The 288,358-nt window shown below is 38.8% G+C and overlaps 5 protein-coding genes across 56 annotated transcripts; 2 read left to right on the top strand and 3 right to left on the bottom strand.

Moving 5' to 3' along the window:
* The first annotated feature begins 56,098 nt into the window (after positions 1 to 56,098).
* On the top strand, positions 56,099 to 76,718 carry RPF1 (ribosome production factor 1 homolog). Its single transcript, XM_524755.8, has 9 exons — positions 56,099 to 58,555; positions 59,999 to 60,055; positions 61,962 to 62,042; positions 68,697 to 68,792; positions 69,383 to 69,536; positions 74,433 to 74,515; positions 74,942 to 75,123; positions 75,304 to 75,430; positions 76,466 to 76,718. The coding sequence occupies exons 1-9, from the start codon at positions 58,328 to 58,330 to the stop codon at positions 76,505 to 76,507; spliced, it is 1,050 nt and encodes a 349-aa protein (XP_524755.2). The 5' UTR covers positions 56,099 to 58,327; the 3' UTR covers positions 76,508 to 76,718.
* A 639-nt stretch (positions 76,719 to 77,357) lies between these two features.
* On the bottom strand, positions 77,358 to 85,743 carry GNG5 (G protein subunit gamma 5). Of its 2 annotated transcripts, NM_001252022.3 has the most exon segments (4): positions 77,358 to 77,581; positions 80,978 to 81,122; positions 85,177 to 85,467; positions 85,602 to 85,743. In NM_001252022.3, coding segments are annotated over 2 exon segments (207 nt in total). In that variant the 5' UTR covers positions 85,258 to 85,467; positions 85,602 to 85,743; the 3' UTR covers positions 77,358 to 77,581; positions 80,978 to 80,996.
* On the top strand, positions 85,464 to 145,053 carry SPATA1 (spermatogenesis associated 1). The gene is made up of 15 exons (XM_016921559.3): positions 85,464 to 85,584; positions 95,479 to 95,651; positions 99,887 to 99,993; positions 101,692 to 101,809; positions 105,015 to 105,068; positions 105,164 to 105,395; positions 112,189 to 112,303; positions 113,036 to 113,093; positions 123,550 to 123,652; positions 124,973 to 125,098; positions 128,102 to 128,280; positions 129,749 to 129,847; positions 132,351 to 132,440; positions 135,223 to 135,292; positions 144,871 to 145,053. The coding sequence occupies exons 2-13, from the start codon at positions 95,550 to 95,552 to the stop codon at positions 132,438 to 132,440; spliced, it is 1,383 nt and encodes a 460-aa protein (XP_016777048.1). The 5' UTR covers positions 85,464 to 85,584; positions 95,479 to 95,549; the 3' UTR covers positions 135,223 to 135,292; positions 144,871 to 145,053.
* CTBS (chitobiase) lies at positions 133,847 to 200,109 on the bottom strand. Of its 2 annotated transcripts, XM_054667547.2 has the most exons (11): positions 199,832 to 200,109; positions 197,815 to 197,963; positions 175,459 to 175,563; positions 175,240 to 175,336; positions 161,285 to 161,365; positions 149,590 to 149,728; positions 148,937 to 149,145; positions 144,851 to 145,022; positions 142,753 to 142,850; positions 142,274 to 142,435; positions 133,847 to 134,512 (listed from the first exon to the last, which is right to left on the bottom strand). In XM_054667547.2, exons 5-11 carry the CDS (start codon positions 161,348 to 161,350, stop codon positions 134,312 to 134,314), a joined length of 1,047 nt encoding a protein of 348 aa, XP_054523522.1. In that variant the 5' UTR covers positions 161,351 to 161,365; positions 175,240 to 175,336; positions 175,459 to 175,563; positions 197,815 to 197,963; positions 199,832 to 200,109; the 3' UTR covers positions 133,847 to 134,311. The 2 variants fall into 2 exon arrangements, with proteins under 2 accessions (XP_054523522.1, XP_513520.1); XM_513520.7 differs by lacking the exons at positions 161,285 to 161,365; positions 175,240 to 175,336; positions 175,459 to 175,563; positions 197,815 to 197,963; positions 199,832 to 200,109 and adding an exon at positions 153,239 to 153,612.
* A 23,548-nt stretch (positions 200,110 to 223,657) lies between these two features.
* SSX2IP (SSX family member 2 interacting protein) lies at positions 223,658 to 270,168 on the bottom strand. 50 transcript variants are annotated; one of them, XM_054667511.2, is made up of 17 exons: positions 269,422 to 269,584; positions 262,900 to 263,169; positions 261,464 to 261,665; positions 259,605 to 259,654; positions 250,443 to 250,574; positions 249,905 to 250,074; positions 248,941 to 249,153; positions 245,383 to 245,493; positions 243,678 to 243,813; positions 241,715 to 241,790; positions 241,458 to 241,635; positions 237,556 to 237,706; positions 235,588 to 235,724; positions 235,072 to 235,245; positions 231,112 to 231,226; positions 229,589 to 229,754; positions 223,658 to 226,794 (listed from the first exon to the last, which is right to left on the bottom strand). In XM_054667511.2, the coding sequence occupies exons 5-17, from the start codon at positions 250,483 to 250,485 to the stop codon at positions 226,620 to 226,622; spliced, it is 1,845 nt and encodes a 614-aa protein (XP_054523486.1). In that variant the 5' UTR covers positions 250,486 to 250,574; positions 259,605 to 259,654; positions 261,464 to 261,665; positions 262,900 to 263,169; positions 269,422 to 269,584; the 3' UTR covers positions 223,658 to 226,619.
* Positions 270,169 to 288,358: the final 18,190 nt, after the last annotated feature.

Here is a 288,358-nt window from a genome sequence, read left to right as displayed (position 1 = left end):
CCTGTAGTCCCAGCTACTAGAGGGGCTGAGGTGGGAGGATCACCTGAGCCCTGGGAGGTGATCAAGGCTAGAGTGAGCAATATACCACTACACTCCAGCCTGAGCAACGAATGAGACCCTGTCTCAAAAAGGAAGAAAGGAAGAAAGAAAGAAAGAAAGAAAGAAAGAAAGAAAGAAAGAAAGAAAGAAAGAAAAGAAAAGAAAAGAAAGAAAAAGTGATGTCCTAGGAGAAAACTGTCCCTGGATGATCAGCAGGGAAAGAAAAACTGAATACAGTTGAAGTTTTAAAAGTCTGAGATTGAACTACAGAAGAAAATGTGATTCAGTGGCAAAAGACTCTCGAAGGAAATGACGCTCAAGAGATTAAAATGAAATTCTATGTTATTTCTCCATAAGGAGGAAAGGGAGGAAGAATCTAGAGAAAGCAATGTAACTACATAGCCTACCTTCTCACAAACTCATATATATACAACCTAACTATGTACATATTATGGAAAAAAGAGATCAATGAACAAGGAAAAATAAAAGAATGGCATCAACTTATACATAGAGTTATATGCAGGCTAACACCTCAATGCTACCGATTGTAAAAAAAAAGTGCTAAAGTTAAAAAAATGGTTTATATTTATGTGTGGATCAGGATTACAATGGAGCTAATAGTAGTTTATGAATACCAAAAAAAAATCTTTGTCTCTTTTATTTCTTTCTTCTCAGTAAAGGTGAATGGCATTTGTCTTGGTTTTGTGTGTGTTGCTATAACAAAATACTTGAGGCTGGATAAATTATAAAGAAAAGAGTTTTTGTTTAGATCATGGCTCTGAAGGCAGGGAAGTTCTAGGGCATGACCCTGGATTCTGGAGAGCCAAAGTTAGGAGTGACAGGGTATCTGGTGGGAGAAATTTCTAAGCAGTAAAGCACTCAAGAAGTGGCGGGGGTATTTTAATAGCTTACATTCAGTTGTGGCAGCAAAAGATTGACCTTCAAGTGAAATTTGTAAGTAAAAGAGAAACAGAGGGTAAAAATTTGGAAAATTTGTTGCCTAGCCATATGTTAGAGAATGAAAGAGTATTTTCAGGAGAGAAATCTGAGGATGTATCTGAACAACCATTTACTAAAGAGATCAGTATGGCTAAAAGGGAGCTTGTGTTGGTCTATTTTCTGCAGATATAACAGAATATCACAGATTGAATAATTTATAAAGAAAAGATATTTATTTATTTGGCTCATGATTCTGCAGGCTAGGAAGTCCACAATCTAGGGGCCACACTGGGTGAGGGCCTTCTTGCCACATCAAAACATGGCAAAAAGCATTACGTGATGCGAGAGGGCCATAGAGCACAAGACAGAGAAAAAGGGAGTCAAACTCCTGCAATAACTAAGCTGCTCTTGTGATAATAGCATTAATCCAATTATGAAGGCAGAGCCCTCATGATGTAATCACCTCTTAAAGGTCCCACTTCTTAATATCATCACAATGACAATTAAATGTCAACATGAGGTTTGGAGAAGATATTCAAACTATAACAGATCCCGAGCACTTTTTCCAATTGAATCCATTAAACATACTCTTTACCAGGCATTGTAATGAACAGAAGGAAGAAGGAACGAAACAGATAGTTCGTGCTCTTATAGATCTTTTACTTGACTCTGTCCATAGCCCTCTTCCAAAAACATTTAAATGATTTTTGTGAGTGTTTGGAAAATACACTTATTAAATTTGTATATGACATGCAGATAAGAAAAATAACAGATCCAGCAGATGATGAAATTGGCATCCCAAGGGATCTTGAAAGGCTAGCATATGGATTAAGTCAAATAATATTAAGTATAATAAGAATAAATGTTAAGATTCTTCCCTTTAAACAAAACAAAATAAAACACAATGTTCACCACAGATATATAGGTTGAAGGGAAATATAGTTTAGCAACAGATGATGTAGAAAATTATCCAAAGGTTTTGGCAGAAAACTCAACATGACTAAACAGTGTAATTGGCTGAAAAAAGAAAAAAAATACAATTTTTAATTGTATGAACAAAACATATCCTAGAAAGGGTGAGGAAATAGGCTGACTGTATCCTGTATTCATGGTCTAGGTGCCACCCTTATGAGTAATACAGGTGATGTGTAAAAGAAATTAGCCAGAATGGGGACAGCTCCTGAGATTGCAGAAGGAACAGCAGAAAGAAATGGAATTGTTTATCCCTGAACAGTCTCATTAGGGATAGCATAGGTGTCTTCAAATATATAAGGCTGTTCTGTGCAAGAGGGTCTACACTAGTTCTATATGATGCCTAGAAGCAGAGCTAAGATAAAGGAATAAAAAGTCAAGTGAGCCAGATTCAGCTCAAATTAAGTGCAAACTATATTGTCCAAATCTCTTGCCACGGCCTATGAGCTCCACAGGATCTTCCCTGGGCTCTCTCTGTAGCTACATCTCTACTTCTCACCTACCCACTCGCTACACTTCATCCATTGTCCTTATTCCTATTCCTCAAACTCACCAAATCCAATCCCACCTCAAAGTCATGCACTTGTTCTCACTGTTTAAAAAACTTTTCTTCCAGATGTGCTCAGAGCTGGCCTCTTCTCATCATCAAGGCCCTCGATATCAAAGAAATTGTTTATGCGAGGCCTTTCCTGGTCACCCTATTTAAATTAGTATCTCCAATCACTTTCTAACACAACTCAGTACTTTATTTTATTTTAGCATTTACCACTATATAATATTATCTTTATGAGGGGATATGGATTTTAGAATCTTGCTCACTATTGAATCCCCAGTCCCTAGTGTAATGCCTGAAACATAGTTGTTTAGTAAATATTGGTTGAAAGAATTAATATAAACGACAGCAATATCTCCCAAGATAAGTGTTTGAGTGCAGACTAAAAGCTCATTGGGAGGGTTGTGTAGAGGGGATTCATGCATAAATTGAGGACAATCTTAAAGTCTTTTTCAGTACTGAAATTCTATGATTAAGTACTAAATGGTGAAACACATTATAATTATACTATCAGTTCAGAGAGATATGGTTAATAAAACCCAGAACAGTCAAGAAGCCTTTAATGAAGAGGTGGAAATTGAGGGCTCTTCAAGGATGGGTACAATTTGGACAGCTGGAATGGGAGGGAAAGGATTTCTAGAAGGAAGGACTGGCGTGAGCAAAGTCTCAGAGGCAGACCTAAGTACCATACAAGGAGAAGACTGTAATGAGCTAGGCTTGACAAGAGGAGAGAATGTGGATTGGGAAATTGAGAAAAATGAGATAGACAGGTAGAGTGGGGCTGCAATGCAGGTAGGACCTCAAAACCAAGCAATGAATTAAACTCAGTGAGCAAACTCTGAAAATTCTTGAGGAGATAGATGAACACCATGATTTCATGCCTAAATTAATAATATCTATAGTTATTTCCATAATAAGAACCTAATATATAGTAGGTGCTCAATAAATATTTGCTTATTTATCATAAAATGATCATATTATTGAACATCGGCAGGCTATCTGCAAGCCTGCGTAAGAATGAAAATGAATTTGCATATACTCTGTCACTCAGATTCCTTTGTCATCAGTGTCCTGCAGGTAGCTGGCTCATCATGGTCAGGTGGAAAAGATGTCCTCTACTGTAAATAGACAGCATCTGTGACCTATGACTATGACCCTATTAGAATCACGCTCCATACAGACCAGTTGTTATAACCTGATATACGAGGGAGTGCCATATTGAGATTTAAATGTCTTATCCATCTCACCAGCACTTACATAAATGTCGTCTTTTCCAATTAATCACTTTAAAATTGAATGCAGCCAAATGAATGTAGTTCTTTTGAGTTAATCACTTTAAAAGCCCATACCCTAGTCTCATTTTTTTCCACCCTTTCTGACAGTTCTCTTTAGAAAAGGCTTTCAGAAGCCCCATACCAGCCAAACAAGAAAAATGTCTCATCACTCTGTAGGCAGTGTGTTGCCATGTAACTCTTGCCATGTAACTCTCTGCCAAACACCCTTTAAAGCATCCACACAACTCCTTGCCTTAAGCAGTGATGATTAGAGATCAACATCCAGGCTTTCCCTAGCCCCACTACACTCTCTCTTCCTTGTTAACTGGCCTCTCTTTTCTTCTCTTTCCACATGCCCGATTTATTTCTAATATTGCTTGATTTTTTTCCCGTTGTTTCCCCATATTTTTTGCAAAGCTCTTTGAAGGAAATGTTAAATATATTAGTGTTATTTGAATCAATTAAATATGACATCTCATGAGAACCCAGTTGGATTTGGGTGGTAGCAGAGTACAAGATAACAGCTCTGGAATCACACAGCGTGGGTGAAAATCTAGCTTTGTCAACCTTGAGCAATTACCAGCTGTGTGACCTTGAACAAATTACTTAACCTCTCTAAGCCAGTTTCTAAACTGAAAAACAAGAATGTTAATAATAGGCATTAAGGCAATCTATGTAAAACAGTTCAGTGCCTAGCACATAAAAACTTTATCTTCCATTTTTAACTGGCAGGACAACAATAAATATTAACTATATTAATTAATCATATTAATTCAGAAGTTGAGGGAAAGCAAATGCTCTGTCTGTACCACATTCTAACAAGTACTCAATTCCATGAAGAAATCAGTCTAAGAGACTGGTAGAAATAAAGGAACTGAGAGTGCTATTTATTGAAATTGTTCCCTTTCTCCACGGTGATAGTGTTTTCTCAATAACAGACAAATAGATAAAAACCAATCTTTTTCTTACTTTATCTCATACTTGACGAATGAAGAGGAAATAAATAGAAGAAATCTTCTCAAGGAAGAGGAAGCTACAAACACAAGCCCAAATGCCTTATAAACATCCATGAAGTTCTTTGCAAATGCTGTCAGTATGAACAAAAGTTCCTGCTATAACATTAACAAGCAGATTAAAGGGTGCTGCTGTTATTATTATTATTATTATTATTATTATTATTATTATTGAGTCTTGTTCAGTCGCCCAGGCTGGAGTGCAGTGGTTGCGATCTCGGCTCACTGTAAGCTCCGCCTCCCGGGTTCACGCCATTCTCCCGCCTCAGCCTCCTGGGTAGCTGGGACTACAGGCGCCTGCCACTAGGCCTGGCTAATTTTTTTGTATTTTTAGTAGAGACGGGGTTTCACCGTGTTAGCCAGGATGGTCTCGATCTCCTGACCTCGTGATCCGCCCGTCTCGGCCTCCCAAAGTGCTGGGATTACAGGCGTGAACCACCGCACCCGGCCAGGTGCTGCTGTAATTATTTACAGAGCAAACACACATGACGCCACGTGAATAGGGTTTTAGAATTTTAAATTACAGTCCTGGCACTTTACAGCCTCAGACAATTTTCTTAAATCCTCAAAGCCTTGATTTCCTCATCTGTAAAATGGAGAAAATTAAGAAAAATAATATGTATAAGGTTCTTACACAAGATATACAGGCAGTATTATAATGCATCCCTACCCTCTTAGGGCAATGTTCGCTGAATAAAATTGTGTGTTCTGATCAGGGTTTCTAGGCTGCAACATCTGAAGTGTACATGGTGCTTTAGTACAAAGGAAGACTTTGTATCTGGGTATTAGGCAGTCAAGTGTTCAATAAATATTTGGCCATTTGTTTTGGCTTTAATGGAAGTACTTTGTGTATGCAATCGCTAGGCCAGGATCTTCTTCATTACCTTTGTAGATAGGGAAGCCACCAGTTTGCTAGGTCTGCAGTATCCTAATCTAATCCCAAGATCCTATCTCTTCCATTCACCACTGTTTTTATTCATTTCCTGTAATATCAGGAAGTTTCTGGTGGTTTGGCAGGAAAGCTAGCCACAGAAGACAATCTTTTCAATATACCTGGACTGTCTTAAGCTTCCCCTATGTTCGAATTATCACTGTATGGCTGAGAGGTGTTTAAAGCAGAATTGAAGGAGGCTGAGGCGGGCAGATCACGAGGTCAGGAGATCGAGGCCATCCTGGCTAACACAGTGAAACCTCATCTCTACTAAAAAATACAAAAAATTAGCTGGACGTGGTGGTGGGCACCTGTAGTCCCACCTACTCAGGAGGCTGAGGCAGGAGAATGGCATGAACCCGGAGGCAGAGCTTGCAGTGAGCCGAGACCGCAACACTGCACTCCAGCCTGGGCAACAGAACAAGACTCCATCTCAAAAAAAAAAAACAAAAAAAAAAAAAACAGAATTGAAGGAGAGGTATAATTTAAATGGTTATCCTAAATAATAGATTGATATCAATGTCATATATCTACAACCTTCTGGAAAGGGGACTGCTTCCTTTTGTTTTCATTTTGGGTGAAAAGATTGCTGATTCATGAGTGGGCTGTGAGCTCTGACTTTAGAGATAGAGCTGGTCTCAGCCACTCTGGATCAGCCAAATGATGAGCGAGAGGTAAGGGGCAAAGGAAGAAAATGGCAATCCCAAGCTTTGATGTATGAGCCAGGGAGGTAGTTTTTCCTCCCAGAGGTGTTAGACAAAGATTTTAACAATGGGACAATTTGTCTCTGGGGTAGCTGGTCCTAGAGAGCAGGAAAAGGAGCTATAAAAATCCAGCTACTTTTGCCACAGGCAAAATAATTTGTCCCCACCATCAGAAAAACAAAAACAAAACACTGGTCAGATTTCATGACTAATTTACTGTAATATCCAGTAGCTCACGACCATATGCAGATAAGGGTTTAACCAGTCTCCTGATGACTCAGGTCTACACACCTCTGTGAGATGGAGCAGTGTCTGGTGACCAAGGAGAGACTGGTACATGCTGCAAGCCAGTTGTTTCCCTATATCCAAAAAGTCAGACTTGCAGCCAACCTCAGTCCATTCCTTGGCCCAGTAGGAATGGAGGCAGGCCAGTCCAACCATCTTCCCATCAGGGCTCTGCAAAAAGACACCCAAGTGGCTGAACAAGTTGTCCCTGTGTCTGTGTCTGCACTTTAGGAATGGCTGCAGCTGCTCTTAGGTCTTCACTCAGCAGGTTTATGCAGAGTGAAGGCAACATATAAGAAGCAGGAAGTCTTAAGCCAAGGCAGGAGGATGGTTTGAGCCCAGGAGTTTAAGATCAGCCTGGGCAACATAGTGAGACCTTGTCTCTACAAAAAAAAAAACAAAAAATTTTAAACCAGCTGGGTATGGTGGCGCATGCCTGTAGTTCCAGTTACTTGGGAGGTTAAGGCAGGACTGGAGTCCAGGTCATTGAGGCTACAGTGAGCCATGATCACGCCATTGTACTCCCATCTTGAGCAACAAAGCACAGTTCTGTCTCAAAAAAAAAAAAAAAAAAAAAAAAAAAAAAAAAAAAAACAGAAAAAGAAAAAGCAGCAGGATGCCTTGGCAAACAATGACAACAGCAGAGAAGTGACAAATGACAGGGTGGAAAGACAGAAGAACTCTTAACAGCACAGCTGTCTGGAGCCATTTAACATTGGGTGAACGGCCCTGTGGACCTTAGTGGCTCCTGAGGGCATGGCAGTATTACAGAAATGAACAATGATTGATGTTCAAAGTGAGTCATCGAGAAAAGGTCAAATTGTGTTCCGAATATTTCATTTAAGAAGGCAACATACTACATAAAACATTTTGGAAAAATCACTTTCTAAAATAAAATTTTAAAATTGGCATTTAAGTTTAGGTTATAATATGTTGACAATTAATAGTACCACCACTTAATATATTAGATAGACTACATTATTAAAAATCCCCATCCAGAAAGAATTGATTTTTACTTCTATGTTCTTATTGATATATAAGTATATTATACACACATATATACATTCACACATGCACACATGGCCACACAGTGTGTATTTTTTAATCGAATCTCACCACCGGTTATTTTATTAAATAGATCTCATATCTTCCTACTTCTTCCAGGACTTGACACCATTATTTATCTCCTCCCACTTCTTCAGCCACTTGCTCTTTATTAGATCTTTCTCTTTACCATATAAACATGTTCAAGGCTCTCCCACCTTGAAAAGAAAACAAACAAAAAACCTGCCTGGGTTCTATAGCACCACACCCTATCCTAGAACTGACCTATACCTCTCTTTCCCTTCACAATCAAACTTGTAGGAAAAGCTCTCAATCTTGTGGCCACCTCTCCAATGACTCTTGTCTTGCTAATTTCCAGTGCTTTAAAAAAAGAAAAAAAAAGATTTGTTTGTATCCTTTGCCCATTGGCCTGTGTCCCTTTCTTAAGCCAGACTCTCCTCCACATCCCTGAGATTCTGCTTTACCTTATTTTATTTCTTCCTCTGACTTACCTGGGTCTCCTTTCAAGTTTCTCTTCCTCTGTCTGAACTCTAAATGTCAATACTTCTCTAGGTTTTACCTTTGGATCTCTTCTCACTTGAAATATTTCCCCTGGGCAATCTTATCCACTATCATGATGGCACCCATATTATATTTCTGACAAAGTTCTCACTGGGGGTGTGTGTGTCTGCATGCACATGCATGTGGATGTGAAAAACTGTGTAGTAAATACCTCCACCTAGATGACACTGAAAACATACCATATCCATGACTCCTATCTGCTCATCAGAACAGCCCCTCCTTGAGTTTCCCTTTCTGGGAACCATTAATCCAGTAACCCTGCTTTGGAGACATATGGACTTTTTTTTTCAGTCATTCATTCATTCATCCAAACAATCACCACCACCGCTTGATTGTGCCTCGTTAACATCTCAAATCTATTCCCTCCAGCTTGCCTCCTATGTGCTGCTTTATCTGTATTTTGAATCAGGAAATGTCTTTAGTCTCCACCTTCATGCATCAGTTCTCTTTGATTCCTGGACGTTTTGCCTCTGCTTCTTTGCTCCTCTTTGGTATTTGAGACTTGGTTACCCAGCTCTCCCAATCTACCTCACTACCACTCTTTTGGAACTCTGGAAGATTTACTCTCACTCACAGTCTAGGCCACAAGACCTGGTCCTGGTGTACAGTCCAAGGACCACTTCTCCTCTATTCTTAACAATGCCCCTCCCTCAATAAGGACAAGAGAAACAGGAAAATTTCTCCCAACTGAGGACAGCCCCCTACAAACCATCACTCAACCATAAATAATTATTAGTCTATATTGGAAGTGTTGGTTCTTTTGTTGGCCTCTGCCTTATGCTCTAAAGCTTTTGTCTATTGGCTTTAATATCCAGATCATCTATGAGTCTGCTTCTATTGCCTGCCTTTTCTCTTTATTACTGGCCACATTTTATTGCCTTGTCCCATATCTACTAGTTTTTTATTATGTGTCAGACATGGGGTATAAAAAAATGTGAAGATTCCAAATGCTATCTTCTACAGAGAGGGTTCTCCCTTTCCTCTGTTAGGCAGAGAGGGTAAGGAGTTGGTCATTTTGATTACATGAGAAATTGATACAACGAGAAACTGTGCTGAGTGTGAGCTGCATTTTTATTAAGACTTTCTCTACCTCTAATTTGCTCCTATTCTAGGGCATGTTCCTTCTGGGCTTGTGATTGTGAGCCCTGGAGTCTTCATCTCCTCAGCCCTGAAAGACTGCAGGAGATCCAGCTCTGTCCTTCAGAAGTTCCAGCCTAGATCTTTAGCCCTCTGTCCCTCATAGCTTCAATACTTGGCAAATGTCTTAAGAAAAAACTGGAGGTGTATGTAAGGGAAGGTCTCCAGGGGACCTGTTTCCTAAGCATCACAAGACAATGAGAGATAGATTTCCCTCTTTTAAAAGTTTTTGCCCTAGTTTCATATCCCTCTGTGCAGTACCAGAATTCAGCAAATATGTTATGGGAAAATCAGTCACGTGTTTGAGTTGCCTTCTTCCTATTTGTCACGTCATCCCTTTATAACTGTCAAGAACTTTACTGGTTTTTCTTTGTCCCAGCAGAGATTCTCTGTGTAGGCAAATCCTTCAACCCACACTCAGGATTGGCATATATCTGGTGAAAAAATATAAGATAGTGTCAGCTCACTTTGGCAAGGATTCTACTCTATCTGGAATTTTGGTTCATCTAATCCACATGCTTCCACAGAAACTTGATGCCTTTAAAACATAATTTTTTTTTTTTTGAGACTGAGTCTCACTCTGTCGCCCAGGCTGGAGTGCAGTGGCACTATCTCGGCTCACTGCAAGCTCCGCCTCCCGGGTTCACGCCATTCTCCTGCCTCAGCCTCCCGAGTAGCTGGGACTACATTTATCCAGGTTACCCCAAGTTGTTGCACTGAGAGTGTTGGCCTTCCATGGACTTCTACATTTTACCCAGAAGTGAAAGTCTCATACTCACACTTTAAAAAAAAATCCCTTGTTATTCCTATCTCAATATTTTGTGCATAATACACAATAACTTGTCATGCGAGTTTTTAATTAATGAATAAAGAGATAATTGCCCCCAGTGAGATAGTAATATTTTACTATGAATTTAATGCTCACCGATAAACAAAATACCTTCAGTTCAAGAAAGAATGTGGGCCGGGCATGGTGGCTCACACCTATAATCCCAGCACTTTGGGAGGCCAAGGTAGGTGGATCACTTGAGGTCAGGAGTTGGCCTGGCCAGCATGGTGAAACCCGGTCTCTACTAAAAATACAAAAAATGAGGCAGGCGTGGTGGTGCATGCCTGTAATTTCAGTTACTCAGGAGGCTGAGGCAGAAGAATCTCTTGAACCCAGGCGGCAGAGGTTGCAGTGAGCTGAGATCGAGCCACTGCACTCCAGCCTGGGTGAGAGGGAGACTCACCTCAAAAAAAAAAAAAGAAAAAAAAATGTGGTCCATATTCAATATTCATTTAATTCTTACAATACCTCTTATGTAGGAGTTCCAATAATGATGAGAAGGCTAGAGATAGCTACTATTTACTAAGTACTTATTATGTGCCAAGCACCATGCTGAGTATATATAAAAACTCATTTACATATATTTACATATATTAATTCATTTAAACCCTACAGTAAGCTGGAAGATAGGTATTTCTGTCTTCATTTTCATGAGGAAATCAAGGCTGGGAAAGGTTAAATGACTTGTCTAAGTGCTCAAAGCTGATTAATGGAAGAGTTGGGATTCAAACACAGTATGTCTAGTTCCCAGTCTAGATATTTTTCACTGTACTTCAGCTTTTTGTCAGGTATGATACCACAGTTGTCCTGTAGGATTTAATTAAAATACCTGGAATTCCCCAGCTTACACCTTTCCTAAGTACTCCAAAAATATAAAATATAATTATGAAGGAGCTATCCCAAAATGATACTGAAAACACTTACAAGTGGGCAGATGGACTTGGTTGCCTCTTAACGGTAGAAATAATTTTGCCTTATTTACCTGACATTACATTGCGTGGTCTCAGATTTGGATAGCAATAATAATTTTTAAGATGGATGATTATTTAGGATTAGGGATATGTCTGTAGCCATAGTATTGAGTAATCCTGAACCTCACAGGAATTAAACTTATTACTTGGAATTCATTAGCACCTCACTCTTAACCTCTGAGTTAACTAGCCACAGATCAAATAGATCAAATTGCACTTTATAATGGAATAATATATTATTAAAAATGAAAGCCATTCCATTTGTTTATTAAAAATTCATTACTTAAAAAAAAGGCCTAATGTCACATGTTAAATTATTTGTTGTCATTTGGAAAAAGAGAAAGATTTACTTAAAAAGAACGAGTCAGCCATTTTAGATCCTGAGTGAATAAAATGCATGTTTCTTTGGTGCCAACTAGATTTCCCCTTATTCATCTATTTCTCTTAAAATGCTTGTAGAAATATTTTGATGCAATGCTTCCATTCAGGGTACAAAGGAGATGAAAGAAAAATACTCTGGCAGAGTATTTAATCAGGTATATTATTAGATAAGGATAGCTTTAGTTAAAGCAGCATCTACAGATTAGAATTCCTTCTTTTTAAAATGTTCATGGAAAATAAGTGATATAAACTTCTCTTCACCAAATAAGAATTTTAGGAAATAAAAGATTATCAAAAGAGTCCTGGATTCTTTATTATTTCTGCCTGTAAGCTATTATTATTCTGTAAGTGGGGAAATTACTATAAACTGTCATACTTTCAGAAAGAATTGTCTTCACCTAAACACCTCCTTTATGTGTATAATTATAATATCTCTTATATGTGTGTGTATATATATCTTACATATATATAAATATATGGATTTAGCTACATACACACATATATACATATGTACACATAGGGTATATATGTACTATATATGCCTCTATAGCTTATATATGTCTGAATGTATATGAGCTAAGCTAGGTCTTCTGTGTAAATTATTATATAGACATTTCTTGATATTTCAAGATGCTTCCAAATCCATTTTATAATTTCCTCATCATAAAAGTGTGAGATGTTTATAAGAGAAGAAATCATGGTACAAAGAGTTAAGTTAAACGTTCTGTCCAAGATCACAGAGCAGAAGCCAGATGAGAGCCCGGTTGCCCGATGCTTCCTGTTGACGATGCTGCCACCCTCGCTTGATAGGCTTTGCTCCAGCTGAGTCTGAGAAGGACACCATGTCCCCATTTCAATTTCCTTGAATCAATTCACTCAAACAAAAGGTCACTTTAGACAGAAATCCAGTTTGACTGATTTCTCTCACTGTATTGACTAGTTTAAATAAAATGAGCAAATCAGTGTCTTTATTTCTGTGTCACACAGACATAGCCCAGATACTAACCAGGTGCTGTAACACCAGCCTCCACCACACATTTAAAACCCTGTCTTCTGGATTAAATACCTTTCTCTCAAATTAGAAAGTGACTAAAAGGCAGGACAGAAAAAAAAAAAAGATAGCTGATGACCCCTTCCGAAGCAAACATTTTTCAAATACAAAGCCTAAAAAAAAAAGCTGTGTTTAAAAATTGCAACCACCAGGGAGCAAATGTATCGATCGTGTCATTATTTTTTTCCTCCTCGTTGCTAGGATGTGGTCTATATTAAAAGATAGTTGTTGCCTTGGTGAAAATCTTCCCGGAGCAAAGTGATAGTGCTCCCCCTGCTGACCAAGAAGTCCAGGATATTGTTTTCTTGTTTTGCTTTGTTTTGCTTTTTCTCAGTTTAAAACAAAATGAAAAGGGCAATTAGACATCTTTAGCAAATAACTTTGGGCTTTACCTGCAAAACTGTATTGCATTGCAAGAATATCAGAAACTTACTGAAATGATGCCTGAAATGTTCTTTCCTGCTACATATGAGACAAAAAGCAAATTCTGACCATGTGCCACTGCTTGAGGTTGTCTTTGTTTCTTCTCTCTCTCCTGCTCTCTCTCTCTCTTTTTTTTTTTTTTTTTTTTTTTTTTTAGAGTCTTGCTCTGTCGCCCAGGCTGGAGTACAGTAGCATGGTAGCATGATCTCGGCTTACTGCAACCTCAGTCTCCCGGGTTCAAGCAATTCTCCTGCCTCAGCCTCCCAAGTAGCTGGAACTACAGGTGTGTACCACCAGGCCCAGCTAATTTTTGTATTTTTAATAGAGGCGGGGTTTCACCACATTGGCCAGGCTTATCTTGAACTCCTTACCTCAAGTCATCCACCCACCTTAGCCTCCCAAAGTGCTGAGATTACAGGCATGAGCCACCGCGCCCAGCCTGTTTCTTCTAACTCAGGGTGGGCCTGGTGACTCAGATCCTTCTCACCTTACTAAAATTATTTTGGGATGCCACTGAATTTTTGTAAAGGTCCAGGACAGGAAATTGCTTATAATATTAACTAGTGACTTTTACTAAGCACTAGTTACTTGTAATGAAGGAAAAGGAGAAAGAGAGAGAATTCCACAGAGGTCTTAAGTGTCTTGCACCTCAGGTTTTATTGAATGCATCTAACATTAAAGCTGAGAAGTGGTAGGAGTGGCCTGGTCAGATTGTGGTGGGGCAGGTGAGCCCCACCGAATGTGCCTGCAATTTATCCAGTTAGCTATTAGCAGAGGGAGTAGAGTTCAGGAGAAAGACTGGGGCATGGAGTTACCAATTTTTAAATCATCAACCTATATGTTACAGTTGAAATCATGAGTATGCGTGAGATCATCCTAAGAAAGAATGTAGAAAATGAAAAGAGGATTGAGCATGGAAACTTGGGGAACATCACCAGCACTTGAAGAATAGGCAGAAGAGGAACCATTAATGGAAAAGTGAAACAGAAAGCTTAGAGATTTTGGAGAAAAACTAAGAGAAATTATTATTGGATTGAAGTCAAAGGAGAAGAAAATTTCAAGAAAGAAGTCAACAGTGTCAAAAACCAAAGACATGCCAAGAAGGATGAGAACTTCAAGAAACCATTGGCTTTGTTAAGAGGACCCTGGTGACCCCAAGAGAGTTTCAGTATGGTAGTGTGAAAATTGGGTGAAAGCTCAATTTTAGTGGCTCTTTAAATGATAAATGAGAAAGTGAAAGTAATGAGGACAAACAACACAATGAAGACATTTGGCAATAATCAAGAGAAGCAAGGTAGTACCCTGATGAGAGACTGACTGACTTGAACATGTTTGAAGGTTAATGAGGAAGAGCCAATGAAGAGGGAGAGACAAACAAGAGAAGAAATTATTGGTTCTACCAGATTCAAGAGAAGCTGGGAGGGAGGAAAGGAACAAGAGCACTAATTGAGTTTGGAAAAGAGTAAGAATACATTTTCTTCTTGGACAACTAGGAAGTAGGAAAGGAGGTACACGTGACTTTTGAAAGGTGGAGGATGATTTTAGGAAGCTAGCATGGAGATGAGGGCAAAGAGAGACAAAGATTGCCTGCTACAGCAGTTGTTATTGAAGGAAAGGAAGATCAAACCAACTAAAAATGTGTAAAAGCTTCTCGAGGCAGTATAAAGGGAACAGTAAAACAAGAAATATAAAACTAAAAGAGATGAACATTGGTGTGGTTGAGCAGTTTTCTCCAGCAGGAACAGGTAAACCAAAGGTGAGAGAAAAAAAAACTAGTAATTGGGTAGATTCAGAGTTATAGATTGCCACGGCCAATGGAGCAGACAAAAGAGCGGTATCCTGGTGAGATGGCAGCAGTGAATGTTTGGCTGTGGCATACAGGAGGAACATGAAAGGAAATAAAGTCATCATGGAGAGAAAGGATGGGCTGAAGGGGGAAGGGTGAGGTTGACAGTTTTTGACACTAAGATGGGATCCAGAGAACAGAGAGGCTGAAGGGACTGAAATGCTGATTCAATGGGAGACTGAAAGAGCTGAAGTCTGGAAGGGGTTTTGAGAATTCAGGATGGCTAGGAAGGCCTATAGGTTGCTGAAGGGGATGTTCAGGAGCACTCTGAGGCAGAGTGAATTAAAAGCCTGATGCCCTAACCCTTGTAGAATGTGGGAAGATGAACCTAAATATCAGGTTACGATGACTGTAAGAGGGGAATAGGCTCCAATTTTTTAAGCCCCTACTATGTACCTGGCATTCTGTGGGAGTAATCAGCACATTAACTCATTCAATTCTCATTTATTTGTTGCCCCCACGTGAGAAGTCAGTATTATTCCCATTTTACAGAAGATGAAACTGAAGCTCAGAAAGATTAAGTTATTCTTTTCCCAAGGTCACTCAGCTAGTAAATGACAAAGGTAGAATGATAATGTTCCCCAGGCTGTAAGCTCCATACCGTGTAGTTCAGTCTTGTGTCCTTAGCAGCAAACAATGCCAAGCACATTTTAGGAGCCTAAAAAAATTTTCAAGAAAGAAAGGGAAGAAGGAAGAAAAATAAATCATAAATTATTGACAAAAAAAATGAATAGAGGAAGGAAGGAAGGACTTGACAGCCCACATGCTTTCTTCTATATTCCCTTGCCTTCTCAAAATATATGGTCTAACAGGATGGCAAAATTTAATTACCAGCTGTAAAACATGAAGAAGTCCTCCAATTGCTCCCTTCTTCTTCCCCCACCATTCACATAGATTTTATTTTTAAATCAGAGCCTAAGCTAAATTAAGATTTCTACATCAAGCCTTCCTGGTTATCTTCTATCTGTCCTAAATTGTCATATGGAGCACGTAAATAAAACAATCTGTTCTTCTCTAACACGGACCTTTCCAGAAACTATCACAACTACCAGTTTCATGCCAATCCTCCCTCTGCTTCCACTAAAGTAATGCAAATGCATCTAGATGTCTCTGAGGACAGAAACAATTGATATGAAAGAAAATTCAGCTGGATTTTGCTGGTCAAAAGCTGAAGTGAGAACAAGAAATGTTTTGTGTCTTTGCAGACTCCCAGGGAAGTACTTTCTCACCACAGTCACTGGAAGGGAGAACATTTTCACAAGTCTCTATTTTTGCTAAATATTTTTAAGAGTGTAATGTTATAATAAGAGAAAACTTAGCACTTGTGTACAGGCTCTTGGAATATTTTCAAGGACCCTCGTCAATCAAACCTAGCCTCATGACACTCACTGCTGCAAAGTGTTGTTAAGCCTGTGACTGGCAGGGAGCTGGCGTGAGACCCTCTAAGTAGGTTGGAGGCAGGCAGACAATAGTCTCAAGTTCATGAGAACAGAGATCAGACCTCCAAGGGGAAGGAGGAAGTACAAAGTGAAACTCTTTGGCAATCTTCATCTAGCAAATCAGGCAGTTTTCGGAGGTCTTCTGTAGAGTACTATGTTGATGGCATGTGTAGGCTGTTCTGGGAATTCAGAGGTGAGAAGTTGAAGGACAGTGGGGACACACTGCCCCTCCATCCAGCACAGCTCCACTCTTACTTGTTTTATAAACTAGATATCCAAATAAGGTTTCTTTTAAGCAAAGATCATGCTGATTAAACCAAACAAACAAACAAACAAACACAGATAAGCTCCAACGTTCTTTCTAGTTCTAAAAATATGCTATGATCATAATTCTATGAAGCAGCTACCCTAAAGGTGGAACGCTGATATTTGCCGTGGTTTAAGGAGATCCATAAGGATCTGTTTGTTCAAAAATCTATCCTGTAAAATTCTAGATGGAGGATTGAAGAAGGGAAGGTGGCTAGGAGAGACCCAGAGTGCTCTTGGGATGAAGGCGGTCTGTCAAGTGATCCTGAGGGAACTCAAGGAGTCAAAGGGCAGTGTGGGGGGCCCTGAGGGCCTGTAAAGGAGAAGGGCCTTGAACAAGACTATGGAGTGCTTAGGAAAATTCCACACTGCAACTAAAACTGGCCCTAAACCCAGAGTAGGCAAAAAGCTGGGATTCTTTCTGGTATCAAGGGAAACATAATTAAGGAAACACAGGTGATAATCCTTCCTAGAATTGACAGAGCTATTCCTCAAGGTCTGAATACTGGGTTTGTGTCAAACTAACAAGCTTGGCTAATGAGAGGGAATTAGCATCTATAATAAGACAAGGTGAAATAAATGTTTAAGAACTTTGGAAATGGATGGGAAGTAGAAGGATAAATGAAAATAGATCCTTGTCTATTCTAAGCCTGAGGAAGAGATAAGACAGTGATACTCAAATCCATGGTCAATAAAGAAAAGGTGATGTTCTACACATATTTGTAATATTTTATGTAGCTAGGATTCATTTTTAGTTTATGGCTAATAACACCTAAGGACAGTTGCTATTAGTAGAAAAGTATAAATGGGAGGCAATCTATACATTCACTAGGCTATTTCTTTTGACTCTTGAAAATCTTCATCCTCCCACAGCAGCCTGCATGTAGTAAGTGTTCAAGAGATGTATGTTGAATGAACAAATAATGAAAGATTTTTGTGAGTATCAAGCCATGGGATAGAGTCTCTTGGCGGTGGGTGGTGGGGGAAGGTGGATCCTTGGGAGCTCTCATCTCAGTGTTAGTGGAAGATCTTCAACACTATTACAGACTTTAAGACTCTAATGATACCTGTGTGGAAGGGTGCCATAAGGAATCTCTGCAAATTAAAAAATATGCTAAACCTCTTACAGTATATATAGAAACCGCAGTCTGCTGTCAGGGACTAGTTTGGGGAGTAATAATGTTAAAGTTTTCCAAGCATTAATTACAAAAAATAAAGTGAATTCAGTATGATAGCAATGCAGTGCAGTCGAGTGCATTTAATATAATTCCAGGAAAACACAAACAGTGCAATGTAAATAAAGATTTTTCTGGAAAGTAGGACTGGTGTGAAAGCTGGTGTAAGTTTCACACCAGCTGTGTGACTGGTGTGAGTTTCTATATATAAAAGTAAAGAAAGCATCTTTTAACATTGTTTCTTGTCAACAGATCTTCCTAGTTGAAATCGTGTGAACCTACATTAATAGTCAGGAACAAACTGCTCTTTTCCATCTAAATGTCCTAAATTCATTCTACATGTCACAATTTCGTAACATGGGATGTTTTTAAAAACACATAATATTAATTAGAATCATGATTGTATTTCTATTCCCAAATCTGATCACTTGTTTTTTAAATAAAAATCTCCTTGATGACTACTATTCAGCCAATGGTTCAATTTCTAGAAAGGATTCCCTACTTTGTGTTCAACTTTTTTACCATATGGTAACTCATTATTAATAACAAACCTTAATCATGACAAATACCCCTGGAAATTAGTAACAAATTCTCAGTTCATGAGGGCATGCATATTCCAGAATAAATGATGGGGTGATTATAAAATCAAAATCCAGGCCAGGCACAGTGGCTCACGTCTGTAATCCCAGCACTTTGGGAGGCCAAGCCGGGTGGATTACCGGAGGTCAGGAGTTCCAGACTAGCCTGGCCAACATGGGGAAACCCCAGCTCTACTAAAAATACAAAACTTAGCCCCAGGCGTGGTACCAGGCACCTGTAATCCCAGCTACTCAGGAGGCTAAGGCAGGAGAATCGCTTGAACTCAGGAGGCAGAGGTTGCAGTGAGCCGAGATCGCGCCATTGCACTCCAGCCTGGGTGACAGAGCAAGACTCTGCCTAAAAAAAAAAAAAAAATCAAAATCCAGTCTTCTAGACATCCACTCTATTTTCACCCTTGCCCTCTTTAATTCCATTATTAGCACTACAGCCTATTTAAAAAAAAAATGAGAACGTTTCACTTCTTTACTCAAAAATGCACAATACCTAAAATGCCAAATCTTTATAGAGTCTCTTAGATCCTGTCTGGCTTCATCTTCTGTGACTCTACCCCATGTGTACTGCATAGCATAGCTGGAGTAGAGTACATATTTTCTAGTCAGGATCTTTGCAAGTGCTATTAACTGTGCATGGAACATTCTTCTTCCATATATCCCCATGGTTTGCTCTCTGACTCCTCAACAATTGCACTCAAATATTTCACCTCTTAGGTAAGGGATTTCCTGCCACTCTATCTAACACTATAGTATTACTCCCCATTATGGACATTACCTCTCCACTTTCTCTGTTTTATTTTTTCTCCTTAGCACTTATCACCATCTTACATAATATATATTTTATTTCAGTATCTTTGTCAGTCCTCCCAACTAGAAAATAAGCTATATGAGGGCAGGGTGTTTCTATTTTGTTCTCTGCAGTAAAAGAGTGCCTGGTTCCTAAACAGGTACAAATATTTGTTGAATGAATTGAATGAAGCCAAATAGCACCAACTGCCTGAACCAAAAATAAATAGGAAAAAGTGAAAAAATATGTAACAAATTCATTAAGCTTTACTACTTTGTACCAACTGCTTTTTAAAAAAAAATTTATACTTTAAGTTTTAGGGTACATGCGCACAACGTGCTGGTTAGTTACATATGTATACATGTGCCACGTTGGTGTGCTGCACCCATTAACTCGTCATTTAACATTAGGTATATCTCCTAACGCTATCCCTCCCCCCTCCCCCCACCCCACAACAGGCCCTGGTGTGTGATGTTCCCCTTACTGTGTCCATGTGTTCTCATTGTTCAATTCCCACCTATGAGTGAGAACATGTGGTGTTTGTTTTTCGTCCTTGGGATAGTTTGCTGAGAATGATGGTTTCCAGCTTCATCCATGTCCCTACAAAGGACATGAACTCACCATTTTTTATGGCTGCATAGTATTCCATGGTGTATATGTGCCACATTTTCTTAATCCAGTCTATCACTGTTGGACATTTGGGTTGGTTCCAAGTCTTTGCTATTGTGAATAATGCCGCAATAAACATACGTGTGCATGTGTCTTTATAGCAGCATGATTTATAATCCTTTGGGTATATACCCAGTAATGGGATTGCTGGGTCAAATGGTATTTCGAGTTCTAGATCCCTGAGGAATCGCCACACTGACTTCCACAATGGTTGAACTAGTTTACAGTCCCACCAACAGTGTAAAAGTGTTCCTATTTCTCCACATCCTCTCCAGCACCTGTTGTTTCCTGACTTTTTAATGATCACCATTCTAACTGGTGTGAGATGGTATCTCATTGTGGTTTTGATTTGCATTTCTCTGATGGCCAGTGATGACAAGCATTTTTTCATGTGTTTTTTGGCTGCATAAATGTCTTCTTTTGAGAAGTGTCTGTTCATATCCTTCGCCCACTTTTTGATGGGGTTGTTTGGTTTTTTTTCTTGTAAATTTGTTTGAGTTCATTGTAGATTCTGGATATTAGCCCTTTGTCAGATGAGTAGATGGCAAAAATTTTGTCCCATTCTGTAGGTTGCCTGTTCATTCTGACGGTAGTTTCTTTTGCTGTGCAGAAGCTCTTTAGTTTAATTAGATCCCATTTGTCAATTTTGGCTTTTGTTGCCATTGCTTTTGGTGTTTTAGACATGAAGTTCTTGCCCATACCTTTTTTTTTTTTTTTTAAACAGGGTCTCTCTCTGTTACCCAGGCAAGAGTGCACTGACATGATCATAGCTCACTGTAGCCTTGAATTGCTGGGCTCAAGCAATCTTCTCACCTCAGCCTCCCAAGAAGCTAGGACTACAGGAACATGCCACTGTGCCTTAGTAATGTTTTAGTTTTGTAGAGACGAGTTCTCACTATGTTGCCCAGGCTAGTCTCAAACTCCTGGCCTCAAGTGGTCCTCCTGCCTTGGCCTCCCAAAGTGCTAGGAATGCAAGCATGAGCCACCACACCTGGCCAACCAATTGCTTTTGATAAAATTAAAACACTTATATAAATCACATCCTCTGATTCGTGGATTTTTTCATTTATCCAAAGGTTTCTATCTTCTATCCCACAAAACCTCCCAAAGATGATGTAGTAAATAGCAAAAGTAGTGCTTTGCTTTTCATCCACTGTGTCTATTCCTCAACACCAACTTAAAGGTACAGTAAGAGAGATTAGGAGTAAGAGCAAAAAATATAGATAATGTCAAATTGGGCAAACAATCTCAGAAAAAAAGACATTTTGTCTTATCAATGGAAATTATCAAGTGTGGGCACAACACGAATTTTCTTTAAAGAGACAACCTATCTGGTTTCAGCTGCTGAAGCCACTGAATTACAATGGATATACATATATATAGATACATAAGTATGTACACAGATACACGTATATATACACACTCAAGGACTAGAAGATAATTCTTATTACACAAGGAGGCAGTGTTGTGCAGAAAAACCAAAGATTCTACTTCCTTAGCTAAGTCACAGACATGAATCATCACCATCAACCCAAAACCACTAAAGAAAAAAAACAGCATAATTTTCCGTATGACTATTGGTACAACTTCTCCAAAATTATCTTCTCAATGAAAGTTGATGTTGCAAGAAACCCAACACAGATGCATTTATAAAACCCCACTGGAAGGTATTCTGTGTGAATATGCACTAAGAATGCAATCTTGCTTCAGGTCAAGATTTTGCCTTCTGTAGGAACTTCCATAAGATTTTCTTTGCAAAAGCTTTTAAGAAGGTAACTTTAAATGTAAAAAAAGTGATGGTTTCTTATCACCATTTAAATTCTACAACTTTTGGGTGGCTGGCAAGATGGCTGAATAGTAACAGCTCCTGTCTGCAGCTCCCAGCAAGATCAATGCAGAAGGTGGGTGATTTCTGCATTTCCAACTGAAGTACCTGGCTCATCTCATTGGGACTGGTTAGACAGCGGGTGTAGCCCATGGAGGGCGTGCCAAGGCAGGGTGGGGCATTACCTCACCCAGGAAGCATAAAGGTTGGGGGAACTCCCTCCCCTAGCCAAGGGAAGCCATGAGGGACTGTGCCATGAGGGATGGTGCACTCCAGCCCAGTTAGTATTATTTTCCCATGGTCTTCACAACCCACAGACCAGGAGATCCCCTTGGGGCCTATGCCACCAGGGCCCTGGGTTTCAAGCACAAAACTGGGCGGCTGTTTGGGCAGACACCAAGCTAGCTGCAGGAGTAGTTTTTCATACCCCAGTGGTGCCTGGAACGCCAGCAAGACAGAACCATTCGCTCCCCTGGAAAGGTGGCTGAGGCCAGGGAGCCAACTGGTCTAGCTCAGCAGATCCCACCCCCATGGAGCCCAGCAAGCTGAGATCCACTAGCTTGAAATTCTCACTGCCAGCACAGCAGTCTGAAGTCAATCTGGGATGCTTGAGCTTGGCAGGCGGAGAAGCGTCTGCCATTACTGAGGCTTGAGTAGGCAGTTTTCCCCTCACAGTGTAAACAAAGCCACCAGGAAGTTTGAACTGGGTGGAGCCCACTGCAGCTGGGCAAAGCCACTATAGTCATACTGTCTCTCTAGATTCCTCCTCTCTGGGCAGGGCATCTCTGAAAGTAAGGCAGCAGCCCCAGTCAGGGTCTTATAGATAAAACTCCCATCTCCCTGGGACAGAGCACCTGGGGGAAGGGGCGGCTGTGGGTGCAGCTTCAGCAGACTTAAACCTTCCTGCCTGCTGGTTCTGAAGACAGAAGCAGATCTCCCAGCACAGTGCTTGCGCTCTGCTAAGGGACATACTGCCTCCTCAAGTGGGTCCCTGGCCCCTGTGCCTCCTGACAGGGAGACACCTCCCAGCATTGGGTTGACAGACACCTCATACAGGAGAGCTCTGGCTGGCATCTGGCAGGTGCCCCTCTGGGACGAAGCTTCTAGAGGAAGGAACAGGCAGCAATCTTTGCTGTTCTGCAGCCTCCACTGGTGATACCCAGGCACACAGGGTCTGGAGTGGACCTCCAGCAAACTCTAGCAGACCTGCAGCAGAGGGGCCTGACTGTTAGAAGGAAAACTAACAAACAGAAAGGAATAGCATCAACATCAACAAAAAGGACGTCCACACATAAACCCCATCCAAAGGTCGCCAACATCAAAGACCAAAGGTAGATAAATCCACAAATATGAGGAAAAACCAGTACAAAAAGGCTGAAAATTCCAAAAACCAGAACACCTCTTCTCCAAAGGATCACAACTCCTCATCAGCAAGGGAACAAAACTGGACAGAGAGTGAGTTTGACGAATTCACAGAAGTAGGCTTCAGAAGGTGGGTAATAACAAACTCCTCCAAGCTAAAGGAGCATGTTCTAACCCAATGCAAGGAAGATAAGACCCTTGAAAAAAGGTTAGAGGAATTGCTAACTAGAATAACCAGTTTAGAGAAGAACATAAATGACCTGATGGAGCTGAAAAACACAGCACGAGAACTTAGTGAAGCATACACAAGTATCAACAGCTGAATCGATCAAGCAGAAGAAAGGATATCAGAGATTGAAGATCAACTTAATGAATAAAGCATGAAGACAAGATTAGAGAAGAAAGAATGAAAAGGAATGAACAAAGCCTCCAAGAAATATAGGACTATGTGAAAAGACCAAATCTACATTTGATTGGTGTACCTGAAAGTGATGAGGAGAATGGAACCAAGTTGGAAACACTCTTCAGGATATTATCCAGGAGAACTTCCCCAACCTAGAAAGACAGGCCAACATTCAAATTCAGGAAATACAGAGAACATCACAAATATACTCCTCGAGAAGTGCAACCCCAATACACATAATCATCAGATTCACCAAGGTTGAAATGAAGGAAAAAATGTTAAGGGCAGCCAGAGAGAGAGGTCGGGTTACCCACAAAGGGAAGCCCATCAGACTAACAGCGGGTCTCTGCAGAAACCCTACAAGCCAGAAGAGAGTGGGGGCCGATATTCAACATTCTTAAAGAAAAGAATTTTCAACCCAGAATTCATATCCAGCCAAACTAAGCTTCATACGTGAAGAAGAAATAAAATCCTTTACAGACAAGCAAATGCTGAGAGACTTTGTCACCACCAGGCCTGCCTTACAAGAGCTCCTGAAGGAAGCACTAAACATGGAAAGGAAAAACCAGTACCAGCCACTGCAAAAACATACCAAATTGTAAAGACCATCAACACTATGAAGAAACCGCATCAACTAACAGGCAAGATAACCAGCTAGCATCATAATGACAGGATCAAATTCACACATAACAATATTAACCTTAAATATAAATGTCCCAATTAAAAGACACAGACTGGCAAATGGGATAAAGAGTCAAGACCCATTGGTGTGCTGTATTCAGGAGATCCATCTCATGTGCAAAGACACACATAGGCTCAAAATAAAGGGATGGAGAAATATTAACCAAGCAAATGGAAAGCAAAAAAAAGCAGGGGTTGCAATCCTAGTCTCTGATAAAAAAGATTTTAAACCAACAAAGATCAAAAAAGATAAAGAAGGGCACTGCATAATGGTAAAGGGATCAACACAACAAGAAGAGCTAGGTATTCTAAATATATAAATGTATATATATACCCAATACAGCAGCACCCAGATTCATAAAGCAAGTTCTTAGAGGCCTACAAACAGACTTAGACTCCCACACAATAATAGTGGGAGACTGTTAACACCCCATTGTCAATATTAGACAGATCAACAGGACAGAAAATTAACAAAGGTATTCAGGACCTGAACTCAGCTCTGAACTAAGTGGACCTAATAGACATCTACAGAACTCTACACCCCAAAGCAACAGAATATACATTCTTCTCAGCACCACATCACACATATTCTAAAATTGACCATATAATTGGAAGTAAAACACTCCTCAGCAAATGCAAAAGAATGGAAATCATAACAGTTTCTAAGAACACAGTGCAATAAAATTAGCACTCGGGATTCAGAAACTCACTCAAAACTGCACAACTACATGGAAACTGAACAACGTGCTCCTGAATGACTACTGGGTAAATAACAAAATTAAGGCAGAAATAAATAAGCTCTTTGAAACCAATGAGAACAAAGACACAACATACCAGAATCTCTGGGACACAGCTAAAGCAGTGTGTAGAGGGAAATTTATAGCACTAAATGCCCACAAGAGAAAGCAGGAAAGATCTAAAATCGACATCCTAACATCACAATTAAAAGAACTAGAGAAGCAAGAGCAAACAAATTCAAAAGCTAGCAGAAGACAAGAAATAACTAAGATCAGAGCAGAACTGAAGGAGATAGAGACACGAAAACCCCTTCAAAGAAACAATGAATCCAGGAGCTGGTTTTTTGAAAAGATGAACAAAATAGATAGACCACTAGCCAGACTAATAAAAAAGAAAAGAGAGAAGAATCAAATAGACATAATAAAAAATGATAAAGGGGAAATCACCACTGATCCCACAGAAATACAAAATACCCTTAGAGAATAAACACCACTTTGCAAATAAACTAGAAAATCTAGAAGAAATTGATAAATTCCTGGACACATACACCCTCCCAAGACTAAACCAGGAAGAAGTCGAATCCCTGAATAGACCAATAACAAGTTCTGAAATTAAGGCAGTAATTAATAGCCTACTAACCAAAAAAAGCCCAGGACCAGATGGGTTCACAGCTGAATTCTACTAGAGGTAAAAAGAGGAGCTGATACCATTCCTTCTGAAACTATTCCAAACAATAGAAAAAGAGGGAATCCTCTCTAACTCATTTTATGAGGCTAGCATCATCCTGATACCAAAACCTGGCAGAGACACAACACAAAAAGAAAATTTCAGGCCAATATCCCTGATGAATATCGATGCTAAAATCCTCAATAAAATACTGGCAAACTGAATCCAACAGCACATCAAAAAGCTTATTTGCCATTATCAAGTTGGCTTCATCCCTGGGATGCAAGACTGGTTCAACATACACAAATCAATAAACATAATCCATCACACAAACACAACCAATGACAAAAACCACATGATTATCTCAATAGATGCAGAAAAGGCCTTTGATAAAATTCAACACCTCTTCATGCTACAATCTCTCAATAAACTAGATATTGATGGAACATATCTCAAAATAATAAGAGCTATTTATGACAAACCCACAGCCAATATCGTACTGAATGAGCAAAAGCTGGAAGCATTCCCTTTGAAAACCGGCACAAGACAAGGATGTCCTCTCTCACCACTCCTACTAGACATAGTATTCGAAGTTCTGGCCAGAGCAATCACGTAAGAGAAAGAAATAAAGGGTATTCAAATAGGAAGAGATAAAGTCAAATTGTCTCTGTTTGCAGATGACATTATTGTATATTTAGAAAACCCCATCATCTCAGCCCAAAATCTCCTTAAGCTGATAAGCAACTTCAGCAAAGTCTCAGGATACAAAAGCAATGTGCAAAAATCACAAGCATTCCTATACACCAAAAATAGACAAACAGAGAGCCAAATCATGAGTGAACTTCCATTCACAATTGCTACAAAGATAATAAAATACCTAGGAATACAACTTACAAGGGATGCAAGGACCTTTTTAAGGAGAACTACAAACTACTGCTCAAAGAAATAAGAGAGAACACAGACAAATGGAAAAACATTCCATGCTCATGGATAGGAAGAATCAATAATGTGAAAATGGCCATACTGCCCAAAGTAATTTATAGATTCAGTGCTATCCTCATCAAGCTACCATTAACTTTCTTCACAGAATTAGAGAAAAAACCTACTTTAAATTTCATATGGAGCCAAAAGAGAGCCCGTATAGCCAAGACAATCCTAAGCGAAAAGAACAAAGCTGGAGGCATCACACTACCTGACTTCAAACTCTACTAATTGTCTACAGTAACCAAAACAGCATGGTACTGGTACCAAAACAGATATATAGACCAATGGAACAGAAGAGAGGCCTCAGAAATAATACCACACATCTACAACCATCTGATCTTTGACAAACCTGACAAAAACAAGCAACGGGGAAAGGATTCCCTATTTAATAAATGGTGTTGGGAAAACTGGCTAGCCATATTCAAAAAACTGAAACTAGACCCCTTCCTTACACCTTATAGAAAAATTAACTCAAGATGGATTAAAGACTTAAATGTAAGATCTAAAACCATAAAAACCCTAGAAGAAAACCTAGCCAATACCATTCAGGACATAGGCATGGGCAAAGACTTCATGGCTAAAACACCAAAAGCAATGGCAACAAAAGTCAAAATTGACAAATGGAATCTAATTAAACCAAAGAGCTTCTGCACAGCAAAAGAAACGATCATCAGAGTTAACAGGCAACCTACAGAATGGGAGAAAATTTTTGCAATCTATCCATCTGACAAAGGGCTAATATCCAGAATCTACAAAGAACTTAAACAAATTTACAAGAAAAAAAAAATAACACCATCAAAAAGTGGGCAAAGAGTATCAACAGACACTTCTCAAAAGAAGACATTTATGCAGCCAACAAACATATGAAAAAAGCTCATCATCACTGGTCATTAGAGAAATGCAAATCAAAGCCACAATGAGATACCATCTCACGTCAGTTAGAATGGCGGTCATTAAAAAGACTATAGCAAAAAAAAAAAAAAGTCAGGAAACAACAGATGCTGGAGAGGATGTGGAGAAATAGGAACACTTTTACGCTGTTGGGAGTGTAAATTAGCTCAACCATTGTGGAAGACAGTGTGGCAATTCCTCAAGGATCTAGAACCAGAAATACTATTTGACCCAGCAATCCCATTACTGGGTATATACCCAAAGGATTATAAATTACTATAAAGACACATGTTTATTGCAGTACTGTTCACAATAGCAAAGACTTGGAACCAACCCAAATGCCCACCAATGATATACTGGATAAAGAAAATGTGGCACATATATACCATGGAATATTACGCAGCCATAAACAAGGATGAGTTCATGTCCTTTGCAAGGACATGGATGAAGCTGGAAACCATCATTCTCAGCAAACTAACACAGGAATGGAAAACCAAATACTGCATGTTCTCATTCATAAGTGGGAGTTGAACAATGAGAACACATGGACACAGGGAGGGGAACATCACACACCAGGGCCTGTCAGGGGCTGGGGGGCTAGGGGAGGGATAGCATTAGGAGAAATACCTAATGTAGATGACGGGTTGATGGGTGCAGCAAACCACCATGGCATGTGTATACCTATGTAACAAACCTGCACATTCTGCACATGTATCCCAGAACTTCAAAGTATAATTTAAAAAAGACACATTTACCATATGACCTAGCAGTTTCACTCCTACCTGTCCACCACAAAGAAATAAAAATGTATGTCTACAAAAATAAATCTACAACTTTTGAAATGTTAAACTTGTTTCAGCAGTAATTCAAGTCTTTACTTCATTTAAATGGAATCTGCAGGTGTCCAGGGCTTTGCCCACTGTGAGTACCCAGTATCTTCCTTCTGGAATTCTATCAATATCTGATTAACTCACCCTTAGACATAAAGGTATTGACAAGGTGTGCCAGAGAGATTAGAGTTACAACTCAACAAACTCAGAAATCAGCTGGAGTAATGAGTTGTGCTTGCAAAATTAACTCTGAATTATTACTACTAGGTATATTTTCTGCATAGAACATTAATAACAAACTGGCTTTCTTCTGCTATTAGCTTTCTCCCAAACCCACTTACTCTCTTCTCAGATGGTGGGTGCTCCCCAAAGTAAAGTCATTTTAAATGCCATCTGCCTAAAACAGATCAAAATTAGAAGGGAAAATCTGCTACAGGACAATAATGCAATGCATCCCAAGTCCAAACAAGCTACTGGTTCAAAGTTTTGAATAATTAGCACCACAGTCCTACTATTTATGATACCAAAAACTGCTTGCTAATAGAATTATATCTTTTTTGAAGATAGATGATATTTCTCTTGGTGTACTCCTAAAGCCTAATCCAGGAGGCTGGGTGACCCAACGAGTTGCATTTTCACAAATTAGTTTCTGGAGAACAGGAGTGTGTGCAGAGCTCTCCCTAGACTCTTATAAGTATATCCAAAGATCCCTCTTCCAACTGTTACACATCATTTCTTTTTCAATTCTCCCCTCTATATCAAATCAATGTTGACATATATTTGAATTTGATGAAAAGTAGATTGCAGGAAACTTTTCAGATATCAGGGTAACCTGAGCATGCTTTGTTATTAAAAGCAGAATCTTTTTAATTGAAAACTCAAGATACTTCAAAGTTCATTGAAGTTAGATATAATTTTTTTCTATTATACACAAATAAGATAGCTTTAACCATATGCTCTTGCCTAATGTTGGGGCTCAAAAAAAATACCCCAAAGTGAAGGCCTAAGAAGCAGCCTCAGAGCAAAGTCTCTCTCTGACCTTCTCCTGCCCTCCTGTCTCTCACCCCTCATCCTCCCCCTAGTCAAGCCTAGTCTAGAAACTAGAATCCAGGGCTGGGTGCAGTGGCCCATGCATGTAATCCCAGTACTTTGGGAGGCCGAGGCAGGCGGATCTCTTGAGGTCAGGAGTTTGAGACCAGCCTGGCCAACATGGTGAAACCCCATCTCTACTAAAAATACAAAAGTTAGCCAGGCATGGTGGCGGGAGCTTGTAATCCCAGCTATGTGGGAAGCTGAGGAGTAGAACTACTTGAACCCAGGAGGCAGAGGGTGCAGTGAACCCAGATGGTGCCACTGCAATCCAGCCTGGGCGACAGAGCAAGACTCCATCTCAAAAAAAAAACAAAAAACTAGAACACTTATATGTTAGGCACTGTACTAAGTATTTCACATATGTTCTTTAATTCTCACAATTCTTTGAGATCAACACAATTATTATTTCCATTTGAAAGATAAAGTAATTAAGGAACAAAGAGATTAAGCAATGACACCAGGTAGTAAGTGGCAGAGCTAGGACTCAAACCCAGTTCTACCTGATTCCAAACTCACATTCTTAACTACTCACAAGATATGACTTTAAGTGACATATGTGAACAATAACAGGAATGAAGAAGTAAAACCAATGCAGGACACATTGTGAAGGAGGAATCCATGAAGTTTAGCAACTGTTTCAGTGTATCAGAGAAAGGGGAGGAGTCAGAGATTACTAAGGTTTGAAGGGTGAGTAACTTGAAGAAGTGACACTGTTCAAAGAAACAGGGAGGTCAGAAAGAGCCCAGCCTCGGAGAGGAAGATGAATTCATACTTAGACAACACTCATTTCTAAGCAGGGAAATAGTGTATGGAGAAGAAAGCTACCAATTTCATGTTAGTTTATGCCACTCGGCCACCCAGATTCTCCAAACCCCATGTAGAGACTGGACTAGAACTCCTGGTTCTTGTCTTCCTGAACAGATTTTTCTGACCTCTTCTACTATTTGAACAATCAGCCCAATTTTAAAAGTTAAGTCAGAAGGAAAAATTAAAGAGAGTGATTAAAAAAGGGGTGGCCTTTTTTCTCCAGGAGTTTCTGGTCTGTGCTTAACTCTAAAGCAACCAACACGTGTCTCTGCACAACAGCCAGCAGCATTTTGGCACAAGATATTCATGGATTGTCATAATAGGCAATGCTAACCAACTTAGCAGAAATAACAATTTAACACCGTTATGAAAACTACTGCTTCCTCTACACCCACTGTGATCACCAAAGTTTTTTCTGAGAAAAAAAACTCATGATTTGTGGTTAGAACGTCAGGTTTCTGCCATTAATTAGTTGTGTGACCTAAGCAAGTAACTTGATTTTTCTGTACTCATGTAATTCCCTCCTCTATTAACTTGAGTGGGTTGGCTATATTCAATTTAACTCAGATTTAACTAACATTTACTCAGCCAATGCTAGGATTCTTTCCAACACTTTATATTCCATTATTCAAAATGGTAGAAAGAAGGGGCAAAAGGTCTTGAGCCTAAATAGATGAGAGCTGAAAGCAGTGCTATAGTTCATTTCATGCAATTCTCTTAGTTTATAAACCAAGAAAGTGAGGCCCAGAATCTTGACTCACTGTGGGTAAAAAGCTAGTTAGCAACCAAGTCCAATCTAGAACTGAGCCCTGATTTGCCTTCTTGGGCTTTTCCCGCTACACCACAGTGTCCTTTCTACCCAGCTAGTTTAGGAATGTTTGTCTTAGATCAACTCAGAATGAGTTACAAAAGGAAAAAACACAAAGCCTGGCTGATCTGAGAGAGATTTATGTGTTGGATTTAAGTTCTTATAAAATAAAATCCCGTAACACTTCAACTGCAACATAAAGTATTAGGCTATGTTACATGCTCTTTATAGCACAGTATAATGGCTAAAGCCTAAGGCAGAACTTCTGTTCTTACTGCCATAGACACAGCCTAACTTCCAAAAGGTTATTCTGAAGTTGTGAATCCTGAGACAACAAAAAAGAGGTGATGGTGCCCCCCCAACCTGGGTAGCTCACTTGGCCAAGTCTGCATTTGGTGCCCACTTTGACTTTGCCACTGGAGGATCAAAGGAGGAAAAAGATGCTCAGAGCTAGGTAGAGAGGAAAGAAGGGGGGTGAGGGAGGGTGCCAGCCAAGTCCTTCAGCAGCATTGCAGATCTCCATCTCTAATTCCCCATCTTTTTACTTCTGGTTCTAAGAAACATACAGAAATAGAGGAACAGCAAACACAAAATTCAAAAACAGAAACTATAGTGAGAGTTGGCATGGCACTGCCGTAGGAGCTTCTGCCATAGGCAGAAGTACACACTGCCTACCCCAAGAGCTGGCTCTGCTCACAACTTCCTTGCTGAGCTGTGAGGTTTAATAAGACCCCCTGGTCAATGCCTTAGGTTCCTTAGACACAGGCATTAAATGAACACAGAAAGACTAATAAATAGAACTAATTCATTGTTTTTATAAATAAGAGTCTTTTTACCTTCTAAATAGGAGTAAAAATGAAAAAGATAAATTTAACCACATTCGGCCAGGCACGGTGGCTCACGCCTGTAATTCCAGCACTTTGGGAGGCCAAGGCGGGCAAATCACCTGAGGTTGGGAGTTCAAGACCAGCCTGACCAACATGGAGAAACTCCATGTCTACTAAAATACAAAAGTAGCCGGGCATGGTGGCACATGCCTGTAATCCCAGCTACTCGGGAGGCTAAGGCAAAAGAATTGCTTGAACCCGGGAGGCGGAGGTTGTGGTGAGTGGAGATCGCGCCATTGCACTCCAGCCTGGGCAACAAGAGCAAAACTCTGCCTCCAAAAACAACAACAATGACAACAACAACAAAAATTTAACCACATTCTTCCTTTGAGGTAAAACCATCTGGACCATCAAATAACTGCCCACTCTGAACACAAAGGAGCATATCTCCTCTGACACTTGCATGTCAAGTCTTTCTAGGGCCCTTTTCTAATTGATAGGCTTTATTATATTCACAATCCTACATCTGATGTACATAATACACCTCTTATTCTAAAATGAATATTTTTAAATCACAGTAGTGTTCATTCATTTATTTATATATCAGCAAATATTTATTGAGTATCACCTACATGCCAGGCACTGTTCTAAGTGCTAGGAATAGAGCAGTGAACAAAATAAACAAAAATCCTGTGCTCGTGGAGCTCACTTTCTAGTTCAAATCTCTCCCTCTTTATTTTCAAAGTGCTCAATTTCATAAATGCTTGTTAGCCCAGGCGCCGTGGCTCACGCCTGTAATCCCAGCACTTTGAGAGGCCAAGGCGGGCAGACCACCTGAGGTTGGGAGTTCGAGACCAGCCTGACCAACATGGAGAAATCCTGTCTCTACTAAAAATAAAAAATTAGCTGGGCATGGTGGCATGCGCCTTTAATCCCAGCTACTTGGGAGGCTGAGGCAGGAGAATCGCTTGAACCTGGGAGGTAGAGGTTGCGGTGAGCTGAGATCGCTCCACTGTACTCCAGCCTGGGTAACAAGAGCAAAACTCCATCTCAAAAATAAATAAATAAATAAATAAATAAATAAATAAATGCTTGTTGAATGAATAATAAATAACATTTGGGATAATCTGTGAGAATCAGACAAATTATACAGATTGTCTGTGAGCCATATAAAATCTAAGACAAAATGTATGAATTTAATTAATCCTTGAATTTTTACCTCCATTTCCTGTCAAGTCTCTTTTTCATTTTTGCCAGCCTGCTGTAAAATAAAATAATTTCCTAGGAAGTATTTCTTCCAAGGCACAGAGTATAAAATATCAACAAGGCCAGTCACAGTGGCTCACGCCTGTAATCCCAGCACTCTGGGAGGCCAAGGCGGGCAGATCACAAGGTCAGGAGCTTCAGACCAGCCTGGCTAACATGGTGAAATCCTGTCTCTACTAAAAATACAAAAATTAGCTGGGCGTGGTGGTGGGCACCTGTAATCCCAGCTACTCAGGAGGCTGAGGCAGGAGAATTGTTTGAACCCGGGAAGCGGAGGTTGCAGTGAGCCAAGATCACACCATTGCACTCCAGCCTGGGCGACAGGGCGAGACTCTGTCAAAAAAGAAAAAAAAAAAGCCAACAAAACAGAAAAAGGCCCTTATAAACAGAAAAAAGAGAGACAGCCTGGTAGTGATCACCTTCATTCAGTGAAGTCCTACATTTAGAGACCTTGTCCTCTATGCCAAGCATCAAATTTTTAAAGACCCAATAAAGTAGCATTTCAAAAACCAACACTAAACGAATTAATAACCTGGCTGAACACTTACTTCAAGGAGGTTCCGAGCTGACCCTCTAGAGCATGGCCTTGGGGTTCCATGTTGGTTTACGTTCATCTGGACCCCGTGTAGTACTGCTGACTTCCAGTCAGTTGCAACTTCATTTTCATAGTGTCCTGGGTGGTGCAGCCTGAGGAGGGGTGGGTCAGGCAAATAGGTGTTTCATAATGCAGTCAGGTACAGAGCAAGTCCTTTGCCTCTGGGAAGTAAAGTTAAAAGGATAAGAGATTATGAGAGAAATCCACTATAGCACCAAGGAATGGTAACAAATGTGGAAATGTGGACATCAAAGCCTGGGTAATTAGTAAAGCAAATCTCCAAAGAAAAAAATGGATGAAGTCATCTTTCACATTCCCCTTCTAAGCCGACTGGATGAAAGAATAAAGGGATTTATTATTTTATCAGGAAATCAAAAAAAGAGAGAGAGAGAAAAGAAATATCAGAATGACACAAGCATTTGCTAGCAAAAATAATGCTAAATTCATCTCAAGGTAGCTTCCACTTAGAAGGCAAACCTATAATAAAAGGAATGAAATAGGCTTTCTTTGCCACCACTCAAGCAAACTACCATTTATATTACTACCAGCTACATTCATATCCAAAGAAAAGAGATGAAGTCAAACACAAGTTTTCAAATACTATCAGGGATATACAGGTAAAAAGAAATCATAGGCTGGGAGCGGTAGCTTGCACCTGTAATCCCAGAACATTGGGAGGCCAAGGTGAGAGGATCGACTTGAACCCAGGAGTTTGAGACCAGCCTGGGTAACACTGGGAAACCCAGTCCTTTAAAGAAAAAAAAAATTTAGCCAGGCATGGTGGCATGTGCCTGTAGTCCCATCTACTCAGGAGGAGGCTGAGGCAGAAGGATTGCTTGAGCCCAGGGGTCAAGGCTGCAGTAAGCCATTATCAAACCACTCCACTCCAACCTGGGTGACAGAGTGAGACCTCATCTCACAAAAGAAATCACAGCAAGTAAACTACAAACATGAGCAAGAATACAAAGTGGTTCTATAGGGTCCAGAATATAAGTTACCTCCATCATGAGGATAGTGGTAAGAGGTAGGTCCAAATCTCGATTCCCGTCTTTGGTTATCTTCTCAAGCAGTCCCCTGTAAGAGGGATAACTTCACTGCTTAGTAATGACAAAACAGTTCTCTGTTTATTAGAGGAATCCAAATACTGTAAAAATGAGCAATAGCTCTAAGATGCATATTAAAATAACATTCAAGACCATTGTGACTTTTGTGAAATGGCCTCTAACACAACATGCAGCTGAAACATCATGTATCAGTATGGCTTGGGAAGGGGAAATGGATGGGGGAACGGGGGTGCAAGTGTATGAGGAGAGGAGGCATAAGTGCCCCTTTTTTAGTATTTTATTGTTGTCGTCCACTAATTCTAATTGTCTGCTTTTGAATACTTAAAAATATTTTAAGGGTATTGATTCCACCTTCTCTTTCAAATTTTCAATTATCTCTCCAACTTCCTTTACTGGCTTTCCCTTCCTTTCAGTGCGTTTATTCTCCCTGTTTGCCTCAGTCTTCTCTGTACTGCAAAGTTCCAAGTTTCTGTAGCAGAGAAATAAATTAGCTGAGGAGAGGGAAAGAGATGTGATCAGGATTAGAGGAGGAACGATTTTAGCTTCCTTGGTCCCTGATTCTATCAGAACATCTATGTAATCTGGTGAAAATTATTGCAGAATGTGGCAGTCGTGGAGGCTTAGGAAAGAAACTCCACCATTATAAATTCCAGCCAAGAAACATGTGAAAACATTCAGTCATTTATTGCACCCACATACAATCCACCATCTGGATTCACATTACATAAAAGCATGCAGAAAGCTTTGCATGCCATAAGTCGAAGGTGTGCATGAAAAAGTTGACTAAATAACCCCTAGCCAGTGACTGAAAAGCCAGTGTTGAAGATGGACAGGCTGTGTGATGGGAAGTGTGGCTTCCAATAGCTCTTTCAGATGATTTGGAAAATGCATGAATATTGTTCATCTTCAGATACAAGCATCATCATTGCTGATATTACAGTGACTAAAAGAGCTACTATGTACCCAGGAAAGCAACCCAATATATGAAGTAGTAAATTTATACTCTCCATCTGTGGGTAAAATATAAGACAAAACATAAAAACAAAATGATTATAAAGAATGATAATAAAGATATGTTGAAAGGCACCATTATTTTTATTACTAAGCTACTGAGGTATTGTGAATTGTTAACTTGCTTTATTTTCTTTCCTTGTGCCTTTTCATTTTTGTTCTATCTTCAACCTGCACCTCCCATCCCCCAACATTCAAGCACATAGATAATTATGTGTTTATGGCCTCTGAGTAGCTTTGTGGCAGGATGGGAAGCAGAAGAGGGCTGCAAGTCTTTTTCATTCTTCTTCCAAAGTCTTGGGATAACATGGGTGTTTTTGTGAAGGAGATGTTTCTATACTAAACATAAAAAAGTGTCATGATCAGAAATATAAAATTAAAAGGACTTTCACAAGTAGAGATTCCTCCTGTTTCAGGTTGGTGGCTGAGGGAGAAGAGAAGGAGAGTGAAGAAGGTCTACAGGTTCTGAGAGCAAAGCAAATGTGAGCCCATTTCTTGCCAGCACACAGGTTCAGCACCAAGACCCAGAGAGAGAAAGGCTGCCTGCTTTGTCTATGCTGATAGGAGTACAACAACCTTAGTACAAATTTTCCAGCAATTTTCAGCAGATAAAAGTAAGCTGATCATTCTCCCAGGTGATATATAAATTAAGGTACTTAGCTTAGAAGCAAACTGCACCTGACTTGAGCAGAATTTGTTGCCTCAAGCAAACATGGAATTTACTGGAAGATTATGGAGAAGTTCAGGAAATCAAAGGCAATCTGGGAACACCTAGCTTCAGAAAGTGAAATCACTTTGGTAACCTGGATAACCAAAAGTGCAGCACCATCCCCTCGGGGTGCTGATACCAGATGGATCAAATCTATCTGGTATCCTTGGGTCCTATCCTTGAGTCACCGCTCACAAAATTTAAATTTCTGAAGGAGTTGGAGGACCCTTTCTTATATCCCTTTCCCAACCTTCAGCCAAGGAGGGTAAAACAATTTATTTCATAGTGATAGGACACTGTAGGCATTGGGGGTGGGTAAGTCCCCAAAAGAAAATCAGGTGCTATTACAAAAAAAAAAGAATGGATGCTGGGTAGGCATAAAAACATATGCTCACTGCAAACGGCCACTTTAGAGATATAAAAATCTCATATATTTAATTACTTTTAAATACATTGCTTATGTGTGATAATCAATTGGAAGAAGTTGGAGTTCAATTTGTCTGAACACTAAATTCATTGTGTCATTCCTGCTTCTAACTACTTATTGGCTCACCATTACCTCCAGTAAAGCTCCAAATTCCTTCATATTCTTCTAGTCTCTCCTAGTCAACCCTTCTCAACTTTAATTCTCTTCCTTGCCTGCACCTATATCCCCATAATATTAAGGGATTTGCATTTCCTTGAACACATTATCCTGTATCATATCTATGACTCTTTACACATGCTGCTCTCTCTGTTTCGAATCTCCCTCCCTATTCCTTGTCTTCCTGGAGAACTTACTCAATCCAAACACCTCCTCCTTAGGGAAACTTCCAGGGTACCCTTTTCTCCCTAACACTGTTTCCCCCACCACTTTTTTTCTTCATCTCAGTTTCCCCACTGTATATCTTGCACATGCCTCTATTTTTTATTTTACTGTGTTGTAATTATTTGTTTATATGTTTGTCTCCCCTACAAGTCTGTGAGCTTTTAGGGACAGGTTCTGAAAAAATGAGTGTTAAGTGAGTGAAAGAACTAATGAACTTTCCAATCAGACACTGTCTTAGACCATTTGGGTTACTATAAAGGAATATCTGAGGCTGGGTAATTTATTTTATTTGATTTATTTATTTTTGAGATAGAGTCTGGCTCTGTTGCCCTGGCTGGAATGCAGTGATCTTGGCTCACTGCAACCTCCACCCCCCAGGTTCAAGCCATCTTCCTGCCTCAGCCTCCTGAGTAGCTGGGACTACAGGCATCCACCACCACACTCAGCTAATTTTTGTATTTTTAGCAGAGACAGGGTTTCACCAGGTTGGCCAGGCTGGTCTCAAACTCCTGACCTCAAGTCATCTGCCCACCTCAGCCTCTCAAAGTGTTGGCATTACAGGCGTAAGCCATTGCACCCGGCCTGGGTAATTTATTTTAAAAAGAAGTTGATTTGCCTCACGGTTCTGCAGGTTGTACAAGAAGCATGGTGATGGTGTCTCTTTCTGGTGAGGGCTTCAGCTTGTTTCCACTCATAGTAGAAGGTGAAGGGGAGCCAGCTGTGCAGAGATCACATGTTGAGAGAAGCAAGAAAGGAAGCAAGAGAGAGGAAAGGGAGAGGCCATGTTCAACAACCAGCTCTCCTGGAAACTAAGGGAGTGAGGACTCATTCATTACCATGAAGATAGCACCAAGCCATTCATAAGGGATCAATCTCAATGACCCAAACACCTCCCAATAGGCCCCACCTCCAACCCTGAGAATCAAACTTCAACCAGAGGTTTGAAGGAGTCAGATAAACCAAGTTATAGCAGATACCAACATTCCCCAAGGGCCCACTTTGCCTGGAATCATACGTAGCAGGTGTAGTAAGGAAGAATGTTTACTAAAGCAGTAGTTCACTGCCAGGGGTAGGCAGATCGTCAGTGGGGAGGGACACATGGTTTCATTAAAATTTCCAAATATTCACTCTCCTTAATCCCCATGTTCACTTGCAAGCATAATGTACCATTATGCCTCTGCCTCCCTTATTTGCCCATATTGTTTCTGTAAATTTTTATCTATCTTCATTTCAGATCTATAGTGATAAAACCTATACTCCAAAATATTATATGTTTAATTACTAATGAAATACTTGGTTTTATATAGTGAATCATTTCATAGCATAGCCCCTAAGAATATGGGCTCAGGAACCAGATGGCCTGGGTGTGGATACTGGCTCTGGTTGCATGACTCCACAAGATATTTAACCTCTCTGTGCCTCAGATACCTAATCTATAAAAATGAGGCCGATAATAGTACCCAACCCATTAGATTGGTGAGAGGATTAAATCAGTAATAGATGGAAAGCACAGAGAACATTGTTTGACTTTAAAAATAGCTAAATAAATGCTAGCTGCCATTATTATTCCAATAAAATGTAATAAATGCTAGCTGCCATTATTATTCCAATAAAATGTACTCCCTACCATAGTATCACAATTTTTTAATCATTACAATAATCCAGCAAATGAGAAGTATAATAACAGAATGTATGTAAGCAGGAGTTTTATTTGTTGCCACCATAGTAGGATCCAAGTTCTTCAGTGAAGTAATTTTCAGGACATAAGAAACAATTCAAAACCACTGCAATAGAGAATGACCCTTAAGGAATCAATAAATGAATGAGGGAAATAGGATAAAGAGAACACCCATGTACCCAGCAACATTTCAACATACCTTTTTGTGCAAGAGGTTAGTAAGGCGGAAATAATTAAATATGATTCAAAAGAGGTTACCTAATCTGAAGTAACGAGAGAGGAAGGGAACTGCCCTTTAGTTTAGGAGGAAAGCAGCAGTTAAAAGAGTCTCGGCTGGGAGCAATGGCTTACGCCTGTAATCCCAGCACGCTGGGATGTTGAGGTGGGCAGATCATTTGAGCTTGGGAGCTCAAGACCAGCCTGGCCAACATGGCAAAACCCTGTCTCTATGGGGAAAAAAAATTAGCAGGGCATGGTGGCATGCACTTGTAGTCCTGACTACTCCACTGAGGTGGGAGGATTGCTTGAGTTTGCAAGGTCAAGGCTGCACTGAGCTGAGATCACACCACTGTACTCCAGCCTGGGCAACACAGCGAGACTCCATCTTCCCCACCCACTTTCCCACAAAAAAAAAGAGTCTTGAACTTTGTGAAAAACAATTTTGCCCCACATATCTTGGGGAATTAGAACTAATTAATGAGTCCACTTACTTCATGAATTATTATGTATGTTCTCAGTCTTATTTCTTGGGATCAGAACTACAAGGTTTACTAATCAGATATATGTCAGAGAGTCCCATCTCATTTATAATAGTCCCCCCCTTATATTGGGGATACGTTCCAAGACCCCCAGTGAATGCCTGAAACTGCAGATAGTACCAAACCCTATATATACTGGTTTTTTAAATTCATACATAACTTTGGTAAAGTTTAATTATAAATTAGGCACAGTAAGAGACTAACAACAATAACTAATAAGATAGAACAATTATAACAATATATTATAATAAAAGTAATGAAAATGTGGTCTCCCTCTCTCTCAAAATATCTTATGCTGTATTCACCCATTTTCAGACCATGGTTGACTTCAGGTAAATGAAAGTGTAGAAAGCAAAATCACAGATAAGAGAAGACTACTGTCCTCAGAAACTGACTTCTGTTAAAGAAAATTTAAATAATTTGTCCTTTCACCACTAGGTCTGTAAGTCCAGTTGAAATTGGGGCCATACAAAACTCACTGTCCTGGTTTTCTAGGCATGCTGGTCACTCTGATGTTTAATAACGAGATATGTTATAGTTATTCAGGAGTTTCCAACTTTATTTCTATGGGAAGATGCTTAGAAATCCAAACTTATTCTGTAGTTTTTGCTTATTACAAGTTGACTAAGGACATTGTATTTTATGGTAGTCATAAAAATAAGCCCTGGCACTAAAGTCTATGGTCAAAGATAAAGTGATCTTAGAACCAAGCCTTTAAACTACTGAGATCACTGAAATACTTTGCCCTCCTTCTTAATCTCATACGGTTAGCTTTTGTTGGGATATGTATTAATGAGTAAACTAATACTGACTACAAAAAAAAAAAAAACCTCTGTTTTAGCATTTAAAATGTTTTAAATCTTCATTTATGTTTAAAACAGGATATTTCTCTGTTGCCCAGGCTGGAGTGTAGTGGTGTGATCATAGCTCACTGCAGCCTCAAACTCAAGCGATTCTCCTGCCTCAACCTCCTGAGTAGCTAGGACCACAGGTGTAAACCACCACACCCAGCTAAAAAAAGTTTTGTTTTGGTAGACACAGGGTCTCGCTATATTGTGGTAGACACAGCCTCACTTGAAGCTGGTCTTGCACTCTCAGCCTCAAGTGATCCTCCTGCCTTGGCCTCCCAAAGTGCTGTGATTGCAGGTGTGAGCCACTGCACCTGGCCTATTTCAGCAAATTTGGAACAATAAATGGGGAAAGACACATGTTACCTTGGAAAATGTTATGGGTCAAATGGAATTTGAAATCTGAAGGCTTTTAAGATGACCATAAAGCAGTAATAATGAATGCTCTTTGTTTTTAGTGTAGCTAAAATCTCTCCCTAAAACTTCACCTCTAGTATACAAATGGGTCAGAAACTCCCTCAATTTCCACAAACTGAAACGTATACATCTACATAAAATTGTACCAACCCTTTCCTGCTTTCCTTTTTCCCTAAGGCCAGTTTCTCCTGCTGTGCTCTGGATTCCACCCCACCTGTCTTCTCTCTTGCATGTTCAATTCCTGCTCCTCCTGGCCCCCCATACTGGATCCTTCCTATCAGCTTTCAAACATATTCAGTTCCATAAAGATACTCCCTAACCCCACTTCCTCCTTTTGCTGCCACCCTATCTCTGTCCTCCCCTCCACAGACAAACATAAAGAGTGTGTCTACTCTCTGCCTTCTTTTTCTCACTACACTTTTATTTATTTATTTATTTTTATTTTTGAGACAGAGTCTTGCTCTGCCACCGAGGCTGGAGTGCAGTGGTGTGATCTCAGTTCACTGTAATCTCTGCCTCCAGGATTCAAGCAGTTCTCCTGCCTCAGCCTCCCAAGTAGCTGCAATTACAGGCATGCACCACCACTGCAATTACAGGGATGTGCCACCACACCCGGCTTATTTTTGTATTTTTAGTAGAGACGGGGTTTCACCATGTTGGCCAGGCTCATCTCAAACTTCTGACCTCGTGATCCACCCTCCTCGGCCTCCCAAAGTGCTGGGATTACAGGCGTGAGCCACCGCGCCTGGCCCACATTTATTTTTAAACTCACTTTGATCTAACTTCCATCTCCACTTGCCTGAACTGACTGTCACTAAGATGGCCACATGGTCTCCAGGTTGTTAAATCCCATGGATATTTAGTCCTCAGCTTACCTGACCTTTCAGCACCCTCCTTGATTACCTTCTACCATTCTTTCTTAGTTTCTTTTGCCAACTTTTCCTCCTCTCTTCAGCCTTTAATTGTTGGAATTCCTTAATACTAGACCTACTGTTCTTCTTACTCTATGCCCTCCTTAGGGAGTTATATGCCTATTGATGCTCTTGATAATTATCTATACACCAATAACTCCTACAGTTATACCTCTAGCTCAGACTTCTTGGAGCTCCAGGCTACATGTCCAAGTGCCTATTTATAATTTTAGTTATATGTTCAAAAGGTACCTCACACTTGAAACGTGCAAAATCAAATTCAGGGCTTCCCTTCTATCCTAACAACTTAATCCTCTTGACTTTTCCCTATCTCACCATCCTTCCATTTTCTCGGTCAGAAATGGGGAATCATCATTGACTCTCTTCTCCCACATTTAATAATTCAGGATAGTAAACTGTTCTCTTCCCATGTTTTCAGAATTGCCATCAATGCTCCAAAGCTGAAGACAATATACATCAAGGAACCCCCATCATTTAAAGAGAACCAGTGGGCTACTGAGAGGCAACAGAACTGGCGTTCCTCCTCCAAGCATCAGTCTCCCATCCTTTCCTCCTCCCTACTGCGTTATCTACATATTATGTGTTGTACGTAGACTAGAGGAACACATGGGAGTCACTGGGGACAAGTAATGTGGCTCTTCTTCTCCCTCAAAGCCAAGTTAAAGAACCCAGTAAAATTACTTGTAAGGACTAGATATACCCATAAGAAGGAGACAAAAGCGTCTCATTGTTGGGTTGGACATCTATGTAGGCAGTGGAGTTGCTAATCTGCTCTCAGCACTAACCTGAACAGGAGAAAAACAAGTATTGGAGAACAAAAAGAAGTGGCACCAGTTGAGATGCTACTTGGATTGGAGCAAGATGCTTGGATTTTCCAGAAGACACTGAAGAAGAAAGCCAAGCTTGAAGTTAATTGCTGGTACCTGCCCAAGGGGGCTGTGCACCAAGTGATGGGACCCCAACACCAAGAGGCTAGGGAGCACATTGCTAAGGAAGGTGTCAGAAGAGGTGGCCTGTCCCACATAAGGGAACTGTGCAGAGGCCCTTGTATGGCTTCCTGAAGAGCCTCATCAGAGGCAGCATGGGGATGCCTACCAAACCAAGCATATCAACAGCAGCTCACATTAAGTGGGAGACATTTGTGACTTGTCCCCAGTCCTCCACTCAGCTCCACATGCCAGGGAACAAAGCAAAACCTATTTATAATAGAGAAAAGTAAAAGCACAGACCATCTGCCAACTCCACTTCCAAGGATGCCCCTCAGTCCTTGACACATGATTGGACTGGAAGGACACTGAGGGAAGGGTGAGGGAAAGGTTTAAGTTGGACATATAAGATTGGACTAGGTCAGACTGGACTTTTAATAACAGAAAGTAATATGGAAGCTACAATAATCTGCTGAAGATTTTAAGGAATTTGAAGGGAAATATTATCAGCACATTTGAAGATTGTGGTCAGCAACAAAAGTAGAATCTTTTTATGTTTAAACTCCACTGAGTTTAGTCACTTCAATCACTTGGTTACACAATCACAGAGATACCTCTCTAATAGTACTATTGGTCCTCCCCATACTACAGCTAGAGTGCTTTTTCAGACACAGATCTGACCATGTCATGCCCCTACTTAAACCCTTTTAATGGTATACCATTAACATACCTAGGATAAAGATCTCAGTCCTTCCACTACCCCAAAGCTCTGCTTACAGACTCATGGATCTGCCTCCACTCTCTCTGTACTCCATCCACATTGGTTTCTCAGGGCCTCAGGCATACCAAATTGAGCCTTCATATATGCTGTTCCACCTGCCAAAACATCCTTTCCTACTCCTCCCATCCTATCCAGTCCATTTGATTTCAGCTCATAAATCACTTTCTCAGGAAAGTCTTCCCTGAACTAAGCAGGTGTTTCCTTATTATAGACTCTGAAGACACAGAAGTCTCCTTCATAATACCAATTATAATAATATCTTTATATAATCATTTTTCAGATGTCTGTCTTTTGCAGCAGTCTGAAGTAAGACTCCAAGTGTTGTTACTTACCTTTATATTCCTGGTAAATAGCACATGAGCCATCAATGAGAATGCACACAAGAAATATTTGATGAATAAATACATAAGTGAAATTACATGCATTTACTCAAAGTTATGAGTAGGTCTCCAACTGAGGCATCACTGATCTTCTCTTATCCTGAGTATCAGCAACAAATGAGGTAGGGCTTTCCCTCAGCTCAAACACGAGGCAGGTCCACCTTAGTGTTTGTTTTCTTTGGGAAATCTTCTGATTATAATAATAAACACTAATAATTAGAGGTATTTAGTGAGAGCATATGAGTGCTAGATAGATTATGCTAAGAGCTTTTCTGTGCATTGTTGATCTCATCTATTCCTCACAACAACCCCATAGGCTAGGTGATTTTATTATCTACATTTTTACAGAAGAAAGAAACAGGGGCCTAGAGAAGTTAAGGGACTTGCCCAAGATCACACAGCTACTGAGGATGAGCTGGGACTGGAACCCAAATCTGGCTGACTCTAAAACCTGTGTTCTTAACCATTATAAAACACAGCTTCCAAAACACAGGGATCTCTCTTTACTTAAGATCACAGCACTTACTCAGCATTTACTGGTAGAGACAATCTTCTGACTTCTACAGCACTGTTCTTTTCCAATGCCATTCAATGCCTGGACTGAGATCTAAGATTTAATGTTTGTATATTTTGGTTCTTCATTAGATGTTAAGTTTTTTGCAGAGAGGGGTCTTTACTGTGCTGTGCATCTTTGGTTTCCTTATAAGGTCCATTTCTGGTTTGAGTGCTCAAAAATATTTATAGTATGAATCAATATATGAGTACCAGAACAATCTCACTTAATAGTTTATATGGATGAAATATGCCATATTCATTAAACACAATTCCAGGTTTAGGGAGATTTCTATTTTTAATGAAGATGCCTGTGGATCAATACTGTGACTCCTATTTTAATATGGAATATAATAATATAATGTGCCCATGGAAATGATTACACACTGTATCTCCTTATCTAGAACAACAAACCTTATGACCTCTTTATGTTAAATGTTGGTTTCACAACAAATGCAGAAATGTTCACGTTAGATTTGAGACAGAATATAAAATAGATGGTATATTTTATCAGATATGTAAAGTATGTTAGGTTACATCTTCACTTTGTAGAAGGCTAGAAGGCACAGTTTTCTGGCAGTTCAATGTAACTCAAATGGTAACCTCCTTTTATCAGCTCAAATATTAAACCTTCCTGTGAATGATTTGAATGTAAAATCTTACTCAGGTATTTGAAAACTATTTTATTCCTGAGAAGGAAACCTGGAATAAAAATCAATAATTTTTCTGGCCTCTGACCAACAGTATTGTAATTGTGTCAACCAAATAATTTCCAATTTATTACTTCCCCACAGGAAACCAAAGATAATTTTCCCGCTTTCTATAATTGGAAACCCCTGAAGTAAATCTCCCTAGTTTAATTACAGAAATAGGAAATGATAGATCAAATATATAATTTTTCTTAAATTCATTTTGCCAAAACTATATCAAGCTCTACTGTCTCTATAATAAAAAATCAAAATCATTAAATGAAAGACAAATATTGCTCTTACATTCACTGCTCCAAACTTCATGCATCTGTCTCTTTTAAAGGATCCGTATGGCCCAGAGCTCAGCTTTCTTCCTTAACAGAATTAAGAAAATGAGTTATATGCACATGTATGGGGATGTATTCATTTAATAATTTAAATAATACGGATCTAAAATATGCCACATGATTAGTTTAAAAAGCAGTGATTAAAAATTACAATTTGTAGTTTAATCTGGGTACTATTTTTAATCTCTTTGAATTTCCATCTTCCCACTGGAAAATGATGATAATTCCTGTCTTGCATCTATTTTATAGGAATTTTAGAAAGATTGAGAAGATAAATTAGAAACACTTTGAGAATCTCTAATGTTAGATGTATCAAATTCTTGGTATCTTTTTTATTTTTATTTTTCTGTTTTACACAGAACTCAGTCCCAATTCTGGATATCTTTACATAGCTTTGGCTTTAGTTCACATAATTCTATAGAGGAAGATAAGAGAGATACATGGTCCCTTCTATTACAGCTCTTTGCAGAATTTCTCAAGACATGGCAACAACCACAGCAAGACGTATTTATGATTCTTGATTATCACAAAAAGCAAAATGAAATAAAATAACAAGCATGAAAGAAGACTGCTAACTTTGTGTTTAGCCCAAAATTTATTCTAGAAATGTTAACTTCACCACGAACTATTCACCTTCAGTCTTGAGTGTATTTCACAAGCATGATTTAAATTTTTTATATTCTGGTTTCCACTGACAAACTCTGCATTTTGACAAGTTTTGATGAAGCCTATTCATTCTAGACAATTTATGCACACCTAACTTGAATAGTTGATTTTGACTTTATCCCCTTGAGTTCCTAGACCTGCCCTGATTAAATTTTAAAATATAATTACAGGTAGCACATTGAGTCAGTCAGTTAGTCAGAGAGATCTGAGCTCTGTGAATACCTACTTCCTGCAGCACACTGCATTAAGTGCTCTGGAGGAGGACGGGGGTGGATGGGAACAGTCACCCATAAAATGATTTAAGGATTATTATTAAAACAACATATCACCAAGAACAAAGTATTTCAGCAGAAACTCTATACATGAAAGTACAAGGAATGAAAGGTAAAGAAAGCACCAAACCTGCTTTAATTGCCAGTCCTATATATTTAGCAAATGCATTTTGTGATTGTTAATAGGTTTGCAAGCACTCCAACAAAACAAATTAAACAATTGTTGGTCTACCTACAAATAGGCAGCCTGAGTTGATGTAAGGCAGTTCTTTAAGTTCCTTTACCTGGTAATATGTCAAGGGCTTTCTTAAGTGAAGAATCAGGAAGAGACTTTTTAAATAATTTTTTTATTTTGGAATAATTTTACATTTACAGAAAAGTTGCAAAAATAATACAAAGAATTCCTATACACTCTCACTCAGTTTCCCCTAATGTTAACATCTTATATGGCCAAAGTACATTTTTCAACACTAAGAATCAACATTGGTACATTACTATTAGATAAACTTTGGACTTTATTCTGATTTCATCCATTTTCTACTACTGTTTTTGGGTTTTTTTTTTCTGTTCCAGGATTCAATCTAGGATACCACATTGCATTTGGGAGGAAAAGACTCTAATGTCTTATTGCTGAGATTTAAAAATCAGCTATTTCTGAACAATGCAGCTAATCAGTGTTAGATATTAATATGAGCAGGAATAAATATGAATAACAGTCCAAGAGCCACCTGGGCATACCATAGTGTCAGATTTTTAACTAACTTCAGGGAAAATTAACATGATTTTGTAATCAGTCATTAATGTCTACTTTATTTAGTTAAAGGTGCTGATTATATCAAGCTCTACCACCATTGCTAGAGTAGTGGGAACTAGTGTGAACACCTAGATTTTCCTACATAAGTACATGAAAAGAGGCTGATTTGGTTATGAAATCTGCCCATTAGGAAGGCTTAACACAGACACCACAGAAACAAAGCCCTAAATGGTCAGCTTACGGATATCGGAAGATAATAATGGATCAAGACCATTGAGCATGCATCAAGATCACCTGGAGGCTTTATTAAAATCCAGATTTATAAGTCCCATCCCCAGAGCCTGATTCCTTAGAGCCCAGGCATCTGCATTTCTAGCAAATTCCCAGGTGATGCCGATGCTGCTGATCCAAGGACTACACTTTGAGGATCACTATTCTAGAACTTCCCTAAGTTAACCTTCATGGATAATTGACTGAAAGAAAAATAAAGCCATTTTTCTTACAACGTATAATCATGGGTCCCTGAATTGATATGTTACCTACCAGTTAGATCAGGGATCTGTTAAATCTCATTCCAAATCTGTGCAAGGAGTAAATGAGAAAACAAAACAAATATATTAGTTTCTCACAATAGTTTTACCAGTCTGTCTTCCTTTTAGGTAATGCAATCATATTTAAAATAATAAAATACCATTTTTAACAACAATAAAATAACTATAGTTTAAAATCAATCACAAATGTTTGGACCAAAACAAAGCTTCTGATTGATAAACAGAAATTAGTGGGGATAAGGGATGTAAGACACATCTTCTTCAATAATGCTTCTCAAACTTTAATGTGTTTATGAACCACCTGGGGATCTTTCAGTTGGTCTGGGGGTGAGCCCCAAGATTTCGCATTTCTCCTAAAATTCCAGATGATGCCATTACTGTTCGTCCAGGGATCATACTTAAAACAGCTCTATAGGGCTTTGGCAAGATTTTAGCAAGTGCAAGATCTTCTAGCACCTAGTGATGTCTGGAAATTTCTACCATGTCTCAGTTATGGGCATTATTTAATGCCTTTGACCAAGGCAGATTTTGGGATATGCTGGTCTCTATCCTGAACTCTAGGCTTTAGAATAAAAAAGGAATAATTTTAGGGAAACTAAGTCAACAAAATCTCCCTGGAGTGTACTGGAATATAATAGAAACTTTTAGAACCTAATCACTTACTGAGAAGTCCTTTATATAATCCCTACTTCTTCACTCTAGTATCAGTCTAGTAACAGTAACATAGGGAAAAAAAAATAGGAAAAGTCATCCAATTCTGTATTCTGACGGTATCACCACTGTTAATGCTGATCCCATACACATCTTCAGTTCCTCAGACTGCTCTTCCTCTCCTTACCTTTCCCTTTGCCAAGGAAGCCCTCTTGGCTCTTGTGATGGGAATTCCAAGAAAGCTATTAAATTTCATTATTCCCCTTAAATGAAGCTTAACTTTTTTCCAATTTTTTTGTTGAGTCAAAGATCCACATTGTATAGGACCTTATCACTGTTGGAGTATAAAGAGATAAGGGATGAGGAGCCTTTTTATTTTATTTCATCTGTTTGCCTTACAGGAAAAAAAAAAACTTCAGAAAAAAATGAAAAAGTTTATTGATTGCCTCAAGGATAAGAGAAGAGGCCTTGAGAAAACATTATTTTCTATAGTGGGCCAGGAAAAAAGAAAAACCTTGGCCAGAAACAACAAATGGTATATAAACTTTGACTCTCCCAAGATGCTGCCCTAGGATCTATCATACAGTGAGATGGTGGCTTCCATCCTGCACAACTGAGTAGAGTGGAAGGACCGCCACAAAACATTCCTCAGATTGCCTCCCTAAACAATCTCCCAGAATATATTAAGGCTTTATGTAAGGTTGCTCTTGTTAACTAATGGGTAGTAATGGAAAAGTAAGTATCCCAATTTTCAGGGATCCACACATGAAAGAAGATAATTGAGAGATGGCCTAGCCTGAAAAATAGCCCTGGAAAGTTTACATCAACAAGAGGCCCTTACCACCCCAAACTCCTCAGTCCCTTAAATTCCTACCTCCACATCCTGCATTGCAGAGAACCACTATCAGTGACCTGGAGCCAAGAAAGCCCTTATTCAAGTGAAAATCTCTATGCAACCTAGGGATTAAGTAAGAAAAGCTGTATCCATCACTGTTAGCTTGACAATTTACCAGCACTTCCAGACTTCCCTGATAAAATTAGTAGTAATTTTTTAATGTGATTTCTTGAAACTATATAATGAACGTGTCAACTTTTAGAAGATACGTAAAACTCTGTGAACCAATATTTTCCAAATAACCAATGAATGCATGTTGTTATAAAACTATGCATGGGTAAAAGGTCCATTCAAAATGCAAGATAGACCAATAGATTTTAATGTAATAGAACAGGGAAAGCTCATTGACATTATTTCATATTCCACATTGCAACTAACATCTAAGAAACTTACCACTTCTCACATTTTGATGCAGTATCAAAGAAGAATATTCACAATTATCTGAAAAAGCTCTTAAATACTCCTCCTTTGTCCTACCACATACTTGTTTGAGGTCAGAGTTTCTTCATATACTTCAACCAAAGTGGTATATCACAACAGATTAAATGCAGAGGCAGATATAAATCCAGCTATCTTCTATTAATTATAAAAGAGACTTGAAGAGATATTTTTAATGTTATTTTTCTCATTTTTTTATTTTGGAAAATATAGTCATTTTCTTTGTTTACAGAGGGCAGAAAAAAATTGAAAAAGAAAATACAGTAATTTTCACAAAGTATATACGTTTTATAATGGTTTTATTTGATTATATTTAAATAAATGCATATTTAATTTTTTCTCAGTTTTAAGGTCTACATGGCAAATATTAACAGATATAACCCACACAAACAAAAGCTCTTTGGGTGTCCTCAATAATTTTTAATAATGTGCGGAGGTTATAAGACAAAAAATTTGAGGACTACTAGACTAAGCTAAGGACTATGCTTTATTACCTTGTGTTTTAAATATTTGTGTCTCTGGACTGGATGATCTAATCACTACACATAGGTGAATTTCTGTAGAAAATATATAACTGAACTACCAAAAAGGAACTTACAAATATACCTACTCTGGCTCTTTGAAGAAGGCACTAGGAAGTTGTAATTCTAAATTTGTTCTTGATTATACAACAAGATGGCAGTTAAATAACTTCTTTTTTGCACTTGCTAGTGTACTGGAATTCCTCAGGGGCAGGGAGCGGTGTCTTTTTGACTGCTACATCCAGAGGACAAGAATGACTGAAATATTTGCTTAATGAATAAATCAACAAAATAAATACTTAGACACCAAAAAGCCATTCCAGATTGATATTTAAATTATATTTATGGTTGATCTATAGTCCTATAGTCAGAAACACCAGCCAGAGGCACCATACACATTCCAAAGATATAAATAGAAGCTCCTTTGATGGACTCATACAACCAGAAATTCTTTTAAGAGATGATATTTTAGTGAAACTGCAATGTGATTGTTGCCCTGCTCTTTCTCTGCTCAGAAATTTGGATCACCTGAGAAGACTCGTGTGGAACTATGCACTTTCTGGAAATATTAACAGGCATAAAAATTCCCATTTATCTAAATGGCTCACCTTGTTGGTAGCAATCAAGCTACCTGGAAAATATTTGGAGGATTGTCCTTGCATCCTTTACCATCATGGCCAAGTTTAGGGTCTCCTGAAAAAAGTAAAACGCCTGAAGGAAATGATTGGAAACTATACCAAAGACATAATCTGAAGACCTGTTGGTTTGCTAATATAATTTTGGTTTCTAAAAAGCTAGCACATGTATTATGTCTGTTTCATAGCATGGAGTATATAGAGATAACTGTATTCAGCATACAACTATTTCCCAGGTTTTCAATATCTGAATAGCACTCCAATTCAGCTTTGGGTGGGAGGTTGTGTGACTCCAATGCCTCCTCATAAAATTGTATTAATTCTACTCTTGTTGACTTCACTTTTTTTGTTTGTTTGTTTTTTTGAGACAGAATCTCACTTTATCAGCCAGGCTGGAGTGCAAGGCACGATCTAGGCTCACTGCAACCTCTGCCTCCTGGGTTCAAGCAATTCTGGTGCCTCAGACTCCCGATTAGCTGCGATTACAGCCACGTGCCACCATGCCCAGCTAATTTTTGTATTTTTAGTAGAGATGGGGTTTCACCATGCTGGCCAAGCATGAACTACCATGCCCAGCCAACTTCAACTTTTTAAATTGTATATACTGAAGGTTATATATACACCTTGATGATTTAATATACATATATAGTGAAATAACAATCATAATCAAGCTAATTAACATATCCATCACCTCACACAGCTACTTTTTTATCCCCCTACATTAAGAATGCTTCTACCTTCTTGGCCAGGCAGGTGACTCACATCTGTAATCCCAGCACTTAGGGAGGCCCAGACAGGAGGATCAGGTGGTCAAGAGTTCGAGACCAGCCTGGCCAATATGGTGAAAGTTCGAGACCAGCCTGGCCAATATGGTGAAACCCCATTTCTAATAAAAAATACAAAAATGAGCCGGACATGGTGGCATATGCCTGTAATCTCAGCTACTAGGGAGGCTGAGGTAGGAGAATCACTTGAACCTGGGAGGCGGAGGTTGTGGTGAGCCAAGATCGAGCCACTGCACTCCAGCCTGGGTGACAGAGCAAGACTCCATCTCAAAAAAAAAAAAAAAAAAAAAGGAAAAAAGAATGCTTCTACCTTCTTAGTCAATTACAAGTTTACAGTACAGCATTTTTACCTATAGTCATCATGCTATAATTAGATTTCTGGAACTTATTCATCTCATAATGGAGAATCCATATCCTTGCTCAAAATATCCCCATTTTTCTCTCCCCTCAACCTCTACTACTCAACCACCAGTCTACTTGCTGCTTCTATGAGTTTGACTTTTTTGAGTCCATACAGAAGTAAAATCATACAATATTTGTCTTTCTGTATCTGGCTTATTTTACTCAGCATAATGTGCTCCAGGTCAATCCATGTTGTCCCAAAGGGCAGGGTCTCCTTCTTTTTAAGGCTGAATAATATTCCATTGAATGTATATACCACATTTTGTTTGTCAATTCATCCATCGACGGACATTTAGGTTGTTCCGAAATCTTGGCTATTGTGAATAATGCTGCAATAAATGAGAGTGTGGTTATCTCTTTAAGATCCAGATTTCAGTTCCTTTGGATAAACACCCAGAAGTAGAATTACTGGATAATATGGTAGTTTCATTTTTAATTTTTTGAGAAATCTCCATACTGTTTTCCATAATGGCTATACCAGTTTTCTTCCCACCAACAGCGTACCAGTATTCCCTTTTCTCCACATCCTCGCCAATACTTGTTACCTTTGGTTTTAATAATAGTGTATAATATTAGTATATATAGTATAATATAATAGTGTATATAGTAAATATAGTATAATATAATAGTGTATAATAGGTGTAAGATGATATATCATTGTGGTTTTGATTGCATTTCCTTAATGATTAGTGATGCTGAGCACCTTTTCATATGCCTGGTGGCCATCTGTATGTCTTTTTTGGGAAAATATCTTTTCAGATAGTTTTCCTGCTTTTTAGTCAGATTATAACAGTCCCCTCTTACCTGAAGGGGATACCTTCCAAGACTTCCACTTGATAGCTGAAACTGCAGATGGTATCCAACCCTATATACACTATGCCAATCCATTTAATAACCGAAACGGCTATTTCATCAGGCAGGGCAGGATGGCATGATATTTCATCATACTACTCAAAATGGTGCAAAATTTAAAACTTATAAATTGTTTATGGCTGAGTGCAGTGGCTCGCGCCTATAATCCCAGCACTTAGGGAGGCCGAGGTGGGTGGATCACGAAGTCAGGAGTTCGAGACCAGCCTGGCCAACATGGTGAAACCCTATCTCTACTAAAAATACAAAAATTAGCCAGGTGTAGTGGCACATGCCTGTAATCCCAGCTACTTGGGAGGCTGAGGCAGGAGAATCGCTTGAACCTGGGAGGCAGAGCTTGCAGTGAGCTGAGATCATGCCACTGCACTCCAGCCTGGGTGAAAGAGAGAGACTCTGTTTTAAAAAATAAATTGTTTATTTCCAGAATTTTCCATTTAATATTTTGGACTGTAGTTGACTGAGGGCAACTTAAGGAAACTGTGGCTAACAGGGGACTACTGTATTTGGTTTTTTGCTATTGAATTGTATGAGTTCCTTATATACTTTGGATATTTACCCCTTATCAGATAATATGTTTTGCAAATATTTTCTCCCATTCCATTGGTTGCTTTTTTTGTTGATGGTTTTTCCTTTGCTGTGCAGAAGTTTTTGGTTTGAAATAGTCCCACTTAGTTATTTTTGCTTTTATTACCTGTGTTTTGGTATCATATCCGGAAAACTATTGTCAAGATCAACGTCAAGGAGCTTTTTCTCTAGGTTTTCTTCTGGAACCTTTATAGTTTCAGGTCTTATGTTTAATTCTGTAACCCATTTTGAGTTGGTTTTTGTGTATTGTGTAAGAAAAAGGTCCAATTTCATTCTTTTGTATGTGGATCGTCAGTTTTCCCAACACTTTTTATTGAAGAGACTATCTTTTCTCCATTGCATATTCTTGGCACCCTTGTTGAAGATTAGTTGACCCTAGGGTTTCTTTCTGGGCTCTCTATTCTGTTTTATCAGTCTATGTGTCTATTTCAAAGGAGAGCTGACATTGTGAGAATCTAATTGACACTATGAATCCCTGTAATAACATTTCAACATACTTCCTGGGTCAGTAAACCCTGAGAAACAAACCTTGTTAGTCATTAAGATAACTTAAATAATACAATAAACAAAAAAAAGAACTCTCAGAACTTCGTAGGATAAGTGGTTTAAATGCCAACAATAGCTCTTGGGTACTACTGAAGCATCCACAGATGAGAGGTTAGTTCTATAATAGTTCTATTATTCCCACCAGTAGAGTATAGGGCATAATTCAAGTCAGGAAGCTTTAATTTACTTTATGTTTGTCAAAGGCCTATACAACATTGTAAATAAAAAATTTGCCAACAACCAAACTGGTTATTCCTTATTCTGATGCAATGGATTCATATTTTGTGCCTTCGGAATGGGTTTCTGTGATATAAAAAGCTTAAGTCATACTGTAAAATAATAGGTCAAATTTTCTGAAGAGAATCTTGATTTGGATCACTGAACTCACCTGGTGCCTAAGAGTTGTATTCCAGCGTGCCCCAAATGTCAGAATCAAAACAAATAGGCAAAAATTGTATTAAGTATTAAAAGTAAGTGCTTTATTTTAAAATAACATATACTCTATTAGAAGTGGGCCTGGAAAATAATGGGCAATGAAAGAATTGGTGAGAGAAAGCGAACGGCTGAAATGAGCCTCGTAAAGCACTCTACAGTGACCTCTATTCTTGTGTTTCATCTTCTTCTAAAATTGTACACTACTTAATGGCAAACATGATACCTTTTTCTTCCACACTAGTTAGAACAGTCTCTGACACCAATAAATGGTAAAAATAGCTAGCTAGCATTTATTGAGTGTGTCTGGTTCTTTAATATACATTATCTTTACTCCTCTCTATACATCCTATGTGGCAGTATAATTAGCCCCAGTTTACAGACAAATTGAGACCCACAGACATTTTATGATTTAACTGAGATTTTATAGCATCTAAGTGATTGAGCCAAGATCTGAACACAACCCACCCTATTCACTTACAGAGTAGCATTTAATACATATTTGTTGAATTAACCAATGTTTTTGTGACTTAAGAATAAGGACTTATTCTGATTATAGAAATCCTTTCATTCAACTCATACAATTGTTATTATAAACACAGCATGAAGAAAAAAAGGAAGTCTAAGTTAAGGAGTTAATGATCTCATTTGTATGGTGCTTCTAAATAAATTTAACACTGTTATCTAAATCTATTTCAAAATTATTTTGTATTCTTATGAGAAAAGGAAATATTATATGTAGGGAGATAAAATGTTACAGTTAGAAGAGACTTTCAAAATATTTTCTCAGTCTGTATTTCCAGGATGGAGATTTACTTATTCCCCTTCTTCTTCTTCTCCCCCTCTTGTTCTTTTATTTATTTATTTATTTATTTTTAAGACAGGGTCCTTCTGTCACCCAGGCTGGAGTGCAGTGATGCAATCACAGCTCACTGCAACCTTGAATTCCTGGGCTTAAGCTATTCTCCCACCTTGGCCTATCAAAGTGTTGGGATTACAGGCATGAGCCACAGCCCCAGGACTACTCTTCCTTTTTGACTTGATTACCCCCCTTTAAATAAACTATATATGAAATTTTATGGTTTTGGTTTTTTTTGTTTTGTTTTGTTTTTGAGATGGAGTCTCAGTCTGTCACCCAGGCTGGAGTGCAATGGCACCATCTCGGCTCACTGCAACCTCCGCCTCCCAGGTTCAAGCGATTCTCCTGTCTCAGCCTCCTGAGTAGTTGAGATTACAGGCAACCGTCACCACACCCAGCTAATTTTTCTATTTTTAGTAGAGATGGGGTTTCACCATGTTGGCCAGGCTGGTCTCGAACTCCTGACCTCAAGTGATCCACCCACCTCAGCCTCCCAAAGTGCTGGGATTACAGGCATGAGCCACCATGTCCAGAGAAATTTTATGATTTACTGCAGCCAAATCTATATGTCAGTGATTTTAAAACTCAATGCTATTTTTTTCCTTTTTTTTTGTATTATATAACTTAAATCCAATTTTGGATCTAAACATAATGATTTTAAGTTTTTTAACAACAATTTTCAATTTGTGGTCTAATAGCAGGTTTGGATGGGGCTTGTGTTCTGGAAGACACAGTTTTGATGCTTTTAATCTCCTGCTGTTGTTAAATAGAACTTGAATGGGTGAAAAATGAAATGTGGACAAAAACATTGGATTCTCAAAACACTAAATATAGATATTGGTACAAAAAATTTGAAATTAAGGCAGATTCTGGAAAACTGACTCCTAACAGTAAATCAAAAGGGACTTTTTGTTGCTATTTGGAAAGCATTTTCATAAAATTAAAATGAAGAATACAGCAAATGTAACCACTAGGAAAATACTTTCTTCACTTGCCTTCCATGACATTCTACTCTCTTGATTTTCTCTTCTCCTTCTCCTTTGCTGGGTCCTCCTTTTCTTTCCATCTCTTCATGCAGGACTCCTCCAGGGTTCAGTCCTTGATCTTCTTTTTTCAGTTTTCTATCTACACTCATTCTAATGGTTTGAAATACTATCTATGTGCCAATTACTTCCAAAGTTTGATCTTTAGCCCACACCTCTCTGTCCTGCTGTAGAATCATACATCCCAACTGACTAGTTGACACCACCAATCAGATCACTAAAAAGTATCTCAAACTTAACATTTCCAAAACTGAAATCTTGATCTTACCTCTCAGATTTGTTCCATCTGAACTTTCCCGCATTTCACCTGATGGTAACTCCATCCTTTGAATCACTCAGGTCGAAAGTCTTGGAGTCATCCTTGACTCTTTCATGTCCTCCCTTCAGTTCCATCAGTAACTTTACCTTCCAGAAGAATCACTTCTCAACCACCTATACAAGACTTACCCTGGTTCAGGCCACTATCATTTCTTCCCTTCTTCCACACACCCTGCCCCTGCATAGGCTCTTCTCAAAAGAAGATTCTGAATGACGCTTTTACTTTATTTTTATTTATTTTTTTGAGAGGGTCTTACCCTCTCACCCAGGCTGGAATGCAGTGGCACCAACATGGCTCATTGCAACCTAGCCTTCCAGGCTCAGTGGATCCTACTGCCTCAGCCTCCTGAGTAGCTGGGACCACAGATGTACACCATGCCCAAACATATATATATATATTTTTTACTTTTTGTAGACATGGGGTCTCACAGTGTTGCCCAAGCTGGTCTTGAACTCCCGGGCTCAAGCAATCCTCCTGCCTTGGCCTCCCAAAGTGCTAAAATTACAGGCATGGGCCACTGCACCAGCCTGATACTTTGAAGATGTTAAGATCATACCATTCTTTTCCTCAAAATTCTATAAGAGATCTGCATCTCATATAAAATAAAAGCCAAAGTCCTTACAAAACCCTACACCACCTGTCCAATCGCAACACTTCTTGCCTTTCCTGGCTTGCTACTGACTAGGAGCATTGGAGCTGGCTGTTGGCTTTGCCAGGACAGCTTTTCTCCTTGATAACCAGCTTTTCTCAGATTAACAGCTCTTCCCTCAGATAACTGGTTTAGCCCATTACCTCCTTCAAATCTTGGCTCAATGTAACGTTTTCAATGAAGCCTACTCTGAGAATCCTATTTAAAATTGCAACGTACTTTGGGAGTCCAGGGCGGACAGATCACCTGAAATCAAGAGTACAAGACCAGCCTGGCCAACATGGTGAAACTCCATCTCTGCAAAAATACAAAAATTAGCCGGGCATGGTGGCACGTGTTTGTAGTCCCAGCTACTCAGGAGGAGGCGTTTGCAGTGATCGGAGATCGTGCCACTGCACTCCAGCCTGGGCACTAAAGCAAGGCTCCGTCTCAAAAAGATGAATGTCTCTTCATCTTCTTTTATCCTGTTCTATTTTTTTTCCATACCATGTCTTACTCTGTAGCTCACCATAATTTATTTGTATGCTCATTTTAGGTTTCCCTCAAGTAAAACGTAAACTAATCCAGGCACGGTTTTTGTTGTTGTTCCATTATTTTGAGGGCTGGGCACATAGATGCGCAAGGAGTGCCCAAACTCATCATCTCACCCTTTATACAGCTGGGCAAACTGCCTAAAGTTTCCTCAAGCCTCAGCTTTACTATTTTCTTGAATGGCTAAAACTCACAAAATACATCTAGCGTGAAAAACTTTGTGACCCCGGAAGTAAAAGGTTAAGGAAGGGGTTCACAGGAGAAGGCTATTTCCGTTTCCGTACGGAAGCAAAGGAGCCGACACCATGGCGAAAGCCGGCGATAAGAGCAGCAGCAGCGGGAAGAAAAGTCTAAAACGGAAAGCCGCTGCCGAAGAACTTCAGGAGGCTGCAGGCGCTGGGGATGGGGCGACGGAAAACGGGGTCCAACCCCCGAAAGCGGCTGCCTTTCCGCCAGGCTTTAGCATTTCGGAGATTAAAAACAAACAGCGGCGACACTTAATGTTCACGCGGTGGAAACAGCAGCAGCGGAAGGTACGCGAGAGGCGGGGGCTGCCGGGCGCTTGCGCGTTGTTCCTGACGCTTAGGGCGGTCGCGGGGCGCACATCTGTGGTTGTCTGCTGGTTTCAAAGTGTTCTCTGTGGCTCCGTGGGAAGGGTGGCGTCGCGGCCCACGTGTTCTGGCCCCCTCGCCCTAGTTTGGAGACTCTAGGTTCAGCCTTTTGCCTGACCGTCAAGGTGGAAGATTTTCTCGATAGGCTCTTTCCTAGGACGCTAGATTCACAAGGAAAGCTGTAAGGCCAGTTGGCTTAGTAGTGAAAACTACGCCCTCCTGGCCCAGAAGGCAAAAGTCTCAGCCCTTTGGTCCGTCTAGGTAGCGTTGGTTAATTTGCAGAATCTGAAATGGAGGCAATACGTAATAAATCCAAAATACTGCTTCTCTGGTTCCTGCAGCAGCTCCTTACCGAAATTAGTACTGTAAAGTTTCTGGTAATTGTATTTGTTCTTTTCAGCCTTATCCTTATACGTTTCTGGTAGGTAAACAAACTGAAACGTAAAGAGGTTTAAACGACTTGCCAAGGTCGCAGTGCCCATTTCTGGTTAAATTGCAATTGGAAGAAAACGTTTGCTTATTCTAGCACATCGTAGAAGTTCACACAATATTATTATTATGTGTCTGCCTCCTCTTACTGGCCCTTCTGAGGCCCGGGACTGGTTCTTACTCATGTTCAGTGTCAAGGTGCTGTTTCAATACATACAAGGGGCGTTTAACTCATTCTGGTATGCACGTATTGGGGAGGGATGTCCTGGAAGACTTATTGGAGCTATGATTTCTAATCTGAAACCTGGTGGATTGAGGATCAGTAGGTGCTGGGGAAAAAATATTTTTTATTTTGTCAAGCATTCTATCTAGAAATCTCCAGAAGAATATATAGACAATACAAATACAGATAATCTTAATCCACCTTGCAAACTCTTACTAAATTTTAGAAGTATATTTTGATTATAAAATATGTGAATAACTGGTGATGGTTTTATGGAAAACAACCTGAAAACTCAGCTCCCATTCCTATTTTTAGTGCTTTTCAAGAGAAGCAAGCAGCATAACCATGGTCGTCTTTAGGATGCAACCAGTTAGGCAAAACAAAACACAACGGAAACCATCACATTTTGTACTTTAATTAATTTGAGGCTTTATGGAAAAAGATTAAGCTGCTCAATTTTTAAATGTTCAAACTTGCCAGTTTAGATTTTTTTAAAGGATCAGGTCTTTGCTAAAGAACTCTTATTGATTGGCCAGCTCATTTGGCTTACAGTAATTTAGGTAGAAAACTCCATGTCCAGATGCTTATTTCAGTAGATTACAAAGACCGCCCAGTTCGAGTATTCATAGCATTAGTAATTTGTAGTTTCAGAATGTGTTTGTGATATAACTGGTTGTTTCTCAGTATTGTTCTCTTTTTTTTTAACCCTTTAGGAAAAGTTGGCAGCTAAGAAAAAACTTAAAAAAGAAAGAGAGGCTCTTGGCGATAAGGTAAATAAAATTTTTAGCTGTTTGCTTTCTATCTTACATTAGGGAATCCTTCCTGATATTTAAGTTGGACTACTTTCTTTTAAAATGTATTATTACATATTTCAGATGTATGAAGAAATACAAAAGTAATATAATAAACCTCTTTGTATCATTTACCCAGCTTAAGAAATAATGCATTAGCAAAGAATGTTGGAAGCCCCTCGTCTGCTTCATAATTGCTTTTCCCTCCGAAGATAACCACTCGTGAAATTTTTGATTATTTTTTCCATGCACTTCTTTTACCTTTACTATGTATGTTTGTGTACCTATACAGTAACACAGTGGTGGTATTTTGCATATAACTTTGTGTTTCAGAGGTCAACACCTCTCCCTGACTTTGGGAATGGGGAAGCTCCCCAGGTTAGGCCTGGAGCTTGGCTCTTGTCATGTGAAGCAAAGATTTTTGGTCGGGCAAGGCTGGGGAAGGACAGGACAGATCCTCTTCTGGAGTAGAGTGATAAGGGTGTGTTAAGCTTTAGAGCTTAACACACAGAGGATATGAACCTGTGAAAAGTGAGAATGGGGAGTGGGAGGACGGTGAGGATTATGGCAAAGAAAAGAGCAGATAATGCATCAAGAAAGAATTTGGCTGTATTTGTGGTACTCATAAGAACTGAAATCTTTATTGAAAAAATTTTTTAAACTACTAAATGCTCATACATTATTGCATAGCTAAGTTATTTTTATTTTTGGTGTATTTATAGTTACTCCTAGGTTATGATTTATTTTTGCAAAATTTTGAAAACATTCATGTCTCCGCCTCCCATTCAAGTAAGTTACCAAATAAGGGTGTTTGAGGAAGGGAAAAAAATGTAAAGACTGTGTACAAACTAAACACTCTACTATTTCATACATTCTTTGAATAGTATTAGGTTAAACCATAGAAAATTGTCAATAGTAGACTGTTTTGACCTGCAGTATCCTAGTATGTCAAGCATGTTAGTCTCTTTTTAACTCTTTTGTAGTCAGTCTATTACAGCAAATTGATGTTATGATCACCATTTGAAAATACCACCATTCTTGTTTTTTGAGATGAAAGATAACTTCTTAAAATTGCCTCCTTTAAAAAATGCTTAAAATGTAATATTTGTTTCATAGAGTAATAAATGCTAGTTTCAGTTTGTATTTTCTTCATAGCTCTGCTAGTGTACATATATTTTGAATTAGTTTTAATGTACTCTTACAATTCTGTGTTCTACTTCTTAGCAATTCATTTACACCATTTCTTCGTCTAAGCTGAGTATGCATGATTGCTGATCCTAACAGTATTCCATAATGTTGATGTACCGTAGTATGTTTAGTCATTACCTTGTTGAACATTTGCCCTGTTTGCTGTTTATTTGCATTATAAATAGGGATACTATGTATTTCTTTGTTAAAATTTCTCCCCCATTTACATTCCTGAACATAAATACCCCAAAGTAAAATTACTAGGTCAATGGATAACAACTACACTTTTGTTAAATATTTCTGAGTAGCTTCCCGAAAGTATTGGAACAAAGTCATGTACGGATGTCGCTTTGTTATTTTTTTCTTTTATTTTTCTCCTGTTTGATGTGTTTCCCCCTAGTAGATAATTATCTTGATCTCTATTTCTTCTCCTTGTTACTTCTGCACAGTTTTAAGCCTTTTCATTCAGTGTTGGCCATTCTTCTAGTATGTGTGTGTCTCTGCCCAGATTGTTAAAAAAAAAAAAAAAAAGCCTCTTATTCAATATTGTTATTAGAATTGATGTAGCAATAGAAGTAGATTGATATGAGGAACAGATTAAGTTTGGGGTTATTTGTAGCTTTCTGTTATTTTTTTCCAACCGTAATATAATTAATGTAAAATCCTTCTAAAATGTAATCCCTTCTCTTTTACTTAGGCTCCACCAAAGCCTGTACCCAAGACCATTGACAACCAGCGAGTGTATGATGAAACCACAGTAGACCCTAATGATGAAGAGGTAATGTTAGAAGTCTTAAATTAGTTTGAATGATCACATATAATTGATAAATTATATGTTTTTATGTTGATATTTAAAGTGCTGGCTGGCCAAGTTGCATAATGGACTGATTCAGCTAAAATGTTGGCATATTATCTTATTATTTGGTGTAGATTATTTCATAATTGAATTTCCCAATAATGCTATAGAAAAATTCTATAAAAATTCTAGGTAAACTTTTACATTTGTCATATAATCCCTGAATGGTATTTTGGAGGGGTTTTTTTTTGTTTTTGTTTTTGATTTTGTTGAGACAGAGTCTTGCTCTGTCACCCACGCTGGAGTGCAGTGGTGTGATCTCGGCTCACTGCACCCTCTGCCTCCCAGGTTCAAGCAATTCTTCTGCCTCAGCCTCCTGAGTAGATGGGATTACAGGCACCTGCCACCATGCCTGGCTAATTTTTGTATTTTTAGTAGAGATGGGGTTTCACCATGTTGGCCAGGCTGGTCTCGAACTGATCACAGGTGATCTGCCCGCCTTGGCCTCCAAAAGTGCTGGGATTACAGGCGTGAGCCACCGCGCCTGGCCTGGTGGTTTTAAAAGAATTCCTCGTACTATAGACTTTTTTAGTATTTGTTAGACATTTTGATACCTAAGAATAACATTTGATGCTATTTTTTGTATTCTCATAAATCTTAGTTTCAAGATAATCTTTCACTTTGCATATTCTCCTTAGATAGTTGGCAACAGTGCAGAAAAAGAAGCAAGATTTTAAAACTATATTTTTAAAAGTTTTGTAAAGGAAATTTGGTTTCGAATGTCTGTTTGCTTTGAAACAGTGCTGCTATCAACATTCTTTCTCATATCTCCTGGTATAGTCATACACTGATTTCTGTCATTCTTTAAGCAAATGTTTATGGATTTGCCTGCATCATACTGGGATCTGTTTTAGGGATTTGAGATCCATCAGTACACAGAATAGTCACACACATACACATACACACACACAACTTCTACCCACCCAGAGCTTACATTCTAGGAAGGGAGACAAACAGTAAACATAATGAAATAAATAAGTTAGACATATGTTAGCCAGTGATAGCTTACTAAAGGAAAATAGGATAAAGGAGATTCAGGACTACCTGGAGTAGAGAGGGTTTGCAATTTTATGTAAGTAAGGTGTTTGTGTGTGTATGCATTTTAATTTATTTTGACATTATTTCAGACTTAATAGAAAAGTAGGAATTTGTACATACCCTTCACCCAGACTTCCTAAATATTCCCTCTTAAATAAGAGTAAGTGGCAGACATGGCGCCCCTTTATTCCTATATATCTCATTTTGTTTTTTATGAGCACAGTTAGCAAAATCAGACATTGATATTGGTATTCAATATTATCTATTCTATAGATCTTACTCAGATGTCACTAGCTGTTCCAATAATGTCCTTTTTAGCAAAAAAAAAAAAGTCCCAGGTCATACATTCCATTGTAATTACTCTTTAACTTCCTTAAATTTAGAACAGTTCCTCAGTCGTTTGCTTTTTGTGACATTGAGATTTTTTGAATAGTATAGACCAGATATTCTATAGAATGTACCTTAATATGAGTTCGCCTGGGGTTTCCTCTGATTATATTCAGTTTATGTACTTTTGACAGAAATACAGGTTGAGTGTCCCTTGCCTGAAATGCCTGGGACCAGAAGTTTTTTTTGTTTTTTTTTTTCTCCGAGGTGGAGACTTGCTCTGTTACCCAGGCTGGAGTGCAGTGGCATGATCTCAGCTCACTGCAACCTCTGCCTCCCAGGTTCAAGCGATTCTCCTGCCTCAGCCTCCCAAGTAGCTAGGATTACAGGCACCCAGCTAATTTTTATATTTTTAGTAGAGACAGAGTTTCACCATGTTGGCCAGGTTGGTCTCAAACTCCTGAACTCGTGATCCACCTGCCTCAGCTTCCCAAAGTGCTGGGATTACGGGCGTGAGCCACCGCGCTTAGCCGGACCAGAAGTCTTTTTGGATTTCAGACTTTGGAATATTTGTGATAGATAATGAGGTATCTTGATGATTTGACCCAAGTCTGAACACAGCATTTATTTATGTTTCATATACATCTTATACACATAGCCTAAAGGTAACTTTTTTATTTTTGGAGATGGAGTCTTGCTCTGTTGCCCAGGCTGGAGTGCAGTGGCACAATCTCTGCTCACTGCAACCTCCACTTCCCTGGTTCAAGCAATTCTGCTGCCTCTGGAATAGCTGGGACTACAGGCTCACACCGCCACACCCAGCTAATTTTTTGTATTTTAGTAGAGACGGGGTATCACCATGTTGCCCAGGCTGGTCTTGAACCCCTGAGCTCAGGCAATCCTCCCACCTTGGCCTCCCAAAGTGTTAGGATTACAGGCATGAGCCACCCCACCTGGCGTAAAGGTAACTTTTATACAATATTTTTAATGATTTTGTGCATGACACAAACTTTTGACTGTGACCCCATCACATGAGGTGAGGTGTGGAATTCCCCACTTGTGGCGCCATGTTGGTGCTTTATCAAAAAGTTTTGAATTTGGGAATATTTCAGGTTTTGGGTGTTTTTGGATTAGGGAGGCTAACCTGTGCCATGAATATTATGTTAAGTCCTTTTTCAGTACTTCTTACCAAGAGTTACCTGATAATTTTCTCATACTGGTTATGTTTACCTTGATCACTTGGTTAAGGTGGTGCCTGCCAGGTTTCTCCACTCTGAATTTACTGTTTTTCCCTTTGTATGATAATTAGTAAGTATTTGGGGAGGAGATAACTTGAATGTTACTCCTCACCTTGCACTCATTGTAAATCATTTTTTCCAGTTTGATAAGTGAGAAATTGTATATCACTGTAGTTTTAATTTGCAGTTCTCATTTTGAATGAGGTTGAACATCTTTTCATATTTTTTTCCCCTTCATTGATTGATTGTGTCTCTTGCCCATTTTTCTACTGGGTAGTGATTTTATATAGGAAAGTCAGGGTAGGCTTTATTGAGAAATTGACCTTTTAGCAAAGACTTGAAGGATGTGAGGAAATTAGCCATCTTTGGGCAAAAAGAGCCCCAGAATGAGAGAACACCCAGTGCACAAGCTCCCAGGCAGGAGTGTATCGAATATGCTTTTTAAGAATAACAAGGAGGCCATTGTGACTGAAATCAAGCAAGGGAGAGAATTGTAGAAGAGGTCCTAGGAAAGTATGATGAAGAGGAAAGACCAGATCAGTGACTTTGTTGGCCGGTATGAGGACTTTGGTTTTATACTTAGTGAAATGAAGAGCCATTGGGTGGGTTAGAATAGAAGAATGATGTGGCCGGGCACAGTAGCTCACGCCTGTAATCCCAGCACTTTGGGAGGCCGAGACGGGTGGATCACGAAGTTAGGAGATTGAGACCATCCTGGCTAACATGGTGAAACCCCATCTCTACTAAAAATACAAAAAATTAGCCAGGTGTGGTGGCGGGCACCTGTAGTCCCAGCTACTCGGGAGGCTGAAGCAGGAGAATGGCGTGAACCCGGGAGGCGGAGCTTGCAGTGAGCCGAGATCGTGCCACTGCACTCCAGCATGGGCGACAGAGCGAGACTCCGTCTCAAAAAAAAAAAAAAAAAAGAATAGGAGAATGATGTGATCAGACTTAATTTTTAAAAGTAGTTGGCTGCTTTACTGAGAATGTAGCTGGAGAGGTAAGTAGAGAAAGGAAGCTACTAAACAAATCCAGGAAAGAAATGATGGGCTTTCATCATGACCTGGGCCAGGGTAGTTACAATGAAAGTGGTGAGAATTGATCTGATTCTAAATATTTTTTCCCCTGGGTATATTTTGAAATCAGAGCTGCTTCAATTTCCTGACAAATTGGATGCGGAATATGAGATAAACAGAGGATTCAGAGATGGTATTAAGGTTTTAGACTGAGCAAATTAGAAGGATGAAATGGTCATTGACTAGATGTGGAAGACTGAGTGAAGGAGATTTAAGGGGAAATCAAGAGTTCAGTTTTGCATATATTATGTTTGAGATGACTCAAGAGTTTTTAGAAGAGATGTCAAGCAGGTAGTTGGGATGTGAGCTTGGAATTCAGGAAAGAGGTCTTGACTGGAGATAAATTTGGGGGTAACAGGCATATCAAGGGTGTGTGTACATAAAGGTTTCCCTAGAATGTTTACCTACAGTAGGATAATTTTGAGTCATGGAATGTGTAAATGTTTAACTTTACATAATTGTACCAAAATATTTTTCAAAGTAGTGGTTGTATCATTTTATACTTTTGTGGTACAAGAGTAGTGTTCCTGCTCATCCACATTCTAACCAACTCATGGTATGTTCAGACTAATGATAAAAGGCTGTCTCATTGTGGTTTGAATTTGTATTTCCTTGTTTTCTAATGCTGAGCATCATTTAATATAAGTTGTTTTCTTTAGAGATAAGCCAGTTCATGTCTTTTGCCCAGTTTTCTATCATGTAGTATATTTTACGCATTTGTGGAACTTCTCTATATAATTTGGATACCAATTCTTCATACATATTAAAGAAATCTTCCAATTCATGAATTCTCTTTTTATTTTCTATGGTGTCTTTTGAGGACCAGGACCAGAAGTTCTTGATGTAGTTGAGTTTTTGAAAAATTAGCATTTAAAGCTTTTTATGTAATATTTAAGAAACTTTTCTCTTTCCTGTGATCATAAGTTCTTCTTTCCTTCTAAAATAATTAAAGAGTTGCCTCTCGTATTTATTTACTTAATTGTCAGGAATTGTTTTCTGTTTGGTGTGAGAATGGAAACCAGTTACTTTCCTTCCTGTCTCCCACCCCAACCTGTCCTTTTGCATATATATATTTTGAATTAGTTTTAATGTACTCTTACAATTCTGTGTTCTACTTCTTAACAGTTCATTTATATATAACCAGTTTATCCAGTACTGGTTATATATAACCAGTAGTTATATATTACCAGTAGTTATATTTTTGGAGTAGTGCAGCCTTTCCCCACAATGAATTGTAATGCCATGATATATATCAAATATCTATATATGCTTGGTCTTTTTCTGGGCTATTTGCTTGGTCAGTTTGTCACTGCATCATTACTTAATTATTTAGCTTCCTAATAAGGCTTCATATCTATAAGGGCAAAATGCTTCTTTCACTCCTGCCCCTAAATCCCCTCTCTTCAGATGTGTTTTGGCTTTTCCTAGGCCTTTGCTCCTCCATATAAATTATAAATGGCACTAAATCAGATCAATTTGGGGATACGTATGTATGTATATAATATATATTTCTTTACTTAGGTCTTCTTTAAATAGTGAAATGTATTTCATGTATTTCATAATTCTCTTCATGGAAGTTGACACATAAATCTTGCTAGAGCTATTCCTGGGTATCTTACAGTTTTTGTTGGTGTAAACTGCATGTCTTTGAAAATTGTTTTGTTAGCCAATTTATAAAAATGCAATGGATTTTTGAATAGTGATGTTCTAACCAGTAGCCTACCTAAATTCATTTCTAATTTGTTGGGATATCGTTTTCATTTTTCTGTTTAGATAACCATTTCTGCAAATGACAGTTTTCTTATTTTGACCCATTTTTCTCCCATTTTTGTGCCTGCTAGGACTTCTAGCCTAATGTCAAATAAATAGAAAAATCAATAGTGCCATCTTTGCCACGTTCCTGATTTTCAAAAGAATACTTCCAATGAGTCATCATTAATATTTGTGTCACTAGAGATAGATTATTATGAGTTAAGGGTTAAGTAAATTTTACTTATTCTTATGATTTTGTTTTGTTTGTCATGAATGAATGTAGAATGTTATTAGATGTTTTCTTTGCAAATATTGAGGTGATTATGTGGCTTTTCTCTTACTGCATTAAACATCATAACCAAATTGGATTTATTAATTCTTTGCTTAGAATTAATTATATCTGTGTTCATGAGTGAGACTACAGTAATGTCCACTTTTCGTTCCTAATATTATTTTATTTTGGCTTTTTCTCTTTTTTAAATCAGTTTTTACCAAGATATCTATTCTCTTAGTCTTTTCTGAGTACTTTCTTTTTTGATCCTGTTGAATCTTTGTTTTCTAGTTCATTTATATCTCCTTTTATCTTTATTATTTTCTTCTGCTTCCTTTGAGTTTATTCTGTATTTATTGATTTGCTCAATATATATTTTTTCTAATATGAGCAGGTATAGCCATAAAACTCTTTCAGACTACCACTTTTGGTATATTCCACAAATTTTAAAAGGTACTACTTTCATTAATGTTTAAATCTGAGTGTCTCTCAATGGAAGATTTGTCTTCTCGTAATATCATTAGTTTTTTTTGGTTCTTTTTTTGTTTGTTTGTTTTGTTTTTTTGTGGTTATTGTTTTTACTAACCAAGTTGATGAGGGAAATGAAAGTAGTTCAAGAGTAAACACATCTCAGTTTCTGCCCTGAAGTGATTTCTGACAATTTTATTCAGTTTTGTACTTGTATTTTACACAGGAGAAATCCACGCATCCATCCTCTTCATGTGTCCATTAACGTCAGTCCTTCCTAGTCTGTCTTTAAAGCCCCTATCAGCTAGGTACTCAGTGTCCAACAGTCCTGCTGACGCTACTTTTAGAATTCTGGCCCAGTAGAGTATTTATTTGATGTAAAATTATTCCTCTTCTCTGTTCTCAGGTTGCTTATGATGAAGCTACAGATGAATTTGCTTCTTACTTCAACAAACAGACTTCTCCCAAGATTCTCATCACAACATCAGATAGACCTCATGGGGTGAGCACATTGATTAATTTAGTTCTTGAATTCTTAATTTTCTTATTACTTCTATTTAAAGTACTCTGTTCAGAAGAGTTAAACCATTAGTTAATTGCCTTAAAGAATGCCTGTCACTAAGTAAATAAAACGTAGCTCTGGTAATATGATGTAGGTTTACTAAACATGATTCTTCAAGATAGGATTTCTCAACCTCAACATTGTTAACATTTTAGCTGGAGAATTCTTTGTTACGGTGAGCTATCCTGTTCATTACAGGATGTTTAGCAGCTTCCCTGGCCTCTATGCTTTAGGTGCCAGTAGCAACCACACACCACTACCACTACCATCAGTCATAACCATCAAAAATGTCTCTAGACATTGCCAAATGTGTCCTCTGATGGAGCAGAATCGCCCCTAATTGAGAACCACTGCTTTAGGATGATCAGCCTTTGATAAAAGAGGACACACTGTTCAAGTTTCATGCTTTCCTCAATGTTGCTTTCTATTAATCATAATAATAATTATTTCTTTCCTTATGAATATGTACCACATAAGATTTGTATTCTTTTTTGAAAACTATTCAAAATTTTTGTTATTTTGTTTTGCAGAGAACAGTACGACTCTGTGAACAGCTCTCCACAGTTATACCAAACTCACATGTTTATTACAGAAGAGGACTGGCTCTGAAAAAAATTATTCCACAGTGCATCGCAAGAGATTTCACAGACCTGATTGTTATTAATGAAGATCGTAAAACCCCAAGTATCCTTTTTTTTTTTTTTAAGGAGGTTTTCCTGTCCTCTCCCTCACCCCCCTTAAAAATATATTTAAAAGAATAAGGAAATATTGCCTATAACTTTCAGAAAATATTTTTTTATCAGAAAATTGTATCTCTTTCCAAGAGTCTATAAACTGATTTTTCCTTTGTATTCACCAAACATTTATCAGGCACATGCTACAGCCAAGAGATTGTTGTAACTCTTAGTAAAAGATGCAGAGATAAAACAAGAGACAACCAGGAAATTCATAGGTGGAGTAAATGGATATGTAAACTGACAAAATATAGTGTGGATGGTACAATTAAATAGAGAAATGCAGGATATAGTGGGGACCCTGTGACTGGTACAAAGTCTGCCCTGGGAGGAAGGACTTCCCATAGAAAGAGATGCTGAAGCTGGATCTAGATGGATGAGGGTGAAGGAGGGGAATAAGGCAGAGAAAAGCGCTCAGTGCAGAGGGACTACCATTTGGAAAGAGAGGAAGGAAAGGGCTGACCTAGTTGGGGATCTGCATATGGTTTGTTGTGGCTAGATTTTACATTGCCAGAGGTGGTATCACAGGATTAAGTTTTTGAGGTAGAGACTTGGGCCCATGTTATGTGTGTGTTCCAGTCTAAAACTTTTTCTGTGAGTCTCAGACCTGAGACGAATGTGTCACCTGAACCCAAGGTATTTTTTCCTGTTGAGATAAGAGATTTGATAAAGGATATCTAGGTTTGTTATTGTTGCTGTTTTATTTATTTATTGAATGATGGCTATGAGTTCAGTAACCTTAAAGATGACCAATTGAATGAGTCATCTTTATGATTTTTAATTTCATTAAAATAAAATTATAAAGAATTTGCAAAATAGGGACAAGACTTTCTGTGCTGCCAGAATAACATTTTATTTCTAATATCAGTGAACACTCTATTAGTGGTTTAAAAGGCTGTTTTTAAAAAAATCTAACTTTTATGACTAATTGTTATCAATATAACTTACTTTATCCACTTGTACTAGTAGCTTTCCAGAAACTACTATAACAAGCTTTGTAATGTGTTTTGTTGGCCATATTATAATTTGGCTTAACTGGATTAATGTACCAAAATATCTAAAATCTCTTGAATACTTAACTACTCCAGAAAAAAATTATTTTTAAGGTAGTTGCTGCCTCTTTTTCTTTTTTTAAACTGCCTCCACAAAGTGGCAAGGTCTGTTTTCCTCTTTTTATTTTTGGCAGTTAAAAAACAACTGTCATCACTTTGAGGCCACTAGTAACTCTGCTAAGAAGCAGGCATTCATCAATTCAATAAATGTTCTATCCCTATTTTATCAGGGTGTTTTATATAGTCACACAAATTTCACTTTTACCATCTATTGCCTTTAAAAAGTTTACATTTTCTGGCCGGATGCGGTGGCTCACACCTGTAGTCCCAGCACTTTGGGAGGCCTAGGCCAGCAGATTGCTTGAGGTCAGGAGTTTGAGACCAGCCTAGTCAACACGGCAAAATCCCATCTCTACTAAAAATACAAAAATTAGTTGGGCGTGTTGGTGCATGCCTGTAATCCCACCTACTTGGGAGGCTGATGCACTAGAATTACTTGAACCCGGGAGGCAAAGGTTGCCATGAGCAGAGATGGTGCCACTGCACTCCAGCCTGGGTGACAGGGCAAGACTCTGTCAAAAAAAAAAAAAAAAATGGTGATTCCTAGAGACTTAGCATGGGTTCAGGAATAAAAATCACAACTCCTAATGGTGACACATGGGGGGAAAGTTGAAAAAACCGGATTTAGCCTGTGGGAAAGTAGATTCTAGGAACATGGCGTCTTTCTAAAGACCATTGGAGGGGCTACTGTGTGGAAGAGTAGTGCTGAATGATGAAAGTTAAAGGGATATACTTTTTTGACTTATTCTAAAATAGAATTTCATCAGCTGTCTAAACTGTAGAAACCTAGTAGTGGCTTTGAGTTAGGGCAGCTGTGATATCAAATACAGATTCCATTATTTTCTAGTTTTGTGATTTTAGTCAAGTTTCTTAGCCACTCAATTTCCTCATTTTTTAAATGTGGGAAATAATACCTATCTTTAGAGTTCCCACAAAGATCACATTAAATGTGTTATGTTTATAAAGCATAGTGTCTGGCACATGGTAGGCATTTTAGTAAACGTGGTATAGTGAGAAGCATGTAAACTTTATCTGTACAGACCTATATCCTCTATTCATTATTTCTAAATGGGGAACTACTGGTATTTGAGGTAGGGTAATTATTTGTGCTACACTCTTGGCAACTTCCAAGATGGTTTGCATTCCTGGCCTTTGGATTCTAAATGCCAGTAACACCTCAGTCATACTGACAAACAAAATGCCTCTGTACATTTCCAAATGTGAGCAGCTGTCAGCAGAGGGCTTAAGCTAGGTGCAGTCCCACCGTGGTTGAGATCTGCAGTTGCCTTAGTCTGATTTACTTAGGCTAATTTACTTGACCCTCTTCAGCCTCTTTTCCTCATTACTGAAATAGGCATGATGACTCCCGTTTTATGTGATTTGTGTTAGGGATTAGCAGTAATGTAAATAAAGCCTCTTGCACAATGCAGGTACGTGGGAAAAGAAGTTATTTAGAAACTGGTAAGTTTGGGTTTTGTACTTTGCTTTTGACACAGACCACAATTTAGTGGGAATGTTCTAGAAAGGATTTAAGCCTTGATTTGGGCGTTGGAAGAAATGACTTTTATATCTCCTAGACCCCTTAATAAATACTTTTGGCTGTATTTCATGAAGTTTAGCCTGTGGTGAATCTTTTAAAATGATAGAATTCAAACGTTTGCTGATAATCTGATGCATGGTAGGCACTACTATCAAAAAAAAAAAAAAAAAAAAAAAAAGATCTGCCTGCAGTCCCAGCACTTTGGGAGGCTAAGGCAGGTGGATCACTTGAGACCAGCCTGGGCAACATGGCAAAATCCTTTCTCTACAAAAATTAGCTGGGCATGATGCCTGTAGTCCCATTTACTTGGGAGGTTGAGGTGGGAGGATTGCTTGAGCCCGAGAGGCTGAGGCTGCAGTGACCCATGGTCGTGCCATTGCACTTCAGCCTGGGCTGCAGAGCGAGACCATCTCAAAAAAAAAAACAAAAGAAAAAAATTCCCATCCCTACCTAAGTTTTAACAGATTAGTTGGGAAGAAAGGTGTTTTCCTAACTCAAATAAGTGATGAGTGCTGTGGTAACATAACTGAGAAGATTTAGATCTTAATTCTGACTACATAAAAAGGTGACATTTGAAGTAGACCATAATAGATGAGTAAAACGTTGCAGGTATTCAAAATAGCAGAAGCAAAAAATGCATGCTAGGATTCACATATATAGTACATAAGACTGTGAGTGCCTACCAGTTAGGAAACAGGCTTGATGTGGGCATAGGGTAAATAGGTTGAAAAGGTAATTTGTGGCCACATTATGAGTCTGATACTAATGTCTTTTTTCTGTAGATGAGTCTGTGATGAGAGTAGTATGAAATTAGCTACAGCTGTCAAGACTGTGAGGTATCTAGTTTGTTTTTCACTTAGCATGTGAGAAACTATGGTACAGATATAATGAAACAGCTGAGTCCCATAGCTGGTTACTTATAGAACCAAGGCCTAAGTCCAGACTTGATTTTACAATCTGCATTAGGAGATGTACTTGAGATGGTGAGAAAAAGGTCAGAACAACCACAATACTACCTTAATAATCTAGGTGGAAAATCTTGAGGACCTCACTAAGACAGTAAGGGTAAAGAGGATGCTAAGTGAGAACTTCTGAAGGTAAAAGCAGTTAAGATTTGGTGGGAGAGGGAGAAGTTGAAGATACCATAGCTTCTAATCTGGAGGAATGAGTGTTGATGCCATTGTAAAAAGATGGCAACATCTGCTTTGAAAGATACATATTAAATGCAGATAGACTTGAAACCATCTGATTCTGGCCTATTAAGGTGTTGAATCAGATGAAATGTGTTTGAAAATTTCTCCTAAACTAGAAAAGCATAATACAAAGTGAAAGCCCTGTCCATTGTCATTAATATGCCTGCTTGTAATGCCATTAAGCAATAGCCAAGAATTACTCATGAAAAGTAAAGGTGTTTCAAGTGAAGGTCAGATTGTGCCACAAACTTGAAGAATATTATATAGGTAGCAACCTTAGTTTGCAGCACCCAGGACTTCTAGAGTCCTTGGGCTGCTAGTCCTGCTGGTTGTAGGTAGGTGATCTCACATTTCATTTGTAGTTTAGCGTGTCTAGCATAATTCTCAGTTCATGGGAAATGACAGTCAGTGAATGGCTATTAATTGGTTCGTTGATTATAATTTGGGGTACAGTAATCCTAAGTAAGGGGTGATCTCTTGCAAAATACTAATAACCTTAATTTCATAGAAGAAAGTTTAGGAGTCTGGTCTCATGGGATGTTATTCAAAGTTGACAGCATATCGTGACCATACAAATGTATAAAAGTGACATTTTGGGGTTATACATCTTTAGAACATGGAGGTAAACTCATACTCTATTTGCAGTGTTACATGATTGTAGAATCACATCCTATTTTACTCCTGAGAGTAGTGGTCAATTAAATAGCTTTTTTTCACCTACTTTAGTTTAGGGTACCTTAAGATACCCTATTGAGCGTGATTAACTATTATATTGTAAAAAGAGAAAAAAAGGACTACTCTAGGTTAGTCTATATTCTTGAAAGATTTTGACTGATTTTGAGCTTTTGATATGGTAGGAAAATGTCACTTCAGAGGAATATGTACATCTGCCTATTCACTTGGGTAGATTTTAGGGGCCTTTGGATGTAGAGGACCAGTTATTTAAACAATTAGATTTAGATTACAGAGTTCAATGTGTTTTTCTTAACTTTTATGAACAGATGGACTTATTTTGAGTCACTTGCCAAATGGCCCAACTGCTCATTTTAAAATGAGCAGTGTTCGTCTTCGTAAAGAAATTAAGGTAAGTTTTATACATTTCTTTGATTGGCATTGATCTCTTCACAATATTTATTTGATTAATAGATGCTGTATCTTATAGCTCTAATTTATTTTAATAATGGCATTTGTTCTCCTGATTAGAGCAGTTTTTAATCCATCAGTTCTCTTGGGAGACTGTGGTTAAGTTACAGCCGGCAGGCAATAGTCTTCATTACTATGAAACACGTTGATTTTCTAATAGGATTTTTTTGTTGTTGCATTCAGTGCATATTAAAATAATTTTAGATACATCTTATTTCATGGGCTTGATAAGCCATCTGTGGTAGTTTGTCACTAAAAGATACATTTTGCAAATTTGTCATGTAAATTTTGATACTTGAAATTGCATTGGGACGTATTGCCAATTAGCTTAGCCCATTGTGATATTTATTTTTCATTATTTTTCTAGAGAAGAGGCAAGGACCCCACTGAACACATACCTGAAATAATTCTGAATAATTTTACAACACGGCTGGGTCATTCAATTGGACGTATGTTTGCATCTCTCTTTCCTCATAATCCTCAATTTATCGGAAGGCAGGTTGCCACATTCCACAATCAACGGGATTATATATTCTTCAGATTTCACAGGTGAGGAAGGTAAACTCATTGAACTTTGATTTCAATTATGAAATATATTTTCAACATGAACTAATTTTCCAACATATTATAGCAAGTATCATACAAGATAAAATGAATTATCTTTTGAACCCTGTCATAATATTAAACAATAGCTCATTCAGACTAATTTAACTCTTTTTGTCTTTGAAGATACATATTCAGGAGTGAAAAGAAAGTGGGAATTCAGGAACTTGGACCACGTTTTACCTTAAAATTAAGGTCTCTTCAGAAAGGAACCTTTGATTCTAAATATGGAGAGTATGAATGGGTCCATAAGGTATGTGCTTATTGTTTAAAAAGACTAATTTTTAAAGTATGGGATAAGAGGGTGGGAAGAGAGAGAGCATCAGGAATAGCTAATGGATGCTGGGCTTAATACCTAGGTGATGAAATGATCTGTGCAGCAAACCACTATAGCACGTTTACCTATGTAACAAACCTGTACATCCTGCACATATACCCTTGAACTAAAAAAAAAAAAGATACAATATCTGGGTCTGGTGATTAACCTTGGCTCATCTGAAGTATAAACATTAGTGGTTCTCAAAGCGGGACCAGCACCATTACCTAGGAACCTATTAGGAATGAAAATTCTTTGGCCCGCAGACCTACTCGATCAGCAATTTAGGGGGTGGGGCCCAGCAGCATTCTGCTTATAAGCCTGTGTTATATGTGACTCTACTACACGTTTCTTGAGAGCTATCGATAGTTTTCTTAGAAGTTTGGAGATCATCATCTTAAATCATAAATGAAAACTTTTTTGTTGTTGTTTTTTTTTGAGACGAGTCTCAGCTTTGTTGCCCAGGCTGGAGTGCAGGGGCGCCATCTCGACTCACTGCAACCTCCGCCTCCCGGGTTCAAGCTATTCTGCCTCAGCCTCCCAAGTAGCTGGGATTACAAGTGTGCACCACCACACCGGCTAATCTTTTCTATTTTTAGTAGAGAAGGGGTTTCCCCGTGTTAGCCAGGATGGTCTTGATCTCCTGACCTCATGATCTGCCTGCCTCGGCCTCCCAAAGTGCTGGGATTACAGGTGTGAGCCACTGTGCATGGCCTAAAACATCCTTTTCTATCTAGTATAAGCAGTACTTCACTTAGTAACATTTTATTTTAAAATCACACACACAGTAACTGCCAACATCTTTTATATTAGACCGAAGACTGACTATTTGGGGTCTCGTACAAACCCGGTTTTTCAGCGCTAGTGTTACTTATGAAGATCTAGGGACGTTAACTTTTACTATCTTACCTGAATTGTTAATTATATTTTTGTTTTGTTTTCTTCCTCCACTCCCTTGCTTTCCACTTTCAGCCCCGGGAAATGGATACAAGTAGAAGAAAATTCCATTTATAAAGTACTGAGAGAATAATATTGGATTTTGCTGAACAGGCCTATCTTGAACTTTGGTAAATTATTTTTGCCAGAATACTCTTTTCAAAATGGCATTTGCTGATTTCATAAACCTTTCACGTCTGGACGAATTACCAAATGCCATGAATTGCCACTGTGTGTTTATGTAGAAAATACAAATAAAAGTTATTTTGATGGCTTAGGTTTCCTTAAACTTAGTTCTCTTGTTTTTGGGTAACTGTGAATAATTAAGTTGGAATCAAGATTCAGATTAACTTTCCTATTTGCATAGAACACGAGAGGAATAAAATGGTTGGTAAATATTGGCTAACCCTTGATTTTTATACCAGATTAATCTTGGATTCCCAGTGTCTGGCACAGTTTTAATAGCTTAAATGGAGGCCAGGTTTCTGGATGTTTTAACATTCTCTTAAGCCTTCAGAAGGGTAAAAAATTTAAAGCAAAATGATCTACCAGGGTTTAAAGCAAAGTTGCAAATTACTGAAGCTAATCTTTGCTTCCTGATTTTGAGGTTTTTGGTTTTTTGTGGCCACGTTGTGGGGAGCTCTTTTTTACCTCATTACATGGTGCTGTAGTACTCCATTCAGGCACTGAAACAAAGTTAACCCTGTAAGTAACTCATGGATGGAAACCCGTAGAACTTAACAGCCTCCTCCTGACCTTAAAAGAATAAAGGTTCACAGTTTACCTTTAATTCCCTAGCAGTCTTGCCAGATGTATGGCATAAAGTCATGTGAGAAGAGTAGGTGGAAAAAACTGTACAAACTTAACCCCTTCAGGTGTTCAGAACAGATTAATATACCATGTATTTAATACCAATAATAATGCAAAGTAAAAGTTTCATACTAAGTTTTATTGTATGCTGCTGCCAGTGTATATAAAACAATTACCCTTGTGAAATAGAAATTCATGAAAATTCAGAGAGGTAGATGTTAAGGACTGACGAAAGTAGAAGTTTGTATATTATGGCACGTGTTACAGGGATAAGCTTTTGTACAGGCTTCAAATGTAGCTCTCTTGAATATTCACTGGATCATAAGGAGTGGTTTGGGAAACCTAAGATGGGGGAAAAAAAAAAGGTAAAAGGTGAGTTAGGGTAAAGTATCAAAGAACATAGTTTTTAATTTTTTTCATGAATAACTTAAAAGAAGCAGGATGGGAAATGCCTATGGTGCAGTAACAGTAAAATCTTTCCCTTAATTTTCACAACCACTCTGATGTATAAGTCATTCCTGTTTTATAAACAGACTTACAGATTAACTTGCTAAGATTACTGCCCAAATACATTCTGTATATAATAAAAAAGGTTAATAAACCTCTCTTAAATCAAAAATCCGAACATCCTTAGAAAAATGAGCAAGAGTATTTAGCAGGGCAGTTTGGCAGTATCTAGTGAAGTAAAAGATGCAACCACACTTCTAGTTACCTAGATAAACCCAGACATAGAGAAACATGTACAAGGATACTGACTGTATTAGTATTTTAACAGCAAAGAACTGAAACAGCCTAAATATAACTCCGTAGGAGAATGGATAAACGAAGGTTTCTACATATGATGGAATACAAAGCTATTATAAGTTATGCCTTAAAAATAAGTTATGTTTTCAAACCATGATATTTCAGTTTAATAGAGTATAAACTAAAATATTTTAAAAATGAAAACATTAAATTGAAAAAAGTGTATAAAAAATTAAAACATGAGCATGCTAACTTTAGGATTAGTTATTGATATGGAAAGGTACAAAAGTGTTAATCTGAGATATTCTGTGACAAAAATGTTGAAAAGGCATAAACAATGCTGTGAAAAATGTTTAATCTCACCTAAAATAGTAACAAAAAAGACTAAGGTTTGTTAGGACTCAAGGAAAAAACATTCTCATGTTTCTAGTGGAAGGCCAAAGTATTATATTGGCAGGGGATATCAAGTACAACGTTGTAAAAATGTTAAACGTTCACTCCTTTTTACTTCTAGAAACTTAATAGAGGTACTAAGTATATATAGATGTTCACCAAAATCTTCACCTCACTGTAACCTCAAATTTTGGAAACTTAAATATTCAATGAAGTATAATTCCATCATAGTTTAGTACAACCATTAAATATCTTGTTTACAAAGAATATTTAATGAAATAAATTCATTTTAAAAAGGCAGAATGAAAAACGGCAAATACTGATCCTTAATTTTTAATTGAAACATTTTCATGGCACCCATTGTTGCCTATGTTTTTTAAAATGTTTCGTACAAAAACTACCTTAATTTTACATGTGTTTCCTCATTGTCAATAAGCCTGTCATCTTATCTGCATTTTTTGTGCATACATGTTCTACTGATTAACAGTTTTTAATCCTGTATTATTCTATTTTGTTTTGTGTAAAAGAGGAAAAATTTCAAAAGCTGGAATCTCAAAAAAAAAATAGTAAAATTTCCTCTTAAAAGGAAATACAGGGCGGGGCACGGTGGCTCACGCCTGTAATCTCAGCATTTTGGGAGGCTGAGGTGGGCAGATCACCTGTGGTCAGGCGTTCGAGACCAGCCTGACCAACATGGAGAAACCCCGTCTCTACCAAAAATACAAAAATTAGCCGGGCGTAGTGGTGTGCACCTGTAATCCCAGCTACTCAGGAAGCTGAGGCAGGAGCACTTGAACCTTGGAGGCAGAGGTTGCAGTGAGCCGAGACTGCGCCACTGCACTCCAGTGATAAAACTATATTTATATACATAACTCCAATGTAGATTCTTTACATTCATGCCACTCAGTGTAGGTCCAGTACTGTCAGCATCAGTGTAGGTGGGCAGTTGTAAGAAATGCAAGTTCTAGGGACTCACCTCAGACCTTCTGAATTAGAATTTGCATTTTAACAAAGTGATTTGCATATACTCAAGCTTGAGAAGCAATGCTTTGATGCCCAATTATTCTTCTAGCCCAAACTGCTGCAAATCTTAATATCCACAAAGCTGTTTTCTTATACTGCTGGGATTAATAGACATTATTTTACCTTCTGGGTTCTTACCCCAGCCATATTTTTAAACTTGAGCAATTCATTTAAACACTTATCTGTAGATTCCTATGAAGTAAAACTATTAACAGCTGCCCAGTATTTTATTCAAATGAAAATAAACCACTGTAAAGTGAATACACGTACTGAGGTTAAAAAAAATCATTAATAAACCATAAAAATATGAAACTTCCAAAAACTACCATGAAGAATTAAATGAATAGTACCAGAAACAAAGGATATTATAATAAACTGTTAAATATGAAAGTGAATTACTTCTTCATGTGCATTTTTGTGCACATGACACCTGTTTTCAAAGGGCTTTTTTTCCCCCTGGTATTTCAAAAAACTTAAACATCTTAACCAATCATTGTATTTACTGGAAACATGTACTTATACAGACTTCCTGGACACTCCCAGGTCTATGAAGCTTAATTAAGGAGGGCACAACTATGTAACAAGGTATTTTAGGAAGCAGCTTCCTGGACTTTGGAGAGTCAGAATGTTAGTAAGGGGTGTGTGCCATATACAAAATCTTTTTTAAAAAAGTACTATTAGTTTAAGTTTGCTTCTCATAGGTCAATACTAATGAGTACATTCCCTAACTAAAGTACTAAGAATTTATAAAAGGCAGCACCCTTCAGTTACATTTTAAATGATCCAAAACGTTTTTGGTCACATCTCTTAGACTAACATACATTTTGTACACATGACATTTGATCTGGAAGGCACAAATTAATGTACTGAAGCATGCTTTAATAAAGCCAACAGGGTCTTTAGTTTTTAATTCTCTGAAATTCAGTCCACTGTCTGTTTGCCACCAAGAACTTATATACTGCATTTCCTTCATGTTTTATCTTTAATCTAACAAATGAGAACAAAATATAAAGTCTGTTCTACCTCAGTCCAAACGCCTCTACCACACTGGCTTACTCAATTACATCTGACTTTCTCTTGCATTTCCAATTCCCAATCTTTGCTATACTGCTCTACAGCTGGGTTCAGTTAGAGCAATAACATCAAGAGTTAATCCAAATCAGTTGGTAGTACTTTAAGTTATCCCCATAAACATTGCAGATTTTTTAAAAACTGTCTAAATATTTGCCAGGTACACAAAAACAAAACTAGTACTTGGGGACTCCATTAGGCCAATGCTCTAAAAAGTAACACATGGCTTGTTACAGCAGTGGGATTTTGTAGTAACTCTCCTATACCCTCTTTATGGTTATTAAATCCTCTACTTAACCTTCTTTATGGTAAAATAGAAACGATTAGCCTTCATGGCTACTAAGTCAGCAAGTTTCATGAATCCTCACTTTCCTTGCAAAACAGAAAAATACTGGAAATGGAGGGCCAAAGGAAAGGGCATGGGATGATCTTTTAAGTGCTGCAAAGAAAGAGAAGACTAGTTATTCCTACAGTGTGGGTTTTTGTTTTAAATTTAAGGAAACTTACCTTTGAAAGATTCATTTTACTACAAAAAGGAACAGACTTTCTGGGGTCTGAAGGGATTTGTACTTGAAGATACTCCAGTCAGCAGAGGGTCATGTTGAGCATTCTGCAGACAGAACTGTTTCAAGTCTGCAGCTGCCTGGGAAACCTATACATAACAAAGAGGGGGGGAAGTGCCAGATGGTGAGAACATTTTAATGAAGGTTTTCTCAATCTTTGGAAATATTGTACTTACAATAAAACAGTACTTCTCTTGCTTCAAAAGAAGATACTATATAATAATTGAAGACTTAAGTCAAATAGTGAGCTCTTTTTTTTTTTTTTTTTTTTTTTGAGACGGAGTCTCACTCTGTTGCCAGGCTGGAGTACAGTGGTGCGATCTCGGCTCACTGCAACCTCCGCCTCGGTTCAAGCGATTCTCCTGCCTCAGCCTCCTGAGTAGCTGGGACTACAGGCGCATGTCACCACGCCTAGCTAGTTTTTCTATTTTTAGTAGAGACGGGGTTTCACCATGTTGGCCAGGATGGTCTCTATCTCTTGACCTCGTGATCCGCCCACCTCGGCCTCCCAAAGTGCTGAGATTACAGGTGTGAGCCACCACGCCCAGCCTAGTGAGCTCTTAATACTTAAAACCAGTGCTTGCAAATAAGACTGATTTAATTAAGTATGTTTTCTTTTGCTTGGTTACTAGAAGCATCAGATGACTGAGTACAAACAGTAGAATTATGTTGATTTTTGCAAAGCATAGCACATCTTGCTTATTAATAATAGGCTGTTCAAGTGCAAACCTGAGGGTACTTAACATCTTGTTTCTTATTAAAAACATTAAGGGTTAAACAAAAAGCAATAACATTCTAGCAAACTATTATTTTGTCTTGAAAGCAGTATTACTGGAAAAATGCTACTGTGAATGAACATAATGTGGGATAACTAGCACATAATTTAGAAAAGCAAACACTCTAAGAATACATTCAGTATACTGATCCTCAAATTTATCAGACCCTTATACTGTCTTGCATTTAAACTAAAACAAATTAAAAGAGGCATGCATTCATTCACTTAGACATCTACTATTTCTATATATTCTGCTAAGGTGATGTAGGATATAAACAAAATAACCATAAAGCCATTGAAGTTCCTTAAGTCCTGTTTGGGTGGCTCTGTATATGTATATTAACACTTACATCATATTTAAGGCAATAGTTTCTTAAAGGCAGGCTGCTCAGAAAAACTGTTAAATTGAAGTTTGCTATCAGCCTTTCAGTCACGTGACACTGGGCAGAACTCTGTCACTGTCTAGTTTAATAACATTAACGGAACCGTTCAGACGTGGAACATGAATGACTAAAACATGCCCCAAATGCATCTAGTATCTGAAGTCTTGAACTGAGATTTAAAAAGTGGGAGAAATACTCATTTATTTTATTCTCAGTCCTTATCAGCAAGGAGGCTGGGAGCAGGTGTCCAGTCCATCCAGCTGGATATGTGGCCTCAGGGAATTAATAGCATCACAAATGCTCTCTATACCAAGAACCCCTGCAGATTACAGCTGTACCTCCAACCTAATAATTCTTCATCCTAAGATGAATCTAAACGCTTATCGAATCTATTTGTGTGTTTTGCTTATACAGCAGTCCAGGGGTAATGAGTTCCATAGGTTTATTAGCTCCTATGTAAAAGAAGTATTTTTACAAATGACTACACCCCCTCATCCCCCGCCTTCCAAAAGAAGTGTAGCTAAAGTAGGGGAACAATGGTGTCATTTTTCACCAAATATTGTAATAGTGTTTAGTGTTTTCATTCATATTAACCAGCAGGAAGCATAAAGAGTACCTGTTAATTTTCTGTTTAAAGTGTAGGTGGGGTCCAATGTAACTCCCTTTCACAATTTTCAAGCACCACTATGTGCCGCATATACTTACAGGCACTAAGAATACATAAGAACAGCCAGAGCCCTGTTGTTATGGAGCTAACAGTTCAGAGAAAATGACAGACAAGGTGCTCTGTAGTAAAATGAATAATCTTTTAGATGGTGACTGGGTGCCCACCTAAGGGAAGGTGTCTGAGGTGACATTGAAGCTGAGATCTCAATGACAAGAGATCCAGCCAAATAACCATCAGTGAGAAACAGCATTCCAAACAGTGAGGAAAGCTGAGACAAAGACTCTAAAACTGGAACAAGCTGCTAGCTCCTAAGGCACTGTAACAATCACCATCCAGGAGGTTGAAACCCTGTAATCCTGGCCTAATTATTAGTGCCCCTTCTCACTCTCAAAAATGTCCTGACTTACCTATGACAGTTTGTCAAGCACTTATGGTAAGTTCTATCAATTGTACTTACACGTAAAGGTTAAAAGTAAGATTGTGCTAGTTTAAAAATCTCACAAAAAAACACCTAGCCCAGTCATTGATAAAACAGATACACAACTTTAAACCACATTTAGCAACATGCCTAAAGAAAAGCTCATTAAAAAGTACAAAAGGGGATGCTCCCCTCCTTGCTACAGCCTTAACATCAGGCAATAACTCCAAAACCAAATCATGTCTGGTGCCTTTAATGATCCCGACCAGAACCAGAAGTCTACCGGAGATTTAGGTAGGATCAGTTTTGGGGGGTTAGGGGAGCAGCAGCTAGGGTTTTCAAAGTAAAGCTCTTGGAGTATTTTAGTCTGAGAACCTCATGTCATTTTCTTTGGAGACTAAAGATGTACAATTTATTGCTTTCACTATCCCACCCCCATTTTTTTTTTCTTGGTCCACCCTAGCTATGATAAAGGCACACCTGAATGACATTTAATGGTTAAGAAATAAATGATTTCGAATTTCAGAGCCAAATCCAGCCAAGACTGACTAGAAACCACTGTGATGAGGTAAGAATTGGGAGAGTAGAGAAATGGATTCCAAACTGCAGTGAGGTCTACAGCATTTCAAGGACTGGACGTGAGGGGGATCCCACATCAAGACGAATGAGAATTCCCTTCCCTTCTGAGTTGACCACAACTGAGTAAGCTAGGTCCCTGACATTTCTAGTTAACAAAACTAAATGGGAGACACTCTCTCAGGAGGATCCTGCACCAAGACGAATGAGAATTTCCCTTCCCTTCTGAGGTGACCACAACTGAGTAAGCTAGGTCTCTGACACTTCTAGTTAAGAAAGCTTAGAGACCCTCTCAGTTCACAAAACATTTCGGGAAGTAATAAAGACTAGCCTGATGAGTATAAAATCAAATCATCTTAGGAACTGGCTGCTTTTAACAGGGCACATGATTTACATTCTTGTTTCTTTTTTTAACTGCAGAAGTGTTTCACACGTAGCCTGACCTATTGTACCAGAAAGAAGCCAATCCATTTAGGACTGTAAAAATCAGGAAATACTTAGAACAGCACTTGAATGTCAAGTTATTCTATCAACACAGACAAAAGGCTTTTTCTCCCAAAGTACCCCAAGACAAGGCCAATACTAACCAGACGCCAAAATAAGACCAATAATTACCCACAATAATCATTTTCTCCGGCATGCGGACCAGTCGATATCCCCAAGGTCAAATACGAGCAAACTGTGCCATAGGTATGAAATGCACGCTTTGTTCGAGGTTGTACGGGGCACTGACCGGAACTTTACACTCCAGGATCGTTTCGAAAAATGCTTATTTAATCCACAGTTTAAGTTATGCAATAATTCGCTTAAAAGTATGTGTTCAACGGACAAGAGAAGTTGAAGGTAAGAATTTAATACTAAAGGAAGTAGGTTTGGGAAAGATAAAATGGGGGGAGAAAAGTCTGCTCTGAATCAAAAGTCGGAAAATACCCTGTCCGATGAGAAACAGGAGGCTGGCAAAGTGGGAAAGGAAGGGTGCGGACAGCGCGCGGAGGCGCAGCTGTTGGCGAGACCAGCCGAGAAGGCTGCCAAGGGAGGTAGAGACGGAGGAGGACCGGAATGCCGGCCACGGTTCAACCCAGGGGCCAGCCCGCCTCGGAAAGTCCTGGGGCGGAAGGGCGAACTAATCGTCCCCCTAAAACACAGCGTAGACCCACGCGGCGCCTGCTCTAAAGCTGGCCGCTCCCCGATCGCCGCCGCCGAGCGCGCGTCCTCTCCAGGGGAAGCGAGGGCCGGCGCGTGTCCCGCCCGCCCCCGCCAGCTGGGCCGCCGAATCCCACCCGCCGCCGCCTTCCTCCCGCCTCGGCCGCCCGCCCCCGCTCACTTTTACGCGGTTGAGTCCGGCCTCCAGCCGGAGCTGTTGAACCACTTTCTTCATAGCGGCGACGCTGGAGGAGCCAGACATGGTGCACGCGACGGCCGGGCCGATTCGTGGGTCGGTGGGTAGTGGGCCGTGGGTCGACGGGGACAGACAACTCAGCGGCGCGCGGCGGGGGCGGGGCTCCGAACTTTGTCTCTAAGTTTCCGGTTCTGTGCTCAGCGGCTCCACCCTCGGTGCGCATGCGCGCCTTGCCAGCCCTCTGTTCCAGCTCCACACCCGGCCCCGAGCGCGAGCCTGGAGGAGGGGGAGGAGAAGGGGCGGAGCAGTCGGTGGGCGCGGCGGCTACTGGAGGCTAGCGCGACCCGACTCTTAAGTTCTCCTTTCCTCTCCAGAGGGGCCGATTAGGGAGAGGTAAGGAGAGAGCTTACCGTTAGCCGCGAAGAACCAAGAGGGGGTCTGAAGAGGACCAGGGAGGGAAGGCAGAGCTTGTGGGAGTTTCTAAAAGGCCCGGCGGCGGGTGACCAGGAGGTCTCAGTTTTCCTCCCAGTTTGTGGGAAGGGTTGAGGGAAGCGAGGGGAGATACCGGCTGAGGCCTAGGAGCTACTGTGCACCCGGCGTGAGTCACCCGCACACCCCCGCCCCGTACAGGCGTGTCTCTCTGTGACCCGAGTTTGGCCAACAGGCATTTTCAGTTCCACCCCCAACCCCCAGCCCCGCTGACCCGAGGCGGAGAGCAGGCGCGGAGCTCGCTGTCGCCTACCCAGCGGAGCCGGGTGGGCGGGGAGCAGGGGCGCTGATTCGCTGGAGAAGGGATCTTCTCGAGGTTTGATTTTACTGGCTTCTTAGCTCTTGAATCGGTTTTTCTGAAGGGAGATTGTGAAGAAGCCAAGGTGCTGGCCGAAGATTACACCTGTCTGCTCGGTTACCCATTTACTCTGGAGAATTAATGCTTATTGTACTTTTTAAAATAAAACTTATTTTTGTGTTTCCGGAAAGTTTGCTCTTTAGTATTTCCGTTGTAATTTATTACCTCCTGCTTGAAATTGAGTACCAAAGGAGTTTTTAGGAGAGAGGGTAGGATCTAACCAAACAAAATAGGCTCAGCCAGTAGGTCTTTCTTTCTTCCATGGAAATATGTGTGTTATGTCACAGCACTAAGGGCAGATGTTTCCTATTTCTTTTCGGGTAGTCAATCTCCGAATGCGCTGATGTTTTCCATTAATGTTAATAATTTTATCATTAATGGATTTCAAATTTTTTATTAGGGAAGCATGTGTAATTGCACTGGTCAACAAAATCTAATTTATTTACTCAACAGTTTATATCAGTTCGCAAAAATGTACATCGTAAGTTTAGCATTTTACTTAATTCATACGGATGTAATGATTGGGGTTAAAACCAGGGTTTGAATTCTGGCTCTGCTACTTATGGTATTCTTGGGCAAGCCACTTAAGTTACTGAGGCTTTATTTCCTTATTTCAAAGTAAATTATACAGCTTCGTAGAGTTGTTTTTCAGAATGAAATGACATTATATGTAAAAAGAATGTGAAAGCTATCTCAATAAATATTGTCTTTTCCCAAAAGGTATTGTAATTATTTCACCTTTGGTGCTTTGTTGACTGTATAATGCTAAAACGTCATTCATACTTTACAGATTTGTAAGATTAAACACAAGTATCTATTCAAAGAATGATCTGTTTTACAGTAGTTGTAAAATATATCACTGAACTCTTAGAACCGTGGAATGTTAATGCTGGAAGAGATTTTAGGGAATAGATGGTCCAATAATTACTTCTGTGAGGGAGACTGTTGAGGAATAAGCAGTGTTTTAGGCCGAAACAGTTTCAGAAAAAAAAAAAAATTGTTGCTTTTTTATTAACTGCTGCATTGGGAAACCACAGACTGGAGTGCTGTCTCAAACACCAGGTGTTATTTTTTTGTAGCGTGTGTTTAAAGATTCTATTTAGGATACAAAAGAAAAATAAAACATTGAGGCCTGGTATGGTGGCTCACGCCTGTAATCCCAGCACTTTAGCAGGCTGAGGCGAGCAGATCACGAGGTCAAGAGATCGAGACCATCCTGGCCAACGTGGGGAAACCGTCTCTACTAAAAAATACAAAAATTAGCTGGGCGTGGTGGTGCGCGCCACCCAGGAGTCCCAGCTGCCCAGGAGGCTTGATGCAGGAGATTCGCTTGAACCTGGGAGGCAGAGGTTGCAGTGAGCCGAGATGGCACCACTGCACTCCAGCCTGGCGACAGAGTGAGACTCCGTCTCAAAAAAAAAAAAACAAAACCATTGAGATAACTTTAAGTTCAGTTGCATCTGAAGTGATTACCAGTAAATATAGTTTATGAACTATCTGTATCTCTTAAACTTTTGTTTAGATGTTCTTTGACCTTCCACAATGATCTAAGACATTTCAAACATGTTACCAACTGTACAGACATAGATGCTCACCATTCAGTTGGTTGAAGACTGGCCTGTTGTAAAAACAATTTGTCACCAAGAGGATTCTTTTAGCAATAAATGCCAAGAAAAGACCACCAAGTAATCTGTCACTTTATGTTTTGTCAGCAGAGCACTGTCAATTTAAATTTACCTGAGATCTTCACCGTATTCAATTAATTAGTACCCTAAGTTCTTTAGTTCACTAGGTCTAAATTCAGAATTTGAATAAATAAGAGTCACATGCTGTACTTTGTAGTTTAACTAAAAGCTGAATCTCTTCAAAGGGGGATTTCACAATTCTGACTTCTTTCTCAAAGAATGAGCTTATTCTCTTTTTATAATGGCTAAGGAAATTGAAGTTTGGAGAAAAAAATATATACAATAGCTACAAATAAAATACTTAGGAATTAACCAAGGAAGTTAAAGATCTCTACAAAGAAAACCATAAAACACTGATGCAAGAAATTGAAGAGGACACAAAAAAATGGGAAGATACTCCATGTTCATGTATTGGAAGATTCAATATAGTTAAAATGTCTCTAATACCCAAAGCAATCTACAGATTCAGTGCAATCTCTATCAAAATACCAATGACATTCTTCACAGAAGTATTAAAAACAATCCTAAAACTTATACAGAACCATAAAAGACCCAGAGTCACCAAAGTTACCCTGAGCCAAAAGAATAAAAATGGAGGAATCATGTTACCTGACCTCAAATTATACAACAGAGCTATAGTAACCAAAACAGCATGGTACTGGCATAAAAAAAAAAAAAAAACATAGACCAGTAGAACAGAATAGAGAACCCAGAAACAAATTCATTCACCTACAGTGAACTCGTTTTTTACGAAGGTGCCAAGAACATACATTGGAGAAAGGACAGTCCCTCCAATAAATGGTGCTGGGAAAACTGAATATCCGTATTAGAAGAATGAAACTAGATGTCTCTCTCCTCGTATACCAAAATCAAATCAAAATGGGTTAAAGACTTAAATCTAAGACCTCAAACTATGAAACGTCTATAAGAAAACATTGGAGTTGGGGCATGGTGGCTTACACCTGTAATCCCAGCACTTTGGGAGGCCGAGGCAGGTGGATCACCTGAGGTCAGGAGTTTCAGGCCAGTCTGGCCAACATATAGTGAAATCCTGTCTCTACTAAGAATACAAAAATTAGCTGGGCGTAGTGGCACATGCCTGTAGTCGCAGCTACTTGGGAAGCTGAGGCAGGAGAATCACTTGAATCCGGGAGGCAGAGATTGCAGTAAGCGGAGATCACGCCATTGCACTCCAGCCGGGGTGACAGAGTGAGACCCATCTCTCAAAAAAAGAAAAGAAAACAGTGCAGAAACTTTCCAGGACATTGGATTGGGTAAAGATTTTTTGAATAATGCCCTACAAGCACAGGCAACCAAAGCAAAAATGAACGAATGGGATTACATCAAGTTAAAAACCTGCACAGGGCCAGGCACGGTGGCTTACGCTTGTAATCCCAGCACTTTGGGAGGCTGAAGCAGGTAGATTTCTCGAACCCAGGAGTTGTATAACAGCCTGGGCAACATGGCAAAGTCAAAACCCCATCTTGACAAAAATACAAAAAGCTGGACATGGTGGCATGTACCTGTGGTCCCAGCTACTTGGGAACCTGCAGAGGTCAAGGCTGCAGTGAGCTGTGATCATGCCACTGCACTCCAGCATGGGCAACAGAGAAGCCCTGTCTCAAAAAATAAAAATAAAAACCTGCATTACAAAGGAAATAATCAGCAAAGTGAAGAGACAACTCACAGAATGGGAAGAAATATTTGCAAACTATCCATCTGATAAAGGATTTATAACCAGAATATATAAGGAGCTCAACTATATAGGAAAAAAATCTAATAATCCACTTTAAAAATGGGCAAAAAAGCTGAATAAACATTTTTCAAAAGAAGACTTACAAATGGCAAACAGGTATATGAAAAGGTATTCAACATCACCGATCATCAGGAGAAATGCAAATCAAAACTACAATGAGATATCATCTCTCCCCAATTAAAGTGGCTTTTATGCAAAAGATAGACAATAACAAATGCCGGTGAGGATGTGGAGAAAAGGGAACTCTTGTACACTGTTGGTGAGAATGTAAATTAGTACCACCACTATGGAGACCAACTTGGAGGTTCCTCAAAAAAAAACTAAAAATAGAGCTTCAGTATGTCCCAGGAATCCCACTGCTAGCTATAGACCCAAAAGAAAAGAAACCAGTATATCAAGGTATCAGCACTCCCTTGTTTACTGCAGCACTATTCACAGTAGCCAAGATTTAAAAGCAACCTAAGTGTCTATCAACAGATGAATGAATGAGTAAAGAAAATGTGGTACAAATAAACAATGGAGTACCGTTCTGCCATAAAAAAGAATGAGATCATCTCATTTGCAACAACATGGATAGAACTGGATGTCATATGTTAAGTGAAAAAGCCAGACACAGAAACACAAACTTCACATGTTCTCACTTATTTGGCAGTAAAAATTGAAACAGTTGAACTCATGGAGATAGTAGAATGATGGTTACCAGAGGCTGGGAAGGGTAGTGGGGTGGGGACTGGGGATGGTTAATGGGTACAGAAATATAAGTTAGATAAAGTGAATAAAATCTAGTATTTGATAGCACAAAAGGGTGATTATAGCCAACAATAATTTATTATACATTTTAAAATAAGAGTATAATTGGATTTTTTGTAAAACAAACAATAAATGCTTGAGGTCATGTATACCCTATTTACCCGGATGTGCTTTTCACACATTGTATGCCTGTATCAAAATATTTCATGTACCCATAAATATATACACCTACTACATGCCCACAAAAATTACAAAGTAAAAGAAACCTAACTCTATAATTCCTTTTCCAACATAGATTCTGATTCTATATCATTCTGTTACTCTCTGGGAGACCCTCCCCCTCCCTAAAATGTCCTTATATATCCTGAGAACTTTTCAACTCAAGACAAGTGTGCCATTTTGTCAACACTAGGACGTGTCTAGAAAACAAACCTCATTCCTCAATTGGCTCTAGAAGTCTAACTATTATAAATGTTTGTGGATTCTGGAGTGCCCTCTTGTCAACATTAGGACGTGTCTAGAAAACAAACCTCATTCCTCAATTGGTTCTAGAAGTCTAACTACTATAAATGTTTGTGGATTCTGGAGTGCCCTCTTGTCAACATTAGGACGTGTCTAGAAAACAAACCTCATTCCTCAGTTGGTTCTAGAAGTCTAACTACTATAAATGTTTGTGGATTCTGGAGTGCCCTCAGGCATTTCAGGCTTTTTTTTTTTTTTTGAGACAGAGTTTTGCTGTTGTTGCCCAGGCTAGAGTGCAATGGCGTGATCTCGGCTCACTGCAACCTCTGCCTCCTGGGTTCAAGCAAGTCTCCTGCCTCAGCCTCCGCAGTAGCTGGGATTATAGGCATGGGCCACCATGCCCGGCCAATTTTGTATTTTTATCAGAGATGGAGTTTCACCATAGTTGGTCAGGCTGGTCTCAAACTCCCGACCTCAGGGGATCCACCCGCCTCGGCCTCCCAAAGTGCTGGGATTATAGGCGTGAGCCACCGTGCCTGGCCTCATTTCAGGCATTTTAATCTGTTTACCTAAGACAGGTTAACCTTTAAATTGATTAGAATTTTATTTACAGCTTAACCAGGAACCAGATAAAGCAGAACTCCCAGGACATATACATAATCTGAATTTATCCTGATCAGATAGACTTTACGCCTTGGTGATTTAAGAATCAGGAATTATGTCAAAAAATACTCCCATCATCTGTCATAAAGTTAACTGTATTCTGATTTTTTTATTCCAGAATGTAAGTTTCCCTTTCACTTGTTGCATTCCTTGAGCAATCAAGTAATCAAAACATTTTAGAGCTGCAAAGGATCTTGAAGAGTTCAAGTCACTTACCACTAAGAAACTCACACTCAGACCAACGAATGGTTGTATAGGTTATAAGGGACTAGAAATCTGCTTTTCTGGCTCTCAATCAATGTGATTACCTTGTGTGAGATTCTACTTTATTGGTATATTTAAACATAGCCCATGTCGGCATTTAGGATTTTCTAAAGTACATTGAGCAATCTTTGTATGCCATATTATCAAATCAGACAGGAAATAAAAATTATGAGAATCCTTATTTCTAGACACAGAATAAGTATCAGAATTTCTTAAGCTTGATTTTCAGCTCTGCTACTGACACTGAAAATCATTTTGGAAAAGTGCAGAGAAAACATGATGGGTAGCTATTTTGAAAGGAAGGACCAGATCAGAGATGGCAGATAGGTGATACATCTACCAACAGTTACTCCTTCTCAAACCCATAGTTTACTGTGATAATTCATTTCTGTACTGTTTCCTACTGAGATGTAGCCTTGGGATCCTACTTAGTAATTCACTTTTAGATAGTCAGTACCAGTTGATGGGAATTAGCATGCAAGATAAAATTGATTTTCCATTCCTGGCAGTAGAGTTGTGAAGCAAAATTATGTAGTAAATGAAAGATTAGACAGGAACTTCATAGTCACTTTATTTTTGGTTATTGAGATATCAGTCTCCTTTCATTTGAATTGTTGGCATCATTTTGTTCATTAGCTAATTAGTAATAGGTAAAAAATGTGAAAATCCCACATGTTATATGTTAGGATTTAGTATATGATTTGGTTAGGATCAACTACAAATTCTAAGCATGCCTAAAGTTTTTTTTGTTTTGTTTTGTTTTGTTTTTTGTTACAGAGTTTCGCTCTTGTTGCCCAGGCTAGAGTGCAATGGCACAATCTCGGCTCGGCGCAATCTCGGCTCTCCGCACCCTCCGTCTCCTGGGTTCAGGCAATTCTTCTGCCTCAGTCTCCGGAGTAGCTGGGATTACAGGCATGGTCCACCATGCCCAGCTAATTTTGTATTTTTAGTAGAGATGGGGTTTCTCCATGTTGGTCAGGCTGGTCTCAAACTCCCGACCACAGGTGATCTGCCTGCCTCGGCCTCCCAAAGTGTTGGGATTACAGGCGTGAGCCACAGTGCATGCATGCCTAAAGTTTTAATTAGCCTCTCATGGTTTCAATAGCAAAGGCTTACTCAAGTTAGCACAAGCAATGAGGAGATTATTGTAAAGAGCAACATAGAGCAGCAGTGGAGGCACATATCCCTTGTAAATCCCAAAACAGAAACTGTCACGCTAATAGGTCAAACTGGAAGTAGATCCAAGGCTAGAGACCAGCCCCAAGAATTCTTGATTCCTCTCTAGTGCTTAGTTATAAATATACAGCTATGTTACTTCCTCAGTTTGCTTCTCACTACCAGTTAACTTAGTCATTTTCTCCGTTCTTTATCTTTTTCTATCTCTTTATAAATAAGTATAGCTTTCCCATAACATGGGCTTGCCTCATGGCTGTGATACTAACTGATGACTTCTCTTTTCTATATTCTTTTTTTTTTTTTTTTTTTTTTTTTTTTTTTTTTTTTGAGACGGAGGAGTCTCACTCTGTCACCCAGGCTGGAGTGCAGTGGCACGATCTCGGCTGACTGCAACGTCCACCTCCCTGGTTCAAGCAATTCCCCTGCCTCACCCTCTTGAGTAGCTGGGATTACAGGCACACACCACCACACCTGGCTCATTTTTTTTTTTGTATTTTTAATAGAGACGGGGTTTCACCATGTTGGCCAGACTGGTCTCAAACTCCTGACCTCAGGCAATCCGCCCCTCTCGGCCTCCCAAAGTGCTGGGATTATAGGCACAAGCCACCACGCCCGGCTCTCTTTTCTATATTCTTATTAGTAATGTCTACTGATGCTTGCATCTTGAGCTCTTTTCCCAGGTCTAATCCCCAAGGGCTCATCTTTTTACATCAGAACATTTTGTTTGTTTCTAGCCAGCCCAGGATTTGGTCTCCAGCATTGGTCTCATCAGAAATGATAAAGGGAGTTCTTAAAATCCCAAACATGGCTTCTTTGCCATTACTTTAGAAGGGATACTATAGGTTGAGTATTCCTTATCCAAAAGGTTTGGGATAATCTGAAATGTTTCAGATTTCATATTTTTTCAAATTTTGGGATATTTGCATTATGTCGGTTAAACAATCCTAATCCAAATCCAAAATGCTCCAATGAGCATTTCTTTGGAGCATCATGTCAGCATTCAAATAGTTTCAGATTTTTGAGCATTCCAGATTTCAGATTTTAAAATTACGGATACTCAACCTGTATAGTGGGGTCCTGTATAGGTTTACCTCAGGACAACAATAAAGCAGGTCTTGACTGATCTATCTTGAGTTTGTTTAATTAAAAATTTGTTCTGGGACGGGCACAGTGGTGGCTGATGCCTGTAATCCCAGCACTTTGGGAGGCCGAGACGGGCGAATCACTTGAGGTCAGTGGTTTGAGACCAGCCTAGCCAACATGGTGAAAACCTGTCTCTATTAAAAATACAAAAATTAACTGGAAGTGGAGGCACATGCCTGTAATCTCAGCTACTTGGGAGGCTGAGGCAGGAGAATCGCTTGAACCTGGGAGGCAGAGGCTGCAGTGAGCCAAGACTGCGCCACTGCACTCCAGCCTGGGCAACACAGGGAGACTCTGTCTCAAAAAAAAAGAAAAAAAATTGTTCTGAATTAAAATATCACATTTTAATATGTAACAAATTAAAACTTTTAGCCTACTAATTTGCATACCAGTGAATCAATGAATGCCCATATGCTATAATTATTATAGATTATTAACTAATTCTTATCTAATAATGAAGTGACCATATATGTATCTGAGTCATCTTTCACTTAGGTTCATAATAGAGGCTAATATTAATACAATGGCATACAGAGTTTTTGGATAGATATATAAATACTTTCTTAAAGTACTAATGTGTACTTAAGACATGGTCAAAATGGCAAATCACATTCTAAGTTTTAATTATTGTAAGAAATATGGACAGTAATGTGTAAAACTAATTTAAGGAGATTGTATATTTCAGGAAATAATCTTTTAATTTTGATACTATTAAAACAATTAGTGGTACTTGTTAGGGTTTTGTAGAGCTGTAATCAGTTCCAGATCAGAGGAATTTTAAGTTTTGTTGGATTTAAATCCTTATTTTAACATAAATCAAGGAAGAGCAATGCTTTGAAATCTAGAAGAGCTTCAGCTCTTGTGTTGGATTAATGTATCCTTAAGAATTATCCTGCTTTGATAATTCCTGTTAGAGTAATAATTCAGCTACCTTATTTTTTAGTTTTTCTTATATACATTATATATTTTTAATTGTATCATACATTCTTATAAACTGCCATAAATCCTGAGGAAAAACACTGGAAATAATACACAAATGAAGCCTGATATATTTAAAGACTGGCATTTTCACCTGGAATGATTGTTCACGTTTTTTATTATTGAGGCATCAAAGCCCAGGAAGAAATGTATATGATATAACAGTTTTCATCATTCTATAGCCATTTTAACTAGCCAAGAGGCTAACTAAAACTTTAGGCATGCTTAGAATTTGTAGTTGATACTAACCAAGTATCATAAATTCTGCCTTTCTACTTCCAAACGTATATTTCTACTTCATGTAAAATGCTATATATTTAACCTTAATTTTTGACCAAGAAAAGATGAATTATTTAGAATAGTAAAATATGTCCTGGTCACAAGTCCATTATAATGTAATTTGTCATGTTGTATAGATTTATGCTCATTTTATTACACAGTCCTATTTACTAGTAATATGTCCTTTTGAGTTAGAATAATAAAGATTGTATATATTTCTAAGTTTTCATTTTTAGTTTATTTAATGCTTTTGTGTTTTCCTTTTTATTTCTTGAACAAATCAGAGACCAGAAATGAGTGGAATGCTATCTTAAGCCAAAAAAAACTATTATAATTTTTATTTAGTACTACTTAAATGAAGAAAGATAAAAAAAGAAACAAAATTCCAATTGATAATTATCCCATTCAGACATTAGTGAATATGTCACTCAATCCAAGTCGACCTTCCTCATCAGAGGTAAGAAAATCTTTTTATACTAAAATATAAGAAAGACCTGCTTATCACTGTTTTTGAAAAGTTTTATAAAAGCAAAAACATAGATTATATAAAGTATTAGATATTGACTCCACCATGATCCCAACTTCATGTATCCCATTGCCTGATTACACTTCTCGTGTCTCTAGCTCACTTCCTCTACCCCAAGCATATTGGGATCCCCAATGCATTGATCCTATCACCTTTTTCACTATTTCTCAATTGTATGATTGAGGTTGGTACCCTCCATATCTAGCTTAAGTTCCATAGAGCAGTCAAGATCACTCCTTTGCACATACTTTTGACTCCTTGCCCCTCTCTCACTTCATTGTGCTGCTTGGCAAAACAACAAACATGGTTAATGCATTTCTCCACCTATTCTGTACCTACACCTGAGCAGCTGAACATGGCTAGAGAAAAAAAATGTATACCATCATAAGTACCATTCTCACTTTAAATTCATGACCATTAATTTCAAGTGGAATCTTTTTCTGGTGGGCAGTCTTACTATCTGCCACTGATTAATTCAATCTTTCACTCTTCTAAACAAGTATGTCATACCATCTCAGACCCCCAATACCTTCTCTCTATTTTCTCTTAAACCAACTGCGGTCAAGATTTCACCTCCATTATTCCACCAAAACTATTCTCATTAAATTCACCTTTCATTACTAAATCTGTTGGTTAATTCTTATCCTAAACATTCTTGATCTCTGTGTGCACAACAGTTGACACCATTAATCACTTTCTCTTCCTTGACATAGGCTTCGCTAGGCTTCTAGCATACATATTATGTTTGTTTTCTTCTTACCTCCCTGGTTGTTCATTCTCAGTCATCTTTACTGGGCCTTCATCTTCCTCCTGACCTCTTAATTTTGGAATACATCAGGGTTCAGCTCTTTGTTCTCTTCTCTACCTGCGCTCATTCCTTGGTGATCTCATCTAGTCTAACAGATTTAAATACCAACTTTATGCCAAGGATTTCCAAATTTATAGCCTCATCTCAGTCCTCTTTCCCAAATTCCAGATTCACGTAGGCCTATATTCAACTGACTAACTGACATCGCCACTTGGATGGCCAATAGATATCTCATCTTAATATGTCTGAAACTGGATTTTTTTCCCTTCCCTAAAACTTGCACTACCCATGACTTTTGCCATCTCAGGTGATGTCAAATCTATCCTTTCAGTATCTGAGGCCAAATGCCTTGGAGTTATACTTGATTCTTCTTGCATGCTTGAGTCTTCTACTTGACTCTTCTTTCAAACTCCACTTCCAATAGATTGACTCTGACTCTTCAACTTGACTCTTCTTTCAAACTCCACTTCCAATAGATTGACTCTGACTCTTCTACTTGACTCTTAAACTCCACTTCCAAGGGATTGACTCCAGCTTTTAAATATATACAAAATCTGACTACTTTTTAATAACCTTTACTGCTAGCACGTGAGTCACCATTGTCTCAGACTGTAATTATTCCAGTAGCTTCATAACAAGTTCTCTTTTCTTGCCTCTTATAGTCTGTTCTAGCTATGATTCCCATCACTCAACTAATTAAGTAAAGCATTATGTATATCCTGATATAATGCAATATAAAATACAGGACACCACTTATGAAATATTATTGCCCCAAGTAGTAACCTGTGTCACTTGAAGGCTATATAGTTAACTGTTTACAGGAGATAAGAGGTTGGAGAAACAAGTTAAATGACACCTTAGAGATAATGAAGTATATTCAGAATGTAGAACATTCTATAAGACAACTGACCCAATATCTTTTAAAAAGTCAATGCCATGTTAAAAATAAAAAGCAAAAAAATAGGTTTGGGAACTCTTCAAGATGAAAGTTTTAAAAAACGTAACAACCAAATGCATTGTGTGATCCTTGTTTGAATTCCAGATTAAGAAAATATTTTGAGGACAATTGGGAAAATTTAAATATGGACTGGTTATTAATTGACATTAAGGAATTTTAATTTTTTTAGATGTGAAAATGAAATTGTGATTATGTTACAGAGGTCCTTATTTTTAGAATATGGATGCCAAATAATTTAGGGATATAGTGTCATGATGTCCTATTTACTTTGAATATTTTATTCAGAGGGAGAGAATTACTCTTTTTATTTATATGTATGTTTAAAATTTTTCATATTAAATAAAAATATATGTCAGATCTTAATGTTTCTCTTAAAACCATGCATTAGCTTCCCATTTTGTAGGTGAAAATGGCCCAGAAGGTGCTGTATGTTTCCCCTCTACCTCCTTATTTTTCTGAACTTATCTTCTACTCTCTCCCCTACTCTCTCTGCTTCAATCATACTGGCATGCTCTCACCTTAATACCTTTATTTTATCTCTTTCTGGAACTCTTTCCCTCTAGATCTTCACTTGGCTAATTCCTTCTTTTCCCTTAGGTCTTTACTCAGATCTCACCTTTTCCATGAGACCTACCCTGACTATTTAAAACTGAAAACTTCTCCATCCCATATCTTCCCATTCTTCTTTACCCTGCCCTACTTATTATTTTTTCCTAGCAATTACCACTTTTTAATATAGTATGTTACCTATTAGTGTTTTATGTTTATTGTTTTTTAATTTTTAAAAAATTTTAAAAATTGTACTTCTTAGAAGTCAGTATTTATTGTTTATTGGCTATATTTCTCACAGAGCCAGGACTAGTCTGAGGCAAATCAGGTACTTGCCACAGATGAAAAATTTAAGGGGCTACCAAAAAATTTTTTTAGTAAAATTAATGCAAAAAAAATCCATGATGAACAAGATATCCATATTTTAAATAGAGACAGGATCCAACAGTGCCATCTCTAATCATTTTGAAACTTGGGACAAAAGAAAAAGTATGTGCCATAACTTGTAATGTATTTTTAAAATAGCTAATGGTTTTAATGAAAATGTTATTGATGAGTAGCTTCCATTAAAGTCAGGAAGGTAAGATTATAATAAATTAGGGTTTGAGTGTAAATAGAATATTTAACCTTAAAATAATATTGTCAGATTTAATATGTACTTTAAAATTTTTCAATATTTTTTCAACTACTTTGTTGTTCTGGAAAAAAGCCATTAAAATGTCTTTTTTAAGAAGCATATATATAAATATTTAGTTCAAGAAATAGTTTCCTCCTGTAAAATATTAATACATTTATATAAAGATAAGGTCATATTTACTTCAAATTTCTTAAGGTTTTGCAAATATTTAATAGTATAGCTAGGGGTTAATCTTTTAAGTGCTCTAGTGTTCAAAATGCAACATATAGAAAACTTCACTGTCAGATCTATACAGACATTTTAAATTGTTAGTTAATAATCATCATCAAAAGCATAGAAGTAATTTTCTTGATTTATAAAAACAACTTGAAGAAAACCTTATGCTCAGGAACTATTTTTATCTCCTATGAAATTACTAATATTAACAGTAGGTCATATTCAAACTTTTAAAGGTTTCTCAGATATTTAATATTGCATTCGAGAATATTCATTTAAATGCTTTGACATTTAATATGCAGGGAGTATCAAACTTAATTTGACTAAAAGATAAGACTATATTTGCAATCATTGTTTCTGTTGTGGTTATATAAATATTCTTCTAAATAGAAGGATTCTAATCAAGGTCATAACAAAACATCAGTGGAAAAGTGGATAGTTACATAGAAGCATAGACATGCCCAATGTAAGAACAATCATTTCTTTCTCATTGGTCAGGAATAGGTTCTTCCTGGAATTCTGGGGAATAAGTACATTCCCCAAACCACAGTATTGAACTTTTTGCAGGTGCTGAGGGCTAGCAATCATCAGAACTGTAATAGGGAGAAAATATACAAAGGATAAAGATTCCACAGGTTCACCCCAATGGAACTGAGTAGGTGGGGAGTGAGGTGAGGTAAAGTTGATGTTAAGAAAACTAGTCTTGGTGCCCTAGGATTCTTACTGCAGGCCACAGAAAAAACACCATATGCCAAAGATGTTGAGCTAATCTCATAGCCACATCTATAACATTGTTGCCAAGGGAAAATGTACTCCAAGTGCCAAGTGGCCAACTTAAGAACAAATTTTTAGTTCATTTTGGTTTTTGTTTGTTCAGAGGGATGTATGTATTCCATGTTTTTTTCTATTGTGTTTATTAAACTTAATGCTATAGGACATCAATTGATTTTTTTTCACTTTAAAAATATTTTAACCGATGTTCTTCTCAATTTGTTCAGTTGGTGGAACTTCATGTTTTTTATGTCCCTGAAGGATCATGGAACTATAAGCTAAATACCATTTCAACAGAAGTTGTTAACAAATTCATTTCAGCTGGATTTCTAAGGCAAGTGTTGTGTAGTCATGTAACAATATGCCTGAAAGAAGAATCTGTTTTCTTCAGAGAAAAATGCTTTTTGGAAATTTAAAAACTATAAGTGAAAAATATTTTGTCCACGTGATAGATCCATTTCCTAACTTAATGAATACTATCAATATATAGTGCTATGTAACAATTAAATCAGTTCTGTAGGAATAGCTCACTTGGCCATAATACTACCACCCAGAAAACAGTATATAACCTGTGTATTATTATGGTTATACACAAAGTGAATTAAGAGAGAAGTTATCTAAAATTAAAAATCTGCTAAACTACTCAGGAGGCTAAGGTGGGAGGATTGCTTTGAGGCCCAGAAGTCAAGGCTGCAGTGAGCCATGATTGCAGCACTGCACTCTAGTCTGGGCAACAGAGTGAGACTCTGCCAAAAACAAAAAAGAGAGAGAGAAAGAGGGAAAAAGAAAGAGGGAGAGAGAAAGAGGAAGGAAGGAAGGAAAGAAGAACGGAAGGAAGGGAGGGAGGGAGGGAAAACTGCTGATCTGAGAATAGCAGTTAAAGCAATATATCTACAACGCCTCTTTCTCTGACCTGTTTAAAAATATAAACAAAGAACATGTGTTTATATGTATGTAGACGTGTATTTTCAAATTCACAAAAAGACACATAATACTATGTGATCTGACTGCCTGTTGTTACCCCTTACGCGTACCTCTCTTTCTAATCTTCATCATCACTTTCTTCAACCACATCAGCCTCCTTTCTGTTCTGGAACACATAGCCCTACCTCAGGACCCTTGTACTTTCTGTTCCTTTTGTCTAGAATGAGTTTTCTGCCCTAACCATATGCTCTCCCATCTCCTTCAGGTCTTTACTCACATATTACCTTTTTGTGTGGATATTCTCTAATCACTGTATTTTAAATCATTCATACAGTCCCTTTCTCCCTTCCCTGCCTTATTTTTCTCTGTGGTACTTAGTAGTGTCTTATGAATTACATTTTTTTACTTATTTACTTCATTAATTTTTCTATCCCACCACTAGATTATATGTAAAGTCCATGAGGGCAGAGATTTTTCTTTTGTTGACTGCCATATTCACATCCCTTGGAACAATGTCTGACACATAGTAGATGCTCAATAAATATGTGTTGATTGAATGAATTACCTAATATTTCTCATAAGGTCCCAGAAAAACAAGAACTCAGATGATAGCGTAAGTGATGGCTTTAAATTTTAGATATTCAGGAACAAAGTATCCCTAATAAGCAAAGATGTGTACTCTGACAATGTTAGATTATTTAAAAAATTTTTAAGCACTAGCTACTCCTGCCAAACTTCCAAAATAAATATCTGTGGCTAAATCATTAATTGCTGTATGTATAAAAGTACATCTATTCCACAGCAAATTTTAACAATAAAATTTGGAAGTAAATTAGCAAAGAGACAGTTGTTTTCCTTTTCAGTACAAAACATTTATAAACAGTGTTTATTTGCATAATTTTAAAGGCAGACTTTTAATTATTTATTTTAAGAGCTATTTATGGAAGACCTACAAAATGCCGGCAATGTGGAAACATAATATGTTAAGCTATATCTGACACGTTAAATCAACCTTTGTGTTTGAGATAGCTGACTAAAGTTATTGAATCATTAGTATATCCAAAATCTATTTCATTTTATATTATAAGGCAATTTTATAATATTTCAGAGTATCTCCTCAACTTACTTTACGAGCCCTGAGGGAGCATCTTGGTGAGTTCCTGGGTGAAGATGCTATTGCAGAAAAATTTTTATTTCTGAAATGCATTGGAAATAATTTAGCTGTGGTAAGTTTTCTTTTTTTTTCTTTCTGATTGAGAAAGACCATACCTTCTCAAATTACATTTCGTAAATGCTTATCAACTCAGCTCCTTAAGATATTATTAGATATGTAATCTCAATCAAAATGAAATTGAAATATCATTAAACATACAGATCAACAAAGTTAGGTTGCATAGGCATGTTATTGGGCATGAAAATGATGGGTTTTGTGTGTGAATTTCCTTGCAAAGCAAAGAAATACCAATTTAAAATGTGATCATATAAGTTCTTGAATTTAAATGAAAGTTTTTAAGTGTTTTAAACAGGTACTTGAGTTCTGGGAAAAAATGGGGTTCTCATCGCTTGTGCCACAACTAGACTCATTTGATGTGAAAATGATATGGCTCCAACATATTTTTTTGGTGTCAACTTTTTTTTTTTTTTCCAAGACGGAGTCTTGCTCTGTCACCCTGGCTAGAGTGCTGTGGTGTGATCTTGGCTCACTGCAACCTCCACCCCTCAGGTTCAAGCAAGTCTCCTGCCTCCCGAGTAGCTGGGATTACAGGCATGCGACACCACGCCCGGCTAAGTTTTGTATTTTTAGTAGAGACAGAGTTTCACCATGTTGGCCAGACTGGTCTCAAATTCCTGACTTCAGGTGATCTCCCTGCCTCAGCCTCCCAAAGTGCTGGGATTACAAGCATGAGCCACCTTGCCTGACTGGTGTCAACTATTATTTACTGAACACTCCTATTTGTGGTTTCTATGACTTAGTGGGCGGGATACTCTAAGTAGAGAGTATTCCTAGCTTAAGTTTCAAATCTAACAAGCCATCAGATCTCAAAGTTTCTGGTCTCTCATATCTACATAAATTTTATTTCCTTAATCAAGATTTTCTATATTTAAACTCTTTAAAATGCAGCATATTCTTATTTCACTCTCATTAACAGATTATATCATTATTATGTGTTTATGTGAATATTTGCTTAACATCTAACTCTACCATTAGATTATAGGTCCTTGTGGGGAGGGACTTCATTTTATTCATCATTGTATTTATAACCAGTGCCTAACAAGGTGCTTTGCACTAGAGGTGTTTAAATGTTCACTGAACAAATTAAAACATGAATGATAATGGAAAAAATAGGCATTTTCTTCCAAAGTACTACTATAATTTGCTGTGTGAGATTCTTGGGATCGGTACTTAAATTTGAAGAGGTTTTGGTTATCAGAGTTCTATTTGGTATGACTTTTGGCATATTAATATTAATTTACTGATCATTAAGTCAGCTTTCCTCAAGCAGGCAAGAAAATGAACAACCCTCATAATTTTTTGTTCTTTTCATGGTATGTAAATGTACAAAATATCAGTCATAGAATCCCAGATTGGAAGGGACTTTCTAAGTAATTTAGGTCAATTTCTAAAATCCTTCTAATATTTTATTATTTTAAACAGATATTTATTAATGTTTTTCTATATACAAAACTAGAAAAAGAACTAGATATAGATCTTGCCCTCAAAGAGTGCTCAGTGTAGTGATGAAGATTAAAATATATAAAATAAATAAATAAAATATCATATTTTATATATTCAAAAGAAAAGGAGATTACTTCCAGCAGGGGAAGAGGGGAAGTAGAAAACTTTGAGAAAGAAGCATTATTTCAATTTGGATCCTAAAAGAAAAATATTTGTTCTTGCAAAGATGAAAGGTGAGAAAAGCTTTCTGAGCAGAGAAAATAGGTTAAGCACAGAAGTAGAAATGCAGACAACTCAGAAATAATAAATGGTACATTTTTTTAATGGAGCATTGACTACATGAAAGGAAATAGTGGAGAGCAAGTTGTAAAGTCGTTTGTTGAAGGTCTTGAATGCCAGATTAGTAGTTTGGATTTTTTCATGAAACCATGAGTTTTTGACTAAGAGTGACATGATTAGAGCCTTCAGTAAAATTAATTGGGCCTCACTGAGAAGGATGGATTGAAGTGAGGAGGCAGGAATTTCAGTAAGAAAGTTTTACAGTGGTTCAGGCAAGAGATAATAAGGGCCTAAGGAACAAGCTGCCTCTCAAATTTTATCTATGACCATTTTCTCCTTGGTTTCATACTTCAGCTAAAAAAAATCTTCCTTTGGTTCTCAAATATGGCAGACTCATTTCTGATTTTTGGTCCTTGCACTTGCCTAGAAATCACTTCTCCCTGATTTTCACATAGCTGGCTGTTTCTTTTCATAATTCAGGACTTAGCTCAAGTATTATCTTTTCTAACAGGCCTTCCCTGACCTTTCTTCAAGTTACTCTTTATTACATCACTCTGTTTTCTTTTCATAAAACATGTATCACCATCCTAAATTGAGTTTATTTATTTATTTAATATCTGCTTTCCCAAGTAGAATATAACCTCCATGAAAGCAGAGATTTTGCCTTATTTATCATTGTATCCATACCATGTAGAACACTGCCTGACAGATAGTATGCCCTCAGTATTTGTGTTTTGTTTTGTTTTGTTTTTTGTTTTGTTTTGTTTTGTTTTTGAGACAGAGTCTCCTTCTGTTGCCCAGGCTGGAGTGCAGTGGTGCACTCTCAGCTCACTGCAGCCTCCACCTCCCAGGTTCAAGCGATTCTCCTGCCTCAGCCTCCTGAGTAGCTGGGGGAGCCACCACACCTGGCTAATTTTTGTATTTTTAATAGAGATGGGGTTTCACCATGTTGGCCAGGCTGGCCTTGAACTCCTGACCTCAAGTAATCTGCCCAACTTGGCCTCCCAAAGTGCTGAGATTACAGGCGTGAGTCACCACGCCCAGTCCCCCAATATTTGTTAAATAAATAGATAAATAACAAATGAACTCTATGGGTTGAACATGTAGGAAATAAAATAAAGTTTACTAAGTTGGACTCTGGGGTCAGATGACCTGGTTTTGAATCCCAACTTGGAAATTTCCTAGGTATACAATCTTTACTAAGTGTAAAGCACTTAAAATAGTGCCAGGGACATAGTAAGTCCATTTAAGTGATAGGCATAGTTATTATTAATAAATGAATAGAATTTCTATTATGTTTGATACAGTGAATAAAAGTAACATTATATTCTACATTTCTAGAATCTAGCCATAGCTTTTAAATTTGATTTTTATATTTGCCACAAATACATGCCTTCTGCAAAAAAAGTAGAGGTAAAAATAATTGAAAAAAATGTAGCAAAAGCTTTAATTTTTTTCTCATTACTTATTTCTAGGTGAAGGAAAAGCAAGAATCAGAACTGAAACTCAAATCATTTGCTCCTCCATATGTATGTAATGTGACATTTTAAACTTATGCTAATTTTTAACTTAGAGCACTGCTTTTAATTGCAAACTAACTTTTAAAATTTCCTATATGTTTTAGGCTCTTCAACCAGAATTATATTTGCTTCCTGTAATGGACCATTTAGGAAATGTTTATTCACCATCATCAACAGTTATTTTAGATGAGCGGCAGACTAATAATGGTGTTAATGAGGCTGATGGAACAATCCACAGACCAATTAGTGTAACTTTGTTCAAGGAGGAACTTGGAAGAGATCCCAGTTTGTTAGAAAACACTTTGAAAGAGCTTCCTAACAAGAATCAGGAAGAAGGTGATTTTAAACTGGAATGGGAAAAAGAAAGAGGCTATTATAGTACATTTTAGCAGTCAAGTCTGTAAGCAAACCCTGAGCAAACCTAGCCTTACAAATATAGGCAGTTTAAAAAGAAAGCTACAATTCCACTTGGGGATTTCTAAAGAAATATTTTTGCCAGATGGGAGGAAAAGAAAACAATTTAAGTACTATGTTAAAATAAAAACAAAATCAAAATAGTTACAGCACTTAAATGAACATTACCACCTTTACTTCTTTTTTAATAAAATAGTTTTAGATAAAAGTAAAGCTACAGGGGAAGAGAAAGGAAAGGTGACTGCATAAAACTTTGGTATTACTCAGAGACCAGAAGGATCAGGAAAACAGTATCAAACCAAGACAGACAACAACAACAAAAAAACTTTAATGTTGGGGAACATACGTATTTCAGAGAATTTTAAAATTTTTATCTGATTACACCTATCAATTTACTAATAATTACTAATAACTCGATTCTTCAAAAGTGATAGGGGCCAGGAGTGGTGGCTTATATCTGTAATAAGCACTTTAAGAGGCCAAGGTGGGTGGATCATTTGAGCCCAGGAGTTTGAGACCAGCTTGGGCAACATGGCAAGACCCTGTCTCTATGAAAAAACACAAAAGTTAGCCAGGTCTGGTGGCACATGCCTATAGTCCCAGCTACTCAGGAGACTGAAGCGGGAGGATTGCTTGAGCCAGGGACGGGGAGGTTGCAGTCAGCTGAGATGGCACCATCACCCTCCAGTCTGGGTGACAGAGCAAGACTTTGTCTCAAAAAAAAAAAAAAAAAAAAAAAAGATAGGTAATTTAAAATGTTTAAATAAAAATTAAACTCATAAATACATAAATAAAGCTAACTACAGTCTAAGAATCAATAGGAAAAAAAGATAGGTAATTTAAAATGTTTAAATAAAAATTAAACTCACTGAGCATCTAATGGGTGTCAAGTAATAAACAGTAAATATTAAATGCACCTAAGATGAAAGCAGGTACTAACTTTGGAACATTATTGGGTTTAGAATAAATTTAGAATACAAGAAATGTAACTGATTAAGAACTACTATATTCTACAGCTTTAATAGATGTTGTCTTTAGTCAACATCTGGGGGATGCATTTCATTTGTAAATGTTTAGTATATCTGCTTTTCCTTCACAGTTTATTTTTTAATGTAATATGGTAAAAAAGTTAAAAGTTAAACTAATTTTTTTCCTATTGATTCTTGGACTGTAGTCAGCTTTATTTATATGCTTTAAATGAGAGGCCAGTGTGTGCTCATTTTTAAAAGTTCTAGAAACATCAGTAAGTATTAGGAAGAAAATAAGTATAAAGTATACTTTTACTAATAAATGTAAAGAAGAAAATAAAGACTGACAATAATTTTACTACTCAGAGATTACTACTACTTAGAATTCTGATGTATATTCTTCCAGTTATTATTTTTTAGTTCTTATATATAAATAATATATATTTTTACTTATCAGAAATGAAGACACATACAGACTCTTAAAGCCTCTTATATTAAAATATAAACATTTCATATTAATAAATATAGATCTGTGTCATTATAGAATTCCCTGTGTCATAATTTACTTCCCCAACCCTTTATTAATGTTTTTGCTATCATGTATAGTGCAATGAGCAACATTTTTTTTTTTTCTTTTTGAGATGGAGTCTCGCTCTGTTGCCCAGGCTGGAGTGCAGTGGCACAATCTCGGCTCACTGCAGCCTCTGCCTCCCAGGTTCAAGCAAATCTCCTGCCTCAGCCTCCCTAAGTACCTGGGACTACAGGTGCACACCACCATGTCCAGCTAATTTTTGTATTTTTAGTAGAGGCAGGGTTTCACCATGTTGGCCAGGGTGGTCTCGAACTCCTGACCTCAGGTAATCCACCCACCTTGGCCTCTCAAAGTGCTAGGATTACAGGCGTGAGCCACCGCTCCAGGCCAGAGCAACATTTTTCTAAATGCAGTTTCATGCATTTGTCCTATTATTATTTTTAGAAATTTAACTGCTGTTTCTAAGGTAACAACCTTATAAACCTTGTATGTTTTTCTCTGGTCACACTTCTTCCTTCTCCAGTAGAGATAACTACTACTTTGATATTTGTGGTAATTGTTTTCTTGCTTTACTTTTGCTTTCTGTATTTTGAAGCTCTGTTATTAGGTGCATGCACATTTAGGATTATTATGTCTTCTTGATAAACTGACCCCTATATCATGTAATGTTTCTCTTTATTGCTGGTAGTAGTACTTATTTTGAATTATTTTCTTAACTTTAATTTGTGGTTTGTCTTTTTACTCTATGATTCTTTTGATCATAGGAATTCCTTGTAGTTCTACAACTGAGATATATATCCCTGATAATATAGTTTAGTTATGTCTGTTTTGAATTTTATTTATGTATATCATTTTGGACTCGCTTCTCTTACTCAACATTGTAAGAGTCAACCATACCTATTTATTTTCATTGTTGTGCTATTCCATTTTATACTCATACAATTTATTTACATTACAATTTATTTGTCTATTCTATGGCTGATGGACATTTGGTTTGTTTGCAGCTTGGGACTATTACAAATATCCTGTTATGTACATTTTTGTACACAAGTCCTAAATGTGCATGTGCAAGAGAATTGGCATTGTTCATTGTTCATGTTCATGTACATGTTCAACTTCACTAAACAACATCCATGTGTTTTCCAAAGCGGTAGTACCCAGCAGCAATGTCTAAAAGTTCCTGTTGAACCATAATCTTGCCATTATGTCATATATTTTCTGTCTCCTTGTTTCTCTGCTCCACATTTTGGAAAAAATAAAGAGTGAGGTAGTATAGATTTCCTCCAAATGCATTTCCAGTTATCCCAAAATATCATTCATTCCCTCCCCACTGATTTCAAATGGCACCTTTACCACACTATATATATATTTTTTCATATATATATTCTTATACATACATGACCACTTTCAGACTCTATCCATTTTCTGAACTAGTACTGACATTAATATTTTTTATATATCTGGCAGGGTGATTTCCCATTCAATATTATTATTCTGTATTGTGAGGTTCAAAATTGGATATCATATGTGAAACTGCTTTGTATCTGTAAATCACCACACAAACAAATATAAGTAATTCTTTTCGATAGTTTTGGTTTGAACTTTTATTTCCTCTGTGGTTTGTTATTTTGTTGGAAAGAAATCCAGTTTTTAAAAATTTTTATAAATATTATAAAATCTTTTTAGGACAAGGATTTATTGCTACTTACTCAGAGTCAAACACAGTGCCTAGACCACAGTCCTGAATAAATATTTGTTGAAAATTAATAACTGTCTTAACATCAATGAGTAAATAATATATAATCAATTACTGTGTTCTTAGTAACTGTAATGGTACAAAAATGATAACAGATGCTATCCCTTCTGAAACGTGACATTTTAGAGAATAAATTTATAATAAATAATAAAGTTTGGGAAGAATGCAGGTAATATGCCTTTTTTTTTTTTTTTTTTTTTTTTTTTGAGACGGAGTCTCGCTCTGTTGCCAGGCTGGAGTGCAGTGGTGCGATCTCGGCTCACTGCAACCTCCGCCTCCCGGGTTCCAGCAATTCTCCTCAGCCTTCCGATAGCTGGAATTACAGGTGCCTGCCACCACACCCAGCTAATTTTTGTATGTTTAGTAGAGACGGACTCCTGACCTCAGGTGATCCACCCGCCTCGGCCTCCCAAAGTGTAGGGATTACAGGCATGAGTGACTGCGCCCGGCTGAAGCCTAAACTCTTTTTTTTTTTTTTTTTTTTTTTGGAGACCGAGTCTCGCTCTGTCACCCAGGCTGGAGTGCAGTGGCACAATCTCGCCTCACTGCAACTTCCGCCTCCTGGGTTCAGGCAATTCTCCTGCCTCAGCCTCCAGAGTAGCTGGGACTACAGGCACACGCAGCCATGCCCGGCTAATTTTTTTGTGTTTTAGTAGAGACGAGGTTTCACCGTGTTGCCCAGGCCAGTCTCAAACTCCTGAGCTCAGGCAATCCGCCCGCCTGGGACAGGCAGTCCACCCACCTCGGCCTCCCAAAGTGCTAGGATTGCAGTCATGAGCCACCGCGCCTGGCCGAGCCTAAGCTTCTTGAGGTAGCATAGAGAGCTCTTCAAATCCAGGGCTACGGTGTATGGCCATGCAGATCGTTTAGTGCCTATCTCCAGAAGGCCTCCTTCTCAGAGATCGTGATATGAATGAAGCTTTCAGGATTTACTTAATGTTGGGGTTAGTTCAGTAATTTTTATCTATTATTATTAGTAGTAATACTACTATTTAATAGTATGAGGTTAGGAAAGGGAGGGAGAGAAGTACTATGAACTGGTACTTCTGGAGAGGTAGGTAGCGACTTGAACTACAAGAGCCTTGCTTGCAAAGCTGAAGAGTTTAGTAGGTAATGGGAAGCAATCTGAAGTTTTTAACTTGGCATGATTGGATTTTAGTTCTAGAAAAACAGCTTAGGTGACAAGATGGAAAATAGACTTAGGGACTAGGAAAATGGCAATGGGATATAAATCAGAACTTAAAGTCAAGAAACTTCTCAGGATTGGACAGTGTGCTAGGTACTTTACATGCATTATGCCATTTTAGAGATAAGGAAAGAGAAGTTAGAGAAATAACTTACCTGAAGTCATACATGTTATGACCATGCCAGGACTTGAGCTCTTTTGTGTTTGACTAAAGCCCATGCTTTATAACACTGCGCTAGAATCATACTGAACTTTTCATTATGGATAAAAATGCTCCACACATTATTAGTATTCTGCTCCTTGTACATACCGTATTCTTTGCTTAAATTCCTCCTACTCCCTTATTTGCCACCAAACAGCTCATAGTTCAAAACTTAGTTTCACAGTTATCACTCCCTTTTCTGTGACTCTATCATATTTTAAACATATATTTGTTGGAGTTCTCAAAACACTGAGTTCTACGTTATTGTTTCTTTTTATGGGTGGGTAGGGAGAGTTGTAGTTTACTATTAGCTTTTACACAGCTGGTATGTCCATTTTTTATTCATTTTGCATTATATAGATCTTTTAGACAATCTGTTTTTTTGTTTTGTTTTGCCTTGTTTTGTTTGAGACAGGGTCTCTCTCCAGCAGTGGCACAATCTCGGCTCACTGCAGTGTCTGCCTCCTGGATTCAAGCTATTCTCCTGCCCCAGCCTCCCAAGTAGCTGGGATTACAGGCACGTGCCACCACACCTGGCTAATTTTTATATTTTTAGTAGAGACAGGGTTTTACCATGTTGGCCAGGCTGATCTCGAACTTCTGACCTCAAGTGATCCACCCGCCTCGGCCTCCCAAAGTCCTGGGATTACAGACATGAGCCGCCACACCCAGCCTCTGTTTGTTGTTCTTAAGTGACAGTTTCAATACCAGGTGGGAAATAAATTGTAGCAGCCAAACAAAAATCAGTATGGGCTCCAGGTTGCACAATATTTTGGCAAGTCTTTTTTTTTTTTTTTTTTTGAGACAGGGTCTTGCTCTGATGCCCAGGCTGGAGAACAGCAGTGTGAGCATGGCTCACTACAGCCTCAACCTTCCAGGATCAAGACATCCTCCCACCCCAGTCTCCCAAGTAGCTGGGAACACAGGCATGCACCACCATGCCTGGCTAATTTATTTTATTTTTGTAGAGATATTGCCCAGGCTGGTCTTGAACTACTGGGCTCAAGCTATCCTCCTGCCCAGCCTCCCACAGTGCTGGGTTTACAGGCATAAGCCACCATGCCCAGCAACAACTCTTGTAAAATGACTTTTCAAATATTAATTTGGCTCACTTATTCTTTTATAAATTAAAAAAATTGATTTCTCCAAGGGAAAAAAATCTGAATTAATACTGCCAGGTTCGTGTATCTTTTGTTTATATAGACCATGTGGAACATTAGTGTTAATATTTCAAAGATGGATTGTTTAGTTTTCCTATATTGAGAAATTTTGTTAAAATGAAGGGAGATTTTATCAATGAAAATGTATGTGAAATAAAAAATGACATTTTATGTTCTGTATTTATACCAGCATTTTCCAGAGAAGGTTCCTCAGAGCACTGTTTCAACAACTGCTTTGGCAAACGGTTTGTAAAGACAATTAAGGCCGAACGCGGTGGCTTATGCCTGTAATTTCAGCACCTTGGGAGGCCAAGGTGGGCATATCACCTGAGGTCAGGAGTTCAAGACAAGCCTTGCCAACCTGGTGAAACCCTGTCTATACTAAAAATACAAAAATTCACTGGGCGTGGTAGCACATGCCTGTAATCCCAGCTACTTGGGAGGCTGAGGCAGGAGAATCGCTTGAACCTGGGAGGCAGAGGCTACAGTGAACTGAGATTGCACCACTGCACTCCAGCCTGGGCGACAGAGCAAGTCTCTATCTCAAAAAAAAAAAAAATTATATTTCAGGAAACCCCCAACTTACCTACCCTGCTCTTGCAGATTTAGTTGTACATGGAGACAAACCCTTTAATAGGAGTGAATGTGTGTGTAGGGGGTTGTGTTGCTGTTTGATGTTGCTTAATTCAACATTTCCCAAGCTGAATTAACCAAATAATTTTCTTTTCACATAAACAAATATTTCATGAAATTCACTTTGGAAACTATTGACTTATATCTATATAGGAAAGTTCATGGGGATTCTGAAATCTAGGATAAGATTATAGTGTACATGTATAAAAACAAAAGTTTATTTTACTATTTTCCTAACATTCTGAACTTTATTTGCCGTGGATGACCATCAACATCAGCTGGGGGAAGAGCCACTGCAGAAAAAAGCCAAATTGCAAAAAATCAAATTGGAAATTCTGAGTTGCCAGGATCATTGGAAGATTCAAATAATGATTGCTTTGGCACTAAAAAAAGGTAATTAGTATAGATGCTGATTCCACATGCCATAATCTAAACAATAAGAAAAAGAGTAAGATATTCAGAGTATTGTTATAAAGACTTCTACTTAAAGATATGAGTGAAATTAGTGATATTTTAATTAAAATTACCTTGATTCAGATCTTTACTGTTTTTTGCTAACATTCCTCTCCAAGATAATAAGGGATAATTCATAACTTAAATTTATTTCTATTGTAGTACTTTTATCATTGGGACAACTTGATGACAGAAAAATTTCTGTCTTTGTTTCCCTTCATTAGAACTAATTATCCTGCCTCTCTTAAGTTCTTGGTTATAGGTAAACTAATCAATATGCTTGATTTTCACACTGGTATCATTTCATTCAAAATTATAGTACTTAGACGAGTTTTACACAGTCTTTTGAAATTAAGGGTTTTTATAAACAGTTATTCACAAAAGAACAATAAACAAATATGTTTCTAAAATTTCAAGTAATTTTATCTTGCTATAGATATTGAACTAGAATTTAGCTATAATATAATAAAATATGATTTTATTACTCATACTAAATGTAGCTTTACATGGATTACTAATGAGTCTGAAAGAACATGATAATGGTCTCAGGCTGACTTTGAAAATTTTCAATATTTGTGTTTACAGAGCATCAAATAAAATACATAAAATATGAAAAGCTAATATTCATGGGATCATGTTTTAATGACTTTCAAACCTGTCATTTCCTTTAAGTCAGTGTCTTTGGGACAATGAAGATGATACAGCTATCAGTAGAAGACAGGACAATCAGGTACTATTTAAAATTTTTTGTTTAAACATGGTATTGCAACATCATAATATTTTTACTAAGATTAAACTGAAACTGCAGATTAAAATGTCTAAGTTTTCCAGAAACATACTTCTAATATCAACATAATCAATAGTAGTCCAATTTTTCTGTTTTTATAAATAAGGTAACAATATGCCCAAATGAGAAGGGGGAAAAGTTATCCACCAACATCTTTTTGGATTATCTTCTCAAATTTTATTACTAGTTTTAAAGGTACATCAAACTATACTTAACTAGCAGCTTTCATAGCTAATTTATAATTTAATATACTAATACCTGTACTTGATTAACTTGTCTCTTTAGAACAGAATTATATAGTGTGTTAAGAAGCAGTATAGTAGTAAATTGTTTATGTTATAGTTACTAGCTGTGTGACCTTGGATATGTTACCCAATTTGAATTGCACTGGTTTAAACGAGTTAATGAACACTATTCACATTACCAGTTTATTCTCAAGAAATGATGGAAAGACTAGGAGAATTTTGCACATATTTGCAGGATGAATTTAGGACAGTCTTAAGAATGATAACAATACTAATTTAAATAATAGCTATCAATGAGTATCAACTACCAGGCATTATTCTAAGTATTTTACACATACTGACTCATTTAATCCCCATAAAGGAAACTCCATGAGGTAGGTTATGGTTATCATTCCCCTTTTACAGATGAGGAAACTGAGGCACAGAGAGGTTCCATGGCTTTCCCAGGTGATATTATATAGTTAGTAAGTACTAGAGCTGGGCTTAGATCCTAAATAGTGTAGACTGGCTTCAGAGTTCAGTCTTAACCATTTTAATAACTACCTACCTAAATAATACTACTAATAACATAGCAAAAACCAGTTAGATAGCATTTACTGAGCCAATCACTATTCTAAATGCTTTATGTATGTTCATTCATTTAATTCAACAACTATTTGTGGAGGTACTATTATCTCTATTTTCAGATGAGAAAACGAAAACACAGAAAGTTACATTAATTCTTCCACGGTTATGTCTTTCATATCCATTGGACAAAATTCCAACCATAGTTAATAAATCACAAACTTCAAATGAGTCTTTAATTGTGCCAACAAATATACTACATTTTCTTGGTCCATTACTATTCTTCTAGACAACTCTGTCATACTTTCTCCTCAGACAATCAAGACCTCCTTTCTCTTGCATTCTCAGTGATAATTTTTGTTAAATAGAGGTAATTTGAAGAGAACCACGAATCTCAAAATTTTATGTACAGAATGAGGTTGTGGTTGTGGTTCAGTTGAGATCCTCAGATACCCACCTCCTACACCATTTGTTAAGACTTTATTTTTCCTATTGCATTATTCAAAACTCAGTTGACTCTATAAGATCTAGGACAACTTCTAGCTTCCCTTTCTGCTCAATGATTTTTTTTAATCCTTACGCCAATACCACATTATCTTCATTACTGAGGCTTTATAAGTAGTTATTGTTATCAGATAGCGTAAGATTTCCAAGTCAATTTTTTTTCAAGATCATTTTGGTGATTCTAGATTCTTTGTGTTTTCATATAAATTTTAGAATCAGCTTGTCAATTTCTTACCAAAAGACTACTGGAATTTTGAGTGAAATCACCGTGAATCTGTCAATCAATTTGGGAGGAAAACTTACATCCTAACTATACTTAATCTTCTAATCTATGAACACAATATATTTCTCTATTTATGTCACTAGTTTCTTTCAGCAGTGTCTGTGGTTTTAGTGTATTGCTCTTATATCTTAATATTACATTTATTTTTAGATATTTGGTATTTTTGAAGCTTCTATAGAATGGTATTTTAAAATTTTTATTTTCTAATTGTTGCTAGTTTATAGAAATGTAATTGATTTTTATACATTGAACTCATCTATTGAGATTTTGCTAAATTCAATTAGTTCTATCAGGTTTTTTTTTTGTAGATTCTTTAGGACTTTCTACGTACATATTCATGTCATCTGTGAATAACAATAGTTTTACTCTTTCTATTTTTGTTATGAATTAAGTGTTTTTTCCTCCAGCTTCCTGAGTGTGAGAAGTTGTAATGGCAATAATAATGATGGCTTCTTGCTTTCAGCGTAGTTCTGGTGATGGCCTCAACAATGGTAATTTCACTAATGGAAACATCATTTTAGGAGACCAGACCTAGAACCTGCTCCTCCAGTCTTTCTGATACACTTAATTTCCTTTATTACATTTCTTCCTGCTTAAACCTGCACTGAACTGATTCAGTATTTGGTACAGAAAGTGTGACATGGGCCAAAAACTTTTACAAATGAGAATCTCAGACTGGTTATTGCAAAGGAACTGCAATATTTTGTTAATTCGTGCTAGTAGAAACTTAGAAAAATATTATTGGAAATAGATTCAGAGCAGGAATGAAAGAATATAACTTTAAATTGGCTCAAGTTTAATAATATGGATACACTTATCAGAGATTCTGGATTTAATGTGCTAGCTCCAGCAACTGTGAGTGGTAAAAAACATTTTGCTAAATTGAGTGAGGCTGACAGAAACCTGGACAATATGGTGGTTCATACTGAGTAAATTTAGAATGCCAAGAATTTCTTGTTAAAAAGTAGAGCAAGAAATCCGAAGACTTGGGGATATAAAAATGTTAAGAGGAGATTTATATCCACTTTTTTTTCTTTTGAGACGGAGTCTTGCTCTGTCGCCCAGGCTGGAGTGCAGTGGCGCTATGTCCGCTCACTGCAAGCTCCGCCCCCCGGGTTCATGCCATTCTCCTGCCTCAGCCTCCCAAGTAGTTGGGACTACAGGTGCCCACCACCACGCCCGGCTAATTTTTTTGTATTTTTAGTACAGACGGTGTTTCACCGTGTTAGCCAGGATGGTCTTGATCTCCTGACCTCGTGATCCGCCCGCCTCGGCCTCCCAAAGTGCTAGGATTACAGGCATGAGTCACCACACCCGGCCCACTTAATTCTTTAACCAGACATTGGGGAAATATATTGGAAAGGCAACCCCAGAATTCTTTTAAAAAACCTTATAGTGGCTGTTTTGTGTCACATGGAATGAAGATAGGACTATACTTGATTTGTTTTTTCTTTTTTCTTTTTCTTTTTTTTTTTTTTTTGAGACGAAGTCTCACTCTATTGCCTAGGCTGGAGTGCAGTGACACCATCTCAGCTCACTGCAACCTCTGCCACCCAGGTTCAAGCGATTCTCCTGCCTCAGCCTTCCGAGTAGTTGGGATTATAGGCACCTGCCACTGCGCCCAGCTAATTTTTGTAGTTTTAGTAGAGACAGAGTTTCACCATCTTGGCCAGGCTGGTCTTGGACTCCTGACCTCGTGATCTACCTGCATCGGCCTCCCAAAGTGCTGAAATTACAGGCGTTAGCCACCACGCCCGGCCTACTTGATTTCTTTAGAGATGACAGTATCCCCGAAGAAGCCAATTTACAGCATTTTACTATATAAGAGAAAACAGTACCAGAGTGATCATAAGGATGTATGATTAAGAAATCCTTGACAATAGTTAATTGCCAAGGTGTCCCTAAGACTAATCATGATGTTCCTGAGACTGAAGTGGATAAGCTATTGGATAAGCTATTGGATAAGCTTTGGATAGCTTACTGAAGCTACCAGTAAGCTATTGGTCTGTAAAACCAAAAATTATTTTTAGTCTTCAGAAATAGACGTCTACCTTGAATAACCACATGAAGATTCACATCCACTTATTAAATTACCAGACCTTAGCCAGTTTACATACCCAGAACTTATTGAGTGAAGGGGAGGCCAGGTATCCTTGAGGAAAAACTCTGTCACTCAGCCACAAATATGGACTAAATTTCCTTACCTTCCTAAATTTCCTTTACCTTCCTTAAGGGGATGAGAGGTTGTTTACCCAGATGACTACAATGGAGAAAGGGAGGTACCCATACTTTTCAGGATTCATGGCAATGGCTTTGATGTGATTCTGATCGTTGGGGACCTGAATAACTCTGTGTTCCACCAATAGGGTGGAGGTTTAGAGGGGTCAGATAATAAGTGAAGTTTTAGCTAAATCAGTCTTCTGGTGTGCTGAATGGCTTTGCAAATTCTCCCTTTAGCCATTCCCTTAATTCATGAATGCATACTTTGAAGGACTTACTCAGCAAATGGCAGAATCCTCATACTGCCTCCCTGATGCTTGCAGCATGGGCAATAAGGAATGTTATAGTAGAGAGGGCCAAGTGAAATATGATGGAATGGCCTATTCATTACCAAAATAGTAAACCAAAGCATTACCAACCTCCTGGAGGAATTGTGGGTTTTGTGCCATGATCAAAACTTGAAAATGGCAGAAAAGGTTATTCCTGTCATAGCCACATTCAACTCACCTAGTTGGTCTGTGGAGAAGATTAATGGGCCTTAGTGTCAAGTGGTGACAATTGTAGCTGCTACTCCTTACATCGTCTCTTTATTAGAACAAATTATTACAGCCTGATGCTCCTATTATGCCATTCTTAATCTGGAAAATGCTTTTTTCTTCATCCCAATTAGCAGAGAAAACCAAAAGTAGCAAATAGGAATACCAGTAGACCTTCACTGTTTTGCCTAAGGGCTGTGTCAATTCTGGCTCCTTGTCGTAATCTAGTTTATAGGCAACTTGACCATATCATGATCCCCTTGGACCTGATAAACAGGAAATACCAAATAATCTAGATACCTTAGGTAAGACATATGTTTCTTAGGGGGTAGGAGATAAGCTGCAAGAAAATTTAGGAGTCTATCAATTCAGAGAAATTTCAGGGAGCTCCATGGTCTGCGACATGTTGAGGTATCCCCTTGCCCCAGCTACTATTGAGAATGAAACAAAGCACTTTGTGGACCTTTTTTGGAATTTGTAGAGAGATTTACTGCATTAGGATGTGCTGCTCTATTTTTTATTTAAACCAACTGAATCAGAAGCCTGCCAACTTTGAGTGGGACTTAAACAAGAGAAGGCTTGTAAGGTGATCCCAGAGGGATCGCAAGCAATGCTGCCACTTGTGGGGTTATTGGTTTTGGTTTTGGTTTTGTTTTGAGACAGGGTCTCATTCTGTTGCCCAGGCTGGAATGCAGTGGAGTGTTCACAGCTTACTGCAGCCTTGACCTCCCAGACTCAATCCATCCTCCCACCTTAGCCTCCTGAGTAGCTGAGACTACAGACACATGCCACCACACCCAGGTAATTTTTGTATTTTTTGTAGAGTTGGGGTTTCTCCATGTTGCCCAGGCTGGTCTCCAACTCCTGGACTCAAGCAATCGGCCCTCCTCAGCCTCCCAAAGTGTTGGGATTATAGGCATGAGCCACTGCACCCAGCCCACTAGTGTTTTAATGTCTGTGCAGATTATCCAATGATGCTTGATGTATAGTAGATTGGAATGCTGAATTGAGTCTGTACAAGCCCTGGTAGGAGAATCACAGCTCTAAGCCCTTGGGTTTGGGAGCAAAGGCATACCATCTTCAGCAAATAATTGTTGTTATATTGTTGCTGGATACTTTTATTGTTTCCAAATTTTACCTATTATAAACAGCACACACAAACAAGAGAGGAATATATACTTATGTGTAGAATTGCTGGAAAATGCCTATCTATAACTTAAATAATGCCAAAATGTATTCCAAAATGATTATACAAATTTACGCTCCCGCTAGGAATCCAAGACATTTCCTGTTACTCTACATCCTCAATAATACATACTGTCTTCACACTTTAAAATGTTTTGCACTCTGGTGGATGCTCAATGCTATTTGACTGCGGTTTGAATTTTTTAATTTCCCTGGTTACCCTTATATTTTATGGACCCCATTTTGATAACCATTTTGTTGGGGGGTTACCTGTTTTAAGTATTTCTGTTGGGTTGTCTGCCATTTATTTCTGGTTAGTAGGAGTTTTTAATATGCTCTGGAAGATAGTCCTTTGATGTTTATGTGTGTTGCAAATATCTTCCTCTACTTTGTGGCTTGTCTGTGGTTTACCTTGCTGAATACATCAAGTATTCCATATTCTTAATTGTTTCCACATTCTCTATGTCTCGGACTGAGAATGGTATGTTAGAATCTCCTTTTATTACTGTGTTGCTATTTATGCTTACACCTCCTGTGGTTTCTGCTTTATGTGTTTCTATATGTTATTTGGCACAAAGTTGTTCTTATGTGAATATTATTACTTTTGCATTATGAAGTGTCTTTCTTCGGCTCATTTAATGCCTTTTTGGCCTGAATTCTTCCTTACTGCATGTCAAAATACTCTGCTTTCTTTTTGTTTGCATTTATTTGGTATATTCCCATTCTCGACTCCCCTCCTTTTTATCTGCCTTTCTGAGTCACTTTGTTTTAGATGTATCTCTTATGTACAGCCTAGAGTTGGGTTTTGCTTTGTAAGCTAGTCTGAAAGTCTTTTTTATTTAGTTAGATGAGTCATGTCCATTTATATAATTGATATGACTGATATGTTTAGTCTCAGATTTGTCATTTTATTTTATATTTACTGTGTGTCTTCTATTTATTTGGGTTTTTTTCATCTTGGTATTTAGAAAGATTTTTATTTTTGTTCTAATATTTATCTTTGTAGTAATACACTTAAGCTAGTATTTTTGGCCCCTCTTTTTTCCTTTTTTAAAAATTTGTCCTTCTGCTTTTGATTTGCTACCTCTAAAATTATGCTCTGACTCCTCCTTGTTATATTTGAGGCAATCAGAAAACTTGTTCTACTTTCACTTTTTTCCCTCCCTTTTCTTCTCGTTTATTTTCAGTTGTGTTATTTCTACTTTGTCAAACAATATAAATTTTTTGTAGTGTTCACTTAGTCTTATACCCTCACTTTTGTTTTAGTCTCAGAGCTATAATTAAATATGTTCAACACTTAACTGCCAATTATTTTGCAGAAGATTTTTCAATGATTTCTTGGTTAGATGAAGCTCAGCCTATACTAGGAAAAGATCCTGAGCACAATATTCCCTTAGTTCTTGCACATTTAAAACTTTCTGTAGAGCAAGGATGGGCAGACTAAGGTCTGCACCATGCTTAGTAAGGCCTGTGAGCTAGGAATGTGTTTTATGTTTTTAAAGAGTGGGAAAAAAAAGGAATATATGACAGAAACCAGATGTGGCCCACACATATTTATTTACTTTCTGGCCCTTTACAGAAAAACTGTGCTAATTCCTGCTCTAGAGCCTTCATACTTTACTACTTGAAGGATAGCTTGACTGGCTATAAAATCCTTGGCTTATTTCCCTTGAGTTTCTTGTAAACATTGCACTACTGATGTCTTGCTTTATATGTTACTATTTAGAAGTGTGATGCCAACTTGATTTTCTTTGTAAACTGACTTGAGTATTTTTGCCTGGAAGGTCAGAGAATTCCTTTAATGTGTAATAGTTTTAGCAGGTTATATCTCAGTTGAGAATTGTAGGTCAGATTTTTCTAGGTACACAGTGGGCCCTTTCAATATGAAAATCAGAAATCAGAAATTGTTTTATTTCAAGGTTGTTTTCTAAAATTATAATTTTAAATAGATCTGTTTCATTGCTTTGTTTTGTTTTTCTTTCAGGGGCAACAATTAGTCTTATCTTAGATCTTCTTTACCTTTATATCTGCCACTTTCATTCTGATCCATTTTACTCTTTTCATTATGTTTCACTTTCTTGGCTCCTTTTATTTCTATTCTATGTTTTTCTTACTATATTTTTGGTCATATATGTTCCATCTTGGAACACCTGCTAATTTATTCATTTCTGAGAGAATTTCTTTTTCTTTATTTCTTGAGTTTGGCCAATTTTCATTTCACACCTTCCTATTTTCCATTTTTATTACAAATTTTAAAAATTTCTGTTTTATAGTGTTCATTAATATCTGTAAATGCTTAGTTAATTATATTTAATCTATGTTGGGAGCATTGTTAAGTTTTTCTCTGCTTCATGGCATGTTTGTTTTGATTTTACTGCTCAGTTTTGAGGTTTTCTTCATAAGTAACTGCATGAGTGCTAGATTATTTTATAGCTGTTCATGTTTATTTGCGTTGGATTTTTCCATTATCAGTAATAACAGGTGTTCTTACAGAGGAACAGGGAGTGTTGTTTTGGTGGCTTACTGTGTTTCTTAAATCAGGAGCACCCTCTTCTGCTGCTGTAGTGAAATGCAGTTTTTTGAGTTTTTGTTTGTTTGTTTGTTTGTTTGTTTGTTTGTTGTTGTTGTTTTATTTTCATTTTTCTTGAGATGGAGTCTCGCTCTCTCGCCCAGGCCTGACTGCAATGGCACGATCTCAGCTCCCTGCAACCTCCATCTCCCAGGTTCAAGCAATTCTCCTGCCTCCCGAGTAGGTGGGATTACAGGCGTGCGACACCACACCCGGCTAAGTTTTGTATTTTTAGTAGAGACGGGGTTTCACCATGTTGGCCGGGCTGGTCTCGAACTCCTGACCTCAGGTGATCCACCCGCCTTGGCCTCCCAAGAAATGCAGTTATTTATGTTTCTTTTTTTAAGTACATGGGGCCTTTTGGGGAAATGGGTATGTTTTCTTTGGATTCTTTTCCACTAGCTTAGTTCAGTGGAGCTCTTGCCTTGGCCATTTTCTTCTTTTTTCTTACCAAACTGGCTCCCAAGGACATCTCTCCCTTTCAAAGCATTTTCTTCTCTCCCAGAAGCTATGTCTTCCCATGATTACTGCCTCTGACTCCCTGTGTTTTTCAAATCCTTTCTTTTGAATTCCTCATAGAATCTACCAGGTTTTTTTTCTTTGCTCTATTTTTCCACTTCAGGTAGAGCCCTCTCTTTCCAGGCTAACTCGTGATTGGTGTTTGCTATTATTTATGTACAGTGCTGACACATAGTCCATATCTGACTCTCTGCTCAGATGTGGGCTCCTGACCATACTCTGATCTAGTAGTCTTTATTTCCTCACTTATATGTAAAGGATTCTGTGCCCAAATTATGTTGTAGGCATAAATTTGGGTGGTTTTACTTGGCTTCTTTTTATGGTAGTTTGGAAGATTTGTGGAGCAATTCTAATTTAGGTGGCTGCCATTATCCTGTGGGAACTCAACTTTATAACATAACAAAATAAATAAGCTAGAAAAATAATACAGTACTCTGCCCTTTATCTGTCGTTCCAAGACCCCCTGTGGATGCCTGAAAACACAGATAGAACTCAACCCTATATATACTATATATACTGTGTTTTTTCCTGTACATATATACCTATGACAAAGTTTAATTTATAAAGTAGGCACAGTAAACAATAACAAAAACAATAACTAATAATAAAATAGAACAATTATAACAATATACTATAATAAAAGTTATGTGAATGTGGCCTCTCTCTCTCTAAAAGTATCTTATTGTACTGTACCGTGGGTAACTGAAAGCACAGAAAGTGAAGCTACAGATAACGGGGACTAACTGTAAGACAAACAAAATAGAAGTGAGAGCTTGATGAAGATAAAAGTGAAAACTAATAACCGAAGCATAATTGAAAACAATTCAAGATCGATAAAGTGATAGTGGGAGAAACATCAACATGGTAAGGCTTGAGGTAATTCATCAGAAAAGGGTAGATATTAGTCTGTTCTCACACTGCTATAAAAAAATACCTGAGACTGGGTAATTTATAAAGAAAAGAGGTTTAATTGGCTCATGGTTCTGCAGGCTGTACAGGAAGCATGGCATCATCTGCTTCTGGGGAGGCCTCAGGGAGCTTTCAATCACGGTGGAAGGCAAAGGGGGAGCAAGGCTGGAGCAGGAGGAAGGAGTGGGGGAGATGCCACACACTTTTTAAATGATCAGATCTCACAAGAACAAACTCACTATCAGGGGAACAGTATCAATGGGGAAATCTGCCCCCATGATACAATCACCTCCCACCAGGCCCCACTTCCAACACTTAGGGATTACAATTCAACATGATATTTGGATGGGGACACAGATCCAAATCATATCAGGTAGAAACACAAAAATTAGGAAAGATGAAGGCAACAGAAACACAAACACAGAGGAGATAAGATATATTAGAATAAAATGTAAAATTATCTGCTAAAATTTTGACATGTGACAGAACTACCAATTTTCTAAGCAAATATAATCAAAATTGACTCAAGATGAAAAAAATATTAATAGGCATCTTAGAAAATATTTAAAGTTATCATAACAGGTAACTGAGACCAGAAATCTTGGAAGGAAATCATGTTTAGAAAGAAAAATAACAGATTTTTTTAAATTTTTAAGTTTGAAGTACTTGTTTATAATGTCCAAGTAATAGAATACAGAGACCAGAACATGGGAGAGAATCTGCAGCTATAAATACAAAATTTGGAGTTCATCACCACTAAGTAAAAAGAATGCATTTCTGGTTTGCATTATCAAATACCTACGGGCAAGTGAAAAAAGAATGTGACAGTGTAGCCGATCTTACTCATTTTCACGTTTGCTTACAGATAGCTGAAAAAGAGTACATCACTCTACCAGATCACCCTTCACTTCCTTGTCAACCTGTTCTTTCTTCAGGAATAACTGATATATCTTTATTACAAACTGAAAGTAAGTATAGTGCAATCGTAAGTACAGATGATTCTGTGAGGTAAAGTAAATAATGTTAATGGGGAGTTATTGTTTAATGGGTATAGAGTTTCAGTTTGAGAAGATAAATAAGTTCTGGAGATGGGTGGTGGTGATGGTTTCACAGCAATGTGAATGTTGTGCCACTGAACTGTACCATTTAAAAATATTTTAAATGGTACAGTTTGTTATGTAATATGTTCTACAACAATAAAAAAGTTAAATTATAGGAATTTTATTTTTATTTTATTTTTTTTAGACAGAGTCTGACTCTGTTGCCCAGGCTAGAGTGCAGTGGTGTGATCTCAGCTCACTGCAACCTCCGCCTCTCGGGTTCAAGCGATTTTCCAGCCTCAGCCTCCCGAGTAGCTGGGATTACAGGCGTGCACCACCACGCCTGGCTAATTTTTGCATTTTTAGTAGAGACGGGATTTCACCATGTTGGCCAGGGTGGTCTCAAACTCCTGGCCTCAAGTGATCCACCCATCTCGGCCTCCCAAAGTGCTGGGATTACAGGTGTGAGCCACAGCACCTGGCCCAGGGATTTTATATTTATTACTACATATGTTTAGTCACCAACATTATTTCATTTTAAAATATATATTCTGGCCAAGCATGGTGGCTCATGCCTGTAATCCCACAGTTTGGGAGGCTGAGGTGGGTGGATCACAAGGTCAGGAGTTCGAGACCAGCCTGGCCAACATGGTGAAACCCCCATCTCTACTAAAAATACAAAAAAATTAGGCGTGGTGGCAGCTGCCTATAGTCCTAGCTACTTAGAAGGCTGAGGCAGGAGAATCGCTTGAACCCAGGAGACAGAGGTTGGAGTGAGCCAGTATCGCACCACTACACTCCAGCCTGAGCAACAGAGTGAGACTCCATCTCAAAAAAATATATATATATTTATATATCATATATATATCATATATATATAATCCTAAAATATACATTTTCTATGTACGATTTAAGTACAATAATTTTGAATCCCAGATAAATTTACCAAAAGAGTTAAACCAAAGAATATCAGCATAACTGCTTGAGCTTTACCTAGTTTCTACACATATATGAAATGCAGAAAAAACACACTATTTTATAAATCTCCTTATATATCACTCTTGGAAACTGAAATGACTCCTTTGCATTTTCCACATGGTAAATGCTATACTGTAGCAAGAAAAACAATTTGGGATAAAATTTATTCTTGCTGCTTTAGACATTTTTAAGTTTTACACTCCATATTTTAGGATATGAGCCATCTTTCAGCTTTGAGACATTGATGAATATGAGTTATAATCTCTTTAGGAGAGAAGATTATCAAACAAATGAAACAAGTAAAGGAAGAAAGAAGGTATCTGGAAAGAAATAGAGAAGAACTAGTAAAAACGGTTGAAAAGCTATTTGAACAAAGCAAATTAAAACGATATCATGGTAAAGTTTATTACATACCTTTTATCACTATAAAGAAAACTTAAGTTTTACAGAATTGATCCTTTTAGAATAAATAATAAAGTTATAATTAATATTTACTGTTTTACTATTTTAGTTTAAATGGTACATGATTAAGTTCAATATAGAAAACATGAAATTATTATGCAACTCTATAGAATAAATGCTTTACATAGGGTTTAAAATTAAAACTCAAATATTTTCATAACTGAAACTCATTAACTTATTTATTAATTCTTCTATTCATTTATCAAATGCCTATTGAATCTGGCCACTATTCTAGGGGCTTAGGAGACACTATTAAGACAGACACAATCTTGTCCCTGCCCACATAGATCTTACAGTCCAGTGGGGAAATGATAAGCAAGTTAAGCATCAATGATACATCCTTGCCAGCGCAGTGGCTCATGCCTGTAATCCCGGAACTTTGGGAGGCCGAGGCAGGCGGATCATTTGAGGTCAGGAGTTCGAGACCAGCCTGGCCAACATGGCGAAACTCCGTCTCTACTAAAAATACAAAAATTAGCCTAGCCAGGTGTAGTGGTGGGCACCTGTAGCCCCAGTGACTGCAGAGGCTAAGGCAGGAGAATGGCTTGAACCCAGAGGCGGAAGTTGCAGTGAGCTGAGATTGTGCCACTGCACTCCAGCATGGGTGACAAAGCAAGACTCTGCCTCAAAAAAAAAAAAAAAAAACTTGATGAAAACTATGATAAAGGAATTACAAAGTTCTATGGATAGGCATACAAAGGGAGAACACCTAAATTAGATGGAAGAGATCAAGAGAGGCTTCCAGGAAAAGTGTTGGATATGCTAGGATCTGAAGTACACTCTTGGTTCTAGGTCTTCGGGCATGCTTTTCCCTCTGCCATCTACTTCTCCTCTTACCTTGAGGTACCCTCTTCCCAGTTTTCCTATTAGTCAGTCAAGATCACCTTATATATCACTTACTGTAGAAGCCTACTTTGAGTCCCTTGGTCTCTTCTGTACTTAATTTTTTGATATGTGTGTGTGTGTGCCTTACTTTTAAAAGTGAATGAATGAGGGAAGTTAAGTAAGTTTTCTTGCAGTACAATTAGAAACAGTGTTGTTAGGACTGGTGGACTGATGAGGCAGGATGAAGACAGTACATGATGGCGGCTTGAGAGTTGCTAAATTATTTGAGAGGCCTCCGTTTTGGGTTGTGTTTGAGGATTATAAGGATAAAAGGTATCTATGGAATTAAGTGGTTTTATGATTCTCAATTTACAGCAAAATTGTTTCAGCACTAGAACTGATTGAAGGTTATAGACAATGTCAGGAGATATTTCTCAAGATTCTGCTTTACAATGTGTTATCCTGAAAGTGGTGGCAATGAGTCAGCCTTGTTGTAATGTTAAAAAAGCAATTTTATCAGACAGATTTGAACAATGGACTGAAAATCACAGGACCAGGATTGTAACACCAGATCTATCTTTTACTTAGACAAGTTACTTCCCCTCTTTGTGCCTCACCCTTTCTGTTTATGAAATGGGAATGATCCATCACTTCCTATTTCAACAGGAATATTTCAAGATAAAAGGTATGTATTGGCCATAAAATATTTATTGAGCCTACTATGTGCCGGGCACTGTTTTAAATGCTGGGGATACAGCAGTGAACAAGACAGACATGGCCATGCCCATAAGGAGCTTGCTTCCCTATGGGAAGAGACAGACAATAAACAAATAAGTAAGACAATATCAGCTTTGATCAGAGCTGAGAATTCAATTAAAAAGAGCATAGTAAAGAGTGATGAGGCAGGGAAGAGATGCTTTAGGTAGAATTTTCAGAGAAAGTATCTCTGAGAAGATTAAGATTTGATTAATAGGGAGGCAGGCACAAAGGGAACACTAAATATCAAGGTCAAGAAATAAGAATGACATTGTGGCATTAAGGGCCTGAAATAAGACCAGTGCTGCTGAAACACTACGTAAGAAGGAATGCAGAGGGGGATAAAATCAGAAAGGTCAGCAAGGAATAAATGGGCCAAATCAAAGATTTTGGATTTTATTCTAAGCAAGGTAGGAAGCCACTAGAGGATTTTGAGCTAGGAATTTATATGATTTTTAAAAATATTTTAGAAAGATCAGAATGACTGCTGTATAGAATACCCTGTACAGGGGCAAGAATGAAAGCAGACAGACCAGTTAGAAAGAGAATGCAGACTTCTTGGTAAAAGATGATATTGACTAAGGATGTAGCATTGAAGAAGGTGGAATATGCTAGATGCTAGAAGTATTTTGGCAGTAATACCGGTAGAAGTTGCTAAGGGATTGGATAATAGAGCATGAGATAAGTATCCAAAATCTTGAGCTAAAGTTCCATGTAGCTATATAATTTTAATTAAATCACCTTATAAAGTAGAATTTTTAAATTTGAGATTTTTGTTTCTATGATAATCTAAAAGAAAGAAACTAAACAAATTCTGGTATACTGGCATATAGTTTGTGTTCCTATTAAGTTTGTATTTAGAATCTCATTGGTATCAATGCAATTTGTTAAACTGGTAGTGTTTAATTTCTAATGATTAATTTTGGATCAGTTTTCCATAATCATGGGAAAAAGTAACATATATATATTACTTTTATAGTTATATATGTTATATGTATATATGTTATAGTTTTATATGTTATAGATTACTATATATAACAAGTATATATATTGCTTTTATAATATATATTACTATTCAATGTATTACTTTTAGATATATTACCTTTATAGTAATGTATATTACTATAAAATATATATATATATTACTATATTTCTATACAAGTTCTCTTATAATCCAAAAAACATTTCTTCCTCAGGTCTAATGACCTCAGTATATAAAAAAAGGAGAAGAGGAGAGAAAGAGGAAAATGGTTTAAATTGACATTAGCTCCAGGATCCTTTCCAGGATGAAAAGTTGAATCCTTTAATACTCAAACGAAGGCCTTTCCTTTTATTTTATTTTATTTTTTTTTATAGCCTACAATGGTTGGAAGAAAAAATACTTGGAAACAAAGAAAGTCACAGCATCAATGGAGGAGGTTTTAACAAAACTTCGAGAAGATTTGGAACTCTACTATAAAAAACTGCTCATGCAACTTGAAGCCAGGGAGATCAAGATGAGACCAAAGAATCTGGCAAACATCACAGACTCCAAGGTATTACTAAATGTATCCCCCTTCCGTTAGAGAAGTTATGTTCAAAACACATGCTTTATAAGTGCTAGTAGTATCACAAGATGCATTAGGCTAACTTTGACTTAAACTTGCTTAAAACAATAAAAAAACTCATGACCTTATGTAATAGGAGGAGCATTGCTGAGGAGATACAGTCAGCAGCTTAATGTTGCCTTTAAGGGGTCTGATATTTTCTTCCTATTATTTTCAGTGTTAATTTCATTGTAAGACTGCTTCTAATAGTAGCAATAGAGTGGTCAAGGGCAAGTAGGGCTTTATATCCCCAAACAGGGAGAAACCTCTCTCTGAATCATGGAATATATAAATCTTTCCCTTTATCCTAGGTAAGGGATCAACTAGGCCTACCCCTGGATGAGAAATAGTTGCCAAGGAATGCTATATGCTGACTGACTTACAGACTAATTAGGATTTACCTCTGTACCTGGGACAGGGTCCATTTCCTGACTCTATGGGAAAGAGGCAAATACCTGATGAAGTAGGGCAGGGGACAAACAGTGTCTGCTATAGTCCTGTTATTTGGTGGTGGTGGCGGGAGGGCTTATAACACCTAGGAATTTAAAGAAATTATGAAATTTTGATCAGTTCTTTTTTTTGAGACAGCCTTGAATCAGAGACATGAAGTTTATTTTATTATTAATTCCACCATATAATTAAATAACAGATAAAAAAATTCAAGAGGGCATTTAACAATTTGATTTGGGTTGGATCAATCCCACTTATTCAAAAGTAATTTTAAAATATGTTAACTATGATTAAAAGTAAGGATTTAACTTTAGACAAGATGAAATATTAAAAGTTTATTATTTTAAATAAATTTAATATAAAGTCCAAATAGGCTCAAGTAATGGTTTGTCCATAGTAGTTGGTACCTTTTTTTTTTAGCATAGCTTATACTTTATCTTACTGTTTAATCAGTTCAATATAAGAATTTTTTCACAAAGCCAGTTTAAAACTCTTAAATAACTTCTTTAGCGAGGACCACTATAACTCATAAACTTTTCTGGACAAAAACCAAAAAGTCTTCTTATTTTAAATAGGTTTTCTTGTATTAAATTAGTTTTTGCATATAAAATATAGTATCATATTATTAAGTATTTTAAAATAATTCTAATCTGATTCAGCTGATAAAGCATTATGACAATTTTAAAGTCTTGCTAATAACTAAGATATTATTCCTTTCATAGTAATAGTTGTTGGTTTTTACGGTGCTAATTTAATGGTAACTTTAGAGAAAGTGTTCCCTAAAATGCAAGAAATCAACAGAAACAAATAGTAATTTCTCCAAAGCAATTTAGTTTACTTTACGGAATAGGTTATTTTCATGATTTACTCTTTTGATCTTTATCATTTCATAGTTTATGTTCACAGGGCAGTTAAAAATAAAAATGTTTATATGTTATACTAAATAAATGTCTATCTATCCACACAGAATTACCTAATAATCCAGATCACTGAGGTACAGCATGCAATCGACCAGCTTAAGAGAAAACTGGATACTGACAAAATGAAACTCATAGTAGAAGTTAAGGTAATTTACATTTTTCCTAATCAGATTATTATAACATTTATCTTGAAATAAAATATTTTGGTGTTTTAACTTTGGGTGTCAATAATATAAGGGTAGCCAGGATTGATTGTACTAAAATTGTTACCTTAACAGTAAAGAGCATAGGTGAAAAAAAAATGCAAGAAGAAAAACTAAACCTGTGAAAAGATGCATGATATAATAAAGCCAAAGTAAAATTTAGTAAAATTTTACTAGGAAGAATTAAAGGAAAAGGAACCTGTGAGTCAATATATTCTCAAAAAAAATTTTAAGTAGTTTTCCTGTATTAGAATTATTAAGTCTGATAAACCACTGAGCTCTCCTCTGAACTGACATTTAATTTTTCATGGGTAATCATTTCATTTTTTCTGGTTATTTTCATATGTATTCTATTATTTAAATATGAATAATGTGTCTTCTACTAGATGTTAAGTTTCCTTCCTGGCAGAGACTATGCCTTAGTTAACTTTGTTTCTCCCATGGGACCTTTTGTATAGCAGATGCTTAGTAGAGTCTTCTGGGCATGCTCTATTAGGTGAGAATTGTGTACAACTAATTACATCATAGAAATTATCTGTGAAGTACATATGTATTAAAAAACCTTTTTTGTTGAACAGAAAACAGAAGATTATACATTTTCATACAAGTACCCATAGCAAGGCAGGAAAATGAGAACGATAATTATATGAATGCTCTCATTTCTTTATCAGAAACAGCTTTATGACACAGAATAATGACTGCATTCTAGAATTAGCTCTTTTTAAAAAAATTTTAAAAAGAAAAAAGAAAATCAGTACTGTCCTTGGTTTCAGATAAAAATAAAAATAAATAAAATTTAAAAATAAAAAAATAGAATTAGCACTGTCCAACAGAACTTACGTAATGATAGAAATGTTCTATGCCTGCACTGTCAGATTGGTACCCACTAGCCACCTATTGATATTGAGCACTTGTAATGTAGTTTGTGTGACTGAGGAACTGAATTTTACATTTTATTTAATTTTAGTTAAGTTTAGTAGTTACATATGGCAACTGGCTTCTACTATACTGGACAGTGCAGTTCTAGATTCTTTTTACAAGCAGCATTCTCGAGGCTAAATAAGCCCTGGTTTGGCACTGAGAAGCTTAAAACTTAAAATAGAAAAGGAAAAGAGCAGAGCATAATTTTTAACAAAATATCAGTTAAATATGCACTCAAAAAATAATTTGTTCAATGAAGGAAAGCTGTCTATTCAATATATGGAGATAAAGCCAATATGTAAACTTGTACACTTAATAATTGGGTAGGTAGGAAGGAGTAATAAAAATGCCCCCAGAGGCTTGGATTATGACTCCCCTCATGCTGTTTTCTTCTGGAAAGCATGCGCATTACTTGTAATCTTTGTATATTTTAACATTACAAATGTCACTCATGGTTTGAACTCAAATTAGAATTGTTCATACAAAAACAGTAAGGACAAGTGGAATAAGAGGAAAAAAAGAGAACAAAGTTTTCAGCTTATAGGCTGGGGGGAAAAATCCTGTATTTAACCATAGTGCCTGATTGACACATAACAGACATTATTTAAGAAGTTTTATTGATTTCTAAATGATCTCCCCAAAACAGCACTACCTATAAGATTCAGAACTAAGTGACAAAAAAAAAAAAAAACCCAGCCTGAGTCTCTTGCAACTATATTTATTCAAGATAGTATAGCATAAGTAGTGCTTCTCAAAGTTTAATATATCATCTGAGGATCCTGTTTAAAAATGCAGGATCTGACTCAGTAGGTCTGGGTGCAGCCTGAGATTCTTCCTACCTAACAAGCTCCCAACTGATGCTAATGCTGCTGTCCACAGACAACACTTGGAATAGTAAGGGCTCTGGTACCAGGTGGTTTGAATTTGAATCCTGGCTGTACTTCACTTACTAGTTTTTTATCTTGAGCAAGTTACTTAGCCTCTAAAGGTCTCCATTTCAACTGTAAAATGGGGATAAATACTAGTATCTGATTCTGTAAAAGTTTTGAAAAAAAAAATAAGAGACTAATACACTTAGAAGAGTGCTTGCCACAGAGTAAACACTATATTTCTGAAATATCTATTCAGTTCCTAAGGGCTAGGAATTAAGGGGTTTTTTTTGTATTTTGTTTTCTTGTTGTTTTCACTATTTTCTTTACACACTGAGAACAACAGGTTTTGAAGTTTAAGCAAAACATAAAATTCTTTCTCACTCTAGTTTTTAGAACAGTTCAATTGTATTGTCCCTATCTACTCATAAACAAGGTTACCTTATAGCATATCTCACCAGTAGATAAGTATGCTTATTAAACAGCATTCATAATCTACACATTTACTGTAGTAATCCAGTGGGAGTTGAAAGCACTGAAGCCAAATGACAGAAGACAGTTAAAGCGGTTACAAAAACCCTGTTTACATGACAACTATGATGTACTTTTAGAAGGGTATGATGAAGTTCATTTTTGAAAAGTAATTCTTTTTATAGATGAGAAAACAAGCAGTTTCAGATTTACGAACATTGAAAACTGAACTGGCACAGAAAAAAAAAATAATACATCTCTACAATCTCAATTAGGTACGTTAATTTAAAACTTTTATTTGTAAAAAAATTTAAATATGTATTTGAACAGATTTGTTTGACCATTATTCTCCTTGGCAATGTTTTATAAAAAGCACAAGGTTTCTCTTTCTCCACTTTCCATGTGGGTATTACAAAATGTTTCAGGAAATATTAGATGTAATATAAAGCAAAATGATGACTGGTTATTTTTAACATTCCAAGTCTTTTACATATTATTTTACAGTGCTAATTTTATAATTTTCATTTTAATAATTTAATAATAAAATTCAATAATAATTTAACAATTTAAGAGCTAATATAACTATAAAATCTATTTGCAAAGCATAAATGTATATTAATGAATACTAATATATTTGCATGAAAATACAGACTTCATTTAACTTAATTTATTCATTATATCTTAAAAGAAATCTGGAAATATAAACGAATGGGGGTATTGAAGTTGCATTCTGAGCTATGATAGAGATAAGCATCTAAGAATTTAAATTTTTTAATTCATTTATTTTAGAAATATGAAGACAACAGTGATCCAACATATACTATGAAAATGGTTGATTTTACTCTGTCACAAACAATTGTGTAAATAGGAAATGTAATATTCTCATAACAGATGGTTCAATCATCATGTATTCCAATTTACAGGGGCAAAATGTGCAGGGAAGCCAGGATTTATGTAAATCTAGAGTTCAAAGATACAGATTTTTAATCTGTAATTAGGAACTAATAAGGGCAGCACAATGTTGTTCTTAATTCCCTGGAGAAAGAAAACAGACTTTATTACATTTAGAAAACTTATTTGTATAAAATTGATCTTTTAGAAAGAGAACTAGTTGAGAAGCTAATCAGTGTCTTTAGATCATTAAAAGCACAATGCAGCTCATGCCTGTAATCCCAGCTCTTTAGGAAGCCAAGGCAGGAGGAGTGCTTGAGCCCAGGAGTTGGAGACCCATCTGGACAACATAGCGAGACCCTGTCTCTACAAAAAATAAAAATAAAAAAGATACATTGCAGATGTAGAAAGAAAAATTTAACCATGTAAGCAAGCTAGCCAAGAAATAAATTATATATGTCCATACATGAAGAAATGAATAATTAGAAGTGTGATAGTGAACAGAATCAAGTTCAACTGCAAGTTATTCCTATTATAAAAATTTTACAAATGAACCTCATAAAAATAATGTAGTTGGAAAATATTAGGTAGTTCTAACTTACCAATTCAAAATATTACTGTTACATTCTTCTATTTTGTGAATACATTTAATCTTCTGGATTCTTTTTAATTCTCACTCACTGTCCAAAGGTTTAGTTCAAGTACCTCAGAGAACATAAATACTATATGGAGTCAGGAAGCAGAAAAATTATTTTCATCAGTTTGATGAACCTAAAGAGGAGACACTACATTGTAGGTTTTAAATTTAAGATTTATTGGAGGGTTGGGGGAAAAGTATAGCACAACTGCTTTTCAAAGACTAGGTTTTTAAAAACTCTAAGCAAACAATTTCCACTTCAGATTATACATATTTTAAAAATCAGCATTGATTCGTGAGCATATATTTTACTATAATGAAGGGAAATATGGCATAATAAAATTCTGAAAGCAATTTTTCCCAATTAAATTATGGTGTTGAAACATCTAATAGAGGAATATTTAATAGGTAAGTTGACTTGCTTCTTGCCTTTATGTTCCTGGATACTGAGGACATTCGTGTGTATTTTTCAAATTCAAACAATCAAAACATTTATTTATTCTTTATTTTTTTAGTATACGGATAACAAAAGTATATAGCAACATAATAAAAATGCAAGAAACTAGATCTGTTTATACAGATCATTTTTCTAACTCTTAATGGTTTGACAAAAGATGTTCATCTCTGTAACAGTTTTGGCTTTAAGACTTCCCACATTTCTTCAGTTTGCTGTTTGGCTACAGCATCTCCAGAGTAGTCAAGACAGTTTGCATTCCACATGCCAATGCCCCGTAAGCGATAGTTTTGTATATATGTTGCCTTTAAAGAAATACTCTGAGGGTTATCATACCATACTTGATGAAAGTGGCCAGCAGGATCCTATATAAATAAATTAAAATGGAGATTTTAAAGTATTTAGTACAATTCAGCACCACAGGAAAGGGAAAAATAAAAGAAGTATACAGTACAGTAAGAGGGAAAAAAGTTTCCTAAATCCAATTATTCAAAAAGGATACAATGAAATAAAAATTTTAGGGCATAACACTTTCCTATTCTATAATTCCATGGTTCTATATTTGATACAAATGGTCCCCGACTTACAATGGTTCAACTTACAATTTTTAGACTTTACGATGGATTTATCAGGGTATTTCGTTCATTTTCAACTTATCATATGTTTATGGGTTTATTAGGACACAATACAATCATAAATCAAGGAACATCTGTACTTTCTAGGTATTATTGCTTATGGCACTTTTAACAATGGCAAAGATTACAGAAATGAGCCTCCTAATAGATTCTACTTGAGCTCCTTTTCATGTCCTAAGATTCTTTCCTTGCCCTTAGCCAGTGATTATTAGCCAAGACGTACATCTGAATCACTTGCGGAGCTTTTAAAATACAGATTCCTGGGTCCCACACCACATGAAACCTATGGAATCAGAATTCTCCAGGGTTAATGCTAGGGCATATATTTGTTTTGTGTTTTAATGTTTCATTAGATAATGCTGGTATGCAACCAAAGTTAAGGGGAATCAATGCTCTGGTCCTCTAAAACCAGCTTATGTGCTTTTTTGTATTCTCTGTAGTTGCTGGAAGTGTGCCTAGCTAGGAGGTCTACAGAAGATTTTATTTATGATGAATCAGCCAAATCAAAAGGTAATGGCAATGGAGGAGAAAAGTACATCCTTTTCTAGGTCTTACAGATACATTCTCAGAGTCTGTTAGGTCTGTTAGGTCTGCACTCCATTGGTGACTTAACATACACCTGATTATGAGCCATAAATTAGATTCAGGTCTATGTTCACCTTCCACCCTAAAAAGTCCTTCTGCCCAGAATCAGCTACCTCTATCTAGAACTAACACAGTCTCTCTCAGGCAGCACATGAGCTATTGGATAAGAGACAAAGGAAAAGGGAAAGGAGCAGATTTAGGACAAAGTGCAAAGGAAGGTGAAAAAGATAGGAGATAAAAAATAGAAAGACCTGTGACTAAAAATAATTTACTTATTTTTATATACATCTAGGAAACTCCTTAAAGGCATTTCTGAATTAATGCCAGTAATATTTACAGCAGCACTCCTGGAATTAGAATAGTCTCTTAAGATGACCACTTTGGGGCCGGGCACAGTGGCTCAGGCCCGTAATACCAGCACTTTGGGAGGCCGAGGCAGGCAGATCATGAGGTCGAGAGATCGAGACCATCCTAGCCAACATGGTGAAACCCCATCTCTACTAAAAATACAAAAAAATTAGCTGGGCTTGGTGGTGCATGCCTGTAGTCCCAGCTACTCTGGAGGCTGAGGCAGGAGAATTGCTTGAACCCAGGAGATGGAGGTTGCAGTAAGCTGAGATCACGCCACTGCACTCCAGCCTGGAGACAGAGCAAGACTCCGTCTCAAAAAAAAAAAAAAAAAAAAAAAGACCACTTTGAAGGAAAATAATTCACCTGGTAAATGAATACACTGCGGCATATTTAAATATGGTAGACTAATTGTAATCAAGCATATCTCAGTCTATATCTTATATTCCATTCTTTAACATTTTTAGAACTAGACAAAGCCATGCATGCCCTAGTAATAGTTGTGATTCATTATTAAAAGGCAACTTGTAGAACTTGTACTTAAATATGACAGATTATTGAAGATTCAGGGGCAAACCCAAAGACATATACCTTTGAATTTTGCCATCATTCTAGCTAGTACTTTGAGCCTTTTTGATATTATTAAGAAATTCAAATGTCTCAAAATTGTAAAGGATCAAAGGGCAAAAACTAAGCACATGTAAGACTAATTTATGCATGGTTAAGGCATATTTGCTTTCCAGAACATTGAGTCCAAGATGAGCTGCTATTGCTGAAACAGCCCAATAGAGTGATTCTATTCAAATAAAACAGAAACTTGATTCATGTTGCTACAGAATTTTGCAATTAATAAAAAAGAGGGGGCCAGGCGCGATGGCTTACGCCTGTAATCCCAGCATTTTGGGAGGCCAAGATGGGTGAATCACCTGAGGTCAGGAGTTCAAGACCAGCCTGGTCAACATGGTGAAACCCTGCCTCTACTACAAATACAAAAATTAGCTGGGTGTGGTGATGCATGCCTGTAATCCCAGCTACTCAGGACGCTGAGGCAGGAGAATTGCTTGAACCCGGGAGGCGGAGGGCGCAGTCAGCCGAGATCATGCCACTGCACTCCAGCCTGGGCGAAAAGAACAAAACTCCATCTCAAAAAAAAAAAAAAAAAAAAAAGAGGAAGGAGGCTGGGCGCGGTGGCTCACACCTATAATCCCAGCCCTTTGGGAGGCTGAGGTGGGCAGATCATGAAGTCAGGAGATCGAGACCATCCTGCCTAACACAGTGAAACCCCGTCTCTATTAAAAAAATACAAAAAAATTAGCCAGGCTTGGTGGCGGGCGCCTGTAGTCCCAGCTACTTGGGAGGCTGAGGCAGGAGAATGGCGTGAACCTGGGAGGCGGAGCTTGCAGTGAGCCAAGATGGCGCCATTGCACACCAGCGTGGGCGACATAGTGAGACTCCATCTCATAAAAAAAAAAAAAAAGAGGAAGGAAACAGTTATAACTAGATTTTTTTCTAAAGTGGCATTAAATGGCCTTCAATGCTCACCAAAATGTTTCCTGAATTCTAAGACCTAAAGAATGTGTTTCTTCATAGAAACAGAGTAAAAAGGTGGTTACCGGAGGCTGGGGGTGAGAAGAATAGATATTTCAAAAGACACAAATTTTCAATTAGGAACAATAAATACAAGAAATCTACTGTATCCCGTGGTAACTATAGTTAATAACAATGTATTATGTTGAAAATTCCTAAGAGAATGGATTTTAAGTGTTCTTACCATTTAAAAAATGGTATGTGAGGTAATATGTATGTTAAATAACTTGATTTAGCCATTTCACAATGTATAGATATATCAAAACATCATCTTTACACCATAAATACAGATAATTTTTGCCTGCCATTAAACTTTTTTTTAATTAAAAAAAAAAAAGAGGCCAAGTGCAGTGGCTCACACCTGTAATCCCAGCATTTTGGGAGGCCAAGGTGGGAGAATCACTTGAGGCCAGGAGTTCCAGACCAGCCTGGGCAATATAGAAAGACCCCATCTCTACAAAAAGTAAAAAAATCAGCCTGGCATGATGGCACACGCCTATGGTCCTAGCTACTTGGTAGGCTGAGGCAGGAGGATTGCTTGAGCCCAAGAGGTCAAGGCTGCAGTGAGCCATGATTGTGCCACTGCACTCCATCCTGGGTGACAGAGCAAAACCTCGTCTAAAAAAAAAGAAGAATGTGTTCCTGCATTTTCACATTCATTAAGGAAAAAACAAGCCACAGATTACTAAGGTCAGGATTACAAAGAAACAGTATATGGTAGTATATACTGTCCTAAGATTCTATATTACATATTTTTAAATTACAGGCATACCTCATTTTATTGTACTTTGCTTTATTGTGCTTTGCAGACATTAAATTTTTTGCAAATTGAAGGTTTATGGGAACTCTATTGAACAAGTCTACTGGTGCCATTTTTCCAACAGCAAGTGCTCATTTTGTGTCTCTGTGTCACATTTTGGCAATTCTTAAAATATTCCAAACTTTTTCATTATTATTATTATATCTGTTATGATGATCTGCAATCAGTGGTCTTTGATGCTACTATTGTAATTGTGGGCACCATGAACTGCCCATATAAGACTTAATAACAATATTTGGCTAGGCGCGGTAGCTCACGCCTGTAATGCCAACACTTTGGAAGGCCGAGATGGGAGGATCACTTGAAGTCAGGAGTTTCAAACCAGCCTGGCCAACATGGTGAAACCACATCTCTACTAAAAATACAAAAAATTAGCCGGGCATGGTAGGGCATCCCTATAACCCCAGATACTTGGGAGGCTAAGGCACGAGACTCACTTACACCTAGGAGGCAGAGGTTGCAGTGAACTGAGATTGTGCCACTGCACTCCAGCCTGGGTGACGGAGCGATACTCCATCTCAGAAAAAAAAGACTTAATAACGATATTGAAATTAGACTAATAACCTTACAATGGGAATTTTGCAATGAATAAAAAAGAGGAAGAAAATAGTTATAATTAGATTGTTTTCTAATTGAAGGACATTAAATGGCCTTCAAGGCTCACCAAAATGTTTCCTGAATTCTAAGACCTTAAACAATGTGTTGGCCAGGTGCAGTGGCCCATGCGTGTAATCCCAGGCCTTTGGGAGGCCAAGGTAGGCGGATCACTTGAGGTCAGGAGTTTGAGACCAGACTGGCCTACATAGTGAAACCCCATCTCTACTAAAAATATAAAAATTAGCCCGGCATAGTGGCGGGCACCTGTAATCCCACCTATGGGGGAAGCTGAGGAGTAGAATTGTTTGAACCCAGGAGGCAGAGGGTGCAGTGAACCCAGAGGGCGCCACTGCACTACAGCCTGGGCGACGGAGCAAGACTCTGTCTCAAAAAAAAAAAAAAAAAAAAAAAGAAAGAAAAAAAGGAAAGAAAGGAAAGAAAGAAAGAAAGAGAAACTAGAATCCCTCTTCCCTAAAATGGGTCATAGAAACCAGAGCCTCTTTTCCCCAAAACCAGCCATAAAGTCTAAAAATGTTACTCTAACCTTTCCCACCACCACCTTTCTGTGTAATAGCTGGCCATAAAGAAATTAAGACCCTCATTCCAGAGAGGTCCTACCCCATACCCATGAGAAGAAATCCTTCACAGAGAGGCCAAGAAAAATCTGGACAGTCCTTGCTGAGTTTTCCCACTCAGTCTGTTTGCATTAACTCATGCCCTTTATTCTGATCACAGTTCTACATAGATGTCCATACTTCGTTGAACCTAAGCACAAAAATGGATAGTTTTTCCTGTATCTTTGGGTTTTCATTCTGAAATCTCCCATGTCGGGTAAAATTATGATCAAACACATTTTAAAAGGCAGAGATCCCTTTCTTCAAATAAATCTTATATTGGAAGAAGATGATGCCATTTAAGACTTTGCTAGCTAGACAGGAGAAGTCAATACCTGGCTTTAAAGCTCAAAGTACAGGCTGATTCTCTTGTTAGGGACTAATGAGGGTGGTAACTTTAAGTTGAAGCCAGTGTTCATTTACCATTCCAAAAATCCTATGGCACTTAAGAATTATGCTAAATTGACTCTGCCTGTGATCTATAAATGGAATAACAAAGCCTGGCTCACAGCGTATCTGTTTACTGAATATCTTAAGCCCACTGCTGAGATGTACTAAGAAAAAAAAGAGATTTCTTTCAAAATATTACTGCTCATTGACAATGCACTTGGTCACCCAAGAGCTCTGATGGAGAACACAAGATGAGTGTTATTTTCATGCCTACTAACACAACATCCATTCTGCAGCCCATGGAACAAGGAGTAATTTCAACTTTTAACTCTTATTAATTAAGAAATAGATTTTGTAAGGCTGTAGCAGCCAAAGACAGTAACTCCTTTCATGGATCTGGCCAAAGTAAACTGAAAGCTTTTTGGAAAGGATTCACCATTCTAGATGCCATTAAGAACATTCATGATTCATGCATGGGAGGAGGTCAAAATATCAACATTAACAGGAGTTTGGAAGAAGTGGGTTACAACTCTCATGGATGACATTGAGGGGTTCAAGACGTCAGTGAAGGAAGTAACTGCAGAGGTAGTGGAAACAGCAAGAGAATTAGAATTGGAGGTGAATCCTAAATATGTGACTAAATTGCTACAATCTCATGATAAAATTTGAATAGATGAGGAGCTACTTCTTATGAATACGCAAAGAAAGTGGTTTCTTGATAATGGAATCTATTCCTGGTAAAATGCTGTGAACATTGTTCAAATAACAACAAAGGATTTAGAATATTCTATAAACTTATTAATAAAGCAGCAGCAGGGTTTGATGGGGTTGACTCCAATTTTGAAAGAAGTTCTACTGTGGGTAAAATGCAATCAAATAGCATCACGTTTTACACAGAAATCTTTCGTGAAAGGAAGAGTCAATTGACGTGGCAAACTTCACTGTTGTCTTATTTTAAGAAATTGCCATAGCCACCCCAACCTTCAGCAACCACCACCCTGATCAGTCAGCAGCCATCAATGACAAGGCAAGACATTCTTCCAGCAAGCAGGTTATAACTTGCTAAAGGCTCAGATGATCGTTATCATTTTTTTAGCAATAAAGTATTTTTAAATTAAGGTATGTACTTTTTTTAGACATAATGCTATTACACACTTAACAGACTACAGTATAGTATAAACATAACTTTTATATGCACAGGGAAACAAAAAATTCATGTCACTTGCTTTATTGCTATATTTACTTTATTGTGGTGGTCTAGAACTGACTCTGCAATATCTCTAAGGTATGCCTGTATATGTAATTGGTTACCATAACTTTTAACAAACCATATCCATGAAACACTGTTTCTAAGAACTGCATGTTTCTAAGAATGCTGTGAAACAAGATTATATGTCAAACAATTAAACTGCCTTATGTATTACAGCACTTCTCAAACCCATTAATATAATTGTTGTTATAAATCTCCAAGAGGGGTATACAGTATATAGTGTTTTTCTAAATATATTTGGCCATGGCACACATGTGTATATTTTGCACACATGTGCATCTGTGTGTGTAATATTAACAGTTCCCAGGACAGACTAATATAAACACTGTTTAGGAAAGATAAGATTACAATACACTCTAGTTTCACTAATAGGTATATACTTTCAGTTCCAAAGTTTAGAAAGCTCTACACTAAAGCTCTCTGTGGAGGCATACACATGTATATCAATTATAATTTATGACATGTAGTGTGTTTGCAGTCATTTTTTTATAAATGGGTACCAGACCATTAATTAAGAATATAAATCCTTGCTGAACTTCATTTATATCATTTTAGTACTCCTTTTAAAGTAACATAATCTGAAATAAATTCAAAGAGGATTTGTACTTAGATTTTTGAGCTGTGGAAGAGCCTTTATAATGCTAAAGGTAAATTATGAAAACTATAACTTTTCTTTGCCATTTTGGTATAGCAATTCCTATTAAACACTACTTGACAGAATTGCTAATCACTTAGTGTATTTCTTCAGGTTTCCTTTATGTAATATTTTTGTAAGTTTTGACATTGCTTTATAACTTAATTATAAAATAAATTGAAAATGATAGTTTTTCCATTGTAAAGTCAATTATGACACCTCTTCTGTTCTCAGCCTCATTCCTCCCTATGTAAGTCTCATCAGAATCTGTAGGCCACTTTGAAATGGAGGCTTTCAGAGATAGTAACCTATTTTGGCCCAAAACCCATTCAAAATCAACAGTCATCCTAACATAATTGTCAACTGTTACAGAAATCCTGTTTGTGATATGCACATTTTTATGGCATCATCTAAATGACAAGTGGCCCAAGCAGAGTAGATTCACTATTAGCAAAACTCCAGTTGCTCGCCAGGGAACTAAAGTTCCTGATTACAGATTCAAAGACAAGTTTAGTCATGTAAATAGCAGTCTGCATGTTATGCCCTAAAAGAAAACTGATAGAAATTCTTGATATCAAACATCTAATTATGAAAATAATTACAAAAACTAATAGAATAAATGCTCATAACTTACGAAAAGTCTTACTTTATAGTTATAATAAGGAGCCTGCTGATCTTTATCCCATAGGTTTCCAGAAATAGAACTATTTATTTGCTTCATGATCGTTTTGTAGGGCACCTGACGTCCTGCAGCGTCACTACAAGGAGCCCCCCGGAAAGGGACTTTTGCAATGGTACAAACATGATCCTAGAAATGCAAAAGTGCTCATGTTATATATTATCAATTATGCAATTCTTAAAAGCCAAACCAAAAATATATAAATTATTTAGAAATAAAACATATACCATAGAAAACCTGACTATACAGAAAAAAGGTTAAAATAAATTTCATTATTAAATGAAAATGTATGATAATCATAAGCTTTCATAGAATTAAGTAAAAATAACTAATTTTTATCTCAAACTATATTTCAGAAATTCTAAAGTTTATATATTTCTAATGAAAACAGAGAGACTCAAAATATAATAGAGAATAAAAATTATGTAACAAATGACTGTTCCTACCTCAGACAGATTCAGGCAGGTATAATCATAACCATACCAAGGAACACCCATCACAAGTTTCTTAGGATTAATGCTCATCTTGATGTAGTCATTATATCCTAGTCAAGCAGGGAGAGAAAAAGCATATTTGTTTCTCTTCATATGTCAGTGTGTTCATACAAGCTATGCAACTGTTCAGAATCTGTTTGTAAAAACAAGTACATTTATAAAAAACACTAATAGTGTTTAATATGATGTTATAAAACATCCCTTAAGAACCATAAATTCTATATCTTGCTTTCTAAACCATTTCTCTTTGAATAGGAGAAAACATTCAAAACAATTAAGATCATACTGAAATAAAATATTCACAAAATCTAATTCTAGGAAGAATGACACATTTCAGGAAAGTATGCTAATTATATCTATTAATTCTAAGACATGATATACTTGATACTCTAGATTCTAAAGTTTCAAAAAAGTTTTATAAATCTTAACTTTCTAGCAGTGATGGTCTCAGAGTTTCTTAGAAAGTACAAGTGTTCCATGTTTTGCAAATATTCTGTAAGTAAGCTGGGGATAAGAAATGTGTCATCTATAGTGGGAGGAAACAAAGAGAAAAATGAACAAATCCCTGGAACTATCAGTCCTTTTCTTGCCCAATGCTGCAAAACATGTTTTTCCACCAAGACATATTCACAGATTACCTAGAATGTTCAGCTAAATAACTTTATTACTTTTTAGAGCCTTTAATGTTATTATGTACTATTAAATAACCAAAAATGGGGTGGGGTATGCATCAGTTCCCAAACATATTGGTTTATTTAGTTTGGTTGTTGATTTATTTATGATACAAAGTATCCCTATGTTGCTCAGGCTGGCTTGAACTTCTGGCCTCATGTGATCTTCCCACCTCAGCCTCCCAAGGCTTGAACCTTTTATTGATATAATGTCTTTCCTGAAACACAGTTTGGGAACCTTCAATTAATAATTACTTCGTAATTTTAACAGAATAAGTTATTTTTCAACTTTAAATAGGTATGTGGCTAGGCACAATGGCTCATGCCTGTAATTGAAGTTCTTTGGGAGGCTGAGGTGGGAGGATCACTTGTGGCCAGCCTGGGCAACATAGTATGACTCCATCTCCTTAAAAAAAAATCTTTTTTAAATTAGGTGGGCATGGTGGTGCATGCCTGTATACCCAGCTACTCAGGGGGCTGAGGTTGGAGGATCACTTAAGCTCAGGAGGTCGAGGTTACAGTGGGCTATCATAGTGCCACTGCACTCCAGCCTGGGCAACAAAGCAAGACTCTGTCTCAGAAAAAGAAAAAAATGAAAATATTAGCTGGGCATGGTGGCATGCACCCATAGTCCCAGCTACTCAGGAGGCTAAGGCTGAGCTTGTGAGGTTGAGGCTGCAGTGAGCCCTGATCGTGCCACTGCACTCCAGCCTGGGTGATGGAGTGAGACCCTGCTCAAAAAAATAAAAATTAAAAAAAAAACAAAAGAACAAGCAATCTTTTATTTAGTTGACTGATGGAATACAAACCAATCCAAACTTTGAAGAGGATAATGCAAAGCCTACATCATATGAATGACAGGTCAAAAGTACTCAAATTCTAATAGGAATATAATTTTTAATTTATCACAGATACTAAAAGAAGTTAATGCCTATCCTATTAATCATGCAATGAAGGTGCCCAACCATATCTATCTTTGCTATTATTTAACACTGGTTATTTCAACAAAAATATCCTGTCAAATTCTAGATAAGCATGTGATTTCATGATAAGAATATCAGACCAGAAATGAGAATACCTGATTAAGCCCCAGGTATATAATACTTAATAGTTATGCAATCATGAGCAGTTAATTCTTTTTATCTCATCTAGAAATATACCTATACCACAAGATTGTTGGAAGAATTAAGTGAAAATCAAAACTTTAAAACTTTTTGTAAACTTTAAAGCTTTCAATTAAGTGATTTTTACATGTTTGAAGCAAGCCTTACAATTGAAAAACGTATACATATAACTTAGAAATACTAAAAACATCTTAATATTTTAATTTATAGAATATTATTAATATTATTAATAAATGACCATGTTTAGAGTCTTACCAGTTAATGTCTGATTATAGGGAGCATTGGCTGCTGCAATACATTCTGACCAGATCTGACTTTGTTCATCATAAGACATCACAAAGAGGAAGTCACAAGCATCTGCGATTCCAGTATAATTATAGCATCTTCTGTCTATGTTGTTTGGAGACCAAGCTACATCAAAGGTTACCTGTGGAAAAAAATCTTACTATTTTATGTAACATGGTCAAGTGTGCATATTATGTCAGATTTTTTAAATTATATATATTTTTTACCTTATACTACACAAGGAAAAGGAACTTCTTACAGTATATGAATGTAGGGTTTGACACACATAGAACTTGAACCATTCTAAGAAATATTTTTTGCTTACACTTGACTGAGTCAGACATATATTTGGACATACAATGACCAGGAGCAAGACACTGTATAGAAGATGGCCTCCAAACTCGAAATGTCTTCAAACGCCAGGCTGGTACCTCAGCTGATTAAAAGAAGCAGGTATAATGACAACAGGGTATGGTGATGCCCCTGAGCAACTAGAGAGTAAAGGCACACTAAAAGAATTCAAATACAAAAGTTTTTAAAATATTGTGCAGGTTAAATATGTCACCTGTTGGCACAACCTGACTGGGTTGGGAGTTTCAGCCCGATTCACAATCACCTTATATGGTAGATTTGGCCGAGTATTACAGTTAAGACAATAGTGGTGTCTTATGGCCTACAGGTATAGATTAATCAAGTCAAAATGTTGAATAAATCATTTAAATGATCGTATTTTATGGAAATATTCAAATAAATGTTGAGTATTATCTTTCTTTTTTGGGGGGGATGGAGTCTTGCTCTGTCACCCAGGGTGGAGTGCAGTGGCGCAATCTCAGCTCACTGCAACCTCTGCCTCCTGGGTTCAAGTGATTCTCCTGCCTCAACCTCCCACATAGCTGGGATTACAGGCATGTGCCACCACGCCCAGCTAATTTTTTTGTATTTTTAGTAGAGACAGGGTTTTGCCATGTTGCCCAGGCTGGTCTCAAACTCCTGACCTCAGCTGATCTGCTGACCTCAGCCTCCCAAAGTGCTTACAGGCGTGAGCCACCACACCCAGCCTTATCTTTCATTTTGAATAGTGAGCCAGCCTTCAACAAGAATGTGTCTCTTTATGTTTATTGCCTTAACCAAATATTAATTAGCCTTATTTTTTACGTGTACAGATGTTCTAAAACTTCATTAAAGGTTGTTTTCCCCCCTTAATTAGGCACTCAATAAACACTGGTTATTTTAAAAAACTGAGATACTTTAGGTAACATTTTTATACTTTGAACAATTTATTCTAGCAAAACTCTTTTTAGGACTTCTTCAAAGTTCCCTTTATAATTCCCTGAATATTAGCACTTTACAATTATAAGCTTTGCTCAGTAGTTTTCCAACAAAATAAGTTATGAAATAAAATTATTACATATTTGTTCCTATTTTATCACTGCCTCTTATTACAAAATGAGAGGTATATTATAGTAATAGAGAAAAATAAATGACTACCTCTAAGCAAGTAAATTTCAAATCCATTTTGTAAGAGTGTTTTCACCAGGATTTTCTCTCACAGTTAATCTCATATTTTTGAGATGGTACTATTATTATATTAGATAAGAAAGCAAAAGACTTGGGTGCTAGTGTCAGCTGTCTTATAGTTAGGTCTGTATCACTGCTAAGTCAATTAAAGCATCTGAATTTTTCCCACCTATAAAAATGAGGGTGTAGAAAGAACTCTTTAAGGCATTTATTTGTAGCTCTTTAATTCTGTGACCACAATTCTGTAAACTAAAGTTATTATCTTATCCCCAAAACTCATTCCCCCCTCTAGATTATCTAGTCATTTTTTGTTGATTACCAGTTTAAAAATTTTGGGGCCATTTTCTGATTCTTTCTTCCCTTACTTCCAAAATCTAACCTCACGTCTCCCTTTGGGTGGCATCTCACAGTTATTCTGCCCCTTCCTTTCCATTAATTAATTCATTTAATATGTATTTATTGTACACCTGCTGATTTAGGATTATGTCATCATCCAAATCCAAACTAAATCCCTTGATACTGTATTGTTCAGTTAGCAGTCCTTACTCATCTTCCTTTCTCATCTAGTTTTACATACTCCTACAGAATAGTTTCCCCAAACACTATTTTACACACATAACCCATTACACACAGAATAAAATGCACAGTCCTCAGCCTGACATTCTGGATCTTCCACAATCTGGCCTACCTTTGCAACTGTCCCTCCCACTAATTCACCTAACATGAACTTGACATGTAGCCCAAATGGTTCTCCTCACCTCTCAAGAGATAGAAAGAGATATTCCTACTGCAAGGATTTTGCTCAGTCTCTTCCTCTCTGCTCTTTCACTACAGCTTCATCAGGATTGTCAAATAGGTTGTTTCCCATACATTCCACACATCAATTCTAACCTATTAGTAATCACTATCTAGAGAATGAAGGAAAAGTTTCTGAGGCCAAAATGTGTGAGGAGGAGAAGGGGTATTGTGGCCTGTATGCCAGGTATTTGCTATTCTTAATCTACATTGTACTCTCCTGACAAGTTGAATTCCATACTGACAGATCTTCCCTATTTGCATAAAACCACAGAAATGTCAGTCCTCATATTGCTTTTTACCAGTAATTCTCAAATTATTTTACCTGTAATTTTCAAATTCATGATGACCAACTCTACCAGAATCCCCTAGGACACTTGGCAAAAATACAGTTCTCTAAGCTCTATCCCAGACCTACTGAGTCAATCTCAGTGATATGGTTTGGATCTGTGTCCCCGCCCAAATCTCATGTTGAATCGTAATCCCCAATGTTGGAGGTAGGGCCTGGTAGGAGGTAACTGGATTACAGGGGCAGATTTCCCCCTCCAGTGCTGTTCTCGTGATAGAGTTCTCACGAGATCCGATTGTTTAAAAGTGTGTGGCACCTCCCCACTCTCTCTCTTTCTCCTTCTCTGGCTGTTTGAAGTGCTGATCCTGCTTTGCCTTCCACCATGACTGTAAGTTTTCCTGAGGCCTCCCAAAAGCCAAGCAGATGTCAGCATTATGCTTCCTGTATAGCCTGCAGAACCATGAGCCAATTAAACCTATTGTCTTTATAAATTACCCAGTCTCAGGTATTTCTTTATAGCAATGTGAGAACAAACTAATACACTCAGGATATTTTAAACAAGCACTCTCAGGTAATTCTGAGACAGGTTTAGGAATCACTGGTTTATAATACTCATAATGCTCTATACTGGAATACATTTTTAAGCATTCTGTTAGATATCAAGGAGCTGCACCCCGTCTTCAAAAAAAACTCATTGTCTAGCCTATTACTTCTTAACTATAATCACCAATGAAACTTTTTTAAAATTGTGGGCTCTGGGATTACCCAAAACCTTTTGAAAAATCATTTCTGGGAGTGAGTTCACAGTGTGCATGTGTGTGGAAAAGTAAACACATGTTTACTTTTTCTTAAGACCTATGGTTATCTTGATATGTGGCCAAGTTTGAGGATCACTGATCTGGGTTCACATTATCCTCTGTTACCCATCTGTTGTCTGGCAAGATAGCTTGTGTTGTTACCTTCTGCTCTAATCATGTTCATTATGGCAGTGGGGAAGCACACTGCCTACTGTTATAGCTGTCACAGTTCTGTGTAGTTAGTCCTTTAAGCTTTACTGGGCCTTGGGTGCAAGTAATTCAGAGACTGTGGAGCAAGTGATACACTTCCCCAGAACTACCTCTACTCCTGGGTTGTTTCTGTCCTGCATTGGTAAAAGCTGGTTAGGCACCCCCCTTGATTTTTGTTCTCCCATTGCCTAACACTTCTAACTGTGCTACAAGGCAAGTAGTGGGGTAATCCCAGTGTTGTATTTTGATGTGAATAGAGAATAGATTTAGTGCTTTAAAATTCCTTAAATAAGAACACCAAAGGCTCCAGAAAAATTTTTTAGGAAATAAGTGCTGAAACTCTTTCCCATTGCATTACTACAAAACAAAGATTATATTAGTTATACCCTCATGAGTATATTCTGATATGGAAAATATGAGGTTTCCAAAAAATAAATGAGTTTTTACCTGTGATCCCTCAATTTCACGATGGAAAGAGTCTGTAGTTTCTTTGACTAAAGCAGTTAATGCGTCATATTCAGGTGATAAACAATTAACTTCTTGCTCTATATCTATATTAATTCCATCCATATATTGTGTTTTGGCCAAATTAAGTTTTTGAGCTATCCAGGATGCTCTGAAAGCAGGATCAATGATATCCTTTAAGGATACATCTCCTGTGGAAGAAGTATATATCTTTTGAACATGTATGCAAAAACATTTCATTATTTTGGAAGACTAAGCCCTTAACTGAAGTTTTCCAAATGGAGAAAGAATATATCAAAGTAACAGAAAGCCATTACTCATGAATCTCCAAAATAACCATTATAAATCATTAGTAAAATTGTTCTGAAGTTAGAAACAGAAATTGTGGACTATGATTAAGTAAAGGTCATAAGGCTAATTTGGCAGTTAACATTTTGCTCAAAACCATACAGTGGTTTAATTCTTTTAAAAAGATCTGTGTTTGTGAAATGAATTACACAGTATCTAAGATTAATTATAGGATCCTAACAAAAACACATAAACATAAAAGGAATTTTTTGGAACGTCGGGACTATAGCAAGTGATACAGATAAAATTTCCCAATTGCTGGACACATAGATCTGGAAACAACATACCTTTAAGTACTACTCTGGCTCCTTTTGAATGAGCGTAGCACATAAGTTCTGAGTCATATTTTCCAAATGTTGCCACAGTTGTAATCTGTGACCAATCATAAGATTTCCAAGTTTTCTGTCCAACATCAAACACAAAGACCTGCCAGAACAAGGATGAGCACCATCATTTAAACCAAGAATATTATGCTGACCGTCCAAAATACCGTTCATCAAACATCACCATACACCAAACACTATGGTGGCAGTGAGAGTACAAGTGCATAAGACATAGGGGTCCCAAGATAATTGGTGGCAAGGGTAATTAGCCAGGCTGGGAAAGAGGGGAAGGATGGGCCAGGAAGAAGAGTGGCAAGTGCCAAGGCCTGGAGGCAGAGACAACATGGTGGTTGCGTAACTAAATATTTAGTATGGCCGACGTCTAGAATTTGGGGAGAGAGCATTAGTGAAGGACTAGAGAGTGGTAGGCATGGATTAAATCATGAAAGGCCTCATAAGCTCTGTTGAGAAGTTAGTACTACCTTGTTTATCCTGAGGTAAAGGGAGAGAATAAAAGCATTTTTAAAAGGGGAAGGTATGAATTTTAGAAAAATATTTTCAGCTGCAGTGGGAAAAGGATTAAAGAGACACCAAAACTGGAGGCAGAATACAGAAACTGTTGGAGGAATCCAAGTAAGAGATGTTGGTGACCTCAACTAAAATTGTGGAGCAGTGGAGTTAAGTGAACAGATCTGGAAGATCCTAAGGAGGCAAAATTGACAGGACTTTGTGACTAATTGAATGAGTAATCAAAGGAGAGACGTTTGATAATACTCAAGTTTCTGGCTACTGCGGATGGAGCCATAAATACTACATTTACTGTTTTTTGTTTGTTTGTTTGGTGAAGCTAGCTTCTTAGAATAGTACCTAGGTCAAATTCTAAGGCACCTGATGTTGTGTTTCTCTGATATTTTCTTCCCACAGTTAATTCAAGAAGCACAGAAGCCTCACTGATTATTTTTATATTATTCCAAGGCATTAATTCATTGATTTGGCAAATATTTATTGAATTTCCAATAAAGTACAAGGAGAGTATTTTGCTAGGCTCTAAGGAGATAAAGATTAATGAGAGAGACCAGGTCCAGTAAGGAGTTAACTACTTAATTACAATGGTATTAAGGACTGTAGGGGTTACAGGGGGCCACGCCAGCATATAAAGGGGACCTGCTAGCCAGATGGAGCACGAAAACTTTTCTGAGGACTACACACTTTCGGAGAGGGCTGAAATCAGCAGAATGATGGAAGAGATGTACCTATGGACAAAAGATTGCATTCTCAACTGAGGGAAGGAAAAGCCCAAAGGTCGCTACACCTCAGGAGAATTCTGAGATTCTGGAACTGAAAAAGGTCAATGTAGGTAGAGCACAGAAATCCTGCAAGTATGTGGAACTGGATAAAACCTTTAAAGTCGGTAGTGGAAAGAGTAGGACTTCCAAGACCACTGAAGATGTTGTATTTTATCTTGGGATCAGTGGGAATCAATTAGAGTTTTAATTCAGGGGATATGCATTACAAAAGAGATCACTGGGTCCTTGTGAGGGGAATGAATGAGGGAGAGGCAGTGGGGATAGTAGCTGTAAAAGTTAAACCAGGCATTTCTTAATTTTTTAATTTTTTTTAACTTTTCAGAATTATGCATAACTCATTTTTTCTGCTAAGCAATTGCCCACTGAAATAATAAAAATTCATAATGTGAAATTAAGTGGCCCATTGTTTTCTGACTCATATTTCTATCAAAACTTCTATTTTAGTTCTGATAATTAAGATTCTATTTGTTTAAAAAATACTAAGAGCCTGTGATATAACAGATATCCTTAAAAAAAAAAAAAAAGCTGGGTGAACTAATTGAAAATGTAAGGTGAAAATGCCATGTAGTCTAGTTTTTGTGTTTGAAAAACATAGAAAACGCCAGTAGAGAAAAAGACCATTTACCACGAAGATACAAATAAGCATAATTTTGCTTCTTTGAATAGTTGGTTTTCAAAGTGCCCACAGATATTGCCTAACCCACTAAGTATTGGGTACTACAATAAATCTTTCAGGGTTTTTTTTTTTTTTTTCTTTTTTGAGACATAGTCTTGCTCTGTCGCCCAGGCTGGAGTGCAGTGGCGTGATCTTGGCTAACTGCAACCTTCCGCCTCCCAAGTTCAAGCGATTCTCCTGCCTCAGCCTCCCAAGTAGTTCGGATTACATGTGCCCGCCACCACGCCCAGCTAATTTTTGTATTTTTAGTAGAGACGGGGTTTCACCATGTTGGCCAGGCTGTTCTCGAATTCCTGGCCTCAAGTGATCCACCCACCCTGGCCTCACAAAGTGCTTCTCAATCTCAAAAAGAGATTGAGAAAATTAAGAAATGTCTGGTTTAACTTTTACAGCTACTGTCCCCACTGCCTCTACCACCGCGCTGGGCCTCAGATTGTATAAAACATTTTAATTGGGAGGCCATTATGCTGAAACAGCTCCAACTGCCTTGGATTTCCTGCTTAAGCAAACTCCAGCCCAAGGTCAACAGTGAAAGGAAACTTAAGCTTAACCTATCAGAAACTGCCAACTAACCTCTAACTAGTAATTTTCCACCAAGTCATAGCTAAATAAGGCAAACAGTCATAGCCAACCAAGTAATTATTTTCCTTTGCTTCCCTGTTCAGCCTATAAAAGCCCATGCTACTAAAGCAGACCTCTCTGAACCCCTTCTGGTTTAAGTACTGCCGATTCATAAGTTGTTCTTTGCTCAAATAAAAAACGTTATCCTACTTTGTCTGAAATCTTTCTTTTAATAAGATGTTAGGTTTCCACACTAGGCAGGTTCTCCATAAACACTTTCACCATTTTTATTTCTTCTCCTAAGTCATGTATATATACTTTTTTACTGGCATCTAAGTGTTCTGCCTCAGATTAATGTACTAGATTAAGAACTAGGAATCATGCCTATTTCTACAAAAGAATCGTTCTTTGGATTAAGCCTTTGGACCTTCCTGATGTCATCCAATTCCTGCTTTCAGTCATCGAAGTGGGCAGTCAGGTGGTTTTAATATTGCTCCAGAAGGTGTTTGATTAAAGTTGCCAGAAGCCTTACAAATTGTTATGTAGATAGAAGGAAAATGTACTGAAAGCTATTTTTTTTTTTTACCACTCTTCATGGGTGGTTTTGAGGTACTTTAAAGGAAAGGGCCAGCAGGTATAGAAAACTAAAGGTAAGCAAAATACTCTGCATTCTAATGTACTGTTGGAGTGCTGAGATTCTTTCAAACGAAATCCTCGTTCCTTGGAAACAGAAATGGATTATCCTACCTTGTTTGCTTTTTACACCCAGAGTGCTTCCGCAGAGGCACAGCAGGGGAATGAAAGGAGCTTGCCTTAGGAGGCAGATCTGGTTTGAACACTCGCCTGCCTACGCAGGCACTTACAGGCTGTGAGGCCTGAGGAGTTACTCAACTTCTCTGAGCCCGAGCTTCCTCATCTATAAATTGAAGGATCCGTAAACAGGAAGGCCCTCATCGAGTGGTCAAAGCTGGTTTCGGCGCCCACGGCACCTCTCCTTAGGGCTCCGTTCTACCTAACTTCTCTTCGTGCCCTGAAGCCCAGACCTAGAGGAGCAGAGGAAGGCGCTGACCTCGAAATCTGGATGGTGGCGAATCGGGTGGCAGAGCTCAGGCTCCTGGCATGGGCAGTCGGTCCCGGCTGCGAGCCGCAGCGCCAGCAGCGCCAGCAGCGCTAGACCCGGGACGCCGCTTGGCGGGCTAGAGACGAGGCGCCAGCGTCGAAGCTGCGGCCGGGACATGGCAGCAGGTCTAGCGGGCCGGAGTGGGTTCCTACCGCCTAGGTGGGCGGGGCCTGCTGCGCGTCGGGGCAAGAAGGGGCGGGGAGGGGCGGGGAGGGGCGGGGCTCCGGGGCGGGCGTGGGAGGTCCGGGCTGCGGGCGTGGGAGGTCCGGGCTTCGAGCGTCCCCGGGCGCTACCGGTGGGTGAAGTTAAGTGGCTGCTGGAGCGTCTCGGGGGACAGCCAGTGTCTGCGGCGCCGAGAGGGCCGTTCGTGGACTCAAATGGGTATCACCCCTACCGTTTATAGTCCTTCCAATAGTCTGCATCTCGTTTTGTCGTGGCTGGTCGTGTACTCCTTGTGGAGTCTGAAGGTACAAGGGGATCCCCAAAATGGAGAAGTGGGTGTCTTTGGAAGGGCCTACTGAGTAACATGGTTGGAGTGGCCAAAAGACTTTGTTTTTCTTTTGCTACTCAAAAGAAAGCTGGAATACCAAAAATTTTTACTTAACGGATATCAGGTCTTAGTTAAGATCGTGGTTTGAATTCAAGCATCTAATTTTGCCTACTCTCCTGTTAAAAATCAAGTTTAACAAGCTAAACACAAGGACAAAGAGATAACAGCAACAAAATGTTGGAAGCTGGAGAGCACAAGTATGAGTATGAGAGGTAAATCGGAAAAGGGGGAGATTAGTCGAAGGCTGCTCAAGGACTCTGATTGCTAGATCCTTTTTCCAGCTTCGTGTCTCTGGGCAGCTGCCCCTCTTTCCCACCCACGGGCTCCCACCCCGGCTGAATTCCCTGAAGGGGATAAATTCTCTGCTGAGTGGGTATTCCACCTAAAACGGAGAATAAGTGGCTTTATGCCTACTGAAAACTGAAACCCCTCGCTGTCTGATTAACCTAAGAGGCTGAGCAAAGATACTGACATCGGGTTTTCTGGACAAATCATACACCCAGATCACCCTACAGTGAAATTCAAAGTTAAAAGCACCAGCTATCTACTTGGAGCTTCCTCTCTTTGTCCTTTTTAATTTTTACTTTTAATCATGGACAGCAACCAAAAAAATCCAATAATGTAGAAAGAAGGGACCCAAACAACAGACAAAGGAATATGGAGGAAGCAGATGCTGCAGGGAGAACACTTTTAAAAATTCTCATAATAGCCCCAGAAAAATAAGAGAAGATGAAGCCACAACAGGGTGCAATAAAAGGGGTAGGGGATTTTTTAAAGTTACTAGAAATAAGAAAGAAGTGAAAAAACTATTAGTAGAAGATAACACTGAGGAATGTAGAGCAAAAACTCTGAAAGATAAGAAAATTGGAAAACGCAGTACAGAGGGGATGAAATAAATAATTCTTAAGGGTGCTTGAGAAGCAGCATAGTACAAATAAGAAGAAATAAGTAATTTGGGTTGGGCACAGTGGTTCATGCTTGTAATCCCAGCACTGTGGGAGGCCGAGGTGGGCAGATCACTTGAGCTCAGGAGTTCGAGACCAGCCTGGCCAACATTGTGAAACCCCATCTCTACTAAAAATACAAAAATTATCTGGGCATGGTGGCAGACACCTGTAATCCCAGCTACTCGGAAGGCTGAGGCAGGAGAATCGCTTGAACCTGGGAGGTGGAGGTTGCAGAGATCACACCACTGCACTCCAGCCTCAGCAACAGAGTGAGACTCTGTCTCAAAAAAAAAAAAAAAGAAAAGAAAAAAGAAAAAAAGAGAAGAAATAAGTAATTATCAAGGCTCCAGGACTGAAGAATACGCGTTTTCAGAATGAAAAGCTGGGCCAGGCACTGTGGCTCACACCTGCAATTGCATAACTTTGGCAGGCCAAGGCAGGAGGATTACTTGAGGGCAGGAGTTTGAGACCAGCCTGGGGAACATAGACCCTGTCTCTACAAAAAATAAAAAGCAAAAAATTAGCCCTGTGTGCCAGTGTGGTGGTAAAAGCTTGTAGTCCCAGCTGCTCGGGAGGCTGAGATGAGAGGATTGCTTGAAGCCGGGAGGTTGAGGCTGTAGTGAACTATGATCATGCCACTGCACTCCAGCCTGGGTGACAAAACAAGATCCTGTCTCAAAAAAAAAAAAGTACAATTGAACCTCCATAACCAGAGGTTCCACATCCATGGTTTTAACCAATGTCAGATAACAGTATTTAAAAATAACAAATAATACAGCAATTTAAAAATGCAAATAAAAATACGGCAAGAGCACTGTCAACATAGCATTACATCGTATTATAATTAATCTAGAGATTATTTAAAGTACAGGAGGATGTGCATAGATTATGCCATTTTATATAAGGGACTTGAGCATCCATGGATTTTGGTATCTGGGAGTCCTGGAACCAATCCCTCAGGATACTGAAATGTAACTGTATGTTTTTAACATGAATGGTTGCACTGAATCGAGTTTTCAAGGAAAAGAGCCTTCTGACTCATAGAATCAGACTGTATTCTGTGACACAGAAGAAAACACATATCTACCTGTCTTAGGGATCCCTAAGATCATCTCCAGGTTCAGTGATGCACTAAAAGAACTCATAGGACTCAGTTGTACTCACAGTTAAGATTTATTACAGCAGAAGAATATGAAGCAAAAGCAGCAAAGGGAAAAAGTGCACAGGAAAAAGACAGGAGAAAGCCAAGCACAAGCATCACGTTGTAACATGTGTGAAGGGCTGTCTGCCATGGAAGCTCATTAGAGACTCAGGGAACAGCAGGAACACTCCCAAATCCACCTACAGGCCAACCTTTAGGAAGCAGGCCTTTCTAAAGATAGCAGTCTTAGGCCTGTTACGGTAACTCTTTTCTGCATACTAACCAAATGAAGAATTCCTACATATTTGTATTGAATTTTATATTGGTGCTGTACATTCTATGGGTTTTGACAAATGTATAATGATGTGTATCCAGCATTATAGTATCATACAGAATAGTTTCACTGCCCTCAAAATTATCTGTGCTCTACCTATTCATTCATCTCTCCTTGCTAACCACTGGCACCCACAGATTTTTACACTGTCTCCAAGTTTTGCCTTTTCCAGAATGTCACATAGTTGGAATCTTACAGTATATAGCTTTTCAGATTGGCTTCCTTCACTTAGTAATACGCATTTATGGTTCCTCCATGTCCCTTCATGGCTTGATTGCTCATTTCTTTTTAGCACTGAATAATACTTCATTGTTTGGACGTACTACAGTTAATCCAATCCTGCAGCATCTGCTTCCTCCATATTCCTTTGTCTGTTGTTTGGGTCCCTTCCTTCTACATTATTGGATTTTCTTGGTTGCTGTCCATGATTAAAAGTCAAAATTAAAAAGGACAAAGAGAGGAAGCTCCAAGTAGATAGCTGGTGCTTTTAACTTTGAATTTCACTGTAGGATGATCTGGGTGTATGATTTGTCCAGAAAACCCCTGATGTATTTATTCACCTACTGAATGGATTTTGTGTTATCACTTTTTTGAATTTCACTGTAGGGTGATCTGGGTGTATGATTTGTCCAGAAAAACCCCTGATGTCAATATCCATTCACCTACTGAAGGACATCTTGGTTGCTTTCAAGTTTTGAAAATTATGAATAAAGCTGCTATAAACATTCATGTGCAAGTTTTGTGTTATCACTTTTTTTTTCCAGACAGGGTCTCTGTCACCCAGGCTAGAGTGCAGTGACTTGATCAAGCTCACAGCAGCCTCCATCTCCTGGGGTCCAGCAATCCTCGCACCTCAGCCTCCTGAGTAGCTAGGACTACAGGTACATGCCATCATGCCTGGCTTTTATGTATTTATTTATTTATTTTAGTAGAGGTGAGGTTTTGCTATGTTGCTCAGGCTGGTCTGGAACTCCTGTGCTCAAGGAGTCCTTCTGTCTTGGCCTTCCAATGTGCTGGAATTACAGGCATGAGCCACTGCGTCCAACCCTGTGTTATAACATTTTTAAGCCAAGGAGAAATGTTTGTTTTTGACAACTTAACCGTATCTAATTAAATGTTTTATTAAAACCATTCACGTGGGCCGGGCGTGGTGGCTCACACCTGTAATCCCAGCACTTTGGGAGGCAGAGGCGGGTGGATCACAAGGTCAGGAGTTCGTGACCAGCCTGGCCAATATGGGGAAACCCCGTCTCTACTAAAAATACAAAAATTAGCTGGGTGTGGTGGTGCATGCCTGTAATCCCAGCTGCTTGGGAGGCTGATGCAGGAGAATTGCTTGAACCCGGGAGGCAGAGGTTGCTGTGAGCCCAGATCGTGCCACTGCACTCCAGCCTGAGTGACAAAGTGAGACTCTGTCAAAAAAAAAAAAAAAAAATTCACAATTCTAACACTGTACATCCATCTAGTTGATCCATTGATTCATGGTAGCATGCCATAGAGCAAATAACAAATATACAATAGCTACATAAAATATAAAAAATTTAGGAATAAATATAATGTGCAAGAATGTAAGACCTCTACATAGAAAAGTATATATTTAATAAAGTATAAAACATTATTGAAATGTTAGAAGATGTAAGCAAATAAAACATGAAATATTTGTTGGGGGAGGAGGATTGTTGTTTTGTTTCATTTTTCTTTTTTCTGTTTAGTTTTGGTGGAATTTGATAAGCTGATTCTAAAATATATAAGAAAATATAAAAATAGTTGTGACATTGCTCAAGAACAAGGTGGGAAGTCTTCTACATATTCTCAAGACTTAAAAAGATTAAGTAATAAATTCCACTCACTATTGGTGCAAGGATAAACAAATGAACCAATGGCACAGAGTAGAGAACTCACAAAAGATCCATGTGTATACACTTGATTAATGACAAAGGAATCACTGCAGAGCAGCAGAAAAAAGATAATGTTGTGACAACTGGATATTAATATGGAAAAAATCTGAAACTTGACCTCTACCTCACACCATATACAAACAACTCTAGGTGATTTCTAGACTTCAATGTAAAAGGCAAAACAACAAAGTTATCAGAAAATAATATATAGAATATTTCATGATCTCTAGAGAATAAACCCTTACATGAAGCCCGAAAACTATTAACTACAAAGGGAAAAGATCAATACATTTGGCTACTCAATATTTAAGAACTGTTTATCAAAAAACACAAGAGAGTAAAAAGCCACAGTATGGAACAAGGTATTATTTGTAAAATATATAACCAACAATGGACTGGTGTGAAGAATATATAAAGAACTCATAAAAATTCAAAGAAAAAAGTAAACAATCAAGAGGAAAATGGCTAGGAAATCAGAACACTTTACAAAAGAGGATATCTGTATGTTCAATAAACATATGAAAAGATGCTTAATCTTGGTAACCAGGGAAATGTGAACTAAAACCACAATTAGATACCACTACATACTCATTGGAATGGCTAAAATTAAAAAGACTGGTAATACCAGCTATTGACAAGAATGTGAAACAACAGAAACTTTATACATGGCTGATGGTAGAGTATAAAATAATCATTTTGAAAAATAGTTTGGCATTATTTACTGAACTTTAAGATACACATCCTCTACGAACCAGCAGCTCTGCTTCATGGAAATGAATGAATGTATGTGCTCCACATAGAAACATGGTATCCCTTAAATGCAGAAAAGGCATTAGATAAAATTCAGTACTGGTTCACCTAAAAAATTCTTAGTAAATTGAGAATAGAAGGAACAATAGAAAAAGAACCCAAATCATTTTGTAAACATCATACTCAATGGGGATATCATAATAGCATTCCCCTTAAAATCAAGAACAAGTAAAGGTGCTCATTATCACCACTTCTAATCAGTATTGTACTTACCAGTGAACACAAGTGAAAGAAAGAAAAGGCATAAACATTGAAAAGAAAGAAATAGTCATTATTCACCAAAGATAAAAATAACTACATAGAAAACCTAAAAGATAAAAGAATCCTTAATAAATTACTAGATGTAAGAGTTTAGCAAGGTCGCTATATATTAAGTCAACCTAAATCAATTGCACTACAAACTGAAATAAAATTAATATTTAAAAGATACTATTTATAATGGCTAAATATATGTGGAACTTAGGGACAAATATGACATGTCTATCTGTGCAAATGTTTATGGAGAAAATCCTAAAACTTACTGAAAGACATTAAAGAAGACCTAAGTACATTTTTAAACATTTATTTATAATTTATATTTTTCTTTTCTGAGAGAAATGGGAAGAAAACCTTTGGAAGGTTTTAAGCAGGGAAGTAGCTTAGTCTGATTTACATTTTTAAAAGATCATTCTGACTGGTGTATGAAAGATGATTACAGAGAGGCTTGTGGAAGAGACCAGATAAGCTATTGGAGTGCAAGTGCAGGGCTAATATTTAGCTGGCAAATACTGGTACTGTGGCCTGGATTCTTTATGGCCAACATTTGCTGACTGGATGCAGTTGGTTGGCACCATGCTGTGCCATTAGCAGTTGTTAAATATTTTGATTATTTCTCAGCGTTCCCATGAGATTTCAAGGTGGCTCAAACCAGGCTGGCAGCAGTTGTCATCTGGATATGTTGGCTGATAAAGGATATCTTCTGTAGGAACAGGTGGGAAGACTCGCTGATGTGGTAGATGTGGGGGTTGGAGGAAAGAATAATCAAAGAAAGCAATGATGTTGTCTGTCTTCTCCACTAGCCTGTGCACTGCTTGAGAGCAGAGATGATCCCGGTGCAGTTTTATCCCCAGCACCTATCCCTCTACCTGCCACTAAGAGGGTAAAAACATTCCTGCTGAATGAAATTGCTACATGGGGACATGAGTGCAGATGTAGAGGTGTCAGTGTGGTCTAAGAGTGAGCACTATAAGATAAGAAAAAACAAGCAAGAATCAAGCCCTTTATATGTAGTCTAAATAGGACCAAGATCTCAGATGACCATCCCAGTAGGAGTGGGGTAGAAAGTTAGTGGAATTTTTATTTTGTTTTGTAGAGATGGAGGTCTCACTATGTTTCCCAGGCTGGTCTCAAATTCCTCCTGGCCTCAAGCAATCCTCCATCCTCATCCTCCCAAAGCACTAGATGTGAGCCACTGCAGCTGGCCAATTAGTGGCATTTGACCAAGGAAAAGTTTGAGGATGAAAAGCACTGGGACCTCAGACAGGAGCTGTGAGAGATTCAGTCCCCTGGGACAGTGGGTTACAGGGGTCAGGAAGCCCAACTCCTGAGGAACAATTCAGAAAATTAATTTCAGAAATAATGGCTTAAGGAATGGAAAATAGTATCAGGAATGCTAACAAAGTGGGTCAGAGTGAAAAAAGTGGCAATGCTGACCTGAAAATGGAGGAGCCACACTGGCTGATAATGGAGGAGCAACACTGGCTGAATCCTATGCCTAAGTGTTCATGACATCAAGACCTTCTTATGCACCTTGCCTAGGAAGGATTTCTTCCACTGCCTAGGACAGAACTGAGCATAACGCATGAGAGTTAAGGAAGCCCAGCTGCTGGGGTAGATAGAGGCTCAGGGAGTGAGGAAAGCCAGGTGGCCTTTTCACCTATCAGCTGTCTCCTCATCCCAGGAGCCTGCAAGAACCCAGACGGTGATTTGTAACCACTTGCTTAGTATCCCCCAGACTCAACACAGTGCTTGGCACACAATAAGTGCTTAATAAGTTTTTACTTTTTGTAAAATTTAAAGATTTTTGAAATTCAAAATTTATTGGGTTTGGCACATTTAAGGTCATTCTTTTCCAAATCTCAAAATGGGATGTTAGAAAACCTTAAAACTGATGGGAGGACATTATTTTCACATTACCAAATATCCAGTTAAATATGTTTTGTGATTTCCCACTAAAAAACAAAATAAATTAAAGACAAAATAAATTTAAATAAAGTTAGCTCAGAGGTCCAAACTCATGGATTACAAATTCACGTGGAGCACTGCGTTTTTCCTACTGGAATGTGATGTGTGAGCACCGATGTTTCCACCAGATCCTCCGGCTTGTGGATTACTCCATTCATCAACACCAGTGGATCCTAGAAGAAAAGAATATTTTGAAAGTGACTTTGTGTCTTTGGGGATGCTCTTCTTTAAACATCAGTAGGAATAAACATTCTCTTTATGGCTATAAAGGAAATTAAACATCACAGACCCCAGAAAATAATAACAATTAAAATACTAATTACAACATGAGTTTACATTTATTTTAACACCCCCCAAACACAAATAAAAATTTAAAAGATGTAAATTCTCTTCCCAGAACCAATTATCAAAACAAAGATTTCACTTTAGCTCTCTTAGGAGAAGATAATACTTAAGCTAACTAGAAACAAGAATGAATTAATATATTTCTACTTTTGGTAGATTTGAAAAGTGTAGTTTGAAATACAGTTTCTGAGAGAAAACTGGATTTATTTTCCTCATTCTGAAGTCTTCTTTGTGGTTGTTGGTATCACCATTCTTTCATATTCTTAAGCTCAGTGCCTAGAGAGGATTTTGGGTTTTGTTTTGTTTTGTTTAACTTTTTCCTCTCCATTACCTGCTATGATGCTAATTCAAATCCTTCTTAGTTGGTAGTAATGGCCATGTAAGGCAGGGATGATTCTCAACCCTATTTTACAGATAATCAAGCTAAGCACATAGGATGACTGCCCAAGAAGCAAGTGACCGCAATGGTGAAGCTGGGCCTCCACCCTGCCGTCTGGCTGACTTCAAGGCCTGCACAGGCTCTTAAGCTGCATCCTGCTTGCTGCCTCCAAGCTTTCCTGACTGCAGCCTTTTCTCCAGTCGCTTTTGATAGAGGAGTTAAGAAGAAATTACTTAGGCAGATAGTGAGGGTATGGAAGTCCTCGGTAAGGTTTTCCTTTTAATGAAAAGCAGCCCCAAATCATTTTCCTTTCTAACAAACAGCAGCCTGTAAAATCAAGCTGCAGACATAGATGCTGGCAGTTGTGCCAATCATGTTCAGAATGGTGGCTCCCTTCTCCCTTCTCTGCCAGCCATATGTACAGTAAGGAGCAGACAAGATGGCTCGGGCCAAGGGTAAAGTTGATTTGCATAATAAGATTAGGGTGGGGCCCACCAGCTTTCCCCTGCACTATGTGAACATCACGCCTGACTGAACCAATCTGTGAGCCCTATGTAAATCAGACAATGCCTTCTCAAGCCTGACTATAAAATCCTGCGAGTCCACTGCCAGCCAGTCTTTCCTCTGGGAAGTCCCCTCTCTCTCCCTAGAGAGAGCTGTTTTCCTTTCTCCTTTCTTTTTCTTTTGCGTATTAAACTTCCACTCCTAAACTCCTCATGTGTGTCCCTATCCTAAATTTTCTTGGTGCGAGACAATGAACCATGGGTATTCACCCCACACAACGTAGCCGCTTCACTTTCTTCTTAAATTTACCCAGACTGATCTTTCTAATTCCCTGAGGCCACTTGTCATTTTCCTGCTTCAGAACCAGCAGGAACTCCCGAATCAAGTCCGAATTCCTTTGCCAGACTTTTACCATTTCTCTGTGATCTGGCCTAATCTGGACAAGTCTGTATTTCCGCCCTGCAGGCCCTTCTCTGCAGTGGGGTGGTCGGCACTTGGCCTCCTTTGTGTCTCAAGCTGCGAGGCTCCCTCCCCCTTCAGCCTCTTGGCTTCACTCTAGTTTCAGTCTTCTGTGCTTTATCGTTTCTCATGCTGCACTCAGGCGCCTCCCTACAACTTCAGAGACTTAACTGATCTCTAAATTCTTTCATATGTGTCAGTCTTAGCTCCCCTAAAAGAGGCTCAGAGCCTATACAGCAGTCGTTCTTAAAATGTAGTCCCTGACCTGAAGCATCAGTGTCACCTAGGTGCCAGTTAGATGCACATCTTGGTCTTCACCCCAGATGTTCTGAATGAAGAATACTCTCAAACCTGAGCATGCATTAGAATTTCCTGAAGGGCTTGCCAAACCCAGATGACTGGGCCCACCCTTACAGTCTCTGATACAGTAGGACCAGAGTGAGGCCAGAAAAATTTGCATTTCTAAAAGGTTTCCAGGCAATGCTGATGCAGCTAATCTAGGGACCACACTCTGAGAACCCCTGCTATAGAACTTAGCAGGAAGCTTGCCTCAGTTTAATTAGAACAGAATATTTCAGTGGTTTTCCATCCAAAATCTGATTTCTGTTTCAAAGATTGATTATAGACTGCTGGGATGACACCTCAGGTTTGAATCTAGGTGGAATTCCCACATATTGAAATGTTTTTAGAGGCTGGGTGGTGTAAGTATTCTAATGCAGGTGTCAGCTGGGGGCAGACAGATTAAAAGTACAATGTAAAATGTAGAGCAGTGGACTCTGTTCCAAGTATGTAACATCCTTTTACTGATTTCATTCTCAAAACAACCTATGAGGCAGTTTCCATTATTATCATTTCTAGTTTACCAACGAACAGGCACCAGAGCTTAAATAAAAGAAGATTTCATATGGGTAGTAAGGTTAGAGCTAGGATTTGAACTGTGGCAATGTAGCTCCAAAGTCCATGAATTTGTTTTTTGTTTTTTGGGGTTTTTTTTGGTTTTTTGTTTTTTTGAGATGGAGTTTCACTCTTGTCACCCAGGCTGGAGTGCAGTGGTGCAATCTCGGCTCACTGCAACCTCCACCTCCCTGGTTCAAGTGATTCTCCTGCCTCAGTCTCCTGAGTAGCTGGGATTACAGGCACCCTCCACCACACCCGGCTAATTTTTGTATTTTTCATAGAGACAGGGTTTCACTATGTTGGCCAGGCTGGTCTCGAACTCCTGACCTTGAGTGATCCACCCACCTTGGCCTCCCACAGTGCTGGGATTACAGGTGTGAGCCACCACACCCAGCCAAAGTCCATGATCTTAACAGCTGTGCCATGCAGTCTCAATTTGCTAGCTACAAGAGCAAGGCTTAAGCTGCTGAGGTGCCTGGGAGCCCCAATCCTCCCTGCCTTTGAGCAAGTAACTTGTCAGCTTAGATGGAGGTGCACAGCATCCCAGGGCCATTTTCAGTAACCACAGTAGCTCTTGGTAGATGGTGATGGAGGATCTTTGCTCCTTAGCTTAGCTAAAACCCGGGTTCTTGTCCCATGACCAGGAAAAATTAGGTAGTGGACACGTTAAAAGGTGAGAGAGCAGAATTTATTAAAAGAAAGTTGTCAGCGGCCAGGTGCATTGGCTCACGCCTATAATCCCAGTACTTTGGAAAGCTGAGGTGGGCAGATCACTTGAGGTCAGGAATTCGAAACTAGCCTGACCAACATGTTGAAACCCCGTCTCTACTAAAAATACAAAAATTAGGCATGGTGGCGCACACCTGTAATCCCAGCTACTCAGGAGGCTGAGACAGGAGAATCACTTGAACCCAGGAGGCAGAGGTTGCAATGAGCCAAGACTGTGCCGCTGCACTCCAGCCTGAGTGACAGAGTGAGACTCCATCTCAAAAAAAAAAAAGAAAAGAAAAGAAAAAGAAAGCTCTGAACAAAAAAGAGGGCATCCTGAAAACAGGCTTCCACCTCACAGATTGAATACCAGACCACCAGACCACCAGACCACCACACATGAGCTGAAGAGTCCAGGCTCCTCTCCACTGCACAAGGCACACATTCCTGGGAGCTCCACCCCACTCTTCCAGTGCACAGGTGGGCCCCCAGTCCATTGTTGGCATGCCCAGACAAGGCCCTGGGCAGATTCCCTCATCTGCACAAAAGCATCTGACATAAACACTTGTGAGGTGGGTTGGAGATTCTCCAGGTACCCTTCCTTAGCTGCCTCCTGCATCTATCAGTGGTAATTTATGTTAGATAACATGCCTATGCCTACAGTCTGTTTTACTAAGATGGAGAAAACGGTTACCATTAGGGGGACTCTGGTAATTACTGCTTCCCCTGAGCTAACATGCCTTAATGCTTTCTGTGCATTAATGTCACCACTCTGACACAACCTAACACTCTGTCAGCAGCATGAGCCAGGATGGCTTCCAGAATCTCCATGGGCTGTCCTCACCACACCTTTGAATAGCAGCTCTCAAAGTCTCACCTTACATCCATCTTTCCCTCTCTATAAAAAGTGCTTTTCAGCCTTTGCTTGGGTCTTCCAGTATAACAAGCTCACCATGTCACTAAGCAGTCAAGCCTATTTTAAGGGAACTAATAATTACACAATAGCTTTTTTACCTTGAGCTGGAAATTGTCTACAGTAACTCGAATTGGTCTTGACTCAACCTCTTGGGGACCCTGAGAACAACTATGATCCTCTTTCCACATGGTACTCTTTCTGTATTTGATGATAAACAGCCAATATTGCCTCCTCCTTTGCTTCCCAAATCTTTCCTTCCCTAGGCTACATAAATCAATTTCCATCTGTTGTCGCTGATATAACATAATTTCCTTTTCACCATCCCATCCTCAACCATCCCACCCACATCCCTTTTAGATGAGCTCAAAGGATCTGGTGCAAAGACAATCTGTACAGTGCAGGTCAGGCATGATCTGGTCCATGCAGCATACAGCAGAATTGCTGCCTCGTATTAGCTGACATGCTTTAATGCTTTCTGGGCATTAATGATTTCTTAGCTTTCTGGGCAGCCATACTCCTGTTGGCTCATTATAAATTCATCATCAGTGAAGCCCCTTGCTATGTCAAGTTGACAAGAAGTATTGTTCAACTAGATCTCTTTCAATTTACCTTTTACCCATACAGCAAACTTGTTTAAGAAATGACTGTACATTCATCCCTTGAAATTATGTCTTATTTCAACGAGTCCATCCTGAATGCAAAGACTCAGAGACGATGTGTCTTTGTGTACTCCAATTAGGGAAGTTTAGAAAACAAGCTGACAACCTGTAAACATAACACTTCAAAATGGCTTTTGTTGGCATGGATGACCACTGAAAATGTATCCACTTAGAAGCTGCCAAATAATGGAAACTAACACAGACTGAGACTGCCCTGGCGGCCAGGCCTTCTTGCTGGTATGCCAGGATTGGCTGAAGTGAGAAGCCACTGGAATCCTCTTGACAGGCTATATGCAGCTCATCTTTATGACTTTTTGCCACAGGTCATACACTGGGAGGACAGTCACAATATTTCATTTGGTGTCTATATTAGTTTACTAGGACTGCCACAACAAAGTACTACAAACTGGGTGTCTTATAAAACAGAAATGTATTGTCTCACAGTTTTGGAGGCCAGAAATCCAAAATCAAGGTGTTGGCAGAGTTGGTTCCTTCTGAGGGCTATGAGAGAAGGATCCATTCCATGCCTCTTCTCTTTGGCTTGTAGGCGGTCATCTTCATGTTCAGTTGGTATCTTCCCTGTATATGTGTCTGTCTCCAGATTTTCCTTCTATAAGGATACCAGTCACATTGGAATAGAACCCATCCTAATGACCTCATTTTAATTTGATAAAGAGCATATCTCCAGCCGGGCGCAGTGGCTCATGCCTGTAATCCCAGCACTTTGGGAGGCCAAGGCAGGCGGATCACGAGGTCAGGAGTTCAAGACCAGCCTGGCCAACATGGTGAAATCCTGTCTCTACTAAAAATACAAAAATTAGCTGGGTGTGATAGTGCGTGTCTGTAATCCCAGCTACTCAGGAGGCTGAGTCAGGAGAATTGCTTGAACCTCAGAGGTGGAGGTTGCAGTGAGCCAAGATTGTACCATTGCACTCCAGCCTGGGCAACAAGAGCAAGACTCCATCTCAAAGAAAAAAAAAATACCATATCTCCAAATAAGGTGATGTTCTCAGGTACTACGGGTTAGGACTTCAAGATATGAATTTGGAGGGGGACAGGGGACACACAATTCAACCCATAAGAGTATCCATGCACCAGCCACCTTGGAATGTCAGTTTCTTCTACAGGGCTCAAGACTCTGGGGAGTCAGGAACAGGACTGTCCTGTATTCTGGTTGATTTTAAAATATTAGAATTTTGCTTTAATTGCCATATAGACTATGATGATAGTGAAGCTGATGGTGATGCTAACTGTGGTGAGGACAGTCATGGTAGTGGCAATTAAGAACTGCATTTCAGTACTGTGCACAATAGTATAATGATGGCCTAAAAGAACTGCCAGGCTTCAATGTGCTCCACATGTTTCTGCAGCCAGAAACATATATCCCCATAAGGCAGGGGTTAGGTCAATTAATCAGACTTAATTTTACAGAGAGATAACATGTCTGCAAATAACATTTCTGGTTCTTAGTGTATTGATCTTTATCATCCTACAATTCCATTGGTATTGGTACTGCACTTTCAGTACCTTTAATTTCGGACAGAATCAAAATACTTGAATTATACTCCAGGTCAAGTCTTTAACAGCTATATGGCCCTAGGAAAATTACCTTACCTCACTGGTTATTGAAGAGAGGAAAGATAGAAAGAAATTGGTGTTCTAGATTATGCATTCATTTCTGGATTCAGTTTGCATAAGTCAGTCCTTCTGAGGCTCACAACTTGGGGTAACTGAGGAAGTCAAGGTAATGCAAGGTCAGGTCCAGGGCAGTAGTCATTGCTATCTTGCCCGCTGTGCCCCTACCTGACATTGCACCTAAGTCTCAAGTGGGATTTTTATAGATTGCAAAATCTAAGACAACTTATACACCCATTTCACTACAGGGAGTCCACAGATGTATCTGCTTCCTGTAAACTAGTGGCACACATTCTTCCCTGAACTACTCAGGAGAAATCTTGTCAGCGCATGAAATGTGTTGTATAAATTCAGTGATAAACTGGTGAAGGACCCCGCTATATTCACCAAAAGAATGTTGCTCAGGAAAGTTAACTTGCTCTCTTAGCATAAAAGTAGGCATTTGAGATATTGGCAACTCAAGGAACAAGAGCGACATTTCCCTTCATATCTGTTGCTATTAATGATATAATAATGATCACAAACAATATTATTAATAATTAAAAATGTCATTTTTTCATCCATACCAAAGAGATTTTTTGTTATTTGGTTCTCATTAATTAGATATATAATTTAAATGGGCCCTATTTCCCATCCTCTTAAATATGTGAATAACCACCATATGGTAAGGTACTTACCTTACAAGGATGAACAACTGGACTTTATCAAATAAACCTGGGCCAAATGATGCAAATCATGCTGTATATGGTTCCAATACTGGGTTTTGCTCAGTTCCTCTGCTTTCCAAAAGGAGTCTACCTGCCTTCAGAGTCCTTCATGTGATCATTATACTGGAAAAACCCAGGCAGCTAGGGTCTGGAGTGGACCCTCAGCAAACCACAGCAGCCCTACAGAAGTGGCCAGACTGTTAAAAGATAAACAGAAAACAACAACAAAACCCCACAAAAACCTCATCCAAAGGTCATCAATCTCAAAGATCGAAGGTAGATAAGCCCACAAAGTTGAGAAAGAATCGATGCAAAAATACTGAAAACTCAAAAAGCCAGAGTGCCCCTTTTCCTCCAAATGACCACAACACCTCTCCAGCAAGGGTTCAGAACTAGACTGAGGCTGAGATGAATGAAATGACAGAAGTAAGCTTCAGAAGGTGGGTAACAACAAACTTCACTGAGCTAAAGAGGCATGTTGTAACCCAATGCAAAGAAGGTAAGAATCATGATAATACATGAGCTGAGAGCCAAAATAGCCAGTTTAGAGAGGAATATAGCTGAACTCTTAGTGCTGAAAAAGACACTAACTTCACAAGGCAATCTAATGTATTCATAGCAGAATAGACTAAGCCGGTGAAAGAATCTCACAGCTTGAAGCCTATCTTTCCGAAATAAGACAGGCAGACAATAATAGCAAAAAAAGAATGAAAAGGAATGAACAAAACCTTTGACAAATATGATATTATGTAAAGAGACTGAATCTATGATTGATTGGGGTACCTGAAAGACATGGGGAGAATAACCAAATTGGAATACTTAAGGATATTATCCAGGAGAACTTCCTCAACCTACCAAGACAGGCCAACATTCAAATTCAGGAAATTCAGAGAACCCCAGTAAGATATTCCACAAGAAGATCATCCCCAACACACATAATTACCAGATTCTCCAAGGTCAAAATGAAAGAAAAAAATGTTTAAGGGTAGCCAGAGGGAAAGACCAGGTCACCTACAGAGGGAACCCCATCAGACTAACAGTGGACCTCTCGGCAGAAACTCTACAAGCCAGAAGAGGTAGGGAGAGAATATTCAACATTTTTAAAGAAAAGAATTTCCAACCCAGAATTTCATATCTGGCCAAACTAAGCTTCATAAGCAAAGGAGAATGCTGAGGGAATTTGTTACCACCAGGCCTGCCTTGCAAGAGCTCCTGAAGAAAGCAGTAAATATGGAAAGGAAAAACTATTACAGCCACTACAAAAACACACTGAAGTACACAGACCAGTGACACTATGAAGCAACCACATAAACAAGTCTGCCAAATAGCTAGCATCATGATGATAGAATCAAATCCACACATAGCAATACTAATCTTAAGTGTAAATGGGCTAAATGCCCCAATTAAAAGAGAGTGGCAAGTTGGATAAAGAACCAAGACCCATTGGTATGCTACCCTCAAGAGACCTATCTCACATGCAAAGACACATATAGGCTCAAAATGGTTGGAGGAAAATTTACCACAAAAATGGAAAACAGAAGAAGCAGGGGTTGCAGTCCTAGTTTCTGACAAAGAGATTTTAAACCAACAAAGATCAAAAAAGACAAGAGCATCATATAATGGCAAAGAGTTCAATGTAACAAGAAGAGCTAATTATCCTAAATATATATGCACCCAATACAGGAGCACCCAGATTCATAAAGCAGGTTCTTAGAGACCTTCAAAGAGACTTGGATTCCCACACAATAATAGTGGGAAACTTTAACACCCTACTGAAAATATTAGACAGACCATTGAGACAGAAAATTAACGAAGACATTCAGGACTTGAACCCAGCTCTGGATCAAGTGGACCTGGTATATATCTATAGCACTCTCCACCCAGAGACAACAGAATATACATTCTTCTCATTGCCACACAGCACTTACTCTAAAACTGATCACATAATCAGAAGTAAAACACTCCTCAGCAAATGCAAAACAACTGAAATCATAACAGTCTCTCTGGTCTGAGAGACTGAGTTCTTACAATCAAATGAGAACTTATGGAAACTGAACAACCTGCTTCTGAATGACTCTTGGGTAAATAATGAAATTAAGGCAGAAATCAAGACATTCTTTGAAACTAATGAGAACAAAGATACAACATAGCAGAATGTGTGGCACACAGCTAAAGCAGGGTAAAGAGGGAAATTTATTGCACTAAATGCCCATATCAAAAAGCTAGACAGATTTCGGCCAGGCTTGGTGGCTCACGCCTGTAATCCCAGCACTTTGGGAGGCCGAGGCAGGCAGATCACAAGGTCAGGAGTTCGAGACCAGCCTGGCCATTATGGTGAAACCGTGTCTCTACTAAAAATACAAAAATTAGCCAGGCATGGTGGCAGGCGCCTGTAGTCCCAGCTACTCGGGAGGCTGAGGCAGGAGAAAAGCTTGAACCCAGGAGGCGGAGGTTGCAGTTAGCTGAGGTTGTGCCACTGCACTCCAGCCTAAACAACAGAGCAAGACTGTCTCAAAAAAATGCTAGACAGATTTTAAGTTAACAACCTAACATCACAACTAAAAGAACAAGAAAACCAAGAGCAAACAAACCCCAAAGCTAGCAGAAGACAAGAAATAACAAAGATTAGAGGTGAACTGAAGGAGATAGAGACATGAAAAACCCTTCAAAAAATACATGAATCCATTAATTTTTGAAAAAAAAAAATGAAATACATAGACCACTAGCTAGATTAGTAAATAAGAAAAGGCAGGAGATTCAAGTCAACACAATCAGAAATGTTAAAGGAGATATCACCACTGGCCCTACAAAAATACAGCCATCAGAGTTGTTTTTATAAACACTTCTATGCACATAAACTAGAAAATCTAGAAGAAATGAATAAATTGCTGGAGACATACACCCTCCCGAGACTGAATCATGAAGAAATCAAATCCTCGGATAGACCAATAATGAGTACTGAAATTGAGGCAGTAATAAATAGCCTATCAGCCCCCAAAAAAGCCCAGGACCAGATGGATTTATACCTGAATTCTACCAGAGGTACAAAGAAGAGCTGGTGCCATTTCTACTGAAACTATTCCAAAAAAATAGCAAACAAGGGACTACTCCCTAACTCATTCTATGAGGCCAGCATCATCCTGATACCAAAACCTGGCAGAGATACAACAAAAAAGAAAACTTCAGGCTAATAACCTTGATGAACATCAATGCAATAGTCTTCAACAAAATACTGACAAATCAAATCCAGCAGCGCATCAAAAAGCTTAAGCAGGCCGGGTGTGGTGGCTCATATCTGTAATCCTAGCATTTTGGGAAGCCAAATCAGGTGGATCATTTGAGGCCAGGAGTTCAAGACCAGTCTGGCCAATACAGCAAAACCCTGTCTCTACTAAAAATACAAAAAAAAAAAAAAATAGCTGGGTGTGGTGGCATGTGCCTGTAGTCCCAGCTAATCAGAAGTTGAGGCATGAGAATCACTTGCTTCTGAAAGGCAGAGGTAGCAGTGAGCCTAGATTGTGCCACTGCACTCCAGCCTGGGGGACAGTGAGACACTGTCTCAGTGGTGGCACACTCCTGTAATCCCAGCTACTCAAGAGGCTGAGACAGGATAATCATTTGAACCCAGGAGGCAGAGGTTACAGTGAGCCAAGATTGTGCCACTGCACTCCAGCCTGGGTGATAGAATGAGACCCAGTCTTAAAAAAAAAAAAAAAAAAAAAGCTTATCCACCATAATTAAGGAGCTTTCATCCTCAGGATGCAAGGTTGGTTCAACATATGCAAATCAATAAATGTGATTTATCACATGAATAGACCTAAAGACAAAACCCACATGATTATCTCAATAGATGCAGAAAAGGACTTTGATAAAATTCAACATCCCTTCATGTTAACAACTCTCAATGAACTCAGTATTAAAAAAAATACCTCAAAATAATAAGAGCTATATATGAGAAACCCACAGCCAATATCATACTGAATGGGCAAAAGCTAGAAGTATTCTCCTTGAAAACTGACACAAGACAAGGATGACCTCTCTCACCACTCTTATTCAACATAGTACTGGAAATTCTGGCCAGGGCAATCAGGCAAGAGAAAGAAAGAAAGAAAGCCTATTCAAATAAGGAGAGAGGAAGCCAAACTATCTTTGTTTACAAATGACATGATCCTATATCTAGAAATCCCCATTTTCTCAGCCCCAAAACCTCTTAAGCTGATAAGCAACTTCAGCAAAGTCTCAGGATGCAAAATCAATGTGCAAAAATTGCTAGCATTCCTGTATGCAAACAACAGGCAAGTGGAGAACCAAATCATGAATGAACTCCCATTCACAATTGCCACAAAAAGAATAAAATACCTAGGAATACAGCTAACAAGGGAAGTAAAGGACCCCTTCAAGGAGAACTACAAACTACAAACTCAAGAACTACAAACTACAAACTCAAAGAAATCAGAGATGATACAAACAAATGGAAAAACATTCCATGCTCATGGATAGGAAAAATCAATATGTGAAAATGCCCATATACTGCCCAAAGCAATTTATATATTCAATGCTTTAATAAAACTACCATTGACATTCTTCACAGAATTAGAAACAACTATTTAAAAATTTATATGGAACCAAAAAAGAGCCCGAATAGCCAAGACAATCCTAAGCAAAAAGAACAAAGCTGGAGGCATCATAGTACCCAACTTCAAACTATACTACCAAGGCTACAGTAGCCAAAACAACATGGCACTGGTACAAGAACAGACATATAGACCAGTGGAACAGAATAAAGAATCCAGAAATAAGGTCACACACCTATAGCCATCTAATTTTCAACAAACTTGACAAAAACAAGCAATGGGGAAAGGATTCCCTATTTAATAAATGGTGCTGGAAGAACTGGGTAGCCATATGCAGAAAATTGAAACTGGACCTCTTCTTTACACCATACACAAAAATCAACTCAAGATGGATTAAAGACTTAAATGTAAAACTCCAAACTATAAAAACCTTAGAACAACCCTAGAACAAAATCTAGGCAATACCACTCAGGACATAGGCATGGGCAAAGATTTCATCATGAAGACTCCACAAGCAATTGCAACAAAAGCAAAAATCAACAAACGAGATCCAATTAAACTAAAGAGCTTCTGCACAGCGAAAGAAACTATCATCAGAGTGAACAGACAACCTACAGAATGGGAGAAAATTTTTGCAATTTATCCATCTGACAAAGGTATACAAGGAACTTAAATAAATTAACAACAACAACAAAAAAATTAAAAAGTGGGCAAAGGACATGAACAGATGCTTCTCAAAAGAAGACATACATGTGCCCAACAAACATATGAAAAGAAGCTCAACATCACTGATCATTGGGGAAATGCAAATCCAAACCACAATGAGATACCATCTCATACCAGTCAGAATGGCTATTATTAAAAAGTCAAAAAACAACAGATGCTGGCAAGGTTGTGGAAAAAAAAGGAACGCTTTTACACTGTTGGTGGGAGTGTAAATTAGTTCAACCATTGTGGAAGACAGTGTGGCAATTCCTCAGAGACCTAGAGGCAGAAATACCATTTGACCCAGCAATCCCATTACTGGGTATATACCCAAAGGAATATAAATCATTCTATTATAAAGACACATGCATGCATATGTTCATTGCAGCAGTATTCACAACAGCAAAGAAATGGAATCAACCCAAATGCCCATCAATGATAGACTAGATAAAGAAAATATGGTACATATACACAATGGAATACTATGCAGCCATAAAAAATGAGATTATGTCCTTTGCAGGGACTTGGATAGAGCTGGAAACCATTATCCTCAGCAAACTAATGCAGGGACAGAAAGCCAAATACCACATGTTCTCACTCATAAGTAAGAGCTGAATGATGAGAACACATGGACACATTGTGGGAAACAACACACACTGGGGCCTGTCGGAGGGTGGAGAAGATAAAAGGGAGAATATCAGAAAGAATAGTTAATGAATGCTCGGTTTGATACCTAGGTGATGGGATGATCTGTGCAGCAAACCGCCATGGCACACGTTTACCTATGTAATAAACCTGCACATCCTGCACATGTACCCCTGAACTTAAAATTTAAAAAAAAGGCAACAAAAAACCTTTCCTAAAGATTTGATCTTACATCAAGTAAACCCCAATTATTTTTGAGGAGTGCGTCTTCCTTCAAAATAACAGATTATATTCTCAAAGCTTTAAAAATAAAACACCCACGCTCATACACACAAACTGTGTCAGAGAAACATTTCCAGACTGTTAGTGGCACTTCTGTAAATTCTGTGAAAAGATTTTTTGTCCTATTATATTCTTGAAAAATATTTTGGTTTTTTAGGATTCAAAAAATGAAAGGTTTCAAAAGCAAAGACAGTAGCAAAAGCGGCAGCAGGTCAGTGACACCTCGAGCTCTGACAACAGCAGCAGCAGCTGCCACCTCAACAGCAGCCTCCATGGCCACGAACTTGTGTTATGTGAAACATAATTTTCCATATAAAATTATATTTAATACTTAAAAATAATAGAGACATGATAGGGAATATTAGAATCCAATTTTTCTACTTGAATTTTTCTTTTTCATTATAGAGCCCCATGTTATGGTTGAGCATGAGAAAAATGGTTTCATATTAACAGTCCCTGATTACAGCATTGAACTTTATGATGAAAAACCATGCAAGGTCCTCCTTCCTGTACTACTTTAGTCCAAATAACCATCACCTCTCTTTGGGCTGGCTGTAATAGCCTTCTATTTGAACCTCTTATTCCCTCAAAGCAGCCAGAAGTATCTTTCAAAATCATAAATCAAATCTTACCACTTTCTAGGTGGGTGTGGTTGTGCACCCCAGCAGTCTCAGCTACTGAGGAGTCTGAGGCAGGAGACTCATTTGAACCTTGGAGTTCTAGTCCAGCCTGGGCAACATAGAGAGACCTCATCTCAAAAAATTGAAACAAATAACAAAAACAGAAACGAAAAATGAAAAAAAAATCTTACCACTTTCCATCACATTCCAAATTAAATACAGAGTCCTTACCGTGGCCTCTAATGCTCTTAAACTCTGGCAGGTCTGGTGTCTGGTGAGGGTCCAGTTTCTGCTCCCAAATGGCAACTTTGTGCCACATCCTCACATGGCAGAAGGCTGAAGGGCAAAGAGGGTTCAAACCATGTGTGAAGGCTCTTCTTTAAGGGCTTTAATCCCATCCATGAGGGAGAAGTCCTCATGACCGGATCACTTCCTAAAGACCCCACCTCTTAATAGGATTGCATTGGAGATTAAGTTCCAACATGAATCTTGGAGAGGACACTTTCCAATCATAATAATGAGGAAAAATGAATACTTTAGTAACAATTTCTTTGGGCCACAGACACAAATCAACCTATTTGACCACGTTTTTCCAATGAAATGACAAGCTTAAATTGATCATTTGTGATGTCAGGTAGACATTTTGGGATATTTATTTCTTGCAATAACCTTTTGATGGAGTTATTATGACTCCCATTTTACAAACGATACAACTGAGGCCTAAACAGGCAAAATGACTTTTTCATAGTCACACAGCTAATAGCGGTAGAGCTGAAAATGAAAATCTCCTGATCCTTGATGTTCTACCATCCTGGGTCCTACTTTAATTGGGAAATGGCAACCTCATTCAGCTCAATGAATGCTGGGTCACTTGCTAGGTTACAACTTCAGTGATCAGGGCACTTCAGTGGCTCTTCAGAGTTCATTTGTATATAAGTGAAGCTCTCCCTTTTGTAGACTTCTCTCTGTGTAAGTACAAACCAACCAGAGGCATGGCTATTGCTTTCCTGTCACTTAGGAATGAAATTAATGACTCCTTTATGTCCCATGCCAGGCAATCATCTCAATAGTTTGTGCAAGCTTAGCTTATCTACACAATATCAAACAGGCAATCACAGTTCTCCCATGATGCCAGGCAAAACAGAACTTTGTTTCTCCTACATAAAAGAGCTCAAAATGACAGGTTTAAAACCTCTCACCCTCAGTTTCATCTCACTATTATTGTGTTAAACATGCTTAATGAAAAATCTGGGCTGGGTTCTTTTCTGTTTTCCCACAATGAAAGTCACAGGAATGGAAACTCGGTTCCAAATGTTTCCATGTGGAAATGAAGTTGAGAGAAAGCAGTCTCATAAGTATGTGTTAAGTGCCTGTGGAAGCAGAGTCTTATGTTAGACGCAGTGACATTCAGAAATAATTCAGAACACATATTCTTGGCCTCCTGAGCTATCATTGTTGTTTGAAGAATGGAGCATTTACCATCTAATAAAAAAGTGAAAGCCTAACACACAAAATCAATTTTAAGACAAAGGCTAGGACTTCTCAATTTAGAAGAGGAGATACTTGAATTTTTCTCACACATCATCCCTCACCAGGGCTCCTGAGTAGAACATCTCAGACAACGTAGGACATAATTTGAAAACTACTGATCAAATCAGTACAGCACTGATTAAAGAGCAGGTATTGAGTGCCATGCCCATTGGGTGTTGATCCAGGGAAGAAGCTGGGAGCCCTAGTCTTGGAACCCCCCTGAGGATAGCCTAGAATGTCGTTCATGTACATAGTCTTCAACCTTTTTTTGCAAGGGCTGAGGTCCCTGGTTTTGTTCACAATCATCCTGCTGTACTTTTGGTCTTCTTGGATGGCATATCTGGTGGGCAAACTCCAAAATTGCCAACTGCAAACAAGAGAGAGAACAATCCCTCTGTCATCTGGCCATCCTACCCCGCAGCTGAGGGGAGTGTCAGCGAACCTGGAGCACCTCCCGCAGTTCACAGACTAGTTATGTTTTCTTGATGGTCACATGCAGCATGTGGAGGATACTACAGAATATGTTGATGATGGTTTTCAACATCTTTTCAGAAGCATAAAATTTCCAGCCTTCCGTGGTATGTTTAAATTTCACAGGGTCAGAGAAGTAGGCTGCCATCATAGCGGTTTGGGGGCCAGAAACATTTATATTTATTAATTTGAGGAGATCAAATCTAGAAGCAAGATTATGGGAAATGCTAACATTTTTCAAACAAAAGCGTTCGAAAGAAAATATGAGAAAACATCCTTAGTGTTTGAGAATTGTTTTTTAGTTTACTCTAGCAGTCTGTTTATTCTTTCATCCTATGAATACGTAGCAAGTATCTGCCTTGCGTTAAGTCCTGTAATGTGCTAAACCTTGGGATCACTTTCAAAGAGCTGGATGAGGTTTCCATGATGTCATACCACCCTGAAGATTTTCCAGGCCATTTAAGGCCTTCACTTACTGTAATTTCTCCCCAATTCCCCTCCGCTCCATTTCTGAAAAAATACAAGCCTTTGGGAAATCCACCAGACCTGGGCAGAAGCCTAATTACCCTTTTGGAGACTCCCCAGGGGCTCCAGTGGTCCTCATTGTTTTGATCTCAGCCTCCTGACCTGGTTTAGAAGCAAATCTGGAGTTGCATGGGGTAGCATTTTATCATCTGCAGGTAGAGATCTGGCTAGTTGCTTGCATATGAGAAAAAGAGAACTGAGAGAGCCAATTTCAAATTGAGTTGGCAGAAACCAGTGTGCAGGAAGAACTATTCTGGCAGTTTTTAAATGACTTCCAAAGTATTTTGCATTTGAGAGAGCAACTAAACTGGTAAAAGAAACACTTGGATTGCACGGAATTGACTCAAGTGTAAAATAATGTGGCTAATTTTCTCTTTTGATTTGGGATGATTGATGGAGTTGTGTGGAGGAGTGTGGGCAGAGAGAGCCTCTTCCTCTCCTTTCCCTGCCCTCCCACCAGTTCCACCTTACAGGACCTCTCTGGGCTCCCTTTAGGAATGCTATATAGACTTAGCTCTCCCTGCAAACTTGGGGGCGAGTCTCCTCCAGTGTTAACTCTGAAAAATTCAGGAGAGCATGAGAGTTTTAAGACCACAGGCTTTCTGATGTGTGACTCAGATCTGTGTTTAAAAGAGGATTTACTCACTTTAAAAAGAAGTCCATAACCCTAGAAGATTCTGATCATGATGGAAGAAGAATTTGCACTGTTCTCACTGATTAGACATGGAAAATCATTAGTTTCGCTTCTAGGGAAGAATTTAAACAATTGAGAAAACTATAGATTTTGCAGTCACAGCAGGGAGAAAGTGGAGGAAAAACATTTAAACAAGCAAAATTATTGATAAGAAATGGGCCCCTGTCTGGTTTCTATAACTTAGTTCTTCTGACTCATAGATGTTATAAAAAGCACCCTGCCTGAGTCAGAAATTTATTTTGGAGATATTACAGCTGCTCCCTTCCTGTTGAAAGGCACTTGTGAAAAAACTGTATATGACTAAAGACTTATATCAGCATTAGAAATGGTCGAGGCTAGGTGTACCCGTTATACTAGCACTTTGGGAGACCAAGGTGAATCACCTGAGGCCAGGAGTTCAAGACCAGCATGGGCAACATGGCAAAACCTCGTCTCTACAAACAAACATCCCAAAAAAGAAAAATTAGCCAGGCATAGTAGCACACACCTGTAGTCTCAGCTGCTCAAGAGTGAGGTGAGAAATTCACTTGAGCCTGGGAGATCAAGGCTGCAGTGAGCCATGATTGTACCACTGGGCAACAGAGTAAGACCCTGTCAAAAAAAAAGGAAGGAAGGAAGGAAGGAAAGGGAGAAATGGTCCAGAAGAAAGGTGAAAGTACAAAACAGAAGTGTGGGCCCTCTGGCTATTATCAATACTCAGAAAACTGCCTGTTCAAGAATTAGGCCAATTCCTGTTATATATCCAAGAGCTTGAACTATAGTCAATGGATGTTCTATATTTGTTTAGAATGATTGGTTGAGTGAGGAACTTTTTAAGAATAAGATTTGTTTATGCTCCCAGGGCTTGACAAGCCCCATTTTTATCTCAGGTCTCTAAACAAATTTTAAATGTAGACACAAACAATGGACAATTCATTATAGTATGCTCCATTATAGTACTTGATACACAGGTAGATAAATCCTGTTCTAAGGAGCAGACAAACAGACCAGGAAAGTTAAAACATACAGCTCTAGGAATTATACTTTACTTAAGCCTCAATTTAGACAAATTAGACGATGTTAGTTCAGTTAGGAACAATAATATATTCTCATCACATGTGAATCTTCTGTAAGCTGTTTTGAAATAGAAGGTTAATAAAAGCTTAGAGGCCTAAGCATTCAATTCTGTTCTGGGATTTTCAACACTTACTATTTTTACTGGAACCCTTCATATGGGGTTTTCTTAAGACATTTTGGTGGTAGTAGAGGTGGTGAAATTAAAGCAAAAAAGAAAAACAAGTTGCTATTTCATTATGGGGTGGGGATAGAACAAGGCTGAAGGGGCAGGGACCAGGGGTGAGGAAATGGGGCAGGGAATGACCACTCATTGAGAACATTTTGGTTAAAAAAATGCCAATAATAGCACACAAATGGAGTAGGTGGGTAGTGTGACTCGGGGAACTCTGTGTGTTGAAGGTTTGACTTAAAACTATGCCCAACAGGAAGAGCATGGGGCTGGGGCAGGGTTGGGGGGTGGGAGGCAGAGGCGTTGTGGGGAAACACTGAAGGCTGAAGATGTCTGGAAGAGGGTGATTCCCGAGGAAATGAAGTCATGAGATGCAGGGCACGGGTGGAAGCTTTAATCCTGTGATCAGGAAAAAGGAGCAGCTTGTGGGGAAAGGCTTGGTCTTAGAGGCTGGGAACCCAGCACAGGCCTGCACTGTTTGCCCAACAGACCACCCAAAACGCACTTGGACTCAACTCAAGTGTCTTCCCTTCTGAAGCTCTGTGCCCTTAGAATCCAGTTTGGACCAGGTACGGCAGCTCACACCTGTAATCCTAGCACTTTGGGAGGCAGAGGCAGGTAGATTGCTTGAGCCCTGGAGTTCAAGACCAGCCTGGGCAACATGGTAAAACCCCATCTCTACAAAAAATACTAAAAATTAGCCAGGTGTGCTGGCATGTAGTCCCAGCTACTCAGGAGGCTAAGGTGGGAGGGTCACCTGAGTCTGGGGTGGTTGAGGCAGCAGTGAGCCATGATCATGCCACTGCACTTCAGCCTGGGTGAAAGAGCGAGACCCTATCTCAAAAAAAAGTCAATTTATGCCACATAGATCTGATCATAAGCTTTTGTCCTTAAGTACTTCATTGCTGTTGTTTGTTTGTTTGTTTTGAGACGGAATCTCACTCTGTCGCCAGGCTGGAGTGCAGTGGCACAATCTCGGCTCACTGCAGCCTCCACCTCCCAGGTTCAAGCAATTCTCCTGCCTCAGCCTCCCAAGTAACTGGGATTACAGGCACATGTCACCACGCCCAGCTAATTTTTGTATTTTTAGTAGAGACGGGGTTTCACCATGTTGGCCAGGATGCTCTCAATCTCCTGGCCTCATGATCCACCCGCCTCGGCCTCCCAAAGTGCTGGGATTAGAGGCGTGAGCCACCGTACCCAGCCCATTGTTTTTAAATTATAAAGTCTACACCGGCGAGCTAGCATATGAAGCCCAGTTCTGTTTCTCACCATTTTCCTCTAACCAATCCTACCCACTATGCTCTGGCCTCCCAGTGGTTTCAGAGTATGGTCCCTGGACTATCAACATGAGTATCACCTGAGAACTTGTTTAAAATGCAAAGTTTCAGGCCCTACTTTAGATTTAATGAATCAGACACTCGGGAGGAGGGATCCAGCAATCTGCTTCTTAACAAGGCTTCCAGGGCCTTCAGGTGCAGGCTCAAGTTTGAGAACCACTGGGCAGGTTCTGCTGAACTACTGGCTCTTCCCTACGCTCCACTGTATGACATCTCCATGCCTTTGCACATGCTGTTCTCTCTGACCTAAAGTCTTTTCTCCCTTCCATTCCTCTTTTTTAAAAGTTAAATCAAGGATTATTCCCTCTATAATTCCTTTCCTGTTCAGCTCTTTCTTTCCTGATTATGATGACTGCTACTGTCACCCTTGCATCCACGGAAACGAGTGAAAATGTCTATCATTCATATGCCATGCTTTGTTGTCCTCATGGTTTATGTGTCTGCTTCCTCAAAAGACAGCAAGCTCCCCAAGGTAGTGACCATATTTGTCCTGGCACAGTGCTGGGGCTCAGAAAATGTTTGTTGAGTTGACATGTTACTGAAAAGCAAAGTGCAGAGAGGGGAGGGAAGAAAAGGGAAAGTGAAGAGTGTGCAAACGATCAACAACTACCACAATTAGAAAAGCTGGCACTGATTGAGTTCTATCTGTGTGCTAGGTTCTGTGCTAATGCTTCGCAGGGACTGTGTCATTTAATCTTCCCAACAATTCTGTAGGCTTGATTATCCTCAATTAACAAGAGATGGAAAATTAAGGCATAGAGAAGTTATAGAATGTACCCAAGTTGCCCCTTGGTGTACATAGTAGAGCCAAGATTCACACACACAGTTTTCCTCCAGGGTCTATGCTTTTTTTGTTTTTCTGTTTTTTTGCTTTTTGAGGCAGGGTCTCACTCTGTAGCCCAGGCTAGAGTGCATTGGCATGATCATGGTTCACTGCGGCCTCAACCTCCTGAGCTCAAGTAATCCTCTTGCCTCAGTTTCTCAAGCAGGTAGGACCACAGGTGCCACCACACCTGGCTAATCTTTAAATTATTTGCAGAGAAGGGGTCTCACTTTGCTGCCCAGGCTGATCTCAAACTCCTGGCCTCAAGTGACCCTCCTGCCTCTGTCTCTCAAAGTGGTGGTGTTATATGAGATAGAAAGAAATTATTTAGGTAGACAGTTAGGGTAAAGTGAGTCCCAGCAGAAGACTTTCCTTCTAACAAAAAGTAGCTCAGAAATAGCTCCCTTTCTAACCTCATGTAGTTCAAAGAAATCACTTCTAACAAAGAACAGCCCGAAAGATCAGGCTGTAAAAACAGATAAACAACTCAGGCTCAGAAGGAGATGGGGAGTCTCCTAGGTAATCACCAAACTTCACACTTATACAATGGACCCCAGTAAAAACAGTGGGCCTTAATAAGCACATTCCTTTCCTTTTAGGCACACTAAGACAGGGAAGCTAAAAGTGGACTGGGAGGAGATGCCAGCAGCTGCAGGAAGATGTCTGGGAACAGACACAGAAATTCTCCCTCCCAGATAAGCAAAACAAAGCAGCACAAAGCAGCACAGACTGAGTCTGCCTACATGATCAAGGAGTGAGGTGAGAGCTGATAGAAAACTCTACTCTATGCACATAGCACACCTGGTTCCAACTAAATCTTTGGGCCTCAGTAAGATAAGACACCCCCTCCTCACTAACCCATTTATAAAAACCCTGGCATTTTTACTACAACTTGGCAACCCGCTCAGGATCCCTCTCTGTGACAGAGAGCTGTTCTTTCCTTTTGCCTATTAAACTCCTGCTCCAGTCTCACTCTGTGTATGTGTGTCTGCGACTTCAATTTCCTTGGCCATGAGACCAACAACCTTGGTATTTAACCCAGACAATGAGGTTGCTTCATTTGGGGGGCCAGTCCAGGATTTGAAGGTGAAATCATTGGAACAGTGAGTAAAGGAGTGGACTCTCTACTTTCATTTCCGAGGCTTCTCGTCCCCAGTTTTTATTCTCTCGAAGAACTATAAAAAAATCGGGCATCTGTCGGCTAATTAATGAGTCACAAGGGCTAGCTGCCAATCTTAGACTCAGATGTGAAACTTGCTGGGGAGGACTTAGTCAATCCTCCAGTGCCCTCAGGGTGCTGGGAACGTTGGCTCTGTCCAAACCAGTTTCCTTTCACGGAGAACTTTGCCATCACATGGGGCTGGAATAGGTCCTGGGGCAACTGAGGATTTCTGGCCAGGGCTACACCCTGGTGTTGTCCAAAGGCTCCTGGACTGACACCAGCCTCCGACTGCCTGACTGGGTGTCGGCCACAAGATTGCCAAGCTTTCCTATTGCAAATCTTATTTTCCTCCTTTCCTTTCCGAGGTCACCATGTCTCCCATCCCCTCTCTGTACACAATGCTGCGGGAATTTTTACAGCCCAGAGAAATAATTCAGTTAGGCAGTCTTAGCAACCACCTTGGCAACCAGGAATGCAGGTCAAGGGGATTGCTGTTTTTGTGACTTTCTACCGACAGGGGGATTTCGTGATCCAGATCTGAAAGACTATTTAACTCCTAATGATAGCACTTCCTGGGGTTGGGTAGAAGGTTATCTCCCCACCAATGAACATCCCTCTCTCCACCTAGGCTGTTTCTTTTCCCATGTGAAGAACCAGCACTACCCAGCCGGACCGCATAGTCCCTCTATGAGGCGAATTAACTTTCTCCTGCTAGGAGGCATGCTGTAGGAATGGCCTGCCACATGTCAGACTTCCCTCTCTGTCCATACGGAGGCCAAGTTACTGCCTGGTATTTCAAAGCTTGCAGCGCCACCTAGTGGAATAGGAATCCTTTCCATCGGCAACCTCGTCTGCCCTTTGCCAAAAGCCTCTAGCTTTCCACTTTTTCTCCCTTTTACATCCCTCTAAAAGAGATCAAACCTTATGTACCTCTGAGAGTGGGAGAACTCTGCTTTCAGCAGTGAGGAAAAAAATGTCCTCTAAAACCAAATTTTTGTCTCAATACTCTCTCCATTAGCAGAAAGGCTGCCATTTGACCCTTACATTCTCTTGAGACACCTATTCTGCTTGCAACTAGTATTTCATCTAAATAGAAAGGGGATTTTATGTTTGGAAGTTAACTGAAACCACCATCTAAACATAAATTCTCTAGTCTGGTCCATAATAGCAGAGTATAAAGCTCAGCCCAGTACACTCCCTCCATTAAGGGGCCTTGCTTAAATGCAACTGTTACATAATCTCTCCCGATACCCATTCATCAAGGAGCCACACAGATCACACAAGTCTGAGAGGTCAAAGGGCAATTATCAGGCAAAGGACTAAGGTCACATGGGTAAGCGTGACTATCCCCATTACTTAGCTCCTCTGTGACCATGGTTTGAGGGTCACACCTGCAACCATGGGGAGGCACACACTGTGCTGGGACCCAGGGACCAAGGAGAGAGAACAGTCAGGGGGACACTCCCACTGTCATCCCCTCCACCCTGGGTCACACCAAAAAGAACAAGGAGACTGAGGGATGCCTCTCCTCTTGTCTCTTTTCCAGGATGGGTAGCAAGTCATTTTGGCTTGCACTCTGCTGGAGCACATTTTGGCTTGCACTCTGCTGGAGCACATTTTGCACTCCTTTGACACCCAAACTCTGAAGAAAAAGTGGCTCATTTTCTGTTGCATAAGGGTGTGGCCTTCTTACCCTCTCAGGAATGAACAGATCTGGCCAGCTAAAGGGAACCTTAACTTTAATCTTATCCAGCAATTAGATCTCTTCTGTAGATGGAAGGGCAAATGGTCCAAGGTTCTCTATGTGCAGGCTTCCTTTGCCCTGTGAGACAACCCAGACCTTTGCAAGCATTGCAAAACCAACTCAGCCCTCTTAGCAATCATATCAGACAGGTCTGTGGAGAGTAGTTCCCCTAAGTCAGAAGAGCAAGTTTTGGAGGAACCATTAGAGGCAGCTTCTAAGTGCCCCAGTCCTTCCAGTCCCCTTTATCCAGGGACCCCTCCAGCTGCACCATCAGCTCCTCCAGCTCCACCATCTCCAAAGCTCCCCACTGCCCAGGCTTCACTCCTACCCCTACAAGAAATGCCAGATGGAAGGGGCACCATTAAGGTACTTATTCCCTTCTCATTGCAGGACCTTAGGCAGATAAATGGGCTGATTTCTTAATAACCCTAATAGATCTATAGAGGCCTTCCAAAATTTAACTGAAGTGTTTTACCTCACATGGAGGGATGTTGTGCTGTTTCTCAGCCAAACCCTCACTGCAGCTGAAAAGCAGACAGCTCTGCAAGCAGCAGAAAAGTTCGGAGATGAACAACATGTTCCCGATAGTGACCAAAAAGGAAAAGGGGAGATAAGGAAGGTGAGGAAATAACAGAAAAACCATTCTCAATAGGGAGAGAGGCTATACCTCTTGACAATCCTGACTGGAATCCCTGTGACCCCATAGATGAATGGAAAAGGAAATACTTTTTAATGTGCATATCAGAGGGCCTAAGAAGGACTAGGACCAAACCTCTTAATTACTATAAACTGTCCTTATTGAATCAGAAACCAGATAAAAATCTCCCTACCTTTTTGGAAAGGCTGAGAGAAGCTTTAATAAAACACACCTCCCTGTCTTCCAATTCAACAAAAAACAGGTTCATCACTCAGGCAGCCCCTGATATCAAAAGGAAGTTGCTGAAACAGGCCATGTCTAAAAATCTTTCTAGTTTTTCTCACTCTCAAGTTGAAACTTTGCAGTATGTAAATGACACTCTCCTCTGTGCCCCAATCAAGGATGTCTCAGGAAGGCACTAAGACTCTTCTCAATTTCTTAGCTAAAAGGGAGTATAGGGTCTCAAAATCTAAAGCTCAGCTCTGTCAAACTTCAGTAAAGTACCTAGGCCTAATCTTATCAGAAGTGTGGGGGATCGATCAGAGTGGTGAAAAAACTATAGGGAAAGGACACAAACCTTCTGAAAGGTCGGAAGTTTCTGCAGAGCCCCAGGGGAGAATGGCTGAAGGCAGCTGTTCTATAACCCTAAGGCAGAGGGCAAGGAGTAGGTACAAGGGAGTGTGGGGGAATTTATCTTAAACCGGTTTGTTTACTTATGTTTACCAGGAACTGACCTTGGATCATCCCCATGCAACATTCCCTGAAAGGGGAACAATAAATGTTAATTACCTGCAGGTTGTGTTGGCTCCAGGTTTTCGGCATTGTGCCTGCACTGAATAAAAGCAAGCAGCTCCAGCTTCTCGGGACTGCTGTCTGGCCACTGGAGCCAGGCAGTCACCTAGCTGCTCTTACACTGCATACCTGTGTCTGAGTACTCATTTCACCCATCGGCCAGGGTCTGTGGGACAGACACAGCACAGAAGGAACCAGAGTACCAGGTGAGGAAAGGATTAACCCCATTTCCTTTAAGAGTTAAGAAAATTATTGGGCATTACTGAATTTTGCAAAATGTGGGCATTACCGAATTTTGCAAAATGTGGGCACCAGGGTATGGTGAAATAGCTCATCCTTTATACCAACTCTTAAAAGAAACTCAAGCAGCTCCCTAACTTGGGAACCTAAAACACAAAAGCCTTAAACCAGCTAAAGCAAGCCTTGCTTAAAGCACCAGTTCTCAGCCTTCCCATAGGGAAGGTATTTAATCTTTATGTATATCGGAAAGGAAGAAAATAGCCCTGGGAGTTTTGACTAAGACTGGAGGTCCAGCTCTACAGCCAATGGGTTAACAATGGGGAATAACTTAACTGTTTAACTCCACGCAATATAACAAGACTACTGTCCTCTAAGGAAAGTCTCTGGCTAACAGACAATTGCCTCCTCAAATATCAAGCTTTGCTGCTAAAGGGATCTGCAGTCCAGTTGAAAACCTGCCGCTTCCTGAGCCCAGCCACTTTCTCCCAGAGAAAACTGGAGAACCTAAACATGATTGTGAACAAGTAGTGGTGCAAACTGGGGGAAAAATGGTAAGAATCACTGTTTATCTTCACTGTAAAGTTTTATTTGTGAAAAAGGATTTTCCTAAAGAGCACTCAGCTTAATTCAAAGTGGATATCAAACCTATGGGTATATTTCAAAGGCCTTTATGTTTTTCTCTTTATAGATCTTGTTTTCCTGGAAAAGGTCTTTTTTTCTCAGTCAACTGAGAAAACTGTGTCTTACCACTCTTGGTGCATGCATGCATGAAAGACCCTAGAATGACTTCTGGTAGCCTGGGACTCCTTGGGAAAACAGAAAAGGTGCCACAAATCCCATTTTGGGAAAAATCTGTTTTCCTCATGGAACCCCTGGAATTAAAGGTGAATAAGTAGTTCTCAAAATCTATCTTTGTCTTCCAGCTTTGCTTGTTTATTAGGCCCTGGAAACTGTATTCCTAGCTCTGTTCTTAAAGGGTCTCACCAGGAGGCTAATAATCCAATTGGGAAATTAGCAAATGAAAAATTTTAGAACCACTGGATCTTTTTCTGTTTGTCTGTGTGGTTATATATGTGTTATGTGTGTAATGTCTATTTGAAAAGAGCTCCAATTAATTGGACTAAGAAAAATAAGCACTTAAATAAAGTATTTTTAAAGAAAAAGTAAAAGCTGTGGTACCTTTCAGTTCACACAACTTTAATCTTCAAAAATAAAAACAGTCTTAGAAAATACAAATGTCTTCAGGGTGTAAAAATGTGATCTAAATTATGCAGGTCAGATACTAGGTTTGATAAATGTTTTAAGGTTGTAACTGCTTTTTTAGCCTTTAAATATTGTCTACTTGCCTGCCTCACAATTGGTAAGGCCTGGGAACATATGGAAGTAACCATGCCCCTAATGATGCTGAAAGCAGTCAAACTTTATCTGCATCTAGCACATAATTAAAACAACCTACCAGGTTTTACATCAAAGTTAAAAATTGCTAAGTGTTACCATTATGACATGTAATGAGACTAGTGAACATGGATTTGCATGCAAGGTGTGTAAAAAAACAGTAAAAGCTGTTTTTAATTAAAGATAAGAAGGCATGAAAATGTACATTTTGCCTAGCAATAAAGGATTGTCTTAAATAAAATAAAGCAGAAGGTTTAAGCAAATTGTAAAAAGATTGTAAAAACTAATCTTGCAAGGGAAACTCTGTGTATAAACATATTAACTAATTTCAAAGGGGTATTATATAGTTTTATAAATTAAGGATTAAAATGCAAGCACAGGGTTTTCTTAAAATGCTGATCTACTCTTTAGCAAAATTTGTAGAGGGTCATAAAAGGTTTGTGTAAATCTCACCTCATGGTCAAACTGGTTAAGATTGAATAGGATTGTCTATAAAGTTTCATTAAAAATCAGGGTTAACATTAATAGCAAACAAATGCAAGGGTGAAAATTAACATTCTCTCTTGAATAGGATTTTCATGTAATAGAAAGGGCTGATGAATGGTTTTTGCTTTTTCAAATTTTTGACTCATAATTTTGGCAAAACAAAAAACTTACGGTAATCTAATATCAAGTGTTTTAAATTTTGAACATATTTAACAGGCTTCCCAAAATCAAACTTTAGTTTCAAGGTTGTCTTTCCTAGCCCCTCGCTTTTTGTTCTGCACAGGGCTCCTAGAACATCCAGAAGAGAGGTAAATAGGATTATTTAACTTGTTTAGGTACATGGAATTGCCAAAATGATGTCTAATACTCTTCAGGTTATATTTTAGGGAATAATATTAACATATGTTCCAAAACTGTTTGGAATGTCTAAGGTACTAGTGTCTGAATAATACGTGCTATTAATCACAATTAAGGTTGTTATGTTAGGTTATTGTAAGCCACAGAAATAACCGAATTTGTCAATCATGTTCTTGACTGCAACCACCCTGGACATTTTGTCATTTATAAACAATTGTTGTCTTGTTTGAATCTTTTTCTTAAAAAAAAAAAAAAAGTTTCTAATCAGCTGTGGAACTTACATAGGTGCTCTTAAATGCAGGTTTTTGATTAAAAAAATGTATAGGACTTATACAAAGCTGAAATGCTTATGAATAACGAGCAGATCAAGAGTTAATGGAATGGACTGAACTAATAGAAAACTAAAGCAATATTCTTGATTTATGCTTGTAACACTGGTGATCCTTATTTTGTTTTTCAGAGTCAAGGAAATTTTCTTAAAAGACTTTAAGAACTAAGTAAACTATACTCCTGTAAACAAGGTTTGGAGCATGTTTGTTTCTCTCTGCCTAGTTCCTCTAGAATTTGGAAACTAGTTATAAGTATTCTTGAATTACAACTATATAGTTATTGGCATCAGTGCAACAAGAATCCATTTTCTTTTGCAACAAAACACAATTGGAAAAACTGGTTGTTTTACCAAAGCTTTGACTTCAAGGCTTTGACTTGCAGAGCCAATGAAAGCCCTTTGGGAAAACTGACTGCATACCTTGTCTACACAGTCTCTGTACAGTGTTCCTGACCTGTGGTGCGTAAAGAATGTCACTTTCTAACAGGCCCGGAAACCCCATGCTCCTGGAACCTCAAGAAGAAAGAAGTTTATCCAACTCACAGGTATTTGAGGGTACAAACTCATGGCTGGGCTTGGCTTCAAAAAGTCCTATCCAAGATTCCTTGTGGAACAGAGTTCTATCAAAACCAATCAAAATACACAGAGGTAATTATTCTTGCTGTACTTTTTGCAGATAATCAGGCCAAGTATAGGACTAAAGTTTATTTTGCAACCAGCTCAGTCCTATCATAAGTTGTTTTTCACAAAAATGAGAACTGGAGAGAGAGAAATTATGTTCCAAACTTACTGTACATCTGTGATATAGTTTGGCTCTATGTCCCCACCCAAATCTCATCTTGAATTGTACTCCCAGAATTGTGGGAAGGACCCAGTGGGAGATAATTGAATCATGGGGGCAGTTTCACCCATACTGTTCTCATGGTAGATAAGTCTCATGAGATCTCATGGTTTGATAAAGGGAAACCTGTTTTGCTTAGCTCTCATTTCTCTCTTGCCACCACCATGTAAGACGTGCCTTTTGCCTTCCACCATGATTGTGAGGCCTTCCTATCCAAGTGGAACTGTAAGTCCATTAAACCTCCTTCTTTTGTAAATTGCCCAGTCTCAGGTATGTCTTTATCAGCAGCGTGAAAATGGACTAATACAATCTGTCATTGACTTCTAGTCTCATTAGTTGTTTGTAAGTTCTTGCCAACATTTTAAACTAATCATGCTTATTCCTGTAAACCAATCATCAATCTCCAGCTGTGGCTCAAAGGAGACAGAAAGGAATGGGTAATATAAAAATCTGGAACAATGTGCTAGTTCTGGGCACTTATCCTGCAAATCCTGCCAGGTAACCTATAACCCCAAGGTTTCCTTTTCTGGGGGGGAAAGTAAGACCAAGGAAGCTAAACAAAGCCAAGCCCCATACACCCACTTACAACAGCACAACCCATCTAAATGGCTCACAGATATCAAACAAACTCTGTTGTCATGGTTATGGCCTATAGTGCCTCACTAATAATGGTAGTCTTATATATATTTGGACCCTATATTCTAAACCTCCTTGTAAAGTTTCTCTTCTCACCTAGAAACCATCAAGCTTCAGATGGTGCTGCAAATGGAGCCAAAAATGAAACCACCCTTCTACCAGGGACCCTTAGATCGACCCCAGGAGGAGCCCTAGATGCTGTTCCCATACCACGCCCTCTCCAGCGGGAAGTAGCCAGAAGAAGTTGTTGCCCAATTCCCCCTAACAGCAGTTAGGGATTCCATTCCTGAGGGGGAAATATGTTATACAAGACAGACAGAATTTATTTAGGTAGACAGTTAGGGTAAAGTGAGTCCCCAGCAGAAACTTTTTTTCTAACAAAAAGCAGCTCAGAAATAGCTCCCTTTCTAACCTCATGCAGTTCAAAGAAATCACTTCTCTTCTAACAAAGAACAGCCTGAAAGATCAGGCTGTAAAAACAAACAACTCGGGCACAGAAGGAGAGGGGGAGTCCCCTGGGTAATCACCAAACTTCACACTCCTACAATGGACCCCAGTAAAAACCGTGGGCCTTAATAAGCACATTCCTTTCCCTTTAGGCACACTAAGATAGGGAAACTAAAAGCGGATTGTGGGGAGATGCCTACAGCTGCAGGAAGATGTCTGGGAACAGACACAGAAACTCTCCCTCCCAGATAAGCAAAACAAAGCAGCACAAAGCAGCAAGGAATGAGTCTGCCTATGTGATCAAGGAAATGAGGTAAGAACTGATAGAAAACTCTGCTCTATGCACATAGGACAACTGGTCCCAACTAAATCTTCAGGCCTTAGGAAGATAAGACACCCCCTCTTTTTTTTCTTTTTTTTTTTTAAGACAGAGTTGCTCTGTCGCCAGGCTGGAGTGCAGTGGCATGATCTCGGCTCACTGCAACCTCCACCTCCCAGGTTCAAGCAATTCTCCTGCCTCAGCCTTCTGAGTAGCTGGGACTACAGGCACGCACCACCACACCCAGCTAATTTTTGTATTTTTAGTAGAGACAGGGTTTCACCATGTTGGCCAGGATGGTCTCGATCTCTTGACCTCGTGATCTGCCCGCCTCAGCCTCCCAAAGTGCTAAGATTACACGTGTGAGCCACCGTGCCTGGCCAAGCCTGACATTTTTACTAAAACTTGACAACCTGCTCTGGACCCCTCTCTGTGACAGAGAGCTGTTCTTTCCTTTTGCCTATTAAACTCCTGCTCCAATTTCACTCTGTGTGTGTGTCTGTGACCTCAATTTCCTTGACTGTGAGACCAAGAACCCTGGTATTTACCCCAGACAATGAGGCTCCTTCAGTGAGATTAGAGGCATGAGCTACCACATAGCCAGAGTCTACATACTCTTAACCCTCTGGTCTAAGAGAGGAGGCAGCTTTGGAGCCATTATCAATATTCACGAGTTCGACAAACATTGCCTCAGCAACTCCACCTTGCCAGACTGAGAATACAAATAGAAATGCAGAAAGGGTCAGATGCAATGACAGCTGCTTATATTCCTGTTCTCAAGGAGGGCACATTTTATCAGGAAAGAGAGATCTGTAATCAATAAATATGATTCCCCTAAGAATGTTAACCAAAGATTGTTCAAAGTGCTACTCAGAGCCAGCAGCAACCAGGATGGATTTGCTTTGCTAAGGATGATGTTGGGTTTGGATATTGAAAGAGTAGCATAAGCTCACAAAGCAGAGAAAGGAGGGAGGGAGGAAGATAAGATTCAGGGCAGAAGGAAATGCAGAAATGACTTAAAGGAAGCCTTACCATCTTGGCAAGTCTGGCAAAGAATGACTTGTCTCATGAGGCTGGATTGAGAGATGTTTACCAGACACTCTGGATCGACTCACTCAACATCTGTTCCCAGTGTTCTGCCTGTTCTACAGATCTAGAAATAAAGCCATGTTTCCAGAATTCCTTGAAGCTATGGTTCTGGATGTGATTCTGCCAAACAGATCTACTTTGGAAGGCCTACCAGTCTGTGGTATGCAGTGGCAGAACAGTTACTTAAATTATCACTTGTAGGCCAGGCATGGTGGTTCATGCCTGTAATCCCAGCACTTTGGGAGGCTGAGGAGGGTGGATCACCTGAGGTCAGGAATTCGAGACCAGCCTGGCCAACATGCTGAAACCCCGTCTCTACTAAAAATACAAAAATTAGCCAGGAGTGGTGGCAGATGTCTGTAATCCCAGCTACTCAGGAGGCTGAGGCAGGAGAATCTCTTGAACCCAGGAGCCAGAAGTTGCAGTGAGCCAAGATCGCACCATTGCACTCTAGCCTGGGCAAGAAGAGTGAAACTCCATCTCAAAACAAATAAATTATCACTTGTAGTCACCTGGGAGAAAAAGTATCCATGGAAATCAAAACGTTGGAAGGCCAAGTGGCTATGGTAATAAATCTTCATGGCAAGAGTGAATAATTCAAAGATTGTGGGGTTGGCTAGCTTCTTGAATCCTTATGAACATAAAGAAAGAAAAACATAAGCATGGAGTGACCTGTAGCATCCCAGATCTGGTACCAAATTCTGTGTCAATTAGGATTAGGCACAGCAGCAAGGGACAGATACTCAGAATAACAGTGGCTTGACCAAGTTAGAGGTCTATTTCTGTTATGGAAACACCAGGGGTTCTGTCTAGGTCCTGCTGCACAGAAAGCCAATCACTGAGACAATAAGTATTGCCAAGGAAGAAGGCTTTATCGGGTGCTGCAGCCAAGTTATGAGAGCTCAGTCTCAAATCCATCTCCCTGACTGACTAAATCTAGGGGCTTACATAGCAGGGAAGATATGTAACAATGTTTAAGAAAACAGGAACTAGGGAGGGGCAAGGAGGCATCTGGTGTCAGTTCTCTTGATACTTTTTTGAGAGGCCTGAAGGTCCTTTCCTGAGGAGGGAACTCAGATAAAACAAATGCAAATTTCAAGCTAGGGGCCATTCCTATGTTTATCCCAAAACAACTATTTATGGAACTGTTGGGCCCATTTCATTTCTCACAGAAAGTTCCAGAGGTAGGTAGTCAGGCTGTGGCAGTTCTGCTCCACAGTACCTTCCAGCTTGCTGCTTCTCCTTCCCTTGGGTGTGATCCTCATGTTCATAGTCCAAGATGGTAGCCATCATGTCTGTATTCCAGGCTATAGGATGGAGAAGGCAGCAAACAAAAAGGGAGGGCAAAGGACATGTGTTTCCTCCCTCCTGAAAAAGTTCTTGGAAACTCTCACATGATACTTCTGTTTACATTCCACTGTACAGAACTTTGTCACCTGGCCACATCTAACTGCAAAAGAGAGGACATGTAATCAACAATCACTATTTTAATCAGGAAGATGAAGAGAATGTAAAATTGGGAGGCAATCATAGGATGCATGGTAGAGAGTATCAGAGGAGGTAGCTGGGATGATGGGCACCAGATGGGAAAGGACTTGATATGACAAGCCAAGGTGTTTGGACTTTATCCTACTGGCAATGAAGAATCATCAGATAGGTTTAAACAGCAGAGAGATATAAACTGAGCTGTTTTACTGCCATCTCTCTGACAGCTATATGAAAGGGTTCTGGCGGAGTAATACCAAGCCCCAGAGACCTGTTAGAAAGCAGTTACCCCAAAATGACAGTTTCTTCAATAAATGGTGCTGGGGAAGCTGGATATCCACATGCAGAAGAATGAAACTAGACACCTATTTCTCACCATATACAAAAATCAACTCAAAATGGATTGAAGATGTAAACGGAAGACCTAAAACTATAAAACTACTAGAGTAAAACATAGGAGAAATGCTTCATGACATTGGTCTGGGCAAGAATTTTTTGGATAAAACCTCTAAAGCACACGCAACAAAAGCAAAAATAGACAAATGGGATTACATTAAACTGTAAAGCTTATGCACAGCAAAGGAAACCATCAACAAAGAGGCAACCTACAAAATTGGAAAAAAATATCTGCAAACTATGCACTGGTGTAATGGGTTAATATTCAGAATATGTAAGAAATTCAATTCTAGCACTTTGGGAGGCTGAGGTGGGTGGATCACCTGAGGTTAGGAGATCGAGACCAGCCTGCCCAATGTGGTGAAAACCCGTCTCTACTAAAAATGCAAAAACTAGGTGGGTATGGTGGTGGGCACCTGTAATCCCAGCTACTTGGGAGGCTGAGGTAGGAGAATTGCTTGAACCCAGGAGACAGAGGTTGCAGTGAGCCAAAATCACACCACTGCACTCCAGCCTGGGTGAAAAGAGTGAGACTCCATCTCAAAAAAAAAAAAAAAAGAAAAAAGAAACAGAATATGTAAGAAATTCAAACAACTCAATAGCAAAAGAAAAAAAAAGCCCATATAATCCAATCGAAAATGGGAATAAGACCTGAGTAGACATTTCTCAAAAGAAGACATACATACATATATATATGTATATGAAAAAATGCTCAACATCAGTAATCATTAGGGAAATGCAAATGAAAACCACAATGAGATATCACTGCACCCCAGTTAGAATGGCAAAAAAAAAAGACAAAAAATAACAATTACTGTTGAGGATGTGAAGAAAGGGGAACTCATATGCTGTCGGTGGGAATGTAAATTAGCATAGACACTGTGGAAAACAATACGGAAGTTCCTCAAAAAATTAAAAATAGGACTGCCGTATGATTCAGCAATTCCACTACTGGATATATATCCAAAGGAATTGAAATCAATAAGTCAAAAGAGATATTGGCACTCCCATGTTCACTGCAACACTATAGTAAGGGCTTAGCACAATAGCCAAGAGATAAAATCAAGCTAAGTATCCATCAGTGCATGAATGGATAAAGAAAATGTGAGATTATATATATATATATATATCCATATATATGCAATACTATTCAGTCATAAAAAGGGACAAAATCCTATCATTTGCAACAGCGTGGATGAACCTGGAGGACATCATGTTAAGTGAAATAAGCCAAGCACAGAAAGACAAATGATCTCACTCACATGTGGAATCTATAAAAGCTGATCTCATAGAAGCAGAGGGTAGAACAATAGTGACCAAAGGCTCCGGAGGGGATGTTACAGTTAGATAGGAAAACTAATTTGTCGTGTTCTATACATAGTAGGGTGACTATAGCTAATAACAATAATAACTGCTTTGTACATTGCAAGATACCTAGGAAACACCTTTAAAGTTATCACAAAAAAAATGATAAAGGCTTGAAGTGATGGACAACTATTCTGATTTGATCATTACATAATATATACATGTATTGAAACATTACACTGTACCCATAGACATGTATACTTATTATCAATTATAAATAAAAATTTTTAATGGAAACAAGAAAGCAGTTGCCCTAGTCCAGGTGAGAAGTGATGAGAGCCTGAAATAGGGCAGTGACAATGGGATGGAAACAAGAGAATGGAAGGGTGAGATATGCTAGGGTAGGAGGGACAGACTTTGGTGACCATTAGACAATGGAGGTGAAAGAAGAGTGTGGAGTTTAGGCTGACACCAGCGTTTTTGGCTGGAGCAGTTTGGTAAATGACACTGCTACTAACCAAAATAAAGGAATCAGAGAGTGAAGAAGGCTGCCGATAGCAAGCAGAATGTGATTAGTTTGATTTGGAATATTTTCAGTTTAAAGTGCTTGTTGTGTGGAAGATGTTTGGTGAGCAGAGAAATACATGTGTCTGGAGCACTGAAGAGAAGTCAGGGCTGGAGGTACCAATTCAGGAGGTGTGCGACTCTAAGTGACAGCTGCAGCCACAAGTTTGAGATGGCCTGACCTAGAAAAGAATGAGGGAACAGAGTCAAGGATGAAGCCTACGGAAGCACCAATGTTGTGTGAGTCTTCTGCAGAGTCCTTTCTGATGGAAGGTCCTTTAAGAAGCGCAGTTCAAGAAATCTGAGGCTGCAAATGCATGCCATTTCCCCAGACATCCAGGACCTGGATCAGTTTTCCATTTCAAGACAAGATAAAACTGCTAAAGGGTTTTTCTTTCCCTGGTTGAAATACTTTAACACCAACTAATTTCAAGTTTGGAAAGAAAGTCATATTTAAGATTGAAGTTGTTATTTCTACTCTGTAATACAGTAGAGCCTGTGCCCAGAAAACCTCCTGCCTGTCTCATCATCCAGGGAGCTTCCTTGTATTTATTCTACCAGGCCTGCGGGCGGGACAATGTCAGCAGGTCGAGATATGAGCTACGCGTTGCAGGCATTGACAGATCAGGAGAGCTCTCCTACAAACTGCATGCCTTTCTTAATTGCTTTTAAGCATGGGAAGATGAATGTTGTCCTAGTATCTGCTTCAGTTCTAGAAAAGGTTAAAAAAAGTTGTTTGTATATAGTACTCCTTTCATTTCAATTGATTCTTATTGTGCTTCCCCTCAACTCATTTAAGTTGTTGGCTAGTACAACCCACCTTCAAAGCACTGCTTTTTTGAAATTCAATGATTATAATTTGGAAGAGACTTTAGGCCAAAGAGTATGATATCAAAATTCTCAGTTCTTTGGGTGGTCACTAGCTGAGTGCCTTCAACAGACAAAAATTCAAGTAAAAAGACCTTCAATTATAATACCTAGAAAGTACTGTAAAATTCAACGGAAACAAAAACAATCTCATCTAAAATTAAAGTAAATGGTAGTATACCTGTCTAAATTAGAAAGTGTGGTTGCAGGATTAGTATAAGATCCCAGAATTAGTATGAATTCAGCCAAATATCTAACATTTCTCACCTCAATGTTCTTGATACTGTTCACTGAGACTCAGCATCATGGCCCTAAAATGTTAAAGACTAGGTCCCATCAAATAAAGATTCAATTATAATCACTGGGCTGTAGTGGCTAAGCCAGGCAAATGGGCAAAATGCAAGTTGGTAACAACATTTTCATTTTGGAAAAATGAAAAATTAAGGAAAATATGACAAAATATTCTATAAGGTGAATTTCTTTTTTAAGAGCCTTTATTCTGAGATCATGTCCATTTCTTGTGGTCTACATGTCTTTCTTTTGTAAAAAGAGTAGTGCCAGTAGATGGCAGGTTCCTAACAATTTCATTTGACAAACCAAAAGCTGGCATACCATTGCCAATTCCTAAAGTTGTTTTGGAATTTTACTTGTTGGTGAAATGTTAAAGTCTGAGAATGTCCCTGGAGTAATGGCTCCCTGCTGCTGATCATACTGGCTGATGAAGTAGATACTCTACAGGAACTTACTAGAAATGGTTGATCCGCAGGGAATGAAAGGCTTACACAGGGCTCTTGTTTGTTTCCTCCCTCTGTTACCAAAATGTTAAGCATTTTAATTTACCTTTAAAATTGTGATTAAAAAATACATGTATTTAAAATAAGTCACTTACATGTACAAAGTCAAACCAGAACACCCCTGCCCAGCAGCATGCCCAACAGGGGAGTCTCTCAGGCTTTGCACACACGCTTCTCACAAATGCCCCAGTGCAGGCTTTGGTTTAGGGTTCCATGTGCTAAGAATACAGCATCAAAGGCTTTTCTGCTGGGAAGGAAAGGAAGAGACTTGTAATGTCTATATAGCTCCCAAAGACAAAAAGACTCTAGGTTGATTAGAACAAGCTTCAAATCAGAACTTGGGTTTTCTGCCTTCAAAAATCAAAGAAAAATTTAAAAATTGCTTTTGAAGATTCAAAAAGAAACAATGCGGCCGGGCACAGTGGCTCATGCCTGTAATTCCGGCATTTTGGGAAGCCGGGGTGGGCAGATCGCTTGAGGTCGGGAGTTTGAGACCAGCCTGGCTAACATGGCGAAACCCTGTCTCTACTAAAAATACAAACATTATTAGCTGGGCGTTGTGGTGGGCGCCTGTAGTCCCAGCTACTTCGGAGGCTGAGGCAGGAGAATCGCTTGAACCCGGGAGAAAGAGTTTGCACCTAGCCAAGATCGGAGATCATGCTCCTGCACTCCAGCCTGAGCAACAAAGCAAGACTCCATCTCAAAAAAGCAAAAACAAAACAAAACAGAAAAAAGACAGAAAGAATGCCCCTTTGTAAAGGTTTTTTTAAATTCACAGAGACTTGATAGCATCACCATTGTGTTTGTTATTTCCCAGAAGCCAGCAGGGAACGTTCTCTGCTCCTGGAGCTGGTAAAAATACAGGAAGTAGCCAAGGGCATTATAATCATTAGTCACTGAGATACAAACCTTCAGTTCTGTTACCCAGGGAACCTAAAGTGCTGCTTGGTGTAGGTGGGAGATGATTAATCTCTCCGTGCACGATAAAAAGACTCAGAGCTGCCACCCGGAATTAGTCTGTTTATGTAGAATGAGGACAGCCCCAAGAGTAGATGGGATTTAAAAATAGTAACAATTCTCCCCCAACCCCAAATACACCATTTCTGAATGTTGTAGAACATTCAGGAAACAAGAATCATTCATAATTCTACCCCTAGAAGTTACCAATGTTAACATTTTGATTAATACTGTAAACAGAAAAATCAAAGTCTGTAAAATATCTGAAAGAGAGGCTTAGTCAAGCCAGTATGAGTAACCTCCGCCCCCGGAAAACACAACCCAAGAAGGCTTGAGTAAGTGGTCCCGAGGCAGCCGCATGTGTTTGGTTTTATATATTTCAGGAGGGCAGGAGTTACAGGCGAAGACAGAAATCAATACAGGGCACATATACATTAGTTCAGCAGAAAAGGCAGGCTATCTTGAAGTAGGGGGCTTACAGAGGTAAGCAGGGGTTTTATAGATTATAGGCAGATTCAGGGATTTTTAAAATTTGCATTAGAGGAGTAAGGCTCTAAAACTTGGAGTCAGCAGAAAGGACTGATTTTTAATTTTTATTTATTTATTTATTTATTTATTTATGTATTAATTTGAGACAGAGTCTTGCTCTGTTGCCGGGCTGGAGTGCAGTAGCGCAATCTCGGCTCACTCCAACCTCCGCCTCCCGGGTTCAAGTAATTCTCCTGCCTCGGCCTCCCAGACAGCTGGGACTACAGGCGCTTGCCACCATGCCCAGCTAATTTTTGTATTTTTAGTACAGACGGGGTTTCACCATGTTGGCCAGGATGGTCTCAATCTCTTGACCTCATGATCCGTCCGCCTCGGCCTCCCAAAGTGCTGGGATTACAGGCGTGAACCACAGCTCCCGGCCGAAAGAACTGATTTTTTAAATACACGTTATTTGAATTTTTCACAACTACATATTATTATGTATTATCTCCCTCCCTCCCTTCCGTCCTTCCTTTTTTGCAAAACCAATGCAATCACTCTTGGGGTCTTGGGGGCAATGGGATCACGTCAGGCTCAGGCGCTCCCCTGGGCGCACGCTGGGTGAACAAGGCGCCTCCGGGCGAGGGTGGAGCTCCAGCGGGGAGGCTCTGGGCGCAGGAGGCTTACCAAGAGGAGTCCGCGGCAGCCCGGGCCTGCCCCGCGGGCTGCTCTGGGCTACTGGGATCTCACCCCGCGCTCGGCGAGGCGGGCCCGCGGCGCCCTCTGCAGGGAAGCGGGTGGCGCACGCATGTTGGGCGCTCCAGTATTTGTGGCGGGGTGGGCTTCTGGTTAGGGTAACATCTGCATCTCCGCTTCACAGCGTACAAGGTGCCTTCCACTTTGCGCTGGCTCTCCCGCGACCCTGGGAGGGCTTCTGTCCTCCACTGGAGAGGACGCTGAGAATCGCCGTTCCTGGCGAAGGGCTAGAACTCACCAGCGCCCGGCTCCATAGCGCCCTCTGCCGGGGCCGAGGGGCGGGGAACGCGGGCGGCCGAGCGGGCGGGCAGGGAGGGCCTCAGATCCCCCTATCCCCGCGGGAGGGGCTGCCAGCCTGGGTCAGCCACGCGTGGCTTCCTGAGACTGGGTTATGGCTATTTCCCACCTCCTTGCCTCTCCCTCCTTATTTCCCTCCACGTGTGTGTGTGTGTGTGTGTGTGTGTGTGTGTGTGTTTCTAAAGCAAAAACAATTTTTTTTTCTATTCTCCAAAGTAATGCATATTCATTATAAAAAAATTTTGGGGGGGGGTAGAAAACACAGCATAAAAAAGAAAATGAAATACCTTTAATCTCATCATTCAGAGATAAACACATGTTTAGGGTATTTTCTCCTAGTGTCTTTTTCTATACACAATTATATATCATGGTAAGTATATATTTAAACCAACCAGGCAATGCTGTCGAGGAGTCAGGCCCCGTGTCGAACTGGCTCCTTTGAAGAGAACACAGAACGGCCAAATGGCAGGGAGTAGGGGCTCCCTGGCCTTAAAAACGGGGCCTTGCTGCTTCTTGGTTTGATAAACTGCTCTGGTTCCCAAGAAAGCTTGTCTTTTCCTCCTCAGCTGTTGGCTGGGGGTAAGTAGGCGGCGGTGGTCAGTGGGTCCCGGGAGGAAGAAAACTTGGTCTCAAAGTTCACTTTCATAACTAGAAGGCTCGGGCCGGACGCGGTGGCTCACGCCTGTAATCTCAGCACTTTGGGAAGCCGAGGGGGGCAGATCACTTGAGGTCAGTAGTTCAAGACCAGCCTGGCCAACATGGTGAAACCCCGTCTTTACTGAAAATACGAAAAATTATCTGGGCATGATGGTGGGCGCCTGTAATCCCAGCTACTCGGGAGGCTGAGGCAGGAGAATCGCTTGAACCTGGGAGGCGGAGGCTGCAGTGAGCTGAGATCGTGCCATCACACTCCAGCCTGGGCAACAAGAGTGAAACAACGTCTCAAAATAAGAAAATAAAAAACTAGAATGCTCAGAGAGTATTTCATCGTATGGTGGAACTTCAGCCCCCATCCCAACCCCTGGACCCATGCTTCTTCCTGCTGAGTTTCACTGACTACGTGCCTCCCTCCTAGGCTGTGAGTTCCCGACTGGGGGAACAGTCTGGGCCTTTGCACCTTTTTCCTTCACCTGGCAGAGTGCTGAAGTCTCTTTGGTCACTGTCTTTGTCTTTTTTTTCCTCCACACAAACACTCTTTCATATAGTCATGTTTCTGATTTGCCAATGTCACCCCAGATAAGCACACAAGCTAAATGAAAACAATGTGTTTGCTTTGCACATGCAGTGTCAAAACAATGCACCCCCATTCCTTCCAGCTAGATTGGGCCCCCTAAGTGACACTCTTCCTTATGGAAATTCTGAACCTGCCCCTCTCTGCAGGATGTGGTTAGAGTTTGGATTACAGTCATTGATTTGGGAGTGGTGTATCTACTTCACTGTTTACATGTAGCATCCTAGGCTCTGCTTCTATCTCTCTCTCGCTTTCTCTCTCTCTTTCTCTCTCTCTCTCTCTTTCTCTTTCTCTCTCTCTCTCTCTCTTTCTCTTTCTCTCTCTCTCTCTCTCCCCTTCTTTTCTCCCTGTCTGGTCATCTGCAGCCTGATAGAGGCTGAGGCAGAGAGAAGAGCCTGTAGGAAAAAACCCATCTTTGGTGGTGATGATGATGTGGTGTGTGGAGATACAAAGTCAAATTCTCCAATCTTTCTATCCCCATGGAATGAAGTCTCTAGTGAGATCAACATTGCTCAGCAATGCTTAGTAGAGTATATTTTCCTGTGTGGAAACATGAGGAAGGGGTGCATTCCCCTTATGCTTGGTAAAAATAAAGGCATCAGGAAGTATTAGGTTGGTGTAAACGTAATTGCAGTTTTTGCCATTAAAAGTAGTGACCAAAACCGCAATTAATTTTACACCAACCTAATACAAGCCAGCACCTGGGTGACACTGGTAAGACTGGTGGACCATGCCTGGTCTGGCCAGTTTGCGTTTTTAATAGAGTCAGCGAGTGGGGTAGAAAGTCTGCAGTATTCAGTTAAAGGCCCAAGTTCTTCTTAGGCTACTTATTAGCTATGTGCTTCTGAGTAAATTACCTAACCTCGCTTAAGCTTAGTTTGCTCATCCCAAAAGGAAATAAAAATATTACCTGACAGTTATGTTTCCTGATTGCTGTGGGATTCAAATGAGCTAGAAGGAGGGAAGTTGTTGTCTTGAAGCAGCATTAGTAGATTTTCTAAACTTGGTAGCATTACACCTCCTTACATTTGATTCTCCCAAGCCTGCTGGGTAGCTTGATGGAGGAAACATGACAGAACCTGACTGCACGTAGTGGCAGTAACTCACACTTGCCCAGATTTTGAACTGGAATCATCTTTATTGCAGTTGAAAAACTAGGCTTAGAGAGTTTGAACAACTTGCCCAAAGGAACATATCTTGGCCATGAAAGGGCCAGTACCAGAATGTAGCACCTAAGACTTTTAGATGGTACTTCCACCATCTCCAGTAGAAGATGGGAAAGGAGTGTTCCTTGGGATTGCCCAGGGCATGACTGTCCCCTTGCAAGGGACACAGAGAAATGGGTGGAAGATGTCAGATTCTTAAGTGTTCACTAGTGGGAGGGTGAGCCCATTATTCTCTATGCACTTAGAATCTTTTTCTCTTTAATAATGTTCTTCACATGCCATAACAAAGCTGAATATGCACTTAGAAGTCTTCTGAAAATTTTATAGAGTGAAATTTCAAAATAGACAACTTAATGGGCTGCTTTAATGTTAAATGAGTCACTTAAGATACAACTTTTCTCTACATTTCTCAGAACTGGTGGGATGATTATCTCTATCAGGGACTGTTTAGAGAGAGATACTCTGACCTGAACCGCTGTAACTATTAATTGACCAGTTTGATGCGCAACACTTTCTGGTGCAGCTTTATTTACCAGTTTCAAAGACTAAGCTCTGAGCTGAGTGGGGACACAGAAGCAGCTGGGTACTTATACTTGACCCCATAGAAGATGGTTATCTAATTCTGACCTGGCTAAGCAACCAGTATGAATTTTTCCATTAAGTCACATAGTTTACATCTTGCCTTGTTCTTTTTTTGGGGGGGGTGTTCGTGGGGGGGCGGTGGTTTCCCTCTTGTTGCCCAGGCTGGAGGGCAATGGCGCAATCTCGGCTCACCACAACCTCCGCCTCCCAGGTTCAAGCAATTCTCCTGCCTCAGCCTCCTGAGTAGCTGGGATTACAGGTACCCACCACTACACCTGGCTAAGTTTTTATTTTTAGCAGACACAGGGTTTCTCCATGTTGGTCAGGCTGATCTCAAACTCCCAACCTCAGGTGATCTGCCTGCCTTGGCCTCCCAAAGAGTTGGGATTACAGGCGTGAGCCACCGTGCCCGGCCACATCTTGCCTTATTCATATTTGTGCATTTTTTGGCTGTTTATAAAGTATACACTCAAACATAAGAGAATTGCAACCCTCTTGTTACCCTAATTTGGCCATGTTATCCTAAAGGGCAAGGGCAGAGTCACCCCTTCTAGGATCAAACTGGACTGCAAGGACACCTATCCTCTGCCCCCACCCCCCCACACCCAAATTTCTCTTGGGATACACAATGAGTAAAGAAAGATAGGCCCTCCAAGCTTGAAAATAAGAAGCAGGAACATTTAGAGATGACTTTTGAGGACAGGATAAGGTGAAATACCTCACCTAAAGTCAGAACTTTCACATTAGGATTTATTCGTCTCTTTTGCCCAGGTGCAGAGGATGATAAACAGCTTTCTCACTGCCCGTGCTAAGTTCTCATTGTGTTCAGGGGTGAGTCTTGCAGGCTGTGGCTCCTGTGACTGTGAGCACCGCTCAAGGACCAGTTTGGACACCCAGCCACCGGGAATAGAGCTCAAGCCACCATGCAGTTAATCGCTGTAGCTGAACCAATGTGTCCAGACAAAATGAACTATCTAAGATGATGTTCATGTGCACACAGGCACACACCATGCTGTCCCTGAGGGATAACCCTTTTGCTGTAGGCTTCTTTGAGAACCCCTTTTCTGAGCTACCTTTCTCACTGCAGTTGGTGACAGTGGGGGAAGAGAACTTTGTGGGGCACAAGGACATCATGCACATGATCCTGTCCTCAGGGAGAGAAGAAAATGAGGCTCCTAGAGCAAGCCCCGCCAAACTGAGCCAGTGCTAGCTCCGTTTATCCAGATATTAAGTTAAGCCAATTATATAGTACAATAATTCATCTTTTGAAAATTCACTCTCAGCCTTTGGGGAGCTGTGAATAGGATTTCTGCAAAGGTTGTTGTTTAAGGAGAGAGCCTTCTTCTCTCCAGTACATATGAGCAGAGCAAAAGATAGGTAGGGCCTGGAGGCAGCATTTTCAGAGCTTCTACTATCTCTCCTGCCATCAGCACTACTGCCCCCATTCCCCTCACTTTCCTTTGTAGTTTATTAGGGGAAAAGGGGGTTTCTCAGAAGGTGGACGTACATGCACAGGCAGCTTCCAGAAAGTACTCAATGCAACCCTAATATTCTGATTTGGGGTACCTCATTTCTGACCACCCTCCCCCAGCCAGGGTCAGGCAGCAATGGGTTAAGCTAACTATTTTCTGCAGGAATTCCAGGAGAAACGCTTTAGACAACTCCTTCCAAACCTCAATGAGAAGAATGTCTTGCGACTTCAGTGCGGGAGTGATCAATTTCAACCTGCAGGTAAAAAGCTGCTATGGTTTGAATGTGTCCCCTAAAAGTTTTGTGTTGGAAACCTAATCCCTCTGTTCTCATAAATTGATTAATGGTGGCTCCGCTTTCATGAATGAATGGATGTCACCATCGTGGGAGTGGCTTTTTTTGTGAAAGCAAGCTGTGGCTTTCTTGCTCTCTTGCCATGTCATGCCCTCTGCTGTGTTATGATGCAGCAGGAAGGTCCTCACGGATGCCAGTGCCATACTCTTGGACTTCCCAGTTTCCAGAACTGTGAGCTAAATATACTTTCTTTCCTTCATAAATTACCCAGTCTGTGGTATTCTGTTATAGCAATAGAAAACGGACTAAAACAAGAGCCATCCAGTTCTGGAGAAAACCAACACCAGCAATCCATCAGTAGCCTGTGATCCAGGGATATGTGGGATGTAGAGTTACTTCATTGCCATTACCATGGTCTCTGAGGTGGTGAGCTCTGGGCTCCTACAGGACTGCTGCAGTGGGTCATTTCTGTTTCTTGTTTTTTGTTTTTATTTAGTGGGTCATTTCTTGATAGCAGTCTTGCATCTCAGGTGAGTGTTTTTTTCCTCCAGTCCTCACATGGTGATGTTTATGTGCACAGCACACATCCTTCATGCTAATAGTTAGACCATACCTATCTCTCTCAAAAAACAAAAAAAAACAAAAAAACACAACAACAACAACAACAACAACAACGAATAAACTGCAATCGTGTGGGAATAACAGTAAGGATACGATTGAATTGGGCCTAAATTACGTTAGAAAAACAATGCATTCACAAGCATTAATACTGTATTGTAGTTAATTTCCTGCCACATAGCTGTGGGTGAGAACCACTGGCCTGGTCCATGGGATTGGGTTTCTGCTCAGATGCTGTGAGGACTAGAACCTGAACATCGCCTGAAGTCCTGACCACTTCCATTGCCAACTCCATCTCCTGGTGGAATGAACCCTTTGTCTTGTATTTCCAAATGCAGGTTGGCATCCTACACTGCAGATTGGGTGGGCCGCATTGCCAATGCACTTTCAGCCATTTGTTACAGACCTCAAAGCAAATGCAATGAAAATTTCATATTTCAAAGTCCATTTAACTTATAATTAAAGAGCTTCACCTAACCTCCAATTGGAAGTGATTAATTTGGAATGTAATGGCATCCTAAATGACAAATATTAAGCCAAGAATCTAATTCTATAAACACCTTCCAAACAATAAATATGTTCAATTAAAATGATACATTCATGGAAAGATGTTGGTATTAGGTAGAACCTATCTGTGTGAAAGGACATTTTTAAGGACAAAATATGTAAAATCTCATTGCAAGTTGACATTAACCAATTAAGATTTGCAATTAATTTTGATGGTAGAGAAAAGTAACTTTAAAACTGATTACTGCTATTTTGTTATGAATTTCATCATTAAGAAAATTGTGGAAATTTGTTTTCTCTCTTATTATGTAAGTAACTACATTAATATTCTCGATTTTACCTCTCGGTTAGCAAAGCTTAAAATATTTATTATCTGGCTCTTGAGAGAAAAAGCTTGCTAACCCAGCTGTAGTCTAATGTATCCTATGTACCTGGAACTGTGTCTAACATACAGTAGACACTCTGTCAACATTTATTGTATGACTCTGTTCTGAAATAAATAATAAAAGAGACTAAACATTAGGAATCAGAATGCTTCTTTAACAATTTTAAGTAAATGATATTCTTCTTGTAACAATTTTTCAAGAGGTCTAGAGTTGTAATCTAAACACTGTCAGTGGCACTAGGGTTCACTTTATATATTTTATTATTTTAAGACATAATCAGTTGGACATAAATCATAAATAACAGCTTTTCAGAAAAACAAGCCAAGTATATTTAATGTATACATTGAGCATAAAACATATTCCAGTTTCATAAACTTTAAAATGTTAAAATATTCACACACACACACATATATATATATATATTAGTGTGTGTACATGTATGTATGTATATACATGAACAAAAAATTAGGAAGTCAGATGATATTTCACATGTTCCCTGCAGTTTGGGAATAACCTTTAAGTCCAGGTAAAATAACTATCCCCGAGTCATCTAAGGACAGGAGCTGCAGTGTCAGGAGAATAAGAGTTTGTCTTGTCTCTTATCTAAGCCAAGGAAGAGGCTGTATATTCGATGTGATCAGAGTCCCCTCCACTTCCCAGAACTTGGCTGGGGAGGATGTACTTATTAATAAATAAGTATATTATATATTATGTTAGAAATGATCATTACAATAGGAAAAAAGATAAAGCAGAGAAAGGTAAAGGGATATCAGGAATGTCAGGGGTCGGGGGGTTGGTTTGCAATTTGAAGTAGGTTGGTCAGGATAGGCCTCATTGAAAAGTAGTAAAGACTTGAAGTAGAAAAAATATAAATGGCTAGTGAAAATGTGAAAAAAAATCATCAAGTTCAGTAGTAAAAGAAAAAAAAGACAAGAAGAACAAGAGAATATTTTATTTATAAAACCAGCAAAGGTAACAGCATAAAAAATACCCAATAGTTCTATCGTGTAGTGCTAGTGGAAATGTGAATTAATAACATTCTTTCTGAGGATCATTTGACAAAACATAAGAAAAGCCTTAAAAATATGTGTATTTCTTGGTTTAACAATTCCAATTTCAGGAATTTATCCTAATCAAATAAATAAGCAAGTATGCAAAGATATATTCTTTAAAAATCTTTATTGTCTAACTAGGGAAAATTAAACAATTATTAACCATTCATGCAGTGGACCACCAAGCAACAACTAATAATGATGTAGATCTATATGTATTGACCTAAAAGATCCCCACTAAACGTGTGTGTGTGTGTGTGTGTGTGTGTGTGTGTGTGTGTGTGAAACCCCCTGGAAACTCTCTGGATACTTGCAGGGTGATTTGCCTGTATTTTTAAAGTTTTCTTCATGGAATATGGAAATACCATGGGTCGAAAGCAAATGCCATTTGGGGATAAGACTGCCATGCAAAGGACCTTGGACTTCCTGCAGGAGAGAAGAGGGTCATTGCTAGGAGACTCCCCTCATGGTGTCCATGAACATGGAGCCCTGACACCATGTAGTTTCTGAAAATGAGCCAACGTTGACATGGTCCTGGCCCACTGGGTGTTGTTCACTCTGTTGATTACTTTTGGAAATTACTTTAGGTAAATGCCATGCTTGACAGTTGGTTTTTAATTTTAAACACAAGCTGCCATTGATTTGCTTTGATTATTCCACGATTTCAATCACTTTCCCAAAACTTTGTCTTCCTTAATTTTCCTGTATCAACCAGATGAAGGTGTTCACAGAGGGATACTCAGAACAGTGTATTAACAATAGCTCTGTCTACGAATTGGCCGTTAGACACACTTATAAGGGATGCTGATGTTCCAGGGAAGGATCCTGTGCTAACTGATAGGTGCCAAGCGTTCTGGTTTTCACTCTGCCTTACTGGGCCTCTCAAGTTCACAAGTGTTCTCAGAACAAATCCTTCAAGAGCCAATCCTTCAAGATGGATCCCAAGTACCTAACTGGGCCAAAATTTTAAAGAGAGCCAAGTGGCCAGGCCATTTGCTGACTAGAACTCATATACTCGGAGTTTCCCTGGAAACCCCCAACCTCAGTTTAACAGTGGGGCTTTCAGAGCTCACCTAAAGCAGCCAATCAGAGCTCATCTGAAAGAACCAGTTAGGGCTCAGTTCTAACCACTAATCAGAATGCAGCTGCATCAACCAAACAGAACTAAGCAAATTTAAAGCCTTCATTTTCATAAAATGGACCTGATTGGCAACCTGAGCATGAACTTTTACTATAAAACCAGGATCCTCCCTTTGTTCTCTGGAAAGTAACTGGTTTACACAGAACATTTGTGAACTGTTCCTGAATGAAGTCTTTCTTCCAAATTTCTTTTCAGAGAACTTTTGTTCACAGATCCATGCCAGGGCAGCTATGCTTTTATTCGATTCACCCAATGGGGCACATGCCAGCTAAATTAGGCCCCTCCCCCGAAATCTAGCCCAAGATAATGAAATGTGGAGATTAACTTAAAATTAATTATGGGGCGGGGGCAGGCGTGGTGGCTCACACCTGTAATCCCAGCACTTTGTGGGATCCCAAAGGAGCCCAAGGCAAGCAGATTGCTTGAGCCCAGGAGCTTGAGACCAGCTTGAGCAACATAGTGAAACCCCCTCTCTACAAAGAATTTTTAAAAATTAGTTGGGCATAGAAGTTTGCACCAGTGATCCCACTGGGGTGGTCCCAGGAAGCTGAGGTGGGAGGATCTCTTGAACCTGGGCTGGTTGAGGTTGCAGTGAGCCGAGATGGCACCACTGCACTACAGCTTGAGTGACAGAATGAGATCATGTCTCAAAACTAAAAATAAAATTAATTATGGGGGTAAAGATATCATCATATCAAACAGTAAACTCCCTGAAAAGACTGAAATCAACCTGCTCCCCTGGCAAACCTCTAAATGACAGGCAGGAATAGTGGCGCGGTTTGTATTTTGTGAGCTCTGTCCTTTCTACTTCAAAAAGGATTTCCAGTGACAATAGATATGACTTAAAATACCAAAAGGATCAATGTTCTAGAGAGTTGGCACATGAAATAGGGAGGGCTGACTTAAGAGGGCTGATTCTCGCTCCCTAATTAGTCCACACCCTTTGAGTGGGCCAATAGAATACAGCAAAGGCGATGGAATGGACGTGGTTATGTATGTGATGGACATGTCCATGATTGCCTGCACGGGATTGCATACATGAGATGGTAGGATGTGTCTTGTTGGAGTCTCTTGTTGCTGGCTTTGGCAAAGCAAGCGGAAATGCGTGGACCACCTCTGTGGACATAGTCAAGTGGCAAGGAATTGCAGGTGACCTCTAGGATCTGAGGGCAGCTCCCCCACCCCGCCCCACCGCATAGCTAGAAATAAACTGAAGCCCTCCATCCTACAGCTGCAAAGAACCGAATTTTGCAAACAACCTAGGTGAGCTTGGAAGCAGGGTCTTTCCCACGGAGCCTCAGTGGAGACCACAGCCTGGGCTGACATCTTGATTGAAGCCTTGTGAGATCCCCCCAAGCAGGGGACCCAGGTAAGCTGTGTACAGGCTGCTGACCCACAGGAACTGTGAAATAATAATGTGTTACTATAAGCCTCCAAGTTTGTGGTAACTTGTTAATGTGGCAATAGAAAAGGAATATAGTGAGCTATGGGGAAATGAAAGCTCCAGAAAAGGTATAGGTGCATTGAGATAAACAGATGGTTAATTAAGTCAACATCACTGTGCTATAGGGAAACGCAGTTTTAATTTTATCTTGGGGTCTTCGACTTTCTTCTCTGTGTTCACATAGCATTTTTTAACATGCTACATCTCACATGGTAACTATCTTAGTGTCTGTTTCACCAAACTAAGTTTCTTAATAATAGCAACCTTATCATGGAAAAGAGGATGGAATTTAATGACAACAAAAAAAGTATTCCTATAAGTACTGCTAGAAAATAAGTTGCTTTTGCTTAATGGAACTAAAGTGTTTTCCCTTTAAATATTCTTTCTGGGTCCACTCGTAGAGCTGTGAAGTCCATTACGAAAGCCTAAGTACCTGCGGCTATTGAGGCCTTGAAACGTGGCTGGTCTGAACTGAGATGTGCTGTAAGTATAAAATATACACTGGATTTCAAAGATTGAGTATGAAAAAAATGTAAAATCAGTTGGTAATTTTACATTGATTATAGTTTGAAATGATAATAGTTTAGATATATTGGGTTAGATAAAACCTATTATTAAAATGAATTTCACCTGTTTAATTTTACCTTTTTTAACATGGCTCATAAAAAATGGAAACTTACCTATGTTGACAGTGTTGCGTGTCTAACAACAGGTGATCTAAATGGTCGGGTCCTGGCTGAGCCACAGCTACAGTCACTTGGGCATTGGGACCCAGCATTGTCCATGGCAGGTCACCATCATGCCAGAAGAGCTGTTTCTGAAGCAAAGAAGCATCAATTCAATACAAATCCAGTAACAGCTGTCCATTCAACATCCCAACCTACATTTTTCTCTCTCAACTTTACATATGTTCTACCATGGTTTAGGTGGATACCAGAGTCCTGATCTTTCAGATGTACTTCTGATCTTAAATATCAATTTTGCCCTATCATTCTGATGAAATACACGGCTGATGAAATTTTTGAATAAGAACATACATGCTTACTTTTCTATGTCATAGAGTGTGTTGGGTTTTTAATAATCTATAAATGAGTTAATTCTATTTTTTCTCTCTTTTTAGCTCCAGGCATTTTTTTAAAGTTTTAATTTTAAAAAGGCACAGAGAAACCTAGATTTTGGAGGCCCAATTCGTATTGCATTTCTTGCAGAAAGCCTTTTTATACTAGTATAACCAGGAGATATTACACTCAAGCTGCTGTGAACAATTAACTTTCTGGCAGGTTACACATGACCATTATCACCGTCCTCTAAGGACCATAATGTCAAAAACAGTGGACTTCGGCTGCCAGCAGAAACTTGTTCTAGATATAACAGCTGCCCAGCACTACCGATTATGAGACACACCAATCAGAGCGTCGTTACTAAACAGCTGGGTACTGCTGGTGGTCTCTCCCCAGGCTCTCCAGGGAGCACTACAGGACTTCCCCACAGGCCCACATTCACCCGACATGGCCGTGAGCTGCCGAGGGACACCACCAATGATGGCAGTACAGACTCATCATTAGGAGTTTGCCAGGGGCCAGTTTTAGTTCTTCTTCCTAGAATAATTCACCCATTATCTAGAACTAACCTGATTAAAATAATGCTAGTGCCTCTGTCCATTTTCTTGATATTAATAATGGTAGGGATGAATAAACCTTCATGTCAATTAAATGTAGAAAACAGAAATGAATTCTTCCTGAGGTCCAGCTTAGTCATGTGTATGACAGTAAAAGATTTGCCTTCTAATAAGGGCAATATATTGAGTCCTACAATGTATCTCAACTCTGAAACTAATTTTCAATTAGGATATACTTCCCAATTTCCTGAAAAGCATGCATATGTCAGAAAGGTTCCCAGTATAAAAGTGTATTTTCCCAGATGGCTCATGATGGACCACATGCTCAGCTTGGAGAGAAAGAGGAAATTTACAAAAGCATAAAACATGGTTCTGTTTTTCTCAGGGACCTTAGTTAAGGCAGAAAAATAAACTCATACAGCAACTGCAAATGAAAGAACTTCGTACCCACACACCCAAACACCAGGATTGGTGCATTAGTCTCCTAAGAGCCCTTCTTGCCCCCAGATCTGTTTCCCTTAGGTCATTCTCAGAACTGCCAAGTGAATTATTATTTAAAGTGTGAGTCATCTTTTTACTCCTCTGTATTACATCCTTCAGTGTTTCCAGGAAATGCCTTCAGGATAATGCCCAAGCTCCCCTTGAGGGATCAGATTCCAGACTATCTTGCTGGTCTGGTGTCTGGTCCCCTGCTTTGCCCTTTATGCTACCCAAAACCCCACTGTGAGTGGTGCCCTGGACATATCCCTCCTGGTTCACTCCTACTTATCCTTTAAGATACAGCTCAGGACACACAACCATCCTCCCACTCTCATGAGGTACTGAGGAGTTCCCCTCTGCTGCACTCTCTCCAGGGAGATATTCACTCAAGATACAATCAATTACCTGGGTGTCTCCTTTTATACTGAGTTCATGAGGGCTCGGGACACAGCAGGTACTCAATAAATATTGGTTAAATTAACTTAGGAAATGCAGAGGAACCCTCCTTAAAGTTACTAATGACCACAATACTGCCAGCGTTTTTCTATATATTGTTTTCTTTATAACGTTTGAACTTCCTTGGAATTCTCTCCTACCTAAGGGTGGCTTTTTTTTTTTTTTTTTTTTTTTTTTTGAGACAGGGTCTTGCTCTGTCACCCAGGCTGGAGTGCAGTGGTGCTATCACCACTGCACTGCAGCGTCAACCTGACCTCCTGGGCTCAAGTGATCCCCGCTTCAGCCTTCTGAGTAACTGGGGCTACAAGCACACCACCATGCCTAGTTAATTTTTGTATTTTTTATAGAGGGAGGGTTTCACTATGTTGCCCAGGCTTGTCTCAAACTCCTGGGCTCAAGCAATCCACCTGCCTCCGCCTCCCAAAGTGCTGGGATTACAGACAAGAACCACCATGCCTGGCCTTGATATCTTCTTGATATTGCCTCTCAACTCTCTGTCTCTTCACTCCATAAAAGAGCCTTTTCTTCCATATTTGCCTTTTCTTTTTTCTTTTTCTTTTCTCTTTTTTCTTTCTGAAGTAGAGACGGGGTCTCACTCTGTTGGCCAGGCTGGAGTGCAGTGGTGTGATCATAGCTCACTGCTGCCTTGAACTCCTGGGCTCGAGCAAACTTTCTGCCTCAGTTTCCCAAGTAGCTGGGACTATATGCATGCGCCACCATGCCTGCACATTTGATTTTTGAATGCCAGTGATATCCAAGTCTCTACCTTCTGCTTCTCATTCTACCATCTGTCTCTTTTTTGTGACCTCATGTATGCCCCTAGCTTCAACAGCCACTTATGTATTGGCTCTCAGATCTCAATATCTATCCCAGACCTCTCTGTTGAGCTCCAAACTTATATATCCAATTGCCAACAGTAGGCATTCACATGGGTAGGCACTGCATACCTACCTGAGGAACCCTAATAAAAACCCAAGTTCATCCACACAAACTTGAATGGCTCAGAGACCCTTAAATTCAATATGTCCAGAACAATTCATTATCCCTGTGTCGGGGTCCCTAAGATCACCCTTAAGCTTGATGAACTCACATGAACTAGAAAGACTCACAGGACTCAGAAAAGCTGTTATACTTATGGTCATGATTTATTACCGCAAAAGGTTACAGATTAAAATCAGCAAAGGGGCAGGCACCTGAGCAAAGTCTTGGGAAAAGCAAGCACAAACTTCCAGGTATCCTCTCCCAGTGGAGTCACAGCAATATGTGACAATACATGTGAAGTGTTGCCACAGAAGTTCACCCAAGACTTGGTGGTCAGGATTTTTATTGTTTTTATTGGGGGTCATCAGGTAGGTATGCAGTGCCTACCCAGGTGACTGATCTCAGCTACTCAGACTCCAGCCCACAGGCAAAAAAGGCATTCACCATAAATCACATTGTTAGGATAAACTTACCTAGTCACACCGGTACAGCATGGCCCGAGGCCTCAGGCATGCAAAATCACTCTTAGCAGGCAGAATGTGTAAGACTCAGAGGTCATTTTCCAGTCCTGAAGACAGACCTTTGCTGGGTTAACACACAGGCAACCCAGGTCTGCTGACTAGACTATTTCCTGCTCAATCCCCTAAAGCTGTTCTTCTGTAAGCCCTTTCATCCACCGCTATCTGAGCCAGAGATTGTTTTACTTAACACCGACATCCAATCAGAGTCTACCTGTAGGACCATGCATTCCTCTCAATCACTTCTTGCTTGGATTACTGCAACCTGGTATCATCTCCACTTTGCTTTCTTTTCAGCAGTTCTCCATATGGAATTAGAATTGTGATAAATGCTATGACAGAAGGATATGCAGTTAAAGCATTTGTAATAAATGCTTTAATAGAGGTATACTCACAATGCTATGACAAGGAGAGAGAGGGAACACTCTGGGTCACAGTTGTGCTTGACCAAGCACATCACTAAGCCTTCAGGGTAAATTCAAAACTTCTTGAATCTGAGACTCTTTTAACCTGGCTCCTCTCTACCCCTCCCACTGTTCTCCCACACCACTTTGTTCTTACGAAGCTATTTGTAATTTCCCTGAAGGTCATTTGGTTTCATACCTCTGATCTTGTATGTTCTGTTCCCTCTATCTGTACTGTTCAGTCTTCAATACTTAACTCAAGCATCCTCTCTGACCTCCTATTCCGCAGGCTAAACATGCTTCTCCCCCTCTTCCCCGCCTCAGAGCCCTCCAAAACCTTTATTGGAGCACTTACTCAGGTGCCTTAAGTGGCCCATTGGCTTGTTTGCCGCAGTAGTTTGTTAGTTTCTGAGGGCAACGGCCAAGTCACCTTCCATGTTAGAATCCCAGCACCTAGCATAGCAATCCTAATAAGTACTCAATAAACATTTGCTGAATGAATAAAAGGGAGAAAGTTCAATTCTGAGAGCAGAGTTGTGACTGCCTCCCCACAGAGTCAGAAAAAGCTTTATAGATGTAAGAACCATTTAAGTTGATATTGAAGGAAAATAAAATTTCATCAATTTTTTATTTGCACATAACCAAAATTTTATTGAAAAACACCAAAATAGGAGATCACTGCTGCATACCTTACAAAATCAAACAGACTTACTTATCTTGGTAGATGAACCAGAATTACTGAACTTATGATAAGCCTTTCTGGGACATAACAAATTCAGGATGTTGTGTGGCTCATTAGTGTTGCTTTCTTCTAAATGAACACTCTTCTGTGAGCTTGGTGTTTCATCCTGTAGGCTGGCACAACACTGTTGAAGAACCTACACAAAGATCCACTGTCTGAGTGTAACTGCCAAATGGGTTCATTTTGCCCACTGCCTATATAGAACCAATTTATCAAGACAGTGGCACTGCAACACAGAAAGAGTTTAATTCACACAGAGGCAGCTGAACAGGATACTGGAGTCTTATTTTTACTCAAATCAGCATCCCTGAAAATTTGGAGCCTAGGGTTTTTCAAGGATGGTTTGGCAGGCAAGGGAATGGGTGCTGCTGATTGGTTGGGGGTGCAATCAGAGGGGTGTGCAGAATTTGCTTCTTGGTGGGGCCACAGGACTGGTTGGCAGGTCCAAGTGGAGCCATGGTAGTCAGAAATACAAAAGCCTGAAAAGACATCTCAAAAGACCAATCTTAGGTTCTACAATAGTGATGTTATCTGCAGGAGTAATTGGGGGAAGTTGCAAATCTTGTGACCTCCAGAATAATGGCTTGTAATTGTTTAGGTCTACCCCTTAGCAGAGTTCGTGCTCCTCTCATCCACCTAACCTGGTGGTCTTGCATTTGCTTTACAAAGGTGGTTTAGTTTTGGGGAAGGGCTGTTATCATTTAAACTATAAATTTCTCCCAAAGTTAGCTTGGCCCAAGCCCAGGAATGACTAAGGCAGTCCGGAGGTTCAAGGCAAGATGGGAGTTGGTTAGATCAGATAGATCCCTTTCACTGTCATTGTTTTTTAATTGTTATGATTTTTGCAAAGATGGTTTCATGGGCATGGCTGAAAAACATGGTAATCTTGTGGCAACTAGGACATGTTATATCCACAAAGTAAGAATTTGAACTTTTCACTGGCCATTTCTTTTCTTTTCCTTTTCCAAGGATGGATGCAGTAAATCTCTAGCCAAAGGCCATGTTGATCATTTCTCAAGCTCAGTCCGTCCAGACCTGTCAGGCAACACCCCTAGTCAGCGGCATGCAATCAGGCACTTGCAAGTTCATCAGATTCAGTAGAAAATATGCTACAAAATGATTCCTGGTGTTCACATGTCCTCTTCACCATGTGTTAGCTATGTGGCGCTGGGCAAGTTTACCTTTCTTTGCATCAGTTTTCTCATCTATAAAGTGAGTATAACAATAGCTTCTGCACAGAGAGTTGTTGGGAAAAGTCAAAGAAATGGCTTATTAAGGCTTAGTATGGTGCCTGCCACAGCAAGGGCTTGATGTATTTTTGATGGTTGTTTTTAATTTTTAAAGTTTCTGTCCCTCAAATAATAATGTTACAGATGTATAGAATCAGGAAAGCTGGCATGGAATTTTGAGAGGCTATCAGCAGTCAGCATATGTTAAGTGGAGGGACAAAAGGCGATCTTTTTCATCAGCTCTGCTTTAACACAAATACATATATCCCTAAAAACCATGTTTTGCAGAATTACAGTAAAAATCACAAGACCTATGGGGAAAATGGAGTTAGGTGCACAGCATTAAAAAATTTCATCAGGGCTGGGCATGGTGGCTCACGCCTGTAATCCCAGCACTTTGGGAGGCTGAAGTGGGTGAATCACGAGGTGAGGAGATCAAGACCATCCTGGCTAACACGGTGAAACCCTGTCTCTACTAAAAATACAAAAAAATAGCCAGGTGTGGTGGTGGGCACCTGTAGTCCCAGTACTAGGGAGGCTAAGGCAGGAGAATGGCATGAACCCAGGAGGCGGAGCTTTCAGTAAGCCAAGATCACGCCACTGCACTCTGGCCTGGGTGACAGAGCGAGACTCCATCTCAAAAAAAAAAAAGTCATCCCTGACTCATTAAAAAATATCCTAATAAAAAATGGTAGCAGAGTTTTATACATGTTAAGTGGTTAAGAAATGCATAAACAATACCATAAACATGATACTTTACCTTGAAAAAAACTGGAAGTTAGCTTGTGGAAGTAGGGGTTGGAAGGGTTGCAGCTTGTATGTTGTGAAGTGGTAGAAGGAGAGTTGTCTGAAATCCCAGGGGAAAATTATAATGTCAGATAGGGATGAGTATTGTTTATAACATATGTGGGAAACTGAGATAGATGGTAGTGTTAGTGGTGGTGAATATCCAAATTACCGATGGGTCTGCAGCAACCTAAATTCTTGCTTCTTCAGAAGAAAGAACTCGACAGAGGGGCTTAAGGCAGAAAAAGAGACTGAGGCAAGTTTCAGAGCAGGAGTGGAAGTGTATTAAAAAGCTTTAGAGCAGGAAAGAAAGGAAAGTCCACATGGAAGGACACAAGCAGGCGACTTGAAGGATAAGTGCGACATTTGACCTTTTGACTTGGGGTTGAATATGCTGGCATACTTCCGGGGTCTTGCATCCCTTTTCCCATAATTCTTCCCTGAGGGTGGGCTCCTTGCACGCACAGTGCCCTCCTTGTGCTTGGGAGGTGAGCATGCACAGTGTGTTTAGGAAGTCGTAGCATGCTCACCTGAGGCTTTCTTCCCTCTTCTAGTGAAATGCCCCCAGGAGGCCATACTCCACCATTTTGTCTCTTCATGCATATGTTCAAGCTCACTCACCCAATTCCTGAGATTTTATTGGAAGCTGATTACCAATTTCAAGTGTTTTTAATCTGTTTGGGAAATTGCCTCTCCCTGGTGCCTGCAATCAATTATCATGTTAGTATGACAACTGTGAACCATCAGGAAATTTGCCTCTCCTAGGCCTGGCTGCCAATGATCATTTTTAGAGAGGCAGTGTGATAACTGCCATACCGTTATCTGATGGTCTCCTGACCATCCTGGTGGGTGGTGGGGGAGCCCTCTCCTGCCCTGCTCATGCCTACCTATCTACTGTAACAGTAGACATTTGAGATGTATATTTGTTTTGTGTGTTACTGTTTAGTTTGGATCAGCTGGGCACAGTTTTCTGCATTCACTTAGTGTTTCTCACTAACAGAATCACACATAAGCAAACACAAATTTTGCATTATGCTCAAATTGTTCCCTAATATGTCAACTGCATTGAGACAAACTTGTCCTTTTTTACATGGTGTTTATGAGTGTTATAGGAAAGCTGACTATATTAGGTTAGACCACAACTTGATTCCATCTTTTAGAAACTATACCTGAGGCATGAATTAAAGGAAGAAGCTTTGTAGGGATTAGGGTTTGTGAACCCAAAAATATCTGAGATAGGTATCAATTTAGAAAGTTTATTTTGCCAAAGTTAAGGACAGGCCCATGACATAGCTTCAGGAGGTCCTGATGACATGTGCCCAAAGTGGTCTGGGTGTGACTTGCTTTTACACTTTTTAAGAAGACATAATACATTCAATCAATACCTGTAAGATGTACATTGGTTCAATCTGGAAAGGTGGGACAACTTGAAGCAGTGGCTTCCAGGTTAGAGGTAGATTTAAAATTTTTCTGATTGGAAATTTGTTGAATGAGTTAGTTTATTTTATTCTATTTTATTTTTGAGACGGAGTCTCTCTGTCACCCAGGCTGGAGTGCAATGGCGCGATCTCGGCTCACTGCAACGTCCGCCTCCTGGGTTCAAGCGATTCTCCTGCCTCAGCCTCCTGAGTAGCTGAGATTACAGGCACGCAACACCATGCCCAGCTAATTTTTGTATTTTTTTTTAGTAGAGATGGAGTTTCACCATGTTGGTCAGGCTGGTCTCAAACTCCTGACATCGTGATCCACCCACCTCAGCCTCCCGAAGTGCTGGGATTACAGGCGTGAGCCACCACGCCTAGCCTGAATGAGTTATTATCTAAAGACTTGGAATCAATACAAAGAAATGTATGGGTTATGATGATAAGCGGCTGTGGAAACCAAAGTTTTATCATAGAGCCTCCAGGTAACAGCCTTCAGGGAGCATAGGTTGTAAATGTCTCTTATAAGACTTAAGGTCTGTGTTGATATTAATGCTGGTTAACTTTTCCTGAATTCCAAGAGGAAGGAGGGTATAATCAGGCATGTCTCACCCTTCCTTCCCATCGTGGCCTGAACTAGTTTTTCAGGTTAACTTTGGAATGCCCTTGGCTGAGAGAAGGGGCCCAAATAGTTGGGGGGCCTTACGATTTTATTTTGGGTTTACAGGTTCAACAATCAAAACTCAAGTCAGAGTTATGCTTACTTGGACAGGGCTTCCATTATACACAGGGTGATCATTTGTCCCAATTTCCATTGTGGTACAGGCCTAATCATGAATAGCTCCCCATTTCACTATCAAAAGTTTGAGTCAACAGGAATGTGCACCTCCAGATTTTGGGAAACCACACCACAAGCAACTGTGCCTCTGATGTACACCCCTTTCTGGCCCTCACTGCCAAGGCCAGAACCTGCCTCTGAGATTTACCATAGTCTTTTCGTTCCTTATCAAAGAAATGCAATTAAAAGCATTTATGAGGCCAGGCACGGCAGCACATGCCTGTAATCCCAGCACTTTGGGAGGCTGAGGCAGGCAGATCACTTGAGGTCAGGAGTTTGAAACCAGCCTTGCCAACATGGAGAAACCCTGTATCTACTAAAAATACAAAAATTAGCTGGGCATGGTGGTGCATGCATGAAATCCCAGTTACTTGGGAGGCTGAGGCAGAAGAATTGCTTGAACACCGGAGGCAGAGGTTGCAGTAAGCTGAGATCACGCCGCTGCACTCCAGCCTGGGCAACAGAGTAAGACTCTGTCTCAACAACAACAAAAAGCATTTATGAGTTGTTTCCTCAGATATTTGCCCTTGATAAAAATGAAGACAAGTGCTTTGGAAATAAAAAGGCAATGTGATTTTTTAAATTCCAGTTAAAATTTTTCATGGTTTAAGATCAAAATAGCTTCTTTAGAACATATGTACCAAGGCTTTGTGTGGCTAGTTGTTGGATTTCTAGTTTTCTTTGGGGCATTAACACAGAATCTGAAAAACTATTTGTTTGGAAAAGTTTAATTTCACTGAGATCTAATTTAGAGAGATTTTCCTTATTTATTTATTTTTTATTTATTTATTTTTGAGACGAAGTCTTGCTCTTGTCCCCCAGGCTGGAGTACAATGGTGTGATCTAGGCTCACTGCAACCTACCCCTCCCGGGTTCAAGCAATTCTCCTGCCTCAGCCTCCCGAGTTGCTGGGATTACAGGCGCCTGCCACCACGCCCTGCTAATTTTTGTATTTTTAGTAGAGATGGGGTTTCACCATGTTGGCCAGGCTGGTTTCAAACTCCTGACCTCAGGTGATCTGCCTGCCTTGGTCTCTCAAAGTGTTGGGATTACAGCCATGAGCCACCACACCCAGCCTTCCTTATTATTTAATACCTCTTTGCTTAAAAGGAATAACATTACAAAACCAAATCAACTAGTTATTAAGGTAAAAGATTTTCAAGATAAAAGAAACTAAAAGTGGCTAGAAATTAAATTGATATTCCACAAAAGCTTTATACTATTGGGTGACTATTTGAAAATTGCATTTCGTTGAGCCTCTTCACTAATTAAAAATGTGAAATACAAGTTTAGTTTGAAATAATAGTTCTGGGCTGAGAATTACAGAAGAAAAAAATCTCAAGGAAGGGTAAATAAATTACAGCATGTTTTAGTCAAGTAAAAACTATACTTACAGGTTAACAAAACCAGCCATAGTAGTCATGGCTAAGCACTAGCAGAGTCTAATCCTAGGGAACTCAGCTGTCTGATCCTATGCCTGGCTGGGATGAACAATTGACCACCTTGGTTTAGACATCATATATAATAGAAAATTGGATCCAAAAGCCAGAATGGAGGGTAGGTTCTTGTTATCAGTTTTAGGGTTCTAGGGAATATGCAAATGTTTACTTTTTTCTAATGAGTACACTGGGATGGGGTATGGTTTGGTTTAATAGAACACTGTAAAAAGGAATGAAACTGTCATGACAGACCAGAAACAAGAAAATCTATCTAAATGCAGATGCAACAGAGAAACTAGAAAATATCCAGCTGCCCTACATCAGCCGTTTTCCTTCTAAAACTGAGTAAAAATATTCATGTTAATTCTACTACTTTATTTTTCATGATAAAATGTCTGCAAAAGGTGACTGAACCTTTTGGACAAAATGAAGTATTTCTGGTCACTGTGACTGTAGCTACAGTTGGGACACGGCACACAAACTGCCAAGAGTGAACAAAATGGCAGGGCAGAAAAATACAGGCTGGCCAGAGGCGGTGGCTCACGTCTGTAATCCCAACCCTTTGGGAGGCCAAGGGGGGCGGATCACTTGAGCCTGGGAGTTCGAGACCAGCCTGTCCAACATGGTGAGACCCCATCTCTATAAAAAATACAAAAAACTAGCCAGGTGTAGTGGCGCACATCTGTAGTCCCAGCTACTTGGAAGCCTGTGGTAGGACTGCCTGAGCCCGGGAGAGCAAGGCTGCAGTGAGGCAAGGTGGCACCACTGCACTCCAGCCTGGGTGACACTGTCACACACACACACACAAATTGCAGGTGATCTAGACATATCTTCAGATTACTCAATGGCCTTTAGAGTATCATAAACTACTAAATTAGCTATTTCAATGAAATCCTTAGTATCTTAATTGCAGAAAGGTAGTGGTCCAACCCTGAATAGATCTGCCATGGTAACCAATCACAAAAAAAATGAGGCCAAGTCTTGAACATGGACCAAATGATCACTACTTTTGATGTAGATTATAGGTGGCAGCTAATGGGTGAATAATTTCACTTAGAAAGCCCTACAAGCAGGCACTGCAGCAGTGTGGGAAAAGGTGGAAATTTAGCAAACCTAAGATATGGGTTAAAGTCTGGTCTTATCACTTAACAGCAGTTATGTGACCTTGGGTTCATTATTTAACACTTGAGTCTGTTTTCAACTCTAAAAATAGGAAGGTTAAGATTCCCTGACAGTTGAAAAATAAAAGTGTTCTGCGCACTGTAAGATACTTTAATAACTAAATGAGTAAAACTACCATTTGAACATTCAGAAACTTGTATTATAAAAAGGTTAGAAAGTGTGAGGAGCTTTAAAATACATTCCTTCCAAAAATTAAGAATATTTGCTTTAATAATCAGCAATAAACCCCTTGCAGAGTAATATGCATGGACGAAATACCTAGCATCAACTACATTTGATAGCAGATTGTAAGTGCTCACCAAATAGCTACATGTTCTATACCTCCCAGTCTTGTTTGCAGTGAGGCTGTAGGTGGAAGGCACGTCTCTTTCAGGTCTGGCCCTTAAAAATATCCTACACCATCTGCTAGTCTGCTCGCTCTCTGATTTGGCGATGTTGGAGACCATGCGTCCAGATGGCATAGCTAAAAATGGAGGATTGCCCAGTTCACACTGGACATTTCATGAGCATCAATTTTATTACGCCACACCGACTTAATGTTTAATTGCAGCATAACCTACTCTATCATGATACTCTATATGCAAGGAATTGAGATAGGGTTGGAAATACACATGCAGAGATTCATGACGAGGTTCTTACCCTCTTGAGAAAGAGGAGTTTTAGGATTCTAACCCCAAACTTATAGTCCATTCATTCCAGTAAAAAAATGTGTTGTTTCATCAGTGTATTTCTCATCAACAAATATTATGTGCTGTTAAGCATTATACTAGGTACATGTATTTCTGAAGCTCAAATATATGAATGAGGTGGATCTTTATCAGGAGCTTCATATGTCATTGACATTACAGTACTTCCTGAGCTCTCAGGAATCCATTATTTGTAAATGTTCAAAAAAACCTCAACCAGTCATTTGATTTCATATAAATCAAATAATTTAATCAATATCCACCCACTCTAATTTACATCCAGCTTGAAAAACACTGTATTTAGAAAAAGGATTAGAGTGAGCAATTTCATTATCCTTATCTGCATGGACCAAGTCTTTGGGAATGCTTTTTCTACTAGATAATAATACACGTTCTTAAGGAGAGAAAATCCTACACTGCTTTGCAGGTCAACATTTTGACTGTAGAAAAAATCTAGCAAACAATCATCTGTTACATAGTACTTCACAAAGGAAATAATGCTAAGACTTATAAATGGAAGCCTAGCCACGTTACTGTTAAAAAACAAATGTGGCCTGGAGCAGACCCATCAGTCCATGTTTTATGAACAGACTGAATGTGTCAGTAGCATCCACCATTGTTTATTACAATGTAGGTTTAATAGTTGGCCTTCCACTCAGCTCAGATTCTTAATAGCAGGCAGCGTGCTTATCTGTCTTCATATCACCAAGGATTGGAAAGCAGTAGTAAGCCTTGACATACAGCAGGTACTTAATAAATGCTTACCAAAAGACTGAAAAAGGACAAAAATAGGGAAAAGTATATTTACTAGACTTCCATAATCCATACTTACTTTAAATCCAATCTAGAAATGACATGACTCATATTAGGCAATATACTTTGAAGATTTGTACAACATAGTAATCACAGCAGGGTCTTGCTAACTCACAAATTTAGCATACATGCTGCAAAAACATCTCTCCTGGAGTCCCAAGGGCTTTCAAATGTTCCACCAGGGGCAGTCAAGACTAGATTCACGGTGCTCTCTTCATCATGCGCACAAAATGTGTTTTCCCATAACACCATATTATCACAAGTCTATGAACAATTCTGGTTAGCTAAGGTAGGCAGTATAGAACTCTTTACAAATAACAGTATTTCAATTATGCCATGTAAGTAAACAATTTGCTGTGAACTGTCCTGTGTATCTAATCACTTAATACATTGCTTCTATAAGAAAATACTATTTGTTAAATTTTAGTCATAATTTAATATCATTGTTTCTCATCATAGACTGCAGATGCAAACATTTAATAGTGAACAAAATGTTTATCTCAATTTTTCTTTGACATTTTTATGCTTTGAAAATTCAGAATGGATAAAAACAAATGAAGTACAAAATATTGCAAATTTACATAGTGATAAACAAGAAAGCACTTAAGATTATCAGGAGGACTTACAAATGGAAGTACACTCTAGAACCATCATCTATCATGGCTAAATGTGAGATTAGCACAGCTGTATTATTTGTACATTGCAAACACCTAGAAAGAGATGGGAAACAAAATCCCAGGAGTTTTGTGTGTGGAGTCCTGGGTTTTCCAACAGACATCATTCCAACATTCTGAGATTAGGGTGATTGGGGATCATTCTGGAGTTGGAATGTTCAACAAAAGTGATGTTGTTAGGTAAAATGTACAACTTCTGGATCTACGCAGACATTGAAGGTGCAATGAGTCTGGCTTTTACTCTGCTGTTTCTTTCACACTTTAGATTTTAAAAGTAAGTCTCAAGGAATCTTTCTTTCCAATTTGAGAACTCAACTCACTTTAAAATGGAAACACGCAACAAAAAACAGATGCTGCTTTCTAGAACTCCATTGTCATGAAATATAAGATTTGCTAAAAGAAGAGATTTACTTTAAAAATTAAGAGTGCTTATTTCTTGCAAAGTACACCATGGAAAACCCTCAGGGGAAAATCGTTGCCAAATCCATTAACTGTATTTAAAATTTCTGATTGCCTTTTTGACCATGTTATTGCTAAATAGCAAAACAAACAAAAACAACAAAAATCCTATATCCCAGCTAGATTTCTTCCTTTAGCATATGGTAGTGTCTTCGATATTTTGTACAACGTGTAGTATTTTAAATAGTAAAGAAGTGACCATGCATCAAGCTGAAGGTAGTGAGTGACTAATGCTCAAGAGCTAGCTCTTTAAAACTATAAATATGGTTACTATGAGTATATCCACTAATGTCTCATAAGATACTCTTAATGATATCCTATCAGCCCTGAAAAAATGGCTGCTGCTATGCAACTCCAAAGAGTTACATAGTTACGTATAGTGAATGGACAACACAAATAGGTGCGTTTTTTTTGTTTTTTAATAATATGAATTTAAAATAGCCACAAACAGGGTGAGTGCATGTAAGTGGCTGAACTGCCAGTACAGGGGAAGGTAAATGGGCCTAAACTATGATACCTAGCAAGGGTTGGATCTGTGCAGGCTTCTATGTACAGAGACAAGCAGGGTTAGGCACTTAAAGCTTTTTGATGAAAATCCTGGGAAAGAGCTGAGCCTACATTTATTATTATTACTATCAAAACAACAACATACTTTTCATGAAGAAACATGCAATCAGAAACATTACAGAGACTGAAGAGAGCCTAAGAGTTTTCTGAAAATGAAATGACATGTTTTTCCAGAGTATCATCTCAATTATAAAATTTGATGGTTTTACATTATCGTATTTCTTCAGTGGTAAATACCTCATTAAAAAATTATTAAAAAATTATTGACAATACAAAGCCCTAGTTAGTATACAGATATTACTATACTGGTACCCATCTCGTAAGGAAAATATCACCATCTAGATATTTTAAATATCTTCTATCATCCAATATCTTAAACCAATTTCTTAAATTGTTTTATTCAAAGGTACTTTTGTTGTCTTGCCCCTATTCTTCTATCATCAATAGTCCTTTTAAAAATTATAATATTCTACATATACAAAATAAAAATCTAATGTCATAAAAATCTCAAAAATGTAATGTTAGTAGTGTAGATTATCTAAAGAATTCAGCTTTATGGAATACCTTTCAATATTTATTGCCCAGATGTATTAAAGAGAATTCTTAAATGTAATGCATCAATGGTCCTAATACATCTGTAAACAGAATACCACTAAAAAATTTTTACTGGCATGAAATACTATACTTATGGTTGTGTGAAACTTTTAAATCTTAAAGCCTCTTAACATAATCATGTGTATCTATGTACAAAACATACATAAATTTCACTTTATTTAAAACATATGAAAGAGGTAATTTCAAACCACACTAAACATAATAAATATAGAACTCGCTTTGTTAAAAATCTACAGTATACATTCAAGTAAAGGCTAAACTTCCAATGCCAACTATATTTGAGACAAAATTAAACATTTACAATAATCAGTTTCCTAAAAGTGCTATTTTTAATACCTATAAGAGGAAACTCATTCTAGTGCTTTTGTTTCCATCCAAACAACTATACATTCCTTTATTCACAGAACCAGATGCTTCTGTTACTAAAAATACATATCCAAAGCTTTTATATCCTTTTAAATAGATTTAAGATTTCAACTCTTTGGGGGAAGACAGGGAAGTCCAAACAAACAACTCAGACCATCTTAAGTTATTAGAGATAACTGACTTTATGACACACCCTGTTTCAACTTAGATGTGAAACTTGATGAACACATTAATGAAAAAAATTCCAGTCCACATGTCTAAGGTAAGTCATCTTTTTCTACATGAGAATTTGTGTAGCTCAAGGAGCATCCACTATAGCAACCTTCCTGTGATCCAGGTCTTGACGCCACACTCCATTTTTGATTTGTACATTCTCCTCCAACCTGATTTGGTTTAATTTCTTCAGCAGTTATATTCAGTACATTGATTGAACTGTTGGGAAAAGAAAGGCAGATCTTAGTGACTATCCTCTCCTTCTTTTGTACTTTAACCTCATAATGTGGCACTCTTAAAAAAAATTAAGTTCCTTTTAATTCTAAAAATCTAGGCCAAAAATATAATTTAAAATTTTACTTGGGAAAAAAAAAAAAAAAAACGGCTGGGAGCAGTAGCTCACACTTGTAATCCTAGCACTTTGGGAGGCTGAGGCAGCCGAACTGCTTGAGCCCAGGAATTCAGAACTAGCCTGAGTAACATGGTGAAACCCTGTCTCTACAAAAAATTAGCTGGGAGTAGTAGTGCATGCCTAGTTTAATCATTTGTACAAGGGATTCTGACGACCAAATTACTATAAATTTATTTACCAATACTTATAGTAATTCGGTCATCAGAATCCCTGTACAAATGATCAAACTAAGTTTTTTAGGTAACTTCTGCACAAGTCTCCTTGCCTGGAATCTAAGGCACAGCCTTTATATAAAATTCCATTCTACAGTGAAGGCACAGCCTTTATGTAAAATTCCATTCTACAGTGAAGGAACAATGAGGATGTTGTGGAAATTAGCTACAAATACTCCTAATTATTTTGTTGCAATATTAATATAAACCGAGATCCAAAATGCTTCAGGAGCAAGAGAACCAAGTTTATCAAATAATTTAAAATGTGAAGAACCAAGTCAGGCTGCACAGCTTCTCTATTAGTTATAAAACTTTTTTCTGTTTGTTTTATTCTTAGAGGCTAGTTAACAACGAATACCTTGAATTTCTTTAAGCTCCAAAATTGTTTCTATGCCACGGATGTTGTTTAGTGGAGCACTCAGAAACAAAAAAAGCATGTTTATATTTGTTTACATATATTTTTATAGTCTGTCACTAAATGTTTTTAAGTGCTTTACATACATTAACATTTAACTTGCAACACCCTATGATTTAGGTACTAAATGCTGAACTTTATTAAACATAAAACAATGTCTTCAAGAAATATTTATGTCAAATATTTCACAACTAAAAATGATGTAAAAAGCTAAATATTTAAAATATATAAAAACAATTGAGACAACTATGTTATGCTATCTCTTAGATATAAAATGCATTATTTGTGAATGGTGGCTAGAATTTGCGTCTATATCTATACAGATAGTTCTGATTGGTCAAATTTAGAAGTTTGAATAACATTCTATGTAAGAAAATACTATAAGCTTACACATTATCTTTTGATTGTAAAATAAATAAACTTTCACTTCCCATATTCAACTCATCTACTGGTCTAACTTCAAAATAGATCCCAAATCCAAGCATTTCTTCCTTCATATTATGACCCTAGTCCAATTACCATTGTCTTTCGTTTCCACTCCAATAGTGCCTCCTAACTGGATTTCCTGGTTTGTATTACAGACTCCTACAATCTGTTTTCAATATTATAAAACAGTAATCTTTTTAAAACTTAAGACTTTTTTTCACTCTCTTGCTTAAAACTAGTGTTTTTTCTATTCCCCTTAGAACAATATTTGACCTGCAAATGCACACTAAAATATTCTGTAAATGAAATCCCAGATGTGTTGGGGCTGGGGTGGAGAGAGCAAGCAGAGTGGGATTATATATGAACAATATTGATCATGAGTTAATAATTGCTGAACCTGAGTCATAGGTACACGTGGGTTCATGATCTTATCCTCTCTGTATATTTGAACTTTTACATCTCTCCATCCTCATCTCACACCTCTAGGTCTTGGTCACCATTGCAAATGTATGAGGTGTGTCCCACCCTCAGGGTTCCTACACTTGGCTAGAGTGCTCTTACCTAGCTCTTTTTCATCCCCTCTAACATATACTTGGAGTCCTAATCCCCCCACCTCTTAAAAGTCAACTACAACTTATAGTGTGTTCTCCTCCTTCTTTTAAAAGCTTCCTTTCTTGTTTTAAACTCCATCTATTTCATAATTCTTGGCCCAAGGGCCAGCTGGCTTCTTCGACACTTAGTTCCACTCCAGTCTCTAACACAGGCCGAGTTTGCTTCAGCTCTGACTGTTTTCCAAGGCCGTTATCTCCTACTTTTAATTAAGAGCAAAGAGATTACCACCATACTTTCCAACTTACCCCTCTGATCTTTTCTATTCCTCTCTGTCTTACTAGGAATGTTCTACCTGCTTCCTCTTCTTCGTTTAAAACTAATCTTGGAATTGGCACTGAAGCAGAGTATTGATCTTATCTTAGAAAATGATATAGTAACTTGAGATACAGGAAAACACCAAAATGTAGCAATTAAGAGCAACATATGGGTTTCCCAGGGTGGAGAGCCATGTTTTTTTACACTGTCATCCTTGGGCACAAATCTTTTTCACTCAACAGGAACAGGCTTTTCTCAGTTCTTTGCCCTTCAACAACAATAAAATGGGCATGCCGGAAAAAAGTGTTAAGATATGTACTCTACAAAAACTGTCAAAACAATATCCTTCCATTTAATACAATTAAAGTGCTTAAAATATTAACTCCTATAATTAATACTACATTCTAAATTGTATCTTAAATGTGAAATAAAAAGACACACATCATATGATTTACCTCCAAGAAGACAACAGATCTACCTGTTCACTATTGTATTTCCAGCATCTAGCACAGTGTCTATATATACTGGACACTCAATATTTGTAGAATGAATAAATCATCTACTAAATTCCTCTCCAAAATCTCTATTGTTGCTAATACTACAGACATGCCACCTTTCCCTTAGCAGTGCAACTTTAGCAATTTTTAGAAACACGTGAAAAGATCACCTATAGACAAATACCTATGTTCAGACATGCAGGAACGTGTCTGGCAAAAGTCTGAAGTGGAAGGTGAAGCAGGAAGAGATTTAGTAAGTTTAGACATGCAAACTGGAGACCCATTAGACACACTGTGAGGCTTCTTTTGCGGCTGCCTCGAGTGCACTATAAGATTGTCCCAATCAGAACCTGTTGTAAAACAAGGAAGAGAAAAAGGCAGTACATATGGTGAGGCATTAAATATAGTGAAGGTAAATCATCAGGATGATTCATCTGCGGTTCTGAGTGAGGAAAGAGATGGAACAAATTCAAATTAATTATCATTAATCTTGCTATCTTTGTTGCATAGTCCACCCATGTTTAAAAGGATCTTTTTTTTTTTTTTTTTTTTGAGATGGAGTCTTGCTCTGTCACCCAGGCTGGAGTGCAGTGGCGCGATCTTGCCTCACTGCAAGCTCCACCTCCTGGGTTCACGCCATTCTCCTTCCTCAGCCTCCCGAGTAGCTGGGACTACAGGGGCCCGCCACCATGCCTGGCTAATTTTTTTGTATTTTTAGTACAGACGGGGTTTCACTGTGTTAGCCAGGATGGTCTCGATCTCCTGACTTCGTGATCCACCTGCCTCGGCCTCCCAAAGTGCTGGGATTACAGGCGTGAGCCACCGTGCCCGGCCAAAAGGATCTAGTTTTAAAAATATTTCTAGGCTGGGTGGGGTGGCTCACACCTGTAATCCTAGCACTTTGGGAAGGTGAGGCGGAATGACTGCTTAAGCCAGGAGTTTGAGACCAGCCTGGGTAGTATAGCGAGGGCTTGTCTCTACAAAAAAGTTTTTAAAATTATCTGGGTATGGTGGTGTGTGCCTATAGTCTCAGCTACTCAGGAGGCTGAGGCAAGGAGGATTGCCTGAGCCCAGGACGCTGAGGCTGCAGAGAGCCGAGATGCACTCCAGCCTGGGTGACAGAGCAAGACTACATCTTGAAAAAAAAATTCTCGATGTAAATTTTCAAAAACTTCACATTATTACAAACTCACAACAAAAGTTACTTTGGGCATGCACAGTCCCCCTCTCATCCTCACTTTCACTACAGTAAATAAAATATTAAAGTTGATTTTTAGGCCAGGCGCAGTGGCTCATGCCTAATCCCAGCACTTTGGGAGGCTGAGATGGGTGGATCACCTGAGGTCAGGAGTTCAAGAACAGCCTGGCCAATATGGTAAAAACCCGTCTCTACTAAAAATACAAAAATTAGCCAGGCGTGGTGGCACATGCCTGTAATCCCAGCTACTCAGGAGGCTGAGACAAGATAATCGCGTGAAGCCGGGAGGCAGAGGTTGCAGTCAGCCAAGGTCACGTCACTGCACTCCAACCTGGGCGACAGAGCAAGACTCCGTCTCAAAAACAAAAAAAAGTTGACTTTTAGTTATAATTAGAGAGCTCTAATTGGTGATTTCCAAAGTTTTGTATTAATAATATGTAGTATTTTGTAATATGTAAATAATTTTATTTATACGCATGTTCAAATTAAAGAGTTTATAAAGTACTCACTTCCTGAGAAGGCACTGAAAAGTTTCACATTTTCTGAGTTCTGGTGGTCAAAGGTAGTCATATTTAAAAACTGCTGCTTTAACCAACTGGCTCTTTCTTCTTCAAATGCCTTTCTCTACCATAAACAGCCAAAGAAATAATGATCAATATTTCAACATCCACACAGTTGCCATTTCACATGATTGCTCTAGCTATCTTTGTTTGCTCTCTGGCTATCTATTCGTACTTCTTATGTCAAATGAGTTAACCTAAAAAACTAAAAATAATTTCAGCACTCGTCTGTAATCCCAGTATTTTGGGAGGCTGAGGATTGGTGGAGCACTTGAGCTGAGGAGTTCCAAACCAGCCTAGGCAACACGGCAAAACCCTGTCTCTATACAAAATACAAACATCAGCTGGGCATGGTGGCACAGGACTACAGTCTCAGCTACTTTGGAGGCTGAGGAGGGAGGATGGCTAGAGCCTGGGAAGTTGACGCTGAAGTGAGCCGAGATAGCACCACTGCACTCTAGCCTAGGTGACAGGGCAAGACCGTATCTCCAAAAAAAAGAAAAAAAAAGAAAAAAAAAAAGCCGGGCGCAGTGGCTCATGCCTGTAATCCCAGCACTTTGGGAGGACAAGGTGGGCGGATCACAAGGTCAGGAGTTTCAGACCAGTCTGGCCAACATGGTGAAACCCCATCTCTACTAAAAATACAAAATTTAGCCGGGCATGGTGGCGTGCGCCTGTAGTCCCAGCTACTCAGGAGGCTGAGGCAGGAGAATCGCATGAACCCAGGAGGCAGGGGTTGCAGTGAGCTGAGATCGCACCCCTGCACTCCTGCCTGGGCAACAAAGCAAGGCTCCATCTCAAAAAGCAAAACAAGGCCGGGCACGGTGGCTCACGCCTGTAATCCCAGCACTTCGGGAGGCCAAGGCGGGTGGATCACGAGGTCAGGAGATCGAGACCATCCTGGCTAACATGGTGAAACCCCGTCTCTACTAAAAATACAAAAAAAAAAAAAAATTAGCCGGGTGTGGTGGCAGGTGCCTGTAGTCCCAGCTACTCAGGAGGCTGAGGCAGGAGAATGGCATGAACCCAGGAGGCAGAGCCTGCAGTGAGCCGAGATCACGCCACTGCACTCTAGCCTGGGCAACAGAGTGAGACTCCATCTCAAAACAAAACAAAACAAAACAAAAAAACTAAGAAAAATTTCACTTACGAAAAAATTACGTTTAAAAAATAGAAATTCATCTGTTTCACCTAATAAACCAACCATCACTGTCTTCATATCAATTTTAAGTTCAAATAAACAACGCAAAAAATGGAACAGAATATTAGCATAACTTTTGAACATACAAAACATTATAAAGTTACAAACAAAAGAAAAATAATCTATATTGTAAATTAGTCACTTGAAAAACAGGACCTATGACTTCATCAAGCATTTCTCTCATCCTCTAGCCATCTACCAGTACTGGTAGCCACCACCACTAAACCACAAGAGGGCATAGGCAAATTATGTCAAACCTCCCCCTTCTGAATAGCTGATGAATCCTAAACTAAATTCTCCATCAGCCCTCAGGTCTTGCATGCCTCCCTCCCATCCCTCACTATGCCCACTGTCCCAGTGACCAGACGGAGAAAAATTCTCTTGCAGGGAAAGGCACCTGGCAACTGGGAGCAATATGCAAAGTAGCAAGAGTAATTACTCTCTTGGAGTAATGTGGGGAATAAGGGCTTGGAAACAGGTAGGAGACAATGCTGGTCAAGTGTTGTTCCCTGAAGATAGCTACTGATGAAACAGATGTTCACACTGTGAACTGAGGAAATCCACGTCAGCTACTGAAAACAAGCAACACACAGTCTTTCATTCATAAATATTGATACAGAATCATGCATCACCAAACATTGAGAAAACTAATATAGAAAAAAGGTCAAGATAAATAGAAAACTGACCATGGATAAGAGATAATTCAACAGATGAAAGAAATCTTTTTAAAAAATGTAACAAATATTATCAGACAGATTAATAAACATCTGTAAAATACCATCATGCTATATAAAGAAAAGCAAAAATTAAGGACATTAGAAAAATTTAAAGATAAATTCTGAAGCAAAAACTCAGTGGCTAAAGCAAATAATAAAACTGACCCTGAAAGGCCAGTTTCGTGATCTCTAAGATAAAGGTAAGAGAATATCCCAGAATTGAGAACAAAAGTCAACCTGTAGATATATATTCAGAAGGCCAAATGTGTATCTAACAAAAGTTCCAGAACACAGAGAAGTCAAAGAAAGAAAAAATAAAGATGAAAATTTCCCTAAATTAAAGAAATACAGAATCTTTAGGATGAAAGGAACTCTCTAGAAGTATCCTGGTAAAATTTCCAAACTTTAAGAAAATACCAAAGCTTCCACAGAGGGAGACAGAAAACAAAACACAGTTATCTACAAAGTAACACAGGTATATTACAATCAGGCTTCTCATCAGTAAAACTAAACACTAGGAGAAATGGAATAATTCAAAGTTTTGAAGGAAAAAAAACTGGAATCTAAATTCTATACACAGCCAAACCAATCAAGTATGAATATATTTTTGACTATTCCAGAATTCAGAATGTTTACAGCTCATGCACTATTTATAAAAACAAATTACTCAAGAATTAGTAATTACTCAATTACTAATATAGCGAATTGAACAGAAACCCAAGAAAGACAGTAACATGAGATATGAGAAACATGGCAGCTGAAATCTGATTCAGGAAATCACAAAGGAAGCTACAGAGAAAAAGAATTCACTAGATAGTCATATATCTCTCTGGGTGGCAAAGTCTTAATAATACAGAATATTTTCTGTGTCCAAACATATTTGGTTATAGAATAATATTTACATAATTGTAATATTATCAATTTTCTTTCCTGGTTTTCCAACTTTTAAGTCTCAAGTTTAGACAAAGTACTTATACCTGGATTGTATTAGAGGACAAACTATGAATGTGATAACAATGAAAAATAATATCACAAAAATTGCAAAGTAGTACAGCAAGAGAGGTAGAACAAGAGTAACAACAAGAAAGTCCTCAGCTTTCACTGCAGGGATGAACTGATACTGACTGAAGTTGAACAAACATGAAATGGAAGCTTTTTATTATTTCCTTAAAGCAAAAAAAAGGCAAGCAGACGAACAAGAGGAACAATATTATGAAGACATGAGATGTGAATGAGGAAGGGTGTAGGTAGGAGGTACAATAAGGACACAGAATTCCTTATCTTTCATAGCAGGGAATCAATGAACTGATAAACAAGAAAACTTGAAATACATTAAAAGTTAAAATAGTACTTCCTAGAAGAATTTCCAACAGATACTTTTTAACAGCAGTTACCTCTAAGGAATGAAACTGAGGATGAGAAAGGAGGATACTTTCTTACTTTGTAGCTTTTTTTAATGAGTTTTGTTGATTTTTTTTTTTAACCTTATTCAGACATTACTGCTACAATTTTTGAAGGGGGAATATGTAGATGACACATTGCTAAGTAAAAAAAGCAAGCTGTAGAGCGTATATATAACAATGATGGACTGGGGAGAAGAGAACTTAATTTTTTATTATACTTCCTTTTTAAACAGCAAATATAGTCTTGGTTGCACTGTCTTCTGACACCACACCTACTGACCGTGGATGAATGATGGATACCCAAAAGAGATTTCTTGTGTAAAACACTTAGCAGGAGAAAGCCAATCTGAAAGCAGTAATAAATGCTTATAACGTTTTTTTTTCTTAAGTTCAATTCTCAAATCTGGTAAGGGGAAATGATCCCATTCTATACGCTCAGCTTCCCTCTCATTTCAAATTATTTGTGAGATCACCAGTAAATATTTTAGAAAATAAGTAAATAGCAAGAAAAAAAGGAGACCTTAGAAGCATTCTACTGAGGCCCACCCACCCCCAGTATTTTCAAAAGCACTACAATTGTTTAAAATACCTCCAATCCCAGGCGAATAGCGGCTTCTGTAAAGCTTCGTCTCTCCCTCTCAAAATTCTTTTTCTGCTCTTTAAAAAGGGACCATTCTTCTTTGAGACGTTCCTTTTCTTCCAACAAATAACAGTCTCGTAATAGTGAAGTGGTATCATCATCACATGCAGTAGCGAGCTGCTGCTATTAAAATTTAAAACATAGTAAGTTCCTGAGGGACCTTGCGACACTCCAACGAGTTGAAATGAAAGCAAGGGAAGGCCGGTCAAACTTCAGGGCAGGAATAGAAATTATTAAGAATCAAAAAGTCAAATGAGAATTCTCATTTCCCGAAACCTACTACCCCAACTAGCAAAGTATGGACTATTTAAGGAGTGGTACACAATGTATCTGTTAGCAGGGAACACAGACTAGAAAACTGTCAAATACCAGGGCCTTATGAAATAAAGGAATACAAATCTGGTAAGGTTCAGCACAATTCTGGCTTTTCATGGAGAAGAGCTTTAAAAGGTAATTCATATTCACCTGTAAAAGTTGTTGCTGAGTTTTAATCATTTCTTTACACTGCTGAATTTCTAACTCGAGTTTTTCAGTTTCTTGTTCATGGTCTTGTCGTGAGATTACATCTTCATCATTAAAACCTTCCAGGTGTACCTTTGAAACTAAGACAAAATCAGTAAGTTGACATAGGTCTTATAGCCACCACTTAGTTTACAGTGTTTTGCACATATCTTTAAAACAAGGGCTCTCAGAACTTTTATCTTTCTAGAATTTTATAGGTTTTCTAAAAAGTAGTTACGTCCTTTGACTTTTTAAAATTTCATAAGCTATAACAAAATTAAATTTATTATTTTAACATTATAAAAAATGTTTAAGAAGCAAAGCAACTACAGGAGTTCATGACAATTACACATTTGTGCAATTTTAAGACTAAATGATATGCTTACAAACAGAGCTCTATTGCCAACAATTTGTAATCCACATTTATTCAAGATTATGTCCTAATTAAAAACAGACAAAATGGCCATATTCAGAGAAGAGAAAAATAAAATCATGTTTTTGTTGACACTGCTTCAAAGATCAATGAAGTGTCACAAATCTTGCTCTCAAATATTAAATTCAACAAATACGAAGTCCAAACATACTTGCTATTTGCTAATAAACAGCATTGACTCAAATGAACAAAATCTTGTGTAGATTCATTTTGGTGCTGTAATAATAATTTTGCTGATTGCTCTTTACTAATACTTAACACAATGGCACTGAGTTCATATTTTGACAATTTAAATTTTTCTTTAAATAGGCTTCATTTACTGAGCAGAAATCTTCATTTTCCTAGTTTAAAAGCATTCAAACTTTACCAAGCAGAAAATATTAAGAATATATTCATCAATGTAGAGCTATGTATAAGGATAATAGTTAAGTGAAAAAAGCACACTAAAGAAAAATATAGGTAATATTCAATTTTTAAAATTAAAAAAAAAGTAAGTATCTTTCAAATCCATAGAGGAAAGTATAGAAAAATATGCACCAAACTGTTAAGTGTTATATGTATGGAATAGAGACCAGGATATTCTACTTTATATACTTCCAAATTAATATTTTGCATTAAACATCTATTATTTTAAAAATAATTTTAAGTGAATTACTAGGAACATAGTAATCTGCAAGCATCTAGAAATAAGCAAAATGTTCCTATCTATACTACAATAAATATTTCTTGATTTTTGAGAGTCAGTAAAACAGACTCAGTTTTCTCTTTTTGGGGGGGAACAGGTGGTGTTTGGTTACATGAATAAGATCTTTAGTGGTGATTTCTGAGATTTTGGTGCACCCATCACCCAAGCAGTGTACACTACACCCAATGTGTAGTCTTTTATCCCAACTCAGTTATCTTTATTTGATTGTATACTGCATCCAGAGCAGATGGATCCATGATGTCCTCTTTTCAAACATTCACTCTGAGACCAAAGTGTATTTTTCTCAGTGAGGTTCAAACCTCACATCTAAATGTATGTAAAATCTCGGCTGTGCACAGTGGCTCACATGTGTAATCCAGACACTCTGGGGAGGCCAAGGCAGGTGAATCACTTGAGGCCAGGAGTTCGAGATAAGCCTGGCCAACACAGCAAAACCCCATCTCTACTAAAAACACACCAAAAAATTAGCTGGCTATGATGTGCGCCTGTAGTCCTAGCTGCTCAGGAGGCTGAGGCAGGAGAAATAACTTGAACCTGGGAGGCGGAGGTTACAGTGAGCCGAGATGGCACCACTACACTCTAGCCTGGGTGACCGAGCAAGGTTCTGTCTCGAAAAGTAAAATAAAATAAAATAAAATGAAAAAATAAATGTATGCAAAATCTTGCTTTCAAACCACCAAACTGAAGTATAGTACTTTAGCTCTGAGCCTATAATGCGGCTTTCTAAGTGACTAAAAATCAACACCTTACCAAATGTCACAACTCACTTTACATGCATAGAAGCAGTGGTTACCTTGGTTATCAAGTTTTTCTACATGACTTTTCAAAATTCTCCACTGTTTTCTGATGCTGTTTGTAAGCTGCTCTCTCACAGTTTCACAGGAAAGGTCCCACATACTCTCTCTGCTTAGTTCCCCGGCATCTTCTTCAACATCAGAAATAACCTACAAGCGGAGAGAGATGAAGAGGAAAGGCTAGTACCTTACAATGGCTTTAGATGCTCAGGCAAGTAGTCTTCAGTTTGATTACCAGAGGAAGCCACATCAAAATCATTTCTGTGCTGTGTCTTATGCATATATGGCCCAGTATTTAAATGTCTTGAAAAAAAAAATGAGACTCCTAAATTCAGCTCTCTCTAAACCTGAATTTGAATCCAAATACAGTTAATGACAAGAGCCATGAAGCTGTCTGAGAAGGAGATATCACTACCTGTCTAATGTGTTGGATGTTTTCACGTTATTTAACCCTCAGCTCATTACAATGTGGGAAAACCGAGGCTTAGAGAAGCAGCATTACAACTAAGAGGCAGAACTGATATTTGACATTAGATCAACTTGTTTCTAATCCTAGGCTGCTTAAAGAAATGCACTTGTGAAATAATCTCTGAAGTACTTAATAAAAGCAACTGTTAATTCTATTTTCCTCATATACTTTTTTATACAACGGAAGATACTTTTCTTTGTATTCTGCCAAAACATGAAATCATAAAGAAGTAGCAAACTTTACTGATATATGATCACACAGAATCAAAGCAGGATAAAGAACATGGGGAAACAATACTAAAATGGATATATGTCATAATAACCCACATCTACATAAAGTAGTTCTAATTTGTCATTAATATTCAGGAAGGCAGAGAGATATACTTCACTAATTTGAACAATAAAAATCTTGCTGGGGAAAAAAGAAAGATAAAAGATGAAAAGAAAGAAGGGCTGATTCGACTGCTCGCACATGGAGATCAGCAGGATGAGGGAGCAACTGAGTCTGAAGAACTCTATCAGTAGTTGAGGTCAGCAATGGGCTAGCAGAGGTCAGGGTCTCTGAGGCGGAGCAGACAGGGGAATGGCCCAGGATCCGGTTCATGGTGATTCTAGCCCCTGCCAATACTCAAAAGCTACTTGCCAGTAACTCTTCCAAGGAAGCACAACTTCTCTTCTGAACATTTTAAAGCCTATTAGAATACTACCAATCTGTTAGAAAAATTATTGGCCGGGCGCGGTGGCTCATGCCTGTATGTAATCCCAGCACTCTGGGAGGCAGAGGTGGGTGGATCATGAGGTCAAGAGATCGAAACCATCCTGTCCAACATGGTGAAACCCTGTCTCTACTAAAAATACAAAAATTAGCTGGGCGTGGTGGTGCATGCCTGTACTTCCAGCTACTCAGGAGGCTGAGGCAGGAGAATCACTTGAACCCGGGAGGCAGAGGTTGCAGTGAGCTAAGATGTCACCACAGCACTCCAGCCTGGTGACAGAGCGAGACTCCATCTCAAAAAAAAAAAAAAGAAAGAAAGAAAAATGAATAATTATTGCACATTTCTCAGATTGAACAGAACTCTCTAACCACAAAATGAAAATAAAAAATTCGGCTGGGCACAGTGGCTCATGCCTGTAATCCCAATCGTGAGGCCAAGGTGGGATGACTGTTTAAGCCCAGGAGTTCGAGACCAGCCTGGGCAACAAGACCCTGCCTCTAAAAAACCAAAAAACAAAACAACAAACTCATTTTACCTGAATTTTCGGTATATGTTTTACAAGTAAGTAGGTCAAATAATAAATGAAATGTGGATGCTACCTAGGCATTCCAATATTACATCTTATTTCTCTTGCTATAATGCTTCAAAAACCTTTCCCTACAAAAATTAAAGAGAAAAGGGAGCTAGAAAAATGGATCTTTTAAAACTAGAATATATATTTAAGAGGTCACTGTTCATCCACTTAAACATGTGAATTATGAAGAATTATACAGGATACTACCCACTGGCTGAGTAATGGGGGTGAGGAGGGTTTAATCACTGAAGAAAGATCTCCCTGACTTACCACATACTTTTGCTAACTGAAATCTGGTGATGAGACGTTAAGGTTGGACCAAAAACTGAAGATGCTGCAGTAGTAATGGACACTATGCTAACCTTGAAGAAGTATTAGTGAATGTTAAGAACTGACTAGAAGTGACAGAGTTTGAGATAAGAGGTTAACTACATATAAGAGGTCAAGCAGGCCTCAAAATGGAGAATGTAAAAGATATTCGGGAATTCGAGACCAGCCTGACCAACATGGAGAAACCCCGTCTCTACTAAAAATACAAAATTGGCCGTGCGTGGTGGTGCATGCCTGTAATCCCAGCTACTCTGGAGGCTGAGGCAGGAGAATTGCTTGAACCCGAGAGGCAGAGATTGCAGTGAGGTGAGATGGTGCCACTGGACTCCAGCCTGGGCAACAAGAGCAAAACTCTCTCTCAAAAAGGCCAGACGCAGTGGCTGACGCCTGTAATCCTAGCACTTTGGGAGGCTGAGGCGGGCGGATCACGAGGTCAGGAGATTGAGACCATCCTGGCTAACATGGTAAAACCCCGTCTCTACTAAAATACAAAAAAAAAAAAAAAAAAATTAGCCGGGCGTGGTGGCGGCTGCCTATAGTCCCAGCTACTCAGGAGGTTGAGGCAGAGGAATCACTTGAACTCGGGAGGCAGAGGTTGCAGCGAGCCGAGATTGTGCCACTGCGCTCCAGCCTGGCAACAGAGCAAGACTCCGTCTCTTAAAAAAAAAAAAAAAAAAAAAAATTTAGGTAATTTTTTTTTTTAAATGTTAAGGAGAAAAAAAGGTAAGTGCTGGGATGGGCTTATTAGCTGGACTGATTTGTGATACCACAAAATAAATAATCCTCAAATACAGGTTTAAAAAACAAGTTCTGGTATCTTGCTGTTAACTAGCATTTTCCATCAACATTATTTTCAGATTTTTATCACTAATGTGAACTTGCTGAAACCTACGATTTTAACTTATATGTAAAGCAATTAAGTAAAATGAACTTTTCACCATTATGTGATTTTTTTTTCAGATCTCTGCATATATTACTCCCATTCTCTGGAATGCTTTCTCCATGTTTTTTTTTTTTAACCTCAAAAATACTTATTTTCTAAGAAGCAGTGAAAATGTCACTTTCTCTGTGATGCCTTGATTGCCATAACTATTCTGTTCTGCACATTGTACCACCTTATTACAGCACCTAACACATGTAATAATCACTTCTCCACGTCTGTCTTTCCCAAAGAGCTTCTTGAGGGAAAAAGTCAAAATCTTTTTAGCCTTTCCTTTCCAGAGACTAGAACATAAAGAACACCCAATAAATTTATAAACTGACTATTTGTTTCCCAAAGTTAACAAAAGTTTCACTCTGTGAAAAGTAGAGTACATAATACTAAAACAACTGAAAGGATATTTGACATAGTGGTTATGATGGTGAGCTCTGGAGTGAGAAACTTGGATTCAAATCCTAGCACTGTCATGTGTGATACCAGGCTACTAAATATTATGCCTTAGTTTCCTTATCTATAAAATGGGGATATTTATAGTATCTAAATCATCAAATTATAATATATGAAATAATCTCATATGTTATGAGGAATATTATAAAATGAGACAATGCTTATAAAGCACTTCTTTTATAAAGCACTTCTTAACAGTGCTTGACATGTATTAATTCCCCGGAAAATCATCTCCAGCATTTTTCAGGAAATGTCTGAAAACACATAGGAACAGTCTTTTCAGTTGTCACAGTAATTGAAAGTAGCATAGCAGTGAGTGTCCTATTCAAAATACCAATAGTGTCCCCATTGAGAATGCCTACCACATATTTTAATTATTCTTATTAGCAATCTGAAGACTGTATTAGAGAGGAAAGAGCCACTTACAGTTCCTGTACTATCATCTACTCTTTCTCTAGGTTTCTTCTTTTGGGGAGAAAGAAGAGAAATCATTTCCTTTTTCATTTGTTGAAGAACCTTCTTAAGTTCTGCATTTTCCATTAGGATTTGTTTCTGACGATATTCATAATCATTCAAGAGAATTTTATACATTTCATCTTCATTCCTGAGAAAGAAACTGTCAGTATGAAAATGCAGGATAGAAGGAAGTCTGATTACATTTCTCAATTTAAACTGGACTTTACCTGGCTTCAGTTTTACCAGTCCTCCAGGAGCCTCTTTTTCCATCAGCTCTCCCGACATAATTCAAAATGTCCATAGCTACAAACATGAACACATAAAATTAATTCTTACCATACATGCTTAAGCGTCTAAAACTCTAATGCACTCTATACACGTAAGTGGTGAAAGTGAACCTGGTATATAGGTTAGGATTTGGGCTTAAACAGCCTAATTTTCGAGTTTCTAGTTCCACCACTTGTAAGCAATGAGATCTCGGCACATTATTTAACTGCTAAGCCTGTTTCTTCTTGGACACTGGGAATAACAAAAGTATCTACCAAAGAGTTGTTGAGAAGACAAAGAAATAACTATTAAAGCACCCAACACAGTAGAGTGAACACAGTATCTGGCGCACAGTAAGTACTTAATAAATGTTACCTTATCATTATTAATTTCATTATCAGGGTTGCCTGATAATGGCCCACAGGCTGGCTGCCTGGTTTTGTAAATAAAGCTTTATGGGAACACAGCCACATCTACTTGTTTATATACTGCCTATGGCTACTTTTCTTGTTACAATGGCAGAGATAAGTAGGTGCAACAAATAAGTTGTAGATCCCATAAAGCTGAAAATGTTTACTATATGTATCTATACAGAAAAAGTTTGCCATGTCCTGTTAACATTAACATCATCATTTTCATCAAAGGAGTCAAAGCCCCTGATAGTAGTAATATCTTCTGCTGCAGGTGGACATGGAAACATTTGGCGTAAAAAGGAAAAAGAGTAAATTATTATAATCTTAGAGTTAATAAAATCATTATGAAACTGTCACTTCCGATTGGACCAGGAAACAGCCAGACCGCTATAATGGAAGAGCTCTGTTTCCAGAACTAAATCCTTAATAAACTTCTCTGTGTTACACTTTATACTTTCAGCATTTCATCCTGCTTTTTAATTTTTTTCCTTCATGAATGAACATGAGGCTAACTAAACTTAAAAACCAATGATTCTCCAAATGAGTAAGATTAACTCAGGATACCTAAAGATTTCCAATCTTAACGGCGCATTACTGAATCTTCATTTCTATTTTTCAACAATTTAAAAAATAAAGTATTCAGATACCTCCAACAGCTCTGCTGCAGAATGACAGTGATATAGTCAACACTAAACTGCTTGCTGACAGCAGGCAGAGTCTACCACATGACAGCCTGAAACGTACGCTCATCGCCTGTTTTTCAAATCTAAGGTAAGACAGTTTAGGGGTGTCACGGTATAATGTATGTTAGAGGACTACCTATAGTCATTTGGAAACCACTCTTCAATAAATAAATACACACACTTCTTGTGCCTCGTATTTATACCAGGCCAGCAAAACTGTATTGTAAAGCTCTACTTTCGTGTTTCTTTGCTTTTTAATTTACACTATCTACTTGAAATTATCCACATATTTGGATGAAATGGCTTAAAGTTTTGAAAAAGACTACTATTAGGAAAAAAGTATACCTTAGACACACACACGCCTAACTTTTATAGTCCATCCTTTTGACTAGCTGCTCCAAAAATGTACAGCTAAACTTATTTAAAGGAACTCAAACTGACATGAACGATTTGGTCTGATGAAAAATTTTATGAGGTTTACTCTAAAATACTTCTTTTGATACTCAGAAACTGACACTGATTTTTAATATTATCAGTTCTTTGCTATGGAAAATTAGAATGTCCTCTGGCTTAGTTTTCCTCTATGGATTAATTCTACACTGGTCATGTTAAAAAATACATGCAATTAAATAAAGCAAGGCAGAATGACTTATTTTCCACTAACCAGTTGTCTACATTTTTTTATATAAACAAACACCACTGAAAATCAATTGTATAAAGCATGAAAATAACATTTCGTGAGTTACTGTGTTCAATCCTTTTACAATTATTTCTAAGCATAGTATTAGCTTATTTATTCTCTTAGCTGATCTTTGCCAGCTGTTTACCTATTTTCTTATCTTTCTTGTTCATAACAAGTTGATGTAGACGTTCCTTCAGTTTATTATATTCACGCTCTTTTCTCTTCATATCATGATTATACTGAGTAGCTCGACTTGCAATGATATTTTGTAATTTTTGCACCTGAAAAAGGCATTTGCTATTATAAGCCCAGTAACGATTCACAAATTTGAAAGAGAAAAATCCTAAAATTCATCTCCCCATATAGGTTTTAAAATCCTAGGATGATTCCTCCTTATTTGTAACCAGTAGAAACCACTTTTTTAAATATTATATGAATCACATAAAGTTTTTTTAATTCTGAAATTTCCAGAAGCGCTAATTTTCTAAATTACCTCCTATACCTTTTACCTTACATATAGACTCTGATCATTTAAAAACCAGATATTCTTATGGAAGTATTAAAACGATTAAAACTTCATCTGAGATAAACAGAATTCATCTGATCATTTTTAGTGAACTCCTTGTATTACTGACTTACAATCACTTATACTTTTTATTAATCTGTGACAAAGTGAATTAAGCCTGTGACACATGGCAGCAGGTAAGCAGGCTCCTTTTTCTAATTAAAAACAATTCTCGAATAAGAGTAAGTCCAAACAGCAGAATAATCCAGTCCAAATATTTGCTGAGTATCTACTAGGTGCCAGACACTGCTGTTCAAAATTTAGATCTATTATAGTTTCTCAGGCAGCTCCTGACAGAGTATGTCCTATTCTTTTATAAAACCATTCCCAGTCCCTGCTAGGGATTAACATGATTAACTTAATCCCTACCGAAGATGAACTGTATTCAAACCGTTTAAATATAATCAACAGATCTAGTCAAAATTGTCTGTGAACTCAAGGAAACACGTACAAGCAACCTTACAGTTTAAATACTAATTACCTACTACTTACTAAATATACTACTAAATAAACAAATATGGTAAAACAAATCTATCTAAACCACTCCAGGGCTCTTTAAAGAAATACACTCCTCAGAAGTCTTTAATTGTAGTTAAAACAACATATAAAACACTGAAACTAAGTATTATATTTTTATAGTTATTACATGGTCAGGGGTCACACTTTAGAGCAATAAAAACATAATAGTTTCTTTCTACACAAATTAAAAAATATATTTTGAAATGCATTAGTGCTATAGGTCCAAGTAACCACTAAAGTAGAAATTAGAATTCTGCTAAGTAACCACTAAAGCAGAAATCAGAATTGTATCTTTTGTGTCAGAAATTAGATTTTTAATGTGAACTGCTTCTGTGCCCATTTAATGAAGAAACTGCTTGACTAGACGACCAATGTCAATATTTAAGACAGTGCATGCAAGAAGGGGCACCTCAGCTATCACGTACAGGTACAGCAGAGAATAAAAGATCTGCATTTAAAGCACTCTTGTGCCTAAGAAAAAGTGACAGTGAACATGAGTCCAGGAAAGGCAGTCCAGGACACTGGCTGTTACCAGCTATGAACTAATATCTAAGCCAAATGGATCCACTGGGGGCGGGGTCTGTAGTGGAGAGGGTTCCTGACCTTCCAGTTAAATACTATTACACAAAGGTCCACCATATCAATTTGGGGAAAGATGAATAAATGGTTCTTTCTTTTTTCAAGTAAAGTGGCTCTTATGGTCATCTCATATTACAAAGAAAACAAAAATTCACTTAAACTTCATCTGCAATAACTGACAACTCACCTCATCTTTCTCATTCTTTAGTAGCTGATGCAAATTCCTGTTCTTACATTGTAACTGTCTGTCTCTTTCCTGAAGCCCAATCATTTCCCTCCTGGAGGTTTCCAGTTGTTCCTAAAACATTTATAAGCAATTTTGCTTAAAATTAATAAAGGATTTAGAATAACTGAATCCTTAAAAGATCAGTAACAAGAAGTTCTACATCCTAGTGTTTATTAGTCAAAATCAAATGCTAGTGGCACATGAAATGTTTATTTAAAGGAATTATTACAAAGCACACTATAAAATAACATTTAAACTTACACATCAAATTTTAATCTACATATCAAATTTTGTACATATATACAAAAGTGCTTCAAAATGGATCCCTGGAAAGAGCATCACTCCATGATGCTGCCCCTGAATATTTTTAAAGTTTATTTTTAATACTTTTTAACACTTCTATACCACACTTTTGAAGATCTCCTCAAGTACAGCAATGTCATCATCCTTCGAGAGTATACTTGGCTTTGAAAAAGAAGCAAAAGTGATTTGGAGCTAAGTCTGAAGAAAAAGATGGGTGACCAAGCAAAGTGGCAACACATCAAGTCACAGAAATGGGACTTCTGTGTGACACCACTTCTCCCTGCAAGTGGTAAAGTCTCTGAAGGTACTTCCCAGAGCGGAATGGCAGCAAAGCCAGAATTAGTATGAAACAAGATGCTCCTTTTCAACTTATCGCATCTGAGGAACTGTGCCGAGTTCTGCATGAGGCCACCCATATGGAATATTTTTAAAATTGTACTAATATTTTTATAAAATTCAAAAGCCAATCAAATTATGTCTTAACCGACCATAAATAATAACTTGCACAATTTCTGTAAGAACAGATCTCAAGAAGGTACAGAAAATGTAGGAGTATAACCTGGATAACTCTAAGGTTGTCAATTTTTGGCACCCTTTTTTTTTGAATGTGTAAAACTTACTACTAGGGTAGATCAGTTGGCATGACATAACTTACAGGCACTAGGCCAGGTGATATGTAGCATATATGTCAAATCAGAAATTCACTCAGCATGATTATCAACACTTTACCTGAACTCAGCACCACCCCTGAACATCTGCACACACCCCTCCTTCCTTTCTTAGTGAATCACATCGCCATCCTCAGTAACTCAAGGCAGAAACCTGAATGGGGTCTTGAATCCATGACCCCTAGTCTCCAAATTCAATTTTTCATAAAATCCTACCCATTCTACTTCTTAAGTGTTCGTCAGATCTCAATCTTACTTACTATTCCCATTAGCACTACCTTAGTTCAAGTCCAAAACCTCAGCAAAGGGTCGCTAACAGGCATCCTTATCACCAGGGCTTTCTGAGCCCCCTAACTCCATCCCAAATACAAGTCTGCAATTCCCCTATAATTTCTCCACCCCACTGCCAGAATATTTACACATTGTCTTCCTCCTGTTTACAACTCCTCAGTGCTTCCCTGTTTTTGTACAATTCCTTTTACACCATCAGGAGATGAGGCTCCAGCCTTACCTCATACCACTCTTCATACCATCACATACCCATCGCAGCCCCAACAGAGATATTTGTGGTTCCTCTAAAGTGCAGTGATCTCTTATGCTGCTACACATTTACACAAGTCATATACTCTGCCTAGAATGACATTTCCAAACACTAGCAAATTTCTACTCATTCTTCCAATCTCAGATCAGGTGTTACCTCTCCATGAAGCCTTCCCTTGCGTCCTACCCCAAGAACAATTAATGAAGCAAACAGTTATGTTTCAATATGTCTCCTTTCCCTGGACTGCAATCTCCTCGTGACCTAGGACTGGGGTTTCACTCATCTTTGAAACTCAGTGCCTAGCATATACTCAATAAATTTTGTTCAACAAGTTGGATTAATCATATGCTAGATCTAGAAACTCTTCCAGATAGATTGGCAACTTTCCCCATTGAATACACATTTCTGTCCATAGTTGACCCAAAATAACAAGATTCTGGCCCAGGTCAAATCCCATATTAGAATACATCCTGAAGAAACAGTCTCTGCTCTGGGTAGTCCTAATAAATGGGACCACTCCTTGAAGTAAAGGCTCAATAGCCTCAGATCACCAACATATCATAATGATTTACTAGCTACTTATAAGACATGTGGCCAAGGGTTACAACTCTGCATCAGCCCAGTCCTTAATAAGACCTTCCATAGGTCTCTCTGATCTGGATTAAAGTAGCATCCATAACTCATAACCTTTTCACAAGCCTAGGGGGCACCAAATACCCTCTCCAATCTACCACAGTTCCCCAGTCAGCCAAGACACATAGCTGGATCATCTCTATCCCTTAGGAATATAAGATGCACAAAAGCCTAAAAACATTATTAAGAGAAAACACACTTTTATCATTGTGTATGAACCAAGAAGACAACATAAGACAGCATTATCAGTGACAGGCTGGTAGGCACAGGTGCTCGTAAAGAGCAAAGATGTCTCTAAACCAATCCCCAAGTGTTTCTAGTGTTCCCATGTAGGCCAACTCTATGCCACATCATTACAGCACATTTCCTGCTAGGGGATTTTTAAATATTCTATAGACAGGTCCTATTATTCCCTCACAGAGCTCAAAGATTCAAGATTCTGAGTGGGTTTTTAAAATTGTTTTCTTAGATGGCGTGGGGTGGGGGAGGATGTACACAAAGAAAAATAAGGAAAAGTAAACGGGCATGGACCAACAGATGAAAAACTAAAAGAAAGCTGATCATCTGACAGTATGCAAATGCAAAGGCTTTGATTTTCACAAATAACAAAACCCAATATAGAATTGTATATTTAGGAAAAAATTTGACTTGGATTGATTTATATTACACCCTTAATAATATACAACTATAAGTCCCAACCACCCCACGATTTTGAACACCTTGTTCCCTTCTCCTTGGATAAACATTTTAAAAATAAAAATGAAAACATAAAAGGAAGAAAAAGAAAGAAATCAAAACAGAAACCAGCATCAAATATTCTACATTTTAAAGTTAGTAGGTTCAATGGTCCTGTGAAAAATACTTCCTTTTTTTTTTAAGAGAAAAGCAAGTTTACTAAAGCATTTTTCTATAGTCTTTTCCAGAGACCCAGGGCTTCTAAGGGAAGTTATCTAGTCTGATTTAATTATTGAGCCTTAGCTCATTTGGCATCACAGATGCCTCAATAATATTTTTCTTGGAATTAACCTGTGCAGCCTCTTACAATAAGACTTTTAAATGAAGCATATACTTTCTTAACCAAGATTGGATGGGGTGACAGAATTGTTATTTTATTTTCCCAGAGCATAAATATTTCCTAATCTAACTTTTTACAGATTTGGCAAGTCATTAAACAGCTCAAAAAATTAATGCCTTCAATATACTGTAGGTATTAGGAAGCAGATGTGTGTAAATTATAAGTTCACTTTTACTTACCTGTTTAAAAAGAAAACCCTAAAGCTTAAGAAAACCCTGAAATATTTAATAAAGTCAGTAAAAATTTATAGTACTCAATTATATAATTATGGCATTAAAATACGGATCTGCAATTTCTACCTTAAGTTTTGAGTAGCAGCTCTGTAGATGGTCCATATCACTTCCCAGCTTCAAATTCTGTGTCTCCACATTTTCCTGAGCTAGAAGGTTCTTCCGCTGAAGCACAAGCAGCTCATTCATACAATTTAGTACAGCTACTATATTTAACTCTCTCTTTGTCTCTTTACCTTTGGATTCTTCATATAATGAAGGAAAACCAAAAGTAGTCAATTCCTAGTAGGAGAAAATGTTTTCTTAAAGTTGGTTACAGTTGAGGAGATACTGGTCAGAGGATACAAACTTTCAGTTAGATAGGAAGAATAAGTTTAATAGATCTATTGTACAACACGGTGACCTCAGCTAATAACTACGTAATATACTCCTGAAATTGCTGAGCAAGTAAATTCTCACCACAAAAAATGATATAAGTATGGGAGGTATGCACACTGAGCCATTTCACAATGTGTATTATGAAACATCATGTTGAACATGACAAATATATATAATTTTTGTCAAAAATTAAAAATAAATGTGAATTATTTTAAAAGGTTGGTTACTGGGCAACTTAGTAAAAAAAAATCAAAAGATAAAAATCTTTTCTTAGAAAAATAGAAAACTATCTTGAAATAGTTAAGAAAATGGTCAATATCCCAAAGGACAAAGAGTTCAGAGGACGGGGCTCTTTTAGCCTCTGCTATAAATCTGTGACATGGAGCAAGGCACTTGGGTTTCTGCATCCATCAAGTGATGGCTGGACTCTCAGTGGAGGAGCCCCTGGGACAATGAGGAGGCCAAGGTGCTCCACACAAAAAAGTTAGACTTGCTATCTCTAGATGAGATAATCACCAAGGTTCTCTGAAAATCTAAGTCTCAGGGGCACTACATAAACAACAAACTTGTGTTTGACAAATGTTTTTCTCATAATTTTGATACATTCTATTATATAACATGATTTATGCTACTGTTTTTTACAAAAACATGTTACCTGATCAAGATATGAGATACTCTGTTCAATATTATCTTCTGTGCAGAAGGCACTGAAAAAACTGTGCACATTTTTCGATAAAGGTATTGAAGAACATAGCACTTGCTGTGAGTATAAACTTGATGGAGACATCTTTGTTTCTGAGGTATATTGAGAGATAGTTTTGCTTTCTGAAAGAATAAAAGGCATCTATAAAAATAATTTAGAAAAACGTATGTAAAGCTAACATAATCGCCATTACTAAAGACTTTGAATTACATATATACATATAAACATAGATATAATTATAATATATACATACATATTTTAAGGTATTTTCAAATTAGGGCAAAGCCTCTTTATGAAAATGATATACTTTTTTTTTCCAAAAAGATACAAATACAGTGGTGTTCTCAGTAGACATGAAAATAAGTATTTTACAACGATTTGTCTCTCTTTAGTCACATCTTCAACATCTGCAGTAATTATTTTATATTTTCATTGAAAAATTCACCTTTACAGTTTCTGCTTTTGTTTACAATTATTTAGACTTAATTACCTGAAGACAGACCTGGATCTGTAACAGTCATCCAATCTCCCATAGCAATCTCTAGAGCCAGGATACCTGAGGAACTAGTTCAGCAGTTAAACATTTAGTCCAGCTGCTGTCACTCTTCTATGTAGGCATCTCCTTAAAAAGCAGATTATAGAATAATAGCATCTAATTTAAAATATGAAAGCCAATATAAACCCAATGCTTAAGAATTAGTTGTATGTGCTTCAAAACAGAAGGATTTTGCAATACCTATTCCCATGCACAGACATAGAACATGGTGTGTGTATATACATAGAAATATAAATAATATGTAAGGATCAAGGTTAAAGGCGTCCCAAGTTCTACTGAGGTATTCATATTACTTTATATACAAGATACATAGTACACGATTTGACTCAACATACATCTAAGGTATAGCACTGTACTAAGTAATATTTCTATATTATATCCTCTAAAATAAAATACAATTATATAGATAAGATGATGAAAAACTTCTTCTTGGCCAGCATTTTCATTTTTGTTTGTTTTTACCAACTATATTGGCAAAACTTGTAAATTACAATTCCCAGTGTTGGCAAAGATGTAGAGAAATGAAACTTCCATATACTCCCTCCAGATTATAGCAATTTACACTACTACCAAGAAAGTTGACAATATGTTTCAAGTCTTAAAATATATTTTGATCCAGAAAATCTACTTCAAAAATATTATCCTAATAAAATGCTGTGTACAAAGATAATCTAAAATGTTATTTACAATATCAAAAAAACAAAAATAATGTGTTTGTTTCCATAGAAGAATGAGTAAATAAACAATATATTTATACAGCATTTAAACATAACTGTGTGGAATTAGGATGGCAAACAAACAGCCAAAACTACAAATGAATGGTATGGACTAAGTATAAGACACCTTTTCTGTTTTCATTTATGTTTTCACTTTTTTATAGAGACAATGGAAGAGATAAATATTTCTCCATCATCAGAAAAACAATTCAAATGAAATTGTAAGTGGCAACTAGCAATTGATTTCAAGGTCAGGGGGAAGAGGAGGAAGGGTGAAGACTGCAGGCAGCCTGGGGAACACATGTCAATACTGTGGACAGCTGCTTCTCGGCTACAATAAATTGTGGTCAAGGGGAAAGCGGCTGTGTTGATCTTTGATGTTTTTATGAGATACTGGAACTCTGAATTTTTATGTGAAGTCTCCCAATCATAAAATGCTAGTAGCTAATTAAAAAAAAAAAAACTCTATGTATTAAGTTATCCTGTGGGAAAGGGGAGTGGCTAGAGAAGGAAATGAGTGAGTCTGGGGTGCCAAAACTTTTTACATCTTGATCTGAGATGTGGTTATACTGGTACACACAAGATCAGTTCATCAAGTTGTACACTTAAGATCTGTGCACTTGACTGTAAGTTATACCTCAAACAACAGCACTATGTAATAAGCCAAATAAAATGTGTCTTTAGGCCAGATCTGGACTGTGGATCAAGAGTTCACAACCACAGTTCTGAATATTTAAGACTGTGGTAAAATATTCAAAATATAGTGTTAAATGAAAATTTAGTCTGGCTGCAGTGGCTCATGCCTGTAATCACAGCACTTTGGGTGGCTGAGGTGGGTGGATCACTTGAGGTCAGGAGTTTGAGACCAGTCTGGCCAACATGGTGAAACCCCCATCTCTACTGAAAATACAAAACTTAGCCGGCGTGGTGGCATGCGCCTGTAATCCCAGCTACTCAAGAGGCTGAGGCAGAAGAATCCCTTGAACCCGGGAGGCAAGGTTACACTGAGCTGAGATCGTGCCACTGCACTCCAGCCTGGGCGACAGAGTGAGACGCCATCTCAAAAAGAAAAAAGAAATTTATATTCATCCAATAAATACGAATTGAGCTCCTACTATGTGCTACTACGTTTTCCTAGGCACAGGGGAGGCCATGTTCTCAAGAAGTGAAGTTCATATTCTGATGGAGGTAGAAATAAATACTAAACAAATGAGCAACAACTTAACAGAGTGATAACTAAAAAGAAAATAAAACATGGTAATATGAGAGAGTATTAAGGTAGGGAGCATCTAGATCAGTGAGAAAACCTCCACTGAAACGGTGACATCTGAAGTGAAACCTAAATGATACGGAGTCAGCCGCAAGAAAATCAATGACCAGAGCAGCCCAGGTAAAGGAAACAGCAGATACAAAGACTTATGATGGATATTAATGTGTTAACGATGAAAAACAGAGAGAAGGCCAGTATATTTGAAGCACAGTAAGCAAGGCTACAGCGTAGGAAGTCGGATTTCCTCTAAACTGCAATGAAAATCTATTGATGTGTTTCTTGTAGGTAGGAAAGTAGCATGTTCTCTTTTATGCTTTAAGAAAGATTACTGTGGCTACTCTGTGAGTAGACTATAGGTAGGCAATTGTAGAAGCTGGAAGAAATCAGGAGGCTACTACAATAGTTTAGGCAAGATGACCAGTGTTAAACTACAGTTCTAACAGTGGAAGCAGAAACAGGCAGATGAATTAGGGATGTGTTCTGGAGACAGAACCTTCAGAACTCAAAGATGAATTGAAATGTGGGCAAAAAAGAAATCAAGGATGATTTCTAAGTTGTAGAGAAGCATATAATATATACTAAGACAGATGATGTTACATGTCATATTACATGTTATGATGTTACACACACACACAGACACAGGAGGTAATTCAGTCTGGCAATGGTCTTTTGCCACTTTTCTACTCATGTGCTTGGTAAGGAAGGGCACCTTGAACTATTTTGTTCTTCCCACTGTCCTTAAATGGGTATTAGCAACAGGATGAGAAGGATAAAGACTGTACCAACTAAGAAAGACACTGATTTTACTTCTAGCTTTCTGAGATAATCACTATAAGTAAAACAGAATCCAAGGGACAATAAACCTATTCTAATAGAACTCTGCTTTGGGTAAATTCCTTAACCTCTCTGAGCCATACCTCTCTGATAAATTACCATAACAATGAAGCATACCTCCTAAGTTTCCCAAGAGATAAGGTATAATGTACTTATCCCAAGAGATAAGTCATAAAGTATTTAGCACACTGCTTGGCATAGAAGACACACATAAGCTAATATTAATCATCATCATCATTATTATCTAGACACAGGGCTATTTGGTATAAATGACAGGCTTCTAAAACCTATAACAAAATGCACCGCTGCTCTTAATAAAGGTTGAACACATATTCTTAAATGATCTAGAGACAGATATCTTTATAAAAACACAGTAAGCAGTGAGCTAATTTCATAATCAACTGGTTGGGGGGAAAAAACAAGGTCAGAAGAAAACAGTAATACGCACCTTTCCAATTTGTGTTCTTGTTAAGGTATTTGTAAGTAAGACAATAGTGCCTTAAGTGTCTTTTCTCCTCATACAGAAAGAACACCAAAATGTGTCTATTATACATCCATTCTTTAAAACTGTAAGTCAGTTATTCTCTCTGCAAATTTAGCTCTCCTGTCTATAGATTAGACAGTGAATTGTTCCCTGCCCTATTAATACCAACAAACTTTGTAAAATGTTTACAATGAAAACCAAAACCCCATTTTGAAGTCCTATGAAACAAAAAACTTAACAGTATATGATTTCACACAATCTAAAAGCTTCCATGAATGCTCTTCTGTTCAATGATGTACCAATTACATGCTAGGAGACTTGCGATATAAGAAAAGTTACCCGACCAGTTTTTCCAAGAAAGGGGACTTACGACTCTTTATCAATACATACCCTAACTAAGCAGTGAATTTAAGCATATTATTGTATTTCAGCTCAAATATAGCTAAAACTGCCTTGCTGAAGGTTGCAAAGCATTTTTTATGAAGATGTTAAGCTAAGTCAATGTTAATTTCAAAAGCAAAAGAAAAAGGTAACAGAACCATATCTGTTTTGCATAAATATAATACCATCACAAGCCCATTTCAATTTGAAAGCGTCAAATGCAACCAAGAAGGACTCCATTACAAAGTCAGTGCAGGAACACACGTTCATATTATAGATTAATCAAATAATAGTAAGCCATTATATAGTGGACATGATTATTCCTCACAACTGGAGTAAGAACAAACTTAGTTTTCTAGCACTGTTACCATAGTTACTTTAGGAGAAAAAAGTAAGCAGTGATTCATGTTTTAGTTCAAGTAATGTGTAACCTAAAATTCTATCTATTAATATGATTGGTTAGAGTATGTGAAAGGCAAGTAAGTCTTGGGACCCTGAAATCACTAAGCCAAAGGGAAAAGTCAAGCTGGGAACTGCATCAGGCAAACCAGCCTCCCATTTTATTCCTAAATAAAATAGCTACAAAGATTAAAAAGCTACATTTGTCCAAAATTCCTTGTGGGCCTCAAGATTTTTACCCTAAAACAGTTCTGTTGGATTTCACTCTTGCAGTGTAAACTGATAGCTTATTTTCCAACATGCGGGACAACGGACAGAACTCAAAGTTATCCCTCTGCTTACCTGAGACAAATGCACATCTGATTGCTTCCTATGCCCTATTATTTACGTAAAAATGCAGATTCAATGAACCAGACTAAGGTCTAAGTGGCTATTCCTCTACTTCCCTCTCACATGTAAATTGCATATTCAGTGAAAGGCTGATCAAAGACCCAAAAGAATGCAACCTTTCAACTCATCTACCTGGGTCCTGGAAGCCCCCGCCCCTCTTTCCCTTCCACTTCAAGTTGTCCCACCTTTCCAGACTGAACCAATTAATGTACATCTTACACATACTGACTGATGTCTCATGTCTCCCTAAAATGTATAAAACCAAGCTGTGCCCCAACCACCTTGGACACATGTCGTCAGGTCCTCCTGAGGCTGTGTCACAGATGTGTCTTTAACCTTGGCAAAATAAGCTTTCTAAATTCCAAGATACAGCTACCCAAATTCCAAGATGGATCAAATTCATGAGTGAATTTTATGAGCAAACCTTGAAGATTAAATAATTAAAATATCTTGTAAAAGGCATTTCATTCATTTAAGATTGTCAGGGAACAATCTTGAAATACATCAAAGCAAAAGTATAAAGTAATCCATAAATAAGAGACATAGTTTTGTTCATTAGCGGTAGGTAACATGTATATAGCCATCTAATAAACTTCCTTGTTCAAAGTACTTCTCAACATAGATTCCAATCAATGTCTTTATACTGTAATAGAAAATCTTATAATACTTTTAGTAAAAGCGTTACCTTACTACTTTTGAAGTAGTAAGTACTTTTTAAGTATTAGTACACTGTCTTCCCTATATGTCACTATGGGTTGCAAAGTACCAATGCCATACACTTCAGGTATAAAATAAGAAAGGGAACTCTGGTCTTTTCTGGGTAAAATCATGCAGAGCTTAAATCTATCATTCCTCATGTCCAAGTGTTTTCTCTTTTGCTTTCTGTATTATAGACAGGAACTAGTGCTCAGAGAGATCAACAGGTTTGCCCAAGGTCACATTTCTAATTGGTTGTGAAGCCAGGAAACAAATCTGATTTCAAGACTCTGTGCTCTTTTCCTTTTTTTTTTTCTTTTATTTTTTTTTGAAACGGAGTCTCGCTCTGTCACCCAGGCTGGAGTACAGTGGCGCAATCTCAGCTCAATGCTACCTCAGCCTCCCGGGTTCAAGCGATTCTCCTGCCTCAGCCTTCTGAGTAGCTGGGATTACAGGCGGATGCCTAGCTAATTTTTGTATTTTTAGTAGAGATGGTGTTTCACCATGTTGGCCAGGCTGGTCTTGAACTCCTGACTTCAAGTCATCTGCCCGCCTCGGACTTCCAAAGTGCTGGGATTATAGGCGTGAGCCACCATGCCCAGTCAACTCTGTGCTCTTTTCATTCTATCACTATTCAACCTTTCAACTTTGTACACATAAATCTCTATCGTACATGCATATCCAACTGAAAATAGAATATAATCAAAATGATTTCCACTGTTTATTTAGAAGATTGTGTTCTTATAATCCACTTAAAATGAGTCCATTCAGAGCATACAATTCTCAGTGGAACTTATATACTAATTAAGTTGAGGCATACTTGTAAAATTGGTCTCTGCTTGGCCACAAACAATAGCTTTGTTCTTGTTTATACTTCTCTATCGTAAATATCAACACAGTATTGAAACTAACTTTATAGACCTTTAGCAAAAACATCTTGTTTTTTCTGGTTAATCACATCTGTTTTTTCCATCAGTAAAGTTCGTTGGCTAGCTCATCTTTTTCCTTCTACCCCAAAGACGAAGAGGTTCTCAATACACAACAATACCTTGTAGAACTTTAGGTAAGCAGTCTCTAGGATGGCTCTCAGTTATTTCTGCCTTCTGGTGGACACACCCTTGGGTTATTCTGTTCCTTGAGTATGGGCTAGATTTATTGACTAGCTTCCAACAAACAGAATATAGCAGAAGTGAAGGGATTTCACTTCCAAAATTAGGTTATAAAAAGGCTGTGGCTTCCATTTAAGGTTGTTTTTTCACTTGTTGCCCTCTTAAATCCCTCCTCCTGGGGAAAACAAGCCATCACGTTGTAAGCAACTCTATGAGAGGTCCGTGTGGCAAGGAACTGACGTCTGAGGTCAACAGGATCTGAGGCCTGCCAAAAGCCATACAAGTGAGTTTAGAACTAGATTTTACCTCATTCAAACCCTGAGATGACTGCAGCCCTGTCCAACACCTTGACAGCCTAGTCAGACACCCTGAGCCAGAGCACCCAGCTAAGCTGTGCTCAGATTCCTGACTCATCTGTTCTAAGCTGGCTGTTAAAGCTGCTAAATTTCGGAGTAATTTGTTATGAAGCAACAGATAACTCATACAAGTTTTTAAGTATGTATAGTAAATATACATAAATTTCTTGAGAAATTTCGGAGTCCCTTCTAAAACTTAAACCATAATTTACTGAAACATAACTAAAAATGATGCCATACACTACAAATGCCACTGATCAGGTTTTTAACAATGATATCATCCAGTATTACAATTAATCATTCTATAGTATTATGGTTAGATGCCTTCCCGACTAGTTTATGAACTTCTAGAGGGCAGGGAATGTCTGCATCTTTGCAGCCAACAGTACCTGAAACATAGCAGGTGCTCAGTAAATGTTTACAATATGAACCGAGTCCCACTTGTGGCACACTCACTTCAGCCTCTGTGCCTCCACCTGTGCTTTCTTCTTGCACGTATTTCAAAACTAATGCTTTTACAAAACAGTGCACAACCGCTGTCCCCATCACATAACCTTCTCCAACTACTCCAGCCCACAAAGCTCAATCTCTAAGCCCTCCATATACTTATTGGTTTGTTTCATCTTTCCCAACCACACTCTCAAGTACCACACATTTTACATTTCTGTATCCCCTCCCTCCCACTAAGCTTAAAGGATGGCATAATCAATGAATACTCAAATAACTGATAACAAATTAACATGTTCATTCTGGCAGGTAGAGGTGGAGAAAGGAAAAGAGCAATGGAAAAGTAGCAAAAGAAGAGTCAATCCTTTACAGAAAAGAATTACTCTCAATTCCCATTTGTCTTGTCCTCTTCACCCCCAAATCTCTGCAACTACAAACTGAAAGAGAGCTCTGCAGAAACACAGTATTCTGATTACAAGATTTCCCTCACAAAGTACAGTACTTTAAGTGTTCTTTTCAAGGTCACTTGAAATTCAAACTTGAGAAGGTACAATTGCCTAACTACTCAGAATTCTAAAACAATTTCAGTCGACAGAAAATAATAGCTTTCCATTATAGAGGGACATGGTAACTTTACACCATCTGGGCTTCTAAATATTGCACAGAATTTTTCACAAATAGAGCTAACTGAAGTATTTGCTAAAATCTCACAAAGTTAGAGTTACCACACTGTTGGGTTAAGAAGATAAAACTAAGTGTTGGGTTAAGAAGATAAAACTAAGTCACTTAACATTAGTCCTATTTTACAAATTCAGTCCTAAAACTTAACAATTTAGTCATCAGTATTGACTCTTAAAAACTAGATATATTACGATTATTTAAAACTGTAATACCACCTTCAACTATGATTTTGTTATAAAGGAGACCGTAGCTTTGAATTCCATTAGAAATATCTCTGCACCTTAAAATTGTTCAGATGCGCACATCAGTACAGAAACACATTAAGTCCAACCTCTTAGAAAATCTACTCTTTATGAATTTAAAATCTAAATTATTTCTTCTGAGTGGTGCCATTTTCCAGATATTTTCCACAGAAATAAACTCTTCCTCATAAATTTAAATACACATGAATGGTGCAAACTCAAAGACTGATATTAATAATGTGCCTTCCTGATGTTTTGTGGCCAATAGAGGATTTATAGTTGGAAAGTACAGTGCAAACAATGCCAGCCTCAGAGGCCCGGGTCAACAGACTGATTCATATCTTGACAAAGACACTTATTTCCAAGATGCTCTCTTCAAGATGGTTTCCTCACCTTAAAATGGGGTGATGATAATCTACTTCTTAAGGTTGTGGGTATTTAACAGAGTAAGAGGTGGAAAACTAAGTACACTATAACTAGGACATAGGGTACTGGTTTAATAACACATGTGCCAGGAGCTATTCTAAATGCTTTACGTATATAATTAAGTCAATCTTCACAACAACACTGTTTTTTTTTCCTTTTTACAGATAAGGAAATTGAGGCAGAGAGGTTAGGTAATTTGCCCAAGGTCACAGAGCTAGCAAGTGGCAGAGGCAGGATTCCAACCCCCAACCCCACATTGGATTGCAGAGCCCATTCTCTTAACCATCACATATTGTTGCTTCAGTGGGTGAGGGGCTCAGGAAGCAGCATCTCCTACGACTACTCCTTTAAGAACCAGAAAAAACAGAACTCAATCTATCTCCCAATTGGGCTCAGACTGCATAAAATAGTGTGAACACACAAATTATGGTACAATAATTCATGTGTATCTCTGGGTTGAGGGATATAATCTCAATGAAGCTCCTGGCCAAAATCTGCCATTAGAAAGCTATCCTCAGCTTAGAAAGCAGGGAGCTACATGCTGTTCTTTAAATTCCTTATATATCTTTGAACTGATCATTGCTGCAGTATGAGAAACAGTACAGTAAAAGAGTTAAAATCCAAAGCCAGACCATCTGGTTCCAAACCCCGGCTTCTCCACTTACAGACTAAATGGTCCTGAACATAAATCTTCTTTGGGCCTCACTTTCCTCATCTGCAAAAGGAGAGTAAAAGCAGTTTACCTCAAAAAATTATGTGGTTAAACAGTAAATTTAGTTACCAAATTTCTTTAATAATTTTATTAAATAAACTTATGCATGTAGAGGGCTTAAAAAAAGGTCATGGGTACATGGTAAGTGCTCAATAAATGCTAGCTATTATTAGCTATTTTACTCTTGGAAAGACTTCCATGATATTTTGTTAAGTAATGTAAAAAAGTTACAAAACCATATCTAACATGAGCTTATTTAGTCCTCAGGAAAAAAAAACAAATATCAGTAGATATGTACAGGTATAAACTCTGCTCTATAAACACAAAAGTTGGTATAAGGACAGAAAAAATTGCAAGGAAAAACCAACTTAAAAAATAGGGAAAAGGCAAGGGCAGGACTTTCATTCCTCTCTTTATGTACTTTCATGCACAAAAATATAATTTTTATTTTATTATGTCTTCCAAATTTTCTATAAATGAAAGTGTTTTTCATATTAAGAAAAAAAATTTATGTTTTTAAAAGGCAATTATGGTGATGATAAGCAGAGGAAATGGGGATAAACAGCACCATTCTGAACCACCAAAACCAATGGTAGAATGGCATGAGTGATAAAAAATGCATAAAATAAAACAGCAAGCAGTCTTGTTGGGCAAAAACTGGTTAGAAAATTATACAAATGTCCTAGAGTTTTTTAAGATAGTCAATTATGTAAGGGAAATAGCACTTTACCAGAGATCAGTAGTTTGTTGTTTTAAAGGGCAATTCCAACAGTATACAAATATTTGAAATGTGTAAATCTTTCCACTAAACAATTATACTTCTAGGCATATAAGAGAGCAAGCATAATATATATTGAGGACATTGTTGAATTGCAGTATTATTTGAAATGGCAAAAAACTAGAGACAATCTTAATATCCATCATGGACAAACTGTTAAAAACAAACACATATGGTACAGCCAGGCTATTCTGGGATTATTAAAGATTAAAGCACATCTGCATGTATAGCACAAAAAAAGAAGTTACAGGTTAATTAGAACAGTATGATCACCATTTTTTGTTAACTCAAACTACCTACATATATTTAGGGGAAAGTTCTGGAAAAGTTACAAAATGTCACAAATGACACTTCTTGGGATGGAATGTTTGGGTACAGGGAGGGGTAGAAGAGCAGGGCTTTCACCTCTTCCATAGCATATCTTTATATAGCTTGAATGTTATAGGAGCATGTATTATTCTGTAAAATTTTTAGCAGCAGAGTATTCAAGCACAATTAAATGAGATAATGTGTGAAAGTACTCTTAGCTCAATCCCAGAAAGTAGCAGCCCTGTCCTTGAGTGGAAATCTCGACTTAGACAAATCCCACCAATCAGGTACACTTCTAGCACCTGTTCCACATATGTACGCATACCCATGAGCAAGGGTAATGCAGTCTTCATACCTGAGGGAATGTCTGTGGGAATCTGGCCCATCAGGAAGACAGGGAACAGAAATGCAGAGGCCAGACTTTTCCCCAACTATCATCAAGGGCAAAGCCATGGAGTACTGGCAGACCTGGCAAAAGTGGACTCTCCCCCTGGCTTAATGAACAATCCAACCTTGGTAGGAGGAAAGAGGGAAATTGACTTTATTAACACCCTCTTCAAAAACAAATGCTCTTCATCTTTCAACCTTCAATGAATGAAATTACTAAGAAGGTGCATTTCCGCTTCAAGAGAGCAGCTCACAAAGTTAAATACGGTAGGGACTTAATCTATGTACACCATCTGATATTCCATTATACACTGACTTTTTATTGCTAATGTTTTCACCTGTTTTGGACTTGGCTGCCAATTAAACTGTTAGTTTTCCAGGGCGCTGTCACTTCAGGGAAGCTGCACAGGGTACTGAGAGAGCGCTGGACTAAGTAGCATCAGAGGCCACGGTTCTCAGCAACACTTCTGTTATGTACTGAGAAACCTTGAACCGGTCATAATTTCTTTGGGTTTCAATTATGAAGTCGAACTAGATGACCTTTAAAGAATTTCAAGTTCTATTATCTTTTGATTTTTACATTTCTCATAGGACCCAATATGGAACTGAGTACAGCTATTTATATCAAAATTATTTTTTCTTCACTTTTTTTTTTTTTTGAGACGGAGTCTTGCTCTGTTGCCCAGGCTGGAGTGCAGTGGGGTGTGATCTCGGCTCACTGCAACCTCTGCTTCCTGGGTTCAAGCAATTCTCCTGCCTTGACCTCCCCAGTAGCTGGGACTACAGGCGCATGCCACCGCACCTGCTAATTTTTGTATTTTTAGTAGAGATGGGGTTTCACCATGTTGGCCAGACTGGTCTCGAATTCCTGACCTCGTGATCCTCCCACCTTGGCCTCCAAAATGCTGGGATTACAGGTGTGAGCCATCACGCACTGCCTTTTCTTCACATTTTTATAACAATGTGCACACATTGTCTTTACAACCCAATGTTTAGCAAATGAGATTCTACCTAATTTTAATAACAATAAAATAATTTATTAAGCATGTAGCATTTACTTGGAACAATTCTAAGCATTTTATGTGTATGAACTTATTCAATCTTACAATGATCCAAATACTTTCTCCCATTACAGATAAGGAAACTGAAGCCTGGAGTTTTCTTGACCTAGGATACAGAGCTAGAACATGACAAAGCCAAAATTCAAACCCTGGTAGTCTAGCACATTTAACATTACACCCTACTATCTTTAGTACAGGAGAGGGGGAAGGATACAATATTCAAGCTGCTTTTTTTTTTTAAGTTTTGGGATACATGTGCAGAACGTGCAGGTTTGCTGCACCTATCAATCCGTCATCTAGGTTTTAAGCCCCGCATGCATTAGGTATTTGTCCTAATGCTCTTCCTCCCCTCAAGCTGCTTTTTCAAACTGAACAAGTATTCTCTTCTTTACCACCTCACCTGAAACTAAATTATAATCAAATAATTATGCCAATTGAATAACTGGAATGGGAACTACACAAAAGCAGACAAAATATTAAATTCTGGATGTAGCAATTCAAAAAAAATTTGAAAAACCTAGCAAATACATTGCCAGGCTTTCCCTGCACTGCCATCCCTTCTCTCTGTGCTTCTAGAACACTTAACATGAACTGTATTACAGCACAGATCTAACAGGAATAAAATTTCTCTCCCACCACAACTGAGTTCTCATTTGGCAGGCTTGTCAGCATATTCTTTGTACCCCACTTCGGTAACAGGCATCATCACTCACCCAAGGTTGGAGCCCAGTCAAGATTGCTGAATGAATGTCCAAGTTCAAGGATGTATTAGTGTAAGGTTTGCTGCTGTTTTAGTATGATAGACAAGTCAACACTTTGGCCATGCTGCAATTTAGAAGGGCTTTCAACGTAATCTTGATTGGTAACAGCTCAGAGAAGGAGAAAGGTGATTCAGGGTATGAATCAAGAGCATGGCAATTTAGAAACAGTGTATCAGTTTCAAATTCTTCCAATGTACACACAGGAATAGCAGCAATCATATTCTTAGAAGATTATTAAGAAACAAGAAAAAAAAGAGGCACTTTTAGAAGTCTATCAACTTTTAAGGTTAAAAGTCAGCTAAGAAGTCCAAATCAAATTTTAAAATTACTATTTATTGGTATTTCACTCCTCAAATAATGAAATGGTAATAGCATCTACTAAAGGCATTGGAAATAACGAAGAAACCAAACATAATTAATAAATCTACTCATCGTTTTTTCAATGATTTAGCCCAAATTCAATCATTGGTTATAGTTGTCAACGTGTGGTCCTGGGACCAGCAGCATCAACATCACCTGGGAACTCAATAAAAATGCAAATTATCAAGTGCCACTCCAGACCTACAGATTCAGAAACTTTAGTGGTGGGAGAACCTCCATGTAATTCTGACAAAGTTTGAGAATCACTGCTGTGTTCTATAGAATGTGGTTCAGTATAAATTAGTATTCTATTTATATGCACTTCCAATTAGAGAACACCAAAAAGGAATTCTTATCTAAGGGTCCTACAAAATGGATTCCAAGAATGATGTAAAAGTGTTCCAAAGCACTAAATGGAGGCTGAAAATAACAGTCCTAGGGAATGCCTGGCTAAGCAGCTTATTAAACCTTAGAGGATGGGGGGAAACTCTGAAAAATAAACAGTTCATCAGCTGAATATTCATTTATCCTATTCACATACTCTACAGCCCAGCAAGTCCACTCCTAGTGAAACCCAATCGAAACTCTTGCCTACGTATGCCAGGAGGTGTGCACCTATACAGCAGCATTCTTCACAATAGCGAGTAGCACAAGAGTATCACCCTGGAAACAACCCATATACCACCAACAGGAGAATGGATAAATTATGCCATATGCACAAAATGGAATATTATGCAGTAATCAGAAAACTTCAGTGACACATAATATAAATTTCAGTATTATAAAATGAAAAAATTTTCAGAAGATAGGGCATGTAATATATACAGTTTTAAATTATGTGATGCAATAAAACTATAATTTAAAAGACACCGAGAGAATGATGAATATAGGATTCAGTAAATAGCTGCCTCAGGTGAGGGACAGAGGAAAAAGGAATGGAGGGGCCCACAGGGTTATGCACAGGGTTAGGTGGTACTTACTGTATTATTAAAACTATAAATGGACCAATTAAACAAATGTGTCATGAGCCAAGGAATATAAACTAATTCTTTACACCTGAAGTCCTTTAAAATGCTTTAAATACATACATATAAAATGTTCCTCAAATATTTCAAACAATTCTAAATTCTATCCAGTCAGTTTGGCTGTGGAGGCACCAAGAGCCCTGGGTCCTTGGCCTTACTGCCAACTCAGGGGTTAAAATGTTTTGGGTCCCAAAACCCAAAGCCAATGACCCTCTTCCTTTAAAAGTACAAGAACAGGCAATTTGGGCTAGAGTTTCAGAGGATCTATGAAGCCATCCATTTGCAAAGGATCCATGGATGGCAAGTTAATAACTCCTGTACTAGCTAATTATGTGAAACTGGTAGGAGAGAAGCTGATGATGAACTCAAGAGCACCTAATGCATGCCAGATGGGGCTCCATTAGCTGTTATCACTTAATCCTCACGCTAGCCCTAGGAAGGAGTAAAGATAGCACTGGTTTATTGATGGAAGAAACTGAGGCAACAGATTAGGTAACTTACAGTTACAAACCTGGAAGACAGAAATAAAATCCAGCTATTTAACCTGGAAAGACTAAAAACTAGCTATTTATGATTCCAAAGCCTCACAGGCCTGGTTTCCTCCTGACATTCAACAAATATGCTGAGCAAATGATATCAATTCTCTGAGCCTATCGCCTCACTATAAAACAACATGGCTAATGATGGGTTGTACTTACAGATTATTTCTATGATGTTGGCTTGCTTTTATAGCCTAGATCCTATGCAGGGGGATATTCCTAAAATTTGGCTATAGAATAGAAAATAAAATCGAAGGCTATAGAATAGAGAATAAAATAGGAAAGCACAACCAGATTACAATTAACAGGCAAATGATAAGTATAGGCAGTGGCTGGAACCCATCTTGAATTTTAAGTATCTACTTTACACTATTTAGGCTCTATATACGATTTCAAAATTATTTAGTCCTACAATTCTTTTAGAACAATATTTCTCTACAAATCTCCAAACTTAATGCTTGCAAAATAAGTTCTATTTGTAGCACCGTGGCACAAAAATATATTCTCAGTGCTGACTGTATGCCAAGAACTACACATGAAGTAACTTAAATACTTTTTTGCTTTTTATCTTAATTTTTAAAATTTTTTTACAAAAAGCATACAATACTTTTATAATCTGAAAAAAAAAATCTTTGAGACAGATATTATAGTAAACTGGGCAATTAATGGTCAGGGACCAGCTGGCTGACTTAGTCAGTGACTGAGGATAGTGAAGAACAGGTAAGAAATAATTCAGGACATGGTGACAAGTGCACAAAAGGGAGGCATCTACTCTCTCACATAAAAACCTGTCTTTGGCACTTGACAGATAATAGTGTCATTTAGATAAAGGGAACAGAGGAGTAAAGTTAGTTAAACTGGGTTTGGGCAAATGTGTGGAGATAATGAGCTTTGTGTAGCTTACTGGGTTTGGAGATGCCCTTATGAGACATCCACATGGGGATAAACTCTAGGCCTAGAACTCACAAGACATCCGAGCACATTTAGATAGATGAATTCATAAAGAAAAAAGGGGCAGGAGAACAAACCCCAAAGAACATCAACATAAGCGAGTGAAGGAGACCCAGACACAAGAGATACAAAGAGACAGGGGAACGGACTTCAGGAAAGCCAAGGGAGAAGACTTTTAAAGAGAAAGGGTGATACACAGCAGCAAATGCCATAGAATGGGCAGGTTTTGAATTTTAAAAAGCGTTGAATTTGGTGATTAGTGACTTAATGACAAAGCTGAGGGGTAAAAATGAAAATCAGACTTCAGAAAGATGATCACCAAATAAGAAAAGGAAAATCACTTGTTCAAGAATCTTAGTTTAAAAGAATGTTAGTTTCTCTGAATGTAGAGGCTTTATTAGATGCTCATGGATAGATCTAGCATGACAAAAAAAAAATCCTGTCTTTAATGTCTGTTCTTACTCAATTACAGCATTTTTATATCAAGTAGAAATATTAAGTGCTCAGTAAGTATGAGCTATTTTTCCAGGCATTGTTCTGGATACTAACCTATTTTTCTAATCACACCCCTAGGAAGCAGGTATTGTTATTATCCTTCACAAACGCGACAACCAGGGCACAAGATCACATAGCTAGTAGTATGGTAGATCAAACCGAAAATGTGACTCAAGAGAATATGAGGAAAGGGTATGTGTGAAGCAAGAGTTAAAAGATGAGAACAACTGTAGTTAAGATTGTTCTGAATGTTTAACTGCTTGTAGTTTAATTTCTATTTAAAAACTTATTTTTGCTAATTTGAAAGACTATTTCTTCTCTCATCTCCAGAATCCTACATTGCTAGAGTCTGACATTTTTATGTCTGACACCCAGATTCTGTACTGCATTATAACTGTGTTATTTCTCCTACTGAACTGCAGGTTGCTTGAAAATGGGGAAGTATCTTATTTAATTTGTATTCCTGTTCTTCCAGTCTTCAAAGCAGAAGATACTTAAGAAAGGTTTGTTGTATAATTATTTCTGCTTTTCTAGAGTTTCTGAGGGCTTCAGCAAAATATACTTCAAGTCTAATTGCTGTGTGGGACTCCAGTCTTTCAGATATTATTTGCACTATACTCAATACATTTTGGATCACTCAAATTACTGATTTTGGTGGAAATATCCTTCTAAAGTAAAAATCAAATATAATTCCCCTTCATAAAACCTTCTGAAGGTTCCCTGTAACCTACTGGTCAATGTTCACAGCACTGTTCTACAGCCTTATTAATATGGCAACCCCACCCTGGTCCAACTCTACCAAGCCACCTGTAACTCAGCTGTACACTAGTGCAGAATGCACCAGCTGCTTGATGAACTCCACTGCCTCTACCAGACACAGCTGAAATTCTCCTTCTTTTTGAAAGCCTTCCTATATTTGTTTTTTGTGAGGTTTTTTTGCTTCCTGCCTCACTATGCTGATAATTTCCAAAATACAAATTCCTCAAGGCAACACTCATCTTTTTATCCTCAGGTCAGGCAAGTAGCAGCTTACTAAGCGTTTAATGAATGTTTATTGAAAGAATTACTAAAGAATAATTCAGTAAATCTGCTGGTACTACATAAAACATTGGCCCACAATCAAAAGGCACAATTCTAGGATGTTTTTCATTACTAATAATGAATGGTGCATTTCTCTATTCTATCTCATCCCATAAACTCGTGAATTCAAGATAACTTGTACCTTCACTACTAGCTAACCATATCACCATTACCAAAGCCACAAAACAAACCCACATCGTATCAAAACCTCTTTGCGTCATGAGCAAATGGTGAAACCAGTAAGGCATATTCACAGCTATTGTAAAAGATATGGAAAAAATAACTTAAAAATCTTTGAAATCGATCCAATTTAAGCATGTTAAATGAATTAAAATCACACAATTTGGGGGCGGTGTCTTTTCATGCACCTAATTTCTCTAGGGGTATACTACATAGAAGGCACTCAAACGCCTACTTTATAAAACCGGTGTCACGGCCTGCTTTGGCCAAAAAGCAGACTGTCAAGTACTAGGAGATCCCAAGTATATAATTGGACACTGTGCTGGACTTGAGGTCTTTAGCAAACAATTTCAGCATAACATTTTAGTTTTCTCATATATCTGCCTCATTATGTTTAGAACATAATGTGCTTTAACAAGTCTTGTCACAAGGCACAATGTGTTATGAGATCTCCACATTTCATCCTAGAATAACTAAGTCTTCACAGTTATCTTCAAGCTGCCTCACCCATGTTACGTAATCCATGAGCTTTTTATCTTCCCTGTACAGTTGGGGAAAGAGAAGGGAAGGAAGAGTACAAAATGACTTGGCCTAAGAGGTTCAGCCAGTCACTAAAAGAGCCTTCGTTTTAATTATCAGTTCCTAACCCTCTTCTCAAAGAACCGTTTTGTTTGAGAAACCTTCATTGACAGCAGGCAGGACAGAGTGTTAAATTAGCTATTAGCTTTCCTTACTTGTTTAGTGTGAATGAATAACCTAAGCTTCCTAAGCCTGTAGGTTGATAGTTTTAGGATAAGAGATCTGATGGATCAAGTTTTGCCGACTGGATCCAAATTCATAAATCTACCTCTAACTTCTAAATTTCAAAATAGCTTGACGTAAACTTTAAAGGCATTTCTTTCCTCTCCAAATTTCTAATTCTTTACAAATTTTATTCACTCTCCTAAATGAGTCAACTCATACCAACCTTTCTAGTTCAGGATCAAACTGTAGGATCACCAGAATTTTCTTCTACCCCACAGTAAGCCAAACCCCCATGAACCATGAAAAGGTCCATGACATCCATCACCCACAGCTAACTCTACACCTTGACTCTAATCTGACTTGTTAGAAAGCCCAGGAAGTTCAAGAAGCCTCCACCCTTACACTTCTAAATCACCTTCTTTTCTAATCCTCAACCTATTACAGCGTCCAGAAAAGAGAAATCTCAATTCTCTCAGATTCAAGAACTTTATCAGCGTTGCTAGTAATGGCAGTTTGGCATTTACAACTATGGGTCCTGAAACTGGGTAATAATCTAAAAATTCCTGCATTATACGTGCAGACAGCAAATTAGTATATTCTATGTCCTGGGCCCAAGCGATATGCCTAACTGGGCAATTAGCATAGGCTCAAAAAATGTGCAGGGAGCTCACAGTTCAGTTTACTGTCGTTGACTATAAAATTCTAAACCAAAGTATTTTCATGATAAAATTCTAAACCAAAAGTATTTTCACACATGCCTGCCTCTTGGATGATGTAAATTCTTCCCCTAGACTTTTTACTAGACCACTATCGGGGTTCTCTTCCACTGCAGCGGCCACCCAATAACTCGTTTTAAAGACTGCCTCTTGCGGCTGCACTAGCAAATCGCCAAACCCCGCATGCCCCACGGCCGCTGCTGAGACTCTGCAGCCCCAAATCGGCCATCCCCTCCTCCCCCACGTCCCCGCGCTGCTCGTCCCCCCACGCCGGGCGCCAACCTTGCTCCATCCCAGAGAGGGTTTGGGGCTCCCCGGGTCAGAGCGCTCCGCGGGCGCAGCTCCGCGAACGCCAGCGAGAGCGGTCCCGGGGCCAGCACCTACCTCCCACCTCCTCCTCCAAGAGCGGCCCGGGTCGACGCTCGCCCGCACCCTGCAACGGCCCCAACAGCCGCGCGGAGCCTCCCGCCGAACAGCGGGGCGCTGAGCCAGGTGCCGGCTCTCACCTCCGCGCGCGCCCGCCCCTTGCCGGCGCCCACCCCCGCCCGCCCCTCCCTGGCGGGGCGCGTCACAATCCCCGACGCGAGGCGCTGCTGCTCACCGTCACGACCCCCGGGAGCGGCGAGGAGTCACCGCTCGGCGTCCTAGCCCGGCTCCCGCAGCCCGAGGGCCAGCAGCGCCTCGCAGCGCCTCCCGCCCGCGGCCCCTCCTCCGCCGCGGGCTCCCGCCTTCCCCGCCCCTTGCAGCCGCCTCCCGGCCTCCGCAGGTTTCCGAGGTTCCCACCCCGCCCCCGCGCGCCGGCGCCGCAGGTCCCGCCGCCTCCCATTGGCTCCGCCAGTTGCTAGGCGATGAACAACCGTGGCCTGCATTGGTCGAGTGGGGGCCTCGGTAGTCTCCTCCTTACCTCCAAAAAAACCCGGAGAAAAAGAAGACCTTATCCCTGCGGTCCGCGCGCGCTGCGGGCGCAGCTGCGGCTGCGGCACCTGTTACGCCCAGTGATTCACCCGGCCGTTTTCTGCTCCCCGCCCCCTTCTGACGCCTGCAGCGTCCGGGGCCGGGGCTCTGCGGGGGCCGGGACTCTGCAGGGACCGGGGTCGTGGCTACTTTAGAGCACGTTTTCCGAGCCCCACTGAACCCCAACACCCAGCCTAGCAGCAAAAGTGAAGCTTCCAGGAGAGCCACGTGCGTTTGCCAAAGTGGAGAAATAAACTGCGGGCACCTAGAATTAGGTCAGGTCCAAGGGACGGGAGGTTCAAGCGTCGGGAGTCGTGGATGCAAACAATCCAGCCGGGAGAAAGTTATATATAAAATTAGGGCGAAGAAATGGATCTGGGCAGAAGACCGCGGGCAAAGGAAAGACTAAGAAATGGCATTCGTGAACTCAGTTTATGCAAAAATGTCTTACACCCACTCGACAAAGTATGTGCGATGAAAATGTATGCCTGCTGCACCCGTGGCCAGGGTCAGGATGTCTCCTCCCTGGTTTCATGGCAGCCTAAAATTCACTGGGGAAGAAAAGAAAAGAGGCCAGAGAAAGGAGATCAGATGGAGAAATCACAGGCATATAGGTTACACAAAGACGTTCTTTGATTTTTGTTTTGTTTAGTTTTGGTGAAGCCAAGGGATTTATTCAAAAGGCGAAAAACAGGTTTGGTGTTTTAAGGAGACTCCTGAGAGCACTTTGAAACCAAAACAGTATGAGTGAAGATGCTAACACTGAAAAACAAGAGCGGGAGGAATGTCCACCTCCCAGTTTGCATGCACGTATCCCCAATCCTGGATGAAAGATCAAGGCCAGAAGAAGCACGCCACGGTGACAACTTCAGGGCCCAACGAAATCCTCCTTTTTTCCTTTGGCCAAGCAATCAGAGGCCCGTCTAGCTGCTGTTGAGCCCAGGTGGCGTTACCATTAACAGTTACATTTTTAAAAGGTTTGAACCAAGCTTAGTTGAGCTCTGGGAAGTTTAGCTCCGACCTCAGCAACCCCGGGAAGGAATAAGATCTGCCTGAATAAACCAGCGGTTTCAATCTTTTGGTCTCAAGACCGCTTTCCACTTGTAAAATTATTGAGAGCCCCAAGAATTTTGTTTATGTTGGTTACAGCTATTAATATTAAAACAGAAATTTAAAAATTGCTATTTTTTAAAATAATAATGAATAAAAATAAAAATGTCAAATAGCGCATTTTAATTAAAAATAACTATTTTCAAAAAATTAGTAAAAAGAATGGTGTTACTTTAAAATTTTGCCCATATCTTTAATGTCTTGCACTTTAAAATTTTGCCCATATCTTTAATGTCTTGCTTAATAGAAGGCATTTGGATTTTCATATCTGTTTGTGCATTCAATCTGTTGTGCTATTTCAGGTAGCGTCTGGAAAACTCTACTGTGCACTCATAATGAGAGGGAAAAAGGCAAATAATATCTTAGTATTATAACAAAAATGGTTTTGACTTTGCAGACTCCCTGGAAGGGTCTTGGAAACTTGCCTCCCCAAGGTTCAGCAGATCTTTGAAAACCAGTGGTCTAAACCTCTTGGTACTCTGTCCCTCTTTGTTAACCAATAACTGGTTAAGGGGCTAAAAATATGACCTAATTCTGCTCAGTCCATAATGGGGAGTGGGGGATGAGGAGCTTCAGGGGAAGGATTTTATCCTGACATACTAAGGGCAAGTTTTTTCCTTCTTGCCTTGGACATCCTCCAGTAAGCCAGACATGTTTGGAGCTGTGGCAGCATATTCTGCAACCAAGAGAGAAAAGCAAGAAAAATACATGCGTACCTCGTTTTATACTTCAATTTATTGCACTTTACAGGCACTGTATTTTTTTTTAATAAAGGTTTGTTGCTCAACCCTGCATTGAGCAAGTCTAGTGGCACCATTTTTTCTAAGAGCATGTGTTCACTTGGTGTCTCTGTCACATTTCGGTAATTTTTGAAATATTTCAGACTTTTCCGTTAAATATGTTATGGTGATCTGTGATGTCACTATTGTATTATTTTGGGGTGCCGCAAACTGCACCCTTATAAGACAGCCAATTCAATGTATATGTTGACTGCTCCACTGACTGGCTGATCATCTCTCTCCCTCTCCTTGGGCCTCCCTACTCCCTAAGACACAGCAATATTAAAATTAGGCCAATAAATAACCCTGCAATGGCCTCTAAGTGTTCAAATGAAGGGAAGAGTCACATATCTCTCACTTTAAATCAAAGGCTAGAAATGATTAAGCTTAGTGAGGAAGGCATCTTGAAAGCTGAGATAGGCAGAAAGCTAGACCTATTGTTCCAGTTAGCCAAGTTATAAATGCACAGAAAAAGTTCTTGAAGGAAATTAAAAGTCCTCCTCCCTTGAACACCGGCATGAAAAGAAAGTGAAACTGCCTTATTGCTGGTAAGTAGAAAGTTTGAGTGGTCTGGATAAGAGATCAAACCAGCCACAGCATTCCTTTAAGCAAAAGCCTATCCAGAGCAAGGCCCTAATTCTTCATTTCTATGAAGGCTGAGAGAAATGAGGAAGCTTCATTTAAAAAGTTTGAGGCTAGCAGAGTTTCGTTCATGAGGTTTAAGGAAAGAAGCCATCTCCGTCACATGAAAGTGCCAAGTGAAGCAGCAAGTGCCGATGTAGAAGCTGCAGCAATTTATCTAGAAGATCTGATTGATGAAGGTGGCTACACTAAACAGATTTTCAGTGTAGACCAAAAGAAAGCCTTCTATTAGAAGAATATGCCACATAGAACTTTTCTAGCTAAAGAGGAGAAGTCCCTGCCTGGCTTCAAAGGACAGGCTGACTCTTGTTAGGGGCTAATGCAACTGCTGACTTTTTATTTTTATTTTTTATTTTTTGACACAGGGTCTCAATGTGTTGCTCAGGCGGAGGTGCAGTGGTGCGATCACGGCTCACTGCAGCCTCAAGTGATCCTCAAGCAATCCTCCCACCTTAGCCTCCCAAGTAGCTGGGGCTACAGGCACACACCACCATGCCCAGCTAATTTCTGTATTTTTTGTAGAGACAGGGTTTTACCATGTTGCCCAGGCTGGTCTCAAACTCCTGAGCTCAAATGCTCCACCTCCCTCAGCCTCCCAAAGTGCTGTAAGCCACTATGCCCGGCTCCAGCTACTGACTTTAAGTTGGAGGTAATGCTCATTTGCCATTCCAAAGATCCTAGGGCCCTTAAGAAATATCTAAATTGACTTTGCCTGTGTTCTATCAATGGAACAACAAGGCCTGGCTGACAGCACATCTGTTCACAGCATGGTTAGTGAATATTTTAAGTCCACTGTTGAGACCTATGACTCAGAAAAAAAGATTACTTTCAAAATCTCACTGCTCATTAATAATGCACCTGGTTACCCAAGAGCTTTGCCTGCTAACACAAGATCTATTCTGCAGCCCATGGATAAAGGAGTAATTTTGGCTTTCAAGTCTTATTTGAGAAATACATTTCATAAGGCTGTATCTTCCATAGATAGTGATTCCTCTGATGGAACTGGGCAAAGTAAATTGAAAACCTGGAAAGGATTCACCATTCTAGATGCCATTGAGAACATTCATGGGCACGGAAGGAGGTCAAAATATATCAACATTAAGAGGAGTTTGGAAGAAGTTGATTAAAACCCTCATATATGACTTTGAGGCATTCAAGACTTCAGTGGAAGAAGTAACTGGAGATGTGGTAGACATAGCAAGAAAACTAGAACTAGAAGTGGAGCCTGAAGATGTGACTGAATTGCTTCAATCTCATGATAAAACTGGAACAGATGAAGAGCTACTTCTTATGGATGAACAAAGAAAGTGGTATCTTGAGGGGGAATCTACTCCTGGTGAAGATGCTGTGAACGTTGTTCAAATGACAACAAAGGATTTAGAATATTCCATAAACTTAAACTGATAAGCAGCAGGGTTTCAGAGGATTAACTCCAATTTTGGAAGAAGCTCTACTGTGGGTAAAATGCTGTCAGACAACGTTGCATGATACAAAAATATTTTGTGAAAGGAAGAGTCACTCGATGTGGCAAACTTCATTGCATTATTTTAAGAAGTTGCCACAGCCACCCCAACCCTCCGCAGCTACCATCCTGATCAGTCAGCAGCCATCAACATCAAGGCAAGACCCTCCACTAGCAAAAAGATTATAACTTGCTGAAGGCTTCAAGATTTTTTTAGATTGTTAGCATTTTTTAGCAATGAAGTATTTTTCAATTAAAATATGTACCTTGTTTTTAAAGACATAATGCTATTGCATACTAATAGATAATAGTATAGTATAAAATAACTTTTATATGGACCGGGAAGCCAAAATACTATGTGACATCCTTTATTGTGATATTTGCTTCATTGCTGTGGTCTGGAACCGAACCTGCACTACCTCTAAGGTGTGCCTGTACAGAAAAGGCAACCCCAAGCCCAGATGTTACTGAGTGGCTACATTAGCCTACCTTGGCTCTGTATATCTCTACACTGCATGTCATGTGAGACAGTAAATGGCCTATTGCTTAAGCCATTGTAGGCTTAAGCCTAAGAACATTTTTAGCCCAGGGCTAAAAGAAATTGGGCTTGATAGAACTTTACTATGGTAAGTGTATTAGGCCATTCTTGCATTGCTGTAAAGACTGGGTAGTTTATGAAGAAAAGCGGTTGAATTGACTCCCGGTTCTGCAGGCTGTGCAGGAAGCATGACACTGGCATCTGCTTCTAGGGAGGCCTCAGAAATCTCCAGTCATGGCAGTAGGTGAAGTGGGAGCAGGCACCTCATACTGTGAAAATAGAAGCAAGAAAGAAAGACAGCAAGGTGCCACACACTTTTAAGCAGCCAGATCTCATGAGGAGTCACTATTCTCATGGAGGACAGCCCCAAGGGGATGATGTTAAACCATTCATGAGAAACCACCCCCATGATCCAATCACCTCCCACCAGGCCCCACCTCCAATACTGGGAATTACAATTCAACACAATATTTGGGCAGGGACACATATCTGAACTATATCAGAAAGGAAAGATATGAAAATTTTATTTTAAAAATGCTTAGTTTGCTTTCCACTTTTTTTAGCAAAATTAAAAGGATGTGACTATGAAATGCTGCTGTTGTTGTTTTCCAAAACTTATCAAAACTTCCACCCTTGCTCCTCTGTAGTCTATTTATATCACAGTAGGCAGAGTAATTCCCCTAAAATGTGAGATCCTGTCACTTCTCTTCTTTGGCTCCCCTAACTCAATGTTAAAGCTAAAGTGCTAACCATGGCTGCAAGGCTCTTACAACCTCACCTTCACCACCTTACCTCTCTGACTCCATGTCCTACAATCTGTCAACCATTCAACTAAGCACTCAACCAACCACTAGCCACCTCACTGTTCCTCAACTTTGCCAAGCACATTCCTGCCTCAGGACCTCTGTTTGAATGTTCATCCCCTTAGCATCTTTGTTACTTACATCCTCCCTTTAGAGTCTGCTCAAATGTCACCATCTTGGTAAGGGCCAACCTGACAACATTGTTTAAAATCGGAACTCCCTTCCAACTTTCCAAATTCTCGTACTTTGCTCCTATACAATCTTAAACCATGATAGATCCTTTACTTATTTTGATTGTTCATTTGGTCTGTCTCCCTCCACTAGAATATAAACTCAGCAGGAAAATAAATTTCCTCTACTTGGTTCATTAATGTATCCCCAGTGCCTGAAACAGTGCCTGATGCTTTGTGGTTGCTACTCAATAATTATTTGGTGACTACATTTATAAATTCAAATAAATGTTTTTCATTTCAAAGTAAGCACTTTATTAGGCTGTATACATATTCCCATGTATACATATTCAAAAGGTATCACATCATTATTTACTGAATTTGTTGAAAATAATGCTTTCCTTTGAGCTGGAGTTGCAAGGTTAAAAAAAAAAAGAAAGAAAATAATTATTTTTAAAAAATAAATCTGATTTCTGGGACAATCCAAAAGTCATGCAAGAGCCAAATCTGATGAACACATTCTGGAGCAAAATGTTAAAATCCCAAACCTGTTTTCCTGCTAAGTTACTGCATTTGAGTGGGTAAGGAAAGGTAAAAAAACATAATGTGTTTGATTTTTCTAAGAGGCAGTAAACCAACTCTGAGCATAATTTCAAAGAGGAGTTCTAAAAATGTACACCAATAACTAGTTGCAGAATAAGTACTATATGTTACCATTTTTGTTTTTAAAATAGAAATATTTATTTCTATATGTCTGTGTGTATGTGTGAATGAATTTCTTCCAACCTGTCTGAAGACTTTCATTTTTGCCCCCATTACATTAGAGGTATCTTTCAAAAGTGAAAATCAAATTCTGATTCCCCTTCCCCATTTAAGAACCTTCAATGGCCTCTCATTGTATTTAGTAACTTCCCACCTAGCCCTCCCTGGCATGATCTGGCCCCTGTTCCCCATCCTCCTTTCAGAACTCTCACTTTGGCCACAAAGTGCCAACCATAGACACAGCCTTTTCAGTTCCCTTGGCTCTTTGTACTTGCCATTCAGTCTGCCTAGAAGGCTCTTCCCATAAAGATTCAAGACTGATTCTTTTTTTTAATCATTCAGATCCCACCTCCATATATAAAGAAACCTTCTGAGGCTTGGTTTTATTTATGTTTTATTTGTTTCCTTGCTGTGATCTTTCCCCTTCAACTAAAACATAAGCCCTCTGAAGGGAGGGTCCTTGTTGGTCATGTTTGCCTCTGTAGCCCCAGCTCTTCAGTGCCTGAGATAATGATGAGATTGAGGGCCAAAAAGATGAAGAGCTGACACCTCATCGGAAACCACGGAGGCCAGAGCCTGTGGAATGACATATTCAAAATGCTGAAAAAAAAGAAAAGTTAACCAAGACCTTCTAGCAAAACCATACCTGAAGAACAAAGGAGATATTAACACATCCCCAGATAAACAAAAACAGAATTTGTTGGTAACAGACCTGCCCTACAAGAGCTTCTAATGGGAGTCAATCAGGCTGAAATGAAAGGACTCTAAGCAGTAACTTGAACCCATGCAAAGAACTAAAGAACACAGGTAAAGATAACTACACAGGTAAATATTAAAAAGGCTGGGCGTGACAGCTGATGCCTGTAATCCAAGCACTTTGAAAGGCTGAGGCAGGAGGATTGCTTGAGCCCAGGAGTTTGAGGCTACAGTGAGCTATGATTGTGCACTGCATTCCAGCCTGGGCAACAGAGCAAGACCCTGTATCAAAATAACAACAACAGTAATAATAATAATGAGATTGGGAGGAAGGCAGAAAGGAGCAAAGGAACATTTGTCTTACATTTTATTAACTTGTTATATGAATTTTTATAAGCATGTATTATAGTGATCTTAAAATATTTTAATTTTGCTGTAATAAATAGGCTCTGATTTTAATATGCATTAAGCTAATGACCCACACTTTATTCTACTCATATGTTTTCCTCAGGAACAAGTGTTTCAAGTACCCCAGCCAGCATTCAGGCCACAGTGCTTCTACTAACATGCATATTCAGATTTGGATAATAATGGGCCAACTTATAAAGGCTTTCTTCTGTAATGCATACCATCTGGGTTATTTCAATAGGAGCAACAATTTCTGGATCTGGTAGAGAACATTTCCTGTTAGGGCCTTATGCTGTAACAGATGAGAATATGGGCTGAGTCACCTCTGCTTAACGGCCCCACTTTTATTAATTCTGTGTTCTGGCCAGGACTACTTTTCCAGAAATAACAGAATGGATAAACAAAGTCTTTCTGAATACTGTGCTAGGCACTTTCATATCCATGGCTTCATTTTATTAGCAAGACCAACTTTAGGCTGTTTATAATTTACTGCAAAACAGTATGGGGCAGAGTCCAAGGGCCAATAGACTTCAGAGTCTTCTCAGTGGGCTAGAATTATCAGGGAGTACTCCATGGAAGAGAAAAATCTAGACAAGGGCCTTGGGGCAATCTTGACTCTGCAAGCTTCACAATAGTTCTGTGAGTTAAAAAAGCTTCGAGACCAGACTGCCAGCTCTGCTTTCTGACTTCTAAAACATGGCCTTAAACTTAGCTGGGATTGACTCCTCTGACTATCTTAGTGAATTTCTGCATCATGCTGCATTTCCAAAGATGATTCATTTCTAGCTAATCCCTTTGGATTTGGGCCAGTAGTAGTAGTAGTAGTTGAAATGACAGTATGTGCCACTTACAAAGTGCTGACTGAATTTGCAGGAAAAACAGACCACTACTGTTCACTCTTCCTCCCACCTCCAGCCAGGTGAAAATCTCCAGAAAAGGAAACTGTGCCTCCTCCATCCTGCCGTTTCCCCACCCCACTACCACCCAACCCTGTCATACACAAACACACAGATCAGCAGACAAATGCCTGGGTGTTCCATTCTCCTGGGTGTTACATTCTTAGTACTTGAGATTTTTGACTGATCTGCTGAGTGTTTTGCCCCATGATTTCTTCTAAAAGGACTCTTTTTGAGTAAGAACACCTGATGAATTTTATCAAGAGCTAACACATTAGTTCCCAACTCTCCAAATGTCCCAAAAGTGATTTATTAGTTTTAAATATGACATGTGAAATTTGATGATGCATAAATTAAACAGTTGATAAGGTATTATCATAGAAAGGTGGTCAGGTACCAAAGAGAGTAGTTTTCAAACTGTATTTCCAAGAGAGAAATATATCACCTTTAGTAAATGCAGTGCGCACATATGCAAAGCATGGGTGCACACACACACACACATGCACGCACACATGATAGGTAATTGTTTTAAGGATTTAGGTGGACTGTCCAAAATTCTGATATAACATTTCAACCGTGTTAACCCAAGTTCTTGACATAAACTCATCTTCATCAGTATCCAACAATACCAAGTATCATATAACTTTCATAGATTTACTGAAAACTTGTGGGTCTCATCACACAGCCTATAACATTTCACTTTTTAAAAAATCACCAGCAAACATACCACTTCTCGGGTCTCTCCTCCAACTATTTTGTGTTTGATCAATTCCTCTTCCTTTCCAGCATACACACACACACACACACACACACACACACACACACACACACACAGAGAGAGCTAACCTTGCTGACTCCAGAGTCAGCCTCTAAACCTTTCTCACACAGAGCAATTTAGCTCAGTCTACTTTTCTAAAGTTGCAAATTTAAACCCAGAGTCTTATTCAGCCAACAAAGTTTGCTCTAAAAAAAATGGGGGACTATAATTGACCCAAAATGTCTTCCAGTTATACTGAAGTCTCTTTAAAAACTACAGAACACAGAGATCCAGCATTAATTTGAATAATCTTAATTGATTTACTTCTGTACCTAAGCACCTTTTTATTTCACATAGTTCTTGTTTCCCTCTTCCTGTTTAAAATTGATCTCACTGGTTTAATAAATATTTATTGATTAACTATGTGTCAAGCACTGGGAAATATAAGGAAAGAAAAGATCTCTGCCCAAAACAGGAACTCAGTCTCCTAGGACAGAGTAGTGAAACTGTAAGTATTGCAGAGAAGAAGTAGAGTGTGCCATGTGCACATAAGTCAGACTGCCTAGACAAATCAGCTCAGCCACCTGGGTCCATGTTGATAGCACTGAGCTCCCGAACCAACATGGGGCCACCTTCCTCTGGGCATTCTGTTTAGTAAACAATAAATGCTTTGAGTTCTAAAATGCTACTAGGTTGTCTGTTACTTGCAGCCAAAAGCATCCCTGATAGTACACTGAAAAAAGGACATTCATGAAGGGACCTGAGGCTATGATATTTCATTTCATTGGTACAAATATGCTTAAGTGTCACAGATGGAAACAGTCAAGTGAGCAAAAAAAGTCGGTGAGAAATGAAGTATACAAGTTGTTACAGAGCACTGCATGAATGGAAAAATTAAATAAGAAACAGGAAATATATGGGGCTCTTTATGCTTTATATTGTCAGCATATATCTAAGATATGAACATTTTTCTGAATCATATCTTCTTTCTTTGCTAATTAGGCCAGACAAATTAAAATATATTGATAAATACAACTTTTCACAAAATGATTTTTCCCTTTCTGAACTTTTCAGGCCACAGCACTATGTTTTCTTGTTAGTACTTGCTTTATGTAATAGATATTTTCCAGGAAAAGTTATGTGTAAATAATGCACTTATAAATCAAATCATATTCTAAATGTACTAGCGAAGCTAGATGTTTAAAAGAAAACTATGGTAAGTCTTTTTGCATGATGAGTAACACCTTTGTAGAACACATAGTCTCTTTATCATTTATCTATTCTATAAGATCATATTTTAATATGCTGGATTTCTTTTCTTTCCTTACCTATTATATAAAATCAGACTTTTGTGCAATTATTTTAATATAGAGTTTTCTGTAATGCGAATCACACTACAGAAGGCTAAGATGTTGCAAACAGTTCATATGTTTTTAATCTGTAATTCTCAATTTAATTTTTATCTTGTTTATAAATTTCCATTTGCTTTCATTATTTGTATTTCACTAGGCAAAGTTTCTTTTTCTTCATTCTCAGTGAAGAAGAAATCTGAAGGCTTGATTCCTGATGGGTTACATTTTCTGCTTTGTAAACCTTTATCAATAATGTCATCAAGTAATTGCTCAAATTGAAATATAGTGGAATAGAATCCTCTATGTACTGAGTAAAACACCCACATAAAATTTTAGATTTGAAAATCTTTGATGTCAATTAAAATATACTATGTTTTTAAATAACAGTTTAAGACTTAAATCTTATATAAGTCTGCCTGTCCCTTTAAGAAACGAAATCACGTCCTGCTTGCTGGGCTCTCTTGGATTTATTTTATCTTAGCAGCTGTTCCTGAAGTCGATGTTATTCAGATGCGGGTTTTTAAGCTCTTTGTTGTGTTTTTCAGCTTACTGTATATGCTATCGAACATAAAACCCAGATTTAGAATGAGGTGGGGAGGGGGACAGCTAGAAATGCTGGAAAAAATAAAATAATATTGGGAAAAGGACCTCTAATTTTCATGTAATAAAACTGTTGAACATGATCTGCTTGAAGCCCCAGTAAAAGCTGCAAGGCAAAACCCCTGAACCTCTAAGCACCAAAAGTTGGATGATATATTTAGTAGTAAGTGTGTGTGTGTGGGGGGGGTGGGGGTTGGGGAGAAGTATCTGAAATGAAATAATGGAAATTTCTGTGGTTATAAAAGGTAAGGAAAGAACACAGTGAACACTTTTGCTACTTTGGAAATAAGCATACTATAAATTTTGCTTAACATATGCTACTTTGATCTAGAAAGAATAATTTTACAACTTATACACCTCTTATATCATTTATTTTTGTTTCATTTATTTTTCAAGAGGCAGGATAACATAGTCCTTAACAGTGGAAACTCTGGGTAAGAATATTGGCTCTGCCACATACTTATGGTGGAAACTTATACCTTTTTGTTTAGTTTACAAATTAAAGCAGTTAGCTTAGGTAATAGCAAAGTACATATCAAACTTATGTGGGGGGTTATTGTCCTAATTTTTATGTCATATATAATCATTTCCTTGTACTAATGTGATGATTTATTGCATGATTACTAATTGTCAAGCACTGCTCTAAGTACTTTACATATTAGCTCATTTAATCCTCACAACGACCTTCTTAGGTATCATTATTGCTTTGATTTCCAGATGAGGAATTTAACAGGGAGAGGTTAAATAATTTGCACAAGATTATATATATAGTTAGTTAATTTCAGAGCTAGGATTTACCGAGTTCTCCTTTTAGCCACCATGTCATTACCAATCTGTTTAGGACTGCTTAATCTCTTTTGCTCTCTGTCATTTTTATTCAAAAGATGATGATTAAGAAACGGACATCTTCAAACTGGGATAAACCTGCACTTCCCCGCAGCTCCCAACCCCCAGCCCCTCCCCCAAGATACATGAAGACTCTCCTCCAGTGGTGCAGAGCAGGATAGTTTCAAGAGAATCAATTCCATGTCCTTGATCCTTTTCTACGCTTTCCTAAAACCGATCTGCCTGAGAATGTGCATGTGGTCTCCATTCCATTCCCCTTTCACAATGGCCATTTCCCACTTGGCAAAAAGTCATTCTTCTCACAGATCCCACATCTTACTAGAGTGTATTGTCCCAGGTGCACACAATATGGCAAAGTAGAAGCCTGTGCGGGCATTGAGAAAGAGAACGCCTGTGATGACTGGGGAGCAAAATTGCCACCTGATAGAGCATTAGAAATAATGTAAATAATCTATCATTGCATGATATTTGGCATATAATTGAAAGGAATTCACAGAATTGAGTAACACTGCTACAACAAGTTCTCCCATTCCCATCTACTCAATTTCTGTGAACAAAGTACCTTAGCATTTATATCTACAAAGACAGAGTCAAACACATGAATACAATTGGGGAGGAGCTTTGTTTCCTTCTAGCTATAAATAATATTCATCCATCACTACCTTGGAAAAGAAAAAGTTCCTTCCATATAATCAATACATACACTTTTATTTTTTGTTAAATATACTTGTTAATTTATAATATAGTTAGTTTGATCAATTGTATATTACTAATAATTATAAGGATAACCCCACCCAGCGATACTTTTAACACCTCAATCTTTAGAGTCACAAGAAAGTAAAATTATATAAATATGTAGTTATAATGTCTGTTGTAAAGAATGACATACTGATCAATAAAAATTTTTCAAGCATGAAAATATCAACATGATAACATTCTGTGGGGAAAATGCAGTGAAAATATGAGTTCAAGAAGAAAAGGGAACAATGCAAATTTTCTGACTGTGAAAGAAGAACTGGTTCATGTATATTTAAAATGAATAATGTTGAGTAACAAATCACCGTGGGATTTAGATTCTTCAGGATAAATTTAAAAGAGTGAGCTAACAGCTTTATTTTAAAATATAATGAATTGCAATATGCTGGAAATAACACCCTTTGCAAACTTGTGATGAAAAATTATACTGTAGGTGGCAATAAAAAATGTGGAAGGGATGCAAGGTTTTCCAAGGTTTCTCAGAGCAGCATGTGGGCAAAAATGTTTGAAGACCACTGATCTTGAAGACCACAGAAGATCTCCACAGGATGCTTAAAATCTAGTCCAGATAATTATTAACACAAACATTTTACATAGAAAAACATAGATCCCATGTGAAATAAAATGCTATTGGTTTCTGCTTTGAATGCCCAAGGAATTCAGCCAAATGCTTACAAATGAGAACTGGGCTTTGAGCTGTGGCAATCACTTTTTCCTGTGCTATCCTTTTATCTCTTCAGTCACTGTGTATAGCTATGTCTGCCACATTGTGAGTTTCAGGAACACAATAACACAAACATAGCCTTTAAGATAAAGAAAAGTGCCACAAGATTTCCATGTGAATTCCCTGTCAGTATAGGCCTGGCCTGTAAGCTATTGGAGATATATGTTTTCCTAACTCCAGTTTAGGACCCAAGACCTGATACATGAAATTGTTCCTTGGAGGTTAAACTGGCAGTTTACTGGAATTGGAAATTTCCTGACAATCCAGAGCCCTGGAACAAAATAAGTAGATATAATAGGCATCATGTCTGCTATCTTAGAGTGACCATCTTATAACTTACCCTAGTACAAAAGTTGGACTCTGGAAAGTTTGGGTTCTCATTTAATGCTGCTAACTAGTTGTGAAATCATTAGTAAATAACTCTGGGCTTCATTTTCTTTTTCTGTGAAATAAATGTGAATACTTACATTTATTTTGCTTCCCTTCTGCACAGAAACTCTATTTGTTCACGAATTCAACAAATCTCTATGAGCCCTTCCTCTGTACTGGCACCGTGCAAGGGGCTGGAGATTCCAAATTGAGTTAGACAAAGTCTCTTCCCTCAAGGAGCCTCTGGGCTGTGAGGATGGTAGGACTGCTTGCTTGTTTGCAGATACTTAACAATATAAAGTGATAAACGCTGCCACCGAGCTGTGTGGAGGGCATGATGGTAGCTCAGTGAGGATGAGCATCAAGGTAGAGAAGACTTACAGAGGAGGAAACACTTGACTCTTTCTTTCTAGGGGTCTATTTAATGCTTAATTTTTTTTTCAATTCCATTGCTTAAAAAAATGAAGTAATATATTCATAGAGTATAAAATTCAAAATGTACAAAAGGACATGCTGTGAGAAGCTTCTCTTCTACTCCTCACCAAGCCACCCAGTTTCTCTTCTCAGGAACAACCAGGAGTGTCTGTTTCTTGTTTATTCTTTCAGGGACTTGAATTATTTCTTAAAGGATGTATGCAAGGTACTCAAGTGAAAAAGAGGAAGCTGAGCATTGCAGACAAAGAGAACAGCATGAGACTGTTGGGGAGTAGGACCCATGAGGCTGAAGGCAGTGAGAGAGTCCTCTCCAGGAGGGGCCTTACCATGCTAAGGAATTTGGATCTGATCCTGAAGTATTAGGAAAGCCATTAGTAGATTTAGAGCAGAGGATCTGCCTGATGAAATTAATGATTTACAAGGAACACTCTGGCAGAAATGTGAAGAATGGATTGGAGAGAGGCGAGATCAGTGAGAGAGACCAGTTAGGAGGCAATTGTAATTGTCCAAGGAAGAACTAATGAGGACTTAAATCAAGACAGAATCGGTGTGGATTGGAAGGGGGGCCAACTCTGGTTGTTAAGGAAGAAGGATGAACAGCATTTTTGGATCAATTGGATTCCAATGAATTTAATTCCTGTTCTCTCCTTATCTAAGAATTGCCTAAGAGTCACATGCCAAGAATAATCAGAATTAATTGCCCTCTCCCTTTAAGCAGTCACCAAGGCACCCAGTCTTGTCTTAAATATCTATCTCAGTGACCTTAAGATATCTAAGTCTCCCAGGTCAAATTTCATCACTCAAATCTCTATTCCCCTCTGTCATCAGAAAAACCCCTCCAACCACACTCCTCTCTAAACAGTCCCTTCACCTTGCAGCTCGAAAGGAAACTTTCCCCTGAGCACTCGGAATTCCCTGCAGTGGTGGCCAGTTTTCTCTCACCTGTCACTTCCCACTGTTCCAGAGGTGATGCAGATGTCTTCCCTACTCCTCACTGTCACTTCCAAACTGCTGTCCCTTCCTTGCCCTCCCCCATCGGGTCCTTTGCCACTCATGCCATCAACCTGCTCCTCCCTACAGGCCTCCTGGCTGTAGCCCTCCCCTGTCCTCCTGATCACTACCACACATTTCTTGGAAATGTCAACACCAAGTTTATTGTCTTTCTCTCTTGCATTCTTTTGTCATTATTCCTGGTGATTTCAGTATCTACACAGATGGCCCGTCCAAGCCCATGGCTTCTCCATTCCTCTATCTCTTTATTCCAGTGCATCTGGTCTTCCACCATTCCCCTTCAGCCACCATCCTCCATGGTTAGCTGCAGACCTTGTCATTTACAACAATTGCATTCTCTCACTTATATTAGTTTCAAGCATCTCATTTGTATATTTTCGCTCATGCTTGTACCCCAGCTCAAAAAATTCTTTTACTCCACTAGGTACCTTGTTCATGTGACTCCTGACCCTGAAGGGGATAGGGGTTTAAGTAATGAAATAAGGTCACTGAGATAAATATTTAAGACAAGACCGGGTGCCCTGGTGGCTGCTTAAAGGGAAGGGGGCAATTAATTCTGATTATTCTTGGCACTTGATTCTTAGGCAATTCTAAGGTAAGGAGAGGACAGGAATTAAATTCATTGGAATCCAATTGATCCAAAAATGATTTTCACTGTTTATCTCCATCCCTCAAAACCCATTCTCTCCTTGCCTGGCTTAGATTCCGTGGTCCTTTATATAATCACTCCTTTAAATATGCTCTTAGCTCTCTTGGCCCTGTAATATCCCATTATGTTATTCTGAACAAAGTCCCAACTCTGGTAATAGTTCCATCTCTACCTTCTGTGCTCCTTCTCCTGAGAATCTAAATATGTCTCAGGAGAAACATGGTTACCCTGACCTCAAACATTAAGTCGGCCCTCAATACTGCTTGGTGATCCTTCAGCATTTTCCTAGTCAATTTATTCTTTGACTCTCCCAGACTATTTCATTCCTTCTCCAAACTCCATCACCCTCCTCATCAATTATGAATCTTATTTCTCTCAGAAATATATAAGCAACAGAAGAGGCTCTTAGCATCACATTTACCCCCTTCTTTCCTCTCTTCCTCTATCCACACTCTGCTTTTCCTTCTGTTGCAATGGATGAGCTGCTCACCTTTCTGCCTAAAACCATCAACTTCACTTGTGCACAGGATGCTGCCTCTTTATCTCACTCCCATTGTTACCCATTGCTTTCCTATATTATATGTTCAAATTTTTATCTCTCAGTTGAATCATTCCCACTAGCAAATGAACATCATTTTAAAAAAGCCTACCTTAACTCCATAGCTCCTCCAACTACCACATCATTTTTCTGCTTCTCTTTATAGAAAAACTCCTTAAAAGATTGTCAATGCTCAGTGACTCCACTTCTTTACTAATTAGGCTTACATTCCACCATGGAAACCTCTTTTGTCAAGTTCATGTTACCAAATCAAATGGTCAGTCATAGGTCCTCATCTTCTCATCTTACTCAGTGAGTGACACAGTTGAAACAATTTTTTTCACTTGATTTACATACCCCAGCAATCTCCTGTTTTCCTCTTTTCTCATTGGCCATTCTTCTGTTTCTCTTGCTCATTCTTATTCTTTGACCACTAAAGTTTGGAGTATACAGTAGACACACTCTAAGGTGAGGCTCAATGGATCATGCCTTGTATAATACACACCACTTAAGTGTAAGTAGAACTTGTGTCTTGCTTCTAGCCAATAAAATATGGCAACAGGGGAGGGACTTTGCAGATATAATTAAGGTCCCAAATCAGTTGAATTTGAATTGACTAAAAGGAGATTATCCTGAGTGGGGCCTGACCGTAATTCTTTTCTAAGAATGGTAGCCTAAATTCTTTTTAGACATAAGCTCAGGGGTTATTTTTATGGTGGGATGGGAGATGGGTGAGGGTAAGCTGGGATAGAGAGTTTGAAGAAGTGATAAGGGTTTAGAATAGCTGTTGTAAAGAATGAGTTTCACAAGAATGCCAAGTCCTTATAGCAGTGGTCTACATGGAATATCTGGCATCCTCTAAGTAGTTAAAATTCCTAGGCTTTTACTGAATAAAGGATATACAGTAAAGAAAGTAATAAATGGTGGCTTAATTAAATACATGTTATCAAATTCCTCATCTTGAACCATTTTAAAGGTTGTAGGTTATGTCCTTTAACTTGGCAAATAAACTAAACCCTTATATACAATTTATTTTTATAACATAAACCTTTCTATTGCAGTGTATTTTTCACTGTGATCCTTCCAGCCCTGATGGTATCCAAATTACCTATCCTTCAGGCTTGGACTTGAAGACAAACAAGGCTTCGATATTGAAGGCAGAGGAAAAAGGAACTCGGAGCAGTGAGAGGAGCATGAATAAAGGCTGGTAGTGACGGCTGTGCTTGCATTAGTCAGAATTCCTTCTGTTGTAGGTGTCAGGAATTCAACTTAAACCAACTTAAGCAAAAACTGAAATTGGATTTCAAAACCGGGAATACTAGAGATGGATCTGGTCTTAGGCATGATTCGATCTAGCATTTCAAACAGTGTCACTGGGACCCCCTGCAGTAGGACTGCCCTTACACTCTGGCAAGCAAGGCCCCTCTGCTGAGCCCTGAGCCTCAGGGAGTCCTGTCACTTGGACATCCTTGGACACATTTTCAAGTCTTCCTTTGAATTAGCAGTGCCAATGGGGCAGAGTACCCTGGGCTAAGACCAGATACCATATGCATCCCAGCTGCTGGAAACATCTTCATCAAAATGTTTTAAGTCCTGTCTGTGACTGGGATTGACCAGGGCCAGTAGAGTTACCTGAACCTGGATCAGGACCCAAGTGGGCCCCTTCCCCTGTTTTGTGCTTTTGGGGTGGTCTCAAACCTGCTATCCTGTGTGTGGAGTCAAACAGATGCCCCAACTAGCTCCAGGACTCATACTCCTAGGGTCATCCTCAGGTTCTGAGGCTGGGCCCCAGTTCCGGGAAGGCAGCCTGATGCGAATCATTCCCATTGGCCAGAGTGTTAATTCTTTTGTGGGATTGTGTGAGATTGGGATGCCAGAATGATGCTGACACACTGATTTTGGATGACACTCAGTCACTTCAGACAAGATGAATTCAGGTCTTTGGGGTACTAACAACTCAAGTTAACCCTTAGTTTGAGCTGCACATGTGGGCCCTTGGGTCATCTGTTGTCCATCCAAGTTTCAGCCACAGTGCTGCTTTCAGGTTATAGTACTTGAGGGTGG

Source organism: Pan troglodytes, chromosome 1 (genome assembly GCF_028858775.2).
Source record: "Pan troglodytes isolate AG18354 chromosome 1, NHGRI_mPanTro3-v2.0_pri, whole genome shotgun sequence".
Taxonomy (NCBI): Eukaryota; Metazoa; Chordata; class Mammalia; order Primates; family Hominidae; genus Pan; species Pan troglodytes.
This window is presented reverse-complemented; position numbering and strand designations above follow the sequence as displayed.

Bases quoted from the DNA above. Each gene is read 5' to 3' on its own strand.
- RPF1 (XM_524755.8), top strand. From the start codon at position 58,328: ATGGCGAAAGCCGGCGATAAGAGCAGCAGCAGCGGGAAGAAAAGTCTA. The intron at 58,556-59,998 runs GTACGCGAGAGG...TTAACCCTTTAG, and splicing joins GGAAACAGCAGCAGCGGAAG to GAAAAGTTGGCAGCTAAGAA. The intron at 74,516-74,941 runs GTAAGTTTTATA...TTATTTTTCTAG, and splicing joins GTCTTCGTAAAGAAATTAAG to AGAAGAGGCAAGGACCCCAC.
- SPATA1 (XM_016921559.3), top strand. From the start codon at position 95,550: ATGAAGAAAGATAAAAAAAGAAACAAAATTCCAATTGATAATTATCCC. The intron at 105,396-112,188 runs GTGATTTTAAAC...CATCAACATCAG, and splicing joins TAACAAGAATCAGGAAGAAG to CTGGGGGAAGAGCCACTGCA. The intron at 125,099-128,101 runs GTAAAGTTTATT...TTTTTTTTATAG, and splicing joins CAAATTAAAACGATATCATG to CCTACAATGGTTGGAAGAAA.
- SSX2IP (XM_054667470.2), bottom strand. From the start codon at position 250,485: ATGGGAGATTGGATGACTGTTACAGATCCAGGTCTGTCTTCAG. The intron at 245,494-248,940 runs GTAGAAATTGCA...TAAATGTTTTAG, and splicing joins GCTGCTACTCAAAACTTAAG to GAACAACTGGAAACCTCCAG. The intron at 237,707-241,457 runs GTAAGTGGCTCT...CTCCGCTTGTAG, and splicing joins TAGATGATAGTACAGGAACT to GTTATTTCTGATGTTGAAGA.
- CTBS (XM_513520.7), bottom strand. From the start codon at position 153,406: ATGTCCCGGCCGCAGCTTCGACGCTGGCGCCTCGTCTCTAGCCCGCCA. The intron at 149,146-149,589 runs GTATGTTGTTTC...CTTCTTCCACAG, and splicing joins AGCCAGAGTAGTACTTAAAG to GAGATGTATCCTTAAAGGAT. The intron at 142,436-142,752 runs GTAGGAACAGTC...TTGCATTTCTAG, and splicing joins CCTGCCTGAATCTGTCTGAG to GATCATGTTTGTACCATTGC.
- GNG5 (XM_063816921.1), bottom strand. From the start codon at position 85,414: ATGCGCACCGAGGGTGGAGCCGCTGAGCACAGAACCGGAAACTTAGAG. The intron at 81,123-85,176 runs GTGAGCGGGGGC...TGTTATGTATAG, and splicing joins CCGGACTCAACCGCGTAAAA to GTTTCCCAGGCAGCTGCAGA.